The 288,358-nt window shown below is 48.2% G+C and overlaps 1 protein-coding gene across 2 annotated transcripts; it reads right to left on the reverse strand.

Annotated features, from left to right (window-relative positions):
- Positions 1-16,611: 16,611 nt before the first annotated feature.
- On the reverse strand, positions 16,612-212,989 carry cntn2 (contactin 2). Of its 2 annotated transcripts, XM_038820061.1 has the most exons (23): positions 212,824-212,988; positions 145,653-145,795; positions 114,876-115,020; positions 109,562-109,737; positions 107,745-107,840; positions 104,487-104,696; positions 82,618-82,720; positions 72,546-72,727; positions 67,644-67,780; positions 66,094-66,223; positions 62,759-62,909; positions 59,582-59,709; positions 57,407-57,582; positions 52,603-52,723; positions 45,305-45,463; positions 41,433-41,582; positions 40,721-40,791; positions 37,059-37,293; positions 34,899-35,014; positions 33,292-33,478; positions 27,992-28,104; positions 24,410-24,575; positions 16,612-18,795 (listed from the first exon to the last, which is right to left on the reverse strand). In XM_038820061.1, the coding sequence occupies exons 2-23, from the start codon at positions 145,705-145,707 to the stop codon at positions 18,695-18,697; spliced, it is 3,108 nt and encodes a 1,035-aa protein (XP_038675989.1). In that variant the 5' UTR covers positions 145,708-145,795; positions 212,824-212,988; the 3' UTR covers positions 16,612-18,694. The 2 variants fall into 2 exon arrangements, with proteins under 2 accessions (XP_038675989.1, XP_038675988.1); XM_038820060.1 differs by lacking the exon at positions 16,612-18,795 and having other exon boundaries at positions 24,047-24,575; positions 212,824-212,989.
- Positions 212,990-288,358: the final 75,369 nt, after the last annotated feature.

Raw genomic sequence — 288,358 nt, forward strand, 5'->3', positions numbered from 1 at the left:
GAGGTCAATTGGCCCATTGGGTCTACACTGGCCCTTTGAAAGAGCACCCAATCTAGGCCCAATTCCCCCGCCCTATCCGCACAACCCCACCTATCCTTGAGACTCATAGAGACAATTTAGCATGACCAATCCCCCTAACCTGACTGCTCCTTTTCGGAGAAATATTTAAAGCAGGGGAAATAAATAAAGCACGGCTCTGGCAAGACCGTGGGCCAGGGATTAATTTAGGATAGCTCTGGCAAAGGACTGGGCCACACTCAATGGGCTGAATGGCTTCCTCTCATCCAGTTCCAAAGAGCTGAGTACAAAATCTGGGTAAACATTCGGGTGCCGTACTGAGGGCGCCTTGCACCGCGGGAGGCGTTGTTATTTACATGAAGCATCAAAGCAAGGCCCAGTCTGTCCTCTCAAGTGGATGTAAAAGAACCCAAGGCCAATATTTCACAGAAGGTCAAGGGACTTTCCCCTGGAATCCTGGTGAAAATATATCCTTTAACCATCACCATGAAAACAGGTTATCGTCACAATGCTGCTTCTGTGACCTTGCTATGTGAAAATTGCATTTCTTGAATTGCAATAGTACAAAAGTACCTCATTGGTTTTAAAGTGGTTAGATTCTTGAGATTATAAAAGGTGCTGCAGCAATACAGATCCTTTTTCCTCCCGTTCTCTGTGCTTTATCATTTATTCATGGGATGTGAGGGTCACTGGCAAAAGCAGCATTTCTTGTCCATCCCTAATTGTCCTTGAAAAAGTGATGTGAACGTATGTTTTATAAACATCTATGGCTTTATCTCCATTAGCTGCAAGCATCTCTCAGACGATGCAAACCTTACAGATGACAAGAATATTTTGGCAGGGATTATCAGTGAACCATCAGTTACAATGGCCTGCTGAAGCTTAAGATTCTACTTCAAACCTAAAGCAGTCGACTTGGGTGGGATTTTATTTCTTCTGATCACTGGAGTGTGCTGCCCATATCCTAATTCACAACAAATCACAGAATCACAGAAAAATACAGTGCAGAAAAGGCCCTTCGGCCCATCGAGTCTGCACCGACGCATGAAAGACACCTGACCTGCCCACCTCATCCCATTTGCCAGCACTTGGCCCATAGCCTCGAATGTTGTGACTTGCCAAGTGCTCATCCAGGTACTTTTTAAAGGATGTGAGGTAACCCGCCTCTATCACCCTCCCAGGCCGTGCGTTGCAGACCGTCACCACCCTTGGGGAACAACGTTTTTCCTCAAATCAGCTAAGGGGAAACAGCTGTGCCATAGTATACACACCAGTATATCATGGTGCAGACACACACTGATTGACACACTGCAAGACCAATCAACACACAGAACACCGCAGCCAATCACCAGTTAGAGCACTCTCACTATAAAGATAGAGGGCACTAGTTTTCCCGCTCATTCGGGATGCAGCCTCTAAGAAGGACAGAGCTCACAGCTTGTAGCACAGATCTTCACCATGTGCTGATAGTCTAGACTGGTTAGGATAGGCATAGGTCTTCAGTTTAATCTAACATAGTGTCGACCCACAGTGAAAGTATGTTCAACAATTTCTTGCTTAATAAAATAGTGTTGTACTATTTCAAGTGATGGTAGCCTGTATGTGTTACTGCTGAGGGAACGCAGTCTCCACGGATCCAGAGTACCCAACACATCATGGTACCAGGAATGGGGTAGTGCTCTCTCATAATATTGCGGTTGAGGTCCTTGGAATCAATGCATATTCTCAGTTCGCCGGAAGGTTTTTTACGCACACCATGGAGCTGACCCAGTCGGTTGGTTCCGTGACTCTGGAAATCACTCCTTGGTCCTGGAGGTCCTGCAGCTGCTGCTTGAGGCAGTCCGTTCCCTATCCACTCTGTCCATGCCCCTCATAATCTTGTACACCTTGATCAGGTCGCCCCTCAGTCTTCTCTGCTCCAGCGAAAAAAAAACAAGCCTATCCAACCTCTCTTCATAACTTAAATCTTCCATCCCAGGCAACATCCTTTTGAATCTCCTCTGCACCCCCTCCAGTGCAACCACATCCTTCCTATAATGTGGTGATCAGAACTGCCCACAGTACTCCAGCTGTGGCCTCACCAATGTTCTATACAACTCCAACATGGCCTCCCTGCTTTTGTAATCTATGCCTCGATTGATAAAGGCAAGTGAACCATGTGCCTTTTTCACCACCCTATTAACCTGCATTCTCTGCCTTCGGAGATCTATTTACACACACCCCGAGGTCTCTTTGTTCCTCAGGACTTCCCAGCGTGGTGACATTCACCCAGCACCCCTCTAACGACTGACATTGACTCCGAAAGTGGCAATGTCTAAATTTTACAATTCTCATCCTTGTGTACAAATCCCTCCAAGACCGGGCCATCCGTACCGACGTGATCTTTTCCAGCCCAGCAAACTTTTGAGATCTCGGCGCTCTGTCAATTCTGGCCTCTTGCGTTGGGAGAGGAGGGGAAGGTGACCGGTAACATGGTTGAAAATAACCTGCTCTGCTATTCAATAGGACCAGGGCAGATCTGGAGATGATGGTCCCTTTAAGGGCAACCCAGCAGAGTAGGGGTCGCCTAGCCTGGCTGACTTTAGTGAGGGCCACGAAGAATCCAGCACGAGTTCAGAGACTCAACCAGAAAGTAACTTTATTGATAACAATATTTACACACCAGTAGTTCATTACTGGCTCCCTCTCTCAACGGTCCCAAACTGGCCAGCTCTATCTATACAGCTGCAAAACTGATGATCGCCCCACCCCTCTCATTCAGGCACATATTCCCCAATTGGGGGTCACCAATTGTCCCCAGTCAATAGGATCTGGGCAGGTTACAAGAGTGACCAATTGGGACTCAGAGTGGGGAATCACCCCAGCGGGAGGAGCTCTCCTGGGCAGAGGTATTTTCGAATTCGCTGCTAACATGCTGCTGCTCCCGAAGATCATTCGTGAAGATCACAGTCTTCAGACTGAACTCTCTCCTTACGTTCACCCCATTTTTATTTCTATTTTCATTTCCGATTTGTTTTTCCCTCACCAATGTCCGTCCCCCCCCCCCCCCCCCCCCCCCACCCCCACTTTGACCAACTGTTCCTAGTTGGAAGTCTCACAACACTAGGTTGGGCTTTAACCAGGTTAAGACTTCTTACTGTGCCCACCCCAGTCCAACGCCGGCATCTCCACATCGTTCCTAGTTGCACTTTGACACGCAGCTCAATTTTGCTCTGCCATTCACACATTCTAATCTCGTTATGTATCACTATCAGCATCCCTCTTAGCCTTAATCACCCTCCCATTCCTTTTGTCTTCTGTCCTTGACATCTTTGTCTATGTCCACATATTGCCGGCCCCCTATCCATCCGTACCGCTCCACGCTCCCCCCCCCTGACTACATTCTAAATCTGACCCCATTTCCATTCCCTCCAGCTTTGACAAAGAGTCATCCAGACTTGAAACGTTAGCTGCCTTCTCTCTTCACAGATGCTGTTAGACCTGCCGAGATAGTCCAGCATGATTCACCAATTTTGAACCTAAGTGTGGAGGATTTGTGGCGTTTTACATCACAAAAATCAGCGCCGACCCCTCACCGATCCTGTGACTGGTGAGGGGCTAGCAGCTGTGCCGTGTAAACCCTCCGGCTCCCATGGCACAAAAGGCTAGAGAATGGCCAGGTCTGTGGCACAGCGTCAACCTGCAGCGGTCGCGCCAAAGAACATGGTGTCGGCCGTGCGCGGATCTGACCTGCCTGATATTGCCCCCTGGCCACCCTCTGGCCATCCCCAACCAGCCCCCCCCCCCCCCCCCCCCCCAGCCCTCATGGAAGCCACCCCGGTCAGCAGCCTAGCTCCCGGCCGACGTGGCGGTGCTAGACACAGTCCGCGGCTGCCACGCTGGGTTCCCAACCGCTGAGAGCAGATGCCAACCGCGTGGTCGGAAACTCGGCCCATCGGAGGCGGAGCCTCAGGGGAGGGCTTTCAGGTGACGACACGCTAACGCCGTCCCACTGGCGTGCGGTGCGCCGTGCGATGACGCCATTTCGGAATGGTGAAGGCTAAGAAACCTGCGCCAAACAGGCACCGCCCCCGATTTTGGTGTCAGTAGGATACTCCACCCGATTGCCGATAACGAAATCGGGGTCGGGAAACGGTGAATCCCGGCCTGTATTTTCTGTGTTTATATCACTAAATAAATCCCTTTGTGTTCACTGATGAAGTATCTGAAAGTGAATAATTACAGATCTGCTACCTCGACGACACTTTCCACCCTCTTCCCCATATCCCTCCAGAAACCCATTAATCTCCATCTTGGACATGCTCAATGACTGAACATCCACGGCCTTCTCGGATATCCAGAATTCCAAAGACCCGCAACCCACTGAATGAAGACATTTCTCCGCAGATCAGTCGACAATATCCAGCCCCTTATTGCTGAGACCGTGTGGGCGGCACGGTTGCACAGTGGTTAGCACTATTGCTTCACAGCGCCAGGGTCCTGGGTTCGATTCCCGGCTTGGGTCACTGTCTGTGCGGAGTCTGCATGTTCTCCCCCTGTTTGCGTGGGTCTCCTCCGGGTGCTCCGGTTTCTTCCCACAAGCCCCGAAAGACACACTGTTAGGTGAATTGGACATCCTGAATTCTCCCTCTGTGTACAGACACCAGAATGTGACGACTAGGGGATTTTCACACAGTAACTTCATTGCAGTGTTAATGTAAGTTTACTTGTGATAATAATAAAGATTATTATTATTATTATTTCTAACGACTCTTCAGCCAGTGGGGAATCCAGCCTCTCCTCTCCCGTCAATTTACCCATTTCAATGTGATCACCTTCTGTTCTTCGAAACACCTTGAGCTTTTCAATTTTTAATGCGATCTATACCGATGTCACAAGATGAAACAGAAAATACAGAGTCACTCCGAGCGAGGATAAATTATTTAAATAAACTCTCACAAAGTTGCAAGCAAACATCAGAAGAATTTAGTTTATTTTCTACTGTGCAGTTGGAGGATTTGGGGAACTGATGGTGTAATGTCACTGGGCTGGTAACCAGGAGGCCCCTGGCTATTGCTCTGGGGACAAAGGGTTCAAATCCCACGGTGGCAGTTGATTAAATTAATAAAAATTTGGGCAAGCAATACTGGGCAGGCAAGTCCCTGAAAAAAAAAAGAAATTACAAACTGGAAGGGGACGGAGTAGACTGAAGGTTTGGGATGCATGTCCTGATCAGGTGGTGGTGGCAACAGGTTCCGTGGTCGCTTCCAAAAAGGAACAGGAGAAAGTAATTGCGAGAATATGGGGAAAGGAGAGAATGGGACTAACAGGATTGGTCTTTGACAGAGCCAGCACAGACTCGATGGGCCGAAGAGCAGCCTTCTGTGTTGTTCTCTGATTCCAGAAAGGGCAGGGGTGAGGTGAGGTGGGGTGGCGGGTGGGGTTATAGGTGTCACTGGAGGACAGTCAGTAGCAAGACCCCTGCATGATCCCCCCCACCCCCCGTTCCCAATTCTAGGGGGCTTGTGTGTTTAGTTGTGCCCCAGCTGAGGTACACGCTGCACAACAACAACTTGCATTTAAATAGCACATCTAAAATAGCAAGATGTCCCAAAGTGCTTCGCGGCAGCTTTGTCAAATAAAATCTGATGGAAGGCTTAGATTTTAGGAGAGCAGAGAGTTGGGTTTTAGAAAATTATTCAAAGGAGGAAAGAGGGGGGGGGGGGGGGTAGAGAGGGGGAGAGGTTCAGTGAGGGAGTTCCAGAGTTTCACAGTGCCAGGATCCCAGGTTCAATTCCTGGCTTGGGTCATGGTCTGTGCGAGTGTGCATTGTGACAAATGCAAATTTTAGATACATTGAATTATCAACATTTGGCAAATTAATGGTTAAAAGCCTGGATTAAAGTGTATTTTACTGCCGTAATCATGTTATTAAAAGCATTGCAAGACCAGAAAGCCTTTAGGAGGTGAAATTGACCAGAGTGAAAGCCCTGTGCTAATGGACAGTTGATCGACTAGGGGGAATCCCTGGAGCGTTAATGTGTTTTCAGCTTGGGGAGATTATATCATTTCTGGTTGGAGTTAAGGTATTCAGACACTTTGAGAAAGCTTTGCAGTTGAGTTCCGACCTGGCTATCCTTTAGACCACAAGCAAGGTCATTTGCTCTCAAAGCAGATATTAAAATCAAAGATTGTTAGTATTTAAAGCAGTGCAGACTTGTCTGAAGACAAGGGGGAAGCTGAAACAAACTAGGTGAAACGGCATCTTGAAGATATCCGGCCAGAATCTGCAGGGGTTCTAACAGGATTCAAACCTGTTCTAGATACATAGATACATAGAATATAGGAGCAGGAGGAGGCCTTTTGGCCCTTCGAGCCTGCTCCGCCATTCATCACGATCATGGCTGATCGTCCAACTCAATAGCCTAATCCTGCTTTCTCCCATAGCCTATGATCCCATTCCCCCCAAGTGCTATATCCAGCCGCCTCTTGAATATATTCGAAGTTTTAGCATCAACTACCTCCTGTGATAATGAATTTCACAGGCTCACCACTCTTTGTGTGAACAAATGTTTCCTTATCTCTGTCCAAAATGGTTTACCCTGAATCCTCAGACTGTGATCCCTGGTTCTGGACACACCCATCATTGGTAACATCTTCCCTGCATCTACCCTGTCTAGTCCTGTTCAAATTTTATAAGTCTCTATGAGACCACCCCTCATTCTTCTGAACTCCAGCGAGAACAACCCCAACGTAGTCAATCTCTCCTCATATGATAGTCCCGCCATCCCTGGAATCAGTCTGGTAAACCTTTGCTGCACTCCCTCGAGAGCAAGAACGTCCTTCCTCAGAGAAGGAGACCAAAACTGCACACAATACTCCAAGTGTGGCCTCACCAAGGCACTATACAATTGCAGCAACACATCCCTGCTTCTATACTCGAAACCTCTTGCAATGAAGGCCAACATACCATTAGCCTTCTTTACCGCCTGCTGCACCTGCATGCTTACCTTCAGCGACTAGTACACAAGGACACCCAGGTCCCGCTGCACACTCCCCTCTCCCAATTTACAACCGTTCAGGTAGTAATCTGCCTTCCTGTTTTTGCTTCCAAAATGAATAACCTCACACTTATCCAAATTATACTGCATCTGCCATTGGTTTTCCCACTCGCCCAACCTGTCCAGATCTTGCTGTAGGATCCCCGCACCCTCGTCATAATTCACCTCCCACCTAATTTGGTATCATCTGTAAACTTTGAGATGTTACATTTTGTTCCCTCATCCAAATCATTAATATATATATTGTGAATAGCTGGGGTCCCAGCACCGATCCCTGTAGTACCCCACTAGTTACTGCCTGCCAATTTGGAAAGACCCATTAATCCCTACTCTTTGTTTCCTCTCTGCCAACCAGTTTTGTCCACCTCAATACATTTCCCCCAATCCCATGTGCTTTAATTTTGCACAATAATCTCTTCTGCGGGACTTTGTCAAAACACCTTCTGAAAGTCCAAATATACCACATCGACTGGCTCCCCCTTGTCGACTGTACTGGTTACCACTTCAAAGAATTCATTACTCTAAAGTTCTCTACAGCGACAGGAACAGGACTGTTAATATACCAGCAGGCTTTATTTCTACAGGGATAGAATTGAAAAGTAAGGAAGTTATGTTAAATCTGTATTGAAGCTTGGTTGCCACATGGTAGCACAGTGGTTAGCACAGTTGCTTCACAGCTCAAGGGTCCCACGTTCGATTCTTGGCTTGGGTCACTGTCTGTGCGGAGTCTGCACGTTCTCCCCGTGCCTGCGTGGGTTTCCTTCGGGTGCTCCGGTTTCCTCCCACAGTCCAAAGATGTGCATGTTAGGTAGATTGGCCTTGCTAAATTGCCCTGAGTGTCCAGAAAGGTTGGGTGGGGTTACTAGGATAGGGTGGAAGTGTGGGCTTGAATAGGGTGCTTTTTCCAAGGGCCGGTGCAGACTTGATGGGCCGAATGAACTCCTTCTGCACTGTAAATTCTATGATTCTATGATTTAGTGAACTAACTGCGGTTCTTCTTAAAATAAATTTAGAGTACCCAATTCATTTTTTTCCAATTAAGGGGCCATTTAGTGTGGCCAATCCACCTACCCTGCACATCTTTGGGTTGTGGGAGCGAAACCCACGGAAACACGGGGAGAATGTGCAAACTCCACACCGACAGTGACCCAGAGCCGGTATTGAACCTGGGACCTTGGCGCCGTGAAGCTGCAGTGCTAACCCACTGCGTCATTATGCTGGCTGCTTCACTGCAGTTCTTGTTGTCATGTTTTGAGAATGAGACAGAGGCACTGCAGAGAGTGTGGAGAAGATTTACAAACATGAGACCAGGGATGCGTGGGTATACATATCAGGAAAGGAGTGACAGGCTCTCTTTCTTTTAAAAACAAATAGAGGTCTTTAAAATTGTGGAAGATTTCAATAGAGTGGGAACAGAGGCAATATTTTCCCTCAAGGCCATCAAATAGATAGTCATCAATCAATCCAATTGGCAATTCAGTAGCAACTTTATCCAAAAGAGTGGTGAGAATGTAGGACCCACTATACAGGGACTGATTGAAGTATAAATAGAAGTTTGTTAGAAGATGCTAGACCAGTACATGAGGGAGAAGGAAATGGAGGGTTACGGTGATAGATTTAGCTGAGGAAAAATTGAGTAAGCATGGATTGGTTGGGCTGAATGGCCTGTTTCTGTGCTCTATATCCTATGTCTCTTTTTATTTGATCATGGTCGCTGGCTGGGCCAGCATTTGTTTCCCATCACCGAGGCCATTGCTATGGGTCTGGAATCCCATCTGGGCCAGGTTTAGTGTAAGGGTCCTTCCTGTTTAATCCCTGTTTCTTCTCTTATTCCCCTTTCTTTTATTTTTGCCGCTGTACTTTTGATCCTTGGATGGTTTATGGACACGTCTTTATTATTAATAAACATTTTATTGAGGTATTTATGGCTGAACATGTGTCTTTAAGTCAGTCTCTATCTTTAATTCCAGCAGAACAAAGCTGTGGCCTCTGCTTTTAATTCACACGAAAGATTCCAGAAGGGTCTGCTGTTTTAGATTGGTGATTGCAGACTGTCCAGTGCCAGTGATGACTCTGTTTGATTGAATTGACTGGTGGCCAATGAATGTGCCCAAAAGGCTGTGCTCTGCCTGGTACCAGGCGGTGATTGGTCTGATCCCACTGGAATGTTTTTAGAGTCATGGAGCTGGATTCTCCGATTTTGAGGCTACGTCCCCAAGCTGGTGTGGGAATGGTGGCATTTTACATTAGAATAAATGGCGTAAAATGGCCACCGATCTTCCGTTTGGCTGGGGACTAACAGGAAGGCAGCGTAGAGCACCCGGCTCTGGCTGCTGATACTGCCCGGAGAATTGCCAGGTCCGTGGCTATGCATGCTCACAGTGGCGGCCTGCAGCGGCTGCGCCATGCAGCATGGCGGCGGCTGCTCGAGGACCCAACCTGCAAAATAGTGCCTCCCCTTTGGCTGGATCGCGCGCCCCGGACCACCCCCCAACAGTGCCCCCAGACACTGGCAAAGTCCACCCTGCCCGCGGATCAGCCCTCCCTCGACTGTGGCGGCGCCGGACTGAGTCCGCAGCGGCCACGCCAAGTTCCCGACGGGTGATACCATGAGAGACCTACGCCATCGGGAACTCGGTCTGTCGGAGGCCGAGCATTGGGGAGTGGGCCTCAGGCAACGTCCTGAGGCCGTCGGTACGGCACGCTTTGGAGGGGGTGGAGTGTCGCGATTTTGTCGCCGCCCCCGATTTGGCCCTGAGCGGGAATTCTCCGGCCAATCAGCGAACGCGATTTCGGCGTCGGTGACCGGAGAATCCTGCCCATGGGGTTTCACTCTTGATTCTGCAGCCTAACGCACTCCAAAACCGATCCAACTAATTCTCTACATAAGGTCGCTTTGAGGACTGACTCTCCGTCTAGTAAGTCTGGGTTTCGTTCTCGTGGGACTGCAGGGGGAGGAGGAATTCAAACCACAAGCTGGGAGCAAGGTTTAATGTGAAACAAAGTGTTTTACCAGGAAGATATAGACCTGACTGTGAACCTCGAGCTGAAGACCTAGTTTGATAAGAAAGAAAGCATCTCTCCAGAAAGCCTGCTGCCTGTGAGCACTAAACTTTCTAACCTGTGGGGACCCTGAAATAATGACATTGCAAAGAAGATCATTACTTGCTGTAAACCGGCTTTCATCAGCGAGTGTGCTAGGAGGAAAGAGTGCTAAAGAAGCTCCATTGGAAGCATTATCTTTTGATCTTCATCCTTTTTATTTTATTCCTTCCCCGCTCTATGTTTGTCTGTCTTATGTGTCTGGGTAGAGGGGAGGGGGGATAGTGAAAGTGGGTGGTAGGTATCAGCTTATTGTTTTCCAGTTGTATTTACTGCAAATTTCATGGTAGTTCTTGGTATAAACAGTAATCGTGTTCAAACTTACAAACCTTGGGCAGCCAAGGGCCAAACACATTTGGCTATTTTTAGAAGAATTGTTGGTTAATTCACTTGTGTTGTGTGACCCCGGGACGAGTGGGGCTGCAATTGACTGCACCTTCGCCCAGGCTGTCGTCACAAAAGGTAGACAGATTTCCTTCCCTCAAGGACATCAGTGAACCCGATGGCTTTTCATGACAATCGACAATGGTTTTACGGTCATCAGTCGACTTTTAATTCCAGATTTTTATTCAATGCTAATTTCACCATCTGCAGTGGTGGAATTCTATCCCGGGGCCCCAGAGCATTAGCCTCGATCACGGGTCCAGTGACAATAACAACACACCGCTGCCCCTTAATCACATGTCATCATTTTATTTGGGTTTATTTCCAATTGGATGCTCCTTATCCTGAAAAGTTTCTAAATTATGTTTCTTCTGGGTTCCTTATCGGCTTCGAAGCACATTCCTCAGGTGCGCAAGCTTCAACGGATTGCCACTCTCGACGGGTTTATCTTCGCTGGGATTTCGAAGGATCTGTGTCACCAACCCTCCTCACTCAGGCTGGGTGAGACAGGAGCAGCAGAACCCCCCCCCACCCACCCCCAGCAGCATCATTGCGGAGTAGCTGGGGCGCAGAAAGCTAAGCCACTTCCACTTTTTACACCAGTTCAGGATTGACGGGCCAGTCCAGCAGCTGGGGTGGACTGGCGGGGAGGGTGGGGGAGGCCGGGGGCAGTCCAGGTGCTGAGTTGGACCGGGTGGGGGGGGGGGGAGGGGGGGTGGCGGGCAGGCCAGAAGAGGGACAGGTCGAACTGGAGTGGGGGGGAAGCAGTCCGGTAGGGAGGGGTCAATCCGGGAGGTTGCAGGCAGTCCAGTCCAGGAGAGGTGGGTGTCAGGCCGGGAGCCAGGGGTGTCTGCCCAGGAATGGGAGGTGTCGGGTCAATCCAGGAGGGTGGGGTCAATCTGAGAGGCAGGTTGGTCCAGGTCACACTGGGAGGGGGAGTGACACTAGACTGGGGGTGGGGGTAGTTGCGTTGGCTTGGGAGGGGGCTGGGGTTGCGTCTATGGGGGGGGGAGGGAGTTGGGTGGGCCCGGGGAGGGGGTGTAGTGTGTTGGGTCCCCTGGGGGGGGTCGTGTGTCCGCGGAGTGTGCCGTGAGAGGCCACTTCTAGGTTTTACTAAAAGGTTACTCTGGAGTTAGAAGTGATTTTTCCCCCCCCTCTAACTATCAGGGTAATGATCATGGCAGAGCTATCTGTAATTAGCTATCACAATCGCTTCTGTCAAATGGTTCCCAGCCCAGTGCAATTCTCCAGAGGGAGTTAGCGTTCCTGGGCAATTGCTGGGTAAACCCAGCAATTTGCAAAAAACCTGTTGGCCTTTAACCTGGTGTTGTAAGACTTCTTACTGTACTCACCCCAGTCCAACGCCAGCATCTCCACATCATGGGTAAACCCACACATGGGAACTTCCAAGAGGGAATCCCCAACGATCACTGGGGTGCCCCCTCAACGCGACACTAGGAGGTTATGGGCCCATATGAATGGTTTTCATCACAGTTTCTGCGTTCACATTAACCTTGAATTTTGGCCCAATTATTGGTTCAATCAGATAACTAACACCCCGACTAGCAAGATTTAAAGGAGAGATAAAGACAGCTGATAGTGACATGTGGAAGCATGTTTATTTACAATGCACTGACAGAGGGAGAGCTGAGAGAACGATGCTTGCTGCTGAATGACTAACAGTCTGTTCATGCCGTGAAAATGGGGAAACATTGGCTGCGTTTCCACAGCTCAATCTCAGCTGCAGTGAGCTGGGTGGTCAGGGGCGGAAACGCATGCGGAGGAATTCTCCGTTCCTGAGACGAAGGGCTGGGTTCTCCGATTTTGAGCTATATACGGCTGGATTCGCCGATTGCCGACGCCAAAATTGCGTTCGGCGATTGGCCAGAGAATCCGTTTTCAAGCCGAAATCGGTGGTGGCGCCTAATTTGGGACACTCCGCCCCCTCAAAAGAGGCGCCAACGCTGAGTTTGCCGCATGCCATTGGGACGGCTTCAGGATGTCATCCAAAGGCCCTCCCCCGATGGGCCGAATTCCTGACGACGTGGGGCGCATGTGTTCACAATTTTTGAGAACCTCGCGTGGTGGCAGCGGTCTGTGTCCAGCACCGCCATTGTTGGGGGGGGGGGGGAGGAGCTGTTCTGCTGGCTGGGTGGGCTTCAGCTGGGACTGGGGGGACTGGTGGCGGGTGGTCCGGGGGGTAACAAGGGGGGTTACAGGGGACACTATCTGGCAGGCCGGGTCCGCATGCGGCGGGCGGCATGTTGTACAGCGCGACCGATGCAGGTCTCCGTCGTGCGCATGCGTGGCCACGGACCCGGCAATTCTCCGTCCGTATCTGCAGGTAAAGCCGGGGGGGGGGTTTATGTGGCGCGGCTGCTAGTCCCCCACCAGGCGGAACATCGGTGCGGGGGTGACGCTGACTTTTTGGTCGGAAGACTAGACACTTCCTCCGTACATAGTCTCAAAATCGGAGAATCCAGCCCTCTGTCCGGAGAATGTGTCTAGTATTACGACCATTAGATCTCGTGAGAAGTAACGACCGCCGGGAATCCCAGGAGAAGCATTTACCAGGATCTACTGGCCGGGTCCCGCTCCGATTCCGGCGGCACGCGGTCGGTAAATCACGGCCATAGAGCATTGTCAATCTGGGGGTTAAGCTAAGCTGAAAGGTGAAAGAGGATCAGGCATGTTGAGATGGTGATGGCCTCAATTGTGGAGATGGTTTCAGAATAAATTGCACTCAAATTGTCTCGTAGTCTTTGTAATACTTTATTAGGAAGAGGTTGTGGAGGCCAGGCTTTTATTTATAAATCAAATACACTATAGTACATTAATGTGTCGGATATTCTGAGCTTATGAAGATGATTCATTTAAACAGTGACAGAAACAGTCTGTTCATCATATGGAATTGTTGAACTTCCTGTCAGCATTACAGATGTGGGTGCTATTGTTTTCCTACTTAATTTGAAGTGTTAATTAAAGAACGTAAATCTCATTCATCTTAATTAGCAAATTTATTTACACATTTCCATCAGTTACCAATCCCCCAACTCTCAAAGGTACGGGTACGGTAATTGCCGACGTCTTTGGGAGTCTGAAGTGTAACAGCCCAAGCATTTATCTCATAAGACACTCCATCAAGTGAGCCGTCAAGCGAGACCCCCAACCCAAGATCTGATAAAATACCACCAGATACAGCCCACCATTTTGCCATAGCTGAAGCATAAGAACATCGAAGGCAGACACAGACCATTCAGCCCCGGGCCCATTCTGCCATTGTTAGGTATCGGCTGATCTATATCCCAACTCCATTTACTTGCCTTAGCTCCATACCCCCTCATACCTTGTCAATATTAAAAAAGAATCATGTTCTATTTCAAAAATTGTTATGGAATCTCTAATGCTTATCTAAACCACTGGCATGGACAGATGTGATCTCAACTTAATCCCTTCTCTGCCGAATATGATATCCAATAATGTATGATATCCTACTCACACAGCAACCATGTTAATCGGGTAAATTGATGTCTTAACACACTAATGATGTGCCAAGTACCCTTACTCTCTGAGCTTGCTAAGGCACAGATGTTGCCCCATTAACAATTCCAACACAGAGCTTAACAGCCAACTTCTTTTCTTGGGAGAGAAGGCAGGGGTAGGAGAGCTGGGCGTAGAGTTCCACGTGGAGAGGGCAGGATCTGTGTATCAGTGTCAGAGAGTAGGGTAGGGTGTCTTTGAACTGTGGATGAGGATGGTCAACCCTGCTCCAGACGTGTACATTATCAGGTTCTTCATCTGTTTGATTGTATATAAAGGTCCATTCAACAGGGAAGAGAGATTGCGAACATCATCCCGGATCTATGAGTTAACTCAGTCGGAGCTGAACCACTCTTTAGAAATGGACCAACGTGAATGTGAATATCACAGGGTGACATTCCACGCAGCACAGTGGCAATTGTAATAATGTTACTACACCTTCAATGCTCTTCAAACAAATTCCTTTTCAGGAGAAGATTCACAGATTACAACAGCCAATGACCTTGACACGCAAATAAAATTCCTCCCTCTCTGCATCAGGTGTTCATGCAATATCATCATCATTTCTACCTTTGTGTTTCTTCAGGGAATAGAATGAATTTGTACACTTTATGCTTGGCAAAATGAATATTTACATTTAAGTCTCATGGTCAATGCATTTGGGCAGCGTAGTGTTCAGCACTGAAATAACCTCCAACATGAATATCACTGACAAACTACTGCTAACTACAGCACAATCAGATTTTTTCAAGTTTAGTCCTGATGGTAAATGTGTATGTTTTATGTGTACGTGGGGTGAGGTGCGCGGTGGCTCCTCTTGGGACGTGAGGAATTATTAAATTCTTTGTCCACATTTCTCCCAGTGCCCCTGAGGCGGTGCGTCATGGTGGAGTCCTCCATTGGTGTTTGAAACTCTCTTACCATAGCTCCTCAATTCGCTTGGACAACTTTAGCAAGCTTTGGAAATGTAGAGCACATTCGTGCCAAGTTCAGGTCTGCCCTCCTTCATTTTCCAGCAATTAATCACTAGTGATCTGGAGTGCGAATCCTGGATGATTTCCCCTCTCTATCCCATAGGTCCTTTGATGCATATGTCGCACTTTCCACTGACCCTGCATTTGAGAGTTGCTCAGCACAGGATTGGGAATTAAGCCTAAGGCTATCTGCTCATCTTTGCACTGAGGGAGGAAACCGGAGCACCTGGAGGAAACCCACAGAGACACGGAGAGAATGTGCAAACTCCACACAGTCACCGAAGGTCGGAATTGAACCCGGGTCCTTGGCGGTGTGAGGCAGCAGTGATAACCACTGTGCCACCGAGCCACCAATAACATACTGGCTAGTGTCTGGCTCATAAAGGGAAATTGGTTTCTGTGTCTCTTCACTTTGAGCATGTATATTGTAACAATGAAATCAGGCTTAATATTTTAGCTTCCTGCCTCTTCTATGCAACTTAGTGCAAATTGTCTTCCCTTTCCGGCCGTTTGCCTTTAATTCGAACCTAGTTATGGTCAGATCGACTTAGTACTTAGCAACCTGTCAGTTTCTCTCTCGTTCCTACCTTACCATTTCAGGTGTTAGCTACATACTCTTCAAGTTTCGTTACAATTTCATCCACTGCGCGTGATGGGAATTGAACATCACATGGCTGACGCGGCACTTATCTGAAAGGGACATCATTGATTGCTCAAGTGAGTTCTAGCCATTTATAATGGTATTCCTGTGAGGGTCTCAAGTGTCATTGTGACAATCACACATTGAATAGCATCAATCACTGTAACATCAGTAATTGCTAACACTCACTCCCACCATCCACCTAACTTCTGATACTTGTGATTCTTGTTGTATTGTATTGGGAGTCCAACTAGCAAAGTTGGCCGTGGACTTGCTTTCTGACAGTCTTAGGTCTTTCAAATATTGAACCGTCTTCCCCAAAACGTGGCTTGTGTCTTGGATGCAAATGCAATATATAATAAAATAAAATAAATTAAACATATTAATCACCTTTCCGTCAGGGAAAGTGTGGAATTATGACCTTATCCTGTACAAACCAATAGTTGAGCCTGTCTCAGTGCTACAAACTGCCTCTATCACCTATCCTCATCCCACTTTTATTTCTACAGGCTAAACCTACCTTAACACTTCCATTCTCACAGAACAATCATCAGCCTCTTCCCTACTCAACAGCAATTCTGTTCCTCAATCGTGTACTTCTTTCTACCTTACCTTAACTCATCTTACCTAAACCCACCTTGCCCAACCGAACCCAACCCTAACCTAACCAACCCTGCCCTGACCAACCCTGCCCTGATCAACCCAACCCAACTCAACCATGCCCTCACCACCCAACCCAACCCTACCCAACCCAAACCAAACCTGCCCTGACTAACCCTGCCCTGACCAACCCAACCCATCTCAACCCTGCTCTGTCCAACCCAAACCAACCCTGCCCAATGCAACCCAACTCAACCCTGCCCTCACCACCCAACCCAACCCTGCCCTCACCACCCAACCCAACCCTCACCACCCAAACCAACCCTGATGAACCCAACCCATCCGAACCCTTTCCCTTCCTTCCCCTGTGGCAATCGATAACCAATTCCACACATGGAACTAAATAGGCACCAACAGCCAATAAACTACAAAGCTGGCTAAAATCTAACCACTGTTTCATTGCAGACGTAACATTATTACTTGATTTGCTACCCAATCATAGTACATCTTGAATGTCAACCTACAATTGGTTGCTAACCTGCCTTCCATTTTGAATGACGGTGGTGTTCATGGACATCAGATGATATCAAAATGGTGGCGTGATTTAATCTGAAAGAAAATAAAGCTTTTCCTGGTGCGATTGGCTAACAATATTGCGAATATCGGTTGTAGTTGCTTCTAGGCAGATCTGAACTGGGTGACCTTGACTCATGTCACCTTCACTCAGTTACAACCTAATACATTCTCAATTTATTCTCTACTACTTTAACAATCAGAATATCCCCCCCCCCAATGCTGTTGCCCAAAGAAAAGAGAGTACCTGGGGGTCAATAAATATGATAAATTAATGACTCTGATTCTGCATGGAAGAGTTAGAGGTGCCGTATTTATTGACGTAGCCAATTCTGTGATCCCTCCATCTGGCTCCTAAAAACGTCAAGTCAGGGGTGGCTTTACCACTCGAGCACACAGGAAGAAAGGATCCAGGGACAAGAGGAGGCCTCGCAGTCCCTTAAGCCTGTTCCATCGTTCAGTTAGATCCTGGCTGATCTATATCTTAACGTCCTCTACCCTGTTGGTTCCGTAACCCTTGATACCTCCTACCTAACACAAATTAGGTTCCCCGCACATTCCATATCGCTGACCCAGGTAGAACAGGGACCTCCCAGCTCTGGCCTTGGCAGGGATGTGTTGACTAACCCATAGAAATATCCAGCATTTGCTCAAAGATCAAGCCCAATGAAACAGTTCATTCAAGCTACCCTTCTATTGCTGCCCACCCACCATGCCAAACAGGGATGTTAGCTCGATGTTCTCAGAAGCAAAACCTTGTCGGATGGGGTTTGGAACAACGGAATATGCGGAACGTAGGATAGGGGAGTGGGGACAGGAGGAGGCCACTTTGCTCCTCACCCCTGTCCTGCCATTCAGTGACAACGTTGCCAATTTGTGATCTAACTTCAAGAACTCTTCATGGCCTCTTATCCATTAACACCTTTAGATATCAAAATGTTATCAATCTCAGTAATTAAAGTAACAATTGATCTAGTCTTAATTGCTGTTTGCAGTCGAGTTGCAAACTTTTCTAATTATATTCCCGAAAGGTACTGGTTCTAACTTTTTAGATTATGCCCCCTTGTCCGAAACTCCCCAACCAGTTTCTCTCTATCTCTCTATCTACCCTATATGTCCCTATCTGTTCCCATTAATAATTTGAAAACTCCTACCAAATCACCCCTTAACTTTCTAAATTCCCAGCGACATAACCTAAACTTTTGTAATCTCTCCCCGTAATTTAACGCTCTACGTGGGGCGGGGTGTGGGGGCTGTTTGGAGGAACGTACCATTCAAGTAGGTTCACTGGTTAAATGAATGGGAAGGGGAGCCCAGGAATCTTCAAGATCCAAGGGCCAACGAAGAAGTGAGATTTGAAACTTCATGAATGGAACACGTTCTGCAAAGTAGCTGGTATCTCACAGAATCGACTAGGGTCTTGGAAACCCGATAACCAAGAACCCTTGCTTGGATTATGCATTGTATATACAAATGTACAGTACTGTGCATAGTATAAAGAAAGATTGTTCTATACAGCGCAGTCTCTGGTAATATTATTGTCCAATTTAACTTCCCAGGTTACTACCTTCAAACCTATTAGATCCTGAAAACATTTTGCTGATGCTTTCCACGCGGATTTATTTTTACAAAAAAAAAAAGGCTTTTTCAACGTTTCTTTAGTCAGACTTTCCCCAGTCACCAAATGTATGAAATTTTCTACCTAAAATCGTAAGACAAATGTCACATTTTTTTTTTTTTAATACTATAAACAGTTTGGTGTTGGATGACTCATCCTTCATTGGGAAATGGCGTGCAGCAATGATGCAGGCGATTGGTTGCAGTCAGAGCTCCAGGCAGCCAATGGCAGTAAGTGTTAGAATGGCAGTGAAAAAGATGTCGTGGAGGACTGGTACCCCTGAGCTGTTCACCATCATGCTGGTGCCTGCAGATCAAGAACAATATTATTATTCGCAAGACTTGCTCCATAAAGACTTTGTCACATCTTGCGTGTCGGGTCAAAAGTGGATTGAACAGGCCTGATTTTCACTTACTTAAAACCCATTTCCCCAGAGTTAAGATTGGGCCTTTCATCTCTGTATTAAATCCTGTACACGCACAGCATAGGACAATTGTTAAGTAACCTCCAGGACTAGCATTGTTAACTTCTGTGCATGTGAAAGAGTGGGGTGGTGGGTTGGAACATTCAGAGCTTTGAGTTGTGTTCCAAGGGAATATGTGTAGGGAACTGGCACTATGCTATGTAGCTCTATCTCTGGCTCATGATCCCTTGGCTTCCCATTGGGAGTGAGGGAAGGGTGAATTTAAGCTCAAGGTGGGATAATGGTAAATGATTCCTTAAGGTACAGCAGGTAGATAGACCCATGTAGTGTGCATGTGTGAGCCACATGGGCTAGGATGTTCAACCCCTGAGAGAATCAATGGCAATGGGAGCATGCACGGTAGATCCCTGAAAGTTGCCACCCAGGTTGATAGGGTTGTGAAGAAGGCGTATGGTGTGTTGGCCTTTATTGGTAGAGGGATTGAGTTCCGGAGCCATGAGGTCATGTTGCAGTTGTACAAAACTCTAGTACGGCCGCATTTGGAGTATTGCGTACAGTTCTGGTCGCCTCATTATAGGAAGGACGTGGAAGCTTTGGAACGGGTGCAGAGGAGATTTACCAGGATGTTGCCAGGTATGGAGGGAAAATCTTATGAGGAAAGGCTGATGGACTTGAGGTTGTTTTCGTTAGAGAGAAGAAGGTTAAGAGGGGACTTAATAGAGGCATACAAAATGATCAGAGGGTTAGATAGGGTGGACAGCGAGAGCCTTCTCCCGCGGATGGAGGTGGCTAGCACGAGGGGACATAGCCTTAAATTGAGGGGTAATAGATATAGGACAGAGGTCAGAGGTGGGTTTTTTACGCAAAGAGTGGTGAGGCCGTGGAATGCCCTACCTGCAACAGTAGTGAACATGCCAACATTGAGGGCATTTAAAAATTTATTGGATAAGCATATGGATGATAAGGGCATAGTGTAGGTTAGATGGCCTTTAGATTTTTTCCATGTCGGTGCAACATCGAGGGCCGAAGGGCCTGTACTGCACTGTATCGTTCTATGTTCTATGTTCTAAGTGGATAGCACTGTGGCTTCACAGTGCCAGGGTCCCAGGTTCGTTTCCCTGCTGGGTCACTGTCTGTGCGGAGTCTGCACATTCTCCCCATGTCTGCGTGGGTTTCCTCCGGATGCTCTGGTTTCCTCCCACAGTCTAAAAACGTGCAGGTTAGGTGCATTGGCCATGCTAAATTGCCCTTAGTGTCCAAAAAGATTAGGAGGGGTTATTGGATTATGGGGATAGGGTGGAAATGAAGGCTTAAGTGGGTCGGTGCAGGCTCGATGGGCCGAATGGCCTCCTTCAGCACTGTCTGTTCTATGTATCTATGTATCATGACTGATGCAAACCTCGATGTGGACTATTCTTAATCTAGGTTAGCACAAACATCAAGATCCTCTGTGCTCTATTGTGACAGTTGTTCATCTGTTAATATTATTATATTATTATGTGGGTTATGAACGTCATAACAGGTGAGGTGAGGATTGCTAACCCAGACCCTATGTTTAATACCATATTCAACTGCCTGGCGGGTAAATTAGCGAGGAGGCAGTGGCGTAGTGGTATGGTCACTGGACTAGTATTCCACAGACCCAGGTTCAATTGAATAAAAATCTGAAATTAATAGTCTAATGAAACCCCATTGTTGATTTTCCTAATGCCCTTTATGGAAGGAAATCTGCTGGCTGTACCTGGTCTGGCCTAAATGTGACTCCAGATCAACAGCAACGTGGCTGATTCCAGAGACAAGTTCAGTTGCCACCATGGCCGTTGATGGAATCTGAATTCATTAAAAATCTAATGATGTCTATGAAACCATTATTGATTCTTGTGAAAACCCATCCAATGTCCTTCAGGGAAGGATAATACCTGGTCCGGCCTACATGTGACTCCAAACCCACAGCTCTGAAATGGTCTTGCAAGCCACTTAATTCAAGTATTGCCCAGCCAGCAACACTCACATGCCATGAATGAATAAAAAAAAAAATACACAGATCCCCTGACTTTGAAGTGATGGTGCCTTTAATGCACTGTTCAGGAATCCCCAAATCCCAGAATCTTGGCTGGTGGTTTGGATTGGAGACTCCAGTCAGGGGTTCCCTTGGGAATGGGCCCCAGCGGCCTGGCAAGCGGTAACAGGGGGTGGGTGGGCCAAGATGATGACCAGAGGGGAAATCGTGGGGTATGGAAGGCCCCGAGGATTCCTGGTGGGAGTAATCCTCTCAGCTCCTGACTCACAGGGAAGCCAGGATCCCACCCCCGTGGCAAGCGTAGCCTGATGGGAAGGCTGTCACTGTGTTTGCCCCTTTTTCCATCGCACGCCTCTCACCCACAAACCCGCCCACTTACACTCCCTCCCCCCCAATGCCCCTCCCCCTCTCTACACTGAGACATTGAAGAAAAAAAAAGCATTTGGATCCTGCTGCTGCCCTCAGGAACTGTTCTGCATATCTAAAGTAGGCCTTTGCTACCTACCTGCTGGTGACCTCCATCCCTTTAACATCAGAACATGATGGAAAAGCAGTGGGACGAAAGGGGCTGGATGGTTCCCATCATATTCACCCTCCTCCCCATTCCTGGATGCCCAGTCCTTTACACAGATACAATTGGGGCACTTAGAAACCGTTGGCATGAGGGAACTCTGACTTATTTTGCACATACAAACAAGTCCGTACTGTCTGACTTCAGCAGTTAAGGCAATGGTAAAAGATTAAGTAAGATTGTAATGAGCTTCCCATGTTTTTAAAACAGATGAAGCCACTTTGAATGGCCCCAGCTGGCCAAGAAGAGTCATGAGGTAATGGTTGTCTGAGGCCTGTTAGACATTCCCTGAGGGAGTAAGCTGATGTGCCATAGTTCTCTGGAGGGCCCCTGAGCGATGCAGACAGAGAAAGACAAACACATCAGTGAAGCCCAGGGGAAAGGGAGACAGAGCCCGACAGGCGCCCATAACCAGGTTACGACGCTACCTAAAAAAACAAACAAGCAACTCGGCCAGATTCCTCAAAGCCTTTCTGGAGAGTCAGCCATAATCCTACCGAAATTCCTGGAAAAGCACAGGGAATTTCCATGACAACGTGTCTTAAAATCACAGTTGCATTAAATATTTAAACCCCCCATCTCAATTTGATCAATAGAATCACAGAATGGTTACAGCCCGGACTGAGTCCATTCGGCCAGTGGTGTCCCTATTTGCCCTCTGCGGCAGTAACTCAACTTGACCCACTCACTCCCCTGCCTTTTTCCCGTCAGCCCTGCTAATTTTTTTTCTCTTTAGACAAGCAAAAAATTCTCGTTTGGAAGCCAGGATTGAATCTGCCTCCTTCACCCTCTGGAGCGCTGCATCCCAGAACCTAACCACTCGCTGGGTAAAAGGGTTTCCCCTCGTGTCGCTCTAATTTCTTCTGCCAATCACCTAAAATTGGTGTTCCCTGGTTCCATATCCTCCGCCAGCGGAAACATCTACTCTGACCAGACCTCTCATGATTTTTTTGGTGTGAAGCGCTTTTTTCATCCTCGGGGGGGGGTAATCCTGCACTGCAGATCTTTGTACATCACCGTAACTCTCAGTGAGAAAGCGAGGGCCTCCAATTCTCAGTGGAACGCTCCCCAAATCCACCGAGGTTAGCTGACCCTTAGCCTGCCCTCGAACGGTTACAGCAAAGGTTTTAATCGCAAGTTTGGGTCAGTTTGCATGTGCCTGTAAGGACACATCAACCATGGCTGGTTGATCTGTAAGCAAGGTACCCTTCCTTTCAATTTTATATGGACAGGGCATGGGAGATTTAATAACAGAGTTAAAGAATGCTACCCGTTCTCCAACTACCTGTACTCTTGTTAATATTTCTATGCATGCAGACCTCGTCCTTACCCCTCCCTCCAAAACGTAGGACCGAGATAAGGAGAAACGTCTCTACCCCAGAGGGCCATGGAATCTCAGTCATTGAGTCTGTTTAAGGTAGAGATTGATAAGATTTCTGATTAAGAATAATGCAAAGGGTTATGTGGACGGTGTGGGGAAAAGACATTGATGATCGTATTGAATGGCAGAGCAGGCTCGATGGGCTGAATGGTCTATCCCAGTTCCAACAATCTTGAACTGTCTCTTGCTTATATTGTATCACCTCCCCCCCCCAACCCGGCTGTCCTGCAAACCCCCCCAACTCACTCACCCACCCAGGCTAACTGTTCACTCACAGGTGAAGAATATCAGGTTTTGGAGAAAGCAATTTAACCCAAGCGATGCACAGGCTGGCAGCCGCTTGCCCTCCAGTCTCAGTATAAACCAATGTTGCTTTGCCATTCACACTGAATTGCAATGAATGGGAGTCGCAAAAGATTGATTCCTCTACTTTGCCGCAATTCATTCCAAATCTCGGACGAATCTCAGCACTGGACCACAATCAGATCTCCCCACCTTTATGGCTTTCTCAGGATGATTACCAATACGATACTAATTAGCAGTGACCAGATTAAGTGGATTCTGAGGGGGAATTCCTGGGCTAATAATTCAGAGGGCTGGGATAATACTCTGGAGTCACGGGTCAGACCTCACCACAGCAGCTGAGGGAATTTAAATTGAATTAAGTAATAAATGTGGAACACATTGTTGGCCTCAATAATGGTGTCCATGAAAGAAGTAGATTATCGTACCATCCAGTTCACTGATGTCCTTCGAGGGAGGAAATCGGCTGTCCTTACCTGGCCTGGCCTACATGTGACTCCAGACCCCAATCTAGTCCGGTTGCATGGCATTCAACTTCCTTCGGAAATGGCTTAGAAAGTCTCTTAGATGTGACCACCTGCCCAAGGACAATTAGAGATGGGCAATCAATGGGGAATAAAAAATGGGCGATAAAAGAGATGGGCATGGTGGCATGGTGGTTAGCACCGCTGCCTCACAGCGCCAGGGATCCAGGTTCAATTCTGGCCTTGGGTAACTGTGTGGAGTTTGCACTTTCTCTCGTGTCTCTGTGGGTTTCCTCCGGATGCTCCGGTTTCCTCCCACAGTCCAAAGATGTGCAGATTAGGTGGATTGGCCATGATATAATTGCCCGTTAGTGTCCAAAGATGTGCCGGTTAGGTGGGGTTACCTGGTTATGGGGGAGTGGGCCTAGGTGGGTTGCTCTTTCAGAGGGTTGGTGCAGACACGATGGGCTGAATGGCCTCCTTCTGCAATGTTGGGATTCTATTCTATCCTGTTCTATTCGCAATGCTGCCAGCAACTCTCATATCCCAGGAATTAATTTAAAAAAGAACACATTTCACATTAGCAGTATAAGCGAAAGCAGTGAGGGGGACAGTGTCACTGTTTGTAGTTGGGCTGGATTTCAGGACTTTTACTGAGGCTGAACAACATTGTTTCCCATTGGCTCTATAATCATCTCTTGATCTTTTGGTTCTAAATGTCTGCCAACGTTCTGACTCTCTGCTGTGTTGCGCTGACCTGAACTCTTCGATATTCGGAATCTTGTTGCCGCTCCATCTCCTCCTTCTCCAGATGCGCGAATCATCACCAGGTAGCTCATGTCATTGGTAAATGGGATTTGCACAGAGTTTTTACTGGTTTCTATTACTTTAATATCCGACTGGTCTTCAGCCTTGTACAGCACCTGAAATAATGATGGGTTTACATTAGAACCGCTGCTGGATTACAACAGAACTTAATCGCACCCTCTGGAGCACATTTCTCCGAATTATCTCAAAAGTGCTTTGCATGCAATGAACTATTCCTCGAGTTGTTTCTTTGCTGTTGTTTTTTGAAGAATAAATATTGACCTGGACAACAAAAAAAAACACATTTCCTGCTCTTCTTCAAATAGTATCATGTGGCGGAATTGTCCGTCTGCACCCGCCACGGGAATCGGAGCGGATGGGACGTGAAATATTAAGGACCAGCAAAAGGTTCACTTACTTTGGCCACGAGACTGGGGAATCATGTCTGTGAGGTGTAGGTACATCCACACTGCTGTTAGGGAGTTCTATGATTTTGCCCCAGTGACAGGGAACGAATGGCCATATATTTCCAAGTCAGGATGGTGAGTGACTTGGAGGGGAACTTCCAGGTGGTGGTGTTCCCAGGCATCCACTACTCTTGTCCTTCTAGATTGCAGTGGTTGTGGGTTTGGATGGTGCTGGCTAAAGAATCATGTGAGTTCCTGTGGTGCATCTTGTAGATGGCACACACGTCAGTGTTCGTTGGTGGTGAGGAAGGGAACGTTTGTGGGTTTGTGGATGGGGTGCCAATCAAGCGGGCTGGTTTGTCCTGGATGGTGTTGAGCTTCTTGTTTATTGTTGGAGCTGCACTCATCCAGGCAAGTGGTCCATTACACTTCTGACTTGTGCCCTGTAGATGGTGGACAGGCTTTGAGGAGTTAAGAGGTGAGTTATTTGCCACGTGGTCCCTAGCCTCTGACCTGCCCTGGTAGCCACAGTATTTATGTGGCTAATCCAGTTCAGTTTCTGGTCAATGATAACCCCGGGATGTTCATAGTAGGAGATTCAGTGATGGTAATGCTATTGAGTGTCAAGGGGTGATGGTTAGGTTCTCTCTTGTTGGAGAAGGTCATTGCCTGGCACTTGTATAGTGCGAATGTTACTTGCTACTTGTCAGCCCAAGCCTGGATATTATCCAGGTTTTGCTATAATTAGACATGGACTGCTTCAGTATCCGAGGAGTCTCAAAAAGTGCTGAACATTGTGCAGTCATCAGCAAACATCCCACTCTTGACCTTATGATGGATGGAAGGTCATTACTGAAGCAGTTGAAGATGGTTGGATCTAGGACACTACACTGAGGAACTCCTGCAGTGATGTCCTGGAGCTGAGATGATTGACCTCCAACCACCACAACCATCTTCCTTTGTGCCGGGTATGACTCCAACCAACAGAGAGATTCCCCCCTGATTCCCATTGACTCCAGTTTAAATAGGGCTCCTTGGTGCCACATTTGGTCAAACGCTATCTTGATGTCAAGGTCAGTCACTCTCACCTCACCTCTGGCAGTCAGCTCCTTTGTCCATGTTTGAACCAAGACTGTAATGAGGTCAGGAGCTGAGTGACCCTGGTGGAACCCAAACTGAGCGTCCGTGAGCAGGTTATTGCTGAGTAAGTGCCGCTTGATAACACTGTTGATGACTCCTTCCATCACTTTACTGATGATCAAGAGTAGATTGATGGGGCGGTAATTGGCTGGGTTGGATTTGTCCTGTTTCTTGTGTACAAGACATACCTGGGCAATTTCACACTGTTGGGTAGATGCCAATGTTGTAACTGTACAGGAACAGCTTGGCTGATGGCGCAGAGATTTCTGGAGAACAAGTCTTCAGTACTATTGCCAGATTATTGTCAGGGCCTTTTGCAGCAGTATACAGTATCTTCAGCAGTTTCTTGTTATCATGCGGAGTGAATCGAATCGGCTGAAGATGGACATCTGTGATGCTGGGGACCTCAAGAGGAGGTGGAGATGGATCATCCACTTGGCACTTCTGGCTGAAGATTGATGTGAATGCTTCAACCTTGTCTTTTGCACTCAAGTGGCGGGTTCTGTAATGATATCTAGTATATTATCTTTGTGTATATGAATGATCATGTAGAATAGTGTGTTTTACAGCATCCAGCCATTAGATGGAGTAAGAGCACATCCCACGTGCCACAGGGTGGTCTACGTGATCTGGGGAGTGAGTTAGTAGAGAGGGTTGGAGACAGTCGTGTTTTTCAGTAGCTCTGCGTATTGTAATTATTTAATCAATACTTAGCTTTTTCAGCATACTTAAGAATTCACAATTTATTGAGTAGTGTAAATAACTTGACTTTGATTTAGTACAAAGTCTGCATGTTCTTTGTAGCAACTCTACAACCTTAATAATATTAATTTAAACAAACAAAGGACATCACAGGCTCCTCCATCATTGATGATGGGGATATTTGTGGAGACTCCCCAGCCAATGAGTTGTTTAATTGTCCACCACCATTCAAGGCTTATGTGGCAGGACTGCAGAGCTTAGATCGGTCGCATGGTAGCATTGTGGATAGCACAATTGCTTCACAGCTCCAGGGTCCCAGGTTCGATTCCGGCTTGGGTCACTGTCTGTGTGGAGTCTGCACATCCTCCCTGTGTGTGCGTGGGTTTCCTCCGGGTGCTCCGGTTTCCTCCCACAGTCCAAAGATGTGCAGGTTAGGTGGATTGGCCATGATAAATTGCCCTTCATATCCAAAATTGCCCTTAGTGTTGGGTGGGGTTACTGGGTTATGGGGATAAGGTGGAGGTGTTGACCTTGGGTAGGGTGCTCTTTCCAAGAGTCCGTGCAGGCTCGATGGGCCGAATGGCCTCCTTCTGCACTGTAAATTCTATGATATCTATCTGATCCGTTGATTGTGGGAATCACTTAGCTCTGTCTATTACTTGCTGATTATGCTGTCTGTCACGCAAGTAATCCTGTGTCGTAGCTTCACCAAGCTGACACATCATTTTGAGGTATGCCTGGTGTTGCTCCTGGCTTGCCAACTGAACCAGGGTTGATCCCCGAGCTTGGTGGCGATGGTAGAGTGGAGGATATGCCGGGACGTGAGGTAACAGGTTGCGGTGAGCAATTCTGCTCTTGCTGATGGCCCACAGCACCTCATGGATGCCCAGTATTGAGTTGTTCGATCCGTTCAAAGTGTATTGCATTTAGAATGAAGGTAGCAGCGCACAACAGGACAGCACGGTAGCATTGCGGTTAGCACAAATGCTTCACAGCTCCAGGGTCCCAGGTTCGAATCCCGGTTTGGGTCACTGTCAGTGTGGAGTCTGCACGTTCTCCCCGTGTGTGCGTGGGTTTCCTCCGGGTGCTCCGGTTTCCTCCCACATTCCAAAGATGTGCAGGTTAGGTGGATTGGCCATGATAAATTTCCCTCAGGGTCCAAATTGCCCTTAGTGTTAGGTGGGGTTACTGGGTTATGGGGATCGGGTAGGGGTGTGGGCTTGGGTAGGGTGCTCTTTCCAAGAGCCGGTGCAGACTCAGAAGTGGAACCTCTCCAAACCTACCTTGTACCCTTCCACAGCAGATTCATTCTCAAAGGCCTTCACGTGGTCCCATTTTATTTTGACCCAGGAGCCAACCGACTTCCAGGAAATTTTACCTGGTGAGCGGTTTGGAGCTGCACCAAAACACAAGAAAAGAACGGAAAAGTAAACCACTTCAATCTAAAATTGAACCAAATCTACACAAACACATTCGGCAGGATTAGTCTTTAGAATTTCCACAGTCAATCAAATGAAATGGAAGGAGGTGTGGTGGTTTTTCTCTTTTCCACGAAATGACCGGAGGAGTCTCAGGAACAGAGTGATTGTTTATTGACCAGTGCATTGGGAGAGACCAGCTTCAGAGGGAGACCTCCGGCTTGACTCTGTCAATGTAAAGAATCAGGTGACATTTATACAGAGTGTGGTGACGTAGGTAAGAATATTGTTTACATTGTGTCATGTCTGTTTTAAATTTTACATTAAACAAGTTGCATATGTGCACCCAGGAGAGTGAGTGTTATCTACCCTTATCTACCCTTCGTTTTTCTATGGATCCCTGCCTAACCTCCCTACTTGGTGCCACACCCTATAGATGTGCCTGGTCCTTAGGTCGAATTAGAAAAACATGTTTGTTGACCATTATGTTGACTGCTGATTTGATTTGATTTTATTTATTATTGTCACATGTATTAGTATACAGTGAAAAGTATTGTTTCTTGTATGTTAACAAACAACGCATACCGTACATAGGGAAGGAAGGGGAGACTGCAGAATATAATGTTACAGTTATAGCAAGGTGTAGAGAAAAGATCAACGTAATACGAACTAGGTCCATTCAAAAGTCTGATGGCAGTAGGGAAGAAGCTGTTCTTGAGTCGGTTGGTACGTGACCTCAAACCTTTGTATCTTTGTCCTGACGGAAGAAGGTGGAAGAGAGTATGCCCGGGGTGCGTGGGGTTCTTAATTATGCTGGCTGCCTTTCTGAGGCAGCGGGAATTATAGATAGAGTCAATGGATGGGTGGTTGGTTTGGGTGATGGACTGGGCTACATTCAGAATCTTTTGTAGTTTCCTACAAACTTGGCAGAGCAGGCTCCATACCAAGCTGTGATACAACCAGAAACAATGCTTTCTATGGTGCATCTGTAGAAGTTGGTGAGGCTCGTAGCTGACAGGCCAAATTTCCTTAGTCTTCTGAGAAAGTAGAGTTGTTGGTGGGCTTTCTTAACTATAGTGTTGGCATGGGGGGGACCAGGACAGGCTGTTGGTGATCTGTACACCTAAAAAATTGAAGCTCTCGACCCTTTCTACTTTGTTCCCATTGATGTAGACAGGGGCATATTCTCTACTACGCTTCCTGAAGTTGATGGCAATCTCCTTTGTTTTGTTGACATTGAGGGAGAGACCAGTCGCACCAGTTCACCAGATTCTCTATCTCATTCCTGTACTCTGTCTCGTCGTTGTTTGAAATTTGACCCACTAGATTATGGGTAGATTGCTATAGATTGTGTCTCAGAATAACTGTCACTGAAATCTCACTTAACTGGAACATGTTACTTGACCCTTATGCTAACTGCTGTATAAGACACCACATCTTTATGAAAATTGCTATAGTATATTGTACTGTACTATATAGATTCAAAATCCCAGAGAATAACTGCCAAGTGCCGGAATAGATTTAATTATTTGTCGTCACACAATAGAACATTGTAAAGGGTTAAGATCAGGAGCACCTGACACTCATGATTACCTATGATGCAGTGTTACATGACTAAGAGACTGAGCCCATGTTGAGTACTGAGATATATATATATAGATCTGTAAATAAACAAGGACGGTATTTACGAATAACAGTCTATGGTAACATTCTTAGGGTAATAGGCAAACCTAAGAAAACCGGAGCCCAGGACTAAACAAACACTTGCGGAAATAAATTAATTGGCATCATCTACTATTAATACCTGATTAAATAAACAGGTGAGTTACGTATTCAGATCTTCAGAGCCCCTGGCTGCGTACACATCTCAGGCTATTTGTGCGCAAACACTAATTACGAAGAGATAGGAACACAATAAATCAGGCCCATCTCCCAGCCTTCAACATGTGACCTCCCTGACCAGAGTAGCTGATGGTGAATATTCCTTATTAGCTCCAAACGAGGTCAATGTGTTTCACTGTATATGCAGGCCATTACTGATATTCAACCCTTCATCACTGAGGTGATGAGGGAGGGGGGATTCAATTTTACCTTTTAAAAAATTATTTCCTGTGATGTGGGCATCGCTGGCTAGCCCAGCAGTTTTATTGCCCATCCCTAATGGCCCTTCAGAAGGCAATGATAAGCCACCTTTTTGAAATGCTGCGGTCCATGTGGTGTAGGCGCACCCACAATGCTGTTAGAAAGGGAGTTTCAGGAGTTTGACCCAAAGACAGCAAAGGAACAGTAATATATATCCAAATCAGCATGGTGTGTGACTTGGAGGGGGACTTGAAAGTAGTGGGGTCCCATGCACCTGCTGCCCTTTTTCGCCCAGGTGGTAAAGGTCGCGGGTTTGGAAGGTGCTGTCGAAGGAACCTTGGTGAGTTGCAGCAGTACATCTTGGAGATGGTACACACGGCTGCCACTGTGCACGTCAGAGGTGGAGGGAGTGGATGTTTGAGGTGACCAATGGGTTTCTCACAAAGTGAGCTGCTTTCTCTTGGATGGTGTCGAGCTTCTTGACTGTTGTTGGAGCTGCACTCATCCAGACAAGTGGGGAGTATTAGATCACATTCATGACTTGTGCCTGATAGGTGATGGACTATGGGGAGTCAGGAGGTGACTTACGTGCTCAGAATTCACAGTCTCTGACCGGTTTGTGTAGCCACAGTATTTACATGGCTGATCTAGTTCCGTTTCTGGTCAATAGTTATCTCATAGGATGTTGACAGTGGAAATTCAGTGATGGTAATGTGCATTCAGTGATGGTAATGGACATTCAGTGATGGTAATGGACATTCAGTGATGGTAATGGACATTCAGTGATGGGAATGGACATTCAGTGATGGTAATGGCCATTCAGTGATGGTAATGGACATTCAGTGATGGTAATGGACATTCAGTGATGGTAATGGCCATTCAGTGATGGTAATGGACATTCAGTGATGGTAATGGAAATTCAGTGATGGTAATGGACATTCAGTGATGGTAATGGAAATTCAGTGATGGTAATGGACATTCAGTGATGGTAATGGACATTCAGTGATGGTAATGGACATTCAGTGATGGTAATGGCCATTCAGTGATGGTAATGGACATTCAGTGATGGTAATGGACATTCAGTGATGGTAATGGGCATTCAGTGATGGTAATGGACATTCAGTGATGGTAATGGGCATTCAGTGATGGTAATGGACATTCAGTGATGGTAATGGAAATTCAGTGATGGTAATGGACATTCAGTGATGCTAATGGGCATTCAGTGATGGGAATGGGCATTCAGTGATGGTAATGGCCATTCAGTGATGGTAATGGACATTCAGTGATGGTAATGGGCATTCAGTGATGGTAATGGACATTCAGTGATGGTAATGGCCATTCAGTGATGGTAATGGACATTCAGTGATGGTAATGCCATTGAATGTCGCGTGAAGGGGTTTGCTGAGGAAGGGTCTCACATTCTGGTGATCACTGCATGGATACATGACCGCAGCAGGAGGAGGCAGGGTCAGCCCAGGTCACCACCACTCGGAGGACTGCTGGGAAAGAGGCAGCTGCGAGGTTCGCACCCAATGGCGCTCCTCTGGAACCGGCCTCCCGCCAGATGCTAGACAGGCAGTAAGAGGCAGGGAAAATCAGAGGCCCTCAACAGGGTGGCAGGCAAAGCAGTGGAATCTGTCCGCCTGCTGGCTGATGAAGTGGTGCCGACCTGTGCACGCATAGAGGTCTCCATGGGGAGGGTTGTAGATTCCATGCAGAGCCAGGTCCAGCAGATTCCTGTCGGGCCTTCATCTGCATCCCATCAGCAGAATGCAAATAACTTTCATGGTGATCCCTAAAGGGAATTGCAACTCACTTCGCTGAGCAGGAATGGAAGACTCCACCATCATTTCACGTCCGTGGGAAATCGATTATTGACCTCCTGCTGCATTGTCCCGACTGTCCGCTATTAAACCTGCTGTGTGTGTGTGTGTATGTGTGTGTGTGTGGGGAGGGGGCATGGAAAAGTGCTGCCAACGTGTTTGACCAGCTACCTCAGGCAGGCAGTAGGTGCGCAATGGTCTGGATCTCCTGGGAGCTGAAGGTCATGTTATTGTTGCGAAGGACCAGACATAAGGCTCCCACTGCCGTGCCCACAGATATACCATTCACATCGGAGGTCGCCATATTCAGGAGCTTGCAGGAGATTCTGGTGTTAGAGAATGCTCCAACGTCATCACTTTATAAGGGTAGATGGATTCACTGCCTTTTTTCATCTTTTCCCTTTCATGTTGCCCTTTGCTGGCTAAGTACTCAATGCTTCCTCATTGTTCCCCTGGGGAGCTGCTTTATCCCCCCCCCCCCCCCCCCCCCACCCCACCCCCACCCCCCTCCCCCGCCACCCAGCATGTGTTTTCAAATGTAATTTTAGACACCTCGCTAAAGGGAACTCACATATGTGCTTGTGCTGAGCTTGTGATGGTAATTGACAGGGTACGGTGGTTGGCAGCCATTAACTCTTATCTATAACCGATGAGGGATTGCTTTTGGGGGCTGCAAAAGTCAGAGCTAGTAGAAAGGAGTTTGGAATATGAAAAAAACAAGACAAGACGCAGAGACGGTGCAAGACCCTGGTTTTCGCGAGGGAGACGTTTACTATTTACGGTACCTTGTCATATCTGATCCTAAGGAAAATGGTATAAGCAAGCAAATGACCAAAGGGGCTTCGAGCTCTCTGTTTCCAAGGGTTTTAGCTTTTCGGGAGGTGTTTGGGTGTTGGGCCACACATACGGGCAGTGTACACATATGGGAAGGACTGGTGTTTGGGTGGGCCATACAAATGGGCAATACACCACTGGTCCTCCATGAAGTAGCTTCCTTTAGTGTTTGTTAACGTTAAGCTGGCATCCCCCAGTCCAAATCAAATACTTCCCATACATTATTTATGTCTCTGAACCTTTTAAAGGTTTAAACTCCGTTGCCCCACTGCTCTCTTCTATATTCGAACCACTTTCTGAAGGAGTTGCTCCCTATTGGATTTATTAGTGATATTTGATATTTATGAGCCATTACGGTAATGGATTTCTAATTCTGTTCATACTCCCTCAAGCTTTAAACCCTGAAGCTCCAGCCCAGTAACTCACGTGCTTTCTTGGTGATGACGGTTGTGGAGGAACGGGAAGGACCACTCCCAGCGCTGTTATAGGCTCGGACCTCCACGTGGTACAGAGTGCTTGCCTTCAGTTCAGCCACACGGGCTGACAACTCAAGCCCAGGGGTTCTCACTCGATCAGCCGAAGCCTCCTTGTCATTCTCCCTCCAGTACCTGATCTTTGGAGACGGGAAAGGTGCGAAGCAAAAAGACAAAAGAGAACAAAATGGGGAGTGTGAGAAGAAAATAGCAAAGCGAAGGACAAACGGTCAGGCAAATTGTCATCAGGCTGTTTCAAATTGACCTCTCGGTTCCGCAGCGCCGGATGGGTCAGCATCCTGCTTTTCATCACTTCCCATTGAGGCCAATGGAAATGAACTTTGAGTTGAGATTCCAAGTTCTTAACCTTTCTCCCAGAAGGCCCTGCTCTGAAGGAAGTGATTGCCTCCAGCTCCTGTAAGCCACTACTCCTCTCTAGTACGAGAATGCCCACAGGCCATTCCACTGTGAGAGCAACACAGCCAGGCCTAACTCTGTCCACCTGCCAAGGCCCATCGTCTCAGGAAATCACGAGGCAACATTCGGGAGAAATGTTTCCTTTATCTCCCGTTCCCGGGGTGTTGACGTCAGCCCAATGTCTTGCTCTGACTCGGGTCCGTTCAAATGAAGGGATGAACTTTCAGAGAGCACTTTTGTGACCTCATGACCAGAGCCACGATTCTTTCAATGAACACTGCTGTGACGTCGGAAATGTAGCGGCCAATTTGCACACAGCAATATCTCATAACAGCAATGTGACAAGGACCAGGCCATGCTTTCGTGTTGGTTGAGGGATAAACAATAACCCTGGGGTGCTCCTTGCTCTCTTTTTGAAATAGTACCGTGAGAACATTAATATTCACCCAACAGGACAGCGAGCACCTTGTGTTCATGTCTTATCGGAACTGCAAGTGTATCAGACTAGATCATGTGCTCAGGTCTCAGGAGTGAGATTTGAACGTTCTGTATGAGAGTTACCCACTAAACAATGGGCAACATGTTAATGCAAAGCTAGAACCTTCCTGATATTTCCACTAACACTTTCCTATTGATGTGGAGATGCCGGCGTTGGACTGGGGTGAGCACAGTAAGAAATCTTACAACACCAGGTTAAAGTCCAACATGTTTGTTTCAAACACTAGCTTTCGGAGCGCATTCACCCGAGGAAGGAGCAGTGCTCCAAAAGATAGTGTTTAAAACAAACATGTTGGACTTTAACCTGGTGTTGTAAGACTTCTTACTGTACTTTCCTATTGAATCATAAGATCATTTGCCAAAGACTTTTGGCTCCAGAAGATCAATGCCTTGAAATAAACCTATCTTGCTCAGTTTCCAACTGCCACAAATGTATTATTCAACGGCCATCTTGGGCAGGGACATTTCTTGGAGTTCTAGCTATGTGATCTCACTGGAAATGTGGTGGGGAACCTCCTGGGGTGGGGTATAGGGGGGTGGGAGGAGTAGGAAGCGGCTCTGAAGTCATACCCCCACGATCTGTGCCCCCAAACTGAACATTCGGCCTGATGGGAAAGGGGATAGACCAATCAATCAGCAGCTCACCTCGTAGCCCAGGAGTATACCGTTCATGGTGACCTGCTCCACAGGTCTCCAGCTCACCTCGATCTCGGAGGAGGAAAGGCTTCTCGCTGACACCTGCGATGGGGCAACACTAGGTTCTGAGGGGAGGGGGAGAGAAACATTGGTTGATAATTTGTTGAAAGGTAGATGCGCAGGTTAACCGACAATCAGGTTAGAAAATCATAGAATTTACAGTGCAGAAGGAGGCCATTCAGCCCACCGAGTCTGCCCGACCCTTGGAAAGAGCACCCTGCTTAAGCCCTACACCTCCACCCTACCCCCTCTTTATCCCCGTAACCCAGTAACCCCACCTAACATTTTTGGATACTAAGGGCAATTTAGCGTGGCCAATCCACCCAACCCGCACATCTTTGGACTGTGGGAGGAAACCGGAGCACCCGGGGGAAACCCACGCAGACACGGGGAGGACGTGCAGACTCCACACAGACAGTGACCCAGCGGGGAATCGAACCTGGGACCCTGGTGCTGTGAAGCAACTGTGCTATCCACTATGCTACCGTGCTGCCAAATGGCTTCACTTTACATGCCCCTGTTGGACGTTTTTGGTGGGGATGCACGCCAAATAGGGTGGGTGCCCACGCCCACCCCACTGACTTCCCACCTACGCCTGGGCTCACTCCCTTTTGAAAGCCTCGACTGAATCAGCCTCCACCTCAGTCTCAGGCAGCGAACTCCAGACCCCCATGACGCACTGCATTAAAAGGTTTTCCCCCATTTCCCTCTGTTGGTTCTTTAGCCCATCACCTGAAATGGGTGTCCTCTAGTTCATAGAATTCATAGAATTTACAGTGCAGAAGGAGGCCATTCGGCCCATCGAGTCTGCACCGGCTCTTGGAAAGAGCTCCCTACCCAAGGTCAACACCTCCACCCTATCCCCATAACCCAGTAACCCCACCCAACACTAAGGGCAATTTTGGACACTAAGGGCAATTTATCATGGGCAATCCACCTAACCTGCACATCTTTGGACTGTGGGAGGAAACCGGAGCACCCGGAGGAAACCCACGCAGACACGGGGAGGATGTGCAGACTCCGCACAGACAGTGACCCAGGCCAGAATCGAACCTGGGACCCTGGAGCTGTGAAGCCATTGTGCTAGCCACAATGCTACCGTGCTGCCCCGATGACCCGTCTGCCACCGGAAACGGATTCTTCCTCTTTCCCCTGTCAAAGCCACTCTTGATTTTGAACACCTCTATCAAATTTCCTCACAAGCTTGTTTAAGGAGAAGACGTTCAGCCTCTCTAACCTCGACACGCAACTGAAGTTCCTGAGCCCCCAAGAGCAGGGGCATGGGAGTATTCTAATAGCTCTGAAGACCTAGGACAGGCATGAGGGGCTGAGTGGCCTACCTCTGCACTGTATGAACCTATGAATAAATTACCCAAACCTAACAATGGTGGGGGAGGTGCACAAAGGGCTGGATTCTGTCTTAAATGCGGAGGATCTGTGGTGTTTTACCGGGACAGATCGGTGTTGTGACCGGTGAGGGGCTGGCAGCTGTGCCGCGTACAAATCCTGGCCTCCACAAAATAAGCGGCCGGAGAATGGCCTGGTCCATGGCTGCACATGGTCGCGCCATAAAACATGGCGGCGGCTGTATGCGGACCCAACCTGCCATATAGTGCCCCCCCCCCCCCCCCGGCCACCAACCACCAGTCCCCCCAGCCCTCGCGGAAGCCCCCTACCCCCCCCCCTCCCCAAGTCAGCAGCACGGCTCCCGCATGCTGTGGCGGCGCTGGACACAGCCCGCGGCCGTCACACCGGGTTTCCGAACGCTGAGACCACACGTCCCCCGCATGGTCGGGAACTGTGCCCATCGGGGGCGGAGCATCGGGGGGGAGGAGCCTGGCGATGACACGCTGAGGCCGTCCCAACGATGATGCGATGACGCCGTTTTGGAGGGGGCGGAGCATTCGCATCCTGGGTCAAACAGGCGGCGCCCCCGATTTCAGCGTCAAGAGGGATTCTCTGCCCGATCTACGATTACGAAATCAGCGTCGGGGAACGGTAAATCTCGCCCAAGGTCGATTAAATATTGGATAAGAAAGCTAACATGATAGAATGAAAATCAGGACATGAGCCCAGGTAGCCTCAGAAGGTGGAGATCAGCAGCTTTACCTTCCTCCGCAGAGTAGACGATGGCAGTCTGGCTGTACGGTCCTTGACCCTTGTTGTTAAAGGCCTTTACCTTCACTTCAAATCGACTGTACGCTTCAATCGTATCGTTCCGGTAAACATACCGTGAGGATTCCGCGCCCAGAACCTTTGCGTTTCTCCAGTCCTTCATCCCCTCCCTTCGGAAGGTGATGATGTAACCAAAACCCTCACCGTTCTGGTACTCGCGTGGCACAACCTTGAAATAAACCCACCATAAATAAGAGAGTTAAAATTGAGTGAAGATTTTCAGATCCCCATCCCAACATCGGCTTCTCCTGAAGGATTTGGCTCTTCCAGGGATTCAGTCTCTCTCGCGCTCAGTAACTCTGCTCCCACCTCAAGCACATGTCCAGAATTCATCAGTGAGATTCAGCTGTGAATATCAGCGGACTCTTTAACTACAGGGGCATCACGCTAAGTCTGATTGCTGCCAATATCCGAACTCGCACACACTTTTCAGCCAAGGGACTCCATTGATAGGGATCTGGAGCGGAGGCTCTGCCTGGAGCCTTCCTCTTCTATATTCCACTGATGCTAAATGTAACTGATGCTAATTTACAGTGCAGAAGGAGGCCATTCGGCCCATCGAGTCTGCACCGGCTCTTTGAAAGAGCACCCTACCCAAGCCCACACCTCCACCCTATCCCCATAACCCAGTAACCCCACCCAACACTAAGGGTAGTTTTGGACACAAAGGGCAATTTAGCGTGGCCAATCCACCTGACCTGCACATCTTTGGACTGTGGGAGGAAACCGGAGCACCCGGAGGAAACCCACGCACACACGGGGAGAACGTGCAGACTCCACACAGACAGTGACCCGAGCCGGGAATCGAACCTGGGTCCCATGAGCTGTGAAGCAATTGTGCTAACCACTATGCTACCGTGCTACCCAAAATGTAATGTGGTCCAAATTTTTACAACCATCAGGGAAGACTGAACAGGCTGGGGCTCTTTCCTCTGGAAAAGGGAACACTGAAGGGCAACCTAATGGATTCATATAGAAATTTGGATTGGTTACAGCACAGGAGGAGGCCATTCAGCCCATCCAGTCTGTGCCCTCTCTCTGCAAGCACATTCTAGCGAGTCCCACTGCCCTGCCCTGTCCTTGCTTTCCTGCAATGATTATTGTTTCAATTCGTTATCCAACTCCCTTTTGAAAGCCATGACTATCATCTCCACCACACTCCCTGGGCACTGCGGATCCTAACCACTTTACTGCACACACAATTGGAACACAATACTTGAGGCTGAACCGGTGTATTATGCGGGTGCCACAGAGGATCACCCATCACGGCAGCTGGAATTGAAAGGGAGTCTCAGTAACGGTGTCCGTGAAAGCGTCGTCGATTGTCGCAAAGACCCATCTGGTTCACAATGTCCTGGGGGGGGGGGGGGAATCTGCCGTTCACAACCGGTCTGACTGACATGTGAATCCAGACGCCGAAACGAGGTTGATTCTCAGCTGCCCTCTGGACTGGCCCAGCAAGCCAATCAGCTCAAGGACGAATCAGAATGAGCAACACACACTGGACTTGTCAGCAATGTCCACACCCCATCAAGGAATTTTAAATAAAAACGCACTTTCTTGGTTTTGTATTCCATACCTTTGTTCATAAAACTCAGGAACGTGTGTCTGTCTCTTTAATTAATCACTTTCTCAACATGCCCTGCCTCCTCGGATGATTTAGGTTCAAATACGTCTGTAGAGGACCTTTAAATCAAGGCCTTAAGAGTTTGATAGGGTGGACATAGAGGAGATGTTTCCACTTGTGGGGGAGATCAAAGCCAGGATTCATAAATATCAGATAGTTAATAATAAATTCAATACGGAACTCATGAAAAACCCAGTTAACCAGATTCATTGAAGCATAGAATGGTTACGGCACAGAAGAAGCCCACTCGGCTCATCCTCTCTATTGTGGTAAAGTGGACAGCGGCCTGAATTTTAGGCCCGATAAAATTGGACGCTTTAAATTAAGTATTGGGCATTTTACATGAAACCGCAGTCAACTTCAGGCTGGTCTGCTGGGAATTTGAACAGCCAAGTTCAAATCCACTGAACAGACACAGACAGTCGAGGTAGGTGTGGGCCTGCCCTGCCAACAAGACATCAGGAGATAATCGGTCCCATTCAAATGGATCGATTGTTGTGGATTGCCCTGCTGAAGCTAGATCTTCTGGCACCCAGTTACCACATACGGAGTAAGGTTACGTGCGAACAATACACCTCGAGATGGAACACTGGGGGTGTCCTGCAAGGTTGGAACCGGCAACTCCGTTTTGTGTTGCGGCCCCCGCCCCGAGACCTCATTGGCTGAGGACCGGAGAATTGTCTGGAAAGACGCGAAGAGGAGTGTGACGATCGACCACTCAGGTTCCTCCTCAGCGAAGACTCGATGCAGAGGTAACAGAAAAGATTGGACAGCCGACCAGGGACTAAAGGAAGCAACGTGTGCGACCCACCTTGGCGGGCAAAGGCCCTGAAACCCAGAGAGTTGGACCCGCAACTCGACTGAGTTCACCAGCATGGTTCTATTAAGAATCTTGGGATTATTATTACCACCTGGGATAATTTGAGGGCGGGGGGGGGGGGGGGGGGGGGGGGGGGGATGACTGGTGTCCTGTGTTTAATAATAAATTTGGTTAAATCATAAGCTTTTATTTGTCCTTTGTTCACCTTGCAATGGGCAACTGGTTAAAACGTTTGAGGAATAAGCTGGTCAAAGTGTCTGAGGTTTTACAGACAACGCTATGCCACCTCTCTGCAAGAGCAACTCATTTAGTATCACTCCCTCACACTTTCCCCAGACGCCTGCAAATATTTTCTCATCAGGTAGCCATCCAATTCTCTTTAGAAAGCTATGATTGTATCTGTCTTCACCACACTAAGCATGCCATAGCCACTCGCTGTGTAAAAGCTTCCCCCTCAGGTCGCCATTGATTTTTTTTGACAATCCTCTGGTTCTTGGCGCTCTGCCAGTGGGAACTGTTTTCTCTATCTGCAGTCTAGGCCTCTCATGATTTAGGGAGGTTGGAATGTGGGAACTCGCTACCGCAGAGAATGGCTGAGGGGAGGAGGAAAGACGCATTTAAGGCGATGCTGGATAAATACGTAAGAGAGAAAGGGATAGAGGGGAGGGCGAGATTAAGAAATCTGACGCACAAAGCCATTGTTCTATGAGAGAAAGGTAGTTTGACAAATGAAATGAAATGAAAATTGCTTATTGTCACAAGCAGGCTTCAAATGAAGTTACTGTGAAAAGCCTCTAGTCACCACATTCCGGCGCCTGTTCGGGAGGCTGGTACGGGAATTGAACCGTGCTGCTGGCCTGCCTTGGTCTGTTTTAAAAGCCCGCGATTTAGCCCAGTGTGCTAAACCAGCATCAGTCCCAACTTGAGATCTCTTCACTTTTTAAAAATGTTTTATTCTTTAGTTTTGTATCCCAGCCCTCAACGTGCTGGGAAGGGGAAAGGTGTAACAAAGTCTCAGGCCTGGATCTTCTGCAGCCCCCCCCCCCCCCGCGGGTATGTTTCCTGGTGGGGGAGACACCTTGCCATTGGCCCCGCCGAGGTCTATAGCGTTTTGTATGGCTCCAGCCTTGGACACTCCTTAATACTTACCGCCCACAGCATCGTGACCTCGTGCTGATCTCCACCTCCACCGCTGATGTTTGACGGCGCAACTGTAGGAGCTGGGAGACACAAAGTGGAATATATTTAACCGTCAGAGCAGACTTAAGTGCAAGACGCCAACACCTGGCAGAACACGTCTCCGCTTCTCTCCGTTCAACCTTGTGCTGGGAAATTTGATGCGAATTAGAGTTGGGATGGAAAACGTATCGGAATTCTCAGCAGTGGTGGCAAAATGTGCTTGGGAGCTCCAGGGATGAGCCACTGCTTTCTGGGATCTCTGGGAGTGTGTAATTATTCCCTTTTCAGTTCTGATGAAAGGCCGTTGACTTGAAACGTTAACTCCGACTGGGAATCTCCAGCCCTGCCTGCCGTGGGACCCGGAATTCCCACCCGTAGTCAACGGGCCTATGGGTGGTCCGTCAAATTTTACTTTCTCTCCCTCACGGGCGGGACCGGGAAATCCCGGCCTCTTTTCCCTCCCCCCCCCCCCCCCCCCCCCCCCCCCCCCCGCAGATGCTGAACGAGCATTTCCACCATTGCCTGTTTAATTATCAGCATCCCACGGTATTTTGGTTGTGGCCTAGTGCGTCAATATTTGCTGGGTGCTCCATGATTGGACTTGGGCCCGACAGTAAGTGACACTATTTTATTATTTCGGGTTCGCAATCGAAGGCCGGTAGTGCCCGACGAGCTCACTTACCAGCTTCTCTGGTGCGTATCGTTTGCGAGGGCAGGCTGGGGTCACCGGTCCCCAAGATGTTCTTTGCGATGACTCGGAATTCGTAATCCATCCACGGTGTGAGGTTGATCACCCAGGCTGCCTCTGCATTGCCTTCTATGTGCTGTGGGACTTGTCAGACAAAATTCCAAAGAGAAAATGTTAGACGTAGGCTCCGTTCACTTGAGTGAACGACTACTTTTTTGTCAATGTGAATGACGGATAAACAATGGCCGGGAGACCAGGGATAGCTCCCATGATTTTCTTCAAAATAGGGCAATGGGAACTTTTACATCTGTTCAAGGACACAGAAGGGGCCTTAGGCTACCGTCTCATTCAAAAGGCCTCCGACAGTGCAGTGCTCCCTCAGTACCGCACTAGTGTGTCAGCCTTCATTTTTTTTTTGTTTGTGCCCTGGGACATGAACCCAGAACCTTGTCATTGGCCACCACCTGAGCCATGGCTGAGAAATAGACTAAAGTACTGAAGGAAAATGTGAATATAAATGATTTCCTGGAAAGTTGGCATCCTGTGTGGGCAGAGCTGTGTTGCCTCCTGCCCACATATTCGCCCGAGGCTGCTGGAATCCTTGAACACTTTTGGATCAGAAAGTTCAATAACTTCAGGAGACATGGGAAAAAAAAGTGTCCTCCCCCCTCCCCCGCTCCTCCGCACTGCCAATTATTTCAGATAAAAGAAATGGTTACATTCCAAACAAGCTGCTCCTGGCAAATTTTAATTTGGCCTTTCATTCGATCAATATGGGATCACGCTAAAGTCAATTAAAAATAATTGATTTCAATGCTCTTCCCCAGCTCCCCTGTCACCCCCCCCCCCCCCCCCCCCACCCTCCCCCTGCCCCGCCGTCCCCACCCTCGACTATCTGCCAGCAGGGAGCGGCACTGGCCCAGGGGAAGGGGCGGAGCAGCCTTTGGGAAAGTGAGGACTGTGAACCCTGCGGGCCCCATGAGTTCTCTGGGTGGGATTCACAATCGGCGACATGGCAAAAGAACCAAACACTAAAATGCCACCCACCCAATTAAAATTAAAAAAAGAGGGTGGGATTCTCCCAACGTGGGTCGAAGTGCAGACACCGGAGTAAAAACCGGAGTGTTTTACTCTGGCATCGGCTCCCGTTCCCAGACACCCATTCTGGGGCCTCCGTGGGGCTAGCAGGGTCGTGGCGCGATTTGCAGGGGCGGGGCCTTGGCACGCCGTCGGAGACCGGGTACCGCGTAAAAGACGCGCCGCCTTGGGTCCCGCGCATGCGCAGGTTGGGCAGGCACGAACTAGCGCATGCGCAGTGGCCGTCCTCCCCCAGGCCGCCCCGCACAACAATGGCGCATGGCTATAACATTGCCGGCGGAGGAAAGGAGGCCCGCCGACAGAGAGGCCGGCCCGCCGATCGTTGGGCCCCGATCGCAGGCCAGACACCATCGGAGGCCTCCCCCCCCCCCCCCCCCCCCCCGTTGAGGGAGCCCCCCTCCTCCCCCCCACAGGCCACCCCCCCGAACGTTCCCACAGAGTTCCCGCCGGCAGCGACCAGGGGTGAACGGCGGCGGCGGGACTCTGCCGTGTCGGAGCGGCCGCTCGGCCCATCTGGGCCGGAGAATCGAGCCCTGCCGATTCCAATGGCCCGCAGCCGGTGCCGCGCCAAACGCGGCGGCGCAAACGGCGCCGATTCTCCGCACCTCGGACAATCGCGTGCCGGCGTCAGGGCATCATGGCACGGTTGCTCCGATTCTCCGGCCTGGCGCGAGGCTCGGGGAATCGCTCCCAGAGTTAGAGCATTCAGTTTGGGGAAATAAAAAGTTAACTCTGATTTTGGCCAAGAGGGAAAATAAAAGGACAATTTTCAGTTTGGAGAGGCCTGTTGGGAGCGTTATCCTGGGCGCGCAGTGAATGAACCCTTGACTGATATCTCAGGTCCCCCAGTTTTGTGAGCATGTCTAACTCCAGCCAGACAAATGCAGAGTTTTAAGCCGACGTACATGGAGAGATGATCTGAGCGAGGGCATTGTGCTGTCGCTTGACACAAAAAAGCATGAAATCGGAACACAGGAACAGGAGGTTATTCAGCCCCTCTAGTCTGTTCTATCCATTCAGTGAGATCACAGTTGATCTGTACCCTAACTCATCAAACCTTGTTGGCTCTACATCCCTTAATACCCATCAAACTGCTTCGTTGTAGTGTTGGGCTGCCGGGGGAAGACAAGCTGCGATGGCACAAGCTGCCATATTCTGGTATGTGTTCATGAACACACTGGGACATTTGGACATATTTTCAGTGTGTCAGTGGATGAATGGGTGAATGTGTAGGTCTGTGAGTGGGTGGGGTGGATGGGGTAAGTGCATTGGGTGGCAAGTGGGTAGGGGGGGCAAGTGGATGGGCTGGTGGATAGGTAGGGTGGAAGATGGGTAGGATGGTGAATGGATGGGATACTAGATGGGTAGGGTGGTGGGTGGGTAGGGTAGTAGGTGGGCTGGAGGGATAGTCAGGTTGGGTCAGGAGGGCTTGTCAGGTTGGGGCTAGTCAGGTCTGTTCAGGGGTCAGGGATGGAAGCCGGATGGTGGGGGTCAGCCAGGGCAGGTTGGGGGGCATAAGACAAAGGTGAAGAAAGTGTCAGGAGTCAAAGGGGACATTGGAGTGTCATGTTCGGGTGGTGGGGGATAGACAGGCCAGATAGTGGTGGCTGGCCTTGGGGTCGGGGGTGGGGGGGATGGGGGCAGGGGGTGCGGGTGAGGGTGCGGGTGAGGGTGCAGTGTGTGTCAGTTATATAGTTACCCAGGAGTTAGAGTGAGCAGGGATTTTCTGTCCAATATTCCTTGGGTAACTATCCAGGTTAGTTTGTCAGAACTGTCCAAGGTGGATTCTAACTCAGAGTTGGAGATTTTTCAGAGGATCATTGGGAGCAGGGGACTTGCCCATCGGAAGGTCCAACCGCCCGGGCAATTCCCGCAGAATTAATTGAATTGGGAATCTCTGGTGATCCGGGGACCGGAAGATCTGAGCCAACGTTCTCTTGTCATAGACTTTATCCCACCAGCAGAAAATGTTTCTCCCGGTCTACCCGACTGATTCACTTCAGACCCTAAAACCTCCATCAAATCACATCTTAACCTTCTATGTTGCGGGATTTTTTTATTTTTTATTATTCATTTGCAGGATATGGAGATCCCTGTCAAGGCGACTCTTTACCCCAGCTTCCCGAAGATAACTGAGTGATTTGCACGCTCATTTGAGAGGGCAGGTAAGTGTCAACCCCATTGCTGTGGGTCTGGAGTCACAATTGGGCCAGACCCAGTAAGGCTGGCAGATTTCCTTCCCTTAACAATGTGAGTGAAATGAAATGAAATGAAAATCGCTTATTCTCACAAGTCGGCTTCAAATTAAGTTACTGTGAAAAGCCCCTCGTCGCCACATTCCGGCGCCTGGTCGGGGAGGCTGGTACGGGAATTGAACCCGCGCGGCTGGCCTGCCTTGGTCTGCTTTAAAAGCCAGCTATTTAGCCCACTGTGCTAAACCGGCTCCGAGGGGAACTAGATTATTTAAAAAAAAAATTTCAATCCAATAGTTTCATAGTCGCCGTGACTGAACACAGCTTTTGTAACTCCAGAATTTGATTCAGTTAATGGAATTTAAACTCCCTAACTGGCACGGCAGGATTTGAACTCATGTCCCTGGATCATTAGTTCAGGCTTTTTAAGATGACTAGTCTTGTAGCATGAGAACATAAACCATTGTACTACCGTGCCCCCTTCAAAATAAGCCTAGTTTATGCAATTTAGTTATGGTTAACGCACACTGGAAACTTTAAAGTAGGCAATCATACAGAGTACAACGCTAACTATACCTGTCCTGACATTCTTCCATTCATCAGACAGGGCTGTCCTGGCTTGTATTATGTACTTGCTGATTGGGCTGTGGTTATCGTAGCCTCGACTCCAACTTAGCAGCACCGAGGTGTCATTGATCTCTCTTACCACCACACCTCCCGGAGGGCCAGGCGGACCTGGGAAACAAGAACTTTCATTAATATAGCGCCTTTGAGAAGAAAGAACAGTACAGCACAGGAACAGGCCCTTCGGCCTTCCAAGCCTGCGCCGATCCAGATGCCGGTCTAAACTAAAACCGTCCGCACTTCCTGGGTCTGTATCCCTCTATTTCCACCCTATTCATGTATTTGTCAAGGAGCCTCTTAAACATCACTAACCTACCTGCCTCCACCATCTCTCCCAGTCATGGGTTCCAGGCACTCACCACCCTCTGTGTAAAAAAAACCTGCCTCGCACATCTCCTCTAAATTTTTCCCCTCACATCCTAAGCTTGCGTCCCAAGTCACTTCACAACAGCGTTGACGTACAGAGTTTGACGCTGAGCTGCATCAGGAGATGTTAGGACAGGTGACCAAAGCTTTAGCCAAAAAGGTACGCTTTCAGGAATGTCTTAAAGGAAGAGAGAGAGGCGGAGAGGCTTAGAGTGGGGAATTCCAGAGCTTATTGGAAAGGAAAGCATGGCTTCCACTGGTGGATAATTAAAATCAGGCCTGCTCGAGAGGCCGGAATTGGAGCAACGGAGTGATTTTTGAAGGTTGTGGGGCTGGAGGAGCTGCGGACATGGGGACTGGCCATGGGGGGATTTGGAAACAAGGGTGAGAATGTTTGGGAAGGAATTCCAGAGCTTAGGGTTGAGGCATTTGAAGGCAAAACTGCAAATGGAGGCAGGGGAAGAATCTGAGACCCATGTTGGTCTACTTGGGATGACTGTGACAAAAAACCGTTGTCAAAAGAGTGACAAATTCCTGGAACAAGGGATGGAAAGATTAGCATTGAGCCAGGAAGGAATAAGTTCAACTGCGCAGGAACAGGCTGAAATGGTGGGTCTGTCAAGGTAATTTCTGTGTGTGGTCTTTGGGTAGGAGGTAGAAATTGAACCATGGAGATAATTGAGTGGAATTCGAGGGAAATGGAAATGCTAACTGTTTGGTGCCCACGGGAATTTTTGTTGGTCTTAGCATCATAGAAACGTACAGCAGCGAATGAGACCATTCAACCTTCTATGTTAATTCTTTGAAATGAACAAAGAACAAAGAACAATTCAGCACAGGAACAGGCTCTTTCAGGCTTGTATCGGCCATGATACCACCCTTGGCCAAAACCCTCAGCACTTCCTAGTGCCGTGTCCTTCTATACCCACCCTATCCATGTATTTGTCGAGATGCCCTTTGAACGGCATTAATGTCAATTTACTCCCGCAGTTTATTCCCATCAGCATGTCCTCGTCAAGTACATCTTCTCTTGTTTCATTGAAAGTTCGAATGAAATATGATTCCATCACACAATCAGGTAGAGTGTTCAAGAAAATTAACACAAACATTATCTGCATTTTCCCTTGAGCCCTTTTGCCAATTATTTTAAATTGATGTCCTTCGATTATTGATCCATTTGCAATGGAAATGGTTTCTCACTCTCTCTGATCTATAACAAAACCCTCAGAATTTTGAATAGCTCTATTAAATCTCCCCTCAACCTTCTTTGCTCTCAGGACAACAATCCCAGTTTCTCCAATCTCTCCGCATAACTCAACGCCATCCTCTTAAAATTTGTGTTGATTTTTCTAAAGTAGTTCTTCTGCCACAAACTCAGAGGTAATTGGATGAGCCCAAAAGGAGAAAATTCTGCCGATAGGGTTCGATGAGGAGGAGTCTCGATGTGGAGAATGAACGGCAGCCCAGACCCCTTCAGCTACATGGCCTGGACCTACACTGTGAACTCTTAGATAACAACAGGCCATTGATGTGACCTTCTGTCTGCACCCAAGTTGAATGTCACGATGTAACTGTCTTCATAACACAATTGACAAGGAGCAATTCCATGGGAGATCAGCCAGTTGACCTACCATGACAATTCTTCTCCTTCAGGTACCGTGCCCTGAGAGGATGTTGGTGAAAATGGATTTTCATTGGTCTGGTCCATGATTACGCTGGCACATTGCTGCTTTCCTGCTGCAGTATGGCCGACCAGGTTTCACAGACTGATAATCAATCTGTTTGGCTACATTATAAACCTGACCAGACTTGAACCCAGAGCTTCTGGTCCACAGGTATTATCACACTGCCACAAGGCCTCATTAGTGTGATAATAATTAGGTTAATTTGCTCTGATGTATTGTTTTTTCCCCCTTAGTGTCCAAAGGTTGGGTGGGGTTATCATAGAATTTACAGTGCAGAAGGAGGCCATTCGGCCTATCGAGTCTGCACCAGCTCTTAGAAAGAGCACCCTACCCAAGGTCAACACCTCCACCTTATCCCCATAACCCAGTAGCCCCACCCAACACTAAGGGCAATTTTGGACACTAAGGGCAATTTATCATGGCCAATCCACCTAACCTGCACATCTTTGGACTGTGGGAGGAAACCGGAGCACCCGGAGGAAACCCACGCACACACGGGGAGGACGTGCAGACTCGACACAGACAGTGACCCAAGCCGGAATCGAACCTGGGACCCTGGAGCTGTGAAGCAATTGCGCTATCCACAAGGCTACCGTGCTGCCGTTGGGAGGGGGAGTGAGCCTTGATGAGGGAGCTCTTCTGGAGGGTTGGTGCAGACGCAATGGGCCAAATGGCCTCCTTTTGCACTGTAGGGATTCTATGAAATCTGGAACACTCTCCCCTGAAAAGCTGTTGAGGCTGGGTGGGGTGGTTCATGACAAATAAAGAAACTGTGACAGATAGATTTTTGTTTGGTGGGGGAATTGGAACAAAGTTGGATGAATAAATTTAAGGTGCAAATCAACCATGCACCAAAATACCGCAGATGCCGGAAATCTGAAATAAAAATAGAAAATGCTGGGCGGGATTCTCTGACCCTCCCGCCGGGTCAGTGAATTGCCGGGGGCGGCACTGTCTGTGTGGAGTCTGCACGTCCTCCCCGTGTGTGCGTGGGTTTCTTCCGGGTGCTCCGGTTTCCTCCCACAGTCCAAAGATGTGCAGGTTGGGTGGATTGGCCATGCAAAATTGTCCAAAATTCTATGATTAACCGAGGACAAAAGTTCGGCACAACATCGTGGGCCGAAGGGCCTGTTCTGTGCTGTATTTCTCTATCATAGTCAACACCCTCGAGACCCGGCTACATCCTGGTGAACCTTATTTGCACCCTCTTCAAAACTTCCATGTGCTTCTGAGAATGCGGTGACCAGAACTGCACGCAATACTCCAAATGCGGCCTAAGCAAGGCTGCACAGTCCGAATCTGAGGTCAATGGCAAGCTAATTGTTCTTCGACCCCCCCAAGGACAATCAATTAGAGGGCATTTCCTGTCATTGGGAGGTTTCTTTATAGGTTTGTGAGTACTTTCTCCCTGGCCCCTTCCGCGGCCAGTGAAAACCAAAAGAAATCGACCGACTTTCTGACGTTTATTTATAAAACACGGTAGAAAACCTTTGCTGTGTGCTGGTGTTGAGAAGACACTTACTAAAAGCTTTTTTGTACACAGATGATAAATATCTGTTTGGAAAGCTCTGCCTGAAAAGGGTGATGGAATTAGGTTCAATAGTAGCTTTCAAAAGAGAATTGGGCAATTACTTGAACAGGAAGAAAAAAAATCACGAGGGAATATAAGAGTGCATAGTCTTTATAAAGGCGTGCATGTTCAATTTGTATGGCACTTATTTTGATTTGCTGGGTGTGGGGGGAGGTAAAATTCCATAGAGCGAGGTGAGTTTCAGCATTCAGTGTGACAATGAAAGCTTGTTCTTAATCGACTAGAACTCTCTGTTTGCACGGTAGCACAGTGGTTAGCACTGTTGCTTCACAGTGCCAGGGTCCCAGGTTTGATTTTGGTTGGGTCACTGCAGAGCTGACTGGGTCATCAACATAGACCTGTGGCCTGGGGGCCACATGCAGATATGTGGGTTCTGACACATTCTGAATCGTTACCCACACGCAGGGTTGCTTCGTTCCGCTGATTTCCGTCCGCAGGGATTTGTTCCTAACGTTGTGACTGAAGTGATTCACAGATAAAGCGAGGACAAGTGAAATTATGGTGTTGCCGATTGCTCACAACACTGACTGTGCGCTCTGTCCAAAATGTAAACGTTTCTTTTGTTGTTACCATTTGACGTTGATGGCAGCTCTATTAATATACAAATGATTAAGCATTTTCTATAACGTGTTACAAAATATTCGGCGTGTATTGAATGTATTTACTCTTATTCATTAGGTATTGGTTAATGAACAAGTCCAATCTCAATCTTGTGGCCCAGTGAGATGAAGGAGGGTCATTCGTGAGGCCCACTCGCCAGCCTGGTTGCCCATCACTGGTACAGATCAAGAAAGGCAGTGGTCCTCATACTGCCCCCTGGGGAACCCCACTGTATACCTTCCTCAAGTCCTGAATTGGAGATGCCGGCATTGGACTGGGGTGGGCACAGCAAGAAGTCTTACAACACCAGGTTAAAGTCCACCAGGTTTGTTTTGAATCACTAGCTTTCGGAGCACTGCTCATTCACCTGATGAAGGAGTTGCGTTCCGAAAGTTAGTGATTCGAAACAAAACTGTTGGACTTTAACCTGGTGTTGTAAGACTTCTGATTGTTCCTCAAGTCCATTCAGCACAACTCTTATGTTTCCTGTCAGCCAGCCAACTTCGTATCCATGTTACCACTGCCCCTGTTATGTCCTGGGCTTCAACTTTGCTGAGAGGCAAAAAACACAATCTAGCTAGTTAAACATGATTTGTCTTGAACAAATCTGTGCTGGCTGTCCTTAATTAATCCAGATTCACTCTGGGCTTGCTTGTCACAGTGGCTATGCCACATGAGATAATTCTTCCATTCCCGGTGACTAGAGGTCAATTTTGGAAGGTTGGTAACCCAAGTTGGAATTGTTTTCAGAATCAAGGGTATCCATGAAACCTCGGTACAAACATTGGAACATGTCTCTCTGGAGTAACCATGGCAACAAAACGCCCCCCAACTGGATGGCCTGTGGGCTGCTCAGAAAATTGACATTTGCGAGAAAGTACCCCGATTAAATCTTGTTTCTGTCTTGTTTTCTTCAATAAAACAAGGCTTAGGAGAGTGATTGGAATGAAAAGCAGTCCCCACGGACTCCCCCTTCCCCTTTAATTATTTAATGAAAGGGGCCTTTGTGGTCCTGAAAGCTTATGGAAACATCTGTCACGCCAGCTGTTGGTTGAGTCTGGAGGGTCTGGCATTCACTGGAGTAACCAGCCCTTTATCTGCAACCGGCTGATTATATGTCACATCTCTGTGACATTTTCAGCATCAAAAGGTGTTGTAATTAACAGGGGAGGCTGAAGAGATTAATATACATCAGTCCAATATCAATTAAAAACTGAGAATCAAATCTGAGTCCCCAGTGATTTGAATTTAGTGTTTTCTAAAAGCTAGCAGGCTGAGAGACGAGCTGTCCATTAACATCACATGCAGTTATTAATTTACTGCCTTTCCGCCCTCCATCTTTCTCAATCGTAACATTATACCGCACAGGGGGAGATCATGCGGCCCATCGCACTTGGGCTTTGATAGAGCTACTCCATTCGTCTTACACCTTGGCACTTTTTAATCAACCTGCAAATGTTTCTTTTCAAGTATGTATCAAATTCCACTGTGTGAGTGACAATTGAACCTGCTTTTGTCCCCCTTTCAGGCAACGTGTTCCTGATCACAAGAACTCACCATCTGAAAAAAACCCCGCCTCTGATTCTTTTGCCAATTATCACAAGCCTGATTACAGTGGAAACAGTTCCTCTTTCATTATTCCATTCAAACTCTTCAATTTTTTTTTTACATAGAACATAGAACAGTACAGCACAGAACAGGCCCTTCGGCCCTCGATGTTGTGCCGAACAATGATCACCCCACTTAAACCCACGTAACCCGTATACCCGTAACCCAACAATCCCCCCATTAACCTTACACTACGGGCAATTTAGCATGGCCAATCCACCTAACCCGCACATCTTTGGACTGTGGGAGGAAACCGGAGCACCCGGAGGAAACCCACGCGCACACGGGGAGGATGTGCAGACTCCACACAGACAGTGACCCAGCCGGGAATCGAACCTGGGACCCTGGAGCTGTGAAGCATTGATGCTAACCACCATGCTACCGTGAGGCCCCTAAGTGACATCTGTGTCAAATTCCCCCTCACCCCCTTTCCTTGCTCGAACGAAAACTGTCCCGGGTTTTCCAGTCTCTCCACGTATCTGCAGTTCTTCATCCTTTTTTTTGATATGGCGGGATGATGGTAAAACACATCATCGCGCCAGTCTCTTTTTAAAACTGTTTCCAATTAAGGGACAATTTTAGTGTGGCCAATCCGCCTACCCAGCACATCTTTGTATTGTGGGCGTGAGACCCACGCAAACACGGGGAGAATGTGCAAACTCCGCACGGACAGTGACCCGGGGCCGGGATCGAACCCGGGTCCTCGGCGCCGTGAGGCAGCAGTGCTAACCACTGCGTCACCGTGCCCCCGCTGAGGTCTTCATCCCTGATATGGTTCTCACCAGTTCCCTCTGTATCCTCTCACTTCAGCAATGGTGTCCACAGAGAACACGCACTGATTCAAAAACAGCTTCCTCCGTGCTGTTACCAGACTCCTAAACGACCCTCTTATGGACTGATCTGACTGATACTACACTCCTGTAGGCTTCACCCGATGTCGGTGTCTATGTACTTACATTGTGGACCCTGTGTTGCCCTATTACATACTTTCCTTTCATGGACTAAATGATCTGCTTGAGCTGCACGCAGAAAAATACTTTTCACTGTACACGTGACAATAAACAAACATCCAAATCCAAGAATTAAGGAGCCATAAATACGATCATCCCTAATAAATCCAATCGAGAGTTCAGCTGAAAGGTCTTTACCCAGAGAGCGGTGAGAATGCGGAGCTCGCTGCAACTTGTGGTTGAGATGAATGGTATGGATACATTGATGAGGAAGCTAGACCAACACAAGGGAGTAAGGAATAGAAGGTGTGTTCAGAGGGTGAGATGATGTAGGGTGGAAGGAGGCTATCATAGCACATATGCTCTGTCATCGGCCAGATCAGCTGAATAGCTTGTTTCTGAGATGTGAATACTATATTCATTTCAAACAATCAAATGGATAATCCTTACCTCTCACAACTAGCTTTGCAGATGCAGAGGTGCTGTCCACAACAGTCTGGGCAGTGCACGTGTACATTCCAGAGTGCTGCAGTTGCACGTTGGTTATCTTGAGGTCGCCAATGGTTTCCCGCTGCAGGCAGAGGGATGGAAACACTTTGGGTGTGAATAAGTCAGTGGTACAAGTGGCTGCACTTGTGACCCATTAATACATTGGCACCAGTTGTCCCCAGGTCACTGAAATAGGAGCAACTTTCAAAAACACAGAACTCCTGACAATCCGTCACTGTGCCCCATCCCATTCGAGGTGACTTCACCTGATGCCATCGGGCTCTGCTTCCCTGTGGTGCTTGAAAACGAACAAACTGAGCGAGTCTTTGATCACCAATATCATGCTGAGCATAGTGGCAGCACAGTCTTTTCAATGGGCTCAGGACGCATGACTTGGAATGATTCTCATCTGTGGGAAGCACTGGCTATTTATTTCCCCTGGAGCTGATGAATGAAATGAAATGAAAATCGCTTATTGTCACGAGTAGGCTTCAATGAAGTTACTGTGAAAAGCCCCTAGTCGCCCCATTCCGGCACCTGTCCGGGGAGGTTGGTACGGGAATCGAACCGTGCTGCTGGCCTGCTTTAAAAGCCAGCGATTTAGCCGAGTGAGCTAAACAAGCCCTTAATGAAATGAAAATCGCTTATTGTCACAAGTAGGCTTCTAATTAAGTTACTGTGAAAAGCCCCTAGTCGCCACATTCTGGCGACTGTTCGGGAAGGCTGTTACGGGAATCGAACCGTGCTGCTGGCCTGCTTGGTCTGCTTTCAAAGCCAGCGATTTAGCCCTGTGCTAAACAGCCCCAATGCCTTAGCCTGAAGCCCTTGCATCCCAAGATGCCGAATCAGGTGGGGTAGAACTTACCCAAGTTACTTATCCTGTCGCTCTGCGTTATTTAGTGCATGTCACGGGTGATAGGGTGAATCAGAGTCAATGCTCTCCTGAGCAAACTCCCATCTTCCATCCTCCATGAACCTCAGCTCATCCAACAGTCTGCTGGACATGATCTAACTTGTACCGAGTCCTGTACGCCCGTCACCCCTCTTGTGCTTGCTGACCCCATCTGGCTCCCGTTCTGACAATATCTGGATTTAAAAATTCTCCCCTGTATCTGTGTACGTATGTTTATATATGTGTGTGTGTGTATGTGTGTGTGTGAATGTGTGTTTACGTCTCTGCACAGAGACAGACATATTTAAATATGTCACCCAACGTGCTGTGAACTTTGGAGCAAAATCTCTCTCCTCACTGCACTGGGTTGGAAGGCCAATGAGATGGAAGAAAGCACAGCAGGTTGATGAAAGTGAGGATGGTACAGGGAAAATCAGAGTTTATTGTGAGGCGATCAAAAAATAGAGCACAGAAAATGGAGTTCAGAGATGATTAGTGTGATAACACAATGAAAACCTTTGGAAAATCTACCTTAACAAACTTCAATATTTGTACAGAGGAAAACAATGTGTTAATTTAGATGCGTAAGCTAAATGATGTAATAGGTAGGGTTTTAAATATTTGCGTTGTTGATTTATTGTTCACTGTCCATATTAATGATGTTGGTGCAATATTTATGTTTGGGAAACAGCTATTAACTAAGGAACAGTACGGGTACTTTAAAAATTCAGAGTTTCTGTATATATCTCTCGTATCCAGAACAATTTGAGCAAAGCCCAGCTAACAACAATTTGGATTTATATAGTGCTCTTAAAACATTCCAAAATGCTTCACTGGCTCAATATCAAATAAAACTTGGCACATGAGGATTTATTAGGAGAGGCGGTCAAAAGCTTGGTCGAAGAAGTAGGTTTTAAAGAATGGCTTGGAGAAGGAAAATGAGGCGGAGACGGAGAACATTATGGACGGCGTTCTGGACCTCACTACCTGGCTATCAGTATGCAGTGACTAAAATCGAGGATGCGCAAGATGCCAGAATTGGAGGAAGGCAGAGATCATGCAATAAGGATGGGCAAGGCCATGGAGGGATTTCAAAACAAGGATGGGTATCAGATTGGGCCTCCCTTGTCCATTTGCCCTAATATTGGGATAAGAGCATTCAATTGCCTCGCTCATCTCTGAAACTCACTCATCTCTGAAACTCACTCCTAAATCTCCCCAACTCTCGCCATTCACAAAGTTTCCCTGCTCGATGAAGCTTTCAGTTACTGCTTTCCTTTTTTAAGATTTGTTCATGTAGTGGGCAAAGCGTTTGTTGTCCATCCCTAATTGCCCTTATGCCGAGTGGCTTGATTGCTAGGCCATTTAAGCAAGTCACATTGCTGTGGGTCTAGAGTCGCATGTAGGCCAGACCAGGTAAGGAGAGTTTATTCCCTGAAGGACAACAAGATGGGTGTTTGAACCTTCAACAATGGTTTCATGGTCATCATTAGGCTTTTAATTCCAGACTTTTGTTGAATTCAAATTTCACCATCTGCAGCGTGAGATTCTAACCCAGATCCCCAGAGCACTAGATTACTAATCCATTGATAATACCACGACACTATCGCTTCTCTAATTAGTTCCTCGGTCTGGCTTCTCCATTTGGGAGATGTGAAGCGGGGATTCTCCCGAATCCCCGCAATGGCCCGACGCCGGAGTAAAAAGTGGAGTGAACTACTCCGGCATTAGGACGACAGGAAGTTGTGGAATCCTCCGCACTTCCGGGGGCTAGGCCAGCGTTGGAGGGGTTGGTGTCGCGCCAACTGGCGCCGAAGGGCCGGCGTGGTCCCGTTCATGCACAGAACGGCCAGCGTGTTCTGGCGCATGCACAGACCGGCCGGCGTGTTCTGGCGCATGCACAGACCGGCCGGCGTGTTCTGGTGCATGCACAGACCGGCCGGCGTGTTCTGGTGCATGCACAGACCGGCCGGCGTGTTCTGGCGCATGCACAGACCGGCCGGCGTGTTCTGGCGCATGCACAGACCGGCCGGCGTGTTCTGGCGCATGCACAGGGGGTTGTCTTCTCCGCACTGGCCATGGTGGAGCCCTACAGAGGCTGGCGGAAGGAGTGCCCCCAAGCCACAGGCCCGCCCGCAGATCGGTGGGCCCCATTCGCGGGCCAGGTAGTGTGGGCCCCCCTCCCGGGCCGGATATCCCTGCGCCCCCCTGAGGACCGCACCAACCGGCCAATCAGCCAGGTCCCGCCGTGTGGGACCATGTCAAATTCATGCCGGCGGGACTGGCCAGTAACTGACGGACGCTCGGCCCATCGGGGCCTGGAGAATTGCCGGTGGCGGGGGTGGCGCTGCCAATGGCTCCCGACCGGCAGAGCGTGATCCTCGCCCCGCCCGAAAACTGGCGCCGGAAAATACGCCAGCCGGCGTCAGAGCGGGATTCACGCCACCCCCCGGGGATTCTCTGACCTGGCGGGGCAGGTTCTCCTGTTGGGAGTTGTTTATGAACATCTAACCTACAGCTCACGGCTCCGTCAAAAGCAATTAAGTGCTTTCTGCTGAGAAAAGGAGGAAGTGAAAGCACTTAACTTTTGAACATGAAGGGAAATTAAAATAAACAATCCAGACATCTGGCTGTCTGGAAGCTTTCAATTACAGGCTACTAAAACTTATTTCTCTTTGATGAATAGAAGTATTGCAAATCAAAGGATTGATGTAGTTTGGCTTACTGTGAAGTAACAGCTGCTGCTTTCTTGACATCTATCTGAGGCAGTAGGTGTAAGGGACAGGTGAGTGAAAAAGCCGTGGTTTTGTTCACTGTTTTTTCCTGGGCAACTCAAGCTTCCAGGCAGGTGTGATTGGTGGGGCAGGATTGCCCTGATATGTGAGGTTCATTCACCTGTTATGTGGGGAGTTCTCTGTTATGAGCAAGTTGTCTGGTGGATGGTCTCTGATATGGGGTGCCTCTGCGGGTGTCTCTGATATGTGGGGGTTTCTGGTGTGGGTCAGTGATGGGGTGTGGTGGTGGGAAGGTCTGGTGGTGGGGTGTCTGGTTGGGGTGGATGGGCAGGATTTGCATTGTGGTGGGTAGGGGGGGGCCTCCGATGGGCTTTGGGGGCACCTAACTTAAATACCTACCTGGAGGTCCACCATGTCAGGGCCACATTGATAAATTCTTGTCCTACTCCATGCCCACGTGAATCTCGTCCCAGAGAGGTGGAGAAGCATGGAGGCATAGAGGATCCAGCGTACACACCGTTAATAGGAACCTCTCGTTGGTGCGAGGCGTGAGTTTCGATGTCCACCGCATCGGGAACTCTGCGGCCAGTGGCGGACGGCAGAGAATCCAGGCCCTTAGTCTATTTGTGAAGTACCTCATGTATTCTCTACCACAGAAGGCTTTGGCGGTCAAGTCACTGAATGTATTCAAGAATGTGTTCTTGAACATATTCAAGAGAGAGCTAGATAACATTTTGGGTTTTAATGGTATCAAGGCGAATGGGGAGAAAGCGGGAATATGGCATTGAGATGGATGATCGGCCATGATTATACTGAATGATGGAGCAGATCCGAAGAGCCAAATGGCCTCCTCCTAATTCTAGTTTCTGTGTTTATTTACTGAAGAAGTGGGTAAGCCTCCCACTTTACAGCAGAAAATCCTCTTTTAATGAGAAGCGTGAGAATGCTTGTTCCTCGACATGAATCACCGCACAACTAACGATTGACTAATCAATGTATGTTTTCTGATATTTTGTGTCTGAATCAATGTTGTAATATTGGTCACAGATTGTCGAATATGGAGAAAAATCAGACACTCGCCTTGCCCTCAGGTGAGACTCAGGCACCAAGTGTTGTTTCATTGTTCCCTTGTACTCACCATGGAAATGCGTTGGTAGTGCTGCCCAATTATGTCAAAGTCTATAGGAGACTCGTTGACTGCCCAGGTGAATGTGAGGTCCATGGTGGGGTCGTGGCTGGCATGGCACTGCAATATGACGTCCTCACCAAGGTTGACATCGGCATTGGATGGAGCTAGGGTAATTTTGGTGGCGTCTGCGAGAGAATGGGAGAAACAGAGGCGGGGAGTCAACAAGGGCCAAAGCGGGGAGAGAGAGAGAAGGTACAGATACGTCATCAGAATTTGCTTGATATTCAGGAAGAGAAATGAGGGGCTGGATTTTACGCGACTCGGTGTTGGGAAAGGGAGGCGGAAAAGAGACTGAGTGGTCAGCTCGCTCCCACGCCCGCTGTCTCAGCTTGTCCGATCAAGCGGCAGATGGCCAATTAGTGGTCATCTGACAGGGAGGAGGCCGATTATCGGCGCAAAGACTCAACACCCAATTGGAAGTGTAGCCCGGGACGTCATGTGGGGTAATGCCGTGAATAGGAAGACTGTCATGGCTAGAATTATAAAGGCCCCCGCTCTCAGATTCAGTGTTTATATTTTATTGAAGGCTCAAAAAAGTACAAAAACTGTCATAGAAAAAAACTCATAAAGATGCCACATCCAACCATGGTCCCTGTGGTGGGTCTTCCCTGGGGCGGGGCTTCCCTGGGGTGGGGCTTCCCTGGGGCAGGGCTTCCCTGGGGTGGGGCTTCCCTGGGGCGGGGCTTCCCTGGGGTGGGGCTTCCCTGGGGCGGGGCTTCCCTGGGGTGGGGCTTCCCCGGGGCGGGGCTTCCCCGGGGTGCGGCTTCCCAGGGGCGGGGCTTCCCTGGGGTGGGGCTTCCCTGGGGCGGGGCTTCCCTGGGGTGGGGCTTCCCTGGGGCGGGGCTTCCTTGGGGCGGGGCTTCCCTGGGGCGGGGCTTCCCTGGGGCGGGGCTTCCCTGGGGTAGGGGCTTCCCTGGGGCGGGGCTTCCCCGGGGTGCGGCTTCCCCGGGGTGGGGCTTCCCTGGGGCGGGGCTTCCCTGGGGTGGGGCTTCCCTGGGGCGGGGCTTCCCTGGGGTGGGGCTTCCCTGGGGCGGGGCTTCCCTGGGGCGGGGCTTCCCTGGGGCGGGGCTTCCCTGGGGTAAGGGCTTCCCTGGGGCGGGGCTTCCCTGGGGTGGGGCTTCCCTGGGGTGGGTCTTCCCTGGGGTGGGGTTTTCCTGGGGCGGGTCTTCCCTGGGGTGGGGCTTCCCTGGGGTGGGGCTTCCCTGGGGCGGGGCTTCCCTGGGGCGGGGCTTCCCTGGGGTGGGGCTTCCCTGGTGCGGGGCTTCCCTGGGGCACGGCTTCCCTGGGGTGGGGCTTCCCTGGGGCGGGGCTTCCCTGGGGCGGGGCTTCCCTGGGGCGGGGCTTCCCTGGGGTGCAGCTTCCCTGGGGTGGGGCTTCCCTGGGGTGGGGCTTCCCTGGGGCGGGGCTTCCCTGAGGTGGGGCTTCCCTGGGGTGGGGCTTCCCTGGGGCGGGGCTTCCCTGGGGTGGGGCTTCCCTGGGGCGGGGCTTCCCTGGGGCGGGGCTTCCCTGGGGCGGGGCTTTCTTTTGTCCGTGTGCTGCCTCGGTATAGCTGCCGTGGAACTCGCCCAAACCCTTTCGAGTCTGACACCCGGACAATTGCCGACGATTTATTTCAAAATTGCCGGCAGACTGCCAAATTCCACGTAGGCCGATCTTCCAGAATTCGGGAGATGCATTGCCGACACGGCAGCACGGTAGCATAGTGGTTAGCCTGATTGCTTCAGAGCTCCAGAGTCCCAGGTTTGATTCCCGGCTTGGGTCACTGTGCGGAGTCTGAACGTTTTCCCTGTGTGTGTGTGGGTTTCCTCCGGGTGCTCCGGTTTCCTCCCACAGTCCAAAGATGTGCAGGTTAGGTGGATTGGCCATGACAAATTGCCCTTAGTGTCCAATATTGCCCTTAGTGTTGGGAGGGGTTACTGGGTTATGGGGATAGGGTGGTGGTGTGGGCTTGGGTAGGGTGTTCTTTCCAAGAGCCGGTGCAGACTCGATGGGCCGAATGGCCTCCTTCTGCACTGTGACTTCTATGATTCTATGACACATGGCCGTCATGCCTATTTAATGTTGTCTAGTGAGCAGAGGAACCGCTTGCATTCCTGCTAAAAAACAGACCCCCTCCACACTGACCTCTGACTGACACGGTGCCGGTGCTGTTTGATTTTCCCTTGTAGTTCTCCGCAAAGCAGGTATATTTCCCTTCGTCCATTCGGCTTATATTCCGCATCCTCAGGGTACCATCTGGGAATATGGTCATTCTGCGTACGCAACACAAAGATGTCGCACAATTATGAATGAAAAATGCTTTCAGACTCGGTCCAATGTTTAAAGAGTGGCTGTTGTCCAACAGCGAAGGTTTCAGTTCTTTATTAGTTCCCTCTATCAGTTCTAACTTCTGACTTAATCAGAACCTCTCAGGCTGTGTCCTCTGTCCCGTCCAAAACCCAGAATGTCTGCCAACCCCAGCCACATGCACGGGGTTCCTGTGCCTGTCCTGTGCCTCAGTGAAGTCGAGGTCAGTGCTCATCTTCAAAGCCCTCAGCAGCCTTCCTCCCGCCCATCAAAGGGAAGTTCAAAAGTCATACCTTCCTGCTCAACAACCACACACCCTCGAACCCAACTCCTGCAGCATCCGATTACCACTTGCTCTCTGCCACCTCCGCTCCACTCCCGCAGGCTGTTCACTCGCTCCCTCTGTAACATTCCCTCAAAAAAAATCACTTCACCTTGTTGTTGTGTTATGCTTCTTCGTGTAGCATAAGCTGCTTCCTTGATGTATGCTTTGACAAAGGAAGCTCCAGACTTTGTCTGGAGATCAGTATGTTTATTGAACTATTAACACAGTTCTTAAATGTGTTGGACTCTCTGCTAATCTAACTTTAGTAACTCAGCCTAACTAAACCAGCCTGCTCTAAGCCACGTGCTGGGTGTGATGCTTCTGATCAACCTTGATGTACTCTCTAGATGTCTGTCTGTGGAAAGAGGCAGAGCATGTGTGCCCTGTCCTTATATATGGGTTGTGAAGTGCCCCCTTGTGGTAATTCCACCTCTGGGTATCCTGATTACCCATTGGTTGTGTCCTGTTGTAATGACCCATTGGTTGTATGTCTGCATGTCATGACATCTCTGGTGCCCCCTCTAGTGGTTACTTAGTTGTAGTGTATTTACATTAACCCCTTGTGCATATACAGTGATGCATATCACCACACTTGTTATTTCCCCCTACCTTGAAAAGTTTGTTTAAGAAATGCCTTCAGTCGTCCCTCCCCTTAATGTGTTCCTTCTCTTTTCCTCCTTGATACTCACACTTTGCCACCCTTGATAAGCACTTTGTGAATAGGAGCTCGATCTCTCCACTTGGGCCCAGGACCTCAGTGGTAGCGTAGATGTGTGACTGGAGTAATAATCCTGAAGCCTGGACTGTAGGTCAGGAGACACGCATTCTAATCGCATTATTGCTGGGAATCTAAATTCAGCTAATTAAGTAAATGTAAAATTAAAAGCTAGAGTGGTCATGAAGCCATCAGATTGTCATAAAGGCCCATCTGATTCACTAATCTTCTTTGGGGAAAGATACTGTCCTTGCCCAGTCTGGCCCAGTCTGGTCCATGTGTGACTGCAGATCCCGCTGGGATCCCACTGAAACGGTTCAGCAATTGTATTGAAACGACTACAAAAAGCTTTCATCCCCGTGCACCACAGAGGCTCAAGTAGGCAGCTCCCCACCCTCTTTGCAAGGACAATAAGGGATGGGCAATAAATGCTGGACCAGACACCTACATCTTGCAAATGAATAAATATTCATCCATCTCTTTCAGTCTTTTCTGTTTCTGAAAATATTTATCCATTCTCCTTCTATCATTTCTGATCGTGCATTTTCTAATGACAGTCCGAATAAAAAATGTTCCCCAAACCTCCCGTACAATCGGACAACGCAGAGAGAAGCGACTCGGTCCAGCGTAACTCTTTGAAAACGCTCCCATTTTTCTCCTCCCATAACCCTGCAGACCTTTCATTTTCATCTATTCATCCAATTCACTTATCGAAACAGCTTCCCTTTCACGGTTGTGCATTCCACATCATTGGTAACTGGGTGCACATATAAAAATTCTGGAAAGGAAAAGAATTGTAGGGCAAAAGGGAAAGAGCGGTAGGGGGTGGTGGTGGTGGGGGTGGGAGGTGGGGGTGGGGGAGGGGGTGGCGGGTAGCTGTTAAGTAAATAACTTGATCAGAGGACCAGAAGAGAAATGGGTGACCCGACTCACCTCGTTCAATGCTGTAATTCTTTCAGTCATTCACACGGGATGTCGTGTCGCTGGCTAGTCCAGCGTTTAGTGCCCATTCATAATTGCCCTTGAGAAGGTGGTGGTGAGCCGCCTTCTATGAGCCGCTGCAGTCCCTGAGGTGTAGGTACACCCACGGAGCTGTTAGGGAGGGAGTTCCAGGATTCTTACCCAGTGAAAGGACAGTGAAGGAACGGCGATATATTTCCAAGTCAGGGTGGTGAGTGTCTTGGAGGGAAACCTCCAGGTGGTGGGGTTCCCAGGTATCTGCTGCTCTTGACCTTCTAGATGGCAGTGATCATGGGTTTGGAAGGTGCTGTGACTGCAGTGCATCTTGTAAATGGTACACACGGCTGCCACTGTGTTTTGGTGGTTGAGGGGGTGGATGGGATGCCAATCAAGTGGGCTGCTTTGTCCTGGGTGGTGTCAAACTTCAAGAGTGTAGTTGGAGACGCACCCATCCAGGCAAGTGGAGAGCATTCGTCACACTCCTGACTTGTGCCTTGTAGATGATGGACAGGCTTCGGGGGGTTAGGAGGTGAGTTACTTGCTGCAAAATTCCCAGCCTCTGACCTGCTCTTGTAGCCTCAATATTTATAAGGTTGGTGCAAATTAGTTGAATGATTCTCTGCAATCTTTTCAGTTTTTCTCACTTCCATAATCCCTCTGTCTCCTTGTAATTTAGTGCTGCCAACTCCACTACTTATTTTTGTCTCCTATCATCAGTAAACATGGATTAAAAATCTATTTCTTCATTCAGATTATTGATACGCATGGTGAAAGTTGAGGCCTCAGTACACGTTCATGGGGAACATCAGCTCTTACCTTTCCGAGATTATATCGAACACCCTAAAACCACCCAATCAGCCAGCAGCCCAAGTATAAATCTCTTACAGTATAACTCTTTTTCCAATTCTGATGATATCCTGCCTTGCCCCATCAATTCACCACCTCAATGGTAAACCTGCCCAAATCCAGGGACATTGGCGCATATCTTGTTGATCAGATTATTTTACCCACATACCTTGTGTTGTTGGAAAGAATCTCAGTGCCTTTAGTCCAGAAGATGCTTGGTTTCGGAGCTGCTCGGGGCCTGCACTCGATCAGGACTTCCCCGCCCCGGGCTGCGGGGATTAACCGCTTCACCGATTTAGACTGAAAATCCGGAGCAAAGGCTGAGAATGAAAGAGTGAGATCACAGGAATGAATAATTCAAAACAGATGAGAGCCAGTAGCAGTGATAGTCACTCATTCCCACACCCTGCTGGTCACTCACTCCCGCACCCTGCTGGTCACTCACTCCCACACCCTGCTGGTCACTCACTCCCGCACCCTGCTAGTCACTCACTCCTGCACCCTGCTGGTCACTCACTCCCACACCCTGCTGGTCACTCACTCCCACACCCTGCTGGTCACTCTCTCCCGCACCCTGCTGGTCACTCACTCCCGCACCCTGCTGGTCACTCACTCCCGCACTCTGCTGGTCACTCACTCCCACACCCTGCTGGTCACTCACTCCCGCACCCTGCTGGTCACTCATTCCCACACCCTGCTGGTCACTCACTCTCACACCCTGCTGGTCACTCACTCCCACACCCTGCTGGTCACTCCCTCCCACACCCTGCTGGTCACTCACTCCCACACCCTGCTGGTCACTCACTCCCACACCCCGCTGGTCACTCACTCCCGCAGCCTGCTGGTCACTCACTCCCACACTCTGCTGGTCACTCACTCCCACACTCTGCTGGTCACTCACTCCCACACCGTGCTGGTCACTCACTCCCGCACCCTGCTGGTCACTCACTCCCACACTCTGCTGGTCACTCACTCCCACACCCAGCTGGTCACTCACTCCCACACTCTGCTGGTCACTCACTCCCGCACCCTGCTGGTCACTCACTCCCCACTCTGCTGGACACTCACTCCCGCACCCTGCTGGTCACTCACTCCCACACTCTGCTGCTCACTCACTCCCACACTCTGCAAGTCACTCACTCCCACACTCTGCTGGTCACTCACTCCCACACTCTGCTGGTCACTCGCTCCCACACCCTGCTGGACACTCACTCCCGCACCCTGCTGGTCACTCATTCCTACACCCTGCTGGTCACTCACTCCCACACTCTGCTGGTCACTCGCTCCCGCACCCTGCTGGACACTCACTCCCGCACCCTGCTGGACACTCACTCCCGCACCCTGCTGGACACTCACTCCCACACTCTGCTGGTCACTCGCTCCCACACCCTGCTGGTCACTCATTCCTACACCCTGCTGGTCACTCACTCCCACACTCTGCTGGTCACTCGCTCCCGCACCCTGCTGGACACTCACTCCCGCACCCTGATGGACACTCACTCCCGCACCCTGCTGGACACTCACTCCCACACTCTGCTGGACACTCACTCCCATACCCTGCTGGTCACTCACTCCCACACCCTGCTGGTCACTCACTCCCACACCCTGCTGGTCACTCACTCCCGCACCCTGCTGGTCACTCACTCCCGTACCCTGCTGGTCACTCACTCCCACACTCTGCTGGTCACTCACTCCCACACCCTGCTGGTCACTCACTCCCACACCCTGCTGGTCACTCACTCCCACACTCTGCTGGTCACTCACTCCCACACCCTGCTGGTCACTCACTCCCACACCCCGCTGGTCACTCACTCCCGCAGCCTACTGGTCACTCACTCCCACACTCTGCTGGTCACTCACTCCCACACTCTGCTGGTCACTCACTCCCGCACCCTGCTGGTCACTCACTCCCGCACCCTGCTGGTCACTCACTCCCGCACCCTGCTGGTCACTCACTCCCACACTCTGCTGGTCACTCACTCCCACACCCTGCTGGTCACTCACTCCCACACCCTGCTGATCACTCATTCCCACACCCTGCTGGTCACTCACTCTCACACCCTGATGGTCACTCACTGCCACACCCTGCTGGTCACTCACTCCCACACTCTGCTGGTCACTCACTCCCACACCCTGCTGGTCACTCACTCCCACACCCCGCTGGTCACTCACTCCCGCAGCCTGCTGGTCACTCACTCCCACACTCTGCTGGTCACTCACTCCCACACTCTGCTGGTCACTCACTCCCGCACCCTGCTGGTCACTCACTCCCGCACCCTGCTGGTCACTCACTCCCACACTCTGCTGGTCACTCACTCCCACACCCTGCTGGTCACTCACTCCCACACCCTGCTGGTCACTCACTCCCACACCCTGCTGGTCACTCACTCCCACACCCTGCTGGTCACTCACTCCCACACCCTGCTGGTCACTCACTCCCACACCCTGCTGGTCACTCACTCCCACACCCTGCTGGTCACTCACTCCCGCACCCTGCTGTTCACTCACTCCCACACTCTGCTGGTCACTCACTCCCGCACCCTGCTGGTCACTCACTCCCCACTCTGCTGGACACTCACTCCCGCACCCTGCTGGTCACTCACTCCCACACTCTGCTGCTCACTCACTCCCACACTCTGCAAGTCACTCACTCCCGCACTCTGCTTGTCACTCACTCCCACACTCTGCTGCTCACTCACTCCCACACTCTGCAAGTCACTCACTCCCGCACCCTGCCTGTCACTCACTCCCACACTCTGCTGGTCACTCACTCCCACACTCTGCTGGTCACTCACTCCCACACCCTGCTGGTCACTCGCTCCCACACCCTGCTGGTCACTCATTCCTGCACCCTGCTGGTCACTCACTCCCACACTCTGCTGGTCACTCGCTCCCGCACCCTGCTGGACACTCACTCCCGCACCCTGCTGGACACTCACTCCCGCACCCTGCTGGACACTCACTCCCACACTCTGCTGGTCACTCGCTCCCACACCCTGCTGGTCACTCATTCCTACACCCTGCTGGTCACTCACTCCCACACCCTGCTGGTCACTCACTTCCACACTCTGCTGCTCACTCACTCCCACACTCTGGGCTGGGCACTCCCACACTCTGCCACTGTGTAGCACTTTCCTTCTGTTTTGTTAATAGCTGCAGCCTTGGTAATGAAATGGATTGCTTTGGCTGTCGACTGGCATTGCAACATTGAGAGTCGAGCAGAAGTTTCTGAGGCAATGGTTATCATGAGTAACAGGATCTACAGCAAAGTTTGTAAAGTGAAGATGCCACTGTCCATACTAATGATGTAAATGTGGGCAACGGTATTGTGTGTGTGTGTGTGGGGAGGGTTAAGCTTCCTAGATTCAAAATGACTGTACTTGATGTTTTTTTGAGGTTAGAATTCTCCTGAGAGATGTGTGGTCACCTCCTGCCTAAGGAATCGGTGTTCAATGTTGAGGTTTCAGTTAACCTTAATGGACTGGAGACCAAGATCCAACCAACCTTCAACCTTCAACTCTGCGTTGGCATAAATGGTTCCGTGTTTGTTCTCAGCAACGCACTGGTACATTCCGGAATCATCCTTAACCAGTTTTGAAATTTTCAATGCGCAGTTGCTGACGTCCGTGCGGCTCTGTGGGAAGAGGCAAAGGTAACATCTCCGAGGGAACTGATCAACAGAAACGGAAATTCATTTGAATCTAAAGTAGCGTTTCCCCCTCCACTTTAATGGAACTGCTGGAAGTGGCGTAATTAACCTCGGATTCGGAAATCGAGAGTTCAGCCAAGTTTCCCAGTTCCGATGGTTGGCGGGGAAATCCGATTGCCAAGTGGAATGGACGGGAACCACAGAATTGCTACAATTCAGAAAGAGGCCATTGAGCCCATCGTGTCGACAGCGATCCTCCGAAAGAGCACTCTACCGAGGCCCACTTCCTGCCCTATCCCCATAACCCCACCTAACCTGCACATCGTAGGGCTGTGGGAGGAAACGGGAGCACCCGGAGGAAACCCACGCAAACACAGGGGGAACGTGCAGACTCCGCACAGACTCCTGGGTCCCTGGCACTGTGAGGCAGCAAAGCTAACCACTGTGCCACCGTGGAGGAAATTGGACTCTACTGTGAGGCCTACACTGGTTAAATAGCAGATCAACCACCGTGGCAGAGGCTCAGATGCAAGGAAGGGCCACCCTGGGGAGAACAGCTGATGAGTGTCTGACCTTTGTGCCTGTGCCAATTGAAGGCTGGGAGATCGGGCGATGAGGTTCAGGGTGCCCAGTTAGTCCAGGTGCCAACTGCACAAAGGGAAGCCACACAAGCCGTGTGCCACGCCAAGTGAAGTTGTGACTCTGTGTTGGTGAGTCGGCCACGGCACAGCGTGTTGGCAATGCTTCCGCAGTGTTCCTGGCCATTCCTCCCCACCCCACTGACAGTCCTGTCGCACAGTCATTGCTCCATGTCCAGGCGCCCCGATCCTCCCCCATTCACCAGGAGAGTGTCCCGTCTACATAGGGTGGGCAAGATCACCTCTGCTCCTAATAATGCGTCCTGGACACTGCAGCTGAAGACACACTCATAGCGTCAGGAAATTAGGGAACAGGTTGCCCTCGCATGTCCTCCCAGGTGAGCTGAGCCTATTTATGCACAGTGGCTGTCCACTGCGGAGACTGGTGTCAGGGTCCTTGGGTCACAATATCCACCCTTATAACGCATCACCTGACACCCCAAAACCTCTCCAGCGTCTACCAGGAAGGAGTGAGGCGTATAATGGAATGCTGCCAGGATGGATGCACCTCCAGCTCCACTGAAAAAGCTCAATGTTATCAGAGGACAAAAAAAACCTCATCCATTCTCCCGCTACCGGAACACGAGGCTGTCGTGCTCATCGCCCACAAGAAGGCTGCGGAAGCACCTCCCGATCCACAACCTCCAATAGCAGAAGGGCAATGGCAACAGGCGCGTGGGAATGCTATCATCTCTCAGCCCACACCTCACTGGTTTGATGTTTAGCACCTGACGTTCCCTGTTACTGGGTCAAAACTCAGTCCGCACCTTAGAATTTAACTGGAGGCCATCTCTCAGCCACCTGCAGGTGGGCCGAGGCTTCCCAGCGGCTGCACATTTCCACCACAGGTTGGAGCCGACGTCAGCCTCTGTGTCAGTGATAATCTGAAGCCATTGCGGGTGAGCTAGAGCGAAGAAAGAGAAGAGTCAAGGTGTGACGGGGTCAGGGGGCATACGATAATGTGGAATTGTACGGCGTGGACACCGACCATTCAGCATGGCCATGGACGTTTGTGCAATGACAGAACAGGCTTGATAGGGCTAAACAGCTTACCTCTGATCCTGTGCCCCCATGCAACCTCACACTCTTTCTACTTCATCTTACCCTTTCAGCGTATCCTTCCACAAACATTAAATCCCTCCACCACCGACAAACAGTGGCAGTTGTGTGGACCATCTACAAGGTGCACTGTAAGAACTCACCAAAGCTCCTTAGGCAACACCTTCCAAACCCATGATCACTACCATCTCTAAGGACTCTTTTTCCGATTGGTAGGCGGTGACTAGTGGGGTATCACAGGGCTCTTTGCTCGGATGCCAACTGTTTGAAATAATATATTAGTGATTTGGATGAGGGAACTAAATGTAGTATTTTCAAATTTGCAGATGATACAAAGTTGGTTTGGAGGGTGAGTTGTGAGGAGGATGCAAAGATGCTTCAGCAGGATTTGGACAGGCTGAGTGAGTGGACATATGCACGGCAGCTGCAGTATAATGTGGATAAATGTGAGGGCCGAAGGGCCTGTACTACTGTATATTGAGGGCCGAAGGACCTGTACTGCGCTGTAATGTTCGATTGAGTGTATCCACTTTGGCAGCAAAAGTAGGAAGGCAGATTATTAATTGAATGAGCGTAAATCGAGAGAGGTGGATATACAGCGAGATCTTGGTGTCGTTGTGCATCAGTTGCCGAAAGTAAGCGCGCAGGTACAGCAGGCAGTAAAGAAGGCAAATGGCATGTTGGCCTTCATAGCGAGAGGATTTGAGTCTAGGAATAGGGATGTTTTTCTGCAATTGTACAGGGCATTGGTGAGGCCACACAGTTGGTGTGCAGTTTGGTGTCCTTATCTGAGGAAGGATGTTCTTGCTATGGAGGGAGGGCAGCGAGGGTTTACCAAGTTGATTCCTGGGATGGCGGGATTGTCATATGAGAAGAGACTAAATCGGTTACGGATTATATTCATTGGAGTTTAGAAGAGTGAGAGGGGTCCTCATAGAAACTTATAAAATTCTAACGGGATTAGACAGGACAGATTCAGAAAGAATGTTTCCGATGATGGGGGTGTCCAGAACTGGGGGCCATGGTTTGAGGATAAGGGGTAAACCTTTTAGGACTGAGGTGAGGAGAAATCTCTTCACCCAGACAGTGGTGAAGTTGAATTGACTATCAAAGAAAGTAGTTGAGGCAAAAGAATTGTGTAATTTCAAGAAGGAAATAGATACAGCTCTTGGGGCTAAAGGGATCAAGGGATATGGGTGGAAGATGGGATCAGGGTATTGAACTGATGATCGGCCATGATCATAATGAATGGCGAAGTAGGGTCAAAGGGCCGAATGGCCATGTCGTGCTTCTATTTTCTATGTATGAAAAGTCTACCTGGGAACCCCACCAGCCGGAGGCTCCCCCCCCAAGTCACTCACCATCCCGTCTTGGAAATATATCGCCGTTCCTTCACCGTCGCTGGGTCAAAATCCTGGAACTCCCTCCCTAACAGCACTGTGGGTGTTCCTACATTACATCTTAGGGACTGCAGCGATTCAAGAAACCAGCTCACCTCCACTTTCCCAATGGGCAAGTGAGGATGAACAATGAATACTGATCCAGCCAGCGAGGCCCATATCCCGTAAAGTGAATAATAAAAAATATCCTTCTCTTCTCATTTCCCTTCTGTGCTTATCTCACTTGCCCTGAAATGTATCTGTTACTTGCCTCAGCGACTCCATGTGACAGCAAACTTTCACTTTCTCACCAGAGAACAAGTGAGAATCAGAGAACGTGGCAGGATGGAAAACCACAAATCAATTTCCTGTACAATCCCATTTTTTTATTCCTGGAGCAATGGGCTATGCGGTGGAATTTTGATCTATCAAATCATGCACGTTGCTCTTGATGAAGTGGATACAGGATGTTCTGTGATGTGAAATACATCTTTTCGTCCTAATCTCTGGGACGTTGCAGTTAACATTGCAAGCAGGGGTTAGGATTAATCTCTCCCACTGCGTGCATTCAGGCACAAGCTGAAACTGATCTGCTTCACACAAGAATGTCATCTTGTTTCGTGCTCAAGCATCTGCATCTCCTTTATATTGACTTTCCGTTTCTGTATTGCCCAGGGTGGGTGTTGCTATTGTTCATTGATCTAAGATATGGATCCAATTTTGAATAACAACAGCAACTTCATTTGTATAGCGCCTTTAATGTGATGACAAAAAACGCTGCTGTGCCAAAAGAAGGCGGCATTTATGCGCATCTTAAGCAGGGGGAGGGATAGAGAGCTTGAGAGCTTGTATGGAGAGGTGCATGGAGAGATGGACAGGTGTATGGAGAGGTGTACGGAGAGATGGAGAGGTGTACGGAGAGATGGATAGGTGGACGGAGAGATGGAGAGGTGTACGGAGAGATGGAGAGGTGCACAGAGAGATGGAGAGGTGTACGGAGAGATGGAGAGGTTTATGAAGAGGTTTCTGGAGAAATTCCAGAGTTAAGGGCTCAGACAGCTGAAAGCACGGTTCCTCTAAGTGCGGGGCAAAGTATTCATAGAATCATAGAATTGACAGTGCAGAAGAAGGCCAGTCGGCCCATCGAGTCTGCACCGACCCTTGGAAAGAGCACCCTACTTAAGCCAACGCCTCCACCCTATCCCTGTAACCCAGTAACCCCACCTAACCTTTTTTGGACACTAAGGGCAATTTATCATGGCCAATCCACTTAACCTGCACATCTTTGAACTATGGGAGGAAACCGGAGCACCCAAAGGAAATCCAGGCAGACACGGGGAGAAAGTGCAGACTCCGCACAGACAGGGACCCAAACCGGGAATCGAACCTGGAACCCTGGAGCTGTGAAGCAACAGTGCTAACCACTGTGCTACCGTGCTGTGTGGGGAAGTGGGAGTTACACTAGGAACGATAGTTGGAGGAGCTCAGGCTTGTAGGGCAGGAGAAGGCTAGGGGATGGGTGGGATGAGGCCTTTGTTGGCCTTTGAAAAGAAAGATGAACATTTCAAAATTGGCTCCAGATCAATGATGATTCAATGTAGATCAGCGAACACAGTGGTGATGAGTGAATGGGATCATGTGAGTTCAGTTCACAGGCAACTGATTGGAGGTTAATGGTAGAGATGGTGTGATTGTATGCTGGAAGATACAGAATGAAAGCGTCACAGTAAGTGAACAGTAATGGGAACCAATATAAGGGAGATAATTATTCAAAGTCTCCAGGCAGAAGTGGCCAGTTTGGGTTTCAATGACTGGCTGCCTTTAAGAACACATTGGTATTCGTGGAGTTAACCATATGGATTGACAGAACTCAGCGATGTTATTGATTTTTTTTGCTTTATTTCAGGGCTCAGCAGCTCCACCAAGAAAAGCGAACCGTCAACTTGGGGATCAATAATTCAGACAACGTAGAATAACGAGCCCTGACAGCGGACGGTGCCCCGAAGCTCAATGTTGCTCCTTGGTTGAGGTACCAGAGAATGACGTGACTGGCACCCATCCAGCTGTACCCTGCACAATCCAGACCTTTTATATTTGAAACATGAACCATTTGTAGCCAGGAGGACCTTGTGCCCCCAGATCACCACCAACACTGCAGTGTGTTGGAGAGCAGCATAACCCAATGGACTCCCTTTGAATTCTACCTCTGTCGTCTGCGAGAGGTGTCGAGCCTGTATTTCCTCTCCCCTCACATTCAGACATCATTGAAAGCAGCAACTCAGGGCGTTAGCGGAGTTAACCTTATATCAACACAAAAGAATAATGTGGCTCATTTACGCTTGCAAGAAGTGGTATACACACATAGACAGAGGCCCTTTCTCTGCAAGCAAAAGGAATATGTTCAAGCCTTGCTCCTTTTCTGAACCAGGAGCTTGGAGAGCCTATAGTTCTCCACTGCTTCCCTCTTGGCAGCACTGTGGCCAATCAGAGTTGACCCGCCACCTTATCAGCAACCCTTTCCCCTGCAGTATAAATTGCCATTTGGTAGTACAGAACTTGAGTATTAGTGAAAAAAGAGACATTTCACCTTGCATTCAACAGGACATCCGCAAGAATACAATGTAAAGGAAATTAACAAACTTATGCTATGTTAGAAGAGAGTGCTGACTGGTTGGCAAATGGACTCTGATTGAGGGAGGTGCCATGGAGAATGCACCAGTTGATGACCACTAACAGTTAACTGCCAAGCATTGTTTGACATTTAAGCCAGGCAGCTTGACTCTCATTAGTGAAGGCATTGTTCTGAGGAATGAACCAGCGAATGGCTGTCAGCTGTTTTGTTTAGCTGAAACAGGCACAATGTGACATGTTCTTTCTGTCTGCACAGAACAGGCCCTGTGTGTTTTGACTCCCCACAATTTGTAGTATTGTGAACAGTCTGATGAGTACAAGCTAAGAAGCTTCAACAAAAAAGTCTATTCTTTCAGTCGTACTAATTGTTGTGATCGTTTGAAATTTGGTATTCTTGCATTTGTCCTGATTAGTGCAAGGCATAAAGCTTCGGCAATGTGGCTCTCTTTTCAGCAAGAATAAGAGAATGAACAACCCACAGTCTCAGGAACATTGTACAACATGGTGAAAATGCATCAGGCTTGCACTGAGATAGAAGTGGGCCTCAAATGTCAATATCCTTGTATAAGTCAGTGGCATAACGAAGATTTCTCCTCTCACCATGAACGATGATCCTCCCCTGGGCCGAGTCTTTTCCTCTTGAGTTTCCTGCTTCGCATTCATACACCCCTTCATCTTCAAACTGTACATCGGGAATGTGTAGGATGGGTTTGTCTTTGGATTGCCGGACCTTGGATGACAGGGGCCCATCAAGCTTCCTCCATTTAATGGTGGGCACAGGACTGGAAGATATCAAACACTGGGATTAGCAAAATGAAGGATTTGCATTCCTATAGCACCTTTCACAACCTCATACTAAATTTGCAGCCAATAAATTAGCCCTTGTAATAGGAAACCAATCTGTGAATGGCAAAATCCCGCAAATAACAGTGCGGCGACTGACCAAATAATCAGTGATGTCGGATGAGGGGTTTTGTAGCCAAGACTCCTCTCTTTTCCAAAATTGTGCCATTGGCCCTTTTACGTCCACCCCAGAGGATGGATAGTTTAATGCCTCATCTGAAAGGTGGCACCTCTGTCAGTGCAGCACTCCCTCAGCACCGCATCGGGCGTTTCAGCCTAGTCTATGTTTCTCTGAGGTCCCATAAGGGTTTCTAATTAGTTGGGTTTGTTTTCCTCTTCTTCTAAACAGTTGGTTGACGCGAGCCATCAAAGCAAATGAAGGCCCTGCAAATAACGGACTCAGCAGCTGCAGGGGGTCCGTCATGGCGCACGTGCAGAGACATACCTGTGTGCGACCTTTACCACTGACCCTGCTACACGATGTCAATGGCGGACCCCCCACGGCCAGCCAGCTACTTGTGTAACCGTTGCTGCGGTGTAGGATGCAAACTGCCAATCTACACACACAGCAAGATCCCATCAACGACAACTAAATAAGCAGCTGGATAATGGGTTTTAATGACGTTGGCTGAGGGTCAGCTGTAAAGAAGACTACGTCGACAGATTTAAGAATGACATCTTGGGCACACCAGATAGGAGGAGGCCAGAAATCCTGGCATATACGGGACACTGCGTGGGAGCCTCTCCATAGGAACGTGGGAACCAGGAGTAGGCCATTCAGCCCCTCGAGATTGCTCTGCCATTCAATGAGATCATGGCTGATCTGTGGCCTAACTTGATATACCCGCCTTTAGCCCATGTACCTTAATACCGCTGCTTAACAAAAATGTATCCATCTCAGATTTAAAATGACCAATTGATGTGGCATCAATTGCCTGTTTGTGGAAGAGTTCCAAACCTCTAACACCCTTTGTGTGTCAAAGTGTTTCCTATCATCTCTCCTGAATTGTCTGACCCTAATGTTTAGACTATGCCCCCTGGTTTTAGACTCTCCAACCATTGTAAACGGTTATCTTTATCTGCCCCATCTTTTCCTAGGAAGGATATTTTGGCTCTGGAGAGCATGCAATGTAGGTTTACAAGAATGATACCTGAATTTTAGGGGTTAAGTTATGAAGAGAGATTATATAAATGTGGCCTGTCTTCTCTAGAATTTCGCTGGTCAGCGGGTGATCTGATAGAAGTCTTCAAGATAACCCCAGTCAATATGGGGATTGAACCTATGCAGCTGGCCTCACTCTGCATCACCAACCAGCCGTCTAGCCAAATGAGCTAAACCAGCCCCTGTTATACACAAAGGCCCTGCCTTCTCAACCTTGCCTGAGGTGTGGCGATCCTCGGGTTAAATCACCACCAGTCAGCTCTCCCCCTCAAAGGCAAAAGCAGCCTGCGGTCATCACGGATTTTGGCAACTTTACCTTAACAAATATGCAGTGTGATGCTAAACCTATCTCATTATCTCTTTGTCCAATGGACTGTATCAATTAATCAAAACTAATTATTTTGATAAACAAAGTGGATATGAATTGCCCCAGGGGCTGAGTTCTGCTGTAAGTCTGGCAGGAGCCTGGCAGAATCCATCTCATTACAGTACGGGTAAGGTTGCCAATTCTGGCCCAACGCATTAACACAAGAACATGAGAAATTGGAGCAAGAGTGTGTCGTTTGGCCCTTTTACCCTGCTCTCCCATTCAGTAAGATCACAGCTGATCTACTTCAACTCCAACTGCGCGCAGTTCCGGTCTCCATAACTAAGGATGCGCTACCACCAAGAAAGTACAACAGTGCCTATGTTTCCTCAGGAAGCTAAGGAAATTCAGCATGTCCACATTAACCCTTACCAACTTTTACAGATACACCATAGAAAGCATCCTATCTGGCTGCGTCACAGTCTGGTATGGCAACTGCTTGGCCCAGGACCGCAAGAAACTTCAGAGAGTCGTGAACACTGCCCAGTCCATCACACGAACCTGCCTCCCATCCACTGACTCCATCTACACCTCCTGCTGCCTGGGGAAAGCGGGCAGCATAATCAAAGATCCCTCCCACCCGGTTTACTCACTCTTCCAACTTCTTCCATCGGGCAGGAGATACAGAAGTCTGAGAACACGCATAAACAGGCTCAAAAACAGCTTCTTCCTCGCTGTTATCAGACTCCTAAACGACCCTCTTATGGGCTGACCTCATTAACACTACACCCCTGTATGCTTCATCTGATGCCGGTGCTTATGTAGTCACATTGTATACCTTGTGTTGCCCTATTATGTATTTTATTTTATTCCATTTTCTTCCCATGTACTTAATGATCTGTTGAGCTGCTCGCAGAAAAATACTTTTCACTGTACCTCGGTACACGTGACAATAAACAAATCCAATCCAAGGAAGGATAAACTTGCAAAGGAGCCGATACGGCGAAGGTTCACTAAATAGGTCCCTCAGTTCAGTCATTGTCCTCTGATAAGAGGTTGAGTAAAATGGACCTATATTGTCTGGAGCCCAGAAGAAAGATAGGTGATCCCATTGAAACATAAATGATTCTGAAGAGACTTGACAGGGTAGACACAGAGAGATTGTTTCCACTTGCTGAGGAATCTAGAATACGGGGGAAGATTCTTAGGATTAGGGGCCAATCATTTAAGTTTAAATGAAGAGGAATTATTTTATTCATCTGAGTCTTTGTAGTTTTCTATCCTAGCGAATGCCCCATTGTTGAATTATTTAAGGCTTAGATAGATGGATTTTTGCTCTTTCAGGGAATTAAGGGATATGGGGAGTGGGTGGATACATGGCATTGAGGCCCAAAATCAGCCACGATCGTATTGAATGGTGGGAAAGGCTCAACGGGCCCATGGCCTACACCTGCTCCTCTATCTTGTGTTCTTGTGATTTGGGGGAAAGATCCATGCAAGAGGAGTAGAGCCGAGGCCCCAAAAGGAAGATGAGGCTCTTTCAAATGTTGCAACGCTCCTTTGCATCAGGGGCTGAAGTTTTGAAGTGGAAGGAAAGACCCAATGGAAGACTGTTACGGCCAGTGGAATGCTCTGCAAACACCATCATAGCCCTTGGACCTTTGAAGATCAGACATCCTGGCCAGGTCTGACCTTCAACCTGCACTCAGGGGATCACCAGATTGTGCCTGGAATAAATGGTGGACATGTCAAGGGGAACAAAATAGCAACTCCCAACATTTACACCTTCGCATGCGTTTACACTTACAAAGGAATTAAGTGAGGAAATCTTCCCCTGTGTTATTTGACAGTTCCCCATCAACCTTTCCGTGACCACGGGAAAGTGACCTTGTCGTGTCAGCACATCCAAAGAATGTAAGATGTACATTTCTATAGTGCCTGTCTATAGGGCATTCCCAAATGCTATACAGCCAATGAGGTACTTTTCGAAGTGTAGACGTTGCTGTAATGTAGGAAACATACACAGCAAGCTCCCAACAGCATATTCCAATGATGTTGAGTGAGGGATCAATACTGCTTGGAACACAAGGTGGGGTGCTCCCTGTCTCTTCTTCGAGATAGTGCTCCGGGATTGCTTACGTCATCTGAAAGGGCAGACGGGACCTCAGTTTAATGTTTCAAATGAAAGACGGCACCTCCAATAGTGCAGCACACCTTCCTCATGGCACTGGAAACATCAAGCTGAATTTTGATGCCCAGGCATCTGGAGGAGTAATCGAACTCACAATCATCCGACTTCACAGACAAGCACATTACCCGCCGAGCCCCAGCTGAGACCTGCCTTTACAGGAGCACTGGGTTTTTATATACTTATTTTCCGAAATAAACAGTACAGATCCCTGGTTACACTCAGTCGGGACTTTAATTGCCTCTGGAAGTGCACTGTTTTATGTATGCCATTAAAAATCCTTTGTATGCTATTGTCACTCAGCCCGTTAACGCGATTATTTTAAATGGACAACAATTACATTAAAAGTAATACACCAGGACATTTTATTGGAACACATTAACCAGTGCATTTCCTCAGAAACCATCACTGGTCATAAACAAACAGCCTTTATTTATTACAATAGCTTTTCTAAAAAAAACATCAAACAATCATCACCGTGGCAACGGCGTGCTCCAGCTAAGGCACCCTGTAAAGTTAATATAAGCTCACCCACGGCTTGTATTAGATGCTGGAATTATCACTTTAGGCAGTATTCCCCCGGGGTACCTAAACCTTATATCTAGATTTCAGCATGATGTTCTCAGTACGCCTAATGCCATTTCACAGCTGGCTGGCATTCAATGAATGAAATTATATCAGAAACAGGGAGAAGAAGAACAATAAAGACAGGGGTGATTCGAGGAAGGTTTCTTGTTTTTATCAGCAAGGAACAGAGTATTATTCCATTAACTGTGTTGAATGTCAATCTCTCCCAAAGCAGGCAAAACATGAACTGGATGAATATTAAAGACCCCTCTACTCTGCACCAAAGTATGTGCCTCAACGTCATTTCACCAAGAATGTATTCACATCACATCGCTGATTTTACCATGACAATGCGACATTGTTAAGTAATTTTATTGATGAAAAAACATGTACATTTTTTGTCTATGCACTTCAAAGGGGCAATGGAAGCCTCAAACTCAGAATAAAGCATGAAATTGGAAGAAGAATCACAGAGAAAATGTAATTAATGTAACATATGTCAAAGTGTTGGTCACTGCGACTTTGACATGGAAGTGCGAGGTCTGAGGTCAGGTGCCCATTGGGATTGTTAAAAGGAGACATGCATATGCGCAAGAAGTGGAAAGATTCATTGGAATGCTCAAGCTGTCAAGGCTTTTAAATTTCCTAATTTAAATTTTAAAAAGTCATCTGCAGCTCTTTAAAAAAATTAGTACTTGCTATTTCACTCGGTGTCTTGGTCATTGTGACCTTTGTACGGGAGTAGGGGTGTAGCTGTGGCCTTTCCATTCCAGTAGGGAAGAGGACAAAGTCGTGCTGAGTGTCTCCCAACCGCACCCCCCTCCCCACACCCCAAATGGGACCTGGCTGTTGCGATCACAAGGAAACCTGATGTTGGCAGGGATGGGGGTGGGTACAAGGAGGAGGCGAGACATGGTTTACAGTAGTGCGAGAGCTCCCTTGCTTCTTTTGGCTCCACCAGAATAATTCAAGGTCTCTTGAGCTGAACCTCAAGTGAAGTAACCAGTGGCCGAGCCTAATGTTCTGGGGGCATGGATTCAAATCGCATCACAGCAACTTATTGAAATTAGAGTCAATTAATAAAATATGGAATATAAAGCTAGTCTCAGTAATGGTGACCATGGCAACTACCAATGATTGTGGTAAAGACACATCTGGTTCACTAATGTTCTTCAGAGAAGGAAATCTGCCAACGTTACCTGGCCTGGCCTATATGTGACTCCAAACCCACAGCAAAACGGCTAATTTTTAACTGCCCTCTGAAATGCCCCAGCAAGACATTCAGTTCAGGGGGTAATTAGGGATTAAAGAATTACATGAAAGTGGGAAGGACGCACAATCTCTGCTGACACTTGAAGAAGAGCAGGGGTGAGCTCCCTCGTAACCGGGTGATTATTTATCCCTTAACCAATGGGACTGAAAATGTGTTTGTTGGTTTTTAATCACAGCAGCTTGTAGTTGGCACATCTGTTTCAGCTTCAAAAATACTTAATTGGCTGAGAATTGCTTTGGTGCATGCTAAGGGTATAAAAGACGCTATATAAATGCAATTTTTAAAATTAAAGTTTTAAGATGAAGTTTTCTGCGTGAACAGAAGATTGTGTGAGACTGGCCTCTGTGAGGTTATGGGATAGAATTTCACGTCGGTGTTGTTATTGATTAAAAACTCGCAGACGTCTATCAAATTCTTTTCACTCGTTTAAAAAAAATAAATTTAGCGTACCCAATTCATTTTTTCCAATTAAGGGGCAATGTTAGCGTGTTCAATCCACCTACCCTGCACATCTTTGGGTTGTGGGGGCGAAACCCGCGCAAACATGGGGAGAATGTGCAAACTCCACACAGACAGTGACCCAGAGCCGGGATTGAACCTGGGACCGTGGCGACGTGAGGCAGCAGTGCTAACCACTGCGCCACCGTGCTGCCCTCTTCTCACTCTTTTAACCAAGCGTTAAAACATTTAAATAATCTGAGCGCATAGAAGACAGAGGAGGTTGATAAGAGATTGCTAAGTGTTGGTGTCATTACCTCAGCAGCAGTAATCACAACACTCATCACTCAAGTGTCGTTTGGCATCACTGTGACTAGACGGGTTGAAATGTCACTCCACTGTTGTACATCATAACATTATCCAAACATTTCACATCTGGATTTGGCTACAAGTCATATGTGGCCCTGCAATTGCTTAAATTGTGTGAGTCTCGAGCATCTTTTGCTTTCGATGGAGGGTCATTGACCTGAAACATTGGCCTGAATTTTCGTGGGGATGGAAAGGACCACAGCTCATCTAAAATGGCACTTGAGCTCCAAGTTCTAGTTTTCAGACCCATAGTTCACAGGTGCAGCTGTCCTCAAATAGTTCTAATTTTCATTTGTGCGACATCCAAAACATGACTCGTGGGTGTTACACTTTTTGAAAGAAGGCCTATTGGACAAGTCCAGCAACCCTTTTGCTTAGGTTCAGGAACACCTTCAGAAAGGACTGGGGACAGCTTTGGGAGAGGTTAGATGCTGTTTAGGAGAGGTCAATTTCTAACTGGGATAAGCTCATTGGAACTATAAAGATGGCAAAACATTTAACTTCCCTTGGAACTATGAAGCCATTAAGGCATTAAATCCCCTGGTCTTTAAATTTAAAAAAGAGCAGACTGTAGTTCAATAAAATGTGTGCTTGCTATTTCACTCTGTCGGTTGACAGAGTGAAAGTTGGAGTCATACCTAGCGCAAAGGAGGATGGCTGTGGTTGACGGATGTCAATCATCTCAGCTCCAGGACATCATTGCAAGAGTTCCTCAGGGTAGTGTCCGAGACACAACCATCTTCAGCTGCTTGAGCAATGATCTTTCTTCCGTGGGAGGTTCGCTAATGATGTTCAGTATCATTCACGCCTCCTCAGATACTGAACATCATTAGCGAATGAAAACATCATCTACGTGTAGAAATAGAGCAAGACCTGGATAATATCCAGGCTTGGGCTGACAAGTGGCAAATAACATACATGCCACATAAGTGCCAGGCAATGACCTTCTTCAACAAGAGAGAATCTGACCATTTCCCATTCAATGGTATTACCATTGCTGAAATGAAATGAAATGAAAATCGCTTATTGTCACGAGTAGGCTTCAATGGAGTTACTGTGAAAAGCCCCTAGTCGCCACATTCCGGCGCCTGTCCGGGGAGGCTGGTACGGGAATCGAACCGTGCTGCTGGCCTGCTTGGTCTGCTTTAAAAGCCAGCGATTTAGCCTGGTGAGCTAAACCAGCCCCTCATTACTAACAGTCCGGGGGTTACCATTGACCAGAAACTGAGCTGGACTAGCCATATAAATACTCTGGCTATAAGAGCAAGTCAGAGGCTACGAATTGTGTGGCAATAGCACACCTCTTGATTCCTCAAAGCCCGTCCACCATCTACAAGGCACAAGTCAGGAGCGTGATGAAATACTCTCCATGTTCCTGGATGAGTGCAGCTCCAAAAACACTCAAGAAGCTTGACACCATCCAGGACAAAGCATCTGCTTTATTAGCACCCCATCCACACACATCCACCCCCACCCCCAATTGCCAACACCCATGGCAGCCGTAAGCAGCATCGACAAGATGCACTGCAGGAACTCACCAAGGACCCTGGGGCAACACCTTCCAAACCCACAACCACTAACATCCAACAGGAAATGGCAATAGACCCATGGGAACATCGCCACCTGAATGTTCCCCTCCAAGCTACTCACCATCCTGACTTTGAAATATATCCGTTCCTCTACTGTTGCTGAGTCAAAGTCCTGGAACTCCCTCCCTCGTCGCACTATGGGTGTACCTACACCACATGGACTGCAGCAGCTCAAGATGGCAGCTTACCACCACCTTTTCAAAGACAATTAGCGATGGGAAATAAATGCTGGTTTAGCCAGCAATGCACACATCCCAAGAATGGATGAAAGGACGCATAAAACCGAGGGTTATCACTACATGATTTGTGCTGCATGACTGATTTCACCAACCACCATTATCACAGAGGAATGCCTGTCAGTTCATAGTTTTGTTGACAGTTCCAAGTTGGTAAAAAGTCTTTGATGTGGTGCTACGAATACAAATGCTTGTTTTTATAGGGGATTAATTAGTTGAAATAATTTAAATGTAGAGAGTGGGTTTTATCAATTAGCGTTTTGTTTGCAAAAATACTGAAATCATCAATGGGCAATTAGAAGGTTATTTTATTTCATCTCAGCATGGGTCCTGAGATCTGCCATGGCCTGTACTGAGTTGGCTTGGAAATTGTAAGAGCAAAGGATCGTGAGTAGGAGGCAAGGGTTAGCATGATCTGGCACTAAGTTGACATGGGAGATATAAAAGGCTATGGGGGTGTGTGCAGTAGAGGTACATAGGTTGTTATGAAGGGCATGAGGGTCAGGTGATTGTGTGGGTGGCATGAAGTCGAATGGATTGGCATGGATGGGTCCTGGGCGTGTGTGGAGGGTGACGGGATGTGAGGCGTGAGAGATAGATGGCCGCCTTGTTTTGTTTTCTTGATCTTTTTTACAACAAAGTGCCGGATCAGCGAGGCCGGCCTTTCAGACAGCACACCCAGCACTTGGTAACCCTCTGCTGGCTGCGCCTGGACTGTTCCCGGGGGCAGTGTACCCGACTCCTATTAACCCAGCACCCCCCCACCCCAGAATGAAAATCGGATCACCCGTGGCACTTTCTCCTGAGTCGGATTTGTCTGAATCTTTCCGATCCTGCGCTCCCTACTTAGGCGAGGAAATTCAGGCCTTTCATTCTGCTTCTTTCTCCGCAGGAGTTGTCAGACCCGCTGAGCATTTCCGCAATTTTGCCAGTTTCCTTTCCGATTTCCAGCATCCACGGTATTTTGCATTTGGAAATGAACAATTCTGACACCCTAAGAGGAGGTCATCCAACAGCCTTACGGAGGTCAAAGGGCGCAAATTCACGCATCGTCTAATAATTAAATGAGGTATAGAATAGAATGGAATCACAATACTGTAGTATCCTCCAGCAGAGGCCTTTTTACCCCCTTTCCTCTGTTGGCTCTGAAAGAGCTGCCCAATTAGTCCCAACCCACTTGCTCATTGTTTTGCCATCCTGAAAATAATTTCATTTCATGTGTACTAAGTACAGTTTTGATCTCCTCGTCTCAGGAAGGACATTCTTGCTTTATAGAGAATGCAGAGAACTGTCACCAGGCTGAGTTCTGGGTGAGGCCATTGACCCATGAGATTGAGTAGACTAGGCCTCTCTTCCCTGGGAACCTCAAGGTAAAAGGCTGGCCATTTAGGACTGAGATGAGGGGTCTTCACTTGAAAGAGCTGTGAATTTTGGGGATTCTCTACCCTGGAGGGCTGTCGAGGCACAGTCATTGAGTACATTCAAGACAGAGCTTGACACAATTCGACATACTAAAGAAATCGAGGGCTGTGAGGTTAGGACGGGTAAGTGGAGTCGGGTTGAACATCAGCCATGATTTTAATGAGTGCCAGAAGGCTTGAAGGGTGAATGATCTACTCCTCCTCCTATGTCTTATGTCCCAATTCCCTTTTGAGAGTTATGATCCATTTTGAGAGCTACACAACAGTTACTTCACTCACTTTCCAAAGGCAAAGCACTCCAAGTTCAGCGATTGTCCAGCCAGCGCGTAGGTCTCAGAGGGAAATTTCACCCGGATGTGTGGAGAATGAGTACGAGTGTCACCTAGAGAGCAAGAAAAAACACATATCAGGGAGGAGCTTCATGGCGAAGGATTCCAGGTGGTGATGGAGGATCGAAGGAACAAAACAAGCCCTTTCATGACAGAGTTGCTCCTTAGCTTGTTCAGTCATCTTCCAGTTCGCAAAGACCATTGCAATCCTTCATCCAACTCAGATGTTTAAAGAGTAAATTGATTGCTCCTGGAGCTAAAGTTCACTCAGAGGACAGTGATCACTGAATAAAACGGTAGTGTGGCAAATCAGAGGTGATCTCTGCGGCCGACTTATGGAATGATTACAGCACAGAAGGAAGACATTCCACCAAAAGTGTGCATGCCAGATCTCTGTGAGAGCTTTACCCCCACTCTCCTGCCTTTCCCCTGTTACCCAAACACTTCTTCCTTCCACCGCACACTCAGACATTTACCTGTTGCTTAAAAATGTTTTGCCTCATGTCACCATTGCTTCTTTTTGCCAGTCACTGGTTGTCTGATTCCCGACTCTTCCACCAATGGGAACAGTTTCTCCCCACGTTGACTCTGTCCAGTGTCCCCATGATGTTGAACACCTCTCTCAAATCTACTCTCTACCTCCCCTTCTCCAAAGAGAATAGGCCAGACTTCGCCAATCCACAAAACCCTCATCATCACTAGAGCAATCCTCGTGAATCTAAATTCTGGCCTTTCGCTGAACGAGACCCCAAGATCTGAAATCCCCACCCAAAACCTCTCCACTCTGCTCCTCTCCTGAGATGCACTTAAAAAAAAAAACAACCTCTTCCGACCAATCTTTTGGCCACCTGTCCAAATAATCTTTTCCGTGGTAAAATTATTGGTCTGACAATAGGCCTGTCAAGTGCCTTGACACATTTTATTCTGAATTCAAATTATCATTGCATAAAGATTAACAAAACTTACCTTTATGTTTTCCCTTTTGTCTCCTTTCCACTCCTCCCGTACTCCACATTTCCCCACATCTTTGCGCTCATATCCCTTCCTCACTGCTGTAAGGAGCCTCACTCAATAGTGAGTGCTAATTGCCATTTTCAGCCAATGACAAATGGACATTCACAATGAGAGAACTTGGACCATGGGTATCTGGAGGACAGGATAGTCTCGATCACTTCTACCCTCAACCGGTAAAGGCCTTTAGTATTTCAGCAGATGCGGCAGTATTGGCGAATGCCCCGTTATTTGTTTTGCACATTCTGGCTGCGTTTTGATGCAGCTGCGTTGAGCGAGAGATTTACTAGGTTATGGAGAAAGGACAGGAGAGCATGACTAATTAGATAAGTCTTTCAAAGAGCCAGCAAAGCCGCGATAGACTGAATGGCCTCCTTTGGCGTTGTCTCAATCTTTGAATCTGTGTGAAGGGTTTATTAATCTCTCCACCGGATGAGAGTGACTTAATTTAGCCAACCATAGCATCGTCAACACACCGAAAACCAATAGCCACAAGAGTCTTTGGAGTAACCTTTAAGCTTTCTTCTTCAAATGTACTTTTTAAACATGGATTTTGTGGTATTCAAGGTGAGATCTATTAGAGTTTGGAAGGGAACACTTTGGAAGGGTACCAGTGTTAGCCACAAGCAATCATGGATCATTTGGAGTGCAGTTAGTTGTAAAGTAGAACACCTCCTTTCTCTCTTGTAACAGTGTGCCTCAAGTTAAAACCCACTATTATGTTGCTTTGTGACTCCTACACTAGTTAACCTTGAGGATGATTGACAACTTAATGTAAAATAGTCCTGAATTGGAACTAATTTTATTGCACGACATGAATATTTATTTGATACTTATTCATTCTTAGGATGTGGGAGGTGCTTTGTTTAACAGCCGTCTCCCTAGTTGTCCTTCAGGTTATGGTGGAAGCTGCCTCCTTGAACGTCCGCACGTAGCTAGCCTGAAATCGCCCAGACGGATTTTATATCAGGAGCGGAACCCTGGCTTTTTTCCGCTCCCATAGCTAAGGGACACTGGCACCCACTGGAACATCTTACCCAGCAGTGAGCAGCTGAGGCCAGAGCAAGAATTGTCTTTTATATTGTTGATGGGGTGGATGGGCGCTTAAGTGCTTTTACCAACTATAGACTTTCATGCTACCCTCAGCATACAGCAGAGCTGCTGGTAGTAATGACAGACCTGGACTGGAATAGGAAACAATGTCCTAAGTGGACAAGGAGATGTAACAAATTACGCCATCATTGATTGCCAATTTTTCTCACCTCACTCCCCCTATAGGGCGGAACGGTGGAACAGTGGTCAGCACTGCTGCCTCGCAACGCCAGCAACCCGGGTTCAATTCTGACCTTGGGTAAGGATGTGAAATTTTCACGTCCCCCCCCGTGTGTGTGTGTTGGTTTCCTCCGGGTGCTCCGGTTTCCTCCCACTGTCCAAAGATGTGCAGGTTAGCTGGATTGGCCACGCTAAATTGCCCCTTAGTGTCCAAGAAGGTTAGGTGGGATTGCAGGGATGAGGAAGGGGAATGGGCCTTGGTAGGGTGCTCTTTCTGAGCGAAGGTACAGACTCAATGGGCCGAATGGCCTCCTGTTTCATTGTGGGGACTCTATTTTCTATGGTTCTATAGTGAATGCCTGCACAACAATACAAACAAAATTGGGAACTATTTCTGAGGAGAAAACATATCCATTCCAGGAGCAGGTGATTTAAATTTATTATTAACGATTAATAGCCAGGGGGGTTTAAATTTATGTACTATTAAGCAGATTTATTTTGATCACCATTGCAAAGTGGCTCAGCAAGACTTAAAGAATTAAATTGATTTTCATTAAATTCCTGCTTACTGGGTTATAACCAGCTCAGAGTGAAGCGACAAACTGAATACACAGGGGATAATCCTAATTTGGAGATGCAGGAAACAGAACACATTTTATTTCTTAATTATTAGGCTGGAAGCCATATGTTAAGATACCCCGGGCAAGCGTGTGGTCAATTCCAACCCCAACCGTCCTGGAGTCACAACACAAGTGAATTAACCAATAATTCTTATAAAAATACCCAAAGCCATGGCGTTGCAGTGGTTAGCACTGCTGCCTCATACGCTGAGGAGCCAGGTTCGATCCCGGCCCCAGGTTACTGTCCGTGTGGAGTTTGCTCATTCTCCCCGTGTACGCGTACCTCTCTCCCCCACAACCCAAAGATGTGCACGGGAGGTGGGCATAATAAATTGCCCCTGAATTGGAATAACAAACATAAATACAAGTCTTTGGCTGCCCAATAATTACAGTCACTAGGTTTGTAAATTAATGTTTATTTATAAGAAGTGTAACGAAATATGCAGCAGGTACAGTCGATTAACTATTAACTAATACCTCACTCCACTCTAAATTGCCTCCCACCCTCGACACACACACACAAGACATACCAACTCAGATGGGTGGAAAGGGGTAAAAAAAAGTAAGTGAAAGGGAAAAGAGTCTTTACTTCAGAGGATGCATCTTAGCATGCTTTCTTCACAGTAGACTTGCAGATTAAAGTCTTAATTTTGCAGCCTGTACTGGTCTTTCCTGTAGTTTTAAAATAACATACCCACAACTTTCCTGGAGAGGCAGTCTTTCTCATCAAACCTTGCTATCAGTTTGTGGTTTGACTTCAGGCCTCTGTCGTTCAAGGAATCCAACAGCCACAGGCTTTCTGGAGAGAGATAGAGAAAGCCCCCGCAGCAGCCTTCTGGAGAGAGTTAGCAACAGCTTTCTGGAGAGAGTTAGCAATAGCTCTCCTGGAGAGGATTAGCAAACGCTTTTTGGAGAGGATTAGCAAAACCTTTTTGCCGTGCTATCAGAAGTGAAAATGAAACCTCCTTAGATCTCTGAATAATTTCAGTGGGATAAGATCCAATCACCTCCTGTTACCGGGCAAAGTACAGTCTTCTGAGCCAATTCATTGGCCACCAAGCCAATCAATCAGTTAATCTCTGTCACAGGTGCCGGCCACAGCTCCAGTTTAAACAGCACATGTTTCTGAATTCTTCTCCTTGAATTAAAGGTACAGGGTGCCTTAAAGACACATGTCTATTAATCATCCACGGATCAAAAATGTAACACCACAAAATAAAAGGGGAAATAAGGCAATAAACAGGGAATAAACAGAAAGGGCCCTTACACATAGATGAGTGCAACTCGAGTTTAACAAGGTTCAAGTCCCACTCCAGGTCTTGGACACAGAAGTCAGAATTGACAAGTCAGTGCAGAACTGAGGGGGTGCTGCACTGTCAGAGATGCCGTCTTTTGGACAAGACTTTGAACAGAGGTCTCATCTGACTGTTCGGATAGACGTAAAATATCTCATGGCACTGTTTCAAAGAAGAGCAGGGATCCACGCCTGGTTCCATGGCCAATACATATCACTTAATCAGCATCACAAAAAGTAGATTAACTGGTCATTGCTACTGTTGGTGGGAGCTGGCATAAATTACATGCCATGTTTCCCAAAACAGTGACTACACTTCAAAATTTAATTGGTTGTAAAGCAATTTGAGACATCTGGTGGTCAGGAAAGGTGCTATATAAATGTAAATCTTTATTTTATTTCACAAGAACAGTTTCTTCTGAACAATTGGCCAGGAGTGATTTGGATACCAGGGGTGGGACCTTCCAACCCTCCGCGCCGGAATCGCGCCCGGCGTGGGGGCGGAGAATAGCCGTTTACGCCGGAAATTGCCTCGACCAGCATCTCCCTCCCCCACATCCTCAACGTCAGGGGGGACCTGCCGTACATCCTCCTCCAGCACGTCACCCCTCTCCTGCGCGATGTTGTGGAGGACGCAACAGGCCTCCACGATGCGGGCGACTTTCCCAGCATCATACTGGACGGCCACTCCAGAGAGATCCAGGCACCTGAACCGCGTCTTCAGGAGGCCGAAGCACCGCTCGATCACGCTCCTGGCCACTACATGGGTTCATTGTAGCGGGTCTCCGCGTCGGTCTGTGGCCTCAGGAGAGGCGTTAGCAGCCACGGCTGCAGTGTATAACGCCTGTTGCCCAGGAACCAACCCTCCAGCAGGGGGGTGTCTCAAACATGTCAGGAATCATCGAGTGTGCCAGGATGAAGGCATCATGCACCAGGTATCGGGCACAGACGTGTATGATGCGCAGCTGATGGTCACACATGAGCTGCATGTTCATTGAGTGGAACCCCTGTCGGTTTGTGAAGAGCGGCCTGTCACCTGCAGGTGCCCGTAGGGGGGCATGCATCCCACTGATCACCCCCTGGACCCGGGGCATGTCGGAGATGGCAGTGAATCCACCGGCATGGGCATCCTGGTGGGCTTGGTGGACATTGGAATGGTTGTACTGAGCCACCTGGGCATATCGGCCCTCAGTGACGACGTGGATGCGCCTGCGCACTGAGGTCTGTGAGATCTCGGACAGCTCCCCACTTGGTGCCTGGGAGGACCCCGTCGCGAAGATGCTCAAGGCGACCATCACCTTGACGGTCACTGGGAGCGGGTTTCCTCCCCCATTTATCCGCGGTGCCAGGTGTGCCATGATCTGGCAGATATGTTGCACTGTCTCTCTGCTCAGCCGGTGTCTTCAGCAGCATGTCCGGTCTGGGAGGTCCTCGAATGACCGGTGCTGCTGGTACACGCGAGGCCTTATGTGGCACCTCCTTGGTACCTCCTTGGTGCCTCCTCAGCCTGTTGGGCGACTGCCTCTGCATCCTGGGTGGCTGCCTCCTGTTCCTCTGGGGCAGGCTCCACTGCAGCAGCTTCCTCCTCCGCGAGCAGCTCCAGCTCGTACATCACGCTGCATCTCTCAGGGCTGCGGCGACTGGCAGGAAGGCCACCATTGCTAGGTGAATTCCAGCATCCATTGTCTGCTGGGGGTGAAAGGCCGACATGTTAGCATGGTGCCCAACCAGGTCCACCGGGCTACATGGTTCCCCCCGGTTGGCACTACAGACTCTGCCCCCGCATGTAGCCCCCACCCCCCCATCCCCGCACCCCTGGCCCCGTCAGTACCCGGCACAATGGGAGCCTCTGGCCCTGGCACTGTCCCTGATGCAGGGGTACCATTGGCTGGCACTGCTCTTGCCAGCGGTACGCTCCGAGGCCCTCATCTGGCACCCCCGTAGGGGCTACAGTGGACGTTGCCTGGGTGGGCCACCTGATGCCCGCTGCTGGCTGGCAGCCGGATTGGGGGAGGGGAATATGGCAGAGGGTAGGGTCCAGGGATGGGCGGAGTGGCCGCACCCATATGACCGATGTCACTCTGTAGAACCGGGGCCAAGGTGGGTGGTCAGTGGGGTGCGCAGCAAGATGGCTCACTTGCAGACCGCAGTGGCGTGCAGAGGGGGGGGGGGGGGGGGGGGGGGGGGGGGGGGGGGGGGGGGGGGGGGGGCAACGGGCATTGGCCCCAGGCATCCATTGGATGGGGCATCCAATCAGAGAAGGAAATATTTTTTTTTTTATTTTTAAAAAAAAATTTAGATTACCCAATTATTTTTTTCAATTAAGGGGCAATTTAGCGTGGCCAATCCACCTACTCTGCACATTTTTTGGGTTGTGGGGGCGAAACCCACGCAGACACGGGGAGAATGTGCAAACTCCACACAGACAGTGACCCAGAGCCGGGATCGAACCTGGGACCTCAGTTCCGTGAGGCGGTTGTGCTAACCACTAGGCCACCGTGCTGCCCCAGAGAAGGAAATAAGATAGTAATTTTAAAATTTCAGCGGTGATAAATCAATTTTTGGAGGCTCACCATACTGCAGAGGCAGTTGTTAGCCCTTTATTCCTTTAACATGGTGTACCCTTTCTGTCTAGAGAAAATGGTCCTTCTCCCCATCCCCCCACACGCATGCGCATGATGTACGTGGTGCAACCATCAAAAGCAACAAGCAGACGTGGCTGTTCGTTCCTGCATTTCCTCGAGTCATAACTCGTCTTTTCTTCAGCTTTTTGTGCATCTAGATTAGTTCTTTTACCTACTCAGGTCAGTGAATAGCTCTAGAACAGGTGCAACTACGTTTTTTATAGTTTTTTTGGTGATATTTAATGAAATATTTACGTGGGATGTAGTAAGAGTGAAGCCTGGATGATCAGAGGACTGCTATGGCATTTAATCTCGGAATAGGAGACATTTATTCCTTAACATGCTAATATTCGAATACAGATACCACTAATTTGCAAGTCTATGATATAAATTGCACAAAATTATCAGTGGAGAATCAGTGTGAAATAATTTGATACGAAGGAACAAAGAAATCAAATATGGTTTATCCGTCTGCAACTGACCGATTGTTTACCATTTTCTTCCCATTTTCTCATGCGTCTTACGGTTTTTGAGATAGAAAATGAAATGTTACGAGTATTTCGTGTACAACCGAGTGGAGCACAGAACAGGAAAAAAAAGAGGGCCAGAGTCGAAGAAGAGTCCCATCAAAGAGGGGCATTAGATGCATGGATAAAAAGAAGTAAAGAAGAAGTAGGAGAACCTGGAGAAGTAAAAGATGATGTAGGTGCAGAGAAGGATTTTTCTGATACGGATTCAGCTCGGTCAGAACATAATACTCTCTCTCCTCAGTCTCGTTGTCAGGATGATGATCCATGTGAAGAAAATAAAGAAGATTTTAGCATATTTTTGCAAAGAAGCGATTTTGGCTGTTTGAAGAAACCGATTCCAGATCATTTGAAGATGACAATATTACAACATGGCCCTGAAAGATATCAGAATAAAAGTGGTCCATTTGCTGAGAAGGATGGGAGATCATTTTCCAAACAGTGGTTTGATAAAGTTTCCACAAACGGCAAAATTGTGGAGAGAAAATGGTTGTTATACTCTCCATATCGGAAAGCATGCTACTGTTTTGTTTGCTTTTTGTTTTCAAAGGAGCATTTGTCGTCTGTGTCAAACTTTGGAAAGGAAGACGGTTTCTCCACTTGGAGAAAATTAAATCCAACAATACCTGACCATGAGAAAAGCCCTTCTCATAGAGCTCACATGAGGAAATACCTGAACCTCGTAGTTCGACTCCATCATTCAACTACGATAGATGCTGAACTTCAACAGCAAATGTCTGCTGAAAAGAAAAGATGGAAAGCTATAACTGAACGGATTGTCGAGGTTATATCCTTTCTGGCAAAACAGAATCTGGCCTATCGTGGACATCGAGGAGAAGGAATATCTGGGTTATCAGAGCCAGGGGAGACAGTCAGTGAAAATACAGGAAACTTTCTAGCAACAATCAGACTTTTGGCCAAATATGATGACATCTTAGCAAAACACTTGCAGAGAGGGAAAGAGAAACCAAAAAGTGTCACCTACTTGTCCAACAGAATTCAAAACAAAATAATCAATCTTCTTGGTGAAACTGTCAAGAAAAATATAATTTCCGAAATTAAGGACGCAAAATATTTTAGCATAATGCTGGATTCAACTCCAGATATTGCCCATGAAGATCAGGTTTCTGAAATTCTGCGTTACGTTCATATTGATGAAAACAGAAAAGTAGAAATAAAGGAGACATTTCTGGGATTTTTTCAAGTCAACAAGAAAGATGCAGTCAGCCTGGTAAATAAAATTCAGGAAAAATTGGAAGACAAAATTTCCATGAATGACTGTCGTGGTCAAGCATATGATAATGCAGCAGTTATGGCTGGAGTGAGAGGAGGTGTTCAACAAAAAATTCTTGAAGTTAACCCAAAAGCTGTGTTTGTGAACTGCAAGAACCACAGCCTCAATTTGGCCTGTGTCCATGCAAGTGAGGTGCAACCTGTTGTTGTTACATTTTTTGGCATTCTAGAAAAACTCTTTACTTTTTTTTCTTCATCTACTTCTCGTTGGGAAGTGTTAAAATCATTTGTCACTCGGACTGTGAAAAGACAGTGTGACACACGATGGAGTTCCAGCCATGATGCTGTGCAAGTAATCCACGAAGAGTGTGACAACGTTATTGCAAGCCTTCAACACCTGCTGGAAGGAGAATTTTCGAGGGAAACTAAATCTGATGCAGGATCGCTACTGAACTCTATTCAACAGTTTCCGTTTATAGCTTTATTAAACTTTTGGTACTCAGTTTTATCATCAGTGGAGAAAGTCTCAAAAACGTTTGCAGGATCCGAAAATGGGGTTCCATGAAGCTTCTTGTGATCTGAGAGGACTTTTTCATATCTTGAATTTGAAGAATGACGAAATTATCCACAATGCAATAGATTTAGCCAATGAATATTGTGAAAATTGGGGAATACCAATTGCACGAACAAGGAGAAGAAGAATAATGCCTGGAGAGTCAGCAAGAGATAGTGGACTGACGGCACAAGAAGAAATGAATAGAGTAATGGTAGAGATTGTGAACAGATTAAAAACTGAAATTGAAGACCGCAGTGTCCGTCTTCAAAGACTCAGTGACCGATTTTCTTTTCTTCTGAACTTGAATTCAGTAGTGATTGAAGATGAACAAGAAAGAGAGAAATTAAAAAAGGAATGTTCAGACTTTGCAAATTATTATGACAATGATGTGGTTGCAATTCAGTTATATGACAAAATTATTGATTTTGTGATGCTCCTTCGAGCTGGAGGGAATAGAGTTCCCCCTGATCCTAAAGATGCTCTGGAGTCTTTACTGCAGTATGGGAGGGATGTCTTTCCGACCATGTGTGTTTCATACAGATTACTGCTTACAATCGCATTTTCAGTCGCAAGCTGTGAAAGGTCATTTTCAAAACTGAAATTAATAAAAACATATCTGAGGTCTTCTATGTCACAGGAGCGACTGACCAACCTGGCTTTAATAAGCATTGAAAAAGAATTTCTCACAGCTGATGTAAAAAGTGAAGTAGTTCAGGTGTTTTGTGACAGGAGGTATCATTTGGGGAAAAGAACTTAATAAATTTGATTGATTTATATTAAAATCGAATAAAGCGTTTATTTCATGTTTCATCTGTGTTTATATATTCAAAATGTTTTCCTTTCTCATAATATCTCTCAGTATATTAGACCTTATACTTGAGTCTTTGGGGCATACAATCAAGATTTGCCCCGGGCATCACCAGACCTCTGCACGCCACTGAGACCACGGCAATGGCGATCAATGCCTGGACACCACCCCAGTCCCGTGGGGGGTCACACCGGCCACTCGACCTGTTCCCCCATCAACGCCCCCAACCCCCCAGTCCTGGCAGGCCTCCCCTTCCTCCCCCACCCCGGCCAAAGTCCGACCCGGCAGCCCACAGTCAATCCTCTCTGTGTGAGGCCTCCTCTCACTTCCTTGTCAGCCACAACGTCGGTTTCACGATTTTTAAAAGCACAAATGAACCGTGTGGTAGGGTACGCGATCAATCGGAGGTGGAGAATGGCAGAGGCATTGGAAAATACTGGGTTGGGGAAGCTAATGATGTGCAATCAGTGTTTACGGTAGATGCGTTCCGGACTGCATTGACGTCATTGCCGAGGTGACGGAGAATTGCGATTTGGCGTCAAATCGGCGCTCGCCACAATTTTGGCGTCGGAACCTATTCTCCGCCCAATCGCTTTTCCCGATTTCGGCGTCGGCCAATGGAGAATCCCACCCATGGAGTTTCTTTTCTTTTCCACGGAAAGCTGTACCTCAAGATATGAAATTCTTCCCGTCATAATATTAATTTGTCCATTGTTCGGTTACTTAATGGGAATATCAGCCCTGTTGCCAGTCAGAATCCAAAAGAGCTCCAACACAGTGTCACAGTAATGATAACGCAATGACTGACTTAGCTATCGATCATTATTAAAAAGTACGATGGTCTGGCGAGAGTACAGAGGAAATTTACAAGAAAGTTGCCAGGGCTCAATAATTGTTGCTGTGAGGAGAGATTGGACAGGCTAGGGGTATTTTCCTGAGAACAGGGAGGCTAAGCAGCGACCTAATTGAGGTGTACATAATTATGAGACCAACTAGACAGGAAAAGCTTATTTCTCTTAGCTGAGGGGTCAACCACCAGGGGGATAGATTTAGAATGATTGACAGAAGGATAAAGGGGACAAGGGGAAAAACCTTCTCACCCAGAGGCTGGTAGGTGCCTGAAATTCGCTGGCTAAGGTGGTGATTGAGGCTGAAATGGTCAACTCAATGGCCAACAGGTACCTGGGTCTGCATCTAATATGCTGGACCTTACAAGGCTATGGACCAGGTGCTGGGAAGTGGAATGAGAATAAACAGCTAATTCCCCCCCCCCCCCCCCCCCCCCCCACCTCTGTTGGCCAGCACACCCTAAATGGGCTGAATGGCCTCTTTCTGCACCTTAGCCTTTTTATGGTTCTCGGACAGAATTTCAAAAAAGATCCATTATTCCTCGAAGACAGTGAAAGCACCTGAACAAACTCTGAAGCGTTGGCTGGCATTTATTTTAAGGCCTTAAATGTGAATGCAAACTGAAACCAGGGATTAAAAAAATGTAATTGAAAATACTTCCCAGGGCTTTGTGCGAGGCCAGGTAAGTTACAGACAGTGGATTGTATGGATTATTCAGATCTTAAAAACTGACTGGACACCTGACTATATTTTGCTAAGCTCACGGAGGTGTATTCAAGCGTGAAATACGTTGCCACAGGGCATGGTTGAAGCATTGCATGCTTGAAGAGAAATCTGGCTCAATTTGAAGCCGAGGAGGATACAGGCCTCTGGGTAGATTTAGACGCACTGGGGCTAGGTTGAATTACTCCAGTCAAAAACCCAGCACAGGCCTAATCGGCCGGGTGCCCGGCTTCTGTGCTGCGAACTTCAAATTATTTTAAAATCATTTTATGGGATCCGGGTGTCGCTCGAAAGGCCAGCAATTATTACTCGTTCCTAGTTGCCCTTAAGAAGCTGGTGGTGGGCCATCTGTTTGAATCGCTGCTGTCCACGTGGTGACATTCCTCCCACAATGCTGTTCGGTAGGGAACTCCAAGGTTGAAGGAATGGCCGATATATTTCCAAGCACGGACACTTTCTGACTCGAGGGAAACGTGCAGGTGATGGTCTTGTCATGCCTCAGCTGTCAAAGAACAAAGAACAAAGAAAAGTACAGCACAGGAACAGGCCCTTCGGCCCTCCAAGCCCGTGCCGACCATGCTGCCCGACTAAACTACAATCTTCTACACTTCCTGGGTCCGTATCCCTCTATTCCCATCCTATTCATGTATTTGTCAAGATGCCCCTTAAATGTCACTATCGTCCCTGCTTCCACCACCTCCTCCGGCAGCGAGTTCCAGGCACCCACTACCCTCTGTGTAAAAAACTTGCCTCGTATATCTACTCTAAACCTTGCCCCTCGCACCTTAAACCTATGCCCCCTAGTAATTGACCCCTCTACCCTGGGGAAAAGCCTCTGACTATCCATTCTGTCTATGCCCCTCATAATTTTGTAGATCTCTATCAGGTCGCCCCTCAACCTCTGTCGTTCCAGTGAGAACAAACCGAGTTTATTCAACCTCTCCTCATAGCTAATGCCCTCCATACCAGGCAACATCCTGGTAAATCTCTTCTGCACCCTCTCTAAAGCCTCCATGTCCTTCTGGTAGTGTGGCGACCAGAATTGAACACTATACTCCAAGTGTGGCCTAACTAAGGTTCTATACAGCTCTAACATGACTTGCTAATTCTTATACTCAATGCCCCGGCCAATGAAGGCAAGCATGTGGTATGCCTTCTTGACTACCTTCTCCACCCGTGTTGCCCCTTTCAGTGACCTGTGGACCTGTACACCTAGATCTCTCTGACTTTCAATACTCTTGAGGGTTCTACCATTCACTGTATATTCCCGACCTGCATTAGACCTTCCAAAATGCATTACCTCACATTTCTCTGGATTAAACTCCATCTGCAATCTCTCCAAACGATCTAAATCCTGGTGTATCCTCTGACAGTCCTCATCGCTATCCACAATTCCACAAACCTTTGAGCCGTCTGCAAACTTACGAATCAGACCAGTTACATTTTCCTCCAAATCATTTATATATATACTATGAACAGCAAAGGTCCCAGCACCGATCCCTGCGGTACACCACTAGTCACAGCCTTCCAATTAGAAAAGCACCCTTCCATTGCTACTCTCTGCCTTCTATGACCTAGCCAATTCTGTATCCATCTTGCCAGCTCACCCGTGATCCCGTGTGACTTCACCTTTTGTACCAGTCTACCATGAGGGACCTTGTCAAAGGCCTTACTGAAGTCCATATAGACAACATCCACTTCCGTACCTGCATCAATCATCTTTGTGACCTCTTTGAAAAACTCTATCAAGTTAGTGAGACACGTCCTCCCCTTCACAAAACCGTGCTGCCTCTCACTAATATGTCCACTTGCTTCCAAATGGGAGTAGATCCTGTCTCGAGGAAATTCTCTCCAGTAATTTCCCTACCACTGACGTAAGGCTCACCGGCCTGTAGTTCCCTGGATTATCCTTGCTACCCTTCTTAAACAAAGGAACAACATTGGCTATTCTCCAGTCCTCCGGGACATCACCTGAAGACAGTGAGGATCCAAAGATTTTTGTCAAGGCCTCAGCAATTTCCTCTCTTGCCTCCTTCAGTATTCTGGGGTAGATCCCATCAGGCCCTGGGGACTTATCTACCTTAATATTTTTCAAGACACCCAACACCTCATCTTTTGGATCTCAATGTGACCCAGGCTATCTACACACCCTTCTCCAGACTCAACATCCAGCACTTCCTTCTCTTTGGTGAATACTGATGCAAAGTATTAATTTAGTACCTCGCCCATTTCCTCTGGCTCCACACATAGATTCCGTTGCCTATCCTTCAGTGAGAACAACCCTTTCCCTGGCTAAGTGACTCTTGCTTTTTATGTACGTGTAAAAAGCCTTGGGATTTTCCTTAACCCTATTTGCCAGTGACTTTTCATGACCCCCTCTAGCCCTCCTGACTCCTTGCTTAAGTTCCTACCTCCTTTCCTTATATTCCACACAGGCTTCGTCTGTTCCCAGCCTTCTAGCCCTGACAAACGCCTCCTTTTTCTTTTTGATGAGGCCTACAATATCTCTCGTTATCCAAGGTTCCCGAAATTCTTCCTCACAGCAACATGCTGGTCCTGAATTCCTTTCAACTTGAAAGCCTCCCACATGTCAGATGTTGATTTACCCTCAAACATCCGCCCCAATCTAGGTTCTTCAGTTTCCGACTAATATTGTTATAATTAGCCTTCCCCCAATTTAGCCCATTCACCCTAGGACCACTCTTATCCTTGTCCACCAACACTTTAAAACTTACTGTATTATGGTCACTGTTCCTGAAATGCTCCCTGACTGAAACTTCTACCACCTGGCCAGGCTCATTCCCCAATACCAGGTCTAGTACAGCCTCTTCCCTAGTTGGACTGTCTACATATTGTTTTGAGAAGCCCTCCTGGATGCTCCTTACAAACTCTGCCCCGTCTAAGCCCCTAGCACTAAGTGAGTCCCAGTCAATATTGGGGAAGTTGAAGTCCCCCATCACAACAACCCTGTTGTTTTTACTCTTTTCCAAAATCTGTCTCCCTATCTGCTCCTCTATCTCCCGCTGGCTGTTGGGAGGCCTGTAGTAAATCCCCAACATTGTGACTGCACCCTTCTTATTCCTGATCTCTACCCATATGGCCTCACTGCCCTCTGAGGTGTCCTCCCGTAGTACAGCTGTGATATTGTCCTTGTCCTTCTTGGTGGTGAAGGTCATGAGTTTCTGCAGCCAGGCCCGAAGCCTAGGTGACTTGCCATATGGCACCTCATAGATGCTGCCGGTAGTAGCTACGGTGACCCGGAAGGAGTGGATGTGGTTGTGCTGCTAATCAAGCAAGCTGCTTTGCCCTGGATGGTTTAGACCTTCTTGAGTATAGTTGGAGCTGAGCCCATCGAGTTCTATGTGTAACTCAAAGCTGAGTCTCACTATGACATGTAAGTTCCTACCGATCGGCGGGCCGGCCTCTCGTGGTGGGGACCTCTTTTGCCTCCGCGCCGGCCCCTGTAGCCCTACGCCATGTTGTGTTGGGGCCTGCGCGGAGAAGGGAGCTACCGTGCATGTGCGCATTCGCGCTGGTCGCAGTGCGCATACACAGACCCGCGGCGCCCATTTGACCCATTTGGAGCGGCGTGGGTCGCTCCAGTGCCGTGCTGGCCTCCTGTAGGGCTTAGGATCGCTGCTCCTGCGACAGCGTCAACAGTCCGCCTCAGGATCAGAGAATCCCGCCCGCTGCTTTTGAATCTGTTTGTGCGTGTTGTCAGACTTTTGTATCTCTTGCCCGATGGAAGAAGTTGGAAGAGTGAGTAAGCCGGGTGGGAGGGATCCTTGATAATGCTGCCCGCTTTCCCCAGGCAGCGGGAGGTGTTGACAGAGTCCATGGATGGGAGACGGGTTTGTGAGCAGCATATTTGATAAATGGGAGTAATTCTGTGATATAATGATCCCCTTAGTCCTCTGATCTTCACCGATTTGACAGCTTGAAAGTATTTCACAAGGATTGCAAAAATGTCCTTTAAATGTACCAAACATATAGTGCCTTGCTGCCACAAACAGTTTCCAAAAATATAAGTACTTTGCATTGCCATGCACATTTGTCAAAGATTATTTGCAGAATCAAACATTGCTACACATTTAGATTTGTTGTTTAATTATAATGAATTAATGATCTGGGAGATTTAGATAATGACCAATTAAAACATTTTCAGAAGTACAGATGTCATCCTGTGCACATGGCACTTCTGCGAGATATGTTTTGAAAAAATGTTTGAATAATTATATTCACTTAGGCACAAAGCAGATCCGACTTAAAATTTGATCTTATTGTAATCGTGATCAATATCTCCCGTGTTAAAAAAACAATCGCCACAGTTGTAACCGTGGCAACAGTCACTGGGCAGTGCCGAACACTTGTTTAGGAACAAGTTGCGGAGGTTTTCTGTTGAATAACCTGGTGTTTTGGCCCATGTACAGCAGCACAGGGTGCTGGTAATGAACTGAGTTCGGGGTTTTCACTGGGCAGTTCACTGCTAGTCTCAAACCCCCAAATTAAAAGGAACTTTGTTTGCATACATTTTGAAACGCTCCTTGTACATCGCGATCATTCATCTGTTAGCTCAAGAACGAAATGGCCAAAATGAAAAAACAGCAACAGATGGAGTGTAATGTTTGTGCATCTGCCGCAGTTTTGATGTCCGACTTCTTTTAGAGAATTTATGTTCCATCTGTTTAGCTGGGTAACGTCACTGATATCCATAGACATGGAGACAATGTTGTCTTTGCTACTTGCTTTCAGCTGATTATTTTCTATGTTCCTTCCACAATCTGTATGGGATATCTTTGGCCAACAACATCGTCAACAATAGCGTGCATTTATATAGCACCTTTAACATAGCGAACTGCGTATTACGGGAAGGCAGACGGCTCGTGCCCCCATCCCCACCCACCTCACTCCTGGAAGGAGTGTCAGCTTGAAGCTTGTGTGGTTCTGTGCCAGCCCATCCTCGCAGCCATAATGTGCAGCAGACTGGCTAAATTGGCAGGCAGTGGCAATTTCCGCCGTTCGCTCGGAGAAACTCCCCAGGCCAAAGAAAATGGGAAAGGGCTGTTGAATAGCGGGGAGTTTCCGGTTCTGCAGCCACCAAGAAACATTCCGCTAAACACATCCAAAACCAGACATTGATTCTTTTCCATTGAATCGTGCCCTCCAGCTCTTCCTTTCTATTTAATCATTGTTATTCTCAACGTAATTGCAGCCTGCATCTTTTTCTACAATGCAACGAAACCAAACACAGTGTATAATATATATCAAAAATGTACATATATATGTAAGCGCTGTTACAAGTAGGCGACACAACAATTTGTGCACAGCTAGCTTAGAGAGGTTGAGGGGTAAGTATTATGCACAGGACTTTGGGAGGAACTGCCCTGCTCATCCACTTGTTTACACCCTCCTTCAAAATAGTTTATGTGAATCTGAGCGAGCAGGTGGAATCTTGGTTTAAAATTTCATGAAAATGACATAGCTGGTGGTTGAGAAGCCTCTCAGTCCTGCCCTGGAGATGCGGCGGTGTTGGCGCCGTGCCAGCCGGCGTCAAAGGGCTTGGTGCCACGCCAACCGGCGCCGAAGGGCCTCCGGTGGCCGGCGCGTGTTGGCGCATGTGCAGGAGCGCCAGCCTGTGCTGGCGTCATCCCAGCGTATGCGCAGGGGGGTTCGTCTCCGCACCGGCCAAGGGGAAGGTTGACAGCAGCCAGTGTGGAGGGAAAGAGTGCCCGCATGGCACAGCCCCCCCCCCCCCCGGCGGATCGGTGGGTCCCGATCGTGGGCCAGGCCACCATGGGGGCACCCCCCGGGGCCAGACCCCCCGCGCCCTCCCGAGGACACCGGAGGCCGTCCGCAGAGCCAGGCCCCGCCGGTAAGTACCTGGTCTAATTTATGGCGGCGGGACCGGCCTAAAACGGGCGGCCGCTCAGCCCATCGCGGGCCGGAGAATCGCCGGGGGGGGGGGCCACTGCCAGTGGCCGCCGACCGGCGCGGCGCGATTCCTGCCCCCGCCAAGTCTCCGGCGCCGGATAATTCAGTAGCCGGCGGGGGTTGGATTCACGCTGCCCCCCGGCAATTCTCTGACCCGGCGGGGGGGTCGGAGAATCCTGCCCCTGAGCTCTGTCCAGGCATCTCATATTATGCTGCAAGGTCCTTCCTGTTTATTTCCTTATTTCCCCTTTTATTTTGATCCATGGATGATTAATGGGCATGTGTCTTTAAGGCAAGCAGCCAGTATGTTTAATTCAATCAGAAGAATCCAGAAGTTACAGGAGCGATCCCTTTGCTAGTCTGTGCTGGTTCGAACAGGAGACATCAGCCTTGTCAGCACCAGTGAGAGAGATGGGTTGGGACTTGGTTTGATTGATTGGCTGGTGGACAATGAATTGGCCCAAAAGGCCGTATTATGCCTGGTGACAGGTGGTGATTGGATTATATCCCAGTGGAATGCTTTTCAGAGTTCCAAGGAATTTCAATGTTGATTCTGGCAGCCCCGACGTAAGAACCTGCAAACTCTCTCTGGAAAAGCTGCTGTGAGTGCTGTATTCCTGAAACTACAGAGGACTAAATACAAACCACAAACTGAAAGCAAAGTTTGAAGAGAAGTAAGGTGCCTCTCCAGAAAAGCTGAGTGCTGTATTTCTAAACTATAGAGAACTTGAAGGAATGAACGATTCAACAGTGAAGACGGCTATGGGCTGCAAACAGAGACTTTAACCTGCACGCTTGCAGTAAAAAAAGGTTTGCTAAAAACCTGAAATAAAGACTCTTTTTTTCTTTCGCTTATGATTTTTACCCCTTTCCACCCTTTTGTGTTTGTTTGTCTTGTGTGTGTTTGTGTGTAGCGGGTGAGGGAAAAGTTAAAGTGTGGCATTAGGTGTTAGTTAATAGTTAACCAGTTGTATTTGCTGCATGGTTCATCGCAGTTCTTGTTATAAATAAACAGAAATTGTGATTACATTTACAAACCCGGTGACTGTAATTATTGGGCAGCCAAGGCCAAAGACTTTGTGTATTTTGTAAGAATTATTGGTTAATTCAATTATGTTGCGACTCCGAGACAAGTGGTGCTGGAATTGACCGTCCACGTGCCCCGGGTGTCATAACAATGCTAACTGCAGTAGAATTCTTATTAACACGATGAAGATGAACACTTGTTGGCCGAGGGTGCGAAGTGACAAGCTGCTCAAATCTCATGGGTGTAGATTCCTTGGAGGCAGCCCAGAGGAGGTTGACCAGATTGATACCTGGAATGAACAGGTTGTCTATTGAGGAAAGGTTGGACAGACTGGGCTTGTTTCCACTGGAGTTTGGAAAGTGAGGGGTGACTTGACTGAACTGTAGAAGATCCTGAAAGGTCTCAATAAGGTAGGCCTGGATAGGTTGCTTCCTATTGTGGGTGAGCCCAGAACCAGGGGTCGCCTTTTTCGGACTGGGATGAGGAGATTGTTTTCTCGCAGAGGGTGTGTGATATTGGAAGTCAGCCTCAGAGGGTAGTGAAAGTTAGGCCAATTGGCCTGATTCTGCTCCTATTTCGAATGTCTGTATATTGGTTTGCCCGGTGCTCGTGGCAAATCGCCAAATCCCTGGCAAGTTATAGGAATAATTTATTCTATACAGTGTATGATGTGTGAATGGACATGTGAATGGAAGTTCCATAGTTTCTATGAGAGGTCATAGGATTTGTTTGGGGTGTCGACCTTGGCATGCAGGTCCATAGAATCCACAGAATCCCTACAGTGCAGAAAGAGGCCATTCAGCCCATCGAGTCTGCACCGACACTCCGAAAGAGCACCCTACTTCGGCCCGTTCCCCCGCCCTGTCCCCGTAACCTCACCTGACCAGCATGTCTTTGGACACCGAGGGGCAATTTTAGCATGACCAATCCATCTTTGGACATTGAGAGGAATCCGGAGAACCCAGAGGAAGCCCACGCAGTCACGGGGAGAACGTGCAAAGTCCGTACAGTCGTTCCCAAGGTTGGAATCGAACCCCCGATCACTGACGCTGTGAGGGAACAGTGCTAACCACTGTACCACCATGAGAGGCCAAAGCTGGTGGGTGGGTTGGGGTGGGGTGGGACATACCTTGGCATGGAAAGGAGCATGAGGAGCAGCTTTTGATATTACATTTTTACAGGTCCTCGCATAAGAAACTTGGCTCACAGCCTCGCCTCATTGAAAACCTTGTCCAATTCCATGAAAACTGCGGAGTAATCGGACGTGCTCCAGCAAGGGATCCAACCAGGTTGGGAATGCCGACTTGTAACCCAAGCCAGCTGGCACCCTTCAAATGCCCTGTTTAAAACTGTAAACCCCAGGAATGGGATCAGGAATCCCGGAATCTGGTCCTGGCCGCCATTTGTAAAGGTGAAAATCCAGATTATTGTGTCCAGCGTTTGTTTAACAGCTGCCAAAATTTAAAACAAAAAGGGACATATTAAATGTTTCTGCATTCGGACCTCAGCTCAACTAATGGATGCTACTTCCCCAATGGACCGAATGATCTTGTGTGTCTGTGGAAGAATCTGCTCCCTGCGCTTTGGAACGTGGAGCAGTGGGAGTTCGGCCGCTGGAGATTCAAACTGTGGAATTTCTTTAAAAGCCTGCAAGACAATCTGCATCTCGAACACCGGGCTGACTGTCCTTTAGATATGATGCCAGCTCCTGCCCAGCCATCAGCTGACGTGGACTTCTCAATGTCACAGCTGCCCTCACAATGGCGTCCCAGCCTCAATCACCTTCTTTCATGAATGTGCGACCATCTCATAGAATTTACAGTGCAGAAGGAGGCCATTCGGCCCATTGAGTCTGCACCGGCCCTTGGAAAGAGCACCACACCCAAGCCCACACCTCCACCCTATCCCCATAACCCAGTAACCCCACCCAACACTAAGGGCAATTTTGGACACTAAGGGCAATTTATCATGGCCAATCCAGCTAGCCCGCACATCTTTGGACTGTGGGAGGAAACCGGAGCACCCGGAGGAAACCCACGCAGACACGGGGAGCATGTGCAGGCTCCGCACAGACAGTGACCCAAGCCGGGAATCGAACCTGGGACCCTGGAGCTGTGAAGCAATTGTGCTATCCACAATGCTACCGTGCTGCCCTTGGGTTCGGCCGACTGCCACAGCCCCGTGCCAGCTCCGCGTCAACGTCCAGGCCCACTAGCGGCTGCAGTGATGGTAAATCCAGCCCATCCTGACATCACCCCACCCCCCCTCACGTCCCCACACTCCAGTCCCGGTCAGCACTCACTTACGGCTGTGTATATATTCCTGGCCAGAATGTACATGATTGGATAGTCAGACCTGGAGACCTCATTGTTGGAAGTGATTGGTTTTACTTCTATAATTTGTATGAATTAACTATCCTCCACGATCTGCGTTTTGCTGGAAAGATCACCCTGCTTTTGTCAGCAGGTGTTGCTGTAGTTTCAGCCACCAACTCCGGTTGCTGTGATTCATGGAGACTCTGTTTAAATAGATGCTGTAGGTTGTTTGACAAATTAGACTCTGTTTGCTGAGTGAATGGACAGCTCCAAAATAGATTGCTTGTTATGAGTAATGCTGTAAGCCTTGCTTCACCTACAGTAAGCATTCTGGGCACTCTCAGTGAACGCCATCACATCACTAAATGATCGATTTACTCGGGGGCCCAGTGGCAGAGTGCCGGAAGGTGCTTTATATTAGCTTTCCACCCTCCAGCTTCTTCTTATTTCTTCAGCAGCACATTCGAAGAGCTAAGAAAATAACAACACCCCGCTGTTTGCTTAAAGCCACAGTATACCTGTTTGTTAAGGTTGACGTCAACATTCGGGCTTTGGTTGAGCCGACAGAGGAGAAAGATCCTCCGGCCTCCATGCGACATGTTTTTGGGGAGTGAGAGGTGGCCCCCCTTGGGATCCTCTAGCCCCGCCACTGTCTATGGAATTTCCCATTGGATCCACCCACCCGCCGTCGGGAAACCCACAGCGGGGGTGGGATGAGCCACTAGCTGAAACAACCGGAATATCTCACCCGAATATTCCACAGCAACAGAAGGAAACCAGTCCGTCCCTTCTACCATTCAATTAAATGACAGCCGGTGCGCACCTTAGCTCTGTCCACCTGTTTTTGGTTATATCACCCTTAATAACCTTGCCTAACAAAAATCTATCAATCTCATCTGTCAATGTTGTTTTTAGTTTCGCTGCTGGAACTCAGCAATGCTTTAACCTCAACGTGTGACCACCGATTGACACCGCCAGCTAATAGGCCGCCACTGAACCGCTTTATGGTTAGAAGCTGAAGGGACTCACCCACAAACTGCACAGCCAGAGAAGCGGGCTTGCTGAAGACGCTGGTCGTGACGTAGTCAATGTGGCTGGTGAGGTAGCAGGAGTACGCGCCAGCATCTGAAGCCTTTACCTTGGCGATGTAGAGATTTCCTGTCACCTGCGAGATGAAGTGACGGTCGTCTGCCGATATGAAGTTTGGGATTTCGCCGATGAACCAACGATATGTGGGGCCTGGAGTGCAAATAAATATTAAAAGATAAATCAATCTATCTGTCAGGACTTAGGGCAAATTATCGGAGGTTAACCGTGTGGACCGGATTCACAGAATGAAAAGTTGGGGAGGAGTTGGAAAATTATCGAGTCATCATGCCGGCACTGGCTCTTTGATAGAACTATCCAGTTGGTATCCTACCTCAGCTCTTTCTCCATAGTCCTCCAGTTACTGCTCTTTTCCAGTATTTATCCTGTTCCCTTTTCTGTATTTTACAAACCTGCTTATGCTACCTTTTCCAGCAATGCATTTCAGATGGAGCGGGATTCTCTGACCCCCCCCGCCGGGCTGGAGAATCGCCGGGGTGGGGGGCGTGAATCCTGCCTCCGTTGGCTGCCGAATTCTTCACCGCCAGGGTTTTGGCAGGCGCGATGGGCCGAGCGGCCGCCTGTTTTAGGCCAGTCTCGCCGGCGTAGATTAAACCAGGTACGCACCGGCGGGACCTGGCTCTGCGGGCGGCTTCCGGAGTTCTGGGGGGGGGAGGGGGGGTCGCGGGGGTTCTGACCCTGGGAGGTGCCCCCATGGTGGCCCGGACTGCGTTTGGGGCCCACCGATCCGCGGGTGGGCCTGTGCCGTGGGGGGCACTCTTTCCCTCCACCCCGGCTGCTGTGGACCTCTGCCATGGCCGATGGGGAGACGAACCCTCCCGCGCATGCACCAACTCGCGCCGGCCGGCGGAGGCCCTTCGGCACCATTTGGCACGGAGCCAACCCCACCGGCGCCAGCTTAGCCCTTGAAGATGCGGAGGATTCCGCACCTTCCGGGCGGCCCGACGCCGGAGTGGCTCACGCCACTCCTTGGCGCCGGGACCACCCTCCCCACCAGGTAGGGGAGAATCCCGCCCCATAACTGTAGCAGTGCTGCCCCTTTAAGGCGGCGGACCTTGTGGCCCAGGTGAGAGGCTTCAGGCCAATCGTGCGGGAACGCACGAACCCCGGCCAATAGTGAGCATGAGCCGGGCCCTGGGAGCAGGGGGTGGGCCCTGGATCCGGAGGGCTGGGCCCATCCATTCATGTTCTGTACCTGTATATAGACCAGCTTTTCATTAATAAACCCCTTTGTTACCTCAGAGTATCATCTCGAACCACCAGAATAATAACTCACTGTCTTCAAAACTTTCTCCTCATGTCTGTACCGGCTCTGTTGCTAAGTACCCCTCTCCTGGGTCACTGACCTCTTTGCCAGTGGAAACCGTTTCTCTCGATCAGCTCTATCAAAAACCTTCCGAACTTTGAACACCTCAATTAAATCTCCCTTTTACTCTCCATAAATAATATTTGAATAGGAGATTCAATGGATAAAAATATCAAAACGTCAGTGACAAACAAATCCAATTAAGACTAAGAATGTCATGAAATTAGTATTGGAAGGGAAGGAAACGCTGCATATGTTGAAATCTGAAATGTGCACTAATTACAGAATGCCAAAGAAGGTGTGAATGTGATTTACAGGGATGATGCAGATGCCAGAACTGGGAGGTTGGGACGATACAGATGCCAGAACTGGGAGGTTGGGACGATGCAGATGCCAGAACTGGGAGGTTGTGACGATCAGGAAAGATTGCTGGATCGCTTTTATTTTGAAAAGAGAAGTTTGATCGGTGACATGCTGTGGCCGGGCAGAGGCTACAGAAAATAGGGCGGATGCCTACCCCACCCATCTTCCCACCCACCCTTGAGCTCCGCCATAATACCAGATATGTGGATCTGGAGGCAGCCCCTCGCAAAAATAGAATCCCCCCTTTCTTCCTACCCATCTGCAACCTTAAATCCGCCCCCTCCACCTTCCACCCCCACCCCTTCCACCTTCTTGACTTGCTCAAACCCTCCCTGCCGCAGATGCGAACGGCTGAAGGACCTTTTATCATAATAATAATAATCATTATTATTATCATCACTGTGAAAAGCCCCTAGTCGCCACATTCCGGCGCCTGTTCGGGTACACGGAGGAGAATTCAGAATGTCCAATTCAACTAACAAGCACGCTCTTCGGGACTTGTGGGAGGAAACCGGAGCACCCGGAGGAAACCCACGCAGACACGGGGAGAACGTGCAGACTCCCGCACAGACAGTGACGCAAGCCGGGAATCAAACCTGGGACCCTGCCGCTGTGAAGCAACAGTGCTAACCACCATGGTACTGTGCCGCTCTTCACTGTAGGCCTCTACGACTCTATGACCCCAGACCTATCTAACACCGGTGATCCATGGGCCTTCTTCCTCCTCCTGCAGTTCTGACAGTGGTACTAACACGCTATCGGCGCTGCCGCGACTGATAGAGCCAGCCGCCAATTGAATTGGCCGGCAGCTCCTGGGGATTGGACTTCCTCGCCAGTGAGGAGCCTTTTGACCTGATTGACTGCCTGCCTCTCTTAAATGGCTACATTTACATCGGGGTGCCCCTGGAGAAGGAGCATGTGATACCTGCTGGTATGCTCGAGGGGCTTTCCAGGACTGGTGAGAACCACTGGGACTTGAGAGTGCTTCATCAGCCCCCGAAACAACATTTCAATTTTCAGTGGTTAAGTTTCCTTTAACATTTTGCCTTTTGCTTGTCCTGTTAATGAGTTTATTTTAGTTGATTTACTGTCGCTTTCCAAAAGTGACACTGAGTGGGTTAGCAGATCGAAGGCAGCCAAGATGTTGAAAATGGAGGAATTATCAAGGAAAGGATTTATGTCCAGTTTCATACTTCACCATCTGGATTGGGAATCATTGATCAGCCAATATCTATTTCTCAGCTAACATCACAAAAGAAAGATGATCTCAATGCTGTTTGTGAGATGGATAAAAATTGGTTGCTGTGTTTTCATACATCACCGCAGACACTTCATCTTCAGAGTGTCCTGCGAAAGGTGTTACATATGTAAGGTGTCCTTTCTTTGAGAGCATCAAGTTTAAGGGAGGAAGGGAAGACTGGGGGGAGGGAAGGAGTTTGACAGTTTTGATTGGTCTTAAACATTTATATTGAAATGAAACAACGCGATTCAACACAGGATGATGTGATTACCTGGATAATGCGGGGGTGCGTTACAAGGAAGCATTAATCCGGTCCCTTCAGTCACTCTTGCCAGCTCCCTCACTTCTGTTGAAAACTGCGACAGATCTAACAATAGAAATAGTGAACCGATTAAATGGGGAGGAAGGGTGATGGGGGGAGGAGGAGGGTATAACTGAGAGATTTTAGAAAATAATAAGATGATGCATTTCACTTTCAACTCTGAAAATTGTCCGTAATCGGCCACAACTCTTGCCAAAGCTTTTAAATGTTCTGAAAGAAGGTTTTGTTTTCAGGCTCACAATGAACCCATTACCTTATTTCGGCAGGAGTGGGCTGGTGGGCAATAGCCCATCAGCACTACGGCAAAGATACAAGTTGGCACTTTTGCAGACTATCATTAGCACGGTAGCATTATCATCTAACACAAGGCAGGAGGTGGAGCCTCTCTCACATTCCATGGGCGCTTCTTCCCTATTTGTAAGGAAAGTAGTGTCGAATTTTACAGACCAATAAACATCCAGATCTATGCTCAGTGTGACTTGTGGCTATATTAGAATTAGGCTAAGGGCGTGGAATTTAATAGAGGGGAAATTGAAGGCCTAGCTGGGAGAGTGCCTCCTAGGAATTGACCTGAGGAAGATTATGATCTCGTTTCATATCAGCCCTTTTGCAGCCAGTGGTAAGAAAGATTCCAGGTCCGGTAGCAGGTCTGGGGCAGCACGGTAGCATGGTGGTTAGCATAAATGCTTCACAGCTCCAGGGTCCCAGGTTCGGTTCCCGGCTGGGTCACTGTCTGTGCGGAGTCTGCACGTCCTCCCCGTGTGTTCGTGGGTTTCCTCCGGGTGCTCCGGTTTCCTCCCACAGTCCAAAGATGTGCGGGTTAGGTGGATTGGCCATGCTAAATTGCCCGTAGTGTCCTTAAAAGTAAGGTGGGGGGGGGGGGGGTTGTTGGGTTACGGGTTTAGGGTGGATACGTGGGTTTGAGTAGGGTGATCATTGCTCGGCACAATATCGAGGTCCGAAGGGCCTGTTCTGTGCTGTACTGTTCTACGTTCTACGTTCATCAGAATGGGGAGGGTTCAAAGCAATGTAAGTTTGGGAAAGAAATGGAAGTTTTCCCCTATGACTGCAAACCCAATAATCTGGAAGATCTTTGACCACCGAATCTTTGGGCCCTGTTTTATTTCCTGGCCCAGATGCCAGAATTCTGCCAACACTATTTTGCAGCAATTTTCAGAAGGAGCTGGGACTCCATCCGGGCTGGTGAACCGGAGGCAAAGACCCTTATTCTGGGGCTGGTTTAGCACAGTGGACTAAACAGCTGGCTTGTAATGCAGAACAATGCCAGCAGCGCGGGTTCAATTCCCGTATCGGCCTCCCCGAACAGGCGGCGGAATGTGGCGACTAGGGGCTTTTCACAGTAACTTCATTGACGCCTACTTGTGACAATAAGCGATTATTATTATTATTTTTCTCCCACTCCAAGGGCCACGTCCGCAGGCAGGATTATCCAGGCCCGTCAAAGTCAATAAACATTTGAACAACCCACCATATTTTGAGGCCCCCCCACCCCCGCCACAACGGGGCCGTAACATTCCGCCCCAAGCTTTCATTCATTGAGATAATAATGTAGTCTAGCATGGGAATGACGAAGAACAGCATCACGATGAGGAATTTTACTTTGATCTGCTTCTTAGTTGATTTTAATTGAATGCAGAATTCATTACTATCTCTTACTCTCATCATACATTGATACTTTATAATTAGCGGGCTAATAGGAGGCACAGGAGTCCCTGAACATAGGTACCAACTATTGAAAAACTCACAGCCAAAACGAAGGAAAGCCTCTTTGCTGATGACGGTCCCAATTGAGTTAGTTGCCAGGCACTGATAGGATCCAGGGTCTTTGGACCGTGTTGGGTTACTGATCACCAGATTCCCTCCAACCAGGCTGTAACGGCGATCCCCTTCGATGTTAACATCTGTCCCATTGACTTTCCACCTGTCGGGAGAAATGAGGACAGAGAACCGGATAATCAGACTCGTTCTTCCGAACAATAGATAGCCTTGCAAAAAAAAAAAATCTTTGATTAACACTTTATCCAATTATTACAACATTGCGAAGAGCGAAAACCAGTTGCATTCATGGAGTTCCATAGAGCTAAAGCCATTCCAATATAACCTCGTTATTTAGCATTTCAATTGACCAAATGTGTTCGAATTCATCCCATTGTGTGGAATTCAAGTGGATTCAATTACTTTCCATTTCAGAAAGCTCTTGAAGTAAATGAAACACATTTATACCAAAACTGAATCAGGAATGGTTTTCCAATTCCGGACATCCTGTTAATTGTAAAGTGGAGACGGATGATTACGTGGGAACTGATCTCGGAAACGCCTCAAAGCTCTTCACACACGGTAAATAACTTTGATAGCTGCCATGTGGACAAAGGTGGCAAATGCGTTTTCTGTATCCTGCAGCCATGGAGCCTTGGAAATATAATGCTGGTTTGAGCGAGTTCACATGCATCACAATGGAAAGCAATGCGGAGTTGATTGGTTCAATAGGAATTTCACTCAATGGTAATAGGTGGCAGATCTATAGAAAGGTTGTGACCACACCAGAAATCTGAGCAATGGGAATTGGCACAAGGGGAGCTGGGCTATACACTAAGGGTGGACTCCAGCACCCCCCCCCCCCCCCCCCCCCCCCCAGCTTAAATCTCAGGTGGGAGCCTGCCTCCACAAGGTTTGCCCATTGAACTTTTCTGGGTGACGGCCCTTTAATTAGTATGAGATTCCAGCCAATCAGAGGCCAACCACTCTGTGCCACACCAGGATCAGTATTGCAGGATGGCTGGGGAGGAAGAGGAACCTTGGATGCCACCAAACCTGGGTAAGTCTGGGACCTGGTTGGGGCTAGGTTGGCAGGCCCGGGTGAGGGGTTGGGGTGGGTGACTGCATGTTAGATAAGTCAGGGAGGAGGGTAGATGTGAGAAGACGTAACTGTGTGGGGAAGGGGGTAGGCTATAATTGGCACAGGGGTTCTGGGAAGGAGGCATTCCCCCCTTTTCAGTGACCAATAGCTGCAAAGGGATACAGATAGGTTAGGTGAGTGGGCAAAGATCTGGCAAATGGATTATAATGTGGGAAAATGTCAAGTTGTCCATCTTGGTCGGAAGACTAAAACATTTCATATTATCTAAATGGTGAGAGATCACGGTAGAATGGTGGTTAGCATAAATGCTTCACAGCTCCAGGGTCCCAGGTTCGATTCCCGGCTGGGTCACTATCTGTGCGGAGTCTGCACGTCCTCCCCGTGTGTGCGTGTGTTTCCTCCGGGTGCTCCGGTTTCCTCCCACAGTCCAAAGATGTGCGGGTTAGGTGGATTGGCCATGCTAAATTGCCCGTAGTGTCCTAAAAAGTAAGGTGGGGGGGGGGGGGTTGTTGGGTTACGGGTATAGGGTGGATAAGTGGGTTTGAGTAGGGTGATCATTGCTCGGCACAACATCGAGGGCCGAAGGGCCTGTTCTGTGCTGTACTGTTCTATGTTCTATGTTCTATTGCAGAGCTCTGAGATGCAGAGAGATCTGGGTGTCTTAGTACATGAATTGCAGGTACAGTGAATAATTAAGAATGCTAATAGAATGTTACAATTTATTGCAAGAGGAATCGAGTACAAAAATAGGGAGATTATGCTTCAGTTTTACAGGGACATTGTTGAGATCACATCAGGAGTATTGTGCACAGTATTGGTCTCCTTATTTAAGGAAGGATTTCAATGCACTGAAGCAGTTCAGGGAAGATTAACAGACTATTACCTGGAATGGGTGGGTTGTCTTATGAGGAAAGGTTGGCGAGGTTAGGATTGTACCCGCTGGAGTTCAGAAGACTAAGAGGCAACTTGATAAAAACCTTGAAGATTCGGAGGGGTATTGACACGGTGGATGTGGAGAGGATGTTTCCGCTAGTGGGAGAATCTAGAATGAGGGATCACTGTTTAAAAATAAGGGGTCGCCCATTTGAAACAGAGGTGAAGTGGAATCTCTCCTCTCAGATGGTCGTGAGTCTTTGGAACGTCCTTCCTGAAGCAGAGTCTCTGAATATTTTTAAGGCAGAGCTGAATAGATTGTTGATATACAAGGGGGCGACAGGTTATCATGGAAGGTTGAGGTTGCAAACAGATCAGCCATGATTTTATTAAATGGCTGAGAGGTTCGAGGGTCACGTAGCCTACTTCTGCTCCTAATTCGTATGTTCGGAAGCTAAACCTGCCGGAGAACACGCTGGACACATGCCTCTCCTGCTGATGTCATATCAGCATGGCGGTGAAATGAGTCCCAATTCAGAGCATTATTCGCTGACTTAAGGGCCTTAATCTGGCCACAGACCAGTGACCACCCCCCCACCCCACCCCCTCTCTGATGTCCTGCCCAAATCGTCGTGGGGCTGGGGGCGAGGCAGGAGTCGGTCAGCACGGAGCTCTAAGTTATGGGTTCACCTGACTGTTTCCCGGCCTGCAGGTGGCCCGAAGTGTTCAGCTTGAGAAGTCTGCAGAAAGTGAATTAAGTGTAGGAACTGAATGCAGAGGCAGTGATCAGTGTGTGGAACTCAGGCTGGGCAAGTGAAGGAGACATGGGAGCTTTTCACATTGCAAGCTACATGTGCTCATACTGAACGTATTATAAGTTGTGATGAATACAGGATTTTCAGATATACATTGTATATACAGGCCAAAGGGCCTGTTCCTGTGCTGTATTGTTCTTTGTAATATTTATATCTGATGCAGTAATGGTTAAAAGCCTGGGTTAGTGCGTGTGTTCCTACTGCAGTAAGGTTTCTAAAAATCCTGGTTTAAAAGACAGGCAGACACTACAGCCGCAGAAAGGATAATTAAAGCATCGTAAATGTAAGATCATCATTTATTCCAACTGCCAATAGTGTTTGCCTAAATAGGGCTCATGGAATTGTACTTATAGAATGAAAGTTCCCTGGGGTTTAGATAATTGCGGGGTTGTGGTTAGCCTTAGTAAGATGGTCATAACCCAACTAGTGGGATAGAGATGATGTAGTTAATGGGAGGAGTCAGGGGCTGATGGAGTCTGGTGTTGAGTTTTAGTCTTGATTGTGCTGTGAGCAGAACAGGAGCTGGGAAGTAAAACAATAGCTTGACACATGCAAGAATCGGGAGGCTGGTTCCTGAAGGATTTCCCTCTCTCTCAAACAGTTTTCCAAGACATGTCTATACAATAAGTATTTCTGTGTTTGCCAACTGTATTTAAAAGTGGATTTTGACCTGAGATCTGTTTTGCATGATTGGAGATAAAAGATACCAGTTAGGAGTTAAAGGGCGCGATTCTCCGCAAATGCGGCGAATCGTAAAGGCTGCCGTGAAAATGGCCATGTTTCACGGCAGCCTCCACGCCCCCTCCCAGGACCCGATTCTCCCCCCCGGGCGGGGCTAGCAGCGGGGCCCCGTGAAGCACGGCATCGCGGCCTTAGCAACCGTTGCTAAGTCCGCACGCCAAGCGTCACGCCGGCTGACGCGCACGATGACATCAGCCGCACATGTGCGGGTTGGACGTCTCCAACTCGCGCATGCGCGGGGCCGTCATCTCCCTCGGCCGCCCCGCGGACTGATCCTGTGGGGCGGCAGAGGGAGAAAGAGTGCGTCCGTTACGGACGCACTGCCCGTGATCGGTGGGCACCGATCGCGGGCCCATGCCCCCCTTGGCACGGCCGGGCCCTGGATGCCCAGAACGGGCATATTGCGGCTGTTTTTACGACGGCAGCAAGCAGGTGTGTTTGCTGCCGTAAAAACGGTCGTAAAGGCCTGGGAACTCGGCCCATCAGCCTGGGGAGAATCGTTGCTCGCCGATTTTAACGGCGAACAGCGACTCGTGTCGTGGGGCGGCCGTGGGGGGGGGGGGGAGAATAGCGGGGGAGGTCGTGAAAAATGTCGGGGACGCCCTCCCGCTATTCTCCGACCCGTCGTGGGCAGCGGAGAATCGCGCCCAAAGTGTTTCATTTTATTGTTAAGGATCGTTTAACTAGCAATTGCAAGCTATTGCTTGTATGATTTTAAAGTTAGTTTCATACAGTGTTAGTAATAAAGTTTGTTTTAATATACCACATCTAAATTTGTGCATGTAATCACTCCTGGAGTGAGATATCCTTTCCTCAGTCTTACAAAATTAAAATAAAATGTTGGGGTTTCTGCCCGGTATCCTAGCAACTGTTGGGGTCTGATCTGGGATTGTAATAAATTGGGGATTCTGATATTAGACTATAAGACATAGGAGCAGATGTAGCCCATTTGGCCCATCGAGTCTGCTCCGCCATTCATGACTGATATGGTGTGATAATCTAATATTATGGCACAGTGTCAAATTTTGCTTTCTAACCCTCCTATGAAGCACACTGGATTGTGTTATTATGTTAAATATGCTATCTAAATATATGTTGTCGTTAATCATAGAATCATAGAATTTACAGTGCAGAAGGAGGCTATTCGGCCCATAGAGTCTGCACCGGCCCTTACAAAGAGCAACCCACTCAAGCCATGTATCTACCCTATCCCTGTAATCCAGTTACCCCCACTTAGCCTTTTTGGACACTAAGGGCAAGTTAGCATGGCCAATCCATCTAACCCGCACATCTTTGGACTGTGGGAGGAAACAGGAGCACCCGGAGGAAACCCACGCACATAAGGGGAGGACGTGCAGACTCCGCACAGACAGTGACTCAAGCCGGGAATCGAGCCTGGGACCCTGGAGCTGTGAAGCAATTATGCTAACCACTATGCTACCGTGCTGCCCACGATTGATTAATCATTCAAAATATGACGCTTGAACTCGATGTTTGCTGGGCAGGACGTTGACTAATTGGAGCCAAGGAAGGTCAATGGACTGAAGTTACAGATCAGCCCAAACTCTTTGAATAATGGAATAGGATCGAGGGGATGAATGGCCTGCTTCAATCCCGACGATCCTGTGATATGGAGTCACACCTCTTATAAAAGAAATGATTCCCTATGCAAGCAATCTCAAGTGGCCAGAACATTATAAGCAAATGTTCAGCCCTGCTTGAACAGCACTTGTTTAGCACTAACATTTCTTGAGCAAGCAAACTGCGCACTACCTATATTTAGGCTGAGGGCTGGCTCGTACGTGGCAGTTCAATGTCACCCTCCCTTCAGTCGAACCTTCGGGATACAGGGTGTTTTTTGGCTGCTCTTCAAACACTGGCCCGAAATCCCCTTTCACGCTTTGGACAGCAGCCCAATCTGTAACAGAGAAACAAAACACATCAGTTCACAAGCTGTCAGCATTGTGTTTGTACCTATCTTCTCCTCTGAGAGAGCCAACAGAGCTCACTGCTGTTTCACAGTATTAGCACTTCAGTCAACCATTGAAATAATGTCTGCATAAAAACGGTGCACCCGATTCTCCCACAAAGTGTCACTGTGGGCGGGTTTGACGGGCTGATTCGTGTCGAGTGTTTGGGCGCGATCCAGATCTGTAGTCATCGACATTTAATCATTTGTTTGGAGCTTGCGGAATTTTTCACCTGTAAATCCCGTGCTTAGAATATTTTTCCGCACTGGGGAACTAAATTCGCCGGCAAGAGCAGCTCCTCAGAGATGGGGGCGCCATTTTTAAAGGGTATCCAGATCTCCAAGTGAGGTTGAGGGGCCCCCACCCATGAACATCATGGCCCCCGACCCCCACAGACATGGGCAACACACCAAACCCCTTACTCCCCATCACTAAAAATTTGCTTAACCCCCCCCCCCCCCCCCCCCCCTGGCATGAGGGTGACCTGGCCCCACACTGGCATTGGGGCATTGTCCCCTCCCCCGCCCAAGTGAGCATATCCCCCATGGGGCCGCTGCGGTCCCCTCCCCCCATCTTTCAGGCTCCCCTTTCAGTAACCCACATTGAACCCACCCCCATTTTCAGGACATCGCCCCTTCATCCCTCTACCCTTCATACTTCCCCTTTCATGGGCACAGCCCACTCTCAGGCTCCGCCCCTTGGCAGCGCCCCCAGGTATGCCAACCTGGCCCCCCCCCCCACTGACAAGGTGCCTGATTGGCATTGCCCGGGTGCCTGTGGCACTGCCCTGCCCTGTCCCTGACAACCAAGGGGGCTCCACTGGCCTCCTCGCCCCACCAATGAGGCCATCATGTCTGATGTCTATTTGCGGAGACCAGAGGCCTCACTGAAATTACTGGTGACTACTGAGAACTGGGAGAATGCGGCCTGAAACGGTCTACACATATCTCTATGAGGCTAATGTCTCACTTAAATATGATTTTCTGTCACATGCGCAGTGAGGGAGTGATCCAAATCCCGGCAGGTGTAATGAGTTGGGTGCATTGCGATTGGATTGGCGCCCGTGCCCGGCGTAAGACCCGATTTGGGCCTCGCCCAATGTGCACCCGGCACAGCGGGCTGGCGAAACAGCGGCCAGTGTCTTGAAAATGGGACCACGATGCAGGGAATACGGAATCATTTCTTAATGTGGAAATTGAGGTAATTTGCAAGAGAGTAAGCGAGGAAGATGAGGAGAATTTGTTTTGTTACGATTTGGAATGCGCTGCTAGAAAGTGTGGTGGAAGCAGATTAAACTTCAGGAGGGAGTTGGGTAAACACTGGGGGGCGGGGGAGTGGCAGGAATCCGGAGAAAAACCAGACGTGAATGAGCTTAATTAAAAAGCTTGTTCAAAGAGCTGGTGGGTCAGATGGTCCCCTTGCAGAATATGTTATTCGAGTATGTTATTCGATGGCACTGGTTATTCGTATTGTCGTTAACAACAGAATAAAGTTTGACCTTCCAGTAATTTAACACTGGGCAGAGATGTCTGCGGAGGTGTGATTGATTTTGTACTTCGTTCATGGGCACCAGTGGCAAGGCCAACATTTATTGCCCATCCCTAAATGCCCGTGAGAAAGTGGTGGTGAGCCGCCTTCTTGCAGTGCTGTTAGGGAGGGACGTCCAGGATTCTGGCCCGTTGACAGTGAAGGAACGGGGATAGATTTCCAAGTCAGGGTGGTGAGTGGCTTGGAGGGCAACTTGCAGGTGATGGTGGCCCCAGGTATCTGCTGCTCTTGTCCTCCCAGATGGTTGAGGTTGTGGGTTAGTTCGCTGTCTAAGGAGCCTTGGTGACTTCCTGCAATGCATCTTGTAAATGGTACACCGGCTGCGACTGTTTGTCAGTGGTGGAAGGAGTGAATGCTTGTGGACGGGGCACCAATCAAGTTGGATGGTGTCAAACTTCTTTTTATATATACGTTTAGAGTCCCCAATTCATTTTTTCCAATGAAGGGGCAATTTAGCGTGGCCAATCCACCTACCCTGCACATCTTTGGGTTGTGGGGGTGAAACACGGGGAGAATGTGCAAACTTCACACGACAGTGACCCAGAGCCGGGATTGAACCTGGGACCTCGGCGCCGTGAGACAGCAGTGAAAACCACTGCGCCAACGTGCTGCCCTGGTGTCAAGCTTCTTGAGTGTTGTTGGAGCTTTACTCAACCAGCCAATGGAGAGTATTCCATCACACTCCTGACTTGTGCCTTGTAGATAGTGGACAGGCTTTGGGGAGTCAGGAGGCAAGTTACTTGCCCACAGGATTCCCAGTCTTGACCTGCTATTGCAGCGATGGTAATGTCATTGAATGTCAAGGGATGATGGTTAGATTCTCTTATTGGAGATGGCCATTGCCTAGCACTTGTGTGGCAGGAATGTTACTTGTTACATGTCAGCCCAAGCATGGATTTTGTACAGGTCTGGCTGCACTCGGACGTGGACTGCTTCACCTGAGCCATGAGTGGCGCTGAACATTGTGCAATCATTAACGAACAACCCCACCTCTGGCCTTATGATGGCAAGAAGATCACTGATAAAGCAGCTGAAGATGGTGGGCCGAGGACACTATTCTGAGCAACCTCGGCAGTGATGTTCTGGAACTGAGATGATTGACCGCCAACCACCACAACCATCTTCCTTTGTGCCAGGTATGACTCCAACCAGCGAAGCTTTTCCCGCTGATTCCCATTGACTTCATTTTTGTCAGGGCCCCTTGATGCCACGCTAGGTGAGATGCTGCCGTGGTGTAAAGGTCAGTCACTCTCACCATTTTCCACCGTAAACTCAGTGATGGCTTATCAGCAATCTGAGAGAAATTACATAAATGGCCATTTGAGCTATCTGTGCTGATCTCGCACCAAAGGGGCAATGGATTATCAGTAGAACCGCAGCAGAAAATTTACTAACGTTACTTGCGAATGGGGTGATCACTGGTAATGCAGGCATTCATTGTCCACATTGTCAATTTACCATTGTCCAGTTTATGTGGCCACTTCGGCATGGGATTGAAAGCCCAGGTAAAGATGGCAAATTTATTTCCTGAATGACATCAGTGAGCCAGTTAGGATTTTATGACAATCCAACATCTTCCTGGTCGCTTTTACTGAAGACAACTTTTAACTTTTATCTCTGCTTATTTACTGAATTCAAACTCCCAAATCACCAGGACGGGGATTTGAACTCACATCCGATGGATTATTAGTCCAGATCTCTGGGATACAAAACCCAAAGAAAATTTCTACGGATGCTGAAAATATGAAATCAAAACAGAAAATAAGGGGAAGCGCTCAGCAGGTCGGGCAGCCTCTGTGGAGAGAGAGGCACAAAGTTAATGATTCAGGTCGATGACCTTTCATTTGGTGACTTACTAAACTGGCAACAAGGATGCAAAACTGGTTTGGTGTTGGGGTGACCAACGGTCTCACGTACCCGGTGACACCGGATACGCAATCATTCGACCAGCTCATGCCACTTGTGGCGCAACACTTTACCCCAACCCTGTTAATAATCGTTCAAAGGTATCGGATTAATACGACGGTGAGGTTCTCTGGTGAATCCGTCACCGAGTTCACATCTCAGCTAGGGACGATAGCCGGGTATTGTGAGTATGGAACTGTTTTATCCAAAATGCTCCACGATCGTTTGGTCTGCGGCATTAGTGATATGGAGACTCAGGAAATGGTTTTCACTGAAGTCTCCCCAGCCTTTCAGCTGGGATGTGCTAGGGTGCCAGGCTGGCAGTGCCAAGGTGCCCAGGTGCCAGGAGGAGTGACAGGGTTCCACTTTGCCCTGTCCCCGACTACCCGGCGATCTCTGATGGCCTGCAAGACCTTCCGAGGTGCCACTACGCTCGGTGCACGTTTGAATGGGGTCCGGCATCCGGTTGAGCTCTTGCGCGGTTGTGGACACATAATGGCTCATTTAGAAATGCAGATCTGGATCTTGCCCAGCGAGGGTGAGATCCAGATCTCGGTGGGCGGTGTGAGTCAGGTGATTGGCGATCGCCCCGGCGCCCGGTGTAAAGCCGGGTCCGTGCCAGGCACATCGCGCTCGCTGAATCGTGCCCTGGGAAAAGCGGAAATTCCAACGCCAAGTGAACATACCAACCCTATTATACCCACGACATTAAAGCAGAACGATGCTGAATGGGACGACTTAAAATGAGGACTTACAACCCATTGATTAAAGAATTAATCAGTGAGAAACTCATTGGAAATAGTCATTCATATACAGAAACAATGGGACACAGAACGGAAAATGTCGAGACAGGTACCGAGAAATTTTGGCTGCTAATGTGTTTAACGTCAGTTATAAATGGTTATAGAAAGTGATACCAATTGGAAAATCCAGGATCGACAATGTTGCTAAAAATGTCCTCCTCCCTTCAATAGGAGCTGAAGCTCTGATCACCTTCCGCAGCGAGTCCTGATGTAATCTTGTGAATGTACAAAACAGGAAAAGGCCTGCTGGTCCATTGACTCTGTCGTTCCTCTCAGTCTACAGAACTGGAGCAGTTTGAAAAGACACTGCCGTCCCACTCTCCACCTACCCCATTCCAGCTAATACAGACCCCAAAAGAAACAGGAAAACTCTGGCTTGCGTGAAACCATGCAGCATCCTCACAAGTAAATTATTCTTAATGAAATATGATTGAGTCTTGGGGTTTGAGAAATAGATATTAATATATGCGTGTGATTATAAATCACCACTCTCCACTGCCCAGCACGAGGTAAATTTCAGTTATAAATGACGCGCAAGCTCCAGCGATAGGTTTTGTAATTCGTGACTGATGATTCAAGAGGGGACAAAGTGTAGAGTAACAATTCGCAGTAAACAGATTCTTCCAGCAGCATATAGGGGGCGGTTCTCCAATATGGAGCCCAAAGGTTCGTGCCGTTGTGAACACCGTCGTGTTTCACGATGGCGTGAACCGGGCCCGGGTACGACCGATTCCGCACGGCGCTGGAGAGGTTAACGCTGCTCCAGCCTCCTGTCACGGCGCCCTGCGCATGCGCCGGGGACTTCTTTAGTGCGCCAGCCCCGACTCAAGATAACATCGGTGTTCAGGGGCTGGTCGCGCCAGAAAGTAGGCCCGGGGGGGGGGGGGGCAAGAGGCCGCCCTGCCGATTGGTGGGCCCCAATCACGGGCCAGACCCCATCGAAGGCCTGCCCCCCTGGTGTAGGAGCCCCCGTACTCCACCCCACAGGCCGCCCCCCGACGGTTCGCGCAGAGTTCCTGCCGGCAGCGACCAGGGGTGAACGGCGCCGGCGGGACTTTGTCGTATCGGCGCGGCTGCTCGACCCATCCCGACCCGCTGCCGGCACCGCGCCAAACGTGCCGGCGCATGTGCCGCCGGTTCTCCGCACCTCGGAGAATTGTGAGCCGGCGTCATGGCGCGTTTGCGGCGATTCTCTGGCCCGGCGCGGGGCTCGGAGAATCACCCCCATAATGTCTGAACTGCAAGAGAAATAAATTAGGCTTGTTCGATACACTGAAGGCAAATATAGGGTGAGCGTTTCAAGCAAGGAGCAGCCTGAAGGAACTGTACACGGCGCATTACCCACAATGAAATATTCATAGCAAATCTATTCAGTGGAGCCGCAAAAGATGTCAGGACATCTGAAAGTCATATTAATTGTGCTGTCTTGTAGCGAGACAAGCAATGCTTGTACAGTATGCAATGATAATACAAATAGCAGAGGAAACACTAAGACCACAGACGCACATAGAGTGCTCTTTGACCAATTCAAAGCCAGGTGCAGTGTGCTGTCTGAAGGGATGAGACGCGCTGTGCACAAAAATGAAAGGTTTGCAGTTATACAGCCTATTCCATGAGAACTGGATGAGCCAAAATGCTTTACAGCCAATTAAGTACTTTACTGAAGCACAGACACTTGTGATGTTTGGAACACAGCACAAGGGGGGGCCAGTTTAACTCACTTGGTTGGACAGATGGTTTGTGATACAGGGTAAAGCCAACTGTGCCGGTTCAGTTCCCATACCAGCTGAGATTATGGGCGGCACGGTAGCACAGTGGTTAGGGCTTCTGCCTCACAGCACCAGGGACCCGGGTTCAATTCCAGCCTCGGGTGACTGTCCGTGCAGAGTCTGCACGTTCTCCCTGAGTCTGAGTGGTTGATCCGGGTGCTCCGGTTTCCTCCCACAGTCCTAAGATGTGCAGGTTAGGTGGATTGGCCATGCTAAGTTACCCCTCTTAGTGTCCAGAGATGTGCAGGCCCGATGGGGCTATGGGATAGGGTGGGTGCTCACATAGGGTGGGTGGCCCAGGCAGGGTGCTCTTTCTGAGGGTCAGTACAGACTCGATGATCTGAATGGCCTCCTTCTCCACTGAAGGGATTCTATGAAAACCTATGGAGATGTGCAGATTGTGTGTTGCTGAAATTGATGTTGAGACAACTATTGGTCAGAACACTGATGTTGGCCTCCTGCTCTACTTTGAAACAGTGCCCATCGTGGGTCGTTACCGACACCTGTGAGTGCAAAGGGAGCCTCGGTTTAACATTTTATTTGAAGGATGGCGGGCGGGTTTCTTGGGAAACCGGCAGGGCGGGCAACTCCGGTTCGAAGGAGTGGCGTGAACCACTCCGGCCCCCAAAGGTGCGGAATCCTCTGCACCTACAGGGGCGAGGCCGGCCCCGGAGTGGTTTGCGCTGTGCCGGCCAGCGCGGAAGGGGCTTGGCACAATGCCAACTGGCGCCGAAGGGCTTCCGCTGGCTGGCACGAGTTGGCGCATGCGCGGGACCACCAGCGTGTGCTGGCGTCATCCCAGCGCATGCGCGCGGGGGGGGGTTCATCTCCGCAACGGGCATGGTGGACCGCTACACAACCCCCCCCCCCCCCCCGGGCCAGATCCCCCCCGCGACCCCCCCCCCCCCCCCCGCTGACCCCAGAGGCTGCCCGCGCAGCCAGGTCCCGCCGGTAAGTACTTGTCGTAACATACGCCGGCGGGACCGGCCGGAAACGGGCGGCCACGTGGACCGGAGAATCGCTGGACGGGCTGCTGCCAACGGCCCCCGACTGGCGCGGCGCGATTCCCGCCCCCCAACAAATCCCCGGCGCAGGAGAATTCGGCAGCCGGCAGGGCGGGATTCACGCCGCCCCTCAGCGATTCTCCGACCCAGCGGGGGCCAGAGAATCCCGCCAGGCATCTCCGTCAGGGCAGCGTTCCCGCAGTATGTCACTGGAATGTCGGCCTGGATTGTCGCATTCTGGTTCTGGAGCAGGGCTTGAAGCTACAATCTTCCGGCTCACAGGCATTCATTTCAGAAAATATTCATCCTGGGGATGCGTTGCCGTTGAGAAGATGGTGACGAACAACCTTCCGGAACTGCTGCAGTGTATGCGGCAGGGGGGGTTCCGGAATGTTCACCCAGTGGTGATGAAAGAACGGCGTTATCTGTCCATGTTGGGGTGATGTTTGTGACTTGGAGGGACATTGTGACTGGTGGTGCTTCCTCGCAGCTGCTGCCCTTGTCCTCGGCGATGGAACTCACGGGTTTGGGAACTGGTACGTTGCTGTAGCCAATGGCTCTCTGAGCAGGATGTCACATGATAATGCGGTGACATCATCAGATGCACTTGGGAGAATTGTCTCCCTTCCATCTTTAGCATGTGAGCAAGCAACACTTCTGCAATAACCTCTGTCATCTGGTTCAGTAACCTACGGTGTGGCAACCTTATTCCCCTCTCTTAAACTGTGAGTGAAAATAAAACCCCCAAAATCATAACAGGGATGTAATTGTGCGTTTCTGTTTGAGACCAAGCTGTTTGCATGTCGCCCCTAACAGGAGCCAATCTTATTCAAAGCACAATGGTCTGTGACAATCTTTTGTGAGTGTATCTTCGCCCCTGCACTGTATTTTCCCCTTGGGCGATATTGGGGGAAGAATTTCTGAGCTGATTATCAGCCTGTTGAATTGCGTTATGAACACTGTCTCCTGGTGTTGGACGTGAACGCGGAGCTTCTCGTCCAGAAGAAGGGGACTACTAGTTTAAATAATGAATGTGAATGATGACGGAACTCAAATCTTCACCTTCGGACTCAGAGGGGGCAGTTCGATAAGTTGCCTGCAACATTTGTGTTACTTATGTTGTAATGTCGTTCTGAAGTTGGATTTAGTTTACCGAGGGTCAACAGGACTACGACAGCAACAGCGTTTCGTACAATCACATTGCAGATAAGTGAATAGTTATCATGGTCGTTCCATGTTACTGCGCACCTTTAATGCAAGAATAATTTTTATTCAAAACACAAAATTACGCACAGCAGCAAGCTTAGTTATTCAGTCAATGTAGCTTATGTAGCTCCCATACCAAGACATAGAAAATAGGAGCAGGAGGAGGCCATTCGGCCCTTCGAGCCTGCTCCACCATTCATTATGATCATGGCTGATCATCCAACTCAGTAACCTGATCCCGCCTCCCCCCTCCCCCCCCCCCCATATCCTTTGATTCCTTTAGCCCCAAGTGCTACAACAAACTCTTCTTGAAAACATACAATGTTCTGGCCTCAACTGCTTTCTGCGGTAGCAAATTCCACGTGCTTACCACTGTCTGGGCGAAGAAATTTCTCCTCATCTCAGTCCTAAATGGTCTACCCCACATCCTCAGACTGTTCACCTGGTTCTGGACTCCCCCGCCTTCGGGGGTATTCTTCCTGCATCTGTTGTGTTATGTACTCTGGGATAACACAGGCCGCAACTCGATGCAGCTTTGACCAAAAGATACTCCAGACTTTGAAGTAAGTTCAATGTGATTTATTGAACCATTAGCACAGTTCTCTATGAGTTCGACCCTCCTGCTAATCTTGCTATAGTAACTCAGTCTAACTAACCAGTCTGCACTAAGCCACGTAGTGGGTGTGATGCTTCTGATCTGCCCCTATCCTACTCTCTAAATGTCGCCTGTGGAAAGAGACAGAGCATGTGTGCCCTGTCCTTATATATGGGTTGTGTAATGCCACCTTGTGGTAGTGTCACCTCTGGGTGCCTTGACTGCCCATTGGTCGTGTCCTCTTCCATGTGTTCATTAGCTGTATGTCTGCATGTCATGGCGTCTCTGGTGCTCCCTCTAGTGTTTACTTAGTCGTAGTGTATTTACATTAACCCCTTGTGTATTTACAGTGATGCATATTACCACAGCATCTACCCTGTTTAGTCCTGTTAGAATTCTGTACGCTTCAATGAGAACCCCCCTCATTCTTCTGAACTCGAGCAAATATAATCCTCCCCAACTCAACTTCTCCTCATATTCAGTCCCGCTATCCCGGGAATCGGTCTAGTAAACCTTCTGCGGCACTCCTCCATAGCAAGAACATCTTTGCTCAGATAGGGCGACCAAAACTGCACACAATCGTCCAGGTGTGGCCTCACCAAAGCCCTGTATAATTGCAGCAAGCTATCCTGTTCCTGTACTTAAATCCTCTCGCCATAAAGGCCGACATGCCATTTGCCTTCTTCACCACCTACTGTACCTGCGTGCTCATTTTCAGTGACTGGTGTACAAGGACACCCAGGTCAAGTTGCATATGACATTTAAGAAGATAAATTTGATCATCAGCCAATCTACAACAGATAACTCAGGGAGCAACCCAAAGTTAGTCATTAGTTAGTCATTAGTTAGTCTGTCAAAACTCAATGTGCCGGGCAGGAAATAGGTGGCAGCTAGTTGACCACCTGTTTGGGACCCCACCCAATTCCCTTCCTGTCGGGGCCAGAATTAGACGTGGGGTCGGTCCGTTGACGCCGTCGTAAAACGCAACGGCGTTTACGACGGCGTGGACACTCTGCCGCGGGATTAGAGAATCCGCCCAGTGAGACAGAGAGAGAGGGAGAGTGAGACAGATAGAAAGATACAGGGACTATGTCATGTGACAGTGGTGGGGAGGGGGAGTATTTTCCGTTGTGAAACTACACCATGGGCGGGATTCTCCGATCCTGGGGCTGAGTGTTGACGCCGTCGTAACCGTCAGAGCGTTTTACGACGGCGTCATCTGGCCCCTAAGAGCAGCAATCCTGCGCCGCACAGCCCCCCCCCCCGGAATTCGGAATCCCCCTACCCCACACCAGGGCGTCCCCCGCAGCATGAACACCGAGGTCCCGGCGGGTAGGACCACATGTGAATGCCGCCGGCGGGACTCGGCTTAACTTGGCGGGCATGTGGCCCGTCGAGCGCGGAGAGTCACCGGGAGGGCTGCGTTGAGCGGCCCCTGACCGGCGCCGTAGCGACCATGTGGATTCTCCGGTCGCCGGAGTATCGGCGGATCGGCGTCGCGTGATTTGCGTCTCCCCCGTCGATTCTCCGACCCGGCGCGGGGTTGGAGAATCCCGCCGAAGCCCTGACCTTGTTAATTATGCACCCGGAGGTTTAGCACTGTTTTCCGTGGCAGGGCAGGTTTGAGGGTAAGCGCCCTGCCGCCATATCTGAGTGCTATATTTAAAGGACGCCCAGTGACCCACTGTTAATGAAAGAAGATGGATCTGCAGGAACACTCTGAGTCTGGAAGACAGACCCCCCTCGTTGACACAGAACCTGGAAAATCCATCTGATAGATGCCACCCCTCGAACCTCCCCCCACCCCAAACCCCTGCTGTGGCGTTTCGGAGTTCAGGATGGCCGGTGGCCTGTTGCCGGCGGCCTGCATCCCAAACTCCAGAGGCATCCCCAGGCATTGTTCCGGTGAGATCCGCGCTCTGCACGCCACGTTGTTCCCGACGTGTTCTGGACCTGCCGCGTTTTCCAGCGGGCGGCGTGGAGAATCGGGCCTGGTGGAGGATTCCGGCTTGGCCTTCATCCGCATCCCATTAGCAAGATGCAAATCAGTTTGACACTGGCCTCCTGTGGGATTCTAGATCCACCACGGCGGGCACCAGCGGAAGATCCCGTGGGACATTCACGCCAGTGCAAAACCAATATTTGGGCCTCCTGCCTAGTCCCCCCCCCCCCCCCCCCCCCACCACACCCCCCCCACCCCCCCCCCCCCCCCCCCCCCCCCCACCCGGCCCCACCTCCAGCAAAACCCTGCCCGCCATTCAACCTGCCAACGGGGGCTTGGGAGAATTCCACCCAGCAAGAGATAAAAAAGGATAGAGAGGTTGCGTGAGAGAGAAAGAGAAAGATCAAGGCAGGGTACTGCTTGCTTGTAAATGAGATCAGTCCTTAAGAGCGTAATCCCATTATGTTTTATGACGTTAACAGCAGGGAACTGATTGAATCACAGGCTGCATCCTGTGTGCATTCATGTCCTACATTTGAGACTCGTTTGTTAGTTCATGAACTAGCTTTATCTTGCTGCAGTCCACCTCCTGATAAGAGTATACGGCAGACTGCACAAGATCATTGTATTCAATACTTTTTGTTATGATCTGTGGGCCATGCCATTGTTTAGCTGGAAATTGATGCATTCTGGATGATGGTGGACGAGTTTAGGGGACCGACTGGTGACGCTGAACTCAAAGATTATTGATGCTGAGTTTATAAATTTATACATGTTGAAAACCTTTTTAGAATAAGTGGCATTATTTACTCATTTTTAAATGATCTTTTTGTGGCTTGTGTGGAATATATTAAACAAAGAGTCTCTCAGTGGACGAAATTAAGGTGTTTTAGTTAAAGGCAAAATTCTGCAGATGCTGGAAATCTAAGATCAACATAGACAATGCTGGATATGCTCCTCAGGCCTGGCAGCATCTGTGGAGAGAGGAACAGAGTTAACATGCCGCGCCGAGGCTGGACCTGCCTCATTTCCTGCACTGACGATCTGAGCTCATCACCGCGGGAAGATATCGGGGCGCCAATTTTAAATGCCGCCCCGATCTCGCGACTCCCCACCCCGGTCTCCGGACCCCTCCCAATGCCCCAACTTCCCTGTTAGGATGTTCTCAAGCACCTCCCCCCCACCTCACCCCACCTCCTAAGGGCAGGGCACCCCCAGGCCCGATCCTTGGCATGGGCGACCTGAGACACACCCGGGCACCTTGGCACTACCACCCAAGCACCCTGGCAATGCCACCTAGCCACCCTTGGCACTGCCAGAGTGGCACTGCCAGGGTGCCTGGGCGGCAGGGTCAAGGTGCCAGGGTACTACTGAAATAAAAATAGCCCTTGATGGATAATCAGGTCTAGTAGCTTCTGTGGAGAGGGAAACCACCGAGTGGCCTCTGATGGCCTGGAAGACCCCCCCCCCCTCCGCCCCCCCCGCCAACCCCAGGTGCCCCTATGTGGACCAGTGTTAATCGGCGCCATGGCGTGGATTTGCTTCCACAGGCGTTCGTTCCTGGACCTTGGGAGAATCAGGCGGCAAAATATTTAAGCAAGCTGAATTTAGATCCAGCGATGGCGAGATCCAGATCGCCGGGTCTCGTAGATCTCTTGGGACGTTCTGAACGTCGCAAACCTCGCGAGAGCCCTCTCGTGAGAATCAGTGGCTTTGGCGTGTCACCGAGTCGGACGTGACGAGGCCGTTCCATCGTGCCCAACGTCTGGATTCCAAACTGCTCCAGAAATCTTCCTCCTGCGTACTCGACTCAAAACATTCCCTGTGTTCCTCTTCCTACAGATGCTGCCAGCTGTCCCGAGGGTTTCCAGCATTTTTAGTTAAGGTGTCTGCAAAAACCTTAAAGACGAAATCCCCCCAAGCCAGCACAATCTAATCCTCATGTGCATCAATTACTGATTCTTGCAGATGTCATTATTTAAAAGGGAAATTCAAGAGCAAAGCTACACCTGAGGAAAAGCAGAGGGAATGCAGAGAGCTGGAACACAAAGGGGCTTTGGGGTCCTTATTCATGAAACCCACAAAGCTAGCGTACAGGCGCAGAATGAACGAGGGAAGGCAAATGGAATGGTGGCTTTTATTTCAAGGGGGCTGGAGTGTAAAAGTAAAGAGGTGTTGCTGCAACTTTACAAGGCACTAGTGGAGGCCAACTTTAGAATACTCTGTACAGTTTTGGTCCCCTTATTTAAAGAAAGATATATTATCATTGAAGGGAGTAAAGAGGAGGTTTACGAGGGTGATCATGGGTATGGAGGGATTGCCATATGACGAAAGATTATACAGGTTGTGTCTGTACTCCTTGAAGTTCAGAAGAATGAGAGGTGATATGATTGAAATGCATAGGATTTTCAGGGGGTTGGATAGGGTAAATGTTGGGAGGATGCTTCCACTCCTGGGAGAGTGTAAGGCCAGAGGGCGTAGTCGCAGAATGAGGGGGTGCTCATTTAAAACAGATTTCAGGAAGAATTTCTTCTGCAAGAATGGTGAATATTTGGAATTCTTTATCCCAGGAAGCTGTGGAGGCCGAATCAAGGCTGAGACGGATAATCAGTTAGGGAATTAAGGGTAACAGAGGTAAGGCAGGACTTAGTGAGTGCTAGATCAGCCACAACCTTACTAAATGGCACAGCAGCTTGAAGGGCTGAATGGCCAACTCCTATTCCTATTTCTGTGGTCTTATGGTCTTCTGAAACAAACTTATCCAAACATTTTCAAACAAGAGAAACCAGGGGTCAAACAGATTAAGGTTTGCCTTTCCTCAGAGTATCAATGCAGGATTCCAAACATAATCAGTTAAGAATTGCAGAGTCCAGCAAAATACAGTTCGGTCCATAATCTGATGACTGTGCTCACTTACCAGAGGCAAGCGAGTGTATCAAATTTTCACAATTTTTTTGGAACCACATGGAATGGAAGGTGAGCAGAGGTAAGTGGATGGTCAAATGGCCTTCAGCTCTGAACTTGGAATGGACATTATGGGCGCGATGTAGCGGGAGCATTAGCCATGGGTGCAAATTCTGTAATGGCCGCTAAATTGTGCCAGAGGCTAAAAACAGGATTTGCGTCGATAAGATTTCCAAACACGATCTCCCTGGGCCTTCCCCGATGACATGATCAGATGCACGCTCAGGAAGGGCACGACCACGGTTAACATGAATTTGAATCCATTACTTTTTGTAATCCACTGCTTTTCAAAAACGGAACCAGGCACCATGACCTCCGAGAGAGAGGGAGGAGGTGAGCACCACCATCTCCACTGAGCACCAGGGCGTCCAAGGGAACAGAGCCCTCTGGCCAGCTCTGGAGAGGGGAGCGGCGGGGCGGAGTGAGGGTGACTCTCCGGTTTCCTCCCGAAAGACGTGCTTGTTAGGTGAATTGGACATTCTGAATTCTCCCTCTGTGTACCCGAACAGGTGCTGGAGAGTGTCGACTAGGGGCTTTTCACAGTAGCTTCATTGCAGTGTTAATGTAAGCCTACTTATGACAATAATAAAGATTATTGTTATTAATACTCCTCAAGGAGCACGGGGAGGAAACCGGAGCACCCGGAGGAAACCCATGCGCACATGGGGAGTACGTGCAGACTCCGCCCAGACAGTGACCCAAGCCAGGAACCGAGCCTGGGACCCTGGCGCTGTGAAGCAACAGTGCTAGCCACTGTGCTACCGTGCCGAGCTCCCCCGCTAGGGGCCATTCTTGTATAAAATGTTGGCCAGCCTGGAACCGACTGACTGGAGGGAAAGTCTGTGGTGAGGTTCTACCGGTGCTCACGTATATAATTATTGTCTAATAAATGTTACTTACCTTTGCTCATTTTGGACTCCCTGGGCCTTATTAAAGAGGGAAACTCCAAAACAGCTGCACGCCGCCAGGTAGTCAGACTAGATTTCTGCAAGGGTTTTCCTGTTCTTACAGAGGACAGGCGGGAGTGCTCCCTATGGAAGTTCGCCCCGATAAGGATTGATGGATGATGAAGTGGGATCACTCACCAGTTGGGCGAATATGCACGATTCTTCCTAATGAATCCAGGTTGGTGAGATTACCAAATTCACGGTCATCGATTGGCATGGAATGCATTGCTGAATTTGTGAATAGTCTCCTGCAATGGTTTGGATCAATTGAGTGGGCCGGAGAGAAATTTTGCAAAGTATTCTTTGCCCTTAGTAGTGCTGGGCTCTTTCTCTGCTCTACTGTTTCCCCCGGAAGGGTGGAGGAGTTGCCAGAGCGGTCAGGCGAAGGAAGATATGTTTCGACGCAATGATCGAATCACCATGGGAGAGGGCAGGCTTGCTGGGTCAGATGGCCACCCCAAAACCTTTGCATTTCATAATTATTTGTTCCGCTTGTCAAGATGGGAGGTGGGGTGGGGGAGTGGGGGGGGGTCACAATTTGATGAGATGAGACACGGTGGTTTAAAGATTTATGCATCGCGCTGGGTGAGACAGTGTGGGTGTCAGAAAAGATCGTTCCTTGCGCTGACTGCGAATTAAAATGCATCAGAAAGCAATATTTCTGAAGGACATGGAGCCATTGGAGAAGGTGCAAAAAAAAAAAAGATTTGTAAGCTTTGCAGATTTGACAAGTATTTTTTATGCATTGATGGGATGTGGCTAATGCTGCCTAGACCGGCATTTATTACCCACCCTGGTTTTCCTTGGGAAGGTGAGCTGCCTTGTTGAACCGCTGCAGCCCGTGCGGAACAGGTACACCCATCGTGCTGCTCAGGAGGACGTTCCGGGTGAAGGAACAGCCGATATAGTTCCACGTCAGGCTTGGGTGGGGCTGGGCGGTAGTTTCCTTTACCAAAGGACGCTAGTGAGCCAGATAGTTTCTATAACAGCCCAATAGTTTCATGGCTACCATTACTGATACTGGCTTTATACTGCAGAATCACTTAATTAACTGAATTTAAGTTGCCCAGCTGCCATGATGGGATTTGATTTCATCTCCATGGATCATTAGTCCGGGCCTCTGGATTGCTAATGCAGTAATATTATCGCCTCTACTATCAGAAAGAACAGGATAAGCTGGGGCTCGTTCCTCTCAAAGACTGAGGGGCGAAGGAGGATTTACAATTGTGGGAGGGTTTGATGGTGTGATTGTGGAGAAGTTGTTTTCTCTTATGAGTCGAGTCTGATACCAACGGCATAAATATAAGCTCGTCGCTAATTAATGCAACGGGGAATTTAAGAGACACTTCTCTACTCAGGGCGTGTTGAAGAATGGGTAGCTTACTACCGCGCGGAGCAGATGAGGCAAATACGGGAGAGATGCATTTAAGGGGAAGCGAGATGAAAACAAGAGGGAGAAAGGATAGATACCGTAGGGTGGGCTGCCTCTACGCTATCGGCCTGTTGTGATTTTGTACTGTATTGGAAAATGGGATTGATGCGCGTATGCCAACTGGAGATAATGGCCTAAACTGTCCTGAGTTTAGGCACAACTTGAGGGCAGCAGCAGCAGTGTCTGAAAATGCTGATGGTAAATTGACCTGCTTGTGCCATTTGCATAACAACATAAGAAATAGGAGGAGAATCAGTTTGGCTGTGCTTTGCCATTCAATAAGATTGCGCCTGATCTTTTCCACTTTCCTGCTCGATCTCCGTGTCCTGGATTCCCTCAGTGCACGAATATTGACCGATTTCCATCTTGAATATACCCAACGACTGAGTATCTGCAGCTCTCCGGGATTGAGGATTCCAAAGATTCACAACCCTCTGAGTGAAGATGTTTTTCTTTACGTCGGTCCTACAGGCAGACTCCGCACAGACAGTGACCCAAGGCAGGAATCCAACCTGCGACCCTGGAGGTGTGAAGCAACTGCTTATTTACTCATCTCTCACCTAATGAAAAAATATTCCACTTTTCGACTCTGCCCCCCCCCCCCCCCCCCCCCCCCCAAAGTGGATAATTCCACACTTATGGGTGACCTGAAGGCATGACTCATGGCTTGGTTACTGGGAAGGTGGCTGAGGGTGCCAGGTAATTCATGGAGCCGATTGAGCTCATTGTGAACCTTGACTGCTCTTCAAAGGACCTGTCCAGTTTGTCTGGCCCTCCCACTCTTTACCCATAGCCTGAACCAATATGGCGTCTGGTGCACTGCTGGCACTGACTGGGTGCGTACATGTCAGAAGTCATGGTGGAACTTTCCATATCTGTTTTTGTGCTTGATGCAACCATCAAATCAGAGTTGAAGTGAACAGTGGCTTTAATCAACTAGAACAGTGCCTGCCTGCGACTGCTCTGCAATGCGAGCCGCCTACAGGGGAGCTGTTCTTTATACCTCCCCTCAAGGGGGCGGAGACCACAAGGGCACCAACATGATACAATCAGTGTAGTACAGTACAATGGTCCATAGGTGGAGCCCACATGGGCAACAGCGTGGTACAATGTAGTACAGTGGTGAATGGTTACCATAATACGTTCACCACAGTGCTCAATAAATGGTGATGTGAAATCAATATTAGGAGTACTGCTGGAGAGCTGCATTCTAATATCAGACATACACACACACACTCTCTTTCACACACATACCACTCACTCTCACCTCTCTCACACACACACTCCTCTTCCTCTCTCACACACACACTCCTCTCCCTCACTCTCACACACTCTCAGTTCCCTCACACGCATGTACTCACTTCTCTCCCTCTCTCATACAGGCTTTCACCTCTCACACACACACTCTCTCACCTCTCACACACACACTCTCACTTCTCACACACACACTCTCACCTCTCTCTCACACATACTCAATTCTCTCTCTCTCATACACACTCTCACCTCTCTCTATCTCTCTCTCTCATACATACATACACACTCACACTCTCATGATGGTAAGGAATAGTGGAGTTGGCTCAAGGGCCATATGGTCGGCTTCTGCTCCTATTTAGAATCATAGAATCCCTCTGGTGCAGAAGGAGGCCATTCGGCCCATCGAATCTGCACCGACCCTCCGAAAGAACACCCTACCTAGGCCCTATCCCTCACGCTATACCCGTAACCCAGTAACCCCAAATAACCTTTTGGACACTCAGGGGCAATTTAGCATGGCCAATCCACCTAACCTGCGCATCTTTGGACTGTGGGAGGAAACCGGAGCACCCGGAGGAAAACCACGCAGACACGAGCAGAATGTGAAAACTCCACACAGACAGTGACCCAAGGTCAGAATCAAACCCGGGTCCCTGGCGCTGTGAGACAGCCGTGTTAACCAATATGCCACCGTGCCACCCTTTCTTGTGTTTCACCCTCATTTCTTGTGTTCTTGAATTTACAAACCGCCTAGGATGCAGCAAAACATCCTAAGCTGTTTCACAGGAGTATAACCGGAGACAAAATGGTACGGAGCCAGGGAAAGAGTAATTAGGACAGATTAAAAGTGACAGATCTCAATGAGCAACTGCAAAGAGGGGCAGAGGTAGAGAGGTGGCGATATTTAGGGAGGGAATTAGAGAGCTGTGTCCATCAGCAGCTGAAGGCTTGTCCGCCAATGAAATTTGGGGATGCGTAAGAGTCGTCAATTCAAGGAATGCAGAGACCTGGAAGGTTAAATGGGTTGGACGAGATTTGCGATAGAGGATGCGGTAGCATAGTGGTTTTGTCACTGGACTGGTAAATCACAGGCCCAGAGTAAAAAAGTGGGTGGCACAGTAGCACTGTTGCTTCACAGCTCCAGGGTCCCAGGTTCGATTCCCGGCTTGGGTCACTGTCTGTGTGGAGTCTGCACGTTCTCCCCGTGTCTGCGGGGGTTTCCTCCGGGTGCTCCGGTTACCTCCCACGGTCCAAAAATGTGCAGGTTAGGTGGACTGGCCATGATAGATTGCCCTTAGTGTCCACAAAGGGTTAGGTGGGGTTATTGGGTTACGGGGATAAGGTGGTGGTGTGGGCTTCAGTAGGGTGCTCTTTCCAAGGGCCGATGCAGATTTTATGGGCTGAATGGCCTCCTTCTGCTCTGTAAAATCTTTGATTCTATGATTCTAAGAGGCAAAGTGCCTGTAAGAGGTTCTAAGCATCTTGTTTGAAAACTGAAGGGGAAAAAGCATAAACAGTTATGAGGTTAACTCGCTGCTATGGCTGGATTTTACCCGCTCCACTCGGGGTGTTTCGACAGGTGGGCTGCTGGAGGGGTAGGAATGTACAATAGGTGCCCAGCGCATCACCTTCCCACCCACCTCGAGCCTCACCCCGTAACACAGTAGACGAGAGGAGTCAAAATCAGCAGCCTACCCACCATATGGAAAAACATAAAGTGTGAATTGGCACAATGATTTTATACTGGCCATGCCAGAATATGATTCGTGTAGGTAGGTGTGCTGGAGTGGGCAGCCCTTTTGTAAAAAATGTTTTTAAAAGGGCGGGAAGGAAGGGGAGTATTATCTTTGGTGTGGTTTCCTTTCCACATTGGGGACAGCCCCCCAAGATAGTAACCTCCCTTCCTTCTTACACCCCCGTCCTCTAAAATTCACCATCTCCCGAAGCTGGCTGCTGAGTAGGAAATATGGCTAACATTGCACCGTGAGGGAAGCCTGATAGTAAAAGAGGACAATGGCTAACATTAAAGAGGCTAACAGACAAAACTGCAGCTCTCTGCAAAAGGAATTTTGGGGGAACAGACAGAACGACGGCTGACAACTGGACATTTTGCTAATAACACTTTGATTTGGAACAGCGAGAGCAAGGCCCTCTCCATGATGAATCATGCCTTTAAGCTACAAGCTAACATATTATCAAATAGCAAGTACTTCTGAGATTCAAGGGCGATAACTCCGCGGTCAACAATCGCAAGACCGACCTGAGTTTGGAAGCTCCCAACCTCCGGAGTGAGCCTGGCCAAGTTCTCTCTAGCAGGTAGTATTTTTGTTCAAGTTGTGAATCTTGAAACTTATGTAATTTTAAATAAAGACATAGCTAAAGTCTGAGTTCAATAATAAAAGCTGCATTAGTCCAACAGGCAGTGAGTATACAACTTGCCTGTTTTCGTCAGTTGAAGCCCCTCGTTGGCACCAACGTATTGGCACTCCAGATGGGACGGTCTAACTTTGGAGGCAGTCGGTCGGGGTCCGAGTTAAACATCTCAGTCACCCAGCCTCAGCCTGAATTAAGAGGGCAGCAGCCCCACGTTATGGCCAGGATTAAGTGGGTGAAGGGAGCATGAAAACAAAGGACTGGGTAGCGGATTGGTTCTGAGGGAGCGTTCGGAATGCTGACATTGAAGACAAATTGTGAGAGTAAAAGGTGAAAGCGACCAAAGGTTAACAGCAAAAGTAACCTCCATTAATCAGCATTGAGGGGAGTTTACAAGGGTTAAGAAGAGACACTCTCTTCTCTTCCTCTCCACCAAGATCGGCGCTGGACCCCCAAAATGGTCAGTTACTACATTGATTAACTGAACTGAGAAGTGGCTGCGCCTCAGCCAGAATGGGAAATAGTACTCAGGACAGTGAGCAGCGCATCAACAAGTTTATAAGAACCGCTTAGGTTCGAAAACAAACTGCACAGACGCAGTTAGTGATACAATGCCATCTTGAAAAGAGCAAGAGAGTACCATGACTGAGGAGCTAAGGACTCCATCACAAGGTTTATAGCAGAACAACACCCCAGATTGTCGAGCAGTGGTTAACAATAGGTTAACAATGGTTTTGGCTGGAGTGTGACTGATAGGCAGTTTAACAACAGAAACTGGAACATCATGAGCAAATGATGCCCTGGAAACTATAGAAGAATGTGACGGAGATTACATATCCTTGAAAGTCTTTCTAAAGAGCTTCAGAGAGGAAACAGTGAGTTGGAGAAAGTGAGGAATAATTTAGTCTACAGTACACATCTATGTGCCTTTCAGCCGAGTAAAAGGTGCAAAGAGTTAAGGGAACTGGGAGTTAAGCTGCAGAATGGAATTGATTGCTTGCAGGAGAGTACGTCTGTCCTGAACAATCAGTTATGTTGGGAACAGAAGGCACATTGAGGGGTGCATGGTGCCAGGAAAGAACTACTGCTGTTAGACCAAAGATTGGAACAAGGTATTGACTTACAGTCAGAAAATACCAGACCACGGGAGGAGTTAGAAGATGCAGGGGGGATTTTGATTAATTCAGCCACAAAGTGTCACCTCCCATGAAGCAAACCACTCCCGTGTTGAGATAAAATGAAACAACCTGAGGCCCAAATCAGTTATCTCGCTTTATCTCCAAAACCAGGACAGTTGAAAGCTCCTCTCTCTTCTCCACCTCTCCTGTGTGATAAGGGAATGTTGGTGCGTGAGGTTAGCCATGAGTTCTGCACCATCCTGATCCATGACCCTTGCCCAGTTGAATGACTAACATACATTTGAGTCAAGTTATTGTGGAAGCAGGGTTTTGTTTGCAAGCATCATGGATTCAAAGATTTAGTTTGGAAAGGGAAGGGAATTTGAACTGTTGTGTTTCTGTTTAAATGAAATTCGAATCATACTGGGATTCAAAAGGGTTGTGCTTAAGTTTGAAACCTGTCGGTTCCTAAACAAAGATAACACGAGTTTGGCAGCAATCCACGTTGAATTTTCCAAATCATTTGAGTTATAAAAAAATGTTGATAGTCAGTTCCCCCGTCTTGTAAAATATCTTTTGGAGCTTTGGTTAAGTAGCAAATATTGAAAATTGAAAGTGTAAAAGTGATTATTGAGTGAGACTAAATTTGTAGTAAGGGACAGTGAGTTTGCAGTGCTCTGTCTTTAAGGTCCGATAGCTACAAGAGAATTAACTCTATGAATTTTACAGCTGTGAGAATATGTGTTGCTTTTGTCTTATCCAAAGCGGGGAGAGTTCAGTAGATCACATACAATGGGGCAAGGAGCACAAACTATCTCACACAGCCCTGAAATGGCCATCCGCACAAGTTCCAGCTTTGGGGTTACCATACTTGGAACAGCCATTTCATTCGAAAAACGATGCCAGCAAAGGTTATTTGCCTTTTCAAAGAGCAGACAATTTCTGGCTAGTTCACAACAACAATAATAATCTTTGCAAGTGTCATAAGTAGGCTTACATTAACGCTGCACTGAAGTTACTGTGAAAATCCCCTAGTCGCCACACTCCGGCTCCAGTTCGAGTACACTTGAGGGAGAATTCAGAATGTCCAATTCACCGAACAAGCACGTCTTTTGGGACTTGTGGGAGGAAACCGGAGCGCCCGGAGGAATCCTCACAGACATTGACTCAAGCCTGGAATTGAATCTGGGTCCCTGGCACTATGAAGCAACAGTGCTCCCGTGCTGTCCTAAAAAAACCTTTGATAACAAACCTACGCAGGCGAGATCAGAGTTTTAAAGTAAACTTAAAAAACATAGAACATAGACCATAGAACAGTACAGCATAGAACAGGTCCTTCGGCCCTCAATGTTGTGCCGAGCTTTGTCCGAAACCAAGATCAACTATCCCACTCCCTGTCATTCTGGAGTGCTCCATGTGCCTATCCAATAACCGCTTGAAAGTTCCTAAAGTGTCCGACTCCACTATCACAGCAGGCAGTCCATTCCACACCTTAACCACTCTCTGAGTAAAGAACCTACCTCGGACATCCCTCCTATATCTCCCACCCCAAACATAATAAAGACATGGAAATAGAGCATTTAAAACAAGAGTTGAAAGCTGCAAAATCAGATGAATTTGGCACATATGAGCAAATTCCAAATGGAAACTGAGCAAGTTTATCTGGAAAAGGAGTGAACTGTTAGTGAATGGAGCTCAGCCCAGAAAAAATTAAAAGGTTGAATAAGAGAGGTGATAATTTACAAGCAACCGTAAACGCTTTGCTCAAACGAGTAAAACTTTTCGACATCAAACCACTGACCACAGATGTCAGCATAAGGTAGATAATTTGAAGTCACGACTCCAGATCCTTTGGAGTTGTAGAATCAAAGAATATAACTCTTGTCGGGGTGAACTGGGCAAAGCTACAGAAGAATATGGCGATTGGGAGGAAGCCGCCTGGCCTGACCCTCCTCCTCCTTGGTCTGACCATCCTAGCCCCACCGCTCCGCAACCGGTTCCCATGAACCCCATCACAACACAGACCGGGGGCATACGTGGAGTATGACAAGCCACATACAGTGGCCCAGTTAGCAGAAATAGCAAAAATGATCCTGGTATATGAACCAAAGGCGGATCCTCACAAGTTCTTTAATTATGTCCATCAAGAAGGCGTTCTTCACGGTTTAGAGGCGGATGAGCAGAGGAAGCTCGTGTTGATGTGTTTAGGTTCGGCTGTTTGTTCAGCCTTACCACACCCAGGGGGAACACTCGAAAAAATGAAAGCGGCCTTACTAACGGCTGTGGGATACAGTAGACAGGACCCGGTAGAAGGTCTAAATAAGAGCAGGCAACGGAAAGGGGAACATTGCATGTCCTTTGTAACTGCCTGTGGACACTAATGACACTACAATTAAGAGAACCAGAACGTCTATCTCCCTCATGGATAAACTTGGTTACGAAGGGGAACAACATAAAGGTCAGGTTTTGACAGTGAACGATTCCAAGGATCGTTCATGCGAAAACAAAAAGGGGGGAAGCCCAGGGCACCAAGACTCGGCCTGGGGAGGCCAGGGCCAGCACCCCCATACCTTAAAAACATTTTTCTGTCAAAACACAGAAGGTGGATGAGGGTTTTGAACAGGTCAGGGATGGAGTGTTTCCGGAATCTTATAACAAATGGAAAGCCCAAAATAATCCAGACTACTGTTCTGGGAAAGGAGTGTTTAAACACACCAGGCTGCTAAATGGGACATGGACGAATTTACAAATGAACTATGTGGGCCCCTTGCCACCATGTAAAGGGGGTTAAAAACACACTTTGGTCATCATTGATATTGAAGCATTCCATACCTGGAGAAACACAACAAAAGTAGCAGCCAATGTGCTGGTACAGCGGGTGTTCATGAGATGGGGATTCCCCCGTCCACATAGCCTGTCATCCACAGTCTCGCGGTATCGTGGAAAGAATGAAGCTAACTTTGATTCGGAAATCTGTCCAACAAAATAACTAATCCGATAAGATCCTCGTGAAGAGGAGAATTTGTCTGATTGGCTGGCAAGATCAAAACTATAAATGGTTCTTCCCAATTTGAAGAACTGGCTAAGGTTATTTGTGATCCACTTGTGGTGGTATGACTAGGAGCGCTGCCATTGGTGCAGAGCACCGGTTTCCCATTGGCTCTGGCTGGTCATGTGCGTCTCGGCTGATTGGCTGAGACGAGTCATGTTACTGCTCACCAATTGGTCGAGAGGCAAGTAGACCCCGCCTCCAAGGTGGGGTATAAGTACCCAGAGGTCCCGGCGGTCGGCCTTTCACTGTAGTCGACCACCGGGCTAACATCTAGCTGATTAAAGCCTAAGTTTGGACCTTCATCGTGTCTCGCGTCCAATTAATAATACATCACCACTTTGCTCAGTTCAATGGATCAAAGGGGGAAGTGCTGCGTAGCAAAGATGGCTAATGTTGAGCCATGAGGCATGATGGGAAATACTATCTTGGTATCAATAATAGGTACGAAAAGATAGACCGTGAAACATATTTGGTGATTATGAATGTGGTGACCCTCAGGAGTGGGGGAACCAGAACATTACAAAGAATTACATCTACGAGAATTACAGCACGATATCCGGGATTCACAATGCGGTAACAGTGAAAGCGTGAAACAGATTCAACAAACATTAATACACTGTGAAAACTGTAACAGGACCTGAAAATAGTATTGTCTTGAGGAATATTGGAAAAAGGCTGTGTGGTAACGCACACCATGAATTAGTACCAGCTCCTGGATTGATGTCCAACTCAGATCAAGAGATGATATAATCGACACTCAAATATTGTTAGGCCAAGAAGAAGGGAGCGACGGAAAATAGAATAGAAGAAAGAGGGGTGATGCGGCAAACCTTGTACAGAACAGGAGTGATTAACACTTTAGATTGGCAAAATCTGGATGAAGAAATATCAAAAAGCACCTCAAATGTACCATGTACTTAGACAACATATCGGAAACTTTTACAAGAAGTAAGAGTAATCAAAACTTACTTAAATGAAATTAAAGAAACTTGTTGATGGGGTGAATTTTGGAACTGGGGAACCAATATACAGCTATAGCAATGGGAGTGAATTATATCACATTTAGTAGTAATATCCATGCTTATTGTTTTATTGTATCAAACTTATGTTCTGATTATGTGAAAATACTGGAAAGTTAAGATGGAAACAAAATTAGAGATGGAGCTGTTTTTGTAAAAAGGAGAATGATTGATGGGAAAAATTATTTGCCGATGAATAATTTAATATATATAAACACATTAATGTTATTGCTTTACACAGTTATGATCAGTTGTAGCACAGCTTGGACTTGAATGACTGCCCAGTGGAATGAACTGGCTGACGTTGTCTGTGATCCACTTTTCTCAATTCAGTGGATCAAGGGGGGGGGGGGGGGAAATGTTGCATTGGAAAGATGGCTAATGTTGTGCCATGAGGCATGATGGTAAAAGAGGACAATGGCTAACAGAGGAAACTGCAGCTCCCTGCCGAATGAATTTCAGGGGAACAAAGAGAACGATGGCTTAACTGGACATTTTGCTGAGAACACTTTGTTTTGGAACAGCGAGAGCAAGGCACCCTCAACGTCGAATGATGCCTATAAACTACAAGCTAAAGCATTGTAAAATAGCAACTACTTCCGAGATTCAAGGGCGATAACCCCGGGATCAACATTCGCAAGACAGACCTGAATTTGGAAGCTCACACCCTCCAGAGCGAGCCGGGCCCAAGTTCTCTCAAGCAGGTAGTATTTTTGTTCAAGTTGTGAGTCTTGAAACTTATGTAATTTAAAATAACGACATAGCTAAAGTCTGAGTTCAATAATAAAAGCTGTATTACTTCAACTGGCAGTGAGTATACAATCTGTCTGCTTTCGTCAGTTGATGTCTCACGTTGGACACCAACATGGTTAAACTCGCTGCATCCAATACCCTAAAGTTACCTCACTTGGGGATCCACTGGGCCTTCTTACTGCAGTTCCAGCAGTGCCCGATACTGAACTGCCGGTGCTGCCGGGTGTGGCTGGAGCTGTCAGCCAATCGGATTGGCTGGCAGCTCCCCAGGAAGGGACCGCCTCCCAAGCGAGGGGTGGAGGTCTCAGAGTCAGGGCGGGAAGGAAGGGGTGTGCTATCTTCAGCCGGTGACTTTTACATTTGGGGCGGCCACCTCCCAAGATAATACCCCCCCCCCCCCTTTCCTTCATAATACCTGCTCTCCAAATCCAGCCCCCTCAACACCCACCCCTCTCCCTGAGCTGGCCAAATTATCCCCGCCCAATATCCCTGACTCATCTCACTCTGAGATTTATTAGTTGCAGTCCCAGTAGTGGCCACTATAGAACTCTCGGTGTTGCTGGGCTGCCGATGCTGCCGACCTGCTGATTCAGACGTGAGAGTGTCACCCACTGAACCACGGCTGCCAACTCTGTAAACATACAAAGAACATAGAACATAGAACAGTACAGGCCCTTCGGCCCACGATGTTGTGCCGACCACTTATCCTAATCTAAGATCAACCTAACCTACACCCCTTCAATTTACTGCTGTCTATGTGCCTGTCCAAGAGCCTAATGACTCTGACTCCACCACCTCCGCTGACAGTGCATTCCACGCACCCACCAGTACGTACATAGAACCTAGAACACAGAACATACAGTGCAGAAGGAGGCTATTCGGCCCACCGAGTCTGCACCGACCCACTTAAGCCCTCACTTCCACCCTATCCCCATAACCCAATAACCCTACCTACCCTTTTGGGACACTAAGGGCAATTTAGCACAGCCAATCCACCTAACTTGCACGTCTTTACACACTAAAGAACCTATCTCTGACATCTCCACTATATCTTCCTCCAATCACCTTGAAATTATGTCTCCTCGTGACAGCCATTTCCGCCCTGGGGAAAAGTCTCTGTAAAGCTGCTCGTTCTGGTGAATGGATGGGGCAGGGGCTCTGACAGTGCGACAGCCATCGTAATCAATATTGTTTTTAATTTAGTTTTTCAAAGGGTGAGGGGTTGCTGACAAGGTCAACTTTTGTTGCCCATCCCAAATTGTTCTTCATCTTTGTGGTTAGGTCACTTCAAAGGGAATTTAAGAGTCAACCACATTCACACAGGGACCGGACAGGGTAAGGACGGAAGATTTAGTTCCCCAAAGGACATTCAGGAACCAGAGGAATTTTTACGTCTGAGTGGTTATCCAGGCGGCTCTGTCAAAAGTTGCCTGGTTTAATCGGGGTTGCTTTCGAGGTTGACCAGAATCTGGAGGAGCGTCAGTGACCAGCAACAGGTGGACTAGCCCACGACAAGGTAAATTACCGAACCGGTTCTGAGTTTTACATTTGGATAAGGGGACATGGAAGGGATTCAGTGATAGTAACTGGGAATTCAAGAGAAAATTCATTTATGCAGGGAAAGACAATCAATGTGCAACGAAGAGAGAAGACTTAATAAATGGGAGCGAGAGAAGAGATGCATAATTTAATTAATACTGGCACCATAGTTGTGGATTAGGTGCAATTGGAATGCGTGAGACCCAGTTAAACTAGGACATGGATTAAGAGATTAAAATATCGTGTCATAGATTTATCGGAATACAAAACAAGTCAAGGAATCTAAAAATAAATATAAATGGTTTGGTTGACACATCTGTGGCAACGCAGATCGAGGTCAAGCATGGTAAAGCCGATAATTATGGGCTGTTACAATAACAATCTCCTGGAAGGGAGTAGAGGATACTTCAGGGGATTTCTTTTGAAAGATTAAGGATGCCATTGAAAACATTAATCATGGGGATTAATAAACATCTAGATACTGAGCAGGAAAACACGAGAGGAAAGAAACAACTCTGGAGAAACGTTCCTTTCTAGAGGATAAGTTGCTCATTCAGTTTGGTCACCACACCAACTTGCACACCAACTTGCTCAGATGTTTTTCACCTCAGCCGCTGCTGAGATCAGTTTGCTGGGAACCTCCTCGACTGACCCTCTCTCCCAGCTCAGCCACAGTGTCTGGGTCAGGGGATATCACCTCTGGTACCTACCAGAGTTGGGTGCAGAGGGTGGGAGTGTAATGAATTCAGAGCACCCATGGGAGGGGCAATTGCAGGAGGCAAATAACTTTCAATGCTTTGTTCCCATTGGCCTCGTTCAGTTGGGCTGGACAACTGGTGTGCGATGCAGAGCGAGGCCAACAACGCGGGTTCAATTTCCATACCGGCTGAGGTTATTTGTGAAGGCCCCGCCTTCCCGACTGAGGTGTGGTGATCCTCAGGTTAAAGGGGAAAGCAGTCTATGGTCATCTGGGACTATGGCGGCTTTATGTCATGTTATAAGGAGGCTAATAATATCACCAAGCTGACTGAATTGGGTTGGACGAAGTGGGGAGTAGTCCAGGCTTGACCAGTCTAGGCTGCTTTGAGCTAGGATATTGGTTACCCTGCACATCCTGTGGTCTGGGCCAGGGAACTTTGTAGACTTGGAGTTCCCTCCTTCACCCTCACACCCTTTGAGATGGAGAAGCAAGGGTTTCAGCAGCAAACAAAATTTGTAGATACGCTCAGCAGAGAACAAGACCAGCGGATCAGAGTGCTGGTCTAATTCTTCGACCCTTTGCCACACTCTCATCTGATCCCTCTGCAAACATGGGATCATCCCAAAACTCTACTGCCCATGTCTTAACTCGCAAAATCTTCTGCTCCCCTGTGCTTGCTGATGTACATTAGCTCCTGATCAAATAACATCTCTGACCCTCCCCTTCCCCCAACCCCACAACACTCTGAGATAGCCGAGATATAGGAGCAAGAGTTGGTCACACGGCCCACCAAAGCTGCCCCACTATTCAGTGCGATCATTTCTGATCTTCTGATCGATCTCCACTTTCCCGCCCAATACTCATATATGCCTTAATTCTCTGAGAGAACGAAGGTTTGTCTACCCCAACCCTAAATATATCCAATAACGGAGCATCCACAACCCTCTGGGGTAGGGAATTTTAAAGATTCAAAACCCTTTCACTGAAGTAATTTCTGCTCAACTTAATTTGAAAATGACCGGCCCCTTTATCCTGAAATTGTCTCCGTGTTGTAGATTCCCCTGTCAATGGAAACAATCTCTCAACGTCCACCCTTTGAAGCCCCTTCAGAATATTGTAGGTTTCAGTGAGGTCATCTGTCATTCTTCTAAATTCCCGAGAATATAAGCCCAATTTACTTAATCTCTCATAATAGCCCCTCAAGCCAGGGACCAATTTAGTAAGCCTTCACTGCACTGCCTTCCCTACGAGTATATCCTTTCTGAAATGTGGAGACCAAACTCCTCAGTACTCCAGACACCATCTCACCAAACCCCTATCCAGTACTCTGGTGCATTCCCAATTATAATCGCTCCACCATAGATGGCCGTGTCTTCAGTTGCCTGGGCCTCAACCTCTGGAATTCCCTCCCTACATCTCTCCGCCTCTCTACCTCACTTTCTACCTTGACATTCCTCCTTCTTAAAATCACTGGGCGAGGTTCTATTCTTCCGCTGGTGGAAATTTTCTACCAATTTACGTGCCCACTGGGAGCGCAAATCGGGAAGCAATTCAGTATTCCTTGCCATGCAAAGTTATGCTGCTAGCCACTCCGTCCCCCGCATCACAAAACAGCCACCACCGCCAGATTTACTGAGCCCCCCCTTTCCCCAAGTATGGGGTGACCCCTCCCCCCTCGGGACTCCGTAACTTGGGAGGAACCCAAAAGAGACACCCTTAATAGGGGGACTCTCACAGGGATCCCTTTAATAGGGAGACCCTCACAGGATCCCCCTAACTAGAGGGACCTCCCACAGGGATCCCTAACTAAAGGAACCCCATATAAAGACCTCCTAACTAGAGGGACCCCCCTACAGACCCCCTAGGAAAAAAAACCTGTCTGGAAGCCAGAGAACAGTCCAGACTGGTGCCGTGACAGAAATTACAATTGCAACATTTCCCTGGAGGTGCCATATGTCCATTCCTGGAACGAGAACAGCTGTGACTTGTGTTCAAGCCCCTCAGATCCAATAGCTACAAGCCATTCATTAATTTCTAGTCGTGGGCTGTGAGTGACAGCTTTCACAAAACAGCTGCAGCCTTGATCCAATCATCTCCCTTTGTGGGTGGGTGACTCTAAGTGCTGAAACCCCAGTGCTCACAAACATCGACCGCATCAAAGAGAGGTAAGTGCATTCCAATCACAAGTGCATTCCAATCACTCAAGCGTGTGATGGACTACTATTGACCTCAGTTCATACGTTCATATGTCTTAGGAACATAGCAATAGTAGGCGGCCATTCAGCCCTTCAAACCTTTTCTGATACTTAACTAGATCATGGTTGGTCTGTATCTCCAATCCATTCAAATCTAACTGAATTGAACAAGCTTGAGGAATGGTATGGCATGGTCTATTCATGAGCCCAGAGAGACTGGAGTCATGTTTTGTAAGGCGAACAATATGGAGAGCAAAGGAAGGTAAATGGAATTGAGATGCTGGTCAGCCATGAGCTGGCTGAAATAGTAGGACCAGCTCGAGGGACTGAATGGCCTTCTCATGTTATATCCCCCATCCCAGGTCCTGCATGAGATGAAAAACATTTGCGTATTGAATGCCATTTCTCACTGACTGAGCACAAGGGAGTACCTGGTGTTAAATCATGTGTAGTAGAGCTTACCTGTTAGCCAGCTTGTGGCAGACAGAACAAAGATGGGACTGATTGACAGCCTCATCCTAAAGACCACACACAGCGTGCCAGCGATGGAGGACTGCCAGAGACTTCCTTAATGCTGTTAATTTCCTTCGGGATTCGCTCCTCACCTGCAAAACAGATACCATTGATTTGCATGTGAAGGATTACTTTGCGCTGTGGTTTTCAATACTAATGTGAGGCAATGCTTTTTTTTTACATTCAGAAGCGGAAAGGCTGTGCACACGCTGGAAATCTGAAACACAAACGCAACACAGGGGCTGGTTTAGCTCACGGGGCTAAATCGCTGGCTTTTAAAGCAGACCAAGCAGGCCAGCAGCACGGTTCGATTCCCGTACCAGCCTCCCCGGACAGGCGCCGGAATGTGGCGACTAGGGGCTTTTCACAGTAACTTCATTGAAGCCAACTTGTGACAATAAGCGATTTTCATTTCAAAATGGTCAACATGTTCAGCAGGTCTGGCATCACCGAGGGAAATGTCTCAGATTGATGAACTTTTATCAGAATCATTCTGACAAAGATTAATTGGCCTGAAATGTGAAAACTTATTTTATTCTTTAAACGCCTGCTCCGAATGTATAACTCATTGTACCATGTGGAGGTGGTGGGAAAAACACCACCAGGAAATGATAGCATTCCTATACCAAACATAGAATCACACAATTTACAGTGCAGAAGGAGGCCATTCTGTCCATCGAGTCTGCACCGACCCTTGGAAAGAGCCCTCCACTCAAGCCCACCACTCCCCGTAACCCAGCAACCCCACTTAACCTTTTTGGACACTAAGGAGCAATTTAGCATGGCCAATCCACCTAACCCGCACATCTTTGGACTGTGGGAGAAAACCGGAGTACCCGGAGGAAACCCACGCAGACACGGGGAGAACGTGCAGATTCCGCACAGACAGCGACCCAGGCCGGGAAACGAACCTGGGACTCTGGAGCTATGCAGCAACTGTGCTAACCATTGTGCTACCATGCTGCCCAACCCGGAAGAAGTCTGTCCACAAATTTCGAGCAATCCCTGTGGTGTGGATTTCCCCATCTCCAAGCGCGATTTTAAATCTGATGCTAAGCTAAGGGGATCTCCAGGCGTCCAGCAACAGTGATGTTATCAAGCAGGAAAAACGGCCAGTCACACTGAGCAACTCTCACAGACAGCAAATCAGAAAGCAAACTCTACTGGTTATTCTTCGCTTTTAATTAAATTTACACGGAGCAAAATGAATGGTTGGGCGCAAACGTGGAATTAAGGTAGAAGCTGAAATGTTATACACAGAGGTTATGGGCGTGATTCAGCGACCCATTGCCAGGTCGATCGCAGGCCACTCGACCCGCTCTGCCCAGTGCGATCTGGATCTCGCCCTCGCTGGGTGAGATCCAGATTCACCCAGTGCCCGGGACTCAAAGGCCATGCCTGGGAGATCTTGCCACGGCACCATTTAGTACTGGTCCTCACAAATGGGGAGTCTACCAGGACATTGGATACCCTCGGATGGTCGGGGAGAGGAAAGGGTGACACGTCCCTGGCATGTGGGCATCTTGGCACTGCCAGCCTGGCACAGTGGAAGTGCCACCCGGGCACCCTGGCAGTTCCAACCTGGTGCCCGAGTGACACTGCCAGGGCATCAGATGCAGCGACAGGGTGTCCAGGTGCCGGGTTAGGCCCAGGGGAGCTTTGCCAAGTAGCGGGGGGTGATAAGGGGGAGTTCCCAGGGGGGATTCCCTAAGGGTGGGTTGGTGAGGGGCGATGTGTGAAAAAATTGGGGGGGGGGGGGGCCTGAAACCGGTGGGGTGGTGGGTGAGAGAGAGAGAGAGAGAGATCGGGGCTGCCGTCAAAATGGCACCCGATCCGGAGCTCCCCAGCAAGAAGCTCCCCAGCAAGAAACTCCCCAGCAAGAAGCTCCCCAGCAAGAAGCTCCCCAGCAGGGGAGACCAAAAAAAATGGCAAAGTGCCTTTGGAATGCACGCTGTGTGTCAGCACTGTAGTCACGGAGAAATACCCCGCTAAACGTGCCATTCAACGGACTTTACCTTGATTCCGCTGAATCGCCACGCTAAAAAAAAAATTAGACATTCAAAAGTGTTATTTTTTTATCAAAATGAAGAAATTTGACATTCTACAAAGATAAAACTAGTTTTCTGTACTGGAGAGGGTTTTCAGCAATCATGCACCTAGTATGCTGTTAAAAGCACAGTTATACTTTGTTCAACAAGCTGTAACTTTTTAAGCGGGCTTTAACAGCAAGGCTAATGATGTGAAAAGGCAAGTTCTCATTCGTTCAGCGATTTCTGCTTGATTGCAGCCCTCTCGGGGACACCATCCATGATCCCGGAGGTTCAGGGACAGCAACTTCTCGATTTCTTCATTTAACTCCACATGTGGCGGCTCCAGATGCTGGTGTCAGTTTTGGAGGACCAACAACACGACCGTTGACATTTTTGTCACTACCACTGCAAAATCTGGACCATCATCATGGAACTCCCTTGGACTGATCTGTTCCCTGTAAGAACACTATTCACGACGCCCTAGGCTGCTCTTGTTAGGCCTTGTCCGCACTGTAACCAATTACTATTTGTTAATGCACCACTGTCAATGTACTCTGTTGATTATTCTTTTGTCTCCTATTTACGTACAGTGTACGTTCCCTTGGCTGCAGAAAAATACGTTTCACTGTACTTCGGTACATGTGACAATAAATATCAATCAATCAATCAATCAGACTAAAGCTGGTTTTAAATTGCACCGATACTTCAGTCAGTGTCTCTAGTCCCAGACATACAAATATTGTACAGACAGCTGCACAATGCAAGTTACCTGGTTGGGATTTGTTCTGTCTGGTGGCCTGGCAGGGCTGTTATTAGTGGGTATTGCTGCTCTTCCACTTAGCTGATTCCCAATATGTTAGCTGTCCGACCTGAGACAGTTGCAGGAGGTTTAGCCTCACTCGATTTGTCAGGGGTTTGCTGAGGTCTGATCAGCATTTTCAACCAAATCAGCCACCGTACCTTGTATAAGGAACAGCAAATGATGGAACGTTTCCTGCTGTGCCGACACACAGTTACTACAGACATTCTGTCCTCTCACATCATATCACCAGACGAGTTATCCAAAATCAATTCAAACAATCATTAACTGTACTCCATCTCTTTTGAGCACTTCCATCTGCTAACGTTCTGCTGAATCAGTGTTGCCTGTGCCAAAGAATTGTGTCCAATTTTAAATATTATGTAACTGAGTGGTGATTTCCTTTAATAAGGGGTGTGTTCCTGCTGCCGGGGTGCCTGGAACAGGCAAGTGGTGTGATGCATTAGGAAGACACAGGTAATGATGCATGTAGAGATGCATAGATGATGTATGTATCACGTATGTTGTGTTAACACATATGTGAGAGTTGCAAGAGCCCTTCCTGTTTATTTCCTTTCTTCCTATTTCTTTTATTATTTTTGGTCCTTGGGTCCATCATTGGAATGCGCCTTTAAGCAGCAGAGTGCTTGCCAGGAGAGCGTGTTCCGAGATTTTGTATTTTGGAGAGGGGAAACCAGACTCATTGGTACCGGGATGAATTTCAGGATCCGGTTTTGGAGGAAGTCGATTCGATTGGCTAACTGGCAACCGGTGGGTTGACCAGGCACAGTGTTCTGCCTGACAACAGTCAGCGATTGGTTCCTGCCGGGTGGCTTTTTCAGAGAGACCCTACCAGAAGTCTCAAGGTCCCTGAAGGAAGTGGAGCTTTGTTGTCTCTCTCTCTCTCTGGGAGGGGGGGGGGGGGGGCAGCACGGTGGCGCAGTGGGTTAGCCCTGTAGCCTCACGGCGCCGAGGTCCCAGGTTCGATCCCGGCTCTGGGTCACTGTCTGTGTGGAGTTAGCACATTCTCCCCGTGTTTGCGTGGGTTTCGCCCCCACAACCCAAAGATGTGCAGGGTAGGTGGATTGGTCATGCTAAATTACCCCTTAATTGGAAAAAATTAATTGGGTACTCTAAATTTATTTAAAAAAAGAAAATGCGAGGGGGTGGGGAGCGGGGGGGGGGGGGGGGGTTGTTAGAAAGAAGGAGGTTTGGGAATCAGATAGTGGATAGCCAATTGTATTGTTTTTGACTATTTAATTATAATTATTGTTAATAATAAAATAGTTCTTGTGTTTTACACAAAATCTGGTGACTGCAGTCAATTTAACACAGCCAAAGCCAGGGGTATTCATTTAAAATCTCATTTCACCTGTGTTGCGACTCTGGGTCAAGTGGGTCTGGAATTGATCGCGCACTAGCCCAGGATGTCGTACAGGCCATGAGTGCTTAGAGGAGAAACTTGCAGAAGGGAATTGAAAGGAATCAGCCCAACTGCATGCATGAAGTAACAGGACTTGCAGTTGACCGTGGATATACTTATATTACTGGAGTTCAGCCCAATGCAGTTCTATACTGGCTGGCCATCGGGCTTCAATGTAAAGACAGACTTACCCGAGGAAGCTACAACGCTCCATAAAAATAATAGTTTGAAATGCAGCCAGGATGCTTATTGAAAATTGTCTGCAGAGTAAAGGCCAGAGGTTGTTTGACTTCCACCCCCATTAGTGTCCACACACTCTAAATTACATTTGGGTCTCCGTGTTACACCATGTTATGCGGCACAGGAACACAGTGGCGAGCGAAGTTACTGTGAAAAGCCCCTAGTCGCCACACTCCGGCACCTGTTCGGGCACACGGAGGGAAAATTCAGAATGTCCAATTCACCTAACAAGCACATCTTTCGGGACTTGTGGGAGGAAACTGGAGCGCCCGGAGGAAACCCACGCAGACACTGGGCGAACGTGCAAACTCCGCGCAGACAGTGACCCAAGCTGAGATACGAATCCCGGTCCCTGGCGCTGTGAAGCAACAGTGCTAACCACTGTGCTACCGTGCCAGGACAGAAGAGTTTAGGGTGGGGTGCTCCAGATTTCCACCACCCCTAATCGGTTCGGCTCGGTTAAAGGTGATGTCACTTTACTGTTATCAATGCATATTGTTGTTGGCTGAGATCCACCGTGGTATCGTCATCAGGAACCACTTCTCGTCAGAGGCAGGAGGAGGTTATTTACAGGTGACTCGCTCCCACCTATGCAGCTGGATGCTCATTGGGGCCTTTGGGTGTTGTTGGAGCAGCACGGAAACCAGCTACTCGGCAATGCAAACAGAGCAGTTTTCCATTGCACCTGGGCTCTGGCGCACTGTGACAGACCCATATTGTCAAGTGGCTGCACTATATCAATGTGCCATTAGGCAACTCACAAGTGTTTCACCACTGACATGATAGTTAACTATTAATAATATCCTCAGACATGAGTGGCAACCACTAGCTAACATTAATATTCTATCAGCTCCATTTCTTTGCAATCCCTTGAAAGTGCAGCAGCCCCATGTGATTTCAAAGTATTATTTAGTAGCGCCCTTCTTCAGTAATGGATATGGGGGGATCAATACTGCCTATACATGGCTGATAAATATTATATTTTTCTTTCTCTGACCAAAGTTCTTGCATTACTTATTCACACTGACTCACTCTCTGGAGGCACCTGGCTGACTCATACCACTTTTCCCATTAACTTTCAGTGCCCCGCTCCTCCTGATTTTCAAAACTAAACATTCAACATAATGTTCAGCAATCGCAATTAGGCAGGCACCTAACTGTTCTGACTTCCTGCTCCTAGCAGCAAGTGCCTTGCTTATGTGAACAAGGAGGAGCCGGCAGTAGCTTTATTTTTGGTGCTGGTTTTACTGTCTCCAGCCCAGCAAGGCCTGGGTTACCATGGTGAGAAATTAAATGCCGGGGCTGCTTGGCATTTCCTCCCACGGTTCATACTCTAGGGTTGGGTGAAGGTAATGTGGGAGGAGGCTTGTGGGCAGCATAAATAAGGGCCACTCGGGCCGAATGGCCTATTTCTATGCCGTACATTCAATCCTATGTAAGAATAGAGAGTGTTGTAAATTCAGTAGGGTGGGGGGGGGGGGGGGGGGGAGGGGGGCGGACTGACGGCACTGGATCATAGAATTTACAGTGCAGAAGGAGGCCATTCGGCCCATCGAGTCTGCACCTGCCCTTGGAAAGAACACCTTACCTAAGCCCACACCTCCACCCTCTCCCCGTAACCCAGCAACCCCAACAAACGTTTTTTAGGACGCTAAGGGTAATTTAGTGCGGCCAACCCACCTCATCTGCACATCTATTTCTTTGGACTGTGGGAGGAAACCGGAGCACCTCCCCACGGAAACCCACGCGGATACGGGGCAAACGTGCAGACTCTGCACAGACAGTGACCCAAGACGGGAATCAAACCTGGGACCCTGGAGCTGTGAATCAACTGTGCTAACCACTGTGTGACCGATCAACAGACTGTTATACATTTCACTTGGGCCTTGAAGGAATATTGGGCCGTGTACTCAATGGGATAACCAATCTACTACCCCTGTCTTATTCCAAACCCCCAGCTAAACTGAAATACATATGATTATACCAATTAGGAGCAGGAGTAGGCCACTCGACCCCTTGAGTCCACCATTCAATAAAGTCATGACTGCTCTGATTGTAACCTCTCGCTAATGCCTGGTAATCTATCACCCCCTTGGTTACCATGAATCTATCTAGCTCCACCTTAAAAATATTCAAAGATTTTCCTTCCACTGCCTTTTGAGGAAGAGAATTCCAGAGGCTCCATGAACCTCTGAGAGAAAATAATTCTCCTCATCTGTCTTAAATGGCTGCTCCTGTCAAACAGTGAACCCCTAGTTCTAGATTCTCCCACAGGAGGAAACATCAGGTGCGATTTACCGGCCTTGTCTTGTCGGAATCGGGGTGGGGCGCGGCAGGTAGGGAAGAGGCCTCGTCCTGGATTCCCAAAGTCGTTATGCCTCAGGAGATCTAACGAGATCTGGCGCCATTTTACCGTTGCTCCCAATGAATGGGGACCAAGCGGAACGGCACATAGTGGGAATGAAGGGTGAATGAAGGCTCCTCGGTGATCAGAGGCCACTGGGTGGTTGGTATCTGGGCAGGGTGAACACTGGCATTGCTGGACTGGCACCAAGGTGCCCAGGTGGCATTTTGCCTGGGATGGGGATCGAGCCCAGGGATGTCCTGCCTGTATGATGTGGAGTGCGGGGGGGGGGGGGGGGGGGGGCTCGAGGACCCCCCCCCCAACATGTTAGTTGCGTGTTGAGGGGACCAGGGAGCATGCGGGGGGGGGGGGGGGGGGGCTGAGAGATCAGAGCACCATTTTTAAATGCTGCCCCCATCTCTTCCTCCATGGGCAAGGGGAGCCCCTCGGTGCAGGAAATGCAACCGAGTGTGGCCTCGGTGGGCAGTTCCCCACTGAGGGGAAAAAAGAGAAGATTGCCGTTAGATAGCGGGGTCATTCCTGGTGCTAGTAAACCTGCTAATCCTGCCCAGAGTAGATTCTGTTCATTTGTGGTTAGATTGTGCCCATCCTCTCTACACCCACATCGTCAATACCCCTCAGGATCTTAAAGGTTTCAATCAAGTCACCTCTTACTTGTCTAAACTCCTTTGGATACAAGTCCAGCCTGTCCAACCTTTCCTTATAAGTCAACCCATCCAATCCTGGCATTAACCTAGTAAACAATCTCTGAACGGCATCGAATGCATTTACATCCTTCCTCAAATCAAGAGACTGACACTGTACCCAACACTCCAGATGTGGTCTCACCAGTGTCCTGTACAACTGAAGCATAACCTCCCTACTTTATGTTCAATTCCCCTCACAATAAACTATAATATTCGCTGGTGTTCTGGCCTTTGCGTCCCTGGTAGCCCGGCGGAGGATTCCTCTTCAGTGGAAGGACGCGAGGCCCCCAAGCGTGGAGGCCTGGATCAATGACATGGCGGGGTTTCTCAAGCTAGAGAAGGTGAAATTTGCCCTAAGGGGATCAGTGCATGGGATTTTCAGGAGGTGGCAGCCATTCCTGGACTTCCTGGCAGAACGATAGAAACAGGCCAGCAGCAGCAGCAACCCGGGGGGGAGGGGGAGTGGGGGGTGGGGTGGGGTGGGGTGGGGTGGGGAGGGAGGGGGGGGGGATGTTTTGTTGTTTTGTACTAAAGGGACGGGCATAGTTGTTCTGTGCCAATGTCGGGCATTAATTCATTTCCTCTTCTGTGTATACGCGGGGGGGGGGGGGGGGGGGAGGGGGGGGGGGATGGTTTCTGTCCTGTCTATTGAAGGGACGGGCAGATGTTTTGGGGGAATAATGGGTGTTAGTTTATCTCTTCCGCTGTGTATGCGTGGGGGGGAGGGGACTGTTCTTTCTGTTCTTTGTAAAAAAAAAAATTCTGTCTTTTTGTTGTTGATATTATGCAAAAATTTGAATAAAAATTATTTTAAAAAATAAACGATAATATTCTATTAGCTTTTCTGATTACTGGCTGTACCTATATACTAGCCTTTTGCGACTCATGCACTAAGACGCCCAGATCCCTCTGCACTTGCTCACCATTTGGATTATATGCTTCCTTTTAATTCTCCAGCCAAAACGGGCAATTTCACATTTTCCCACATAGTACCCCATTCGCCTGTTCTTGCCCACTCACTTAATCTTTTTATTTGCCTAATGTCCTCTTCATAACTAATTTCCAAACTTCCCCACAAGAAACAAGTGGAAAAACTTATCTGTGAAACAAATCTTAAAAATAGAACTCTGCCATTGTGATATCGGGGATTCACGGTCACGCTGAATCTGTGAATGTACCAAACGTTGTACAGTAACCTATTGTAACATTCCCATTCTATAAAATTCCTGTGGACAAAATCCTTCCTATTATCTCCAGTTGCAATAATAATCATCTTCATTAGAGTCACAAGTAGGCTTACATTAACCCTGCAATGTTGTTACTGTGAAAATCCCCTAGTCGCCACATCCCGGCGCCTGTTCGGGTACACGGAGGGAGAATTCAGAATGTCCAATTCACCTAATAAGCACATCTTTTTGGACTTGTGGCAGGAAACCGGAGCACCTGGATGTTGGAACCAACAATTCTACGGACACGTGCTTGTAGGATTAGAATAGCGGTTTTAATATACTCACAACAGAGCCAGCCGGTTAGCCATTGAACTTTCGGTGAACTGGCCGGCTGACCATGTGGCACTGATCTTTATACAGCAGCTCCAGGGGGAGGAGTCCTGGGCGGAACCAAGAGAGAAGCCCAGTACAATTCTCGAGCATTCCCAGAGCTACTCCCCCTGGTGGTCAGGTAGTGCAACTGCACTTACAATATAGGCACATGTATATACTGATTATAATCCGGTGTGAATCACATTCACCACACTGGAGGAAACCCACGCTGACACGGGGAGAACGTGCAGACTCCACACAGACAGTGACCCAGGTCGGGAATCGAACCTGGGACCCTGGAGCTGTGAAGCAACAGTGCTAACCACTGTGTACGGAATTTTGAAGTGGAATAATCCATTGCGAATTGTTTTATAAAGCAAATTGAATTTAGTCCAATTCACACCCCTTGATGATGATCTATTTTAGAACTTTCATTATTTTCAGGTAAAAATAATCAAATTGCTACACACGATACTTTCCAGCTTGTTTGGTTCTTGCCGTGTTGCTAACTGAATGCTGATTGCCGCAGCGGCAATTTGTTTCTCTGCAGTTTGGAGGAACCCTGATTGCAGCACAAAAACGTCTTGGCGAAGTTGGCGAGTTTTCAAAGGATTTAGCTCTTCCACAAATCCAATCACTGTGGGTAAATGTGCTACTATCTTCCCCTGAACAGAAATACTGCCAGCTGGGCACATTCGGAACTGGGGAAGACGGCGTTGAGATAGATGGCACTCTTTTCCTTCATTGGATTTTCAAGTGTATCAAATGACTTGGCAGGTCATTAATGAGGATGCTGAGTGAAATGTTCTTTTCTCATCCCTGTCTTTCCATTTTTGGTGTGCTTATATCACATTTCAACAGGGATTGAGAGGGTAATGGCGTGTGGCAAAGATGGTTTAGCCCGGGGAACGGCAGTGATTTCTTGGAAGTGGCAACCTGGGGAGAGTTGGGGGGAGGAAGGAGGGGTGATGGTCTCGGAAATAAGTCAGCACTGAGAGTTAACATGAGAGAATTCTTCACAGATAAAGCAGTCAGGATCAGCTTGGGTCTCTGCTTAACTTAATGAAGCTGCATAGTGTAGAACACATGCCCTTTATAATAGTGTGGGTGCCAACTAGGCTGAGCACTGGGTAGCAGGATGGTGACTCTTGACTAAAATAAGCCATGAGGAGGTGTCCTGTGGGCGATGTCGTGGCTGTTGCCTGTGTTACAGCTCTGTGGGTTGGAAGACAGTGCGATGGTAGGCTGTGGTGGGTGGCCGTATTATCATCCTATTATCTTTTACCAAGCTCCTTCATAATATGGTTATTGGCACTGACTTTATTAATGAGGAAGCCTCACTCCATTAATTCAACAAGTAAAATGCTCTTAAAATCCAATTAGCAAGCAATTAAGAACAGCATTTCTGCAGTTGTTTGTGCAATTTTGTAAAAGTGGAATAGTTATCGAGTCTCCCCCATTCTTGTCTTCAATTTTAAAAAGTGCAGAGGGGGAGGGGGAAAGTCAACGTTGGATTTAATTGTGTGTGAGAGGCAAGTCTAATGTCTTCCTCTTTCCCCAATTCCTTACAATGCAATTTATAATTTCACCAGAACTATATCTACCTGGATCTTAGTTTTACCACTGAACTGCTTTTCACTTTGGGACAAGGTTCGGGCGGCACAGTAGCACAGTGGTTAGCACTGTTGCTTCACAGTGCCAGGGTCCCAGGTTCGATTCCCGGCTTGGGTCACTGTCTCTGCGGAATCTGCACGTTCTCCCCGTGTCTGTGTGGGTTTCCTCTGGGTGCTCCGGTTTCACATTCTCCCCGGGTCTGTGTGGGTTTCCTCCGGGTGCTCCGGTTTCACGTTCTCCCCATGTCTGTGTGGGTTTCCTCCGGGTGCTCCGGTTTCACGTTCTTCCCGTGTCTGTGTGGGTTTCCTCCGGGTGCTCCGGTTTCCTCCCACAAGTCCCGAAAGACGTGCTGTTAGGTGAACAGATCTTGTCCTGTGTAATGAAACAGGATTGATTCATGATCTCATAGTTAGGGATCCTCTCGGAAGGAGCGATCACAATATGGTGGAATTTAAAATACAGATGGAGGGTGAGAAGGTAAAATCAAATACTAGTGTTTTGTGTTTAAACAAAGGAGATTACAATGGGATGAGAGAAGAACTAGCTAAGGTAGACTGGGAGCAAATACTTTATGGTGGAACAGTTGAGGAACAGTGGAGAACCTTCCAAGCGATTTTTCACAGTGCTTAGCAAAGGTTTATACCCACAAAAAGGAAGGACGGTAGAAAGAGGGAAAATCGACCATGGATATCTAAGGAAATAAGGGAGAGTATCAAATTGAAGGAAAAAGCATACAAAGTGGCAAAGATTGGTGGGAGACTAGGGGACTGGGAAATATTTAAGGGGCAACAGAAAGCTACTAAAAAAGCTATAAAGAAGAGTAAGATAGAGTATGAGAGTAAACTTGCTCAGAATATAAAAACAGACAGCAAAAGTTTTTACAAATATATAAAGCAAAAAAGAGTGGCTAAGGTAAATAGAACAGTACAGCACAGAACAGGCCCTTCGGCCCTCGATGTTGTGCCGAGCAATGATAACCCTACTCAAACCCACGTATCCACCCTATACCCGTAACCCAACAACCCCCCCTTAACCTTACTTTTTAGGACACTACGGGCAATTTAGCATGGCCAATCCACCTAACCCGCACATCTTTGGACTGTGGGAGGAAACCGGAGCACCCGGAGGAAACCCACGCACACACGGGGAGGACGTGCAGACTCCACACAGACAGTGACCCAGCCGGGAATCGAACCTGGGACCCTGGAGCTGTGAAGCATTTGTGCTAACCACCATGCTACCGTGCTGCCCCAAATAGCAAACGTGACACCACTGTAAATATTGGTCCTTTAGAGGATGAGAAAGGAGTTTTAATAATGGGAGATGAGGAAATGGCTGAGGAACTGAACAGGGTTTTTGGGTCGGTCTTCACAGTGGAAGACGCAAATAACATGCCAGTGACTGATAGAAATGAGGTTATGACAGGTGATGACCTTGAGAGGATTGTTATCACTAAGGAGGTAGTGATGGGCAAGTTAATGGGGCTAAAGGTAGACAAGTCTCCTGGCCCTGATGGAATGCATCCCAGAGTGCTAAAAGAGATGGCTAGGGAAATTGCAGATGCACTAGTGATGATTTACTAAATGTAATGAAACAGGATTGATTCATGATCTCATAGTTAGGGATCCTCTCGGATTGGAATCATGGATTGGAAATTAGCAAACGTGACACCACTGTTTAAAAAAGGAGGTAGGCAGAGAGCAGGAAATTATAGGCCAGTGAGCTTAACGTCGGTAGTAGGGAAGATGCTGGAATCTATCATCAAGGAGGAAATAGCGGGGCACCTGGATAGAAATTGTCCCATTGGGCAGACGCAGCATGGGTTCATAAAGGGCAGGTCATGCCTAACTAATTTAGTGGAATTTTTTGAGGACATTACCAGTGCAGTAGATGACAGGGAGCCAATGGATGTGGTATATCTGGATTTCCAGAAAGCTTTTGACAAGGTGCCACACAAAAGGCTGCTGCATAAGATAAAGATGCATGGCATTAAGGGTAAAGTAGTAGCATGGATAGAGGATTGGTTAATTAATAGAAAGCAAAGAGTGGGGATCAATGGGTGCTTCTTTGGTTGGCGATCAGTAGCTAGTGGTGTAACCTCAGGGATCGGTGTTGGGCCCACAATTGTTCACAATCTACATAGATGATTTAGAGTTGGGGACCAAGGGCAATGTGTCCAAGTTTGCAGATGACACTAAGATGAGTGGTAAAGCGAAAAGTGCAGAGGATACTGGAAGTCTGCAGAGGGATTTGGATAGGTTAAGTGAATGGGCTAGGGTCTGGCAAATGGAATACAATGTTGACAAATGTGAGGTTATCCATTTTGGTAGGAATAACAGCAAACGGGATTATTATTTAAACAATAAAATATTAAAGCATGCTGCTGTGCAGAGAGACCTGGGTGTGCTAGTGCATGAGTCACAGAAAGTTGGTTTACAGGTGCAACAGGTGATTAAGAAGGCAAATGGAATTTTGTCCTTCATTGCTAGAGGGATGGAGTTTAAGACTAGGGAGGTTATGCTGCAATTGTATAAGGTGTTAGTGAGGCCACACCTGGAGTATTGTGTTCAGTTTTGGTCTCCTTACTTGAGAAAGGACATACTGGCACTGGAGGGTGTGCAGAGGAGATTCACAAGGTTAATCCCAGAGCTGAAGGGGTTGGATTACGAGGAGAGGTTGAGTAGACTGGGACTGTACTCGTTGGAATTTAGAAGGATGAGGGGGGATCTTATAGAAACATTTAAAATTATGAAGGGAATAGATAGGATAGATGCGGGCAGGTTGTTTCCACTGGCGGGTGAAAGCAGAACTAGGGGGCATAGCCTCAAAATCAGGGGAAGTAGATTTAGGACTGAGTTTAGGAGGAACTTCTTCACCCAAAGGGTTGTGAATCTATGGAATTCCTTGCCCAGTGAAGCAGTTGAGGCTCCTTCATTAAATGTTGTTAAGGTAAAGATAGATAGTTTTTTAAAGAAAAAAGGGATTAAGGGTTATGGTGTTTGGGCCGTAAAGTGGAGCTGAGTCCACAAAAGATCAGCCATGATCTAATTGAATGGCGGAGCAGGCTCGAGGGGCCAGATGGCCTACTCCTGCTCCTCGTTCTTATGTTCTTATGTTCTTATGAATTGGACATTCTGAATTCTCCCTCTGTGTACCCGAACAGGCGCCGGAATGTGGCCAATAGGGGCTTCATTGCAGTGTTAATGTAAGCCTACTTGTGACGATAAAGATGCATATTATTATTATTACAGCCTTACACAATGAAATACTCCAGGGCTTTGCCACTTTCAATTATCCTCACTGATTTAAACTCTTACATGACTTTCGTTTCCCACCATTGCCAAGAGCAAGTCGAAAGAGAATGGAGATTACCGACTCCAGCAAATTTGGAGGAAAAGTCACATTTACTTTGGGGTTGCTATCTTCCATGTGGAAGAACTTTGCAAAGCCAGAATAATCCCAGGTACTAGGGTAAAGACGCAGAATGTTCGGTATTGAATTTTTCCATCTGGATCAGGTGCCCCCAGATCAGAATTTGTCACAGAGCTAAGCCAAGTCAAATTCAACCTACATGTGGCTGAAGGATTGAACAGTTGGAACTTTAAACAACATCGCAGAGGAATTATGATAATAACACAGAGCATAGAGCATAGAACGATACAGCGCAGTACAGGCCCTTCGGCCCTCAACGTTGCACCGACATGGAAAAAACTAAAGGCCATCTAACCTACACTATGCCCTTATCATCCATCTGCTTATCCAATAAACTTTTAACCTGGGAAAGGAAATATAAATCATAGGATCACAGAGCCATACAATACAGAAGAGGCCCTTCAGCCCATCGAGCCTGCACTGACAAAAACAATTACTCTAATCTACATTAATCCCACTTCCAAACACTTGGCCCACAGCCTCGAATGTTACAGCATTCAATCGCTCATCTGAGTACTTTTTAAAGATTGTGCAGTTTCCTGCCTCAACTATCCCCCAGGCAATGCATTCCAGATTCCCATCAACCTCTGGGTGAAATGATTTTTCCATAAATCCCCTTTTAATCTCCTGCCTTTCACTTTAAAATTGTGTCCCCTTGTTATTGACCCTATAACTAAGGGGAACAGCTGCTTTCTCCCCTCCCTTTCCATGCCCCTCATCATTTTATACAACTCAATCAGGCCCCCTCTCAGCCTTCTCTGCTCCAAAGAAAACAACCGGAGTTTATCCAGCCTCTCGTCGTAGCTAAAATGTTCCATCCCAGGCAACATCCTGGTGAATCCCTCTGCACCCTCTCTCGTGCGATCGCATCCCTCCCACATCCCATCGTCTCCTGTAGCGGTTCCGCCAACTCTTGTTCTACCATCAGTTCCGTGCTCCCTCGCCGAGATTGGCTCCAGGTCCATTAGCTCTTCAATGGGTGGCACGGTAGCACAGTGGTTAACACTGTTGCTTCACAGCGCCAGGGTCCCAGGTTCGTTCCCGGCTTGGGTCACTGTCTGTATGGAGTCTGCACGTTCTCCTCATGTCTGCATGGGTTTCCTCCGGGTGCTCCGGTTTCCTCCCACAATTCCCGAAAGACGTGCTGTTAGGTGAATTGGACATACTGAATTCTCCCTCTGTGTACCCGAACAGGCGCCGGAGATGTGGCAACTAGGAGATTTTCACAGTAACTTCATTGCAGTGTTAATGTAAGCCTACTTGTGACAATAAAGATTATTATTACCTTTTAAAATTGTAATTCATGTGCCAAACCCTTCTCTTCTCTAACCTTTCCCAGCATTACAAACCCCCAGAACTCTGTGTCCTTCCGATTCTGACTTCTTGATTTTGCCCAGAACTGGTGGCTCTGCATCTGGCTATCTCAGCTGCTAGCACTTGAATTGGCCATCCTGAGCCTCTCCAAGTCCCCACCTCCTTTAGGACCACCTTCAAAGCTAGCCTTTTGGGCAAACTTTTTGTCACCTTCCTACTGTCTCTTCTTTGTCTTCATGTCAATATAACGGTCCTGTCAAATGAATTGGGACATCTTCCTTGGTTCAAGGTGCCATACAAATTCAGGCTATTCTTGTTGTGAACATGGCTTAACGTTCTCGTCCACTCAAATTATATTGTAAGACTATTAATTTTCATTTCAGTATGAAGATTCATGGAGTTCTGCTGCATCTATGTCACCAATGGGCAATGCTTCCGTGTGTCCTGTGGCAGCTGTATAGCAATCAGAGCTGCCCGCTGGAGAAAGTGGTACCAGCTAAGAAAACTGCCTTGCCAGCTACAAAGTCTTGGCACCTGGTCCAAGTTTGCAACACACTCACGTCGTCATTCAGAGAGTGGGTTCAAATGTTGCTTTGGGCACTCAAACAGATTACCGATGCTGACACACCAGTGCAGTATTTAGGGGCTGTTGTCTTTTGGATGGGGTGTTAAGTGATCTGCCTTCTCGGGTGGAAGCATAAAGATCCCATGGCCATTATTCATCCCCGAACGAACATCAATGAAACAGAGCGTCTGGTTCTTTATCTCAATGCTGGCTTTGGGAGTTTGCTGCACTTAAATTGACTGCCATATTTCCTAAGTGATAACAGTGCCTTCACTTCAAAAGCACTTAACTGGGCTGTAACGCACTTTGGCACATTCAGAGGCCATGACAGAAATGCAAATTCTTTAGAATGGACAGTCCAGTCCTCAGCCTGGACTGGTTTGTAGTTGATGCCAATGTAATTTCCAAAGGACAGGCTGCAGAATGCTAGGTGCTGTTCCTCATACGTGGGAGGGATGTAGAACAGTAAAGGGCCTCACGCAGCCTAGATTTCTGTGCTCAAGGACATGGGATATAACTTGATCCCACAACTTTCTGACTCAGAGACAAGAGAGCTACCCAATGAGACATAGGTGATGTGTTAGTTCAATGATGTCTCAGCACAATGACTAGAAGGTGCATCATGCAGTCTAGCTAACAATGCTGCCCAATTTATGATCCATAAAATCAAGAGAAACATCTTTTTTGCACATTGCCTTTTTCCATATAAATTAGGCAAGCACTTCAATCAAAAACATTCACTTCCCAAAGGTTTCCACTCGCTTGAAGCACATTTCATAAACCTGAACTGCAAATGGATGAAAATGCACCTGGATATGAATGAAATAACCTACGAGTGAAATAAATAAGTCATCCTGGATTTCTCAGTAGTTACATTGTATACCTTGTGTTGCCCTATTATGTATTTTCTTTTATTCCCTTTTCTTCCCATGTACTTAATGATCTGTTGAGTTGCTCGCAGAAAAATACTTTTCACTGTACCTCGGTACACGTGAGAATAAACAAATCCATCCATCAAGGTAACACTCGGGGGGAGGAGGAATTACTTAAAAAGCATGTTGTTGCATCCTTTGATCGAAGGCAACTAGGAAATAGATTGAATCATTAGAGAATTCCAAATGACAAAGATGTGATTTGTCCCTTCGTTGGATGGAGACTATTGGCAAAGGAATAGAGAAAATGTGTTCCCCGGTTCAGAGAGATTAGTTCTTTATAGTCCCATACCCAGGGCTATCTCAATAGAACAGAGTCAGTAGTACATTAGAAGGAACTCACAAGTGAAAGTGCTTTGTCTGGACTTAGTATGTACTGTTACAGAGCCCACTCCAGGTATCACTCAAGACTGTCAAAGATAAAATAGTTTTGTTGTCTGCTTTTAGACTATTCACTCAATTCAGTGAAGACTTGGAGCCTCAGAGGTTAAAAAGATAAAAAGGAAAGACTGGTATTTACATAACACCTTTCTTCACCCTCCAGGGCACTCCAAAGCCAATGGGATGTCGTCACCATTGAAATGTAGGAAACATGGTAACCAATTTGCACAATAGGTCCCAGAAACAGCAATGTGACAGGGGCGTGAATTAATGGGAAATCAGAGTCCTGTTGTGGGTGGGTTTAGCAGTGATGGGAATGACCCTGTTATTGAATGGGACTCGGTGAGGAACGCCCCAACGAGGCCACACTTACCTTCAACTCCTGCACTGAGGAGCTCCACTTGCCGTCCTGAGGAAATCGGAGCAACATTCTTAAATCGATTCCCCCAGTGCAACCCCAGACCCTTCCCCAATGCCCCGACTTACCTGTTGGGTGGTGCTCGAGCTCCGCCACATGCCAGCAGGACACATCTGGGCCTGATCCCCAGCGTGGTCAACATGCCACCTTGGCATTTTGGCACCACCAGCCTGGCACTCTGGTGCCATCAGCAGTGACAGGGTACCACCCAGTGACAGGGTACCACCCTGCCCACAGGCTGACCACACGGGAGCCCCTGCTTGATTAGGAGATCCTCTCTAAGTGCCGTTCTGCCTGGTCCCCTTTTTTCCCCCGAAAATTATGCTTTATTCATAAAATCTATAATAAACATTACAGAACATTTCGAATTGTCTTTACTGTACATTTCCATCAAAGTTACACATTCCCTTGACTTTCTTCCATTCAGTTGGGATGACATTACACACATATGCCTCTTTACGTTACAATCTTTCTTAAATATTTACATAGTCATGTTTCTTTTATACATTGGAGTGTTAATGACTCAGACCGAGGGGTTTTACACAGTTACCCACCCCCTCGGTGTACATTTGCTGGTGAGACCTTACACAGTGGTCTTTCCCCATTGCGCCTTGGCGGAAGCTGCCTCAGCACGTAGTCCGCCTGGTCCCCGTTTGTGAACACTAAACAGAGCCCGGCTGGGGGTCTCCTTGTCGAGGCCGTTAGATTCTGGGGCTGGTTAGCTCAGGTGGAGACATATTTAATTGTGCCTAACTGCACACTTACCTATGCAAGTTTATCCCCCCCCCTCCAATGTGGGCGGGCTTCAGATTGCGATGTCTTGCAAGATCACGTTAGATCTCCTGAGGCGTGACGAGCCGGGTAAATTTTGCGAGGCCTCCCGCAAGATTTACCGGCTGAGACGCATCCCGAATTGGGCGCGACGCAGCCGTTAGATCGCGCCCCAGATAATCTGTCTTTAGTGATGTTGCTTGAAGGGTAAATATTGACCAGGACACCAGGCAACATCCCTTTGTTCTTCTTTGAGTTATTCTGTGGCATCTTATACATCCAACTAAGATAGCAGGCAGACCCTTGGTGTAAGATGTTTTCTGAAGCACACCACTTCAGAAATAGTAGCTCTCTGTGAGATGCCGTCTCAGCTGAGATGCTTGTGCTCAAGAACATGGGCTGTGACTTGGTCCCACAACTTTCTGGCTCAGAGACAAGAGAGCTACACAATGAGGCACACAGATGATGTGCTGGCTCAATGGAGTCTCATTCCTAATGTGTCTGCGTGTCTGCAAGTGTTTGTATGTGTGTTTGAGTATGTGTGAATATACATATCTTACCAATTGTATGCGCATGTGTACAGATATAATAACTCAATGTCACAGGTCAAGAGGAGAACATTTCAACAGCTGAAGGCTAATGCACAAAGCCAGAAGATAAAGGACACTTGGTAAAAGAGGATGTCCAAGCGATCCAACAATATGCTAATCCTTATGACATGCAAATGAAGCCATCAAGGCCACATATGGACCAAATGGGTAAAATCCTTTTCACTCAAAGGGTGATGTGTTGGGTATGCTGGGTCTGCGAGGACTGCGTTTACCATAGCAGTGAGAGAGACAGGCTTCCAACACTTGTAGAAATGCAACTCTATTTTATTGAACTACCAACTGTTAAACATACTGTGGGTTGACAGTATGCTGAGTTGACTGGAGACCTGAGGCTAACCTGACCAAACTATCTTGCTACCACATGGTGGATGTTCGTGTTGTTGCTCACGGGCTCTGGCTGTCTCAGAGGCTGGATCCCAAGAGAGCGGGAAAACTAGTGCCCTCTGGCCTTATAGTGGCCGTGTCCTGTCTGGTGGTTGGCTGCTGTGTTCTGTGTGCTAATTGGTCATCCTGTGTGTCAATAAATGTCTGTCTGTGCACCATCATATACTTGTGTGTATATTATGACATTTCTCTTTTTAAAGATGACAATGCCATCCCTCAGTGCTGGAAAGAACATTTTCAACAACTCCTCAACTGTGAATGCTGACAATCTGCAGGCTATCTCCCAGAACCCTAGGGGCAGCACGGTAGCATGGTGGTTAGCATAAATGCTTCACAGCTCCAGGGTCCCAGGTTCGATTCCCGGCTGGGTCACTGTCTGTGTGGAGTCTGCACGTCCTCCCCGTGTGTGCGTGGGTTTCCTCCGGGTGCTCCGGTTTCCTCCCACAGTCCAAAGATGTGCGGGTTAGGTGGATTGGCCATGCTAAATTGCCCGTAGTGTCCTAAAAAGTAAGGTTAAGGGGGGGGTTATTGGGTTACGGGTATAGGGTGGATACGTGGGTTTGAGTAGGGTGATCATTGCTCGGCACAACATCGAGGGCCGAAGGGCCTGTTCTGTGCTGTACTGTTCTATGTTCTATGTTCTATGTAACCCTCTGATGGAGTTCATGTGTAAAACACCATCAACGGAAGAACTGCCACAAACAATCAAACAGATTTTTAAAAGAACAACAATGTCTGTGCTCCTGTTGGTATCCCAGCTGAGGTCCACAAAGCTGACAGACATTTGCTGACGTCAAGACTTCATAATCCTCCAGATTAGTGAAGGAAAAGAACTCCCCTGCAACCACCCCCTCCACCACCTGGACTTCAGGAATCTGGCATTTACTAACTAGCTTCAAGAAGGGAGATAAAATCATGTTTTGGAAACTATTGATGTTCTTTGTCCATAGCAGGGAAAATCCTGACGCACATTCTCTTGTGTTGCCCGCTTCCTACTGGCTGAGAAAATCCTCCCAGAGACACAGTGTGGTTTTAGACCCTCCAGAGGAACCGTTGACATGGTCTTTGTTGCGAGAAAAATCCAAGAGAAATGTTCAGAACAACACAACGAACTTCTTATTGCATTCGCTGACCTTATCAAAACATTTGACTCAGTCAATTGTGAGGTCCTGCGGATTGTGATGGCCAAGAAACTCTTCATCACAATCCTGCATCACGATGATGGGCGGGATTCTCCGACCCCCCGCCGGCTGCCGAATTCTCCGGCGCCGGGGATGTGGCGGGGGCAGGAATCGCGCCGCGCCGGTTGGCGGCCGCCGATTCTCCAGCCCGCGATGGGCCAAGTGGCCGCCCGTTTTTGGCCATTCCCGCCGGCGTATGTTACACCAGGTATTTGCCGGCGGGACCTGGCTGCGCGAGTGGCCTCCGGGGTCCTCGGGCGGGGGGGGGGGGGGGGGAGGGGGGGGGGCATGTGGGCATCTGACCCCGGGAGGTGCTCCCACGATGGCTTGGCCCGCGACCGGGGTCCACCGATCCACGGGCGGGCCTGTGCCGTGGGGAACTCTATTGCTCCGCGTCGGCCACTGTGGTCCTCCGCCATGGCCGACGCAGAGATGAACCACCCTGCGCACGCGCGGGGATGACACCAGCACACGGTGGCACTCCCGTGCATGCTCCAACTCGCGCCGGCCAGCGGAGGTCCTTCAGTGCCGGTTGGCATGGCGCCAAACCCCTTCCCCGCCGGCCGGCACGGCGCAAACCACTCCGGGGCCGGCCTAGCCCCAGAAGGTGTGGAGGACACCTTTGGGGTGGCCTGACGCCGGAGTGGTCCACGCCACTCCTCCGCGCCGGGACCCTCGCCCCGCAGGGTAGGGGAGAATCCCGCCCGATATGTCTGCAACCGTCTTGAGTCGAGCTGTAAAACAGATCTTTCAAAATCCAGAGCAGCGTCAAGCAAGGCTGTGCGTTAGCTCCCATACTATTTGGAAGTTACCTGACAGCGGCCATTCACCTCATCAAAGATCAACAGCCCTCTGGTGTGAGTGTTAAATACTCCCTGGATTAACCTCAGTCGCCTCCGTGTCAGAACTTGAATGTTGCCAAAACAAGACTCAAATATTAACCCACGCCTAGTTAGCAGAGCATTCCTTCCCATATATTTTGAAGGGGAAACTCTGGAATATGCTGAGCACTTCCCATACACTGGCAGCCACCTCTCTCGATAGGTCACCATTAACAGGAAGATTCAACATTGGGTTAGCCATGCTATCTCAGCCCTTTACAAACTAAATCAGCGTGTTTTGACAAACAAAGATCTCCATAAGTCAACAAAAGTCCTGGGGTAAAGAGCAGTTGTCACCACATTGCCTACACTGACTGAGACCTGGACTGTATATCAATGACAGCACAGCACCAGAAAAATTCCACCAGCTCTGCCTCTGGCATGTCCTCCGGATTCAATGCATACAAACCTGAGTGTCCTTCTTGAAGCCAGCTCCACGAACATTCATGCAAAACTCTTATAATATCAACTTTGATGGACTGGACTCTGTTCGAATGACTGAAAACTGCCAGGCCCTGTTTTCTCAACTTTTAAAATGGCCAAGGTTCCAGGGGAGGACAAAGAAAACACTTTAAAGACACTCTGAATCTCTCCTCGAAGCGAGGAAGCATTGGCATTAATGATTAGGAGGAGCTCGCTCTCATTTGTTCAAAATAGCGGCAACCTGTCTATCAAACTGCATCATGCATTGAGTCAAAGCCGCAGCAGAGAAGGAACGCAATGGTGGTAAATCCTGCTCTCTGGATGCCACTGCCTCGTGGCACATTCTGCCCCATGTGCCCAAAGACCTGCGCGTTCAGAATCGGCCTGCTCAGTTACACCTTGAGTTGATGTTATTGTCCAAAAAGGTGAGGAGGGGCTATTGGGTTACGGGGATAGGCTGAAAGTGGGCCGGTGCAGACCCGATGGGCCGAATGGCCTCCTTCCGCACTGTATGTTCTAGAATTATAATAATAATAATCTTTAGTGTCACAAGTAGGCTTACATTAACACTGTAATTAAGTTACTGTGAAAAGCCCCTCGTCGCCACACGTACACAGAGGGAGAATTCAGAATGTCCAATTCACCTAACAAGCACGTCTTTCGGGACTTGTGGGAGGAAACCGGAGCACCCGGAGGAAACCCACGCACACACGGGGAGAACGTGCAGATTCCGCACAGACAGTGACCCAAGCTGGGAATCGAACCTGGGACCCTGGCGCTGTGAAGCAACAGTGCTAACCACTGTGCTACAGTGCCGGGGGCAGATGATGACATATATATGTGTGCATATATGTGTGTTTGTATACATAAATAAATGTGTATATGCAGGATCACAAATCAGTTTCTGCACAGGCACAGTCATCAAGTCCTGACACAGATCCTATATCAATGGGGATCTGGATTAGTGGATGCCAAAATGATAAAGTCTGAGAACACGCTCTAATATGAACTGAACTGATCTCAGTATGCACCTTCTCTCCTGTTGTTAACACTACACCCAGTATGCTTCACCTGATGTCGATGCCTATGTATCTACATTGTGTATTTATTGTAGGTCCTATGGCCTGGATTCTCCGCACCCCGATGCCGAAATCGGGGCCTCCGGTTCCCCGATTCTGCGGGCCCCGAAAAGGGGCGTGCCCGGGGAGTACGCCGCTCCACTTCGGACCTACCTGGGGCCATTGCCAGAGGCCCACTCAGCCATTCTCTGCCCCTGACCGCCCGAAGTCCCGATGGCGTGGATCTCATGTGGTCCAGCCAATCGGGATACTCGTGTGGCGGCTGCATACTCAGTCCGCGGCCGCTCTGGTCGGGGGCGGGCCGATCGGTGGACAGGGGGGCTGGGGGCCTTATAGGCAGCTGGGAAATGTTTGGCCGGGCAGACAGGGTCGAGCGTGCGGCCAATTGGGGGGGTTTATTTTTAGAGTCCAGTTCCACGGTCCGAGTCCGCCTTGGAGCACGATGCGGCTGCTGGAGGCCGTTGCCGTGCGCATGCATTGCCTCCGACCCGGCGTGAAACTCCACAGTTTTGACGCCGGCATGTAGGCCATAGTCCCAAAACGGAGAATCCAGCCATTGTTTTTCCTGTACGGAACAATCTGGCTGGACTGTCCGCAGAACAACACTTTTCACTGTACCTTGGTGCGCGTGACAATTAATCTTAAATGTTATCCATGCTCTTCATATAGATAGATATTTCTGAATTAATCTGAACAAGCTTCCTTTAGGTCACTTTGGGTTCAGCATTGGCCCTGGTGTACAGTGCTGGATGTATGCTCTGCACCTACAAAACCTCACAATACACGTCTCACAGCCCTGCAGGAAATGTAGAGCAGCCAGAAGCGTGGGCACATACAATCCTTCAACAGTTTCCACGTCCCCTTTTGAGAAGTCACTGAAATCATTTCTCCAAGGTTGGGTGTTTTGTACTCACCATTGTGAGGGATTTGAGTGCTATGCCACAAAACACTTTCCAATGTCAAGTGCCCATTGCCACGTTAAACACTCACAGGTTGGGAAGAGCGTACTTCGATGCAGTGAAGCTCTCCTTATGAGGCCCAATTGGTACGCTTCACCACCAACCTCAAAAGCGTGCATCGATATACAATCTCTCAAGCCACGATCTCTTTGTAGCCGAGTCAATGTATCGTTTGGGTTGGGTTATGATTGGGTTCAGAGTGATCAAACTGACTTTATAGAGAATGCTGACAGCGGCCTTCCATCCCATGAGTCTGGGTTGGATTCATGTTCAGATCTAAAATGCACCAAGAGCGTTGTTCGTTCAAAATGCATCCTAATCCCTTTTCAAATATTAAAAAAAAACTGTTGCATGTTTCCATATGCCTTCCATCAGTCCTTCGCGTGTTGTTTTCAGTACCTTTGCTTAACTCTTATCGAAAGCTGAGGCTAGGTAATTACAGCTCCCTCGCTACCTGATTAAGTACAACTGCTCCGCAGCAGGTTAGACGTGAGTCAAGTTCCAGTACCCCAGGGGCAGTAATGAGGTTAACACAGCACTCGGTTGCTCCATGCTCCAGGCATTGTCTCACTGTGCAGCAGGCACACTGAAGTCAGTCCCTCAGGTCACATCACTAGATCATACCTAAAAAAGTAGCATGATCTCTGACAGAGTAGGATTGGTGGGGAGATGGAGTGGGTGGAATTGCTAGCACAGTTTCTGTAAAAAATTTTTATAATCTGCTCCCGAAATGTTCACCTCTGTTTATGCATTCACCAAATTAGACGGTTCCAATTTATCCGAATTTAAATCAAGTCCCATTCACTGATCACACCTGTGCTTGCTGACCGGTATTCACTCCCAAGTTCAGCAACACTTTGAATTTAAAATTCTCATCCTCATGTCCAAGTCCTTCCACTGCCTCATATCTCACTATTTTTGTATCGCTTCAAACCCTTCAATCCTCGAGGAAACTTGTATTCCTCCATCTAAGGGGTGGGATTCTCCAATCCCGTGGCAGAGTGTCCACACCGTCGTAAATGCCGCCGGTTTTTACGAAGGCGTGAACGGGCCGCTCCCACGACTAATTCTGGCCCTTACAGAGGGGCCAGCACGGCGCTGGAGCGGTTCGAGCCACTCCAGCTGCAGATCCTGGCGCGAACTGTGCGCCGCGGGATCCGCACATGCGCAGTTGCGCCGGCATCAATGAGGTAATGCGCAGTGGCGCTGGCGCCAATGCGCGCATGCACAGTGGTCTCCTTCAGTGCGCTAGCCCCGACGCAACATGGCGCAGGACCAAAGGGGCCGGCGCGTAGGAAAGGAGGTCCCCAGCCACAGAGGCTGGCCCGCCGGTCGGTGGGCCCCGATTGCGGGCCAGGCCAAATCGGAGGCCCCCCCCCGGGGTCGGATCCCCCCCCCCCACCCCCCCCCCCCCAAAAGCCGCCACCCGACCCTGACATGCCAAAGTCCTGCCAGCCCAGAGCAGGATAGAACGGGGCCGGCGGGACTCGGCTCCCTTCCGGGCAGGAGAATCGGCGGGCCGGCCGCGTAGAGCGGCCTGCGTCCGGAGCCGCACCACCCACCCCGGTGCCAATGGCGCCAAGTCTCTGCTCTGTGGAGAATTGCGTGCCGGCGTAGGGGCGGAATGGCCCGTTCGCGGGGATTCTCTGGCCCGGCCCAGGGCTGGGAGAATCCTGCCCATGGTCTTTAGTGCAGCCACCATCTTCTTTCCTCCACCATTGATGCCCAAGCCTGCAGCCACATCGGCTCCAAGCTCCGGAATCCGTCCTTAAACCTCTCCGCCTCTGCCACCCTTTCCTCCTTCAGGATGCTCCCGAAAATCCACCTCTTTGACCACGGTTTGGCTCACCGACCCTAATATCTGCTTATGTGATATATATCTGGGATTCTCCGTTGCGAGCCCTTCCCTGCAATGGCTGCCAGCGGGTACGGAGCATTTGGCGCTTAGCTAAAGCTCCCATTTGCTGCAGCGGGACCGGAGAATCCCACTGCCGTGACCGGACAGAGAATCCCGCTGCCGTGACCGGACAGAGAATCCCGAATCCCGCTTCCGTGAACGGATGGAGAATCCCGCTTCCGTGAACGGACGGAGAATCCCGCTTCCGTGAACGGACGGAGAATCCCGCTTCTGTGACCGGACAGAGAATCCCGCTTCCGTGAACGGACGGAGAATCCCGCTTCCGTGAACGGATGGAGAATCCCGCTGCCGTGACCGGACAGAGAATCCCGCTGCCGTGACCGGACAGAGAATCCCGAATCCCGCTTCCGTGAACGGATGGAGAATCCCGCTTCCGTGAACGGACGGAGAATCCCGCTTCTGTGACCGGACAGAGAATCCCGAATCCCGCTGCCGTGACCGGACAGAGAATCCCGCTTCCGTGAACGGACGGAGAATCCCGCTGCCGTGACCGGACAGAGAATCCCGCTTCCGTGAACGGACGGAGAATCCCGCTGCCGTGACCGGACAGAGAATCCCGCTTCCGTGAACGGACGGAGAATCCCGCTGCCATGATTGGACAGAGACTCCCACTGCCGTGACCGGACAGAGAATACCGAATCCCGCTTCCGTGAACAGATGGAGAATCCCGCTTCCGTGACCGGACAGAGAATGCCACTGCCGTGACCGGACAGAGAATCCCGAATCCCGCTTCCGTGAACGGACGGAGATTCCCGCTTCCGTGAACGGACGGAGAATCCCGCTTCCGTGAATGGACGGAGAATCCCGCTTCCGTGAACGGACGGAGAATCCCGCTGCCGTGAATGGACGGAGAATCCTGCTTCTGTGAACGGATGGAGAATCCCGCTTCCGTGAATGGACGGAGAATCCCGCTTCCGTGAACGGACGGAGAATCCCGCTTCCGTGAACGGACGGAGAATCCCGCTGCCGTGAATGGACGGAGAATCCTGCTTCTGTGAACGGATGGAGAATCCCGCTGCCGTGAATGGACGGAGAATTCTGACCATAATATCTTCTTATGTGAAATTCCACTTGATAATGCCTCTGTGAAGTGTCTTGGGACATTTTGCTGCATTGAAGGCGCTATGTAAATGCAAATTGTCGTTGGTGGGTCGCCTTCTTTGGTATTTGTGAGACCCGGTACACCTCCTCATTCTTAGAAAATCAGCTGTCAATATTGCTTTATGGAATCAGCTGAAGTTAACCTTAACCTTGTCCATTTTGCTGCTGCAGCCATCACTGTAATACCCTCAGCCGAGCTCAAGGCTGCCCAATGTTTTGAAGAGGTCCTTGGGGGGTGGCATTGTGGCGCTGTTACTGGACTAGTAAACTGGAGACCCAGGGGAACGATCTGGGGACCTGGGTTCAAATTCCACCGTGGTAGATGGTGCAATGTGCATTCAGTTAAAAAAAATCTGGAATTAAAAGTTTAATGACCCCCCTTGTCGATTGTCATAAAAACACAACTGGTTCACTCATGACCTTGAGGAGAGAAATCTGCCAACCTTACCTGGTCTGCCCGACACAGCAATGCAATTAGGGATGGGCGATAAATTCTAGCATTTCCTGAAGTGAAAAGATTTTCAAGGCAGGGGTGTGGGTCTAATCGAGGCTGAATGGCCTCCTTCTAGGCTGTAACCATTCTATAATTTGATCATTAGGGCTCTTACTGTCATGATGTGCAGACAGGCACATAATGAGATACAAACAGGCAGCTAATGAACACAGAGAACAGGACATAACCAATCAGCAGGGAGAACACTTGGGGGTGGTTTCCTGCTATAAAAGGCACGAGGCACTCACACTCCGCCTCGTTCCACTGGTGACATCTACAGTGTGAGTCAGGGTGTATATATCATATAACTCCTACAGCATGTGGCTAAGAGATGGTCTGGTTCAGTCAGACAGATTAATCACACTAGGTTAGCAGAGGGTTGAACTCACAGTGGATTGAGCTAACTGTGTGACAGGTTCAATAAATCATATTGAACTAATTTCAAGGTGTGGATTATCTCTCAGGTAAAGCTGCATCCATTTGCAGCCCGTGTTATCTTACTGTGCTTAACACGACACTTACATTTGTTAATGAAGGGGAATGAGTGTTGAAGGAGAATGAGAGTCATTTTTGTGACCCATCAGGAAGCTTGATTGTTGCCCGAGGCCACAAAGTGATGCAATTTGGACACCGTTCAGATGTGGGACATGACCCCGCAAAATTTGTTTTTTCCCACCCGTTTCCCACCCTATCAAGGACCAAAACCTTTCTCAGTTCCTTTCTGAAGAGCATGTGGAAGAAAAAGTGACAGTGAGTTGACAAAAAATTATTATTTTAATGATCGTAATGATTGACTACGATATAGGGAAAAGTATCCATTATTTCATCAACTCTAATGTTGGGTATGACAGTGTTGCCAGTGATACCCATATCTTAGAGAATGAATGCAAAAAGAGAATTCTGCTGGATTTGTGGTGGACATGGCATGCTGTTGTGTTCTCAAACAATTTAGAAGGTATGTATTATAGAAGCCCTACAGTGCAGATGGAGACCTTTCGGCCCATCGAGTCTGCGCTGACCCTCCAAAAGAGCACTCTACCTAGACCCACTCCTGCCGCCATAACCCCGTAACCCCACCTAACCTGGACACTAAGGGACAATTTAGGGCGGCCAATCCACCTAACCTGCACATCTTTGGACAGTGTGAGGAAACCGGAGCGCCCGGAGGAAAGCCACTCAGAATAGGGTAGAACAGGCAAACTCTACAAAGGCAGTCACCCAAGGCCGGAATTGAACCCGGATCCCTGGCGCGGTGCTAACAGCTGCGCCTCCGGTCTTGCTAATTTGGCCAAATGATAATTGGCTTCCAATTACAGGAACACTGAATCATACAGTACAGAGGGAGGCCATTCAGCCCATTAGGCCTGTGCAGGCTCTCGGAATGAACTATCCAGTTTGTCTCACTCACCCTGCCAACACCTATCCTCTCCCTTTTCTATTTTAAAGATGTAGTTATTAATAATATCCCACTGCCCCTCCCAATACTGCTCTGTAGTCTAGACTTGCTGCTCCACTGTGCATTGCTGATATTGGGCGGAATTTTCCGTTGCCTGATGCTGATATCATAATCGCCGATTGTGCGGAGAATCCCTTCCGATGCCTAAATTGGGGGGCGCCGCGGTTTGACGCCGGTTTTCGAGTCTCCGCCCCCTCCTAAACAGCGTCACCGCGAGGGCTGGGGGGGACTGGTGGGGTGTGACCAGGGGGTGGCCTGTGGCGTCGCATTTGGCGGGTCTGCTCCACGCACGGCTGGGCCATGTTGTACGGCGCGACCGCTGCGAGCCGTCACCGTGTGCTGCACCGTGTGGAGCCATTCTCCGGCTGTTTTTGGTGCGGGAGCTGGGAGTTTCACCCGACATGGTTGCTAGCCCCTCACCCATCCCAGAATCGATGAGGAGCCGCCGCTGATTTTGACGTCGTTAAACTCCCAAAGATCCTCTGTTTCAGCCGCACTTAGCCGCTGAATCCAGCCCATTATATATTTCAGATATTTAAGGATGGAGCAAAACAGGGAAGATAACAGGGAAGTTGTCAACCCGTATCAACATATGCTTATCTGTTAATCATTTTGTGCTGTTAATGGCATTAAACACGCACAATTATGTGATTACCGAGTTAACACTTCTGTCTATCTCTTGATAATTAGTTTAACTAATAGCTTAAGAATTAAATTACTTGTGTTTACACGGAACCTTATCCTGGCCTCAGCTTCCTAAAGCATTTCACACCATGAATTATTTTGGAAATTCTGATACTGTTGTTATGGATACAGTAAATGTGCACACAGCAAGATTCAAGAGCAAATGAGATGACTGATCAAGTCACTGCCCTGTGAATAGTGCTGGAGGATCTGATACATCCATCGAAACCTGCAGAATAGGCAGACTGGTCCATTGCTTACTATCTCTTTCAACAGACAGAATTTGCCACAACATCACACTACCCTGGACTGTCACACAATCATTGCACAGAGCAAAACGATATGGCAAAACGATAAGAGCTGTGCAGCACTTCTGAAGATCAATCAATTTGTTACAATGCAGAAAAGAGCCATTTGGCCCATTGTAGAAATGTAGAAAATAGGAGCGGGAGTAGGCCATTCGGCCCTTCAAGCCTGCTCCTACATTCAATATGATTATCCAACTCAGGAACCTGTTCCCACTTTCACCCTTTGATCCCTTTGCCCCAAGAGTTACATCAAACTCCTTCTTGAAAGCACACAGGCTGGAATTCTCTGGCCGTTTGTCGGCGGCGGGATTCTCTGGTCCATGGGGTTCTTGGCGGCGTGGGGGTGGTTTCAATGACAGTGTCGAGAGCAGAGAATCCCGTCGCCAGCGAATGGTGGGCCGCCTTCTGCTGCTGAGAAACACGCGTCTGGGAGACTGGAGAATTGTACCCACAAAGATTTGACCTTAACATCTTTCTGTGGCAGAGAGCTCCACGGGCTCACCACTCTCTGGGTGAAGAGGTTCCTCCTTATTCCTGTCCTAAATGGCCGACCCTGTTGTTGAATCCACAGTGAGCACAATGCATAGATGATAATAGAATTCTTTTTTCTTTTTTTAAATAAATTTAGAGTACCCAATTATTTTTTTCCAATTAAGGGGCAATTTAGTATGGCCAATCCACCTAATCTGCACATCTTTGGGTTGTGAGGGTGACACTCACGCAGACATGGGGATAATAGAAATGAACAAACAAGGTTCATTACAATACAATTCCCAGTCTCTTCCACTCCCCTAAGGTTCCCCTTTCCCAACCACCTGCACCCAAGCCAAGGTTTTTGCACAGCTGGGGCTCTCCTTGTTAAGGGGAAGCCCCACCCACTTAAAGGGGAAGTTCATATTCCAGGGATTTCCCCAACACCATTTCCCTATTAATTCTGATTTCCTTCAGTTCTTCCCTCTCACTAAACCCTGTGTTCCCCAACATTTCTGGTACATTTTTTGTGTCGTCCTTAGTGAAGACAGAACCAAAGTGTGTATTTAGTTGTTCAAAGTCGCTTCTTTGCCCCCATTATAAATTCTGACTATAAGGGACCTACATTTGTCTTCACCAATCTTTTTCTCTTCACATACCTATAGTATGTTTGCATGATCCCTGTGTCTGCACTGGCTCTCCAAACAGGCATCGTGATTTAGTGTCATTCCCCTGGCTTTTCCCCATACCCCCTGCATATTGTTTCTATTCAAATAATCATCTAATACCCTCTTGAATGCCCCAATTGAACCTGCCTCCGCCACACTTCCAGGCAGTGCATTCCAGACCCAAATGCCCGCTGAGTGAAAAAGTGTTTTTCTCGCATCATATTTGCTTCTTTCGCAAATCACTTTAAATCTGTGAAGCCCTCGTCCTTGACCCTTTCAGGAGCAGTCTCTCTCTCAATTTACTCAATCCATCCGCCTCATTATTTTGAAGTGTGTGTCACTCCGCTTCCCTTTCCCCTGGCCTCCACCATGTTTTCCTTGACAAGTATTTATCCCATTCTCTGTTGAAGGCTAGGATTGAATCTGTATCCATCATCCCATCAGGAAGTGCATTACTAATCCTAACCTTTTATCTGCATTTCAAAGGTTTTCCTTGTGTCACCTCTTTTGCCAGGCACCTTAAATCTTTACCCCATTGGTTATCGACACTTCAGCCATTGGAAACAAGTCGTCTTTATTTACTTGGTCTAAGCCCTCATGATTTTGAGCATCCGTACCGAATCCCCTCTTAGCCTTTGGTGTTCTGAGGAGAACACACCCATCTTCTCCAACCTATTCACGCAATGTTACCTCACATCTATTTTTGGTCTCGACTATGGCTTTGACTATAGTGATGGGACTGGAACCGCAGTTGACTGGGCCACCAGTCACTCCAATGGAGTTATTTCAGTTGCAGTCTCAGGATATCCGGATACTTGGCGTCAGTATTGGCTCAGTGATAGCACTCTTGCCTCTGGTTGGAGATTTCATGAGAGATTTAGGCGCACAATCTGTGCCGATGCTCCGGTGTAGCACTGAGGGAATGGGGTACCGTTAGAGGTGCTGTCTTTTGCATGGGACTGCCCTTTCTGGTGGAGAAAAGATCCCACTATATTATTTTGAAAAAGTGCAGGCCTGTTGTCCTTGGTGTCCTGGCCCAACATTTGTCACTTATCCTACATTTACTGCAAACAGAATGTTTGGACAATATCACATTGCTGTTTTGGGGATCTTGTTGCGCACACATTGGATGATGGATGTAATAAATTGTCATATTTTATATGTTATTGCAGTAATGTTATTAGAACCTGGGTTAAGATGCATGCAGACAGTTTGACTGCTGGAGGGTGTAGCCACCTGGGGTGGCCACTGCCCAACACAAAATGGAAGATTACAAAGAATGGAGGGAAAATGGACATGTTGCAAAAGCAAGCAGCTTGCAAAAGCACTTGTGTATTCTGACTGCTGCAGAAACCAGACAGCACTGTGAAAGAAAACAAGTTAGCATACTAATGAGTCAATACCCGGTGATTCCCAGGTACAATGGAAACAAGTTAACTCAAATCACTACAGTGAATAGAAGGCCAGACTTCTCGGCGCCAAGAGAAGTCCAAAACAATAAGCCCCAAGAACCACCCAGTGATCAAGGGACTGCCCCGTTATTGGGGAAATTCAAATCAATCGATTGGGAAGAGACCCAATCGATTGCAAGTGTATAGAGGGTCCGCCCAGGTGGGCGTGAGACCCTGGGAGAGGTATAAGACAGAGACCCCGACCCCAGCTCTCTCTCTCAGCCAGCCTCTCCTTGACCAGCTCTCTCAGCCGGCCCTCCCAACAAGAACACCTTTGTAGCAGCTCTCGAACTTGACCACGGAGAGGAGAGGCCTGGCCAGCAGCCGCCATCAAGTAAGTGTCACACAACGCTCGCTACAAGAGTAGACACTCCTGACCCCTTTAGTCCACATCGACTGGAGGCCTGCGGATCCAGGACAAAGCTAGAGGCCGTTGTTCCCTGATCCGGCAGTTCCCTTATTCCAGATAAGTATTGGCCTGTTAGTGGTAGGATTAGCCTAGTCTTGTAGTTTTATATGCATAATTAGTAGATAACTGTATTATAATAAACGTGTCTTGTTTGAACTTACTAACTGGTGTATGGAGTTATTGGTCTGAACTTGAACTTGAAACTTGTGGCGGTATCTTCACGATACCTGGCGACTCTAGAGCTAAGGAACGAAACAGAGCCAAATTGAGTGTAAAGCACACTCACCCAGAACGAGCAACAAGGGGTGATTAAGGGGTCGTAAAAATGAGATAATAATTGATTTGTAGGTGAAATGTTCTGCTGAAAGATCTTGAAAACAATTTACTGGTTTACAGATAGCGGACCAATGGAGTATTGTTTACCTTTGAAGGAGCCCTGGTGTGTAGATGATTTATGAGGGGTATTGCGTTTGGTCCTGGCTAAACAAGTCAAGGGACATCTTGTAAGAAGAAACAAAAGAATGGCCTATGCTATGGGTACAGATGATGTAGTTAATGGAAGGAGCCAGATCAGTCTGAAGAGTCAGTTGGTCCTAGAACTCTAATCTGAACAGAGGTGTTTGAGTTTGGCCCTGAAAGCCTCGCTCTCCAAAGATTCTGTGCAGAGAAAAGCCAAATAAAGCTCCGGTTGTTACCTTTATTCATGAGTGGTATTTAATTGGTTTGCTTAATTGGAATATAGTGGCAGGTTTAGGAAGTAAGTTAAGGTTTCTCCTTTCACTTAAGAACTCTTGTGATTGTTAACTGTAAAATTGTTGCTTTGTTGCTAATGTGGTTAAATCTGTAATTTTGTGACATAAAAGATGTCTCTTGGTCAGAGTTATCACTCCTTGGGTGCAGTAAAGTAACATTTCCTCATCGTTTTACAAATTGAAAATAGTTGGGTCCTACCAATTGACTACCGCCTTTCCTCCATTAAAACGGTGACTACATTTCGAAAGTATTTCAAAGGCTTTAAAGCACTTTGAGAGGTCCAGAGTCTATGAAAGGGGCTATGTAAATGAAAGCTCTTCCTACTTCTTTAAGATGGTAAACTGGAGAGCAATAGGAGAATGGAAATAAATTTAATTAAGTAACTTTTTTTATTGCCACTCGCTTTTATTTTTCCAATATGAGAATGAAGACATTAAACATAATGGAGCTGTCTATTCATTGCTGTGATTGTTGCCAGATACCATGGTGTAATGAGACTGTCCATCAACATCCAGACATTAAAACCATAAAGGAGAAAGGTCCAAAGCAGCCTCACTATTACAGTCAGCTATGTCAGCCCATTTGTTTCACCTCCAAGACAACTGAATTCATCAATTGCACTTGACTGACCATTCAGCTCCTTGACTCTTGCCAGATACCATGAACTGTTTGCTCTGGTCCTTCTATTCACTGTGAAATAAACAGAGAGAACTTCAGGAGATCTGGGATCCCAGGGGGAGGAATAGGCCAGTCAGCCACTACCATCTTGTTCCGCCATTCAATGAGATCATGGCTGATCCACATCTTGGCTCCACCCACCTGTCTTCACTTCCAATTCCCTCACACACTTGTTGGGTAAAGGTTTAGTGATCTTGAATTTAAACTGATTAGTTCAGCCGACAGCTACTGCCTTTTGGGGAGAGTTACACACTTTGACAACCCTTTGCGTGAGGAACTGTTTTCCAATTTATCTCATTAATAAACTGGCTCTGGTTTTAAGGATATGTCCTCTTGTCTTTGACGCCCCAAAGTCTAACTTCTTGAACATCCATGATCACTGTCACTCCTCAATTAGTGGATACGCCTTCAGCTGCCAAGATCCTCAAACTTGGAACTGTCCTATCCCACTCTGCTATTCTCTCTCCTCTTGTCCTTCGAGATGCTCTCAAAACTGACTTCACTGATTGGGCTTTTGAGTCTCTGTCCTGATATCACTTTATTCTGGTTGATGCCAATCTTTTGCCTGGTAATGCTCCTGGGAAGCATTTCTACCATGGTAAAGATGCCACATAAAGGTGAGCTGTTGTAGAGTTAATGAGTAACATCTGCAAGCTGCAAATAGTGACACAGCTGCAATACAGAACAGGGCAAGAAAAGACTGTCTGAAGCACTGGGGGAGAGGTTTGAAAGATAATCACACTGGACTGGATCAGCCATATAAATACAGTGGCTACAAGTGAGTTAGATGCTGGGAATTCTGTGGCACAGAACTCACCTCCTGACTCCCTAAAGCCACAAGGCACAAGTCAGGAGTGTGATGGAGTACCCCCCACTCCTCTGGATGAGTGCAGCTCCAACAACACTCATGAAGCCTGACACCATCCAGGGCAACGCAGCCCGCTTGATTGGCAATCCATTGACCAACTTAAGCATTCACTCCCTCCTCCGCCAATGCACACTGGCAGCCGTGTGTGCCATCTACAAGATGTAGCAACTCGCCAAAGGTTCTTTCAACAGCATCTTCTAAACCCGCAACCTCTACCAGCTAGAAGGACAAGGGCAGCGGATGCATGGGGACACCACCACCTGTAAGTTCCCCTCCAAGTCTCACACCATCCTCACTGAGAACTACGTCGGTGTTCCTTCACTGTCGCGGGGTCCCAATCCTGGAAGTCCCTCCCTAACAGCACCGTAGGTGAACTTACACCACATGGAGCGGTTCAAGAAGGCAGCTCACCTCCACCTTCTCAAGGGCAATTGGAGGTGGTCATCAAACACTGACCTAGCCAGCGACGCCCACATCCTATAGAAGATGTAAAAAAAATACAATTTATTCGGTCGGCATGGTAGCACAGTGTTTAGCTCTGTTGCTTCACAACGCCAGGGTCCCAGGTTTGATTTGTGGCTTGGGTCACTGTCTGTGCGGAGTCTGCATCATCTCCCCATGCCTGTGTGGGTTTCCTCCGGTTTCCTCCCACAAGTCCTGAAAGACGAGCTGTTAGGTGAATTGGACTTTCTGAATTCTCCCTCTGTGTACCCGAACAATGTGGCAAATCGGGGATTTTCACAGTAACTCCATAGCAGTGTTAATGTAAGCCTACTTGTGACAATAAAGATTATTATAAGTGCACCAAAATTGACTCATTTTTTGCCTTTTAATATTGATATTTAATATTGACAGTCTGCCTGTTCAAAAGATAGGATCACGTTGGTGATATTATTCACATAGCATTGTTAAACGTTCGGTATCTTGAGAAATACTTTACACCAGTGAAAATGCCAACAAAAGTAGTGCAGTCTCAGACAAAGGTTTGCAGCATTATTGCACACACACAAAGGTTTAGCATTGCTCTGTTCTTTGTTGTGTAATGATTGCTTTGTGGGCAGAAACTTAAAACAGTTGAGATGAATTGCTGTCAGCCTGTAGCACTGCAGGAGAATTATATTGAACCTTGCTTCGATCACACTCGGAGTATTGTGCACAGTTCTCTTCTCCATATTGTAAAAACAATATAGAGGCACTGGAGAAGGTGCAAAATAGATGATGCCAGAACTGAGATTATACTGGCAGAACCAACTGAGCAGGGGGCCTCGGGATCTTTATGTGGAAAACAGACGGGTGAGACTTTGAATTATAAAAGGATTTGTGAGGCCAGGTGGAAAGAAAATGTGGATGAGTTCAAAATTTGGGGTCAAAGTACAAGACAGTCTAATAAACCCACGAGGGAATTCTGAAGGAGCTTCCTTGTTAAAATGTGGAATTTGCTACCACAAGGAATAGAACATAGAACATAGAACAGTACAGCACAGAACAGGCCCTTCGGCCCTCAATGTTGTGCCGAGCCATGATCACCCTACTCAAACCCACGTATCCACCCTATACCCGTAACCCAACAACCCCCCCCATTAACCTTACTTTTTTTTTTAGGACACTACCGGCAATTTAGCATGGCCAATCCACCTAACCCGCACATCTTTGGACTGTGGGAGGAAACCGGAGCACCCGGAGGAAACCCACGCACACAAGGGGAGGACGTGCAGACTCCACACAGACAGTGACCCAGCCGGGAATCGAACCTGGGACCCTGGAGCTGTGAAGCATTTATGCTAACCACCATGCTACCCTGCTGCCCCTAATAGTTGAGGCAAATAGTGTAGCTGCATCTCAGGGAAAGCTGGACGGTTACAGGAGGAAGGAAAAGATACGGGATAGATGGAAATCCTGGAATTTTCTCCCTATCAGCACTGTGGGTGTACACCTGCACTACATGGACTGCAGCCGTTCAAAAAGGCAGCTCACCACCACCTTCTCAGGGGCAATTAGGGATGGGCAATAAATGCTGGCCTGGCCAGCTACACCCACACCCCTTGAATGAATAAGAAAAAGATGGAGGGGAATAGGAGGAGGATTGGGTGGAGCATAAACGCAATGGAAATAAGCCAGTTGTGTCAAATGATCAAGTTGTGTGTTGTAGATTCAATGTAATTCTTTGCAATTATTATAACATTCTCTCGTGTTATAGGACAACTTTCATGGTATTAACATGCCTAATGGTCTCCCGCAGAGCATTATAAAATTGTACAAGGAACATTGGTAAGCACACCCTATTGGAAAATTGAAAATTGTTTCTAACAGCCTTGGAGAGGTGTTGCCTGGCAATCTCACAGTTTGTGGGCATATTTCACAACAGAGCTGTTAATGGATTCATGCCTCTGGGTATTTGACATTTTAATCCAACAGTCGCATTTGCAAATAACTTCACAAGTTGTGAACCAGACAGTGAGGGGCAGCAAGACAAAGTGGCGCCTTGTCCTGGCAGGAACCCAGAGCGTGAGTCATCCTTCAGTTGACTGGTCCTGCCGCCCATAGGGGGTAACACTAATCGACCCTGAAAATCATAGGGTCCCAGTTGACGAGGAAATGGGTTTGGTGGCCAATTAAAGGCTGTGGGGGCTGAAACAGGTGGGCGTACCATGACTGTGGCTACTGTTTGCTTTATGATACCGCAGAGGGAGAGATCTCAGAAAACTTGTTTCTTGAGCTGTCCCAGCAGAGTCAGAGAAAGGCCTGGTACGAGGGACAGGACAGCCTCTTGGTTTTCAGACTTGGACCTGCAGGACATGCTTGGAGGCCGTGAGGGAGAGGAGGGTGGTCCGCTTCCTGAGGGTGACAGAACATAGAATATAGAACATACAGTGCAGAAGGAGGCCATTTGGCCCATCGAGTCTGCACTGACCCACTTGAACCCTCACTTCCACCCTACCCCCGAAACCCAATGACCCCTCCTAACCTTTTTGGTCACTAAGGACAATTTATCGTGGCCAATCCACCTAACCTGCACGTCTTTGGACTGTGGGAGGAAACTGGAGCACCCACGCAGACATGGGGAGAACGTGCAGACTCCGCACAGCCAGTGACCCAGTGGCGAATCAAACCTGGGACCCTGGCGCTGTGAAGCCACAATGCTATCCACTTGTGTTACCGTACTGCCCGACAGGAGGAAGACATTCATCCAGACCAAGCTGGCATGGCTGGGCATTTCTGTCAGCGACAGAAGCATGGTCAGAAGAACTTGGATCTAATGCGAAAGAAGGTTCAATGGCCAGTTGCCCTCTGGTAATCGTGCAACCCTCAATCCTCAGTGGAGGTCGCTGTGTATTCACCCTCCAGGAGACATACCAACTGAGGAGTGTCAGGATGCATGTTGCGCCTGAACATAAGAGGAGTGTGTGCCAAGGACACTTACTGACTCCTCAGAGTGGCTGAGAGCAACAATGCTCAGGAGGACCTACTTACAAGCACTAAAGCGTGCACCTTCTAAGAATTGGACCAGCTATCATTGGTCATATAGGACACCAGTGCCATATTACTCTTTTCTTTGTCATTGCAGTAGATATGGGTTCAGAATGGCCAAGAGAAGGCTCAATCTGGTGGAGGGGCACCCGAGCTTAAGATTGTCACATCAAGAGAGGAGGAAGTGATGGTGATAGGATCACAGGCCCCTAGGGAGTTGGCCATGGCGAATTGGGCATTCATGTGCAAGGGTCCTCCTGTTTAAACCCTGTTACTTCCTGTTTATTCCCTTTTCTTTTAATTTTGCTCTTGCTATTTTTACTCAAGGATGTTTAATGGTCATGTGACTTTAAGGAAACCATGGCCTGTGGCTTTAATTCAAACAAGCAGATCCCAGAAGGTTGTGTTGCTTTAGACTGACATCAGTGATGACTCAGATTGATGGACTTGGCTGGTAGCCAATGAACTGACTCTAAAAGCTGGGCTTTGCCGAAAGCCAGTGGTGATTGGATATTTTTCCGCTGAGGTGTTTTTGAGTCACGAGGCTGGTTTTCTCATTTTGCTTTCAGTTCAGAAACTGGAAGAAGCATGTCTGGAGTCTCTCTCTCTCAAAGATCTGATGAATTCTCTCTAAAAAAAATTCTGGTGTAAGAGCTCTTTGAAACTGAAAAGGATTGAGATTAAACTTGGGCTGGAAGCTGGGTTTGATGCGAGTCTTATGAGAGAAGTAATGAAAATGAAATGAAATGAAAATCGCTTATTGTCACAAGTAGGCTTCAATGAAGTTACTGTGAAAAGCCCCTAGTCGCCACATTCCGGCGCTTGTTCGGGGAGGCTGGTACGGGAATTGAACCGTGCTGCTGGCCTGCCTTGGTCTGCTTTAAAATACAGCAATTTAGCCCAGTGTGCTAAACCAGCCCCAGGTGGATCTTTGAATTGAAGGGCCAGTTTAATAAAGGCTAAAGTGTCTCTCTAGAAGAAATACTACTGCCTGTGAGTACTGAATGAATGTGACTGCCAGAAGACCATCACCAACTATACACCAGTGGCTTTGATCACTCAGCATGCTGGGAGGAAAGTCTGTGACAAAGAATTTAACATCAAAAGCAAGGATTTTTATCTTTCTTTCTTTTATCTTAATCCTTATTATTTTTTACCCCTTCCCACCCCTCTATATTTGTTTGTCTCATGTGTGTGTGCGGGTAGAGGATGGGTTAGCTGACGGGTGTATTAAGTTACCTTGCGATTATTCAATTATTGCATCTCTTATCTTTATTTCTGTTACAAATAGGTAAAGTCCCAACAGTTTCCAGCTGACCATAGGCCACTTTCTCCTTTGAGGGGAGAGCTGACTGGTGGTGAGGATCACCACACCTCATGCGAGGGGCAAGGTTGAGGAGGCGGGGCCTTCATGAATAACCTTAGCCAGTACAGGAATTGAACATGCGCTGCTGGCCTTGCTCTACATCATGAACCAGCTGTCCAGCCAAGTGAGCTGAACCAGTAATTGCGTTTCAACTTACAAACCAAGTGACTAGGGCAGCACGGTAGCATGGTGGTTAGCATAAATGCTTCACAGCTCCAGGGTCCCAGGTTCGATTCCCGGCTGGGTCACTGTCTGTGCGGAGTCTGCACGTCCTCCCCGTGTGTGCGTGGGTTTCCTCCGGGTGCTCCGGTTTCCTCCCACAGTCCAAAGATGTGCGGGTTAGGTGGATTGGCCATGCTAAATTGCCCGTAGTGTCCTAAAAAGTAAGGTTAAGGGGGGGGGGGGGGGTTGTTGGGTTACGGGTATAGGGTGGATTTGTGGGTTTGAGTAGGGTGATCATTGCTCGGCACAACATTGAGGGCCGAAGGGCCTGTTCTGTGCTGTACTGTTCTATGTTCTATGACTGTGAATTATTGAGCAGCTAAGGGCCAAAGACTTGGGGAATTGTGTATGAATTATTGGTTAATTCACTTGTGTAGGGACTCCAGGGCCTGTGGGTCTGTGATTGACCGGGCTCTGGTACAGGATGTTATAACACATGGTAGAGATTAAGCTGAGAGGACTGCATGATGGACATTTGAGTTGCACTGGGAAAGCTAAAACTGCAGAAGCTTCTGTTGCTGTCTTTTAGTGTCTCCCACAAGGACAGATGTTGACCCAATGGGCACCTTCGCCCTCCCCATCACCAAGCCAAGTGGACAAGCAAAGTTCAGAAGAAGCAATGCCACACCTTATAAGGGTACCGTCCACCAGTATAGATAGACTGACCTCAGCAGCTGCTCATATACTTTTAGATAGGGTGGCACTGGGTGAAGAGCACAGCATGAATGTCAAGAGGAGGTGCCAGATTCAGAGGCAGCGTGGGCAGTTTCCCTCAGAGGAGGCAGGGCAGACACAATGCTGCTCAGCTGGGCAGAGATGCTGGGCCTTGGGAGTCACTGGAAAGGAAGCTGTAGCTAAACCAGCAGCAACAGCTGTGCGCCCACATGTTGGAGTTCCATGAGACAGTAGGAGATCATGGGCAGAGAATGGAGGAGCCCATTCAGCTTATGTAACACTAGAGTGGCTTTGAACGCATGAGCTCCTCAAACGGTCAACCTCATGGAGAGTCACACATGGCAGCATTGGCGATGAATGCAGGAACTTGCCTACACAGGAGGCACGTCTACCCATGTAGCCTGGAACATTGACTCTTGTTGGCACAGAGATGTTTGGGGTGAATGCCAGTTGTGTCCCAATGGTGCCCCCCGCCAGCCATTGGGAATGTCAACCAAAAGCTGAGGATGTCAAAAAGGAGGTTTAGAGAGCCACCCTTCAAGGGTGCCTCTGTCACCTTTGGCTTCCTTTGGCCTATAGCAGAGGGGAAGTCTGTACGGCTGGACCCAGTGGTGGAGATTGCCCCTGCAGAGATTTTTTAAAATCAATATTCTTTCATGGGATGTGGGCAATGCTGGCAAGGTCATTGAATTTTGCCCACTATTGTGGCGCGGCAGATGGTAAGTGCCAGGATGCCTAATTCCCAAAGGGAAATCTGAAATGGCTGCCAGAATGGTTGTGCAATTTGTGTATTATGAAGAGGTTTTTTGAAGTCAAGGTAAGTAATTCTCAGACCAATTGTGATGTTTTTATATTAATGTTAAACATTTATTAAAATAAAAAGAAAAGAAAATAACACTTGAGACAGAAGGACACCTTAACATAGTTAAGTCACTTCCAAACATTTCCTGAAGAATCTTGATTTAAACTCAGAGCTAAACCCCTTTTTAATGGCAGCAGTGCTTATGAATGTCCTCATTTATAAAATGCCACAAAATGTCCCACTGCTCTATGGTATTCTCTGAGGATGTTCACAGGTCTGGCTTCATCCACACCGTGTCTTGTTCTTTTTCTTTAATTTTAGAGTACCCAATTCAGTTTTCCAATTAAGGGGCAATTTAGTGTGGCCAATCCACCTAGCCTGCACATCTTTGGGACAATAACCCACGCAAACACGGGAGAATGTGCAAACTCCACATGGCCAGTGACCCAGAGCCAGGATTGAACCTGGGACCTCGGCGCCGTGAGGCAGCAGGGCTAACCCACTGCACCACCGTGCTGCCCCTCTTGTTCAAGATCTCACATTTACCAGACACCAACACAGTCTTCAATGTTTCCTTGAATCCGTTTTTACCTTTGATCTTACTCTATTTTTTCAATGACTCTTTAAAAGTCCCTTTTCTCAAACTTGATCAAGCCCTTTTTTAAGAAAACTTTATGGCTATTAAATTTTAAAAGTAAGCGCATACTATTTTGCTCCATCTATTTACAATCTTTCAATTGTATATGTTCCCTTTTGAAATACAACAGGCAACTTATTTTATTTGCCTTGCGTAAATTTCTCTTCAAGTTCGCCTGGCTCTCTGTTCGTCATCAAAATCAAACCATTTGTCTTTATACCCTTTTATTGATGTTTGACCTTGCAGCCTATCTGTCTCTAATTCAGTTGAACCAGTCACAACGCCACAAGCTTGTTTCCCAGTATATGACAGTTTTTAAAAATCACTTTTGGGATGTGGTCATCACTAGCTGGGCCAGTATTTATTGCCCATCCCGAATGACCCTTCAGAAAGTGGTGGGTGATGAGCTGCTTTCGTAAACCGCTGCAGTCCACGTGGTGTAGATACACCCACAGTGCGGTTAGGAGGAAATTCCAAGATTTTGACCCAGCGACAGTGAAGGAACAGCGATATATTTCCAAGTCAGGATGGTGAATGATTTGGAGTGGAACCTCCCTCGAATCTCTACAGCGCAGAAGGAGGCCATTTGGCCCATCGAGTCTGCATTGATCCTTGGAAAGAGCACCCCACACCGGCCAATTCCCCCACCCCATCCTCGCAACCCCACCTAACCTGCAAATCCTTGGACACTAAGGGACAATTTAGCATGGCCAATCCACCTAACATGCACATCTTTAGATTGTGGGAGGGAACCGGAGCACCCGGGGGAAACCCACGCAGGCACGGGGAGAACATGCAAACTCCACACAGTCACCCAAATCGGAATTGAACCCGGGTCCCTGATTTTGCGAGGCAGCAGTGCTTTCTACTGTGTCTCTGTGCTGCCCAGGTGATGGTGTTCCCGGGGATCTCCTGCACTTGTCCTTCCAGATGCTGGTGCTCGTGGGTTTGGAAGGTGACAGTTTGACAATGCTGTTGCAAAAAATAAATATGATGATTCTGATACTTCTTGACACCATCCCTAATTGCCCTTGAATTGAGTGGCTTGCCATGTCAGAGGGCGGTTCAGAAGCAACCACATTGTTGTGGGTCTGGAGTCATACGTAGGTCAGACCAGGTAAGGGTGGCAGATTTCCTCCCCATGAGGACGTTATTGAACCAGCGCGAGGAGGCTTATTGCCAACACAGAAGCGTATTGCCAGTGCAGGAGGCACACTGCCAACATGGGAGGCTATCTTGTCAGCCTTCCAATCTACGAAGCAGGGCACTCTGCTGGCATCCACCCAGCTACAGCTAACATTTACATTAATAGGGACAGATTATAATTTTGTGTTATCAAATGCACAATGAGGTCTTCAATTGCATCTCACTCACGGGCATATTAAATATTAAAAAGAACTAATGAGTGCATTTTAAAGCACTTGCCCGATCCTTTTATGCTGATCAACTTGAGGGCTGTGGTAATGAGGAAACAGGTATTAATCCACTTCATTCGCACAGCCTGAGCAGCAAATGTGGCAGGCCAAATACAGCAACGTTGGCCCACTACAAAGGTGAACACAGGGACTTGGTGCGAATGAGGACACAGGCAGCAGAGCTTCGGATGTTCTGAAGGGTGAAATAGGAGGCCGGCTGAGTTGGGCAGCTCTTCCGAAGGGCCAGCAAAGGCCTGTCGGGCTGAATGGCCTCCTTCTTTGCTGTTAAGTATCACGATTCAATAATTGCATCAACCTGGCTGAGATCAAAACCACTCCCGGAATTTTGTGTTGAGCCGTTGCTTCTCTCTGCTCCGCCTGCCTGTCTGGTGAGTTATACTAGTTATACTAGTCAAGCTGCTAACCAGCATTATACACTGGTAAGAGGATCAGGTCCCAAAGTACTGGGATGGTGCAGAATATTACCAATAATTCAGTCACAAGACTGGGAGCGTTTGTAAACGTGCATGAAACGGGAAGAATCTGAATTTTTTAAAAAAACCACAGGATGCTCAGGAAAGTGAGATTTGGGAATGCCGGCCAAATCTGGGATGGTCATGTTTGGACAATAAGGAGAGAAAACCCGTCCAAACTCTTCAATTTCCCTTTGACTGTCTGGCCAGACGCCAACAGTTCGCCTGTCTGCCAACCCCTCTCCGCTGCTGAAGCGGAATGTCACATTTTTCAATGTTTCCTAATCCCACAAAGAAAATGTCCAAGGGAATTAATCACACAACACTTGAAACATGTCTCAGGGATCAGTGTCGTGTAGATAATAATTTCAAAAGATGGATACATTTATGAGACTACCATTCTGACAAGGCGGCGGCTAACTCGGGCTATTGGGATGCCTAAATTCAAAAGAAGATTTCTTGTTTCATTTCTGATAAATTACTCATTAAAAGAGTACAGGGAATGATACAAGCTTACAAAAGCTAACTGCATTTGTGAATGTATTCCTTGAAGGTTTGCTCACTGAATTATTTTCCAGTGACTATATCACTGGTCATCAATTGCTGCCAATTGCAAGAACACTAGACATAGTTGCAGAAGTAGGCCCATATTGTACGCCAAGCCCTTCTCTGCCATTGAATACGTTCGTGACTGATCTTCAACTCCACTATCCCACCCGCTCCCTGTATCCCTTGATGCACAGGAAACCAAAGATCTGTCTATCCCAATCTTAAATGCATTAAATGATAGAGCATCCACAACTCTCTGGGGTAGATTCCACAGATTCTCAACCCGTTAAGTAAGGGAATTTCTCCTCATCTCAGTCCCGCAGGGTCGTCCCCCTTTATCCTGATACTCTGGTCCCGTGTTTAAGATTGCCCAACCCAGAGGAAACAATCTTTCACCGTCTACCTCATCAGGCGCCTGCAGAGTCTTGCATGTTTCAATGGGAACTGTGGTGAATTATAAACACTAATAATCCACACTGTATTGTACAACATGTGTTGAGCCTGTACCTTGTACTAGATCATGTGTAGTTGCACGGCTCTACCCATAGGGGGAGATGAGGAGCTTGTACTGGGTTCCACCCTTGGCTCCGCCCATGGCTCCTCCCCCTAACCGGAAGTATAAAGGTTGCTGTTGTGAGCCTGCCTGCCAGTTCATCTAGAGTTCATCTCGTCACAGGCAGGCTCTGTTGTAAGATGATTAAAACCACTGTTCGCTTCTAACCACGTGTCGCGTGAATTGATGGTCTCATCAGGAACACCTCTCAATCTTCTAAACTCCGGAAGCTACACCGAGCTAGTTTGATCAGCTTCTCTTCATAGGGCAACCCCCTCATCCCCGAGACCAATTTAATGAAAGTTCAACCGCTTACAACACGCAGGAAAAGTGATAAGAATTTAGGCGTTGGATATTACAGCATTGATTTGGGCTGAATTTTCATTTTAGGGGTGAGAGGCAGGGGTTGGAACAGCTTTCCGGGACCCAAACCCGCCCCCCCCCCGAGGTGGGCGGGACAGCGAGAAACTGATAAGGGTGACCCTTCAATTGGGGTGGGGATAGGTTCCCTCTCCAATTAAGGGTAGCCGGCAGGCTCTCGAACCTGGGGGACCAATCAGAGGCCTACCAACTCGAGAACACCAGCATCTTGAAATGGATGGTAAGTAATTGAGACCAAGAGGGTGCGCTCCCACCAACATCTTAAAAACGCAAATAGAGAAGAGGAATCGCAGCCACTGAGGGAGGGAGTGGGTGTAATGTCGCCAACCCTTTCAGCCTGGAGTCTCCAGGAATTGAAGATCAGTCTCCACGTCACTGCTGGTACAATCCTGGAGGAAAATCATTGGGATATTAAAAAAGATAGCAGGCGGGATTTTCTGCACAATGTGTTTCGTGGCGGCGGAAACGTCCGCCATTTACAGGTGTCGGGATCTTCTAGGCCCACAGTTGTCAATGGGATTTCCCACTGAATGCAGCCCTCACTGACGGAAGCCTGATGTACCATCAATTGGACGCGAGACACGATGAAGATCCAAACTGTGGCTTTAATCAGCTAGCTGTTAGCCCGGTGGTCGACTACAGAGAAAGGCCGACCGCCGGGAAACCTGGGTACTTATACCCCGCCTCAGAGGCGGGGTCTACTAGCCTCTCCACCAATTGGTGAGCAGTCACATGACTAGTTCCAGCCAATCAGACGAGAGGCACATGACCAGCCAGAGCCAATGGGAAACCAATGCTCTGCACCAATGGCAGTGCTCCCACTCATATCACCACAAAGCCCATGGCGGGGATGCATCGTCCGTGGAGCCAAAGATCCCGCCGATGTGAACAGCTGGAAAGTTCCGACTAGGGTTTCTTTTGTCATTTTCGTTGAACATCTCCCTCTTTACCAGATACAAAACTACTGAAAATGTGGGGAAAGAAAATTTGTTTGGGTGACAATCAAACATCACCCGATTGGGTCATTCTTCCTGCTTTCTAGTTGGTGCAGGAAGGCCATGAGTCACAAGGATGGGTGTGTCGGCTGGAGCGCGGGGGCCCAGAGATGCATTTAATCACAGTCGTTAACTCCAGGCGGGGGGGGGGGGGGTAGCCCCTTTACGGGGTGACTTTAGGCTGCACTTGCACCCAGGTAGGCCGGGAGAGCCATGTAGGCCTGCCTGCAGCGCTGGTCCACTTGCCTACAATTGGTCCCCAGCTCCAGACATTTTAACTACACTTCACTCGCTCTGTGGTCGGAACTGGAGGCTGCTTGGGAAACCCCCAGTTGGCCCCATTTCAGTGCCTTTAACAAACTCTCAATGAGCCAAACTCGCCTCATGGGGGTGGCAGCTCTGCCAGTCCCCAAACTCACCTCACTTAAAATAGCCAGCAGTGGGAGCGAGGCTGCAATATTGGCATGCTGGCCGGCACCTGGGTTATCCAGCGCCCAGCACCTCCATCCCTGATCTTGGCCCCTGGATTGATTAATAATTCAGAAATAGTAGAATAGTAAAATGTAGAAAGGACCTTAGTTAGCGGATTAGTTGCCTTAAAACCCTGTATTTATTTTAACCAACTGCTTGACTATACTCATGGAAATAGGCACTTGGCAAAGCATGTTGGATATTTAGCCTTATTTCAGTCAAGAAGTTCTGTATGAAATAGTCAGAAGGTCATACAATGAAAACAAGCGTACAGCTGCACATTGTTTTGCTGACAGCATACAATTATTATTTTTCTTAGGCAAGGAACCCAAGGCCTGTTATTAAAATCTAACTCCGGCCTGCTCATTTTTCTGTCTCTTGCTAATCTAAAGAATGCTTTCTGTCCTAGATATTGCTGACTGTATCATATAAATTGCCTGCCTTTACCTCTGTAAAGCGGGGACATTTGGAATGACTGCGGTCTCTCCAACCACCCCCCCCCCCCAACGAACTTCGTGGTTAATTAAAGGACCTTTGGTGAAAACTCTAAGTGTTGCCTTATAATTTCTTCGACAGTTCCCTCACAAGTTCCTCAAGGCTGCAGAACCAAAGCTTTATCTAAAATTAAAGCGTTGATCGGATTTTAGAATTGTAATCTCCTGTTTGCCAGTAGACAATAGTACAGAGCCATCACTGATATCAGAACAATGCAGCTATCTGCGCAGAAATAGCCCCTTGATTTTTTTTTTGTGATCAATGGTAACAATGTTAACTTGTCTTCCTGGAGCACTGCTCTTGTACAGATGGACTTGTCAAAGCTCTTTACAAAGGAAGAGCAGACAGAATGCTGGAAGACTAGATTTGCGGACGTCATATCCCGGGTACTGGAAACAAGGGTGGCGATGAGTCTGGAGGTGGCGATTTTTGGGGTGTCAGAAGACCCGGGAGTACAGGAGGGGATAGAGGCTGACGTTGTGGCCTTTGCTTCCCTGATAGCCCAGCGATGAATACTGTTGGCCTGGAGGGACTCAAAGCCCCCAAAGACCGAAGTATGGCTGTCGGACATGGCAAGCTTTCTCGGCTTGGAAAAAAATCAAGTTCGCCTTACGAGGATCACTATCGGGGTTCGCCCGGAGGTGGCAACCATTCATCGACTTCATCGCGGGGAACTAATCGTCAGCCGGGGGTGGGGGGGTGGAATAGTGTAGAGTAGGGGGGAAGAATAGGTGGGTCTATCTGCGAGAGTGGTACTGTTACTTGCACTATGTTTTTTGTAATTGGTATCTGCACACTAATGTATATTGTTACTGTTTACAATGCCAAAAATACCTCAATAAAATTGTCTGTTAAAAAAAAAGAATGCTGGAAGACTAAAGGGGATAAAGGAGGAAGGTTTTGGGGAGTAGAGACTCCAAGTGATTGATTTTTGAAAGGCAGAGAGACCTACAATTATAAATGGCATCTTTCACAACTGCAGGATATCCCCAAGAGCTTTACAGTTAATTAAGCACTTTATAAAGTGGAGGATACAAGCAAGGTCCCTCAATGAAATAAATTAACATGTCTGTTTTAGCTGTTGGTTTAGGGCTAGATGTCGACCAGGAGAACCAATCCCCTCTCCCCTTCCGTTCTTCTTCAATTAGTGCAATGGTATATTTTACATTCATTTCAGAGGGCAGATGGAGCTTTGGTTTAATGTGTCACTCAAAAGACAGCAACTTCAACAGTTCAGCATCCCACAGTTCACCGTGATATCAGCCTACATTTTCTATTTAGCTCCCTGGAGTGGAAATTAAACCCACAACTGTCTGATGTGGAGGTGCCAGCATTGCCACAAACATTGCAACAGAAGGGGCGCGGGGGTTTGGGCAGGCAAGGGGATTAAGATAGGAAGATACAGCAGACATGACCGAGTGGATGAAAATGTATCCAATCGTTGGGAACTTGCGGGGTGGAGAGAACATTGATTATTAAAGAAATTGCCACCTTCTCAAGGACAATTAGGGATGGGCAGTAAAAATGCCGCCCCACGGATGGTGGTACTGGGGGAGATGGGGGGAAGTTGAGGCCACGGAGGGATACCATCAAAATACAGCCTGATGTTTTGGGGGTCAGTTAATTTTGTTGGCTGGATGGCTAGAGTGTGGTGCAGAATGATGCTAACAATGTAGGTTCAATCTTTGCACTGACTGTAGTATCTCATGGAGGGCAATCTCCTTGCCTTGCTTGCAATGGAGTCAGGCCCCTTTATCTATATGACCACTTGTTCAGAGGAGACATTGAACTGAGGCCCTAACTGCCCTCTCAGATCGGTGCAAAAGATCCCATGGCACTATTTTGAAAAAGAGTCGGGTTCTGTCCAATATTATTCCCTCAATCAACGTCACTAAAATAGATGATCTGGTCATCATCACATTGCCTTTTTGTGGGATCTTGCTGTGCACATATTGGCTGCCATGTTTTCTACATTAGCGACTACATTTCAAAAGTATTTCATTGGCTGCAAAGCACTTTGGGATAGTTCAACGGTCATGAAATGTGCTAAATAAATGCAAGGCTTTCTTCCTTTTGATTCAATAATAATAGAGAAGCTGGCTTACTCCAATTTTGCCACTAAAAGTGAAACATTGGACTTCCTTGAACAAGAGTCAATTCTAACACAGGCTGAGTTGAATGGTCCCTTCATTTTCTAAAGGGAGTGCAGTGAAAGCAAAGCACCACACCATGAACTCTGGTACATGTATTCAAATCCAGGGCAGGAGATAAAGATCCTCTGGTTATTAAGAAACTGAAGAGAGCTGGAGATAGTTGTAGCTGACACTTTCTTTGCATTTTTAACATTCATTATCGCTCTGTGCCATGCATCATGCCTCAAGCAAGGCAATGATGACAGAGCATAAGACCATAAGACATAGGAGGAGAATTTGGCCACTCGGTCCATCGATTCTGCTCTGCCATTCAATCATGGCTGATATTTAAGATAATTTGTTGGTGCTGTTTCTTTTTGTTTTGCTTTTTTTTGATAAATCTGGAGTACCCAATTAATTTTTTTTCCAATTAAGGGGCAATTTTGCGTGGCCAATCCACCTACCCTGCACATCTTTGGATTGTGGGGGCGAAACCCACACAAACACGGGGAGAATGTGCAAACTCCACACGGACAATGACCCAGAGCTGGGATCGGACCTGGGACCTCGGCGCTATGGGGCAACAATGCTAACCATTGCGTCACCGTGCTGCCTGTTGGTGCTGTTTCATGATAGGATTATATGTGTTGTACTAAGAGCAGAACAGATGTGCTTCCTGGGGTTTAGATGTGGACTGTGTGCTTAATTGGTCACTAATTGGATTAGTATCATTGTATAAAGTTCTGCTGATGTCCCTTAGGATAACTGCATTAAGTAAACTATTAAATATGTTAGCCTTCCTCCTACGACAGGAAAAAAAGAAAAGCCAAAGTATGTTGCCGCGGTTTGAATCGGATTGTTTAGAAGCCGAAAAATGCCCAACAAGCCGATCCCTATCTCAGGGATCAACTCCCCGTCACTCCCACTTTTTCAGCCTTTCCCAAGTCCCTACTTTCTTCAAAAACCAATGAAACTTTTTCGTTTGCTTCCATCATTGCTTATGATAGAATTGATTTCAACAGTTCTCATCTCATCAGGGAGGAACAACTAAGATTGAACCCAGATAGAGCTTCCTGTGGCTCATTAATCTCTTGAATCCTCAGCCGCATTTATATCTAACAGAGTTCATCAACAAATGTCATTACCGATGAACAATGGAGACACACAGGAGCTGGCTGCTTAATCAGGGTCAGTAAAACCATTGCAAATGGGCCTTTCTCAGTAAGCAAGTCTTCCAAAATAACCTGTTAAGGACCTCCTGAATGGGATACTTCCTGCTTTGTTGGAAACAAGGTGCAGCAATGTAATTTGAAAATACAGATAATTATTACATATTATCACCATACCTTTCTAATCACCTTTCCCATAAGACCATAAGACATAGGATCAGAATTAGGCCATTTGGCCCATCGAGTCTGCTCCAAAATTCAATCATGGCTGATATTTTCTCATCCCCATTCTCCTGCCTTCTCCCCATAACCCCTGATCCCCTTATTAATCAGCCCGCATTTTCTAACTTCCATTTAAGCGCGCGCATCTATTCCTTTCCTCTTAACTATTCTATGTAGTTGCAAGTTCCACATTCACACCACCCAACTAAGAAAATAATTTTCTTTATTAGTATAGTATAAAAAAAATTCTTTCTTCAGATGTGAGTGTCACTGGTGTTTGTTACTCATGCCCAATTGGCCTTGAACTTAGTGACTTGCTAGTCCATTTCAGAGGGAATTTAAGAGCTGTGGGTCTGGAGTCACACGTAGGCCAGGCCAGGTAAGGATGGCAGATTTCCTTCTCTAAAGGACATGAGTGAACCAGATAGGTTTTTACAGGAAATGGCGATGGTTGGCATGGTCACCATTACCGAGACTAGCTTTATATTCCAGATTGATCATTGAATTTAAATTGCACCAGGTACCGTGATGGGATTCGAACCCATGTTCCCGGGGCATTAGCCTGAACCTCTGGTTTCGCAGTCAAGGATGAGTAATCTCACAATGTGGAGATGCCGGCGTTGGACTAGGGTGGGCACAGTAAGAAGTCTCACAACACCAGGTTAAAGTCCAACAGGTTTATTTGGAATCACTAGCTTTCGGAGCGCAGCTCCTTCATCAGCTCAGTCACGCACCTGATGCAGGAGGTACTAGTTTCACATTATGCCAAATGATTTGTTCTTGCTTAAAGGCAGACGTGAGGGCTGGTCTTCGCGTTCAGTGGAGATGGGAAACAGGAGGTGGCAGATTGACTGGGAAGGAAATGAAATGACTTATTGTTACGAGTAGGCTTCAAATGAAGTTACTGTGAAAAGCCCCTCGTCGCCACATTCGGGGAGGCTGGTACGGGAACCTTCTGCTGGATCGTCTGCTGATGGATGATTTACAGAAATTGGGAGATCCCGATTCTGTAGGTGTCTACGGAGCACCCTCTGAAGCAATCTCCCGGGCAGTAGCAGCCTCATTATCTGCCGTCCAATAAAGGGTAAGTTGGGTTCCCGATGCTGCAGGTCCTGTATCTCTTAACAGCAAACACATCCTGACCAGCAACAGTTTCTCCCTATCTATTCCGCTTAGACACCTCGAACCTCTATCAGACCTCTTCTCAACCATCTCTTCTCTACTGAGGACAGGCCCAGCTTCTCCAATCTATCCACGTAACTGAAGTGTTTCATCCCTGCAACCATTCTCATAAATCTTTTCTCTAACGCCTTTGCATCCTTCATTAAGTATGGTGCTCAGAATTGACATGCAACAGTTATACACTTAAGAGTCAGAAATCAAACAGATGAGATAATGAAAAGATAACTTCAAAGATTAAGCTAATCCTTTACATCAAACTTTCAAGCCTGCTCTTTGTTCTTTCCTTTTGAATTTCATATCCCTGTAGGAACTATAATAATTAATATTGCTTCTTGGAAAATTCAGCCAGACTTTCTCTCTCTTCTAGATGACTGGTTTCTTCCAGCAATGAAACTTCAAATTGACTCTTGGTTTTTAACAAGAACATCCATTTTGTTTTTAAATCCCCAAATAGAGTTAATGGGGCCTCCAAGATTTTGAATATTTGACCGTTCAGTTTTAAATTGATACTGTTAATCAACAGGAACAACAACACCTTGGATTTATTATCATAGAATTTACAGTACAGAAGGAGGCCAACCGGCCCATCGAGTCTGCACTGGCTCTTGGAAAGAGCACCCTACCCAAGGTCAACACCTCCACCCTATCCCCATAACCGAGTAACCCCACCCAACACTAAGGGCAATTTTGGACACTAAGGGCAATTTATCATGGCCAATCCACCTAACCTGCACATCTTTGGACTGTGGAAGGAAACCGGAGCACCCGGAGGAAACCCACGCACACACGGGGAGGATATGCAGACTCCACACAGACAGTGTTCCAAGCCGGAATCGAACCTGGGATCCTGGAACTGTGAAGCAATTGTGCTATCCGCAATGCTACCGTGCTGCCCTTTTATGGTAATGCCTTCAAGGTTGTAATCTGTCCAGTGATTCTAGAGCACTATAAAGCAACATTTGATGGCAAACTGCATAAGGAGACACCAGGGTGATTGACCAATACCAAAGAGTTGGTTTTAAGGAGCGTCTGAAAAAAAAATGACAGAGAGGCGGGAGGTTTAGGTTGGGAACCCTGAGCTTAGGGTCTAGATACCTGAAGGCAAGGCTGTCAAACTCAACCAATCATATGAACGTTGTGGAAGATTGAATTATTGGTCTATATTTGCACAAACTATTGAAGGTGTCGCAGGGATGTTGAGAAAGTGCTTAACAGCACATTTGGGATTCTGGGCTTCATAACTAAAGGCAGAGAGTTAAAGAGCAAGCAAGTTGCGGTGGCCATTTATAAAGCACTGATTCTGCTTCTGCTGGAGGATTGCCTCGCGTTTTAGGCACCGGCACTTCAGGAAGAATTTGAAGGTTTCGTAGAGGGCACAATAAAGATCCGCCAGAATGGGCCTGGGGATGAGGGATTTCACTTACTTGGATAGATTGGGGAAGCTGGGAATGGTCTGCTTGGAGAAATCTGAGAGAGAAGGGCTCAGAATCATGAGGGGCTGAGACAGAGGAGGTGGAGACAAAATGTTCCCATTGGCAGAAGGGTCGAAAATGAGGGTGGTGGAGACTGATACAACTGTGGCTTGCAAAAGGGAATTGGAGAAGCACCTGAAGGGAAGAAATTTGCAGCGTGTCTGGCAAGATGGATGGGGCGAGCTGAGTCATTTTGCAGAGGGCTGGTATGGACACAATGGGCCAAAAGGCCTCCGTCTGTGCTGTAACCATTGCATGATTCTCGAACACGTAACTGCCGCACTGTTTCGGGAAAGGATTGTCCGAGCAACCTAAATTGTAGTTATTTCATAATATCTGCTGTGACTGGATTTATAAGAGCAGGCACTAAATTAAAACCAGATAATAACACTTAATTTCAATCTTTTCCCCTAACAGCAATCAGAGACAGGAGAATTGTGTCCCATCTGTCGGGACTGGTGATTGATACAATCTCATAACCCTTTCCTCATTAGAAAGCTTTCTCTTATAAAATGATAATCTGAACTGGGAGTCTATTGGATGGCCATTATTCTGCAAATTTGATGTTCTGTTTGTGAGGCACATGATCAGGAAATAAGGGATTTTTTGTGTCAGAAGGGAGACATTAGAAAGCTGAGTAAGCAGAGAAAGATTTATTTAGCGTAATACGTCTGGCTAAAATTTACTTATACAGTATGAGTTGTCATTTGCAATAGGCAGAGCTCTCTGTGTTTTGAAAATCAGCCCGGTTCTGTTTGAGCCTCGGTTTGTTCAAACCGCAAAAGGCAATTTGCAAAGCCTTTTGCACATCCCCAATTAGTCCATTGCCTCAGAACAAAAGCATCTCAAGGTGCATCATGGTGGTGCCATCCAGCAAAATCTAATACCGACTCACATAAGGAGCAGGTAGCAAAAACATTGTCAGAGGTTGCTTTTAAGGAGCTTTGAAGGAAGGAAGAAACGGCGCAGAGATTGAGGGAGTGAATTCCGGAGCTTAAGACCCAGTTACCTGGATGCATGGCTGCCAGAAGGCGAGAGAATGAAAGTGGGAATAAACTAGCAAGCGGCTTTGGTGAGACACAGAGATCTTGGTGGTGCAAAAATCGAGTGTCCAAGAGGTCAGAATTGGAGGAGCAGAGCTATCTCAGAGAGTCGTGGGGCGGCACAGTGGTTACCACAGCCAGGGACCCGGGTTCGATTCCGACCTTGGATTTCTGTCCATCTCCCAGGGGAAATGGCACCTCATAGAGCTGTAGACCAATCAGAACTGGCCAATCGGCAGTAGTGGCAGTGCCACCATGAGCACTTTGGGCCTCAACTGGGCCGGGGGGGGGGGGGGGGGGGGGGGGGGGGGGAGGGGGGGGGGGGAGGGGGGCCCACCCTGAAGCGGAAATCATGCTTGAACAATCGACTGGAATACTTTGAGGATGTAACTGGTAGTTGATGCGGGGGAACCAGTGGATGTGGTTTATTTAGACTTTCAGAAGGCTTTTGCCAAAGTTCCGCCTAAGAGATTGGTGTGTAAAATTTAAGCGCATGGGATTAGGGGTAGTGTACTGAGATGGTTTGATAACGGGTTGGCAGACAGGAAACAAAGGGTAGGAATTAATGGGTCCTTTTCAAATTGGCAGGCGGTGACTAGTGGGGTACTGAAGGGATCGGTGCTGGGACCCCAGCTATACACAATATATATTAATGATTTAGATGGGGGAACAAACTGTTATATCTCCAAATTTGCAGATGACACAACGTTGGGTGGGAGGGTGAGCTGTGAGGAGGATGCAGTGTGTTTTGGACAAGTTGAATGAGTGGATAAATGCATGACAGATGCAGTATAATGTGGATAAATGTGAGGTTACCCACTTTGGTAGCAAAAACGGAGGTCGGCTATTTTCTGAATGGCCATAAATTAGGAGAGAGGAATTTGAAACGAGACTTGGGTGTGCTCGTACACCAGTTGCTTAAGATAAGCATGCAGAGGCAGTAGGGGTAAATAAGGCAAATGGTATATTGGCCTTCATAGCGAGTTGATTTGAGTACAGGAGCAGGGATGTCTTGGTGCAATTCTACAGGGCCTTGGTGAGGTCACACCTTAAATATTGTGTGCAGTTTCCGTCTCCTTATCTGAGGAAGGATGTTCTTCCTGTAGAGGGAGTGCAGCAAAGGTTTACCAGATTGAATTCTGGGATGGCAGGACAAACATATGAGGAGTCTGAGTCAATTAGGATTGAATTCGCTGTAATTAAGAAGAATGAGGGGGGATCTCATGGAAACCTATGCAATTCTAACAGTATCCCATAGGGCAGATGCAAGAAGGATGTTCCAGATGGTGGACATGTTCAGAACCAGGGGACATAGTCTGAGGATACAGGGTATACCATTTAGGACAGAGATGAGGAGAAATCTCTTCTCCCATAGAGTGGTGAGCCTGTGGAATTTGTTACCACACGAAATAGTTGAGGCCAAAACATTGTATGATTTCAGGAAGGAGTTAGATATAGCATTTGGGGCGAAGGGGATCAAACAATATGGGGGGGGGGGGGGCGGGAAGGCATGATTAGGCTATTGAGTTGGATGATCAGCCATGATCATAATGAAGGGCAGTAGAAGCTCAAAGGGTTGAATGGCCTCCTTCTGTTCCTATTTTCTACGTTTCGATATAAGAGGCCATAGCGAGCAGGTTCGATAGTGCTTGATGAGGTCCAACTGGATTTGGCGATGGATGGCCGAACCAGTTGTCCACCATATGCCTCCACATCGGTGACTTAGGAATTACACTTGATATGACATTCCTCCATTGACTATGTCAAATTAGAAATGATCTCTTTTATGTTAAGGCTCTGGTAAAATAATAGAGGGAAATGATGTGAGCCTGTTCCATTATTTCAGCTACTCCGCAATGCGCTGTTGATCCGTATTGAGTCCGTCGCACAGGGTCAGTACATCACATTGTCACCACAATTAAGCTAATTATTAGCTCTGGGAAGAATGTATCCAATAACCATTAATCCGTACTATTTCTGAATGAAAGAATAACATCAAGCCTTGGCCTCCAATCATTAGGCAGCAGTGATTCATTCCAGAGCATCTCAATTTGGGAAGGAACAAAAACTCAGAAACTACGTCAGCAAGTCAGCCATTATTTACCATTAGCCATAATCTGAACTCGACTAGAATCATAGAAGCCATAGAATCATAGAATTTACAGTGCAGAAGGAGGCCATTCGGCGCATCGAGTCTGCACCGGCTCTTGGAAAGAGCACCCTACCCAAGCCCAACACCTCCATAACCCAATAACCCCACCTAACACTAAGGGCAATTTTGGACACTAAGGGCAATTTATCATGGCCAATCCACCTAACCTGCACATCTTTGGACTGTGGGAGGAATCCGGAGCACCCGGAGGAAACCCACGCAGACAGGGGGAGAACGTGCAGACTCCGCACAGACAGTGACCCAGCCGGGAATAGAACCTGGGACCGTGGAGCTGTGAAGCAATTGTGCTAACCACTGTGCTACCATGCTGCCCTAGATCTCAGTCTGTTTTCTTTCAAAAAGCCGTAAGTGTGATTTTTTCTAATTTGTCCCAGTCGCACTAGAAATAGATTTCTAACCCTCCTTTCCCTCGCCAGTCATATCTTTTAAGTTTGACCTTGTCTGATGATTGTGAATTCAAAGCACCGAGTGGCTGAATACACCAGTTGGTGTGGGTCTTAAATTATCCAGCATGGATAGTCTCAGCTTTGATCCCTGCTCTTTGCAATGTTATCTAATCCCAATCAAGAGGCCAATTAAGGAGCTATAAGGAGGGTCGTGAGCCTCTCTCTCTCAAAGGGCGGTGCAAGCAGATTCTTTGAATATCTTTGAGGCTGAACTAGGTATATTCTTGATTAACGGGGAGGGTGAAAGTTTATCGGGAGCCGGCAGGAATGTGGGGTTGAGATTAGAATCCGATCAGCCGCAGTCTTATTGAATGGCGGAGCAGGCTCCTGCTCCTACTTCGTATTTTCGCATCATTCCTTCAAACATTATTCACTCCATTCTTATTTAGTTCATCTTTCGGTTGCTCCTCTCAAACCATCCGTCTAGATGGGCAAAAAGCAGTCGGTGCACGGGAACACCATCATTTCCAAATTCCCTTCCAAGTCACGGGCTGTCCCAAATTGGAGATATATTGTCATTCCTTCATTGTCAGTGGGTCAAAACCCTGGATCTCTGCCCATTGAGGATGTACTTACACCACACAAACAGCAGCGGTTCAAGCAGATCCATCACCCATTCTCAAGGGTAACTAGGGAGTAACTAAGGGCTGGGTTCACCGTTTTGGAAGCTAATTCCGACGCCGGCGTGGGAACTATGGCGATTTACGATGCAAAAATCAGCGCCGAACCCCCACCGATCCTGTGACCAGTGAGGGGCCAGAAACCGTGCCGGATAAAACACCCAGACCAGAACTTCTGGAGAATGGCTGAGTCTGTGACGTGCGTGCGCACGGTGACATCCTGTAGTGGTAGCGCCGTAAAACACGGCGCCGGCCGTGCGCGAACCCGACCGGCCAAATACCGTCCCACAGGACAACCCCTGGTCACCCCACACCAGTCCCCCCCAGCCCTCGCGGAAGCCACCCCCCCCCCCCCCCCCGGCCAGCTGCACGCCTCCCCCCCCCCCCCCCCTGACTGTGGCGGCGCTGTGCTGCCGGTGGGAAAAGTGAATCGCAATGGCTGGAGAACTCCGGCCAATAACTTCCAAATCAGCTCTTTCCCTGCAATTAACATCCTTCTATAGGCGGCAAGAGGTTAGCACTGTTGTTTCACAGCGCTAATGTCCCGGGTTCAATTCCTGCTTGAGTCACTGTGCGGAGTCTGCACGTTCTCCCTGTGTCTGCGTGGGTTTCCTCCGGGTGCTCCGGTTTCCTCCCACGGTCCCGAAAGACGTGCTTTTAGGTGAATTGGACATTCTGAATTCTCCCTCAGAGTACCCGAACAGGCGCTGGAATGTGGCGACCAGGGGCTTTTCACAGTAACTTCATTGCAGTGTTAATGTAAGCCTACTTGTGACAATAATGAAGATTATTATTAAACAGAAACATCCAAACTTCTCATTTCAGCGTAGCAGCCTTCACAGCCCAAGGATATAGGCACTTTCCATGAAGAATAGGTGAACTAAATTTAAATATTATTAAAATGCCTTCCCTCTAAAACCTCCTTTTCCAAAAAACCACTCGGCTCTCTCATATCAAGTCACAAACAGCAACATGCATCAATATGAACTTGCCCTGGCTTTATATCACAAGTTTTTGTATTTGGCATGGATCAGCTGCTGGGTAGATCTCATTGCAATTTAAGGCGCATGCACTGTCCGTTCAATCTGAGAAAGTGCTGGAGGTTCGAACTGGAATTACACCTGGAATTGTCAATAAACAATATTCCAATCACCGTAACCCCATTTTGGATCCTCTGTTTAAATTATGTCTGATAACACAAGTCCAAAGATGTGCAGGTTAGGTGGATTGGCCATGATAAAAGAGAATGTTAACAGTTATAATAAAGAAACAAATGTCCAACCCAGAAAGGAAAAAAGTCCGGACCAGTATTCTTACTATCCTGTTTAACCGTTTTCTCCTGGGAAATGAGGCATTAAATCGGAATGAAACAGAGACTCTAATGCGAGAAAGATCCGACCCAGCGAAACAAAAATGAAGGGGAAAAAAAAACACATTATGATCAAAAGCTGAACTCAATGTTGAGCCCAGAAGGCTGTCGAGTGCGGAGGCTAAAGACAAGGTGCCGTTCCTTGAGCTGCTCCACTGTCCCCCCCCCCCGCCCCCCTTACTGGCTTAAAAACATTTATGTTTCTACCTCTCTTCAGTTCGTCGACCACAGAAATGTTAACTCCTTTTCCGTGCACAGATGCTGCCTGATCTGCTGAGTTTCTTCAACACATTTGTTCATATTCAAATGGAATCCCTACAGAAGGAGGACAATCGGCCCATCGATTCCACACCGTCCCTCTGAAAGAACAAACTGCCTGCGCCCAATCCCCCACCCGGAAACCTCTCCTAGGGGCAATTTAACATGTCCAATTCACCTCACCTGCACATCTTTGGACTGTGGGAGGAAACCGGAGCACCCGGAGGAAACCCACACAGACATGGGGAGAAGGAGCAAATTCCACACAGTCGTCCAAGGCTGGAATTGAACCTGGGTCCCTGGCGCTGTGAGGCAGCAGTACAAACAACTGTGCCGCCCACCTTTATTCATTGTTCTCTATGACACACCTTGCCCATCTCCATTTGTCCACGTGCATTAGTTAAGGAAACACAATGGTGCTCTCTCATACTGCCTCCAGGAGATCAATTCACCTTGAGACATATTCCTCTTTTAGTTAACCAGCAGTAGAGTACGGTACTGGGCACAGCTGCCCCAGGTACAATACAGTCACATGCTTACCACTGGGCACTGCCAGGATTATTTCTGTATCAGGTCTCGCTGCCAATTTTTGCACATGACGTGTCTGTATACCTGTCAGTGCTTCAGAGTACGTTCCCTGCAGAACTGTGCTTGTTTGGATTTTGCAAAGATTTTTCTTTAATCATCTTTCGTTTCCTCCAGGAAATTCCCTCCGTGTAAGGGAAATCCCCTGACCGCAAAGGGTTGAATTCCTGCAGAAACCTCCATCTCCCTGAATATTAGACGTCAGCAACTTCACATTCCCTGTGTAACATGAAACCAGGTCTGCACAAATGTCCATTGCCAAACTCAGAAGTCCTTTACTAAGATGTGTAGCTTTGAACACCAGCAGCTGGATTCGGCTTGCTTTCCATTTCAAAGACGGGTACAAGATCTTTAACCGAGGGGGGGAACGGACTTCAGTGGGAGTGTAAGAGGTTCCACGAGGATGGAGTTTAATGGACAGCTAGAGTAATAGAGGGATATAGACTTTGACGCCCAGGCAGATGTACTGCAATGGAAGAGCGAGGATCTGATGGGAATGGCTTGAAAGCCTATTTTTTAAAACTGTACCTTGTCTTAAATAATCTGGAATTCCTACAGTGCAGAAGGAGGCCATTTGGCCCATCGAGTCTGCACCGACCCTCTGAAAAAGCACCCCACCTAGGCCACTACCCGCTCTATCTCCAGAACCCCATAACCCCACCTAACCGACACATCGTTATACACTAAGGGGCAATTTAGCATGGCCAATCCACCTAACCTACGCATCTTTGGACTGTGGGAAGAAACCGGAGCACCCGGAGGAAACCCACTCAGACACGGGGAGATCGTGCAGATTCCACACAGATAGTTACACAAGGTCAAAATTGAACCTGGGTTCCTGGCGCTGTGAGGTAGCAGTGCTAAACTGTGCCACCATGCCGCTTTAAACTTTGTGCTGGAAATTGAAGCGGTAATGGGTGGGAGAACGTGAATTTATTTATCGCCCTTAACTTTCCACTGTAAAAAGGCACAGTAAGAAAAAGATAGAAAAGGCATGGGAAGAGAAATGAGAGAATCTGTTCTAATTACCTTGCCCGTTTGGAGGGTCGGTGCAGACCCAATGGGCCGAATGGCCTCCTTCTGCACTGTAGGGATTCTATGGTTACCATGTGCCTACACAGACACGTGGTCTAAATAGCTGGCTTTTAAAGTAGACCAAGGCAGGCCAGCAGCACGGGTTAAATTCCCGTACCAGCCTCTCCGAACAGGCGCCGGAATGTGGCGACTAGGGACTTTTCACAGTAACCTCATTTGAAGCCTGCTTGCGACAATAAGCGATTTTCATTTCTCATTTCATTTTTCAACACCGCACAATTGCAGCTTGACAAGTCTGAAAACTAGTTTGTTTCCAAAGATGCCCAAATGGATCCCAGGCAGAGAGGCCATCTCCAGGAGATAGCTTTAACCTTTACCTGGAGAGTAATACAAACACATCGAGCTCTCTGGCCAGTGGGCGATGCAGAGCAGGCAGCATAGCCCCTCCTCGCTCCGAATTGCTCTATCTGAATCTTAGTCTAGTATGATGTGGAGACGCCGGCGTTGGACTGGGGTGAGCACAGTAAGCAGTCTTACAACACCAGTTTAAAGTCCAACAGGTCTGTTTCAAACACTAGCTTTCAGAGCACTGCTCCTTCCTCAGGTCATACGTCTTCATTCAACTGAGGAAGAGGCAGCGCTCCGAAAACTCGTGTTTGAAACAAGCCTGTTGGACTTTAACCTGGTGTTGTAAGACTTCTTACTGTTAGTCTAGTTTGTGGAAGATGGCAAGTGTACCTGTATAGTATATTTTACTTATCGTTGTCAGGCTGCATACTCACTGCGGTATTCCATGTTCACGTATTTCCTGAGTGAGCCGTTTTTTGTCTGCACATTTAAGGATTGAAAATTGAGTTTACGATGCCTTTGGCTTTCCGGCCAAGGACATTTTGCACAGCATTTTACTGTAGAAACCATTTTCTCATTTGACGGGCTGCAACAGCACTCCGATCGACTTCAGCTGACAGGGTCGATAAACAAGTAAATAAATGGATACTGCATCGAGACCGGGGCAGAAGTGGAGCGGTGAGCATCTCTGGTTTGGGCACATACTACAAGTTCAGTGCCTTTAAACATCATCGCAACTTTTTTCTGCTTTGCAAGTAAAAGGAAATAAAATGATTACGTTTCAAAAGTACCTTACACAACCTAAGGATGTCCCAAAGTGCTTTGCAGCCAATGAAATACTTTTGAAGTGCCGTCCTTTGCTCTCCTCTCTCCCAAAGCAATAAAAAGTTGGCCAACCATGCCGTTCTCAAGCTGTTGCTCCCTCTTGTGTCATATCCTTGAATACAGCACACTAGGCTAGCACGATCCCCAAATGGACACATAACTGCCGCTTGTGGGCTCCTTGCGCAAGGTGATGGCTGTATTTGCAGACGTAACAACAGTCACTGAACTTTAATTAATTTGGGAGCCGGAATTCGAAATGTTGGGGGGAGGCGGGGGTGGGTGGAATTGGAATATGGCAGGCGAAGGTGGAGTAGGTAAAGGTAACAGTAAAAGGCCCAGATCCTGACAGCATGTATCCTGCATGATTTGGACAATTTCTTGCACCACCCCCCGCCCCCCGGTCAGTTTCCCGGCCGAAACCAGAGGGAAGCACCAGCTGGTCAGAGCAGAGGAATAGCAAGAGGCTGCGGCAGGGAAACTGGGATACCAGCTGCTGAGTCTCAGGTTAGGCAGGGGGAGAATGAGTCTCACAATTGGACTTGGTGGGGGTGTAGGAGGGGGCAGGGGAGGTGGGGGTTGTAGCTACAGTCTAGGCAAAGAATCATAGCACAGTGGAGCCACAGAAAGAGGCCATTCAGCCCATTCTGTCTGCACTGCCCCAGTTAGTCCCACCCCCCTGCTCTTTCCGCTTCAAGCATTTAATCAAGTTGCCTTTAAAGGCTATTATTGAATCTGCTTCGACCATCCGACTAGGCTGACCATTCCAAATGCTGGTATCAGCTCTGTTTTTGTTTGCCTGCACCTTAAATCTCCCTCTTCCCGTCAAACCTTCAGGCACTGAAAACAGTTCCCCTCTATTCATGCCATCTAAACCCGCCATGGTTTTAAACACAAGGCCTAAACTTTCACCTTAAGGCCCAGTGGTCCACTCTGAGCCAACATTTAACCATCAAACAAGAATACTGAGACAGATCATCTGGTCATTATTGTTGCTTGTGGGAGCTTGCTGTGCATGTCTTTGCCGCCACGATTCCCACACTGCAATAATGACCACTTACTGCCTGCATTTACAATCAATTGACCATTTTCATTATATTACGTTTCCTACATTACAACAGCGAGCACACTTCAATCATACTTCAATGGCTGGAAAATGCTATAGGAGGCCCTGAAGACATGAAAGGCACACTATAAAAGCAAGCGTTTGCTTTCTCCTTGCTGAAGAAAGAAGTGATGGCAAGGGAACAATCTGATAACTGAGGTTAGAGGACCACTAAAGTATAAAGGAGGCGAGCAGCTTATAACTATCAGACCCTGTGGGTTTGTTACAGCCCAGGGTTCAGTGCAGTGTATCCAAAGTTTTTATGTGAAGGGTTTTTCCTGCACTTGGGATGAATTTCTGCATTGATTCGACCATCAGCGCAGTGGGGCGGAGTGGGGTGGCTGTTATTTCGTCCCACATCATCCACTTGCAATAATGTATGAAAATTGCAGGTTTAATTGAGACACTGGGCACGATCTGCTGGCGCGTTCTGTCCGAGCCAGGGTGCCCCACGGCCGGTAGATGCCGGGAGTGGCCTCTTCCGGGATTTACCCGGCTCGCCATGCCTCGCAAGATCTAACGGGATCTCGTGAGACGTCGCGATCTAGATCCCACCCATTGATAAATCTGCATATTAGAGTCATTAATTGCTCTCACTCTAATCTGCACTCCCATGGTCTACCTGAGGCTTTGGGTGCACTGTTCAGTACTGGTCCCTTCAAATGTGACCAGGGCATTTCCCAGGGGTTTGGAGGGCCCTGGGTGGTTGGCATCCAGGCAGGGAGGAGAGCACCCTGGCATGCTGGCACTTCAAGCCTGGCACTGCCAGGATGCCCAGCTTGAACTGGCAGGTGACATTGCCAGGCTGGCATTTTGCCCGTACTAGGGATTATGTACTCTGGGATAACACAGTCTGCAACTGGATGCATCTTTAACCAAAAGATACTCCAGTCCTTGGAGTCAGTTCAATCTGATTTATTGAACCAGTAGCACAGTTAGCACAGTTCTCTATGAGTTCGACTCTCTGCTAAGCTAAGTGTGGTTACTCTGTCTGACTGAACCAGACTAGCTCTTAGCCACGTGCTGGAGGTGTGATACTGTACATACACCCTGACTCACTCTGTAGATGCTCATCAGTGGAAAGAGCCGGAGTGTGAGTGCCTCGTGCCTTTTATAGTGAGATACCACCCCTGAGTGTCCTGCCTGCTGATTGGTCATGTCCTGTCCTCTGTGTTCATTAGCTGCCTGTCTGTGTATCATTATCTACATGTCTGCATATCATGACAGGGGTGCCCTGTCCGTGTGAGGTGGGGTGTAGGGGGGGCCCCCGAGGACCCCCTTATTGGTGAATTGGGGCATTGGAAGGCTGCATCGGGAGGGTCGAGAGATCGGGGTGTCAAGAGATTAGGTGGAGCTCCTCAGAGCAGGAAATGCAAATTAGTGCAGCCTCGGAGGTGGGGAGGGGGGGGGGGGGGGGGTTTGTTCCCTGCTGGGTCACCAAAACAAAGAGAGTGCTGTTAGATAGCGGGGTCATTCCTGCCGCTTGAATGAACTTTGTTGTTTGTTGGTCAGATAGCGCCCATAATCTGGGGTTGCTCCACAGGTAAAGTTTCCAAGGTCAGAATATACTCCAAAGCTGATTTAAAACCGATTTAAACAGCACTGCAATCTTCCATTTGGATCTTTTTGATGATGCCTGGATGGGAAGGTTAAGATGACGTGAGCTTTATGGGTTGCAAGAGTTGTGTATTGGACCGTGTTGGAAGACAAAGGGAACTGGCCTGATAAAAGTCAGGTGGAAGCAACCTGTGTGGGGCAGCAGGAACCTCTTGGGCCGAGTGGCCTGTTCCTGGAAGGTTAATATGACGTGAGCTTTATAGGTTGCAAGAGTTGTGTATTGGACCGTGTTGGAAAACAAAGGGAACTGGCCTGATAAAAGTCAGGTGGAAGCAACCTGTGTGGGGCAGCAGGAACCTCTTGGGCCGAATGGCCTGTTCCTTCCAGGAACAGGCCATTCGGCCCAAGAGGTTCCTGCTGCTCCACACAGGTTGCTTCCACCTGACTTTTATCAGTATTTTATTACCATGTATTGGTAGTTACGAAGTAGGTGTATGGTCAATTTGCAGCCAATGTAACAACAAGAGTGTCCCTTACTCCGCCCGGATGGAAAGTAGGTGTATGGTCAATTTGCAGCCAATGTAACAACAAGAGTGTCCCTTACTCCGCCCGGATGGAAAGTAGGTGTATGGTTAATTTGCAGCCAATGTAACAACAAGTGTGTCCCTTACTCCGCCCGGATGGAGTGGCTCCCATGAAAAAGTCTGGAAATCTTTGGGATTCTCAGAAGGAAAAAGTGGGACACAAGGCACGGATAGCAAGCTCTGGAATCTTTCCTGGAAGTACTCAGTAAACTCCCCATGGCTAGTCTATGTTCCCTGCTGTCCACAATCATCACCAATGGCTAGACATCGCCATAATTAAATCTCCAAATTACATTCAAATTTAAAGAAAGAAGACAGCAATGGGTCTGGTGTTAGTCGAATATTTAAGTGTGGCTTGCAAGACAATATTTCTCTTTGCAGAGACTTGGGTTTGGTGATGTCATCACTGTGCATTTAACATCAACACTGTTGGCTCAAACAAGGTGTACAGGCCATCCTGTTAGAGAGGGAGTGGGAGGGAGAGACAGGTAAACGAGGGGGGACAGCGAGAATGATAGAAAGGTTGACAGAGGGGGAAGGTGAGAGAGAGTGAACGAGCGAGAGAATGGGAGAGAGAGAGAGAGAGAGAGAGGCAGATTCATGGGAGAGATGGAGCGAGAACAAGCGAGAGGGAGAAAGGGAGAGAGGGAGAGGTATGGGGAAGAATGTGAGGGAGAGAGGCTGCGAGAGAGGGGAGAATCAGAGTGGGGAAATGAGAATGAAAGTGGAGAAAAGAGTGCATGAGAGGATGAGAGAGAGAGAGAAAGAGAAGGTGACACTGAATGAGAAGGGGTGAGAACTGCAGGGGCAGAGAGAGGAAGATGAGAGGCAAGAGAATGAGAGAGAGAGAGAGAGAGAGAGAAAGACAGGAAAGCCTGGGTTGTTGCATTCCACAGAACAGGTGCTGGGGTGGATACTGTGCTAATGCTGACACCGTGGAAACTGGTCCTGCCTTTTCACCCAGCAGTTTAATGCAGGCAATGCCAAAAGGTACATGGGGCAGACACAGGGGCCTTTAAATATAACAAACACTCCCAACAAATGCTTCATTTCTGCGCCTTGCTGTCTCAATGCTCTCTGATAGTGTGCACTGCGGCTCATCGCAGTAGCAGATCACTGACACTGATACAACGCTGCCGCTTTAGATATGCATTAAATAGAAAATCAGATCTGTTCATTAAGAGCAGCAAATTGATAAGATAACCCTACCTTTTCTTTTGTCAAGATCTTGAGCGTCAAAGAACTCCAGCAGCACTGGCACGTCCTTGAATCAGATTAACAGCCTATCTGGCTCGTTTCCCCCCACAATTTCTCCCTTTTCTGAAATGTTATTCTGAACCCTGCGTGTGGTTAAAGCAGCACTGCAGCAACTGCACTAAGGTCTGCTGCTCCTCCTCCAGTAAACGTAGCAGCTCCTGGGAGCTTTTCCATTCGCTCAGCTCCAGCAGCCCTTCATACATGATTCATATATTGACAGCTTCCACAGCATTTTGTTTCTCTCCCCCACCCCCCTCTCTGTTCCTCTGTAACTCACACTCCCCCTCTCATTCTCTCAGTCATGCTCCTCTATTTCACATCCCTTTCTCTCACACTCCTTCTCTCATTCCCTTTCTCTCGCAGTTCCCTCTCTCCCATACACAAACTCATACACACAATCTTACATGCCACCTCCCTCTCACACTCCCTCTCTTATACACACTCTATCATGCTCACACTCACACACTCCTCTCTCTTTCACATGCTCATTCTGTCATTCACAAACTTTCGCATACTCAAACTCACACTTCCCCTTTCTCACTCTCTCATATACACTCTCTCATACTCACATTCTCACACTCCTCCTCTCCCTCACTCTCTCATAAGCATTCTCTGACATTCACACACTCCTCTCTCTCTTCTACTCTCACTTTCACTCTCTCATACACACATTCACACACTCCTCCTCTCTCTCTCACTCTCACTCTCTCATACTCACATTCTAACACTCCTCCTCTCCCTCACTCTCTCATAAGCATTCTCTGACATTCACACACTCCTCTCTCTCTCTCACTCACTCTCTCATACACAGTCACACACTCCTCTCTCTCACACTCTCACTCTCTCATACACACAGTCACACACTCCTCCTCTCTCTCTCTCTCACTCTCACATAGACAAACTCTCATACTTACACCCTCACTTTCTCCCTCTCTTGCACACTTACCCCCCCCCCCCCCCCCCCCCCCCCCCCCCCCCCCCCCCCCCCCCCACCGACTCCCGACTTTGGTGATTTAACCTGAGGGTCACCACACCTTGGGCGAGGGGGAAGGTTGAGAAGGCGAGGCCTTCATGGATAACCTCAGTCAGTACGGGGATTGAACCCACGCTGCTGCCGTCACTCCACATCACGGACCAGCCGTCCAGCCAACTGAGCGAACCGACCCCCTGCCACACCCTCATACACTCCCCTTCTCCCACACTTCCTCTCTCCCACATTCAGTCTCTCTCACAGACTGTTTCTCTCCCTGTCTCTCACACTCTGGGCGGGATTCTCCGACCCCCCCGCCAGGCCGGAGAATCGCCGGGGGGGGGGGGGGGGGGGGGCGTGAATCCCGCCCCGACACCTGCTGCCGGATTCTCCAGCGCTGGTTTTTCGGCGGGGGCGGGAATCGCGGCGCGCTGGTCGGGGGCCGTTTTCAGCGGCTCCCCGGGTGATTCTCCAGCTCGCGATGGGCCGAGTGGCTGCCCATTTTCGGCGGGTCCCGCCGGCGCAAAATACACCTGGCGGGACCTGGCTCTGCAGGCGGCCTGCAGAGTCCTCGGGGGGTGAGTGGGGGTATCTGGCCCCGGAGGGTCCCACGGTGGCCTGGCCCCCGATTGGGGCCCACCGATCCATGGATGGGCCTGTGCCGTGGGGGCACTCTTTCCCTCCGTGCTGGACGGTGTAAACGGTCTGCCATGGCCGGCGCGGAGAAGTACCCCCTTGCGCATGAGCTGGGATGACGCCAGCACACGCTGGCGCTCCTGCGCATGCGCCAACTTGCGCCAGCCGGCAGAGGCCCTTCGGCGCCGGTTGGCGTGGTGCCAAGCCCTTCGGCGCTAGCTAGCGCAGCGCCAACCACGTCGGTGCCAGCCTAGCCCCCGCAGGTGCGGAGGATTCCGCACCTTCCGGACGGCCCGACGCCGGAATGGTTCACGCCACTCCTCGGCACCGGTACAGCCCACCCCGCCGGGTAGGGGAGAATCCCACCCTCGATCTCTCACTTTTTCTCACACTCTCTCATGCTCCCTCCCTCCTCTCACAGAGACACACATGGGTTGCCAACACTTCCGGATTGCCCTGGAGCCCCCAGGAATAAACGGTGAATCCAATGGACTGTCGGTGAGCCAAACCAAGAAGAAAGAAATCGTAGTTAAACAAAAGTTGCTTCATTTCCTTATTTCTGTTGTTTGTACAAACATGGGCAATGGGAGAAGTGAGGTATATTGCCAAGTTATCCTCTCTGCTGCCCCATTGTTCTGTTGGGAAAGTGTAGATAAAGTTAATTCAACAAGTGCTGCCTGCTGTTGTGCTTCTCTTAGTCTTGGTGCAACACACAGCAGAAAGGTGGTTACGAGGAAAATGCGGAATTATTTGTACATTTCATTTGTGAAACTAGAGGCAGAAGCACATTGTGGCAAACGTTTTGAAACTTAATGTTGATTGAGTACGTTTGAGCTATTTGAAAGATTGGTATGTGCGCATTATGTTCAAGGCACAGTGAGTCAGCATGGCACACAGTGATTCAATGATGTACACTGCGTGTCAGTATGGTACACAGTGGTTCAATGATATACACAGTGAGTCAATGATGTACACTGCGTGTCAGTATGGTACACAGTGATTCAATGATATACAGTGATTCAATGATATACACAGTGAGTCAATGATGTACACTGCGTGTCAGTATGGTACACAGTGATTCAATGATATACAGTGATTCAATGATATACACAGTGATTCAATGATGTACACTGCGTGTCAGCATGGTACACAGTGATTCAATGATATACACAGTGAGTCAGCATGGTACACAGTGAGTCAATGACGTACACTGCGTGTCAGCATGGTACACAGTGATTCAATGATATACACAGTGAGTCAGCATGGTACACAGTGAGTCAATGACGTACACTGTGTGTCAGTATGGTACACAGTGATTCAATGATATACACAGTGAGTCAATGATATACACTGTGATTCAATGATATACACAGTGATTCAATGATGTACACTGCGTGTCAGTATGGTACACAGTGATTCAATGATATACACAGTGATTCAATGATGTACACTGCGTGTCAGCATGGTACACAGTGATTCAATGATATACACAGTGAGTCAGCATGGTACACAGTGATTCAATGATATACACAGTGATTCAATGATATACACTGTGATTCAATGATATACACAGTGAGTCAATGATGTACACTGCGTGTCAGTATGGTACATAGTGATTCAATGATATATACAGTGATTCAATGAAATACACAGTGAGTCAATGATGTACACTGCGTGTCAGTATGGTACACAGTGATTCAATTATATACACTGCGTGTCAGTATGGTACACAGTGATTCAATGATATACACAGTGAGTAAGCATGGTACACAATGATTCAATGATATACACAGTGAGTCAGTATGGTACACAGTGATTCAATGATGTACACTGCATGTCAGTATGGTACACAGTGATTCAACAATGTACACAGTGAGTCAGCATCGACCACGATGAGTCAGCTTGGTATACAGTCTGTCAGCATGGTACACAGTGAGTCCGTATGGTACATGGGGAATAAGCATGGTACACAGTGTGACAGCATCGTCTGCAGTGAGTCAGCAAGGTGCATTGCGAGTTAGTGCGGGACACAGTGAGTCAGCATGGTACACAGTTAGTCAGCATGGTACACAGGTGTTTCAGCATGATACACAGGGTTTCAGCATGGTACACAGTGAGTCAACATGGTACATAGTGAGTCAGCATGGTACATAGTGAGTCAGCATGGTACATAGTGAGTCAGCATGGTACACAGGGGTTCAGCATGGTACACAGTGAGTCAGCATGGTACATAGTGAGTCAGCATGGTACACAGTGTTTCAGCATGGTACACGGTGAGTCAGCATTGTACACAGTGAGTCAGCATGGTACACAGTGAGTCAGCATGGTACACAGTGTTTCAGCATGGTACACAGTGAATCAGCAAGGTACACAGTGAGTCAGCATGGTACACAGTGAGTCAGTTCGGTACACAGTGAGTCAGCATGGTACACAGTGAGTCAGCGTGGTACACAGTGAGTCAGCATGGTACACAGTGAGTCAGCATGGTACACAGTGAGTCAGCATGGCACACAATGAGTCAGCATGGCACACAGTGAGTCAGCAAGGCACACAGTGAGTCAGCATGGTACACAGCGAGTCAGCATGGTACACAGCGAGTCAGCATGGTACACAGTGTGAGAACATGGTACACAGTGAGTCAGCATGGTACACAGTGAGTCAGCATGGTGCACAGTTAGTCAGCATGGTACACAGTGTTACAGCATGGTACACAGTGAGTCAGCATGGTACACAGTGAGTCAGCACGGTACACAGTGAGTCAGCATGGTACACAGTGAGTCAGCACGGTACACAGTGAGTCAGCATGGTACACAGTGAGTCAGCATGGTACACGGTGAGTCAGAACGGTACACGGTGAATCAGCATGGCACACAGTGAGTCAGCGTGGTACACAGTGAGTCAGCATGTTACACAGTGAGTCAGCGTGGTACACAGTGAGTCAGCATGGTACACAGCGAGTCAGCATGGTACACAGTGAGTCAGCATGGTACACAGTGAGTCAGCATGTTACACAGTGAGTCAGCGTGGTACACAGTGAGTCAGCATGGTACACAGTGAGTCAGCATGGTACACAGTGAGTCAGCATGGTACACAGTGAGTCAGCGTGGTGCACAGTGAGTCAGCAAGGTACACAGTGAGTCAGCGTGGTACACAGTGAGTCAGCATGGTACACAGTGAGTCAGCGTGGTGCACAGTGAGTCAGCATGGTGCACAGTGAGTCAGCATGGTACACAGTGAGTCAGCGTGGTGCACAGTGAGTCAGCATGGTACACAGTGAGTCAGCACGGTACACAGTGAGTCAGCATGTTACACAGTGAGTCAGCGTGGTGCACAGTGAGTCAGCATGGTACACAGTGAGTCAGCACGGTACACAGTGAGTCAGCATGTTACACAGTGAGTCAGCGTGGTACACAGTGAGTCAGCATGGTACACAGTGAGTCAGCATGGTATACAGTGAGTCAGCATGGTGCACAGTGAGTCAGCATGGTACACAGTGAGTCAGCATGGTACACAGTGAGACAGCATGGTACACAGTGAGTCAGCGTGGTACACAGTGAGTCAGCACGGTACACAGTGAGTCAGCGTGGTACACAGTGAGTCAGCAAGGTACACAGTGAGTCAGCACGGTACACAGTGAGTCAGCATGGTACACAGTGAGTCAGCATGGTACACAGTGTGTCAGGATGGTGCACAGTGAGTCAGCATGGTACACAGTGAGTCAGCGTGGTACACAATGAGACAGCGTGGTACACAGTGAGTCAGCATGGTACACAGTGAGTCAGCACGGTACACAGTGAGTCAGCATGGTACACAGTGAGTCAGCAAGGTACACAGTGAGTCAGCACGGTACACAGTGAGTCAGCATGGTACACAGTGAGTCAGCATGGTGCACAGTGAGTCAGCACGGTACACTGTGAGTCAGCATGGTACACAGTGAGTCAGCATGGTACACGGTGAGTCAGCACGGTACACTGTGAGTCAGCATGGTACACAGTGTGAGAACATGGTACACAGTGAGTCAGCAAGGTACACAGTGAGTCAGCACGGTACACAGTGAGTCAGCAAGGTACACAGTGAGTCAGCATGGTACACAGTGAGTCAGCATGGTACACGGTGAGTCAGCATGGTACACAGTGAGTCAGCATGGTACACGGTGAGTCAGCATGGTACACGGTGAGTCAGCATGCTACACAGTGAGCCAGCATGGTGCACAGTGAGTCAGCATGGTACACAATGAGACAGCATGGTACACAGCGAGTCAGCATGGTACACAGTGAGTCAGCATGGTACACAGCGAGTCAGCATGGTACACAGTGAGTCAGCATGGTACACAGTGTGTCAGGATGGTGCACAGTGAGTCAGCACGGTACACAGTGAGTCAGCATGGTACACAGTGAGTCAGCATGGTACACAGTGAGTCAGCATGGTACACAGTGTGTCAGGATGGTGCACAGTGAGTCAGCACGGTACACAGTGAGTCAGCATGGTACACAGTGAGTCAGCGTGGTACACAATGAGACAGCAAGGTACACAGTGAGTCAGCACGGTACACAGTGAGTCAGCACGGTACACAGTGAGTCAGCATGGTACACAGTGAGTCAGCATGGTGCACAGTGAGTCAGCATGGTACATAGTGAGTCAGCATGGTACACGGTGAGTCAGCACGGTACACTGTGAGTCAGCATGGTACACAGTGAGTCAGCATGGTACACGGTGAGTCAGCATGGTACACAGTGAGTCAGCATGGTACACAGTGAGTCAGCATGGTACACGGTGAGTCAGCATGGTACACGGTGAGTCAGCATGCTACACAGTGAGCCAGCATGGTACACAGTGAGTCAGCGTGGTACACAGTGAGTCAGCGTGGTACACAGTGAGTCAGCATGGTACACAGTGAGTCAGCATGGTACACAGTGAGTCAGCATGGTACACAGTGAGTCAGCATGGTACACGGTGTGTCAGCATGGTACACAGTGAGTCAGCGTGGTACACAATGAGACAGCATGGTACACAGCGAGTCAGCATGGTACACAGTGAGTCAGCATGGTACACAGCGAGTCAGCATGGTACACAGTGAGTCAGCATGGTACACAGTGTGTCAGGATGGTGCACAGTGAGTCAGCACGGTACACAGTGAGTCAGCATGGTACACAGTGAGTCAGCATGGTACACAGCGAGTCAGCATGGTACACAGTGAGTCAGCATGGTACACAGCGAGTCAGCATGGTACACAGTGAGTCAGCATGGTACACAATGAGACAGCAAGGTACACAGTGAGTCAGCACGGTACACAATGAATCAGCATGGCACACAGTGAGTCAGCAAGGTACACAGTGAGTCAGCACGGTACACAGTGAGTCAGCACGGTACACAGTGAGTCAGCATGGTACACAGTGAGTCAGCATGGTACACAGTGAGTCAGCATGGTACACAATGAGTCAGCATGGTACACAGCGAGTCAGCATGGTACACAGTGAGTCAGCATGGTACACAATGAGACAGCAAGGTACACAGTGAGTCAGCACGGTACACAATGAATCAGCATGGCACACAGTGAGTCAGCAAGGTACACAGTGAGTCAGCATGGTGCACAGTGAGTCAGCATGGTGCACAGTGAGTCAGCATGGTACACAGTGAGTCGGCATGGTACACAGTGAGTCAGCGTGGTACACAGTGAGTCTGCATGTTACACAGCGAGTCAGCGTGGTACACAGTGAGTCAGCATGGTACACAGTGAGTCAGCACGGTACACAGTGAGTCAGCATGTTACACAATGAGTCAGCATGGTACACAGTGAGTCAGCGTGGTACACAATGAGTCAGCATGGTACACAGTGAGTCAGCATGGTACACAGTGAGTCAGCATGGTACACGGTGAGTCAGCATTGTACACAGTGAGTCAGCATGTTACACAATGAGTCAGATGGTACACAGTGAGTCAGCATGGTACACAATGAGTCAGCATGGTACACAGTGAGTCAGCATGGTACATGGTGAGTCAGCATGGTACACGGTGAGTCAGCATTGTACACAGTGAGTCAGCGTGGTACACAGTGAGTCAGCGTGGTACACAGTGATTCAGCATGGTACACAGGGAGTCAGCATGTTACACAGTGAGTCAGCATAGTACACAGTGAGTCAGCACGGTACACAGTGAGTCAGCATGTTACACAGTGAGTCAGCATGGTACACAGTGAGTCAGCATGGTACACAGTGAATCAGCGTGGTACACAGTGAGTCAGCATGGTACACAGTGAGTCAGCATGGTACACAGTGAATCAGCGTGGTACACGGTGTGTCAGCATGGTACACAGTGAGTCAGCATGGCACACAGTGAGTCAGCACGGTACACAGTGTGTCAGCATGGTACACAGTGAGTCAGCATGGCACACAGTGAGTCAGCATGGTACACAGTGTTTCAGCATGGTACACAGTGAGTCAGCATGGTACACAGTGAGTCAGCATGGTACACAGTGAGTCAGCATGGTACACAGTGAGTCTGCATGTTACACAGCGAGTCAGCGTGGTACACAATCAGTCAACATGGTACACAGTGAGTCAGCATGGTACACAGTGAGTCAGTTTGGTACACAGTGATTCAGCATGGTACAGAGTGAGTCAGCATGGTACACAGTGAGTCAGCATGGTACACAGTGAGTCGGCATGGTACACAGTGAGTCAGCGTGGTACACAGTGAGTCAGCATGGTACACAGTGAGTCAGCGTGGTACACAGTGAGTCAGCATGGTACACAGTGTTTCAGCATGGTACACAGTGAGTCAGCATGGTACACAGTGAGTCAGCATGGTACACAGTGAGTCAGCATGGTACACAGTGAGTCTGCATGTTACACAGCGAGTCAGCGTGGTACACAATCAGTCAACATGGTACACAGTGAGTCAGCATGGTACACAGTGAGTCAGTTTGGTACACAGTGATTCAGCATGGTACACAGTGAGTCAGCATGGTGCACGGTGAGTCAGCATGGTACAGAGTGAGTCAGCATGGTACACAGTGAGTCAGCATGGTACACAGTGAGTCAGCGTGGTACACAGTGAGTCAGCATGGTACACAGTGAGTCAGCGTGGTACACAGTGAGTCAGCATGGTACACAGGGAGTCTGCATGTTACACAGCGAGTCAGCATGGTACACAGGGAGTCTGCATGGTACACAGTGAGTCAGCATGGTACACAGTGAGTCAGCATGGTACACAGTGAGTCAGCGTGGTCCACAGTGTGTCAGCGTGGTACACAGCGAGTCAGCATGGTACACAGTGAGTCAGCATGGTACACAGGGAGTCTGCATGTTACACAATGAGTCAGCATGGTACACAGTGAGTCAGCGTGGTCCACAGTGTGTCAGCGTGGTACACAGCGAGTCAGCACGGTACACGGTGAGTCAGCATGGTACACAGTGAGTCAGCGTGGTACACAGTGAGTCAGCATGGTACACAGTGAGTCAGTTCGGTACACAGTGTGTCAGCATGGTACACAGTGAGTCAGCATGGTACACAGTGAGTCAGCGTGGTCCACAGTGTGTCAGCGTGGTACACAGCGAGTCAGCATGGTACACAGTGAGTCAGCATGGTACACAGGGAGTCTGCATGTTACACAATGAGTCAGCATGGTACACAGTGAGTCAGCGTGGTCCACAGTGTGTCAGCGTGGTACACAGCGAGTCAGCATGGTACACAGTGAGTCAGTTCGGTACACAGTGTGTCAGCATGGTACACAGTGTGTCAGCATGGTACACAGTGTGCCAGCATGGTACACAGCGAGTCAGCATGGTACACAGTGAGTCAGTTCGGTACACAGTGTGTCAGCATGGTACACAGTGTGTCAGCATGGTACACAGTGAGTCAGTTTGGTACACAGCGAGTCAGCATGGTACACAGTGAGTCAGCATGGTACACAGGGAGTCTGCATGTTACACAATGAGTCAGCATGGTACACAGTGAGTCAGCGTGGTCCACAGTGTGTCAGCGTGGTACACAGCGAGTCAGCATGGTACACAGTGAGTCAGTTCGGTACACAGTGTGTCAGCATGGTACACAGTGTGTCAGCATGGTACACAGTGTGCCAGCATGGTACACAGCGAGTCAGCATGGTACACAGTGAGTCAGTTCGGTACACAGTGTGTCAGCATGGTACACAGTGTGTCAGCATGGTACACAGTGAGTCAGTTTGGTACACAGTGAGTCAGGATGGTACACAATCAGTCAACATGGTACACAGTGTGTCCACATATGCAATTGAAAAAATGGTAGGGTGACTAACCATCCTGGATTTGAAGCAGCTGTCCCACGTTCATGGTTGCCATAGTCGGGACATTGTAGGCTCCGTGTTTTAGACATCACTCTTCCTCCTGATGGCCCACTCTGACAGGTACACCAGCAACACCCACCACCGTTTGTGTGGAACCCATACTAATGTGTCCCCAGGTTCTTCCCCTGAAAGTTGACCAGTCTGCTGAAGATATGTTTAGGGACAATGGAGCCTTTCAACCCGAACAAAGAAGGCTGGTGTAATTATGAATGGAGGTTGCACATTAGGCTGGAAATGAATGAAACAGGAAATGTGGATAAAGTAAATGTTTTCCTCACCGTGATGCAGCCAGATGCTTTTGAGATGGTGTCTCACAAACATTGGCCCTGAGAACCGGTCCATTCAGAAATTACTGAGATTCTGGACTCATATCATGACACAATTAAGAAGGAGAATTCACAGAGAACTGCATTCAATGAATAAAAAGTTGTTGCTAAGTGAGACTGTTGCAGGTTACATTTTCAACGTAAAAAAAAAAGCTGTCAGCTGTTTGAATTTGCAGTGTAGAGACAGTTTCAGGCAATGGTTCGAGCTCATTTCACGTGGACAGAATTGCAGCCCCCTGAGGCAGCTCCACAGCAGCTGTCAGTCTTCCTGGTGCTCGGCGGAAGTGGCCACCCCTCGGCCTCAATTCGTCGGTGCCTGGCCTCTTTCCGCGCCCACCCTCGGCAACGCCGAACCTTTCTCAGCTGCGTTTTTCACGCTGGCTGCCGCTTAATTGGTCGGCCCACGTGAAATCGCGGTTGATGTCGAATCGCAGTTGGAAGCATATATCGCATCCACTTCCAGACCCGCTGATCTCACATGCCTATGAGCGTAAGGTTCAGTCCTGTGAGTATGGGTGGAATGCGATGATACATCCTATTACTTGCCATTCATAGTGGAAGGAGGGAACAAATTTTCCCTGACGTAAAGGAAATGCCTTTAGAAGCCATGGTTAAACTGGAGTGAGTTATTTACACTCGGGATAAGTGAGGTTCCCCCTGACATTGAGGGAGTGTCAAACGAACACAAACAGTCTTTGACCAAGGAGAACCAAATGATAAAATTAGCCATCAGTATAAGAGTGAACATTGCAAATCATCAAATAATGCAAATGTCGACGTGCTTTCGAGATTGCCTGTGTCTGCCGGAGAAATTAGTGAAGGAGGTGGCGCTCAGTAAAATACTCAAACATGTCATGAATGGCTGGCTTGAAGAACATGGTGATGAGGAATTTCAGGTGCATTTCACACTTAGAAATAAACTGTGTGTCACTCAAGGCTGTCCCATTTGGGGTATGTGAGTCTTTATTCCGCCAAGGTTTGGAGAGAGAGTTCGAGGCAGTTCATCAGGAGGAGACATGGATAGTCTCCTTGAAAGCAATAGCAAGAAGCTCTTCTTGGTATCTCAAGGTAGAAAGAGATATTGAAGAGTTACAGAGAAGTTGTGAACTGTGTCATGATCCCAGCTGATGCTAACACTGGCCAAGTCAGATCCCAGAGTGAAACAAGGCTTGGTAGATCTTAACTTTGTTTTTTTTTAATAAACTGTGGAGTCCAGTTACTGAACACATTCACAAGAGTCTGAGTGCACTTTTAACATAAAGAGTATTGTAAAATGTTTATTCAACAAGGAAAAATCAAGTATATTACACTAAACAAAAAGGTTGGAAAGATTTCAGTACAGATTCCAGAAAATAATTCAAATTCACAATATTCCTTTCATCCCATCAATGCTCTTAGGGACACAAACCCCAGTGAAGATTTGCCATTGTCTAAACACCAAGGTTTCTTACTTGTGTTGGTTCAGTTTAAAACTGTTTTCTTTTGGCGGACTTCTGAGCATTCACTGGTTGCTTTTCTTCGGCTAGTATCTCTGCCTGAGACACCCAAAAACCACAATCTAAACTCACTATCACTTCAACTTCAGAACAAACGCAAATGCAACCACTTTGAAAATCATTCATGTCGCGACCAGAGACGATGGGCGGAATTCTCCGACCCCCCCTGCAGGGTCGGGGAATCGCCCGGGGCTGGCGTAAATCCCGCCCCCGCCGTGGCAGGAATTCTCCGCCACCCGGGAATTGGTGGGGGCGGGAATCACGCCCTGCCGGTTGGCGGGCCCCCCGCGCCGATCGGCGGACCCCACGCGGCGATTCCCCGGCCTGCGATGGGCAGAAGTCCCGCCGCTGTCAGGCCTCTCCCGCCGGCATGGTTTAAACCACCTCTGTGCCAGCGGGAGCAGGCGGTGCGAGCGGGCCCCGGGGTCCTGGGGGGGGGGGGGTGGGGCTGGGCCATCGGACACTGGGGGCTGCCCCCACGGTTGCCTGGCCCGCAATCGGGGCCCACCGATTGGCGGGTGGGCCTGTACTGTGGGGGCACTCTTTTTCTTCCGCAGCTGCCATGGCCTCCACCATGGCTGAGGCGGAAGAGGCCCCCTCCACCGCGCATGCGCCGGTGGTGACGTCAGCGGCCGCTGATGCTCCGGCGCATGCGCGGACTCACGCCGAACGGCGAAGGCCTTTCGGCCAGCCCCGACGGAGCGGGAGTCACTCCGGCGTGGGCCTTGCCCCTAAAGGTGTGGAGAATTCCCCACCTTTGGGGAGGCCCAACGCCGGAGTGGTTGGCGCCACTCCGCTACGCCGGGATCCCCCGTCCCGCCGAGTAGGGGAGGATTTTGCCCAATATTTTACCAGCTGCTTTGTCAAGGGTAATTATGGTGGAACCAGAATGTCATGATCAAAATGGACTTGGGTAGAATATGATTTATCTGGAAAAAATCCTTGGCCTGAATCTTGCAATCGGTGGGCACTGAAGCGGTCGTGCTACGCACTTCAGGAGGCAATTTCACGTTGGCGGGCCAATTAACTGGCAGCCAGCATCAGATACATGCTGACGAAGGCTCAGCACGGCCAGGGGGTGGCGGGTAGAGGGTGGGTTCACCCTACATGTAACTGTCTGAGATGCCATCGGTATCAGCCAAAACTGTCCCGGATTTTTGAAACATGATGCTTGTCTCAATAAGTTTCAATGGTTACTGAAATACTATTACAGAATTCGTCCAAAATCATGATTTTCCTCATGTTCTCAACAGATTACACGAACTTCAGTGATTGAAACCACTGATCCCGCAACATTTATTTTTCTCTTGAAAATTCTACAACGGTCAGATTGGGTTTCTTATGGTCCCAAATATTAACTGATGACCGTCAGAGACAAGCTTACAAACATTGCGTTGTTAACTGCTTCCTAGCCTACCGACTGTTCAGTCCAGTGTGCACTTTCACAGCTGTGCCTGACAGGACGCTCTGTAATATTTGGGTCCAAGCATCTTTTGACTGCTTCAGCTTCACAGCTATCTTTTCAAATGCGGTGAAGTGTCTTTAATGTCCACCTTCTGAAAGAAATGTCGGCACTGAATGAAGATCTTTGGGAAATCAAATTCCTCAGTGGAAGTAGGATCATCCTCTGAACTACAATTCCCCCTTCTCTTCCTTTATTCTCATCTTTTCTCGATCACAGCATGCTGTCTGACATATTTCCGTCTTTGAAACTCAAGCTTTCATGTTCCCACATTCTTTTTCCTTTTCCAATTCCAGCTTATTATTTTTATTGTGTCAACACTGCGCAAGTCAGATCCCAGAGTGGAGCCCGACTTGGTAGATTCTAACTTTTTTTTAAATAAGCCCTGGAGGTCAGTTACTGAATACATTAACAAACTTTTAAGTTACCGTATTAAATTAGACAAAGTGGTTGGAATGATTTCAATGCAGATACTAGAAAATGATTCAAACTATTCCTTTTAACCCAGCAACCCTTTGTGGTGAATGTGATTCACACCGGATTATAACCTGTATATACATGTGCCTATATTGTAAGTGCAGTTGCACTACCTGACCTCCAGGGGGAGTAGCTCTGTGAATGCTCGAGAGTTGTACGGGACTTCTCCCTTGGCTCCGCCCAGGAATCCTCCTCCGGGAGCTGCTGTATAAAGATCAGTGCCACAGGGTCAGCCGGCCAGTTCAACGAAAGTTCAACGGCTAACAGGCTGGCTCTGTTGTAAGTATATTAAAACCGCTATTCTAATCCTACAAGCACGTATCCGTAGAATTGTTGGTTCCAACAATTTAATATACTTAGGAAACAGTCGAAGAAATCATGGAAGCAGCCCTCAAGCCCGGACGCCTAGAACACGACCCACAGGATGCAGAGGCTAAGGAAATGTTTTCCCACTGGCTGAGATGTTTTAAAGCCTACCTGGCAGAAGCCAGCACCGCTGGAACAACAGAGGAACAAAGGCTCAGCCTACTGCATGCGAGGGTAAGCCATAGAATCTCCACACAGCTGAATCCGGCCGGTTCTTACACCGCAGCGCTGGCAATACTGGACAAAATGTACGTTAGGCCCATTAACGAGGTTTATGCACGCCATGTGTTTACGACTCGCCTTCAGCGGCCTACAGAAACACTTGCCTTTATGTTTGACAACTCGCAAAGGGGCAAAATAAAAAATGATAAAATCCTTTGGTGGAGGATCGAACTCAACGAGCCCTCGCATGCCCTATCCCGCGGGACATGCGCCAGCACGCAGATCAGCCGTCTGAAAGCCATCCACGTGGACCTCTGCCATCCAGGGGTCACCCAGCTCGCCCACTACATCAGAGCCCGAAACCTGCCTTTCTCCAACGAGGAGGTAAAAGCAGTCACCTGGGACTGCCCGATCTGTGCGGAGTGCAAACCGCACTTCTGTAGACCAGACAGGGCCCACCTGGTCAAGGCTTCTAGGCCCTTTGAACGCCTTGCGATCGATTTCAAAGGGTCACTTCCCTCCACTAACAAGAACATCTATTTCCTCAACATCATCGACGACTTCTCCCGATTCCCTTTTGCCATTCCATGCCCTGATATGACCTCCCACACAGTCATTAGGGCCCTGCATAGTGCCTTCACCCTGTTCGGTTTCCCCAGCTACATGCACAGCGACCGGGGTTCGTCCTTTATGAGCGACGAGCTGCGTCAGTACCTGCTCGACAAGGGCATCGCCTCGAGCAGGACTACCAGTTACAACCCCAGGGGAAACGGGCAGGTGGAGAGGGAGAACGCGACGGTCTGGAAGACCGTCCTACTGACCCTCCGGACTAGAAAACTCCAAGTCTCCCAATGGCAAGAAGTCCTCCCAGACGTGCTCCACGCTATCAGATCCCTCCTCTGTACAGCTACAAATCAAACCCCTCACGAGCGACTCTTCACTTTTCCTAGGGGCACTACCACGGAAGTCTCACTTCCGGCGTCGCTGAGGACATCAGGCCTGGTCCTCCTGAGGAAGCACGTCAGGGGGCACAAAACTGACCCCCTTGTTGAAAAGGTGCGCCTCCTCCATTCCAACCCCCAGTACTCATTCGTGGAGTTCCCGGACGGTCGCCAGGACACAGTATCCCTTTGGGACCTGGCACCCGCTGGATCCAGCCCCCCCCCTACCCCCACTGAGGAACCCCTTACCCCGTTCCCTATGCTGCCGCCCCCTCACACCCCCGATTCCACAAACTCACCCCACCGGTTCCACGCACCAGAACCAGCCCGCCCCCAGTCTCTGGTCGAGCCAGAGGTGTATAAAGTTCGGACGAGACCCGCCCCAGAGTCTTCCATCGTACCCCAGCTCTCAACACCCACCCAGCCACCGTAAGAGGCTGCAACCCCGGTGCTCCGCAGATCGAAAAGAACAATTCGTCCACCGGACAGACTAACTCTGTGAGCCACCACCCCCACTGGACTCGATTTTTTTCACAGGGGGTGAATGTGGTGAATGTGATTCACACCGGATTATAACCTGTATATACATGTGCCTATATTGTAAGTGCAGTTGCACTACCTGACCTCCAGGGGAGTAGCTCTGGGAATGCTCGAGAGTTGTACGGGACTTCTCCCTTGGCTCCGCCCAGGACTCCTCCCCCGGGAGCTGCTGCATAAAGATCAGTGCCACAGGGTCAGCCGGCCAGTTCACCGGCTAAAAGGCTGGCTCTGTTGTAAGTATATTAAAACCGCTATTCTAATCCTACAAGCACGTGTCCGTAGAATTGTTGGTTCCAACACCCTTACAGACACAGAACCTCAGGGAAGATTTACCACTCTCCCAACACCAAGATTTCTTGCTTGGGTTAGCTCAGTTTGGCACAGTTTTCTTACAGCGGACTTCTGACCAGACACTGGATGCTTTTCTTCAGCTTGTATCTCTCCCTGAGATGCGCAAAACCCCAAACCTAAACTCACTATTGCTGCAACTTCAGAACAAACACAAATTCCTTAAACTCAGTTTTTCAACGGGCTTGCAGGATTCCTTATTAGAGAGATTCGACCTTCTTCCTGCATGCTCTGGGATCCACACGCTAACTGATAGGCTTTCTGTGTTTCCCTGTCTCCCTCTCTCTCTCTCTGCATCTCAGAACCCCTGTAACTACGCAACAGCGCAATTTTTTCTAATTTATGTATTTTTTAATGTCACTAAACTACTATTCCCTTAGTAACCCATCTCTTTGCTTCAAGAGTTGTAACTCCTCATTAAAAATGCTTGTATATGATTAGGACTCCAGACTCCCCTCACCCAGCTCAAAAAAAAACTAAAACCAGCTTTCACAAAGGCAAAATACTAACTAAACTTAAAGTTGTACATTGGTTCTAAAAAATGTGTTTCAGAATTAGAAAAGACCCAACCAATGCTCCTTTAGTTTCATGGTCAAACATAAGAAAACCATGGGAACAAGTACAGGTCTATTTGTTTGAGGCGGAAGAGAACGAGTAACTTGTTATGGCTGACAAAGTGGGTAAATGCCTGTGTCCAGTGTCATAAATTGAATTTGTTTATTGTCAGATGCACCGAGGCACAGGGAGAAGTATTGTTCTGCATACAGTTCAGACAGATCATTCCATACATGAAAAAACATAGGACACACATAAATACACAATATTAATATATAGACACAGGCATCGGGTGAAGCATACAGGAGTGCAGTACTGCTCAGTAAAGAAGATAATAATAATTATTATTATTGTCACAAGTAGGCTTACATTAACACTGCAATGAAGTTGCTGTGAAAAGCCCCTAGTCGCCACATTCGAGTCTGGTAGCAGCGGGGAAGAAGCTGTTTTTAAATCTGTTTGTGCGTGTTCTCAGACGTTTGTATCTCCTGCCCGCTGAAGAAGTTGGAAAACTGAATACCACAGGTGGGAGGGGTCTTTGGTTATGCTGACCGCGTTGTCAATGCAGCGGGAGGTGCAGACAGAGTCAATGGATGGGAGGCGGGTTTGTGTGATGGACTGGGTGGCGTTCACGACTCTCTGTAGTTTCCTGCGGTCTTGGGCCGAGCAGTTGCCACACCAGGCTGTGATACCTAAACTATTGAGGATTTGAGAAAATGATGTGCAGTTTATGGGTTACCAGAAGTGTTCATGTCAGGTGTGTCATCATATACATCTGTGTATATAATGGAGGGCAGACAGGCAGTGATTGACATATAGGATGACCAGTGAGCACACAGAACACAGCAGCCAATCACCAGACAGGACACGACCACTATAAAGCCAGAGGGCACCAGGTTTCCCGCTCTCGCGGGATCCAGCCACTGAGACAGTCAGAATCCATGAGCTAGCCAGTGCAAACACCATGCGGTTACTAGTAAGTCTGGTTAGGCTAGTACCAGGTCTCCAGTCAAGTCAGTATAGTGTCAACCCACAGTTGAACATGTATTATAGTTAAGACGTTAAATAAAATGGTGTTGCATCTTATCAAGTGTTGGAAGCCTGTCTCTCGTTAAACTGCATCAAGTGCAGTCCACATTGACCCAGCCAGCCCAACACATCAAGGTGATGGTCCACAGTTTATGTCAGAAGAATTTAAACTCTTTCTAAGTGAGAATGGAGTCAAACACACTCTCGGTATCCTATAATCACCCAGTATCGGATGGTGCTGCAGAAAGAAGTGTACAGATTCTGAAGAGGCCTTTGCAGAAGTATTAAGAAGCAAAGCCATAGTTCCCATGTTTTCCGTTGACACAATTTTCTCTTCTCTACATAATAACCCCACAATCTACAACAGATTGCTCTCCTTAACGAGTTAGTGTTTAAACACGCTCCTCACACAAGTTTTAATTTGCTTATACTTGACATCAATAGCAAATTCAGAGAAAAGCAAGACAAAATAAATGTGAGTCATGATACATGTGGCATGAAACTTAGAGAGTTGGTGCTGGTCAGAAGGTCATTTTGAAAAACTATTGAGGCGATAAATATGTGTTTGGAGCTGTTATCTAGACACTAGGTGCATTCACAGATCTTGTCATAATTTGAGAGCAACTCAGTCAGTGCCACGTAGGTAATTTGCTTGAAAGAGGAAATATGACAAAGGGAGAACATGATAAGCTTCCTATAATCCAAATTCCTCCGCCAATCGAAATTGAAAACATATAAGAATGAGAAAATCACAAAGAAACTGAAAGTTTGCTGGTATTACAGAATGGACCGGGACTTGGACAGGCTAGATGAGTGGGCAAAGAAGAGATGGAATACAGTGTGGAAAAGTGTGAGGTTATGCACTTTGGAAGGAGGAATGGAGACATAGACTATTTTCTAAACGGGAAATGTCTAGGAAATGAGAAGCACAAAGGGACTTAGGAGTCCTTGTTCAAGATTCTCTTAAGGTTAATGTGCAGGTTCAGTCGACAGTTAGCAAGGTTAATGAAATGTTAGCATTCAAGTCGAGAGGGATAGAATACAAGACCAGGGATGTACTGCTGAGGCTGTAAAAGGCTCTGGTCAGAACCCATTTGAAGTATTTCTTGTAAATTTATGATAATTTTGTTAAAGACATTCAGATGTTAAGAAAAGAAAACACGTGTAAATTGCTCTGGCCCTATCGGTTATATCTGATTTGTTTGTGATTACAGTAAAAACAAATAGGAAACCAACCTGTTAAATTTTCATGCATTGTTGATATTGGTTTAGTCATATTGCATTTTAGGACATTATGTACAAGTGCCATTTTACATTCTAATGTAAATATAAGCTGATTTTCCAAAGTGGGGAAATGTGTATTATTCGGAGAGATGTCCTCTTGCTCTGTGGGGGAGGTGTAAATACAATTAATTCAATAATTACTGGCACCATTTCAGCATGGTTTTACAAATTATTTCATGGGATGTGAGCACCATGTGTTTGGTCACCGTTTATTGCCCGCCCCCTAATTGCCCTTGAGAAGGTGACAGTGATCCGTCTTCTTGTACCGCTACAGTCCTTGTGTTGTAGGTACACCCACAGTGCTGTTAGGGAGGGAGTTCCAGAATTTTGACCCAGTAACAGTGAAGGAGTGGCGATACAATTCCAAGTCAGGGTGGTGTGCGGCATGATGGGCAAAGTGCAGGGGGTTGGTGTTTCCCAGGAATCGGCTGCCCTTGTCTTTCGAGATGTTAGAGGTCACAGGTTTGGAAAGAAATTTGGTGAGTTGCGGCAGTGCTTCTTGTGGAGGTTCTACTGTGCGTCAATGATGGAGGGAGTGAGTATTGAAGGTGGAGGACGGGGTACCAGTCATGCAGGTTGCTTTTTCCTGGATGGAGTCGAGTTTCTTGGGTGTTAGAACAAAGAACAAAGAAAAGTACAGCACAGGAACAGGCCCTTCAGCCCTCAAAGTCTGCGCCGACCATGCTACCCATCCAAACTGAAATCTTCTACACTTCCTGGGTCCGTATCTCTCTATTCCCATCCTATTCATGTATTTGTCAAGATGCTCCTTAAATGTCACTATCGTCCCTGCTTCCACCACCTCTTCCGGCAGCGAGTTCCAGGCACCCACTACCCTCTGTGTAAAAAAACTTGCCTCGTACATCTCCTCTAAACCTTGCCCCACGCACCTTAAACCTATGCCCCCTAGCAATTGACCCCTCTACCCTGGGAAAAAGCCTCTGACTATCCACTCTGTCTATGCCCCTCATAATTTTGTAGACCTCTATCAGGTCGCCCCTCAACCTCCGCCGTTCCAATGTGAACAAACCAAGTTTATTCAACCTCTCCTCATAGCTAATGCCCTCCATACCAGGCAACATCCCGGCAAATCGCTTCTGCACCCTCCCCAAAGCCACCACGTCCTTCAGAATTGAACACCGTGCTCCAAGTGTGGCCTAACTAAGGTTCTATACAGCTGCACCATGACTTGCCAATTTTTATATTCAATGCCCCGACCAATGAAGGCAAGCATGCCGTATGCCTTCTTGACTACCTTCTCCACCTGTGTTGCCACTTTCAGTGACCTGTGGACCTGTACCCCAAGATCTCTCTGACTGTCAATACTCTTGAGAGTTCTACCATTCACTGTATATTCCCTACCTGTAGTAGACCTTCCAAAATGCATTGCCTCACATTTGTCTGGATTAAACTCCATAAAGGTGTTGCTGGAGCTGCAGTCATCCAGGCAGATGGAAGGTATTTCACCTCATCCCTGACTTGTGCCTTGTCAAGATGGACAAGCTTTTGGGATGTTAGGGGGTGAGTTACTCGCCACAGAATACCCAGCCTCTGACCCGCTTTTGTAGCCACAGTATTTATATGGTTGATCCAGTTCAGTTTCTGCTCAATGGTAGCCCCCGAGGATGTTGACAGTGAGGGATTCAGTGATGATAATGCTTTTGAACATCATGAGAAATGTGTGGATTCTCTCTTGTTGGAGAATGTCATTGCCTGACACTTGTGTGGCATGTACTTTACTTGTCACTTATCAGACAAAGCCTGAATGTTGTCCACGCCTTGCTGAATTTAGACATGGACTGCTTCAGTATCTGAGGAGTCGCAAATGATGCTGAGCATTGTGCGATCATCAGGGAACATCCCAACCTCCGACCTTATGATGGCGGGAAGGTCATTGATGAAGCAGCTGAAGATGGTTGGGCCCAGGAAAGCTACCCAGAGGAACTTCTGCAGCGATGTCCTTGGACTCAGATGATTGACCTCTAACAACCAGCAGAGCAACACGGTAGCATAGTGGTTAGCACTGTGGCTTCACAGCGCCAGGGTCCCAGGTTCGGTTCCCGGCTGGGTCACTGTCTGTGCGGAGTCTGCACGTTCTCCCCGTTTCTGCGTGGGTATCCTCCGGGTGCTCCAGTTTCCTCCCACAGTCCAAAGATGTGCAGGTTAGGTGGATTGGCCTTGATAAATTGCCCCTCAGTGTCCAAAAAAGGTTAGGAGGGGTTATTGGGTTACGGGGATAGGGTGGAAGTGAGGGCTTAAGTGGGTCGGTGCAGACTCGATGGGCCGAATGGCCTCCTTCTACACTTTATGTTCTACATTCAACCATTTTCATTTGTGTTAGGTTTGACTCCAACCAGTAGAGAGTTTCCTCCCTGATTCCAGTTGTTCTACTGCTCCTTGCTGCTATATTTGGTTAAATATGGCCTTGATGTTAAGGGCAGTCACTCTCACCTCACCTCTGACATTCAGCTTTTGTATCCATGTTTGAACCAAGGCTGTAACGGGGTCAGGGGGTGAGTGACCCTGGCGGAATCCAAACTGAACGTTGGTGAGCTGGTCATTTCTGAGTACATTCAGCTTGATAGCACTGCTGAGAACAGCCTCCATCACTTTGCTGATGACGACGGGGCTGTAGTTGGCCGGATTGGACTTGCTCTACCTCTTGTGGACAGGACATACTTGGGAAAATTCCTACTGCTGGGTAGGTGCCGGTGTTGTAGTTATACTGGAACAGCTTGGCTAGAGGGGGCACAGCTAATCCTGGAGCGCACGCCTTCAGGACTCCACCAGATTATTGTCATGGCCCATAGCCTTTGCAGTATCCAGTGCCTTCAGCCAATTCTTGATAACACATGGACTGAATCAAATTGGTTGAAGACTGACAGCTGGGATGCTGGGGACCTCTGGAGGAAGTCGAGATGGGTCATCCACTCGGCAATATCGGCTGAAGATTGTTGCCAGTACAGTTTAGCCCATTTGCTTGCTGCGCTGGGCTCCCCCTCCAGTCACTGAGGATGGGGATATTTGTGGAGCCTCCTCCTTGTGTTAGTTGTTTAATCACCTACCGCCATTCACAACCGGGTGTGGCAGGACTGCAGAGCTGAGATCTGATCGGTTGGATGTGGGACCACTTCACTCTCTCCGTCACTTGCTGCTTTCACTGTTGGGCATGCAGGCAGACCTGTGTGGTAGCTTCACCAGGTTGATATCTCACTTTTAGCTGTGCCTGTTACTGCTCCTGGCATGCCCTGCTGCACTTTTAATTAAAGCCGGGTTGATCCCCCAGTTTGATGGTAATGGTAGAGTGGGGGATACAGATTGTGGGTGTATATAACTCTGCTGTTTCTGATGCCCCACACGCCAACAGAGGGTACCCTCAACATGAAGATGGGATTTCAGCTTGTTGTGGCAGTCACCCCAATGCTTACTTTCTGTTGATTGTTTTTTTGGTTGTTTTTTAAAACAAATTTAGAGTAGCCAATTATTTTTCTTTTCCAATTAAGGGGCGTGGCCAATCCACCTAACCAACACATCTTTGGGTTGTGGGGGTGAAACCCACGCAGACATGGGGAGAATGTGCAAACTCCACACGGACAGTGACCCAGTGCCGGGATTCGATCCCGGGTCCTCAGGGCCGCAGTCCCAGTGCTAACCACTGCGCCACATGCCGCCCTTCTTTCTGTTGATTGTTGAGACCAACTTTTAATTCCCGATTTATTATTCACAGCTGCCATGGTGGGATTTGAACCTGTGTCCCCAAAGCAGTAGCCACTGGGCTCTGGATTACTATTCCGGTGAGATTACCAGCACCTACTATCCCATCACCTCCCCTTGTGTTCATCTTGCTCAGTCCAATGTACAGCAATGGAAGAAGGGCCGTGTGAGTGGGTGGGTTCAATATGTCCAGGAGAGGAGAGGGAGGGAAAAGGAAGAGTCAATGAAGACTTGCATTTCGATAGCACCTTACACAAACTCTGGGCCTAGAAACTCCAAAGTGTATCATGAAGCTCACCTGACCTGTAACTTTTATGTTGAATTTGGCTCGGATGAGCACAAGAGCCTTTCACTTCAGGTGTGATTCATCAGACTTCCCAGGCACTTTTATCAAAACATAGTTTATTACAAGAATGTAATTGACATATATAAAATGAGAATTTTGTATCAATTACAAACATGAAGAAAACACAACAGCTGCAGTAATCTATGTGTATAACTCTTGATGAATCCCCCTTATCTGTTCCAATTCAATACAAAATCCAATAAACCAAAATCCCTTTCACGGTCGTGGCCCAGCACACTGTAATCTCACTTGAATGGGACTGGTCCTTTCCCTGAGATCCAGCCTCCACCCAGCAGATTCAAAACTCTTTCCGGAAAGCAACTCTTATCTTTAAAGTTACCAGGGCAGTTTGCCACACCCATGTGCTTTCAGTTCCCTGGAACAGCTTTAAAATGAATACAGGGAAACACTGCTTCTCTTCTGCAGTCCAAAGCAACAAACTGAAACTGAAACTCACACTAAAACCCCTCTCAACTGACAGCCACAGCCCAGCTCCACCCACAAATGACATCACTGAAGCCGTGCTACAAGCCACGTGGTAAGACCAAACCTCTCTTACAGGGACACTCACATGACATCTACCACTGTGACCACACTTTGGCCATCAGTTCTAACATCACCTCTGTGTGACTCAATACTAAATTGGTGTGCTTACACTACAGTGATGAACCTTGAGATGTGTTAATATGTTACAGGTGCTATATAAATGCCAGCTTTTGCTGTTAGCCTTTTATTCTGGGGAAATCCCCAATTCTACGTGTCATTTTCTCTCCAGGATATCAAGCCAGGATAGGGATCTCACTTGGGCAACCCGGGGGTAAATCTCCTGTCATGTTAGAGTACCTTTAAGAAATGGGTGTTTATAAATGGGTGTGTATATAAATATCTGCAGTGAGAGTACCTTCACGAAATGGGTGTTTACTACTGCAGTGATGTCAGAGAGTGGGTGGAGCTGGGCTGTCTGTCAGCTTTTTACTTTCGTTTTTGAGCAGGCTGCAGGGTGTGTTTCAGTTTCGTTTTCAGTGTTGGAGCTGAAGCCAGACCAAGCAGGTGTACTGCTGTTCTCTCTGCCATCAAAAGACTATCTCTTGATCATTTGGTGAATTCAAATGTTTCAGTAGTGACTTTAACCTGATGTGCTTCTGATAAAGGTTTTGTTTTTAAGTTGTATGGATGTTAAAAAGGAAAGCTTAAAGGCTTACCTAGTGTTTGGAGGTTGTATTTGAATTAATGGTTGCTAAGATGCTCACTGTATGTTTTTAAAAAGGTTAACTTGAGTTCATAGAATAAACATTGTTTTGCTTTAAAAATTGTTTTTCCATTTCTGCTGTACCACACCTGTAGAGTGGGCTGTGTGCTCCCCATACCACAATCTAGTAAACATTGTGGGTCAGGTGAACTCCATGATACACTTTGGGGTTCTCTAAACCCTGGCCCATAACACTCCATCCCTTGAGATTCTGTAATAGAATAATAATCCCTATTGTTTTTCTACTTTGTAACTGTCCAATCAGAAACATAAAGGATGGGATTTTCCCAATGGGAGTCGAAGTGCCGACGCTGGAGTAAAAGCCGAAGTGATTTCCTCCAGCATTGGCGACCGTTTCCAGACCCCTGTTCACCACCCCCCACCCCCCATGGGGCTAGCAGGGGCATTGCGCGATTTACGGAGGCAGGGCCTCGGCGCGGCGTCAGAGACCCGGCGGTGCATAAAAGGCGTGGCGGCTTGGGTCCCGCGCATGCGCAGTTGGGCAGGCGCCAACTAGCGCATGCGCGGTGGCCGTCCTCCCCAGGCCGATCTGCACAAAAATGGCGCATGGATCCAGGCTTGCCAGCGGACAAAAGGAGGCCCGCCGACAGAGAGGCTGGCCCACCGATCGGTGGGTCCCGATCGCACACCAGGCCACTCCGGAGGGCCTCCCTGGGGTTGGAACCCCCTCTCCCCCCCCCCCCCCCCCCCCCCCACAGGCTTCTCCCGGCCCTTGAGGCCCCAGGTCCCGCCGGCCCGAGAGCAGGTTAGAATGGCGCCGGCGGGACTGTCATTTTTTTTGCCGGCCGCTCTGTCGACCCCGCACGCGATTCTCCCACCCCCCCCGAAACAAGTGCCACGTGAATCGCGCTGGGCCGCTCGAAGAATCGCCGCAAACGGCAATTCATTCACTTTTGCGGCGATTCTCTGAGCGGCCCGGCGCGATTCATGCGGCACTGGTTTCGGGGGGGGGTGGGAGAATCGCTTGCGGGGGTCGGGGTGCAGTGGCGCGATTCGCGTGGTGCCCCGGCGATTCACCCACCCAGCGGGAGGGGTCGGAGAAACCCACCCAAATACTTCAGTTACGGTCATAATGAAAGAAGTCAGGAATAGTCTCTTTCGCAATGTTGCAATTCGGGGTCTCGTCCAGTGGAGCTTTCTCTTCATACAGCAGGGTACACTTTCTATCAATGGAAGCCAGGATTTTTGTGCAATTTGGTATAACCTGCCCAGAGTGAATAAAACTGTCGGAAAGACAAGTAGGATTTCCAGAATGCTTCCAAGTCACATGAGACGTCAACAACAGCGACTTGCATGGTGCCTTTTCTGCAGCAAAATCTCCCAAGCTGCTTCACAGAGGTAAGAATCATGGAAAGCAAAATGCTGACGCTGCTCCATAGAAGGATCCTTTAGGGCAGGTGACCAAAAGCTTGGTGAAAGAGTTAGATTTTAAGGAGGAGGGGAGGGACTGCAAGAGGCGGAGGGGTTTTGGAGAGGAGGTTTCGAAGTTTAAAGTCCAACAGCTGAAGACAAGGATAACAAGGTTGGGATGATGGAAATTGGAGATCAGCGAGAGGCCAAAATCGGAGGAAAGCAGAGATTTGGAGAGGTAGAGGGCTGGAGGAGAGTACAGCGATAGAAATGGTGAGGCCGTGGAGGGAACTGTCCTTGTCAGTGAGGGGCCAATTGCAGCACTTTTCCATTGCAGATTAAACGGCCACACGTCTTTCATTGCTTTTGTTTACAGGAGCAAATGAGAAAAGCAGGTTGTTGAAGTTAGTTCAAGTAAACTGCTTTCTAAGGGCATGGGAAGTATGAGCGGTGGCATAGTGGTCTTGTCAGTGGGCTAGTAATCAAAAGTAGTGATGATGCTCTGGGTTCAGATCCCACAGTATATGCTCAAATTGAATTCCACAAAACTCTGGAATTGAAAGTCTAACAATGTGAATCGATTGTTGTAAAAATCCATCTGGGTCACGAGTAATCTCTAAGTAAGGAAATCTGCTAATCTGGTCTGGCCTACATGTGACTCCAGACCCAATATGGCCGACCGAGCAAGCCAGTCAGTTCAATTAAGAGTGGGCAATAAATGATGCCGACATTTTGTGAATTAATGAAAACAAAAGCTTTATTAACAGGAGACCACTGTTCACTGTTCAACCCCTTAAGCCTGCTCCACCATTCAGTAAGGGGTGCGATTCTCCGCCCCGCCAGCTGGCCAATAGGGTTTCCCGTTGTGGGCATCGTTTACCCTCAATTCCACTTTCCCACACCATAATCTATTTATTCTCAGCGAAATCGAACAATCTCAGCCTTGAATACAAGAGGTGGTTGTTGAAGGGGTTAAACAGACTGATGAATCAGTTTGATTTCTTTGACTTGCATTTCTTTGATGATTTCTTTCTGGAACAAAGTGATCGTTTCTCAGAAGAAAGTGAATTGATTGGCCTCGCACCAGGAGGCAGCAGGAATACATCCAACTCCAGACTTCTGAGCATTTGGATAAAAATATTTGTGATCCTTAAATCCACTAAAATCTTTGCACTGAAGCCTGGCCATTAAGAAGACAACCTTCACGCTAGATTCAAAGTGGACAGCAGGGTCTACAACCCAAAAATCAAAAACCTGCCAGTGCCCATGTGTGGAGTCTGTGTGTAACGTTAAGAGTTATCCTGCTTCGATTGTGCTTTTGATTAACGTCCAAATGCTGCACATTAATCGTTCCTAATGCTGACTGTACTTGGTGACTGATTCTAAAGTTCTAGACGTCTCCTAGTAATAAAGGGAAGTTTTATCCAGTACTCAACCTCGCTGAGAGCTCTGCACTCTCTTGCGCATCCCTGACTTCCTTTGTCTCACCATTGGTGGTCACGCCTTTATCTATCGAAGAGCTTTGTGCTGGAACTCCCATCCCTTACACCTCCGCCTCTCTTTCTCTCTTCCTTAAAACATACCTCCTTCACCAGGCTTTCGGTTGTCTGCGCTAATACCCCCTCACTTGATTTGGCTTCGACATCTTCATTGATTGCAGTCCTGTGAAACGCTTTGAGACATTTCGTATCATGTTAAAGGTGCTCTTTAAGATCAAATTGTTGTTACTATTATAGCTTTAGAACATACAGTGCAGAAGGAGGCCGTAGGCCCATCGAGTCTGCACCAACCCACTTTAAGCCCTGATTTCCACCCTGTCCCCGTAACCCAATAACCCCATCTAACCTTTTTTGGAAACTAAGGGCAATTTAGCATGGCCAATCCTCCTAACCTGCATGTCTTTGGACTGTGGGAGGAAACCCGAGCACCCGGAGGAAACCCACGCAGACACGGAGAGAACGTGCAGACTCCGCACAGACAGTGACCCAGCAGGGGATCGAACCTGGCGCTGTGAAGCTACAGTGCTAACCACTGTGCTAATGTGCTGCCTCTTTGTTCCATAGTAGACAACAGGTCAACCTGTTTAAAAACCATCAAGACAAATGCGCCACAACGCTGACATGATAAATCTGGCACATCCATCAAACTGGCCTGTAAGTGACTTGCTGAATAACATTATCCCTGGCACACCTTACTTATAAGTATATGACTACTTGGGATTTGATTAAATAGTTACTTAGATATTTCGTAGGGTTATCTATCTTGGTACATATTTCTGATGTGTGGTCTCCCTGCCCCTCTATCCTGACATCGTGGCACTCTATTCGGGGGGTAGGGGGTGGAGAGACATCATCTGCTCCTATTATGCACGGGTGATCTGGATTAGGTTTAAACATGATTGATGGATTGGCAACAAACACAGAATGCACCTTCCTGATTCAAAGAGGAAAACTGGGATTGAGAAAGGGAAATGAAAGGAAAGTCAAGACATGGTGGGAGAAAGATGTGGGGGTGGTGTGGTGGATGAGAGAAAATAATGATGGATGGAAACGGGAAGAAACTGAAGTATTGCTCAAAGAGAGCGTGAGTGATGGTTGGAATTACATCCATTTTCATTCTCCCCACACTATAACTCTTTCAGCAAGGGGACTGCTGCCACTATACACAACACAGCGCCACAATGTATAATCATGTGTACACAAAATACAATGAAAACCACAGCTGTTACTAACACGATGTATTCCGTTAATTCAGGTCTGACTCCCTGAAGTTGCTCCAAAGAGGGTTCGCAATTCAAATCGTGAACAATAGAAGGAAAGGCTTACAAAGTAATACAACATATTTACAGCACAGAGAGAAGCCATCGGTTGCTTCTCCTTCTAATTTTGACCAAGCTTTTGATCACCTGTTCTAAGACCTCCCGATGTGCCTTGCTGTCAAATTTTGCTCGATAACCCTCCTGCAAAAGGATGTTTGGCCTCTGTCCAAGCAGCTGAGCCTTAGTGAGATAGAAATACCCAAATACGTCAACATATCTCACCCTGCTCCCAGGGATTGGATTCTCCAGTCTGGTAGAACACTGTCCTCTCACCTCCAGAACTTTGGTTTGTGCCCACTGAAGTTCTGATGAGGATTTCACTTTGCAATAGGGGAAGTGAGCAGTGTGGCAGCTGAGAAGTTTTCCCTTTCAACATCTGGGCCATAACAAAAATATGGGGCGGATTCTCCGATTGCCAAAATCGCGTTCGGTGATCGGCCGGAGAATCCCCATTTACGCCGGAATCGGGGGCGGTGCCGTTTTTCCGATGCTCCGCCCCCTCAAAAATGGCGTACTCGTGGAGTACGACACACGCCGTAAGGACGGCCTCAGGATGTCATCTGAGGCCCTCTACTGATGCTCCGCCCCTGAGTCCCCGACGGTGTGGGACACGTGTGCTCACACCATTCGGGGGCCTCGTGTGGCGGCTGCGGACCGTGTCCAGCGCCGCCACAATCGGGGGGGCAGCCGTTCCGCTGGCAGGGGGGACTTGGGCGGGGGCTGGGGGCACTGTTGAGGGGTGGTCTGGGGCTGGCTACAAGGGGGCAGATTTTGGCAGGCCGCTTCCGCGCGTGGATGGCATCATGTAGCACGGCACGGCCACTGCAGGCTGCCGCTGTGCGCATGCGCGGCCACGGACCTGGCCATTCCGCGGCCGTATCCGCAGGTAAAGCTGGGGGCTTTATGCTGCGTAGCTGCTAGCCCCCCACCGGGCAGAGGATTGGTGCAGGGCGCTGCCAACTTTCTGTCCGTAAGACCAGACGGATCCTGTGGACGTGGGCGCAGGATCAGAGCATCCAGCCCCCGGTGATTGTTGATGAATGAGGCTTTGACACTGAGTCACAATTGGAGATATTGGGTCTGGTGTTCAAAAACGAGGTCACAGAGGTAACTGTTGTGAAGAATCTTAAGGGAGGAGAGAGAGGTAGAGAGGTCTAGGGGAAGAATTCCGTATATTGCCCCGAGGGGGCTGGAGGTATGGCTGTCAATAGTGGAGTAATTTCAAAAGCGGATGTGTTGGAGGCTGGAATTAGATAGGCACAGATATCTTGGAAGGTTATCCTCATGATTTCATTCTATTTTACTCCATTATCATTCATACTCGGAGAATATCTGCAGATTCCATGGTGGATGAAATTGCCCTTTAAGGAATGTGTTCAGGCATTCTCAATCTGATTCATAATAGGCGGTAATCTGGAATTAATTTATGTCCACCCCAAATTGATAATCCTATCAGAAGACCTCACAGATGAAGAATTGTAACAACACAGGCACAATAGGTCACTTAGCTGAGATTTAGACTGAGGCACTTTTACTGAGGCCATACAGAGGAGTTACCTCAACAAGTACACCTGGGATATCTGGAAAATTTGATGGTCCACCAAGAGACTGAATGGATAGTGACCTTTCCTTGTAATTCTTTTTTTTTTTTAATTCTTTCTTCTCCTCCTTTTTCACATTTTCTCCCAGATTTACACCCACCAGCAATAAACAATAATCAGTAACAAATATGTCAATCCCAATAACAACGATCCCATCCTCCCGCCAAACCCCAAACATTCACCCGCACGTTCACATAAACGAATGACAAAAAGGAATCAGGGATTACCCATAGTCGCCATTAACACACACAGCCCCCCTCAACCCTCCCACCCCCCCCCCCCAAACTAATGTTCGATGTTATCCAGTTCTTGAAAGTGCGTAATGAATAATGCCCATGAATTGTAGAACCTCTCCATCCTTCCCCTCAGTTCAAACTTAACCTTCTCAAGAGTCAAGAATTCCAACAGGTTCCCCCCCGCCACGCCAGGGCACAGGGTGGCGAGGTTGCTCTCCAACCCATCAGGATCCGCCTTCGGGCGATCAACGAGGCGAAGGCTACAACATCTGCCTCCGCACCCGTTTCCAACCCTGGCACACCCCGAATATGGCCTCCTTGCGATGTAGACTGAATTGATTCCTGGGATGAAGGGGTTATTCGATGAGGAAAGTTTGGACAGGTTGAGCATTTATCTACTGGAGGTTAGAAGAATGAGAGATAACCTTACTGAATGTATAAGATCCTGAGGGGTCTTCACAGGGTGTGTAGTGAACTCTGTATCTCCTCAGTAAACCTGCCTCAGTCTAAGCTTGGGAGAGAGCAGAACTAGGCGAGAAGGGGTCTCCCAGTTAAGGTGGAGATGAGGAGAAACATTTTCTCTCAGAGAGCCTGTGAAACTCTCTTCCCAAAGCAGCATTGGAGGCTGTGTCAGTGAACATTTTTAAGACTGAGTTACCGAGATTCTTGACTGACAAGGGAGTGAGAGGGTATAAGGGTAATAATAATAAGAAGAATCTTTGTCACAAGTAGGCTTACATTAACACTGCAATGAGGTTACTGTGAAAAGCCCCTAGTCGCCACTCTCCGGGTACACTGGGAGAATTCAGAATGTCCAATTCAACTAACAGCACGTCTTTCGGGACTTGTGGGAGGAAACCGGAACACCTGGAGGAAACCCACGGAGACACAGGGAGAACGTGCAGACTCCGCACAGTCTGTGACCCAACAGGGAATCGAACCTGAGACTCTGCTGCAGCGAAGCAACAGTGCTACCCACTGTGCTACCGTGCCTCTCAGGAAACAGTTGTTGACCCATTGATGAACATAGAATATAGAACATACAGTGCAGAAGGAGGCCATTTGGCCCATCGAGTCTGCACCGACCCATTTAAGCCCTCACTTCCACCCTATCCCCGTAACCCAATAACCCCTCCTAACATTTTATGGTCACTAAGGGCAATTCAGCATGGCCAATCCACCTAACCTGCGCGTCTTTGGACTGTGGGAGGAAACCAGAGCACCCGGAGGAAACCCACACAGACACGGGGAGAACGTGCAGACTCCGCACAGACAGTGACCCAGCGGGGAATCGAACCTGGGACCCTGGCGCTGTGAAGCTACAGTGCTATCCACTTGTGCTACCGTGCTACCGCAGATGGGATTTAAACCCATGCGTGTAAAGGACAATGGACTAGCAATCCATCACTTTAACCATTCGGCCACCTCGTCGCACGCATATTGGCATTGAGGCCACGATCAGATCAGATAAGATTGTGATCATTCGTTCACAAGATATTTTCAGAGGGTCATGAGCCTGTGGAACTCTTTTCCCCAGAGAGCAGTGAAGGCGGGGGTCAGTGAATATTTTTAAGGCTGAATCAGCTGGACTGTTGACTGACCAGGGAGTCAAAGGGGATAAGGGGTTGGCAGGAATGTGGAGTTGAGGCCACAATCTTATTGAATGGCAGAGCAGGTTTGGAGGGCTGAATGGGCTGCTTCTGTTCTTAATTCGCACGTTCGAATGTTCGTCTGTTCATTTTGATATCACTAGCGGGGCTGGCATTTTTTGGTCAGCCCTAGTTAGCCTTGGGGACAGTCGTGGCGGAGGCCCCACTACTTGAAGCACTGCAGCCCCTCTGATAAAGGTTTACTGGCAACCGTGTCCCCTGAATGTTGTTGGGGAGAGATTTGACCCTCGTTGCCTTGTGCATCAACTTAAACTAATATAAGTAACTTATAAGCAACAAAAAAGTGCTAGAATTAATTCTGAATTCTGTGTGAATCAGAATTACCATAAAAGATTGGACAATGTACAGTGAGTTTTAGTTAATTATTTAATTGAGTAATTAATGCTTTATATATTCACTGAAAGATTCGTCAAGAAAGGCATTTTTTTTGTGATAACCTTTATGAAAACCAGTGAATATCTAATACTTTAATCTGTGCTTGAAATATTCATCCGTCCATGTTATTGATAATTTATTTATCATTCCTGTCTGAGTAATGCAATCAATGATTTATTATTCTATGCATTATTTATTAATATGATTGATTATTCATATATTATAATCTATGTAGTGTTCTTTGATGAATCTTAAACATATGTTCAGATTTGCCCAGGTAAAAAAATAAAGGAAGACTTGAATTTCTATAGCTGCATTCAGAACCTCAACACTTCATTTTTAAAGTAACTGATGGTTATAATGTCGGACAGTGGTTAATTTGTACACATCGGGCTCCCATTAACAGCAACAATATTGGGCAGCACGGTGGTGCAGTGGGTTAGCCCTGCTGCTTCACGGCGCTGAGGTCCCAGGTTCGACCCCGGCTCTGGGTCATTGTCCGTGTGGAGTTTGCACATTCTCCTCGTGTTTGTGTGGGTTTTGCCCCCACAACCCAAAAAGATGTGCAGGTGGATTGGCCACGCTAAATTTCCCCTTATTGGAAAAAAAGAATTGGGTACTCTAAAAAATATTTTTTTTCAAAACAGCAACAATATTGACCAGTTGTTCTGTCTTAACTATGTTGACTGAAGGATAAATACTGACCGGAACACCAAACTTCCGGCTCTCCTAGAAAATAACATCAATGTGTCACATTCGAAAGACAGCCGCCGGGATTCTCCCACCCCGCGGTGGGTCGTAGAATCGGCGGATGGGCATAGGAATCACGCGACGTCACTCCGATGCCGGCCTGCCGATTCTCCGCCGCTGATTCTTGGGCGCCCGCACCGGTCAGGGGCCATTGAAAGCTGCCCCCCCCCCGGCGATTCACCGGGCCTCGACGGGCTGAGTGCCCGCCAAGTTTGGCCGTGTCCCACCGACGTAGTTCACATGTGTGAACTCGAGACGGCCGTGGCGCCCCAGCTTTTGGGCGTCGAAGCTGCGGACACCACTCAAGCGCTCTACTAGCCCCCTAGGAAGGGGTGAATACCTGGACGTGGATGGCCCATTGGCGTCGGAGTGGCTCGCGCCGCTTTTTGCGCCGCTTTTCGCGCCAGCGTCAGAACTTGGCCACGGGATTGGAGAATCCCGGCCAGCACCTCCAACAAAGCAGCATTCCTCAGTACTGCACTGGAGCATAAGTCTAGATTTCTGTGCTCAAGTTTCTGGAGTGGGCCTTGAAAATTTGAACACAAAGACAAGAGGTACAAATCACTGAGGGATACGTGGAGGAATTCTTGCCATCTATGGGCCAACATTAAAGGACTATGGCCTTGAGGTAAAGGAAATGGTAATAGACGTTGGGCGGGATTCTCCGGCCGCGTTCGCCCAGCGACCGGAGAATCCTGCCCGAGGGCAATGGATTTTGTTCCTTGTTGCCGTCTCACCCCGTGGCGTTCTTATGGCGGGCAGAGCGGAAGAATCCAGCCCGTTGTCCCTGATAAAAGTTTTCAAGATTCTGGTAATCAGAGGTCACAGGAAGGTGGCTGTACAAAAGTGAAGAAAATAAAAGACTCCACTCTACTAAATTAAGATGCTAATGTGAAGGCAGAGGTATGTGTAGGTAATCTGGTCATGATGTTAGGCACTAGCTGGGCGCCAACAACAATCCAGCTCAAAGTTCAGCTCCCCATTTAATAATTTGATAATTCACAAATCATGTCAAAAAACACACCCGCTCATTTCACTGACTCTGGTTGGAGATAAAATCCAAAACTTCCAGAAGCTTTCAACGGATCAGGAAGAATTAGCCTTTCAGCCTGAAGACCTTTCATCAGAACTAATCCCTGTTCTCAGGATTAGAGAACATGAACTCTTTTATCGCTCTCCACAGAGACTGTCTGACCGCCTGAGTATTTCCAGGACTCGCCACTGTCAGTTCTGCAGTATTTTTACTTTTGTTATCCTGGTTGAAGAGACTGGTAGCGGTTCAGATGTAAGTACAAACCTTGCAGCAGGACGCGGAATCAAGGTAGAAAAAGCTACCAGAATTGATACTACTGGGGAGTCATACTCAAAGGGTGGCACGGTAGCACAGTGGTTAGCACTGTTGCTTCACGGCGCCAAGGACCCGGATTCAAGTCCCGGCTTGGGTCACTGTCTGCGCGGAGTCTGCATGTTCTCCTCGTGTCTGCGTGGGTTTCCTCCGGGTGCTCCGGTTTCCTCCCATCATTCCCGAAAGACGTGCTTGCTAGGTGAATTGGACATTCTGAATTCTCCCTCTGTCAACCCGAACAGGCGCTGGAGCGTGGCGACTAGGGGCTTTTCACAGCAACTCCATTGCAGTGTTAATGTAAGCCTACTTGTGACACTAATAAAGATTATGATTGTATCTTTGTATGCAAACACATGAGTTATGGGCAGCACGGTAGCATTGTGGATAGCACAATGGCTTCACAGCTCCAGGGTCCCAGGTTCGATTCCAGCTTGGGTCACTGTCTGTGCGGAGTCTGCACATCCTCCCCGTGTGTGCGTGGGTTTCCTCCGGGTGCTCCGGTTTCCTCCCACAGTCCAAAGATGTGCAGGTTAGGTGGATTGGCCATGATAAATTGCCCTTAGTGTCCAAAATTGCCCTTAGTGTTGGGTGGGGTTACTGGGTTATTGGGATAGGGGGAGGTGTTGACCTTGGGTGGGGTGCTCTTTCCAAGAGCCGGTGCAGACTAGATGGGCCGAATGGCCTCCTTCTGCACTGTAAATTCTATGAAATTATTCTCAATTAAGTTCGATGAAGTTCCCTACCTCGGGGAGCAGTGACACTCCTTTCCAGGTAGTCATGTCAGTGCCTTAGAATTACAACAACAACTTGACTCTGTGGCAGCAGAAATGGAGGAAAGATGGAGGATAACTGGAGTCAGGTGTACCTCGCAGAATCTACGAAGAATGAGTAAGAGTGTTACAACTTGACGCGGTGTTCTAATTCACTTACTGTGTCACTGAAACGAATAGCTCTCCTGTTATAATGAAATTGTGGCCCACTTACAGTGAAAATTTAATTGCCAATCATTCATAGTTCGGTTGGTTTTAAGAGGCAATAGAATGCACCTTACAAGATCAATGGGAACCAGCTACTCCAGCCCGAAAGCACTTAATCTCTCCCAATGCTCCTACTGAACCTCTTAATTACGCCCTTTTAAAAGCATTTGTTCTCAGTTCAGCCATGATATCCAATCTGTCCAAGGACGACAATCTTCCGTTGCTAAGCAATCGTACATTTCAAGGCGTGGAGGGAACTTTAATGAGTTCAAGATCAGTGATGTTTTAGGAAAAGATTTTTAACATCGGAAATGCTTGGAAAGTGCATTTTATAAATACAAGGAGAATTGCATCATAAAAACCCTCTTCAAATTCCAGGGGGCCGGCTACCACAGATTATAAGAACATAAGAACATAAGAACTAGGAGCAGGAGTAGGCCATCTGGCCCCTCGAGCCTGCTCCGCCATTCAATGAGATCATGGCTGATCTTTTGTGGACTCAGCTCCACTTTCCGGCCCGAACACCATAACCCTTAATCCCTTTATTCTTCAAAAAACTATCTATCTTTACCTTAAAAACATGTAATGAAGGAGCCTCAACTGCTTCACTGGGCAAGGAATTCCATAGATTCACAACCCTTTGGGTGAAGAAGTTCCTCCTAAACTCAGTCCTAAATCTACTTCCCCTTATTTTGAGGCTATGTCCCCTAGTTCTGCTTTCAACCACCGGTGGAAACAACCTGCCCGCATCTATCCTATCTATTCCCTTCATAATTTTAAATGTTTCTATAAGATCCCCCCTCATCCTTCTAAATTCCAACGAGTACAGTCCCAGTCTACTCAACCGCGCCTCATAATCCAACCCCTTCAGCTCTGGGATTAACCTAGTGAATCTCCTCTGCACACCCTCCAGTGCCAGTACGTCCTTTCTCAAGTAAGGAGACCAAAACTGAACACAATACTCCAGGTGTGGCCTCACTAACACCTTATACAATTGCAACATAACCTCCCTAGTCTTAAATTCCATCCCTCTAGCAATGAAGGACAAAATTCCATTTGCCTTCTTAATCACCTGTTGCACCTGTAAACCAACCTTCTGTGACTCATGCACTAGCACACCCAAGTCTCTCTGCACAGCGGCATGCTTTAGTATTTAATCATTTAAATAATAATCCCGTTTGCTGTTATTCCTACCAAAATGGATAACCTCACATTTGTCAACATTGTATTCCATCTGCCAGACCCGAGCCCATTCACTTAACCTATCCAAATCCCTCTGCAGACTTCCAGTATCCTCTGCACTTTTCGCTTTACCACTCATCTTAGTGTCATCTGCAAACTTGGACACATTGCCCTTGGTCCCCAACTCCAAATCATCTATGTAAATTATGAACAATTGTGGGCCCAACACGGATCCCTGAGGGACACCACTAGCTACTGATTGCCAACCAGAGAAACACCCATTAATCCCCACTATTTGCTTTCTATTAATTAACCAATCCTCTATCCATGCTACTACTTTACCCTTAATGCCATGCATCTTTATCTTATGTAGCAACCTTTTGTGTGGCACCTTGTCAAAGGCTTTCTGGAAATCCAGATATACCACATCCATCGGCTCCCCATTATCTACTGCACTGGTAATGTCCTCAAAAAATTCCACTAAATTGGTTAGGCATGACCTGCCCTTTATGAACCCATGCTGCGTCTGCCCAATGGGACAATTTCTATCCAGGTGCCTCGCTATTTCCTCCTTGATGATAGATTCCAGCATCTTCCCTACTACCGAAGTTAAGTTCACTGGCCTATAATTTCTTTCTTTCTGCCTACCTCCTTTTTTAAACAGTGGTGTCACGTTTGCTAATTTCCAATCCACCGGGACCACCCCAGAGTCTAGTGAATTTCCGTAAATTATCCCTAGTGCATCTGCAATTTCCCTCGCCATCTCTTTTAGCACTCTGGGATGCATTCCATCAGGGCCAGGAGACTTGTCTACCTTTAGCCCCATTAGCTTGCCCATCACTACCTCCTTAGGTAACAATCCTCTCAAGGTCCTCACCTATCATAGCCTCATTTCTGTCAGTCGCTGGCATGTTATTTGTGTCTTCCACTGTGAAGACCGACCCAAAAAACCTGTTCAGTTCCTCAGCCATTTCCTCATCTCCCATTATTAAAACTCCCTTCTCATCCTCTAAAGGACCAATATTTACCTTATGATAGACTTATAGCTATCACCCGGCATGTAGTTGAGTAAAGCAGAAACAAGTGACCAGGAAAGTGACCATTTCCATCCCTGGCCTATACTACTAATAATAATAATCTTTATTAGTGTCACAAGTCGGTTTACATTAACACTGCAATGAAGTTACTGTAAAAAGCCCCTAGTCGCCACACTCCGGCGCCTGTTTGGCTACACAGAGGGAGAATTCAGAATGTCCAAATTACCTAACAAGCCCGTCTTTCAGGACTGATGGGAGGAAACCGGAGCGCCCGGAGGAAACCCACGCACAGTTGATCCAGCTAACTTAGCTAACTTGACTTGACTCGTCTTCTGTCTCTACTTAATCCTAGTAGCATCATTCGCCCTGAAGCTTGGCCAACATCATCGCGCCTGTCCACAATATTTTGTTCGGAGCGTGCGTGTGCAAGTCGGAAACGTGCCTGCTGAAAATCAAGAAGCCAATATAATTTAATTAAACAACCTTTGCATTGCCTGTCGGGCTTTTTATGGTTTGCGGGTGGGAAATTGGCCAGGGGGCCTTTACATTATAGCTGTAAGCTAGATCCAGTGCAGGATGAAATTCAGGGCTCAAATAAAGTGAAGAAAGGTCTCTGGAGGCTGAGGTCTATGTATGATTGCCCAAACACTCATGCAGCAGTTTTTTACTCTGATGTTTATTTTGTCCATGTCCACAGCTCCCCCAGACAGCTGGCGGCTTTCACCCTGAGTGAGCACATTGGAAGTGCCAGCCCGCATGCCTTTATCGATGCCCGCTCTCTATCCCACCCTCCCCAGCAGCACTTAGCCTTTCGCAGGATGGGTTTCCCGCTGGATTGGCTGTTAATTGGCCAGCTAGCGTATTATCGCCTTGACAACACCATCTCGGGCAGAAGTGGGTTTCACATCCGCTCCAACTCGCACCGACCTCAGGGAGGCCCTGAACATAAAATCCGGGCCCTTGTTATCTTTATGAAAAAAAAACCCCTTGCTGCATCATTTATTATTCATTCATGGGAGGATGTGGGTGTCGCTGGCTAGGCCAGCATTTATTGTCCATCCTTAATTGTACTTGAGAAGGTGGTGGTGAGTTGTTTTGTTGATCCGCTGCAATCCATGTGGCGTGGGTGTACCACAATGCAATTAGGGAGGAGTTCCAGGATTTTGACCCAGCTATCGTAAAGGAATGGCAAAATGTTTCCAAGTCAGGATGGTGTGTGAATTGAAGGGAACCTGTAGATGATGATGTTGGGTTGGTTTATTGTCACGTGTACCGAGGTACAGTGAAAAGCATTTTTCTGCGAGCAGCTCAACAGATCATTAAGTACATGGAAAGAAAAGGAAATAAAAGAAAATACATAATCGTGCAACAGAAGGTACACAATGTAACTACATAACACTGATATCGGGTGAAGCATACAGGGTTGTAGTGTTAATGAGGTCAGTCCATAAGAGGGTCATTTCGGAGTCTGGTAACAGCGGGCTAGAAGCTGTTATTGAAACGAAAGGGAAAATGCTGGAAAATCTCAGCAAGTCTGGCAGCATCTGTAGGGAGAGAAAAGAGCTAACGTTTCGAGTCCGATGACTCTTTGTCAAAGCTAGCAGACCGAGAGTGTGGGAAATATTTATACTGTGGAGTAGGAATGAAAGATAAGTCATAGCCACAGAAACCCAGGGAAACCGGGTGCTAATGGCCACAGATACCAAGGGGAAAGAGTGCTAATGGCAGTACCCAGAGAGGACAAAAGATGTGAAAGGTCAAACAGCAGGGAAACTAACATCAGAGGATGAACTGTAGGTGTGGGGGGAGGGGAAGCAAAGAGGAGAAAGGTGCAGGAAAGAAAGAAATGGTAAAAGACAGTTAAAATGAAATGAAAACAAATGGGTTGAGGTGGGGCTGATCATCTGAAGTTGTTGAATTTGATGTTCAGGCCGGAAGACTGTAGTGTGCCTAACCGGAAGATGAGATGTTGCTCCTCCAGTTTGCGTTGCGCTTCACTGCTGTTTTTGAGTCAGTTCGTGCGTGTTCTCAGACTTCTGTATCTCCTGCCCAATGGAAGAAGTTGGAAGAGTGAGTAAGCCGGGTGGGAGGGATCTTTGATTATGCTGCCCGCTTTCCTCAGGCAGCGGGAAGTGTACATGGAGTCAATGGATGCGAGGCTGGTTCGTGTGATGGACTGGGCTGTGTTCACGACTCTTTGAAGTTTCTTGCGGTCCTGGGCCGAGCAGTTGCCTAACCAGGCTGTGATGTAGCCAGGTAGGATGCTTTCTATGGTGCATCTGTAAAAGTTGGTAAGGGTTAATGTGGACATGCCAAATTTCCTTAGTTTCCTGAAGAAGTATAGGCGATGTTGTGCTTTCTTGGTGGGTGGACCAGGACAGATTTTAGTGATGTGTACCCCTAGGAATTTGAAACTGTGAACCATCTCCACCTCCGCCCCTGCTGCTGACAGGGGCGTGTACAGTACTTTGCTTCCTGGAGTCAATGACCAGCTTTAGATTTGCTGGCATTGAGGGAGAGATTGTTGTCGCTGCACCACTCCACTAGGTTTGCTATCTCCCGGGGCAGCACGGTGGCCTAGTGGTTAGCACAACCGCCTCACGGCGCTGAGGTCCCAGGTTCGATCCCGGCTCTGGGTCACTGTCCGTGTGGAGTTTGCACATTCTCCCCGTGTCTGCGTGGGTTCCGCCCCCACAACCCAAAAATGTGCAGAGTAGGTGGATTGGCCACGCTAAATTGCCCCTTAATAGAAAAAATAATTGGGTAATCTAAATTTAAAAAAAAAAAAAAAAGGTTTGCTATCTCCCTCCTGTATTCTGACTCGTCGTTATTCGAGATCCGGCCCACTATGGTCGTATCGTCAGCAAACTTGTAGATGGAGTTGGAACCAAATTTTGCCACGCAGTCGCGTGTGTACAGGGAGTAGAGTAGGGGGCTAAGTACGCAGCCTAGTGGGGCCCCGTTATTGAGGACTATTGTGGAGGAGGTGTTGTTGTTTATTCTTACTGATTGTGGTCTGTGGGTCAGAAAGTCGAGGATCCGAGTTGCAGCGTGAGGAGGCAAGTCTTAGGTTTTGTAACTTTGATATGAGTTTAGCTGGGATTATGGTGTTGAAGGCGGATCTGTAGTCAATAAATCGGAGTCTGATGTAGGAGTCCTTGTTGTCGAGATGCTCTGGGGATGAGTATAGGGCCAGGGAAATGGCAATAGGGAAAATGTTCCCATGTATCTGCTGCTTTTGTCATTCTCGATGGTCAAGGGTTTGGAAGGTGCCGTTCTCAATGATATTAAACTTGATAATCTTCGGTCGTGGATCTGGTTGGAACCCTGGAATTATTGTATCTAAAACTGGACTCCTTTCATCGTAGAGGGACTAATCGTTAGTAAGCAGGTGGATCACTTGAGGAGTAGAGAGATGCTCCAGCAGTCAGTGTTATCGTCAAGAAATGTTTTTAAACCCGTTAGCTCCAAAGTACCTGATTGATCTATTATCGACCTAACTGATACCTCTGTGGAAGCAAATAGTGTTGAATCGCCTGTGCTAGAAGAGGAACCCTGTTAACGTTGATCCTGTGGAAGTATCTTCAGCAGAATTATGCTGCTCTACAAGAAACAGAAAACCCCTCAAAGTCTCGATTTCTAATTTCCCAACTCATGTACGTAATGTTTAGTTCATTAGTATTTCGGACGGAGTGTGTTAGTTATTGAAGATTATATAAAGGATTTAAAGGGGATGAATGTCTGATTCTCCCTTTAAGGGCAACACAGCAGAGTAAGGGTCACATGGCTTGGGTGACTCAGAGTGTGGAATCACCCCGTGGTGAAAACGGTTCCTGGGCAGAAACATTTTGGGAGCTGGCTACAGCCATGCGGCCATTGTTATTAATAAATATCTTGTGACTTCACTAATAATAATAATAATCTTTATTGTCACAAATAGGCTTACATTAACACTGCAATGACGTTACTGTGAAAAACCCCTAGTCGCCACATTCTGGCGCCTGTTGGGGTACATGGAGTGAAAATTCAGAATGTCTAAATTACCTAACAGCACGTCTTTTGGGACTTGTGGGAGGAAACCGGAGCAGCCGGAGGAATCCCACACAGATACGGGGAGAATGTGCAGACTCCGCACAGACAATGACCCAAGCCGGGAATCGATCCTGGGACCCTGGTGGCCAGTGAAGCAACAGCACTAACCACTGTGCTATCGTGCCGCCCACCATGCTGGTGTGGGGGAGGAAACCTAACGAGGCGGGATAATGACATTGAAACTCATGGTAATGGGGTTGCCAACATTTCATGGCGGAAACCCCATGATGTCATTGTTGGGGGAGGGGGAACAATCACAATGTGGAATCCCATTGGTGCAAATGCTGCTTTTGGGGCTCCCGCTGGATTCACCACCCCCTCCAACTTTCCTGCCTACCAAAAACAAAGGTGGAAAATGCCCCTCCCCACCCCCGCAAACAAAGCAAACCAAAATACAAGTTCATCCAGGTATAATGAGTATAATATAGTCTTGAAATTTAGGAGGGAGTAGTGGTCTCAGTGATTACTAATCATGGAAATTCACAAAAAAAAACCTCTTTTTGGCCCTGGGCGGTTTAAAAAAAAACATGAATACTAATCTGTTTAAAAAAAACATCCTGCAATCAGAAAGGTTGGAGGTCCAGTTCTCTGAGAACATTCGGGCATATAAATATATGAAATAAGAGCAGAAGTCGGCCATTCAGCCCCTCGAGTCTGCTCCGCCATTTAATAAGGTCATGGCTGATCTGTGCGTGTTTTGAATTCCACATTCCCATCTACACCCAATAAGACCTGGATCAGTGACATGGCGGGATTTATAAAATTGGGGAGGGTCATATTTGCCCTGAGAGGATCAATACAAGGGTTCTATAAACGGTGGCAGCCTTTTCTGGACTTTCTGGCTCAAAGATAGGTATCTTGGTCAATAGCAGCAGCAACCGGGGTGGGGGTGGGGGGGGAATGGAGGGTGTTCTTTACTGATTGTTGTTTTTTTTTTCCTATGGTTATTTAACTTAATATTGTGTTAACTTAAGTTGTTGTTAATATGTTTTGTTGTTCATTAGGGATGGGCGAATGTTTATGATTGCTATCATTATTGTTATTGTTGGTATTTTATTGCGGTTCGTTGTTATATAAATTCAAAATTTTTCAATAAAAATTATTTTTAAAAATACCTTTGTTTTGTTGCTCCATTTATTTATCTTGGTGAACCACAAGCCTTTCAATTATATCAATCAAATGACCACTCAACCAGTTAGCTAGTTCAAAAGATGGTTTATTTACAGACACAAGAGTTACCTCGACATGCAAACACAATATCTGCTACAAGTTAAACTACACCTATCAGCTACAATAACCTATACTTAACTTCAGGGTGACAGGCACTGTGTAAATGGATAAGGCCTTTATCTGGATTTCACTTGGCTGGTTTGAAGAAAGTGGCTCTGTCTCTGCTGGGCTCATCTGTCAGGTAGCGATCGTTGGTCTTGAACGTGATGGCTGTTCCTGCTGCAATTGAGTGGCACAGGCTGGATCCAAGAGAGACAGAACACATGGCTGTGCTCTCTGTTATCCCACTGGGATTTTGTGCTCTTTGGGGCGATCCTTAACCTTGGACCCAACAGTTTGACAGGGCTCTGATCACTCTCTTCCATTGCGGCCAATAAAGGGATGGGTGCCTTGGTAGCTGGGCGGTCATTGACTTTGGTAGTTGTGCTTTCTAAGTAAGGGGGGTGGCGTCGATCAGTCTGTGGCTGTACCGGTTGCTTGATTGGAGTTCTATTGTCCTGGGAAAATGGGCCATTGAAATGTAAACGAGCGTGGGTTTCTGTCAGGTCTGGTTTCCTGTGTTTTAGATACACATAGGCTCTGTATCTGTCTGAGTCCTGGGTTGGCCATAATTCCCATGGTCCTTTGCAGGTGGCCATCTTAGATGGCTATAGTTTCCCTTGCTAAACAAGAATCTATCCACTGTCTCTGAGGCAGCGAGTTCCAAAGTTGCGCAACATTCTGAGAGATAGAAGTTCCCCTCATCTCTGTCTAATAAGAGCGATCCCTAATTTTAAAGCAGTGCTCCTTCGTTCTGGACTCGCCCACAGGAAGAAACCTTCTTTCCACATCCACCAGCTTCAGCGTCCATCTCTTTTTAAGCCGCCTGTATCTGCCATCCTTTATGATCAGGCTCACTATTACCTGCAGCTCCCCATCCCTGTTAAAAAGCCCTCACTGTAATCTCACTGTTTCATCAAATCCCTTTATACCACCCCTGTTATATTGTCAAGGGTGGCTGGCTGTTGTATAATAGACGGCAATAATGTCCAGCGTGGGCCATTTTGCCATGGAGGTTTCTTTGTAGTTGATCCTGAGGATATCAATTCATTGCTGTCCACCAGGAAATCTGCATCATTTACTAATTACCTCCTGGTCCCCACTCCCTTATACATGCCCCATCTTTCGAGCCAATCCTGCATTGGGACTGGGTGTGTGGAGAGAAATTCCAGGATAACAGACCACTCAAGACTCCGTGAGTGGGATTCAACCAAAAAAATGCCATTTGGGCGAGTTTGGCAGGGTGTTTCCCATTGTTTTTTTGGCTGAGAGTCAGGGCGGTATTCACCCACACTTAGCCATTCTTATTTGGCCTTGAGGAGTTTCTCCCTGGACTAGCCCACACTTAGAAATGTTTTCAGCAGTGGGGAGCTGAGCATGCCAGCAAGACATTTTGATCGGGTGTCCCGATTTCTAAGTGTGCTTGATGGTCCCCCCATATCCCCCACCCACAGGCAATGCCAACCCCCGCAGACATGGGCATTACACCCTCCCCCACCCTCCAGTGAGGACATCCCGTTATGAGGGCCCCCCCTTTTCAGGCCCCCCCAGCCCCCTTTTCGCCCTCCCCTTAATGAGGCGCATTCATACCCACTTTCTTCCCCCCCCCCCACTCTTCATACCCCCCTCAATCCCCTTTCATGAGCATGACACTGCTCAGGTCCTGACCCTTGGCAGTGCCAACCTGGCACCTGTGCACCTTGGCATGGCCAGCATGGCACCCTGGCAGTGCCCTTGACAGCCTGGCAGTGCCACCTGGGAACTCTGGCAGGGTGTCACTGCCAGGGTGCCTGGGTGGCAGTGCAAGGCGCCAGACTGCCAGAGGGAGTGCTAGGGTGCCACCTTGCCAATGCCGGACCACCCAGGGGTTCCCAATGGCCTGGGAGACTCTCCACTCATGTGCCATGACAACTGGTCCATGTTTGTGTGGACCAGCACTAAACATCGCTCTGGCTAGGTCTCCCAGGCATGGTCAGTAAATCCTGGACCCCGGGGGAATCCGGCAAATACATATTTAAATTAATCGAATGACCAGCGAGGGCAAGATCCAGATCATGACATATCGCGAACTTCCATTGAATCTTGCGGGATTCAAAGTCCTCGTCCCGCCACCAAGTCTGACGCAACAAGACCGTTGAATGATGGCCGTGTGCGCCGTGGCTGGAATACACAATCTCGACCAGGAATTTTATCCCAACCAGGAGTTTTTACCCAATACTTTTACCAAATAAACTCCAATTTCTCTGGAGCAGAGACGGAAGATTTCTTCAAAAACTTATATTGAATGTAGACCAACTAAAAAGCCTGAGCTCTTAAATGAGGTGCATTGTCTTGACAACATATCAATGGAAACATGATAGCGATTGCTCGAGGGCCAGTAGAATGCTTGAGAGTGAAATAAAGTTGCTGGATCCTTACAAAGGTCTTAGCGCTATGAACAACTCTGCTATACATGATATTACTTGATGCCTGAAGCCTTTTTAAGGCTGTAAGCTGCTCAATCAGCTTGTCCATTATCGTTAAGCAGCCTTTCACCATCTGTCGAAAGACAATGACAGAGCTGTTTGCTCCACAGATTCTCCACGACTGTGCCGGGGTGGGGTGGGGGGTGGGAGGGGGGGGGGGGGGTGATCGGGGAGGGCTGCGGGGGCTATCTGTGGAGAAGGACTGCTTTATTGCTTTTCCCTCCCTCCAAAATTGACCGGACTCTCAAACGGGGTCATCCTCTGAGTGCGGGACAATAAGTCTGCCTGTTTGCAGAATTGACTGTAGAGGTTAGGCCTGGGGGTGATGGGGAGGTCACCAGAGCAAGAACTTTTATACATCATTCCCCTTCAGTTATCAACCTTTTCCAACTTGGCTCAGCTCGATTTAAAGGAGGGGGAATTGATCTTGAGCTGGAGCACAGAACGGCGGTAGTTTAGCAAATGAAAATGGGCAGAGTGTAAAATTGGTCACTGGTTCGCTATTTTCCGAATTGCCCAATGTTTGCTGCCCGAGACCAACTTTGCCCCGGTCAAAGGGGAAACGGTGGATGGCTCGGCAGACTGTAAGTGAAGCAGGTACAAAAGGAGGTGGCAGATATTGGAATAAGGAGCTGTTTATATTATTGGCGCTTCCGGGCGCCAAGTCTCTCTGGTTCAGGTTAGAATGCATTGTACAGAATCAAAGGGCGGGATTCTCTGGTCCCCCAGCCGCGTGTTTCTCACCACACACGGCATCGCTCAGAGACTCACGACAGACACCATGCTCCAATTCGTCTCCACGGAACTGCGTAACTTTGTGCGCACATGGGCATAGCATGACCATCCCCCTATACCCACAGTCCAATGGTTTGGCGGAACGGGTGATACGCTCAGCTAAGCACCTTCCAGAGAAATGCACCCGGGATCACACAGATTATGATGCTACACCCCTCAGCCTGTGAAACATGACAGAATCTGTGCTCCTCAGCTCAACAACTCTTCACCAGGTGCCCCAGGTTCCCAGTGCCAATGTTCAGCGGCATACCAAACTGGAAACCAACGTGAAGGATACCCTCATGCAACGCACATTGAGGAGCAAAATGCACTACAATTGAGATGCCCATAGACTCGGCCCTCTAACACTTGGTCAGTCAGGATCCAGACCACCCATGGCCATGACCTGTTGGCGGTGGTACACAGCCATGCCCCACAACCAAACAGTTACATGGTAACCGCAAATGGTATCCACTGTCCACGCAAGCTCCCACAGGTACCCAACGAGCACCAACAGTTGACACAGCACTTCAGTCAGCTGGCCTATGGCACAGGCCCCCCATGCCAGGGGACATGCAACTCCTCTAGAGGTCAACACAGCGAGTCCAACGCCCACAGAACACTGATGAACATTCCGGGTCACCCACACGAAGGATACCGGATAGGCAACAACACCAGAAACCGGCGTAACCACATACCCAGGGTACCTGAGCAAACCAAACACGAGGTTCCAGGATTTTATTACCACCTAGCCTAAAATTGGCTTTTGAACCTCAGTTTTCTTCAACAAATTGTGGGGGATGGGGGGGTGGGGAAAGGAGACATGATTAACTATGCACCAGCTGCAACAGCTTAATCCACGCCTCGCTGCATATGTCAATAGTTATGCATTGTCAGATTGTTTAATCTGTATATGACACAATGATCTGTACATCGTGTCCTGTGGCGCCCACTGTAACATCTCACGCCACCGGATGTCACAACTAAACGGGGAAGGTGCAGACCGAGCGATCATATGCGAACATGATGACGCGGTTACAAAAGGCGAGGGTGCGTGAGTTCCCCCTGGGAACGCGGGCAGAGCACAAGTGTCGAAGTAGCTGCTGAGCTAGTGAATAAACTAGACTTTGTTGAGGCTCCATGTTGTTAGTGATTCGGGAACCAAACACATTTACAGGGTCTAGCATCAGCTAGCTGGGTCGAATGGCCCGTTTCTGTGCTGTATACCCCAGACAAAATTGAGGAACCTTTCTCTCTTTCCATGTCGTTTTTTTTCTCTCTCTACGACTGACTAAATGCCCCTCGCTCTGTCCCTCAGTCTTTGTGTCTCTACCTCTGTTTTTGCCTCCCTCCGTAACTTGATTGTCGTGTTACTTGTGACAATAATAAAGATTATTATTATCTGTATCTCCCGCTTCTTCGGCCGAGTCTGTCTTAATCCGCTTCCTCTCCATCATCTGGTACTTCGCGACATTAAAAATTAACAACAAATTTTATTTGCAGTCGGATGCGAGTGCCCGGGATGGGGCGGGGTGGTTAGAAGGATTGTCCTTGGGAGGTGATTTCATTGCGAAATGCCTTTGTCGGCGAAAGTCTATCTCATGATATTTTCCCATCTGTGTGCAGTACCCATTGGGATTCCGAAAGGAAATATCCAGCTGCCTTTATGAACCTCATTTTTAATTAATTACTATTAATACATTCTTCGGAATAAACTAGGTTAAAAGGCCTTTGTTTGATTTTTTTTTTAAACCAGTGGTCTGATTAATATGTGGAAACTGTTATCAGTCAACAGGAATGGTTAATAATTAAAGAGTTAAGGTCTGATTCTGTCATACTCTTTGCTGGAAGACAGAGCAATGCGGATAAGGAAGACTGCAAGGCGTGTTCCAAAACTGTGGTCAATTAAGCCAGTGCGGCAGTAGACTAGGATAAGATATCAGTTCTCTGGACTAGGGCTCCTTCTTGTTATCCAGTTAACCCCACAGTTCAAAGTGAAAAGGCCTGGATATTGAGGGAGGGCTAAGATGTAGCATTCCCGCTGAGCTGTTAGGGAGGGAGTTCCAGGATTTTGAGCCACCGACCGTGAAGGAACGGCCCTTTAGTTGCAAGGCAGGGTGTTGCGTGGCTCGGAGGGATACCTCTAGGTGATTGTGTCTCCACGCATCTGCTGCCCTTGTCCTTCCAGGTAATGGAGGCGGCAAGTCGTGCGGGCTTGTTGAGTTGTTGTAGTGCATTTTGTAGATGGTATACACTGCTGCCACTGGGTCGGTGGTGGGGGAAACACATGTTTATCGTGGAAGATGAGATACAAGTCAAGTGGGCTGCTTTGTCCTGGGTGGTGTCGAGCTTCTTCAGCTGCATTCATCCAGGCAAGTGGAAAGCATTCCATCGCGCACCTGACTTGTGGCTGGCTTGAAAATGGTGGACAGGCTTTGGGAAGTCAGCGGATGAGTTACTCAACACTGGATTTCCAGCCTTTGACCTGCTCTTGTAACCACTGTATTTATATGGCTTGGTCCAATTGTGTTTCTGGCCAATGGTAACTCCCAGCATGTTGGTAGTGAGGGATTCAGTGGTGGTGATGTCGCTGAATGTCAAGGGGAGGGAGGTAAAATTCCTTATTTTTGGAGATTGGAGATGTGTGCAATACACATGCAGAACTTACCCAGATGACCAGAGTTGGTGGTTGTGGGTGCTGGGAGGGTTTGGGGAGGTGACGGTGAGGCGGGCTTGGTGGAGGGGTCGGTTGATGATGGGATGGTGATGATGAGTGACAAAATGTGAACTTCAAAGAAAGAATATCAGAATCAGTGACGATAACTAGACATGGTGCATGCTGCATCCAGGAGCGTGAAGTCCAATCACAATCAACATCTCCCTTGGGATACTAATCAAGTTTTCAGAATTCAGCTTCTGTTGTGAGATACTGATGGCAATTTTCAATGCAAATATTCTTCTTTCTCTGCCAAGGTAATATAAATAATTTGCATTTGCATAGTGCCTTAAACCTCCTCAGGAGCCCCCAAAGCAATTTACAGCAATTGGGATACCTTGCAGTTACGTCTCTGAACAAAGAACAAAGAACATTAAAGCACAGGAACAGGCCATTCTGCCCACCAAACCTGACCATTCCAGATTCCTTATTTAAACCTACTACTTATTGTCCAAACAATCTGTATTCCTCCGTTCCCCGCCCGTTCTGTGTCTGTCAATATACATCTCAAAAGTTGCTCCTGTGCCTGCCTCCACCACCTCCACTTGCAAAGTGTTCCAGACACCCACCACTCTCTGCGTGAAAAACGTTCTCCGCACAAGTTCCCTAAACTTTCCCCTTCTCACTTTGAACCTGTACCCCCTTGTCATTAAGTCTTCCACCCTGGGAAAAAGCTTCTGACTCTTCACCCTGTCTATATCTCTCATAATTTTGTAGACTTCAATCGGGTCTCCCCTCAGCCTCCATTTTTCCAACGAAAACGATCCGAGTTTATTCCACCTGCATTGCCACTAGGAACTATGAACCTAAACGCCCAGATCCCTCCGTATGTCAATGCTCATAAGGGTTCTGCCATTTACTGTATAATTTACACCTGAATTTGATCTTCCAAAATGCATCGCCTTGCATTTGTCCGGATTGAACTCTATCTGCCATTTCTCTTCCCAACTCTCCAATATATCTATATTCTGCTGTATTCCCTTCACTATCTGCAACGCCACCTATCTTAGTATCACCTGCAAACTTGTTAATCAGATCATCTACATTTTCCTCCAGATCATTTATATATATTACACACACCAGTGGTCCCAACACTGATCCCTGTGGAACACCACTAGTTACAGATCACCATTCTGAAAAACTCTCTTCCACTGCTACTCTCTGTCTCCTTTTGCCAAGCTAGTTCTTTATCCATCTAGCTAGCACACCCGGAATCCCATGCGGCTTTACCTTTTGTACCAGTCTGCCATGAGGGACTTTGTCAAACGCCTTTCTAAATTCCATGGAGACAATAATTTTGTCACCTCCTCAAAAAACTCTATCAAGTTGGTAAGACATGACCTTCCCCGCACAAAACCATGTTGCCTATCATTAACAAGTCCATTCGCTTCCAAATGTGAATAAATTCTGTCCTTTAGTATCTTCTCCAACAGCTTCCTCACCACTGACGTCAGGCTCACTTGTCTGTAATTATCCGGATTATCCCAGTTTCCATTCTTAAACAAAGGGACAAAATTGGCTAATCTCCAATCCTCTGGAACCTCGCCTGTGATCAAAGATGATCCAAAGATATCTGTTAAGGCCCCAGCTATTTCCTCTCTTGTCTCCTCCAGTAATCTGGGATATATCCCATCCAGCCCAAGGACTTGTCTACTTTTTTGGGTTACGGGGATAGGGTGGAAGTGAGGGCTTAAGTAGGTCGATGCAGACTCGATGGGCCGAATGGCCTCCTTCTGCACTGTTTGTTCTATGTTCTATGTTTTTAAATGCATTTTAAGGTATTCGTCACTTTCTCCTTAATTATGCTGACGTGTCCTAGAATCTTCACCGATCCCTAACCTCAACATCCGCCATGTTCCTCTCCTTGGTGAATACCGATGCAAAGTACTTTTTAAGGACTTCACCCACTTCCTCTGACTCCACGCATAACTTCCCTCTTTGTACTTGAGTGTATCTACTCTTTCCCTAGCTACCCTCTTGCTCCTTATATATGGATAAAAGGCTTTGGGACTTTCCTTGACCCTGCTTGCCAAAGACATTTCATGGCCCCTTTTAGCCCTGCTAACTCCCCGTTTGAGTTTGTTCCTACTCTCCCTATATTCTTCAAAGTTTTGTCTGTTTTTAGTTGCCTCGACCTTATGTTGTTATGGGCCAGGGTTTAAAGAACCCCAAAGTGTATCATGGAGCTTACCTGAACCACAACTTTTACTAGATTGTGGTATGGGGAGCACACGGCCCACTCTACAGGTGTGGTACAGCAGAAATGGAAAAGTATTTTTTTAAAGCAAAACAATGTTTATTCTATGAACTCAAGTTAACCTTTTTGAAATATACAGTGAACATCTTAGCAACCATTAATTCAAATACAACCCCCAAAGACTACAACACTAAGTAAACCTTTAAGTTTTCCCTTTTAACATCCATATGACTTAAAAACAAAACCTTTATCAGAAGCACATCAGATTAAAGTCACTACTGTTATTAGTTTTAAATCACCAGGATTGATTTATAGTCTTTAGATTACAGAGAGAGATTCATACACCTTCTCGCTGTGACTGCAGCTATCCAGCTCTGAAAACGAAACTAAACCACACCCTGCAGCCTGCTCAAAAGCGAAAGTAAAAAGCTGACAGACAGCCCAGCTCCACCCACTCTCTGACATCACTGCAGTAGTAAACACTCATTTCTTAAAGGTACTTTCACTACAGATATTTATATACACACCCATTTCTAAACACCCATTTCTTAAAGGTACTCTCACGTGACAATGTGTGCTTCTTTTTTCTTTTTGACTAGTCTCACAATTTCCCCTGTCATCCATGGTGCTCCAATCCTGCTATTTCTGTCCTTCATTTTCGCAGGGACATGCCTGTCTAATCAACTGTTGTTTAAATGACTCCCACACATCAAGTGGATTTACTCTCAAACAGTCGCTCCCAATCCAGAAACTGCAGCCCTTGCTGAATTCTCTTGTCGTTAGCTTTCCCCTAAATTAGCGCCCTCACTCACTGGCCCTTATCCATGAGTATTCGAAAACTTACAGAATTATGATCACTATTCCCAAAACGTTCCCCTACTAAAACTTTGGTCATCTCGCTGGGCTTATTCCCCAAAACAAGGTCGAGCAATGGTATCCCTGGTTGGACTATCAACATACTGTTTCAAAAAATCCTCTTGGACACACCTAACAAATTGCTCTCCATCCGAACCTCTGCCACTAAGGGAGTCCCAGTCAACATGGGGGAAATTAAAATCACCCATCACAACAACCCTGCTATTTTCACATCTTTCCAGAATCTGATGACATATCTGTTCCTCTGAATCCCACTGGTTGTTGGGAGGCCTAGAGTAAAAACCCAACATTGTGATTGCACCCTTCCTAGTCGTGAGCTCCATCCATAATGCCTTACTGCAGAATCCCTCCAAGATATTCTCCTTCATCACAGCAGTGATATGTTCCATAACCAGTAATGCAATTCCCCCACCCTTTCTGCTGCCCGCTCTATCTTATCTAAAACATTGATATCCCGGAACATTAAGCTGCCAATTTTGTCTCTCTTTTAACCATGTCTTCGTAATAACAACTATATCAAAATTCCCTACATTGTTTCCCTACATCCCAAGCTCTAAGTTCATCCATCTTACCTTCTTGCGTTGAAGCAAACACACTCCAGACCAGTAAGAAGTCTTACAACACCAGGTTAAAGTCCAACAGGTTTGTTTCAAACACGAGCTTTCGGAGCACGGCTCCTTCTCCATTCACCTGAAGAAGGAGCCGTGCTCCGAAAGCTCGTGTTTGAAACAAACCTGTTGGACTTTAACCTGGTGTTGTAAGACTTCTTACTGTGCTCACCCCAGTCCAACGCCGGCATCTCCACATCATGACACTCCAGACCCACTGAGATCAGCGACTCCCCTCTGCCTGCTCTCCCTCTTAGCTATATTTGTCTTAGTCTCAAGCTCTTCCCCACTCTCTACCCTTGCTGGCCAGCTTGCTCCAGTTCTCACCCCCCTGCCATGCTAGTTTAAACCCTCCCGAAGCACATGAGCTAACCTCCCGGCCAGAATATTGGTGCTTCTCCAGTTTAGGTGCAACCCGTCCGGCTTGTATAGGTCCCACCTTCCCTGGAAGACATCCCAATGATCCACATATCTGAAGCTCTCCCCATTACTCGCTGTTTAGCCACGTGTTCAACTGTAGTGTCTCTCTGTTCCTAGTCTCACTAGCACGTGGCACAGGGAGTAATCCTGAAATGGCTGTCCCAGAGCTCTTGCTTTTTAGCTTACTGTCTAAACCCCTGTAATGTCTTTGCAGGACTGTGCTGCTCGTCCCGCCAATGTCATTTTTACCATTGTGGACAATGACATCTGCCTGTTGGCCCGTCTGTTTCAGAATGTTCTGTACCCGCTCTGAGATATCCATGACACATCATGGAGGCAACACACCACAGAAGCACCTATCTGTGCCCCTGACTACTGAATCCCCAAATAATATTGCTCTGTTATGCTTTGCCCTCCTTCTATGTATAGCAGTACCAGTCCTGGCTCCAGGTCTCACCTGATGGGCCATCAGTATCCAAAAGGGCACACTTGTCAATTACAAGGGGGTCACGATTTCAAGGTGAGAGAGGGAAAGTTTAAGGGAGATGTGCGTGGAAAGTTTTTTACGCAGAGGGTGGTGGGTGCCTGGAACGCTTGGCCAGCGGAGGTGGTAGAGGCGGGCACGATAGCATCATTTAAGATGCATCTGGACAGATATATGAACGGGCGGGGAAGAGAGGGAAGTAGATCCTTGGAAAATAGGCAACAGGTTTAGATAAAGGATCTGGATTGGCGCAGGCTGGGAGGGCCGAAGGGCCTGTTCCTGTGCTGTAATTTTCTTTTTTGTTCTTTGTTTGAGAGGCGCACAGCCACAGAGGACTCCTGCACTGACTGCCTGTCCTGTCTAGTGGCTACCCGTCTATCTTCCTGTACCTTGGATGTGACTCTTTCTACCATTTGGTTGCTTCTTAGTACCTCCAGCCGCTGCTCAACCCGATCCATTGGTTCAGTCAGCAAGTGCAGCTGGATACCCCTCCCCGCAGGTGGAACTGTCTGGGATGTAGTCAGCATTCATGATTTACCACATGTCGCAGGCGGAACACCAAGCCCCACCAACTGTCATGTCTAACCCTCTGTTAAATATTAAATTACTTTTGTAAAACAGAACACTCACTAGGACGTATTCACCAATCAGCTGCTTTCTTAAATCCACACCTCAGAAGAGTGTCCCTCACAAGTCTGGTCCTCTCCTAAATTTCTGATCTCTCCCTCTTTTGTTTTTGATTTGAGGAGGAACGAGGGATGGAAACGCTTCAGCAACATAATGTTTGGGGCAATTCAGTTCTTTGGCAGTGGGCCCTCCACAATCCCCTTACAAGTTTGTGCTGACTGCACTGATTTCTCCCAGAATGCTTTTCAATACCACTCTCTGGTGAATCTGTGTTATAATTGGAGGGAAAACAGCGGCCAATTTGCACACGGCAAGCTCCGACAAGCAGCAGTGAGATCATGATCAGGTGATCTGCTACAGTGGCTTTGCTGGAAGGATGGATATCGTCCAGGTCACCTCAGCCAGCACTGGGCTGGGAGCATCAATCTGCGGTATGAGAAGTCTCAAAGAGGAAACTTCAACTCACAATTTCCTGACTCGAGAAGAGAGAGAGCTACTCACTGAATCACAGATGGTGACAGGAGTACACTGCTGGTGCGATCTTCTGGCCACGCTGCGCTGGAAAAGTATCTCGCTGCTGTGCAAACTGGCCGGTAAAAATCGGGAGACCCCGCTCCAGGGATCCACCCAGCTCGCAACACCTTGCAATCATTTTTTGGCCAATCTGCATATTAGAGCGAGGCAGTGAGCCTTACTCTAATGTGCAGATTCACGTACACACACACACACACTCACAAACAGGGGCCAGACGGAATGGCACTCATGGGGGTCACCAAGTGGCCGGGCAGCCATGTGTTTCTTCGCACTGTGATCGACGGGAAACGTGTTCGCTAGGGGACTTTGATCCCTTTCAGGAAATAGCGCCCTGAACACACTGAATACCGCACTGAATACCACACTGAATACCACACTGAATACCGCACTGAATACCGCACTGAATACCACACTGAATATCACACTGAATACCACACTGAATACCACACTGAATACCACACTGAATACCATACTGAATACCATACTGAATATCACACTGAATACCACACTGAATGCCACACTGAATACCACACTGAATACCACACTGAATACCACACTGAATATCACACTGAATACCACACTGAATACCACACTGAATACCACACTGAATATCACACTGAATACAACACTGAATACCACACTGAATACCACACTGAATATCACACTGAATGCCACACTGAATATCACACTGAATACCACACTGAATACCACACTGAATACCACATTGAATACCACACTGAATATCACACTGAATGCCACACTGAATATCACACTGAATACCACACTGAATACCACACTGAATGCCACACTGAATACCACACTGAATGCCACACTGAATACCGCACTGAATACCGCACTGAATACCGCACTGAATATCACACTGAATACCGCACTGAATACCACACTGAATACCACACTGAATACCATACTGAATATCACACTGAATACCACACTGAATATCACACTGAATACCGCACTGAATACCGCACTGAATACCACACTGAATACCACACTGAATACCATACTGAATATCACACTGAATACCACACTGAATATCACACTGAATACCACACTGAATACCACACTGAATATCACACTGAATACCACACTGAATACCACACTGAATACCGCACTGAATACCGCACTGAATACCGCACTGAATACCACACTGAATACCACACTGAATACCACACTGAATACCACACTGAATACGGCACTGAATACCACACTGAATACCACACTGAATACGGCACTGAATACCACACTGAATATCACACTGAATACCACACTGAATACCACACTGAATACCACACTGAATATCACACTGAATACCACACTGAATACCACACTGAATACCACACTGAATACGGCACTGAATACCACACTGAATACCACACTGAATACGGCACTGAATACCACACTGAATATCACACTGAATACCACACTGAATACCACACTGAATACCACACTGAATACCGCACTGAATATCGCACTGAATACCGCACTGAATATCGCACTGAATACCACACTGAATACCGCACTGAATATCACACTAAATACCACACTGAATACCACACTGAATCCCACACTGAATACCATACTGAATATCACACTGAATATCACACTGAATACCTCACTGAATACCATACTGAATATCACACTGAATACCACACTGAATACCACACTGAATATCACACTGAGTACCACACTGAATACCACACTGAATACCACACTGAATACCACACTGAATATCACACTGAATATCACACTGAATACCACACTGAATACCACACTGAATACCACACTGAATGCCATACTGAATATCACACTGAATATCACACTGAATACCACACTGAATACCGCACTGAATACCACACTGAATACCACACTGAATATCACACTGAATACCACACTGAATACCACACTGAATACCACACTGAATGCCATACTGAATATCACACTGAATACCACACTGAATACCGCACTGAATACCGCACTGAATACCACACTGAATATCACACTGAATACCACACTGAATACCACACTGAATACCTCACTGAATACCATACTGAATATCACACTGAATACCACACTGAATACCACACTGAATGCCATACTGAATATCACACTGAATATCACACTGAATACCGCACTGAATACCACACTGAATACCACACTGAATATCACACTGAATACCACACTGAATACCACACTGAATACCACACTGAATGCCATACTGAATATCACACTGAATATCACACTGAATACCGCACTGAATACCGCACTGAATACCGCACTGAATACCGCACTGAATACCACACTGAATACCATACTGAATACCACACTGAATACCACACTGAATATCACACTGAATACCACACTGAATACCGCACTGAATACCACACTGAATGCCATACTGAATATCACACTGAATATCACACTGAATACCACACTGAATACCGCACTGAATACCGCACTGAATACCACACTGAATGCCATACTGAATACCACACTGAATACCACACTGAACACCATACTGAATATCACACTGAATACCACACTGAATACCACATTGAATACCACATTGAATACCACACTGAATGCCACACTGAATGCCACACTGAATACCACACTGAATACCACACTGAATGCCACACTGAATACCACACTGAATACCGCACTGAATATCACACTGAATACCACACTGAATACCACACTGAATACCATACTGAATACCGCACTGAATACCGCACTGAATACCACACTGAATACCACACTGAATACCGCACTGAATACCGCACTGAATACCGCACTGAATACCGCACTGAATACCACACTGAATACCACACTGAATACCATACTGAATACCACACTGAATACCACACTGAATACCGCACTGAATACCACACTGAATACCACACTGAATACCGCACTGAATACCACACTGAATACCCCACTGAATACCACACTGAATACCACACTGAATACCACACTGAATATCACACTGAATACCGCACTGAATACCACACTGAATACCTCACTGAATACGGCACTGAATACCACACTGAATACCACACTGAATACCGCACTGAATACCGCACTGAATACCACACTGAATACCACACTGAATACCGCACTGAATACCGCACTGAATACCACACTGAATACCATACTGAATATCACACTGAATATCACACTGAATACCACACTGAATACCGCACTGAATACCGCACTGAATACCACACTGAATGCCATACTGAATACCACACTGAATACCACACTGAACACCATACTGAATATCACACTGAATACCACACTGAATACCACATTGAATACCACATTGAATACCATACTGAATGCCACACTGAATACCACACTGAATACCACACTGAATACCACACTGAATATCACACTGAATACCACACTGAATACCACACTGAATGCCACACTGAGTACCACACTGAATACCGCACTGAATATCACACTGAATACCACACTGAATACCACACTGAATACCATACTGAATACCGCACTGAACACCACACTGAATACCACACTGAATACCACACTGAATACCGCACTGAATACCGCACTGAATACCGCACTGAATACCGCACTGAATACCACACTGAATACCACACTGAATACCATACTGAATACCACACTGAATACCGCACTGAATACCACACTGAATACCGCACTGAATACCGCACTGAATACCACACTGAATACCCCACTGAATACCACACTGAATACCACACTGAATACCACACTGAATATCACACTGAATACCGCACTGAATACCACACTGAATACCACACTGAATACGGCACTGAATACCGCACTGAATATCACACTGAATACCACACTGAATACCACACTGAATACCACACTGAATACCGCACTGAATACCACACTGAATACCACACTGAATACCGCACTGAATACCACACTGAATACCGCACTGAATACCACACTGAATACCACACTGAATACCGCACTGAATACCACACTGAATACCACACTGAATACCACACTGAATACCCCACTGAATACCACACTGAATACCACACTGAATACCACACTGAATACCACACTGAATACCACACTGAATACCGCACTGAATACCGCACTGAATACCGCACTGAATACCACACTGAATACCACACTGAATACCGCACTGAATACCGCACTGAATAATGCACTGAGTATCACACTGAATACCACACTGAATACCACACTGAATATCACACTGAATATCACACTGAATATCACACTGAATACCGCACTGAATACTGCAATGAAGTGCCAACCCCATGATTTTGATTGGTAGTGTCGATGAGTGATAGAGTTATCACCGCGCAGAAGAAGGTCATTTGGCCCGTTGAATTCATGCAGCCCTCTATAAATGTTTCCTCCCAAGCCATCCCCCATCCCTACTGCATCTTTTCCCCCAACTTAAACCTGTGTCCTGGCAGTCCCCCTCCTATTGACTAATGGAACAGCTTCTCTCTGTCTAAACCAGTCATCTCTTTGTACACCTCTTATCGCACATCCCCTCAATACTCTTTGCTCCAACAGCCACTTCCTCGCTCCTGCTGTATCTAATCCCTGTCTCCTCTGCCATGCCTGGCCTCAATATCAAATCCCAGTCTTCCTGCCCACAGCCTGTGCTAATCTTTCCAGATGGAAGGAAAATTGAGCTGGAAAGGAGCAAGGGGTACACTTTATCACTATCCCTGACCCACACCTCCCCCCATCTGACTCCGGTCCCTCCGCAGGCAATGGGGGATTTTTGAATTCTTAACATGGCAGATGAAGGAGTGGAAAATCTTATTGAAAAAAAGAGTTAGTTGTCCCCCCCAAACAGGTGATTCAGGATGTGACTGGCTCCTTCACTGAGCTCAGCACTTAGACAGCGTCTGCACTTCAGACTCACAGGCTCATTAAACCAAGTCTGACGATCCATAACATAATGTCTGATTTCACTGAAGTGCTCTTTCCTAATGGATTGTTGTTAAAGATGCAACTACATCTGGGACTTCAGTCACCGACTGTCTTCCTGCAGCCTGCCCCCCGCCCCCCCCCCCCTCCTCCCCCCCCACCCACCAAAAAAAACACCTGCTCTTCTGTTTACTAGGTTCGGCGCACGTCTGTGATAAATTTATTGTGACAAGAGAGCATCGGGTTTCCCGTAACAAATATTCTCATACAAAGGCAGATTTGACATGGATGAATTTTTAATTACGCAATAAGACAGGAATAATGGGTCTCAAAGATCAGGCATCAAGCAGCAGGGAAACACATAAGTGGCTGAGCCACGTCAAAGGCAGTATTCTATGGGAGTGCTTCACATTGCAGCTCGCTTTGATACACCCATCCCCAGATCTTCGTCAGCAATAAGGACAGGTTGAAAGCCGGTCACACCGGCAGAACTGGGATAAACCAAGCATTATTTTATCAGCACGTTCAATGGCTTCACAGCCCCAGGGTCCCAGGTTCGATTCCCTGCTGGGTCACTGCCTGTGCGGAGTCTACACGTTCTCCCCGTGCCTGCGTGGGTTTCCTCCAAATGTTCCGGTTTCCTCCCAAAGTCCAAAGACGTGCACGGTTAGGTGGATTGGCCACGCTAAATTGTGTCCAAAAGAAAAGGTTAGGAGGGGAAATTGGGTTAGGGGGATGGGGTGGAAGTGAGGGCTTAAGGTCGTCGGTGCAGACTCGATGGGCCGAATGGCCTCCTTCTGCACTGTATGTTCCATGTTCTATGTTTGCTTGCCATTTGTGCCTCTCGCAGTCGCCTTCCCCCCCGGCAGTCATGCATGCACTGCCCCCGTGCCCACCAAACGTCTGCTGTCTCCCTTTGTTCTCCAAAATCCCTTGTCTTCACCTTCATCCTTGAATGAGGTCTTCGCCTCAATTCACTCTATCTCTGGAATTTCAATTCTGCAGGGGGCATAGGAAGAGAGACAGAGACCTTGGTGTGTTTGTGTATTCACCTTTGACAGCATCTCTAACAGAGGGAGATTGGTTAGCTCAGTTGGGTGGACGGCTGGTTCGTGACGCAGAGCGATGCCAATAACATAGGTTCAATTCCCGTACCTGCTGAAAATCACCACCAGCCAACTCCCTCTCTCAAAGGGGAGTGCAGCTAATGGTCTTTTTTGCCAACAATAATAATAATCGCTTATTGTCACGAGTAGGCTTCAAATGAAGTTACTGTGAAAAGTCCCTAGTCGCCACATTCCGGCACCTGTTCGGGGAGGCCGGTACGGGAATTGAACCCGTGCTGCTGGCCTTGTTCTGCATTGCAGGTCTGCTGTTTAGCCCACTATGCTAAACCAGCCCAAAGCAGTGAACGATGCTATATAAATATACAACCTTTGTTCCTTAGAACTAAGGGGCAGGGTTGATTTTAACAATCCCGTTGGCACTTTTCCACCCAGTTTTTGCAATTTCTACCTTTCTCTTCAGTGCTTGGTGGGTAGGTGCTCTGCTTTGAAACTTGGCCATGTGAACCGACAAGGCTCCTACATTCATGATATCACTTCTTAGTCCCTTAGATCTTAGTCCCTGTGGGTGAAGGGGAAGCTATGTCAGTTGCTCCTGATTGTGGCCATGTCACCCAGGTTGTGAAATTTTATGGAGATCACTTGTGGATTTAAGTTGGCATCTTGGTGTTAGCCCTCTCACCTCTGACCTCTGACCAGAATCTTGCGCACTCACATCCATGCTCCAGCGTATTGAGCACAGAGCCCGTGCTGATACTCGCGAGGGAGTGCTGTACCGTTGGAGGTGCTCTCTCTCAGATCAGATGTTACCCTGAAGTCTACACTGTGGGAGGATGACACTGTTTCAAGGAAGGGCTGGGGAGTTCTGACTAATAATCACTCCCATCTGACATCACTATGACAGATTATCTGACCATTGCTACATTTCTGTTTATGGGAGCTTGCTGTGCACAAATTGGCTGCCATATTTCCTACATTACAACAGTGACCACAATCTGGTCGCCACACTGTGGCGAGGGTGCAGAGGAGATTCATCAGGATGTTGCTTGGGCTGGAGAGTTTCAGTTACAAAGAACAAGAACAAGGATCAAAGAAAAGTACAGCACAGGAACAGGCCCTTCGGCCCTCCAAGCCTGCGCCGACCATGCTGCCCGTCTAAACTAAAATCTTCTACACTTCCTGGGTCCGTATCCCTCTATTCCCATCCTATTCATGTATTTGTCAAGATGCCCCTGAAATGTCACTATCGTCCCTGCTTCCACCACCTCCTCCGGCAGCGAGTTCCAGGCACCCACTACCCTCTGTGTAAAAAAACTTGCCTCATACATCTCCTCTAAACCTTGCCCCTCTCACCTTAAACCTATGCCCCCTAGTAATTGACCCCTCTACCCTGGGAAAAAGCCTCTGACTATCCACTCTGTCTATGCCCCTCATAATTTTGTAGACCTCTATCAGGTCGCCCCTCAACCTCCTTCGTTCCAGTGAGAACAAACCCAAGTTTATTCAACCTCTCCTCATAGCTAATGCCCTCCATACCAGGCAACATCCTGGTAAAAATCTTCTGCACCCTCTCTAACGCCTCCCCATCCTTCTGGTAGTGTGGCGACCAGAATTGAACATTATACTCCAAGTGTGGCCTAATAAGATTCTATACAGCTGCAACATGACTTGCCAACTTTTATACTCAATGCCCCGGCCAATGAAGGCAAGCATGCTGTATGCCTTCTTGACTACCCTCTCCACCTGTGTTGCCCCTTTCAGTGACGTGTGGACCTGTACACCTAGATCTCTCTGACTGTCAATACTCTTGAGGGTTCTACCATTCACTGTATATTCCCGACCTGTATTAGACCTTCCAAAATGCATTACCTCACATTTGTCCGGATTAAACTCCATCTGCCATCTCTCCACCCAAGTCTCCAAACGTCTAAATCCTGTTGTATCCTTTGACAGTCCTCATCGCTATCTGCAATTCCACCAACATTTGTGTCGTCCGCAAACTTACTAATCAGACCAGTTACATTTTCCTCCAAAACATTTATATATACTACGAACAGCCAAGGTCCCAGCATTGATCACTGCGGAACACCACTAGTCACGGCCCTCCAATCAGAAAAGCACCCTTCCATTGCTACTCACTGCCTTCGACGAAGAGAGGCTGGTTAGGCTGGGGTTGGTTTACTTGGAGCAGAGAAGGCTGAGGGGGAACCTGATCGAGGTGTGCATAATTATGAAGGACGTAGATAGGATAGTTAGAAAGGATCATTTCCCCTGAGTAGACCGTTCAATAAGCAGGGTGGCAGAGATTTAAAATAATGGGAAAGAAATTTAGAGGGGATTTGAGAAAAAGCTTATTCACCCAAGGATGGTGTGAGTCTGGAACTGACTGCCTGAAAGGGTGATAGAGGCAGGAACCCTCTCAACATTTAAGAAGCATTGAGATGTTCACTTGAAACCACATCGAACCACAAGGCTATGGACCAAGTGCTGGAAAATGGGATTAGAATAGATAGGTGCCTGATGGCTGGCACAGACTTGATGGGCCAAAGAGGCCTCTTTTTTGCTATAAAATTCTATGACTCCATGACTGTGAATTCAAAAACACTTAGTGGCTGCAAAGCACCTTGGGGAAGCCCTGAGGTCATGAAAGTTGCTGAATAAATGCAATTTATTAAACCCTGGGACAGTCCATTAGCAATCACTGCTTGTGGTTACGTACAATGGTCCCTCTAATGTTTGTTGTGTGCGTCCCTTTAATTTAAAGATGCACCCACATGGTAACTGAAAGGGGCCAATTCATGAAAGGTGCGCGTGGCGATTTTCGCGTTGCCACGCAGTTGTGCAGATTGACGTGAGCATTGGTCGCATAAGAAAAATGTAAATTGGGATGAGTTTGGCCGGGTGAGTGGCATCAACATCTTCCAGCAAGGAGTCAGCATTTTCAGGAAAAGGAGCAGACCTGTTCATAAAGACCAAAAGAAAATTCCTCGACTTGTCAGAAGTAAGATGGGCAAATCAGCAAATGCAAGATTGGACCCGATGGCTGAGTTCCGGCATTTAAAACAAATTATTTATGGGGTGTGGGCTTCACTGGCTGGGCCATTAAAGAGTCAACCACATTGCTGTGGATCTGGATTCACATGTAGGCCAGACCAGGTAAGGTTGGCAGATTGCCTTCCCTCAAGGACATGAGTGAACCAGATGGGTTTTTACGACAATCGTTTCATGGTCACCTTTAGACTATTAATTCAAGATTTTTATTGAATTCAAATCTTACCATCTGCCATGGCAGGATTTGAACCTGAGTCCATGGAGCACGACTGGACTACTAGCCCAGCGACAATACCACTACGCCACTGCCTCCTTATGGGGAAACACTGAAGGGAGATTGGCCACGTCCTCACAGGGAGGGAGGGAGTAAATAGAAAAGGGGAAAGGTGCGCGGTTTGTTTTTTGCGAACAAATTTGAGAACAACTTTAGCCAAATCTTAGGTTGGCAGAAGCTTGGAGTTGGCAGCTGTGCGGCAACGGCAGGTATCCATGGATCAACAGAGGGACCCTGTGGTTGTCCACAGGAGACCATGGAGAAGAGGGCAGGAAACAAACAGGTCCCTAAGTAGTGGGAAGAATAGCAAACCTGAAGTGGATCACTCCAGATTCTAGGATGTATGGAGAACGGTTCCTTCAAACCTGTCTTCATGAAAAAGAGGTTCCCGAATCATTTTGTTTTCAAGAACCACGCAGACTCGTCACTCTGCAGAACCTGTTCCCCTGCAATTATTTCCCGGAATAGAGATAATGAATATTATTTTTACTCCTGATGGTGATGTCAATTTGGTGATCATAAATTGGCTGTTTCACATCTTGACGCCATTGGCGCCGGCGTGGTTAGCACGGCGCCAGTCGGGGGCCACTCTACATGGCCGGCCCGCCGATTCTCGGCCCGGAATGGGCCGAGTGGACGTCGTAAAAAACCCCAGTTGCGCCGGCGACGTTCACACCTGCTCTCAGCCGGCGGGAACTCGGCGTGGAAGGGTCGGGGGCATCCTGTGGGGGGAGAGTAGGGGTCCGATCCCGGGGGGGGGGGGGGGCCCACCGATCGGCGGGCCGGCCTCTCTGGCTGGGGGCCTCCTTTCTTCCACTCCGGCCCCTGTAGCCCTGCACATGTTGCCTCTGGGCTGGCATGTTCAAAGAAGCCACTGCCCATGCGCACGTTGGCGCCGGTGCCACTGCGCGTGCATGGATCCTGCGCCACCCAGTTGACGCCGGGATCAGCAGCTGGATCGATGTGAACCACTCCAGTGCCGTGCTGGGCCCCTGTAGGGGCCAAAACTGCTGATCCTGAAGCCATGTTCACGCCATTGAGAAACGCGACGGCGTTTCCGACAGCGTCAACACTTCGCCTCAGGATCACAGAATCCCGCCCTTAGCTCCTGGATGTTTATGAACATTGAGGTGAGTTGAATAGTGTGGTGATATGATCTGCATACTCGTCTGCCATTGGGCCAGAACGTCGGCTTACCATTGGCCCTGGTCGGGTCATGTGCCTCTCGACCGATTGGCCGAGAGGCTGAGTTAACCACGCCTCTATTAACGAGGTATAAATGGTCAGACGCCTGACGATCGTCCATTTCCATTGTAGACGATCACAGAGCTGTGTTCTAGTCAATTAAAGCCAGACTTTGGTAAATCACTCACCTCGCGTACAATTGATGGTACATCAAATAGCATTGATGTGATCTTTCTAAGGTAACATGCAATGCAAGTGACTTCACTTCAAACATGTCCATCCACTGAGAGTCTGTGTCAATCATGAGCAATGCGCCATTCCCAAGGGAGCAGTGGGGCTGTAGCAGGCAGCCTTTGTTGAAGTTGGCACTGTTGACAGTGCTTGACTAGCTTCTCGATAGCAGCATCAATGCTAGACCACCACACAACTCCTGGTAGGCTCTTCATCTTCGAGATGCCAGGAGGAGCGCTGTATAATTCAGTTAGGATCATCTCTCTGCCTGCTAGAGGAATGGGAAACCTTACTCCCCAGGGTATGATGCCACCCTCACAACTCCATTCTTGCGGATAAAAAAGGGTTTCATTTCCTCAGAAAATGGCTACTTTACCCATCCTGTAAGCATTTTGGGTGGGATTCTGCCAAGAAGTGAGTTTGGCGGGTGTGTTTCCTGCTGGCTTCTCGAGCGATATCCAGACTTGGATTCACCGACGCGCCTTGGGGCGTTTCACCCCAAGTTAGCCCCCACTTAGACTCTTTTCAGCAATGGAGAGCTGAACTCGCTGCCCAGACCAGCTCCTCAGAGATAGGGGTGCCATTTTGAAAGGGCGCAGTGATTGCTAAGGGGGCTTGAGGACCCCCACACACCCCACTCTCAGTGGATGCCATATCCAGCAGACAAAAGCATTCCTACCCCCCCCCCCCCCCCCCCCCCCCCCCCCCCCGCCCAAGTGAGGATACTCTGCTATGGGGTCTCTGAGACCACCCTTTAAGGCTCCCCTCACCACCCTTTTTAGGGTCATCCCTTTTTGGACCCCCTTCACCCGCCCAACCTTTGTGAAGCCTATTCATAACACCCTCTTCATACCCCTCTCACCCCCCCCCTTTTCATTGGCATGGTGCCCTCAGCCCTGACCCTTGGCAGTGCCAACCTTGCACCTGGACACTGCCAGTGCAGCACCTGGGAATTGCCCGGATACCCTGGCAGGTTAGCATTGCCATCGTGCCAGGCTGGCACTGTCAGGGTGCCACAATGCCCAGGAACCCAGGTGCTGGTGGAGTGCTGGGTACTGCCTGACTGCCCCGGGTTCCCAATGCCCTCAGAACCCTCTGGATTGGCCATCATGCCTGGCTTCCGCTAATGTTTTAAAAACATTAAAAAAAATAAATATAGAGTGACCAATAATTTTTTCCCTCAATTAATGGGCAATTTAGTGTGGCCAATGCACCCACCCTGCACATCTTTGGGTTGTGGGGTGAGACCCACGCAGACACGGACAGTGACCCGGGGCCGGGATTGAACTCGACTCATCAGCGCCATAGGCAGTAGTGCTAACCACTGCACCACCCTGCTGCCCTGGAGTCCAGTGCTTATAGGTGCCTGAGTGAGGCCTTGCTGGTGTGGCTGGTGAATCTCGGGCGGCAAGAGTATGCGGCTGCACATAGGCCATGCATATTTAACTTAGCCTAACGGCTTACTGAAATGTCATTATCTGGTTCATGGCCAGCGAGGGCCTGAGTCAGATGGCGCCGGACACCGTGGGTCACTCACATGAGGTTTTGCGCCTGTCACAAAGCCCAGTTTGGGCTTCCCCTGGGATGCTCCTGGCACACCCGGATTGGCGCCTTTGGGCCGGATTCTCCGGTCGCCGACGCCAAAATCGTGTTCGGCGACTGGCCGGAGAATCCACGTTTACGACAAAATCGGGGGCGACGCTGCTCTCACGTTGCTCTAGGAATATGCCGCACTGCATATCGACGGCCTCAGAATGATGCCTGAGGCCTGCCCTCCGATGTTCCCCCCTTGACCGGCCGAGTTCCCGATGGCGTTGATCTCTCATGGTCTCACCCGGCGGGAACTCAATCCCACCCTGCTACAGTGGGTGGAGGACCAATCCGTGGCCGGGTTGGGGGGGGGGGGGGGTGGCGGGCATTATTCAGGGCTGAGGGCACTATGGGGAGGGGTGGTCTGGGGCGCGCAAGCCGGCTGAAAGGGGCTATTTCGTGGGCCAGGTCTGTGAGTGGTAGCCACCATGTAGCACGATGCGGCAGTCCGCCGCCATGTAGCACGATGCGGCAATCCGCCGCCATGCGCATGCGCAGCCACGGATTCTCCAGGGAGTATCAGCAGCTAGAGCCGGGTGCTCTACGCCACTCGGCTGCTAGCCCCCAGCAAAACAGGGAATCGGTGGCTGTTTTGCTCCAGTTTTTCTGGCCTAAAACGCCACCTTTCCCACACCAACCTGGGGGCAGAGCCCCAGAATCGGAGAATCCAGGCCATTGTCTCTCACTTTGGGCAGAAGTGGATCTCGATTGGTCCAGCTTCTGATCTGCTTCACTGAGACTGGCAATGTATCTAAAAAATCTAATGCCGCGGTGAGTTGCCCCTGATATAAAGGGGGAAGAGGCGTTGTCACGGTTAGTGCTCCTCCTGTATGGCGTGTGCGACAAGAATGAACAAAGGCGACGATGGTTCTTTTTCTGTCAGATACTTTGTGATGTCGCTTCACAGAATGATAAATCAATAAAGATTCAGGCACTTTTAAAGTTCTTTTTAATTCAACTTGCTGCAAAGTGGTTTCAATTCTCATCGAGTTTGTAATTATGGCCTAGCCGAAGTTCACAGTCGGACCTCACTTCTTGGTCAGTGCAGGCTTTAACCCCTGATTCACCCTGTACATGTCCGCTGTTGGTGTGAAGCTTTGTGCAGATACTGAACCTCGACTCAGTAAAATTAAGCTTTACACCCGGCCTCGTGGAAAGGGTTGGACGTCTGGGGATTTTTCACAGGTAGCTGCGTCCTTGGGGAAACACATTCTAGCTGTTGCAACTTGTTAATTCTTTGATCCATTTGGTGACTCTGGATTTACCTGTTTGCATCTTAACACCGGTTAGAATTGAATTGGGCGGCACGGTAGCACAGTGGTCAGCTCCAGGGCCCCAGGTTCGATTCCCGGCTTGGGTCACTGTCTGTGCGGAGTCTGCACGTTCTCCCCGTGTCTGCGTGGGTTTCCTCCGGGCGCTCCGGTTTCCTCCCACAGTCCAAAGCTATGCAGGTTAGGTGGATTGGCCATGATAAATTGCCCTTAGTGTCCAAAAAGTTTAGGCAGGGTTATTGGGCTACGGGGATGGGGTGGAGGCATGGGCTTAGGTAGGGTGCTCTTTCCAAGGGCCGGCGCAGACTCGATGGGCCCAATTGGCCTCCTTCTGCATTGTAACTTCTATGATTCTATAAAAGGAAAAGTAACCCGTAGCTGCAACTCTGCATTTTCCAGTGATGCCCTCTCCGTTTGTCGCTCGGGGAGTGCGTTTGGGACTGGGTCGCTGGCACCATCTGCTCAACAGTGAGTCGCTTACAGAAGAAACTTACACAGGAACACATGGGATACATACAGCTCAGAAACAGGCCATTCGGCCCAACCAGTCCGTGCTGGTGGTTCTGCTCCACTCGGGCCCACTCCCATCTTTCCTTATCTAAATCCATCGCCGTAATCCTCTCTTCTCACCTCCTTCGTGAGCTTGCCTCATTTCCCCTTCAATTCATCTATACTATTCACTTCAACCATTCCCAGTGATAGTTCCCCATTCCCACCACTGCTGGGGTAATAAATCTCTTCTTATTCCCGGTTGGATTTCCTGGAGACAGTCTTGTGTCGATAGCCTCCAGTTATTATTTCTGTATCCGCTCTATCAAAACCGTTTGTAATTTTAAATTAAGATTAGCAAGACCCCGAAGCTGCCTTTGGCTTCTTTTGTGTTGCACTTAGTCCACGACCCTCTCCTGGAGAACATCACTTACCACTTTTAAAGGAGAAAGTACCCTGCTATTGTTAAAGGTACATCACACTAATCGCATAAACAAGCCAAGTATTACAATTACTGAACGGCTTATACATTTCTGTGTAAAAGATATGATGGCAGTGATGTACGGAAAAACACCTAACTATGGATATAACTCACCAGTGTCACTCTGTCAGACATAATGAGGGAAACATCTGGATCCTAGCACAGGTCACCCCATCCCACCAATGGGAGGGGATTTGACTGGTGGGCACAGTCAGCTCTGAGGCAGCTGACCCTGATCTCCGTTGTTGGGTGTGGGAGATCACAGGACCCCACGGTGAGAGTGCATTTGGCAATTTAAGGCAAAAAGGTGGCGACGAGGAGTATTTGCTGAGGCACAACAGGAGGCGTGCACGTCGGGAATAGCAAAGGGGCACCTATCAGGGTCACGTTGAGTTCTAGCCCGGCGCAGTGATAATATTGCAGATCTCACTCTACGAAGATCCTCGAAAGTGGGGGTTTTTGTGGATTTTGATGTTGGAATAATCTAATTTTAAGCATCATTAAAAAGGAGCTGAGCCCGAAATGCAAGTTCCAGCAGCAAACAAACTCTGTCAGCTGATATGGCTTTCTGTTTTTCAGAATGGTTTATATTGATGGGGATGCAGTACCATCAATGGCATTTTCGTATGAATGATCAATAGTCTGGAGACCCAAAACCACTGGAGACCTGGTTTTTCCTGAACCTTATTGCTGCCATCAGCTCTCCATTTACGACAAAGCATGTTTCGATACTCGGTGCGTTTGTAGTTCATGATGGGAGAGTGACCTCTGTACCTTAGCAAACTCGACTGGAATCCAGCAATAGAATCATGGGTCCACAGGGATCTGGATCTACTGATAGTATAAGTGAGAAGGTTCTAGTAATGTTAATGTTGGGAACCAATGCACACAGAATTCACTCTCCATGATTTGGGATGGAAGCAGGCAGGAAATTAAATGGGGAGAGGGCTGAGTGGTGATCTCAGACCACCACCTTTTGGTTCTGCCTTTAACATGGGCGACATGGTACCACAGTGGTTAGCGCTGCTGCCTCACAGCACCAGGAGCCCGGGTTCAGTTCCCGCCTTGGGTGACGTTCTGTGCGGAGTCTGCACGTTCTCCCCGTGTCTGCGTGTTTCTCCTCCAGGTTGCTCCGGTTTCCTCCCACAATCCAAAGACATGCAGGTTAGGTGGATTGGCCATGGTCAATGCGTGGGTGATTATGGGGATGGGGTGGGGGGGGGGGGGGGGGGGGGGGTGTTGACCAATTTAGAGTGCTCTATGGAAGGCCAGTGCAGACGTGGTGGGCCAGAAGGCCTTCTTCTGCACGGTGTGGTTTCTATTCAATGGAAAAGTAGCAATTTGCGATTTTTATATCAGATCTCCTGAAGATTAAGAGCTTATCTCCTGATTATTGAGACGATGAAATTGCTGTTTGTGTGAACTGGTTCAGGCTGTTTCCCCTGACTGGGCCCTCTCAGGGCCAAGGCAAAGAGAAATTCCTTCTCTGGGAAGGTTGTGACTCTTTAGAATTCTCTATTCCAGAGGATCATAATCGCACAGTGATGGGATCAGTAGATGTTTGGGCACCAAAAGATTCAAGGACACGTGAGGATACAATAAGAAAATGGAAATGATGTTGATGTTCTGCCTTGAGTTTATGTAATGGTGGAGCAGGCTCAAGGGGCCTTATGGTCTAGTCCCACTCCTATTTCATATGTGAATCAGTTGTTTCTCAGGGCTATGGGATAGTCATTTAGGCATCAACTCAATCATGATCAGTGAGGCTTGTTTGCAACCAATTGGGGCAGAACACGCACGAACAGACAAGACTCAAAAAACAGCTTCTTCCCCACTGTCACCAGACTCCTAAATGACCCTCTTATGGACTGACCTCATTAACACTGCACCCCTGTATGCTTCATCCGATGCCAGTGCTTATGTAGTTACACTGTATATCTTGTGTTGCCCTATTATGTATTTTCTTTTATTCCCTTTTCTTCCCATGTACTTAATGATCTGTTGAGCTGCTCGCAGAAAAATACTTTTCACTGTACCTCGGTGCACGTGACATTAAACAAATCCAATCCAATCCAATCCAATCAACTCAGGATGACTACTTGACAAAAGCTATCGGGGAAAGCCCAATTTATCAAATGGTTATAATCACGTGAGCAAAGAGAAAAAATAATGGCCACAATGTTAGCTGTCTGCTATATTGTAACGTATAGTATTGAGTTTAGGGTCTTTGTTAGAGTAACACCTCCTGGGTAATTGTGTTGCTCATTGATCGACTTCCCAAAGATCATGCAGCAAGATGTTCAAACATCCTCAAATCATTTTGTATTTGAAGGGCGGATTCGATGGCACCACTTGCACTGAGCTTTGACTGAAAGATGAAAAGCCCATTGCACCAATGAGAAATGTCCATTTCACACGTTAACCACATTCACGGGCCCTTTGAGTGGGACAAATTGCAAGTAGATTCGTTCCATGACTTCAGACCCAGTGGGAGACAAGCTCAAAGTGACTTCACCCTTCAACAACCGTATGGGAGAGAGGCTTTGATTTGCTGCTCTCCTGAAGTACACTGGGGGGTTTTCCCGATGTTGTGGGGCTTTCCCACAATGGGAAACCCCATTGACCGGCTGGCGTAATGCAGAACCCCGCCGGAGGATCGGGGCAGAAATGTGGCGGGGCGGAGAATCCAGCCCACTGACTTCCAGTAATTTCAACCAAACGGGGTTGGTTTTCCCATGTTTTTCTCACAGCTGAGACGATTACTCGGGGGAGCGATGAGGAATTAGAACTCAAATCGATCTTTTCCCTCTCACTGGTCCTAAGGCAACAAGCCCAATCTTACTGTCCATAGGTTGGGATGTTCAGATCCGTGTTCACGCCGGCCACCGCTGCCAGTGAGAATGGAGAATTTGGCGCTCAGCCGAAACTCTATGGGTGGGATTCTCCACTTGCCGACACCAAAATCGCTTTCGGCGATGGGCGGAGAATCCATTTTGACGCCGAAATCGGGGGCAGTGCCAGTTTTCAGATGCTCCGCCCCCTCCAAAATGGCGTTATCGGGGTGTACGCCGCACGCCGTTAGGGCGACCTCAGGATGTCACCTGAAGGCCCTCCCTCAATTCTCCGCCCCCGATGGGCCAACTTCCCGACGGCGTGGGACGCGTGTGCTCTGAGTTTTTGTCAACCTCGCGTGGCATCAGCAGACTGTCCAGCGCTGCCACAGTTGGACGGGTGGGGGGGGGGGGGGTGATAGCCGTTCCGCTAGCTAGGGGGGCTTTGGCGGGGGCCGAAGGGGACTGGTAGGGGGTGGTCCGGGGGTGACAAGGGGTTTACAGAGGGGCACTACCTGGCAGGTCGGGTCCATGCGCGGCAGGCGCCATGTTGTGTGGCGCGCCCGCTGCAGGTCATCGCTGTGAGCATGCGCGGCCATGGACCCAGCAATTCTCCACCCATTTCTGTCAGGAACGCCGTGGGTTTTATGTGGCGCGGCTGCTGGACCCCCCACCAGGCGGAGCATCGGTGCGCCAACCGTTTATCTTAAACCTAGACACTTCCTGCGGAGATAGCCTCAAAATCGGAGAATCCGGCCTGTTTACTGCAAGGGGGGCGGGGATCCTGTCGGCAGGAATGGACGGAGAATCCTGTCGGCAGGAATGGACGGAGAATCCTGTCGGCGGGAATGGACGGAGAATCCTGTCGGTGGGAATGGACGGAGAATCCTGTCGGCGGGAATGGACGGAGAATCCTGTCGGTGGGAATGGATGGAGAATCCTGTTAGCGGGAATGGACGGAGAATCCCGTTGGCATGCACTAGAGAATCCCGGCCAGAGTCTAATCTTTCGGTGTCACATTGAGACGTACAGCACAGGAAAGGCCCTTTGGCCCATTGCGTCTGCACTGGCCAAAAAACAACCACCTCACGATTCTAATCCCATGGGGATGTGGGCGTCACTGGCTCGGTCAGGATTTGGTGCCCATTCTGAATTGTCCTTTGAGGGCCATTAAGAGGCAACTACATTGCTGTGGGTCTGGAGTCACGTGTAGGCCAGACCGGGTAAGGACGGCAGATTCCCTTCCCTAATGAACAAGATAGTTTCTTTTTACAGCAATCGATGATCGTTTCATTGCCTCAATTACTGAGACTTACTTGATTTTAAATGCAGGTTTATCGAACTACATCCCCAGAGCATTAGCTAGCTCACTGCATTCCGGACATTACCCCTATGACACCACCACCCCAGAGTATCAGTCACAGCTGCAGCAACTCTATTCTCAGCTTCTGGATCAGGCCTCTGGCTTCTTCAACCTGGTGGCTTTATCACTAACTACTGAGCTCTCTCGGCTATGTCACCTTCTATATAATTTTAACCAGACCCTTTGGTTCCCGATCTCAGCTTCAGCCGCAGTTTGATTAGAGACTGACAGGTTCCCTTCTCAGTTTCCTGTTTCAATTCGGGTCTGTCTTGACAAAAATACAAACTATGGCCACAGATTCCAGGCCAGATGCAAATTCGTTCAGGGGTTTGACAGCGTGGATGCTGGGAGGATGTTGCCCCCGGCTTCAGAATCTGGAACTAAGGGTCACAGTTTCAGTTTCATTAAGTACAGAGAGATGAGGAGAAATGTCTTTCTTCCATAGGTTGTGAGTTAGTTGAAATTCTATAAAATGGATGTGACGCTTATTTTTGAGTTTATTCAAGACAGGGATTGATAGATATTTGGATACGAAGAGTGGGGGGATTTTCCCTCTCCCCTGCCACCCACCCAATGTGTATTGTGGCAGGGGAGGAGGCTCATCATTGGCCGGTGAGATCTTCTGGACCCTCCACTGGCTCCTCGATGTTCACACCCTCCACCATCGGGGGGGGGGGGGAGGGGGTTGGTGGTCACCATCTGCAGACTAGGAGATTCCGCCATTGGGAAGATCCCACCCCACGTGTGGCATTTCCAGCCCCAACACGGTTTGGTGGGGAAGGGGGTGGGGGGGGGGGGGGGGGGGGGGATGGTTTTGGCACGACTGGAAGGTTAGCGATGGGGCCATAAACTTTCAGCCTGAGGAAATCAAGGCAGATGGGTATAGGCCGGAGGTGGAGTGGGGGTAGAAGATCAAATATGATTTTTCTAAGAGCAAGTTCCTCCACCAAATTAAACCTTAACTTGTTCATTCAACTACACCTTGCGCTGACACAGTGTCTTTGATGTCTCAAAGCACTTTGCAACATGAGTAATTAGACAAAGATTGACGCAGTGCCAAAGCAGGAGACATTAGGACAGGCGCCATAAGGTTTGATGAAAGATGTAGGTTTTATGGAGCATCCCGAAGGAGCAGTTGGAGATGGAGAGGTTCAGGGAGGGAATCTTAGTGCTTCGAGCCGAGGTGGCTGATGGTTCTGCTGCCAATAGGCTTTCAAGGTAATTGGGGATTCACAAGAGGCCGAATTTGCAGGATTGTTGAGGTCTGAGGGGGTTGCAGAGATGGAGGAGGCGATTGAAGCACAGCTAGATGAGGTAATGGAACAATTTTAACACGACCATTTAAAAATAAGGTCTTTGTTGAATCAATTTGGTCACCAAGCCAGGGACGATGGGTGAACAGAGTGGGAGGCAATGGCGTAGTGGTATTGTCGCCAGACGAGTTTCTAAAGAACCAGGGCAGTGTTCGACGGACCCAGGTTCAAATCTCGCCAGGCCAGATGGTGAAGTCGGAATTCAATAAAAAAGAAACCTGGAACTAAACGTCTCAAGGTGACGATTGTCACTAATTTCGGGCAGCACGGTAGCACAAGTGATTAGCACTGTGGCATCAAAGCTCCAGGTTCCCAGGTTCGATTCCCTGCTGGGTCACTGTCTGTGCGGAGTCTGCACGTTCTCCCCACGTCTGTGTGGGTTTCCTCCGGGTGCTCCGGTTTCCTCCCACAGCCCAAAGACGTGCAGGTTAGGTGGATTGGCCATGATAAATTGCCCCTTAGCGTCTAAAAAAAAAGGTTGGGGGGGGGGGGGGGGTTATTGGATGGAAGTGAGGGCTTAAATGGGTTGGTGCAGACTTGATGGGCCAAATGGCCTCCTTCTGCTTTGTATGTTCTACGTTCTAATGTCCTTTTGGGAAGGAAATCTGCCATCCTTACCTGATCTGGCCGACATAAGGGGCTGGATTCTCCGATTTTGAGACTGTGTCCCCCACGCCGGCCAGGGAACGGTGGCATTTTGTGCCCGAAATAATGGCGTAAAACGGCCACCGATACTCCGTTTGGCCGGGGCT

This window comes from Scyliorhinus canicula, chromosome 15, assembly GCF_902713615.1.
Source record: "Scyliorhinus canicula chromosome 15, sScyCan1.1, whole genome shotgun sequence".
NCBI classification, from domain to species: domain Eukaryota; kingdom Metazoa; phylum Chordata; class Chondrichthyes; order Carcharhiniformes; family Scyliorhinidae; genus Scyliorhinus; species Scyliorhinus canicula.

Excerpts from the sequence above, each read along its gene's own strand:
- cntn2 (XM_038820060.1), bottom strand. The coding sequence starts at position 145,707 with ATGAGGCTGTCAATCAGTCCCATCTTTGTTCTGTCTGCCACAAGCTGG. Across the intron at positions 59,710-62,758 it reads ATTCTTTCCAACAACACAAG|AATGACCATATTCCCAGATG; the intron begins GTATGTGGGTAA and ends TTGCGTACGCAG. Across the intron at positions 37,294-40,720 it reads AGGTCACGATGCTGTGGGCG|GTTGTGCCACGCGAGTACCA; the intron begins GTAAGTATTAAG and ends GTTTATTTCAAG.